Source organism: Tiliqua scincoides, chromosome 1 (assembly GCF_035046505.1).
Source record: "Tiliqua scincoides isolate rTilSci1 chromosome 1, rTilSci1.hap2, whole genome shotgun sequence".
Lineage (NCBI taxonomy): Eukaryota > Metazoa > Chordata > Lepidosauria > Squamata > Scincidae > Tiliqua > Tiliqua scincoides.
Window position 1 is genome coordinate 102,726,302 of NC_089821.1, and position 285,330 is coordinate 103,011,631.

Genomic DNA, 285,330 nt, shown 5'->3' on the forward strand with positions numbered 1-285,330 from the left:
TTCCTCCCCCAGTACTGGGGGTTTGCTTTCCTGGGTACGTTTATCAGGGTGGAACCAGTTAATATCAGAATTTAAGGTTCTTCTGGACTCTCAAGGTTATTTCCAGAATTTTGTTGCCATAAAAAATTAAAAAAGAAGTGAACCAGTTGTATGCAGTTAAAAAATTCTTGCCAATTTTAAAAGCTTAGACTAGTGGACTTGCCAACACGGGTCTGCTTCTTTTTATTATGATTTTCTTTCTTTTCCTCCTCCCACGGGAGTGGAATTGCTCCTATGAAATTTTTCTTTGTGAAGATAATAAAAGCGTTTAAAAACGAAGCTGCTGGGGTGGAAATAGCTGCTTCCATGGCTCATTTTAAACAGGAAAAACAACCCCGTCTAAATCCTACCTCCCCCAGCATGTCTTCAATTTTAAAATGCAGATACCGAGATTTCAATAATTTTGTGTTCTTCCCACTAGATTGTGACTGCAGTGCTGCAGGGAGATTATAAATAAATAACAAATTTGTTCATTTACTTGTCCAAGTATTTATATCTCACCTTTCTACCTCTGAAAAGGCCTGCTCCAGGTGGCTTACAACATTTTAAACCGTACAATACATAATAAAACTCACAGACCAGTGTTGGTCTCAGTCAGAGCTGGTGTTATCAGCTCCCTCTGGTCTGGGAATGTCTTCTTTCCTTCCCTCAGGGCACATATATCTTAAGCAGTCCCTGGGAAGGTGGAGGATCTTTTGGGCATCTATTTGGAATTCAGCTTGAGGTCATGTGTCCAAGAACTGTTCACAACATTCCAAAATCTGTTATTCCTACCAGAAGATAGCAAAGCAAAACACAAGCGTGGAACTATAACAGAGCAGAACAAGGGGAATCTGTTCATTTCTGTAATCCAAGCCCTTTTTGCCACCACACTCTGGGGTGTGTGTGATGTTGTCAAAACAAAGAGCACTGATTGACTGAATATGTGTATGTGTGCTGCCCCCAAATCTTTGGACAAGGGTATAGGAGTTTTATCACACAGAGATAGCGAGACCAGAGTGTGTCATAAACCTGGTCAAAAAGGAGACATAACAATAAAAATAAAAGGTCCAGCAAACTCATCATGCTCACAAACACAGTTTTGAGAGGTGTGCTTTCAGCTGAAAGTGCTTCTTTTACCAACAGAACAGCCACAGAGCCTGTTCAATTGTGGAGCAATTTGCATTTTATGCAAATATTATAATATAGCTCCTCTGAGCAAAAGACAGCTTTGGGCAGCAGTTTTCTACAGGAAAATAGCACATGGGGCAAGAGTTGACCCTTCTGTCCCCAGTGTGCACTGTGGTGAAAAGTCATGATCAGGGCCCTGTTGTGGGGGATTTTATTTGGGAGGGGGGAGAAGAGGCATTTTTGTCTCTTAAAAACATGTTTTTGCACTGGTCTAGGTTGACTCTATGGCAGTGGTTCTCAAACTGTCTAGGAGAGAGCATCTATTTGGGCATCTGTTTGGGATTCAGCTTGAGGTCATGTGTTCAAAATCTGTTCACAACATTCCACAATCTGTTAACTCTAAACTTAAATCCAAACTTTCGGAGTTTGTTAAATCCAAACTCTATGAGAGTTTGAGCTGCAGTAAATTCATGCGGGGCTGGGGGGTGAGGCAGCGACGCAGTCCCCAGTATCACGTCGCTGTGGGAGATGCAGGACTGGCATGTACTCACCAGTCCCTGCAGCAGCCTCCTGGGGGTGCAGGGAGCCCTGCATAACCCGTCTGCAGGGCTCCCCAGCCTTCTAAAAGGGAAAGTGCAGCGATTGCGCTCTGCCTCTGCAAAACAGGAAGTGGAGTGCGATCATTGCACTTTTACTTTTAGAAGGCTGGGGAGCCCTGCAGAGGGTTGGGCAGGGCTCCCCGAACCACCAGGAAGCTGCAGCAGGGACTGGAAAGTGCATGCCAGTCCCTGCAGCCCCCTTAGTGATGCGATCCTGGGGATCGCATTGCTGCCTCCCCCCTGCCCTCGCCCCTTAAGGGGGCAAAGTCCAGGGCCCTCTGGCTGGGCGTAGCAATGCCCCAGTTTGAGAAGCCCTGCTCTATGGAATAGATATGGAATTAGGTGGACAATTCAGCTGGGGAATGCAGTAACTCTTTCTTGCACATTACAGGAAAATATAAACATTTAGCATACTTTCATATCTCCAATAGGCTACAACAAAACCTATGAAATACTGATCAGTTGCCTTTTTCCCCCAAGCCCAGTTTTTTTTCAGTAGAATAGCAAGAGGTACAATATTTATTTACATATTCCTTTAAAGCATCTGTCACCCTCCCTTCAACCAACAAGTCTCCCAGAATAACCTAAATAAAATAGGATACAATCACCATAGAAAATTGTGGTAGGGGGATATGTCTCCTTTTCTTTTCTCCTCCTCTTCCTCCTCCTCCTGGGGCAATTGGTGGTTCTATGGCCACTGTGTGGGGAGAGGGCATATATCATTATCGACATTGTACCAGCTGAAAAACAGAGCAGGACTCAGTTGATATGCCCTCTCCTTGTTTGGTTTACAGATGAAAAAATGGGGCTGGCAGAAAGATTGGTGAGATGTTTGTTGCTCCCATAGGGCACAATCCTAACCTCTTATGTCACTGGCATAGCAGTGCCAATATGATGTGTGCTGCATCCTGCAGTTGGGTGGCATTCACAGAGGCCTCCTCAAAGTAAGGGAATATTTGTTCCCTTACCTTGGAGCTACATTGCTGGAAAGCAGTGACATAAGGGGTTAGGATTGCGCCCTTAGTAACTCACAGCATTTCTTTGGATAGGCCCATCTGACTCTATAACGAAGGTGGTCATGAAGCAAAGGAGTGTACAAAACACAGAAAATAAAAATAGTAAAGAAATATGCAAATATCTTCACCAAATTTGAGTAACAACTGTTTTCTAGGTTGGCATCTTGTAATGTAAACTGATGTGCGCTAGAACCCCAAATCTTTTTGCCATTTCCCTCTTATCAATGAAACATACTCTTCTTGATGTTCCTTATCACTTGCGCCTCATGACAACATATAAACGAATCTCTTAACTGATACCCTTTGCTGCAGCTTTGGTACAATAGAGGAATGTAGCAAAGCTTCTGCACAGTGCTGATGTGCCAAGATGAAATATGGTATGCAGCAGATGGGGGCATTATGCCCTAATTATTTTGTGCGGTAGCAACATGCCTACAACAATGGATCAGTTGTGACTCTGTAAACCGTGTACGGAGTGTATGGAACTACCTCTGCTGATGGGTGACATTTAACACTGCTCAGTATTGAGTGTGTCTGTGACAGAGAGAGAGAGAGAGAGAGAGAGAGAGAGAGAGAGAGAGAGAGTGATTGCACAGTGGTTTCCATGTCCCGCTAAATGTCCCTCTAAATGGGACATGTCCCTCTAGTAAGTGGTAGACCCTGTTTCCTGTTTGAGAAGATCATGTAGGAAGGCCTTTCTATTTTGGGGTGCAATTAATGTGTGTTCATTTCCCATTTATTGTGCTATTTTTATTGCAGTAATATTGAATTTAATAAATGTTTCAGGAATAATATTTTATATCTGGGAAAAAAAGGATACTTTCGCAGCTCATGCATCGCAGTTAAGATTACTCTGTGGAAGAATGTCATCATAGACCAGTGTTTCTCAAACTATGGGTCAGGACCCATGAGGTGGGTTGTGAGCCAATTTCAGGTGGGTCACATAGCACCTAGCTGAGCCCCCATTGAAACTATGGGTTTGGCGCCTAAATTGATTATGTCACGTCTGACCATGACTTCGCTTCCAGATTAATGACATCTTCCAGTGGGTCCTGACAATCATTCCAAAAAGTGTGTCCCCATGCTAACAAGTTTGAGAACTACTGCACTGACACTTGTTATGTATTGCTTGTGATGTAAGTATTAGTGAAAATCTCCACCTCCCACATGCCCATGCAATTTGGACTGGAGAAACTTTTGCTTTAGAATGTAGGATTTTCTAGAGTTTTTGAAACCACAAGACATAATTCTTCATGTGGCGGGAAAGACAAGTGTGCACATCTGCTGCAAGAAAAATACTTTCAGGCAACTGAGGGAAACTTAAAGCAAAATAATCCTCAAGGGAATCTCAATCACACGGTTCCCTGTCTGGTACTTACTCCAAGGACAGCCTGAAGAGTACTTCATACCTCTCTGATTCCCAGCTGAGTACTGGCATGGCCACACACAGATATGACCTCTGAAGGTCAGAATGCAGCACACTCTGAATCCAGCACACACTGACGTATCCTTGTGCTTGACCTTAAGAAACCTAGGGTTGAATATTTCACTTGTCCATCTGATTAGTGTACAACCAGGTGTGCATCCTTACCTGTCCTCTGACCTGGGTCAAATGAACTTGAGTGTTCCAGTCAGCTGGTGCTTGCCAACTCCAGCAGGTGGGCTGGCCAGGCACTGTTGTTCTTATTGGAAGGCAAGAAAAACACAAAATGACCTGTCTGCCAGTCAGTTGCGAACCTACCATTTGGTCTGATGGGGCAAATGCCTCAGGCATGAGCCACTAGGATCCTGAGGACGCCTCTCTGAGGCTTCCAACAGGGTCAGAAACTGTGCTTCCGGTTTTCTGGAGCCAGTTTATAGTGTCAGGCATGCTCTAAGGAAAACAGCAGGAAGCAAGGGGCACATCTACATGACATTCTCAAATTCTAACAGGTTAGTTAGGCAGGATGTAAGTTGTCAAAGCCCATTATAGACGAACAGCCCAAACCAATGGTTAGATCCTCCTCTAACTCTCCATGTTCCACTGTGGAACCAGTGCCATCCATCCATCGATCCATCAGTCCTCTAATCAATTAACTTCCCACAGAATGTAATGGCACTTATACTATTTATTCTCATTCTGTTTTCTTCCTCCTCCATTTAATAAGCATTTCTTTTGCTGCTGACGGGCAGCCCAATCCTGAGCTGCCCGGGGTGTGCAGCTATGGCGGCACTGAAAATGGCTGCTGCCACATCCTGCACGCCCAAGGAAGCTGCCAGCGGCACCTCGCGGGAAGGGGACTTTTGCCTCCCTCCCTCCCTGCTCCCTCCCCTGGCATGCCTCCCCTGCCCTCTCCTCACCTCCCTGACACGCCCCCTCCCTGCCTCTCCCCACGCCCCCACTTACCTCTCCACTGCTTGGCGGTCCACGCGTCCGCTGAGCAGCAGAGGTTGGGCACCTGCCCTGTGGTAGCCTGGCGCAAGCCAGCACTGGGCTACCACCAGTGCTTGACTGGCAGTAGGACCTGCAAACGTGCCTTATAGCATGTTTGTGACAGTGCGCACCGGCAATGAGCGCCGAGCCCAGGATTGGGCTCTCAGTTTGCTACAGCAAAATGGCTACCATTTATTTTTTTACCTTTAGTGTCCTATGACATCATCAACAGGAAAAAAATCACATCACTCTTAACTAACAAAACTCTTCATTAACAACATTTACTTTTCATCATTAAGAGCTGATGCTATCATCTTTATCACTACTGATTTTTGCCATGAACCATCTGCTCGATCAGTGCCTTAAGATGTGCTGTCACCAAAATGATAGAATTTAATATTACCTATGCCATTATGGGCGTAAAAGTAATGCTAATAGGAATTGTAATCCAAAAATAATTCAGTGGCAGATTTAACCTGCTTGTCTTGTCTGAAGGCCTGTGGAACACCTCAGATCATCTTATCTTTTCCCTCATTTGACTGCAATTATATGTTTGGTATTCCATACATAACTACAGTGAATAATCAAATTTTAAACATTTTGATCCTTACCTATAATTATTTAATCATTTAAAAGGAGAATACCCCTTAATCTTGTTACTGTGGGGTTTTGTCTATCCCATGGTGGCTTTGCCTAACTTCACAGTTCAGCTGGGATGTGCAATGGGCTTCAGAAGAAGCAGAACTGGACCTCTAGCAGTCAGTATGAATCCACTGAGGTCAGTAACATTGTTTTTACTGACTCCTCTCTCCGCATTTGATCAAACCCTTAATGAGCAACAAGCTGTCAGTTACTCATGCTAATGAGTCAACCATTGAAAAGGATAACAAGTAGGTCTTTTTTCATTTGTAGAATGTTAATGAGTAAATGACATTCCCATTTGTCTACTTTCAAAATGTAATACATAATTCGAGCTGCAATAACTATTTTATAGTAAACCCGCATAGTTTAGCATGAGAAGAGATAGGATAGTTCATTATTTAGGCTGTGCTGGTTTTCAGAGGAAAAGACAGATACTTAACTAATCTCATTAAAACAGTTTGAGGGAATTTCAAATTTTTTTATGGCCATTTATTACTCTTTCATTTCCTTTTGAGAGGATACAGCTTTTTCTGAGATATTAATCTCCCGTGCTTTTGAGGAAGTTTTGTCAGTCTTTGTGCTTTGAGGAAGTCTTCATTTGGAACACCATTTTACATTTACCAAATGCATTTTCAAGATAATTCAGGATTTACAATCTTGAGGTCTGACTACTTTGAAAAGACGAAGCAGAAATATTTATCTAGTGTGCTTGTCAATCTGTGGGGCAGATTTTACTTAAGCAACATCCCAATCCTATGTGTGACTTTTCAGAAGTCAACCACATTCAGTTCAATGGAAGCCACTCCCAGGTAGGTGTTTGTAGGATTGCAGCCTCAGGCTGCAGTACTAACCACATTTACCTGAAAATAAGCTCCATTCAACACAGTGGGACTTACTTCTGAGTAGACTTGCATAGGCTTGTACTGTAAGTAATCTTTACTCGAATATTGGGATTGCACTCTTTCAAAGTAGTCCCATAATAAAAAGAGAAAAAAAGATTGCATAAAGATTTGGGAGCCAAATAAGGGTTTCTTTACTTCTTTCTTCCTTCTCATGATGTTTTGTCAGAAGTAAGTCCTCCCGTTTCTGCATAAGCATGCTTTCTTAGGACTACCCCCTTAGTACTTGTACAATACTAGCAATTGTAATAAGTGTATTGGCAAGATGCCAGCTAGCAATATTTTTATTTTAATGAACTGCTGTGTGAATGGACATTCTGTCTAGTGTGAAGATCGCGTCCTGTGATACCGTCATTAGCCTTCACAAAACACGTATTAATCAAATTTTCAAAACTCTAATCTATGTTTTGTAATGGAGGTTGCGAAAGGGGTTCATAATGGGCATGGAAAGCTGTTGTGGAGGGATTTCCATAATTTGTGCTGCGCTAATGACTTAAAGCGGCTTTATCATGTGTTGTTCTTTCCTGATAGTAGACCCCAGCTGATAAAAATATCCATAGACGGTGAAATCAGTAGTATGGCCAGTTTTATCAGACAAAACTCCCATGTGATCATATAGGCAGCGTCAGAGAGACTGAAGCTGCTAAGCAAGCAGTAGGTAATGAGTCTTTGTGCAGAGTGTAGCTCCTGTCGCTGAACAATATAGCATATGGTACTGGCAATAAAACACAGGGCTGGGAAATGTAAGAAGATTCCACTGGAACTGGGAAGGCAGATAACACGTCACACCTTACAAAATGACAACCTCTTTTGGTCCATAATTATGAGAAAGAGCGCATGGATGGGAAAAACAACCATTTGAACAGGTCAGTTTTTTTGGTCTGTTTCAGATTATTCAGAGATTTCAGTGCTTTGAATGCAATTTGGCTGCAGCACTGTGAGCTGTTCTTTATTATTAGTATTTTTTTAATTTGGTAAGGTGTGGCTTGTTTGGTGTGCGTGAGTTGAATGCCTGGCTAAATAAACTGTGCAAAGTATAGCAATCAGTTGATGCACAGAATATTTTGGTCATTAAAACTCTGCAGCTAGGAACATGACAGATCCACGAGGAATGGGAAAGGCACTCATTATAATCAACCTCTAGCACTAATCATCAGTAGCCAATTCTGAAATGCTTCAATATAGCAACAATCTATTATGCTGATGTCTTGTCAACCTCATTATTTGGATAGGAGCTATGTGGTTGGCAATGTTCTGCTTTTAAATGATAAATGATATACACTGGAATGTTAATTAGGATGCATGTGATTTTTTTTTTAAACACTACCTTTTAAAAAATGTTTTAGGGATGATGATGCAAAGACAGATACACTCACATAATGAAACGGCATTCCACATATCCCATCAGTCTTTCAGAGCAACATTCAGGAGTATTCCCCTCTTTGTATTTTTCTGCTGTTCAATGATTTCATTCCCAGGGTTGCAATTCATTCTCCCTCTGTCTCTCTTTGGATTCACTTTTAAAAAGAAATATCTCCAATGCTTCAGAGTTGCCATGGCAGGATGTGAAATAGTGCTGCTACTAAATATTTAATGGTTGAGAAATTAGCTTTGTATAAAGCAGGAAAGTTTAACAGTATTACTGTGGTGCATGCTTCCAAGCCTTTGGGAAAGACACCCGGTGAAGGAGACCAGATCTTGAAAGAAACTGAACTGTTAATCTTTAAATACATATTTTAGCTATAGAGCAGCAGCAGTCTCTTTCAACAGGGTTGATGTATCCTATCAGAAGCAAAATGGAAGAAAGCAGGAAATAAAGCAACCCTCGAACCACTTCTGTAAACAAATGGAACAAGAAGCTCACTCCCTGACCAACATTTCTGTTACTAATGTGAATAACTCTTTTGCCTCCTTTTAATTTTTTTGGTGCCATATTGAATATATGTTTAGGTTTGCAGAGCAGGGCAGTGTAACTTGAATACAGCCTCTTGGCACACACTGATCTGAAAGCAAGAGTAACACTTTTTTCTTTCCTTTTTTATTTATGCAGGGTTTTATTTTTTTTACTCTTGTGTGCATCAGATGCTGTTCCAGGTTCGGGTAGCCGTAGCTAAGTGAGCATGAATGAAGCAAATGACTTTCCACTGCAAATATCAAAACATATATTGACAGATTCCCATTATTAAAAATTAAAACATCTGGCTGGCTGCATGTAAGAGTGCAGAGCCTAGTGGTGGAGATTTCCACAATCACTTTCCTCCCTGGATTTAAATGGAGTATTTGCCTATTTTGGTCACCTTGGAAACCAGCTGCTGGAGTCTGATTTTAGTGGGTTTATCTTGCAGGATGGTGGTGTGTTGTTCAGTATTCTTCAGAATTAAAATCACTACCCTCGATTTGTCAGCAGGGAGAGGGGAGTTCTTGAACACACCAGTCACACCAGTGCTTGGTGCACACATAATGCCGCCCCCGCCTTGGCTCTCCAGTGATTCTGGTATTCCAGCAGAACTGCAGCTCTACAATTTCTTACCCAGCCAGCATTCTCCTTTTAGCTGCTGGCAGGCCTTCACCAGCCTTATGCAAATCAGACAAGCACAGTAGCTTTGACTGCAGAGGGAGGGTTGGGGGGGAGAGAGAAGAAGTGGGTTCAGAGGTCAGGGAGCTGGTGGAAGGCTGTAACAGTTGACTAGGAGAAAAATATACAGAGTACTGCAGTGAGCCTGTGGCCGGTACAGAATGTGGCAGCAGCAGAGTTTTTGTTTCCTATGTTGAGAAGGCCCTGCAGTCTGAGACTGAATCACAATCCAGGTACGATTGAAAGGTTGTATTTATTTGTCTGCTGTTCCTACTGGACAAAAATGCTTCTGGGTTCACTTGTGATTTAGTTTTTTTTTAACCTCTTAGTGATTGTGTATGGATTGCTCCGTTCTGGGCATTGCACTGCTATCAGTTCTCTGTTGGAAAGAGATTTGTTACATGAGGATCGTTTTCCTTTTAAACCGTTAGGCCTGTCAAAATAATTTTGAGCTTAGGCTTTTGTGAAATGTTAAACGCTGATTTGAATGAAACGTAACTGCAATTGCAACATGCCATTGTATCATTATTAATATTCACACACTCAAACATGTGCACGCACCCAGGTTTTTATTACTTACAGGTTGTGGTCCTCAGTGCATGGGTAGCCCCGGGCTTCATGTGAAGTCTGTGTGCTGACGCCCTAATAGATTGCAGGCACAGCAACTTGGACAATGCCAATCACGTGTTCTGGGATGGAAGTTAGGAATATGCACATGGTCCTGTTGCATGAAGAACTGTCCTACAAGTCTAGGTGCTTAGATGTTGCATTTTCATGTTGTTCTTTAGAATGTCCACCCCAACATCCAGTTTGGATTAAAGCATTGTGGAAGCTTTCTTCTAATTAGATGCACGCAGGATCTTAAAAGTATAAGAAAAATCCATAAATTAAGTAGCTTATGTAAAGCTTCTATTTGTGTCACATTCCAAAAATGTAAAATTATTGTACAGCATCTTCACTACAGCTGATAAGATATGCAGTCCATGAGTGAAATTCTATCTGATTCTATATGATACAGGTTCTTATTAAATCAGATTTTTTTTCTGCTGAAGATTATTTAGTCTAGCACCTTGTTTTTCTTAGCAGTCACTCTGCTATCTGTATTTAGCAAAATTTCTGTGTCCCCATCCCCCCCCCCCAAATTAATGTTTATTCTGGTGTCTTCTTTTGGCACTGCTGCCCTGCCTATCTTTTCAACATATTAAACTTACCCAAGCTTGGGTTTATTTTGAATAATTGCAAATCAATATGCAGCATTATGTTATATTACATAACATGCAAAGGAATGTTAGCGATTTTTCATGGTACACAAGATATAAAAATAAACAATTAAAATGTACTGAAAATCGAAACCAATCTACCCAAAGCTTTAAAATACTGTTGAGAGAGATTTAAGAATGTGCTTAAATCTTCAGCTGAAATTAGTGAGACTGAAAAGTGCTTAACTTTGCCTGGATTTTGCTCTGAGCTGAAACACAGACTGTATAATGAACACATTCAAATAATGTTGTTGTGCATTTTGTCCCTCAAAAATTGATTTTTTTTTACCCCTCAAAAATTGCCCCCAAATTCTAGATTTGTAACAAGTCATATTAATTTGCTGTATTCTACAAAGAAGTCATGATGGGCCTTCTAGCTCAGTTTTACTCAGAAACCAGGTCCACCTGATTCACAATCATTTCCTTGTATTTTGAACTGATACAGTTACATCTTACAAGGCAGATTATTCACTAGAGTTAGCTATCAAGAGGAATGAATAAAGTTTCAAGTTATTGGATCAAAAATCAATAGTAAGGATTGGACCATTCTGAAGGATCACATTGTCTTTTTGGTATAGTTCTGTAGAATTACAGTATTTTGAAATGAGGGACATCCGTTATGTTTCTTAAGTCCAGGATAGTTTGGTGACATCTAAGTGAGGAGCATCTGACAAGTTGTATCTACAGTCCATAGATTGCTTCCACTTGAATGGTCATGGAGCATCTATGAAAATAGTGTGTGGTGACTGTAAGGGTTCGAGCCCTCGCCCAACCCCCGGCTTACCTGGCAGGTGGCCTGGGACAGAGCAGCAGAGCCACCACAGTGTCTCCCCCTCACCAGCTGGATGGGTGAGCTGCGAGCATACACTTCCCCGTCGTGGCCAGGGGATTCCCCTCAGTGCCATAAGCCAATGGTTCTCAAACTCTCTGGGAGAGTTTGAGAGCCACTAAGTTCTTGCGTGGGTGGGAGGGGGGAGGCAACAGGGGCGGGGGAAGGCACCGGCACGATCCCCAGGATCGCGCTGCTCAGGGGGGCTGCAGGGGCTTGGGTACACGCCTCCGCTAGGAAGTCGAGCGCGATTGCTCCACATCCACTTTCACTGTTGCGGGGAGCCCTGCTGCAGGCCATGCCGGGCTCCCCGCACCCCCGGGAGGCTGCAGGGGCTTAGGTACGTGTACCCAAGCCCCTGCAGCCCCCCTGAGCAGCACAATCCTGGGGATCACGCCGCTGCCTCCGCCCCGCCTCCAGGCTGCCCCCGCCCCTTAAGGGGGCAGGGGCCAGGGCCCGCAGACTGAGGTGTCGCAACACCCCAGTTTGAAAAGCTCTTGGCAGGGTCGAGTGAATGGCAAGTGCTAGGACCTGCCTCCCTCGGGCTAAGATCTGCTGGCCAGGAGGCTGCTGTAGCCACCACCACACCGCCCAGCTCGAGGGAGGTGACAGTGTGGCTCATGGTGCTTGTGCACAAGCGCCAAGAGGACACAGGGGAAACCCAGCAACTCCAGAGCTCCCCACCGCCCGAGCTGGGGGCAGTGAATGGGGGAGCTTCCATGGCGCCACTGCAGGAGGCATGTGGAGTGGACCAGCAGTCCCTCCAGGGTCCACTTGACCGGAGCGGCGAGCAGGGCGGGATCACTCTAGACACCAGAGAAGGGAGAGACCGACCAGGGACGGGGTCCCTTTAAGCATGGAGAAAGAAGAAGGAGAGGAGCTTGTGGGGCAGTGAGGGAGGATAAAGGCAGGGAAGTCCATGATGACAGGCAGTTCTGGAGAGGCAGGGCAGTTGGCTGGAGCTGGAGCCCCTGCCTGAGAGCCAAGGACTCTAGGACCTGCTGCAACGGAGGAGGACAAGGGTGTTGTGAACCCCTCCACCTTGCATGGTCTGAGGCTTTCCCTGCCTGGGAGTCCCGCAGTGGCCAACCAGCCGCCCCTCGGCACCCCACCAGGCGACGCCCTCAGAGACTTCCTCATGGGGCCCCCACAGTGACAATCAGTTATTTAGACTTTACTGAAACTTCTCTAATTCTAGTGTGAAGTGCCTGTATAGTAGCTATGGTTTTGCAAATATAGCAATAGATACTGACCACAGCTACATCCTGAGCCGTCTACTGTGCCATTTCTGTTTAATATAGGGTGGGGCGTTCAAAGGAACATTGCATTGAAACCTTCATAGTCATTAGCCTGCATTTCTTGAATCACTAACTTGGGGGATATATAGGAAGCTGCCTTATACTGAATCAGACCCTTGGCCCATCTGGTGGTGGTTGGTGGTGGTTGGTGGTGGTTGGCAACCTTCAGTCTCGAAAGACTGTGGTATAAGCCTACAGCACCTGGTATTCCCAGGCAGTCTCCCATCCAAGTACTAACCATCATCCATGTTGTCTCTACTGACTGGAAGCAACTCTCCCAAGTGTCAGACAGGGAAACTTGGGCCCTATTTGAAAACTTAGGGCTATCTGCACAGTGGCGCTCCTGGGGAGGTCGGGGGGCAAAAGCCCCAGGTGCCAAGCCTGTGGGCCTTGTGGGGGTGGCACCACCATGCTTGCCACGGTGCTGCCTCCGCCTGCCGCTGCTACCTCTGCCCGCCCTCCGGAACTGTTCCAGGGGCAGGCAAAGCCCCGTGCTGTGTCTGTGGGCGCTCTGAAAGCCTTCTGAATCCTCCAGAGTGCCCTTAAACAGTACTTCTGGTTTTTATCACAAATCTGGAGATACAGTTTAATGGCGCTCTGGAGGCCTCAGAAGGCTTTTGGAGAACTTAGGAACGTCATGCAAGGCTCCGTTAGAGCAGGGTAAGTATCCTCGGGGGGGCGGCATGTTGCGGTCCTGTGCCCTGGGTTGCCACAAGGGTCAGGTCCACAACTGCATCTGTATGCAAAGCATGTGCTCTTGTATGGAGTTGTGGCGCTATCTCAAAGTAGTTCTTTTTTATGGCAGTGGGCAGAGCACATGGGTAAAAGGGACTCAGTGCAGTACCTCAAAAGTCCAGAGTCAAAGAAAATGGGGAGGAGGGGTGAGATGGCTGAAACCAGGAGAGCGGAGATCAGGGTGATTGAAACACTTCTCAAAAATAATTGATGCTCCTTCTCCGTATGTGGGGGAGTAGACCTTATGCTGATCTCTGGATATCCACTGAGTGCTTGAACAGGGCCCCCAAAGTGTAGAAGCAGGGGCCCTAGCTAGGTATTCAGTTCCTATGCAGAAATCAGAGTGGATCCGGCCCATATAGTGCCACATATATATCTAAAAAGAGCTAGAACTTGACTCCTTGGGGCAGAGTTTGCAGCACATGATCCTGGTCAGTTATAATCCATTTTTTTCAATCATCAGGTTCTTTTAAGTTGTTCATTTATAGCAGCCACTGCCCACAAACTTTCAAGCTATTGTGTGTTACTGTTCAAACACAATCTTTTCAAAATAAAACCTAAAGCTGAGATTACAAAGGGGACAGATTTGTTCCCCAACCATCTGCATATCATGCAGTATGCAAATAAACAAGTTAGTCAATATTCTGAGATTCCATACATCTTGGATTTTTGTGAGCTACAGCAATAGATCAGAACCTATTGACACCAGGGATGAGTGAGTCAAGTCACAAGCTTCTACTCCCGTGACTTGACTTGAAAATGAGTCCTAACAGGTGAACTTCCTGAGTCACCTAGAGTGTTTTTGGTGACTCAAAAAGACTTGAGTCACGAGTCTTTCCCTTTAAAAAGTCAGCTGTGGCTCCATGGAAAAAAAACGGAACTGCTATTATTATTATTATTATTATTATTATTATTATTATTATTATTATTATTATTATTATTATCATTATCATTATCATTATCATTATTATTAACAGTATTTATATACCGCTTTTCAACTAAAAGTTCACAAAGTGATTTACAGAGAAAAATCAAATAACTAAATGGCTCCCTGTCCCAAAAGGACTCACAATCTAAAAAGATGCCAAGGAATACCAGCAGACAGCCACTAGAACAGACAGTGCTGGCGTGAGGTGGGCCAATTACTCTCCCCCTGCTATAAAAAGGAGCACCCACTTGAAAAAGTGCCTCTTACCCAATTAGCAGGGGTTACTGCTAACCCAACTGCTAATGGGCTCTGTGCTGCTACTGGGCTGTGTGTGTGTGTGTGTGTCAGAGTTGTCTTTAAAGACTCTCCTGATGCCCCCATTCCATCAGTAAACAAGGCTGAAGGGGGTGCAATGGACTGTGTGAGAGCAGCGAGAGAAGCGGCAAGAGGAGGAGAGTCACATGCCGTAGCTGGGGAAGCTTACCAGTATGATTCAATCCTTTGCAGTTCTACTCAGAAGTAGTCCCATTTGCGCCTGTTGTTCAGTGAAATAAGTCCTCTTCCCAAGTAAGAATGGAGCCCAAATAAGCCATGTGATTGAAAAGTGTGATTGCTATGAACTGCCTCTTCCTGGCTTCCCCACCTCCTTTCCCCCCCTCCCTGGTTGCCTAAGGCAAGGACCCCCTTGGGCTCCTCCTTCTGCCCTACCTCATTCAAAGAAAATAATCAGACTCGTCCATCCATTGTCCAATGACCATCAATTCCTTCAGAGACAGAAAAGAGATCCAGCTCCCACCCAGGGCCTCAGAGAGAAATTTTATCAGGGAGCACAAAGTTTCTTTTGGACCCCTTTGCAAAGGGGGAGGGGTGAAACAGAGCAGGGGGAGGGTGGTAATAGGGTAAATGAGTCTGAGTGAGATGGAAAAATCTGAGAGCCCGGGAAATTTCTGGGCCCCCACCTTGGACTTCTGGGCCCCCTTTTATACCCTGGATCTGTGTACAAATAACCCCCGTTATCTCCCTCTCATGGGCCCTGCTCCCGCCTCCCCCCACCCCCGCCTCCCCCCCAAGCTGTGGCTTGATGCCAAAGCAAAACATTAACCCTTCCCTGCCTTCTGCCTGGAACTTCCCTGCTGCTTGCCTGGTCTGAATGATGACCCCATGAGGTTACCTATACACATGCCCTGAAAAAAGTAAGTAAGCACACCTACTAGACACAGACTGACTTGAGTCTGCATGCATGGGGACTGAGTGCTGAGTCAGTGGCAGACTCGAGTCAATGCCCGAGTCATCGACACAGTTGATTCAAGTCTGCATGAGTCAGCGAAAAACATGTTTTTGTGACTTGAAACCGAGTCACCTGACTCGAGTTCTCATCCCTGATCAGCACTTACCAAAGGGAACTGTGTTGATGAACCCTTGAACAACTTGACATTACTGGGCTCCATTTTAAAAGTACCAAACTCCATTTTGGAAGTCAAGCAAAGCTTGGTATGAGGATTTTTCTGTCTGCTTCCCAGGCAACAAGAGTTGTCTTTTCCCTCACCCCTTCATCCAGTCTGTTTAATAATTGTCCAGTAATTATTGAGTACTATATCTGAAATGGTTTAGGAAAATTCTATAATTTCTCAGAAATGACTCAAGACTTAATTGGAATCAACCTTCATTAGCACAAGGAAACCTCAATTTAGGTTTCCCTCATTGGCTTTTCACTAATTCTGCCTCTTCCAACCTTTGAAGATATGATTATGTCAGAGAAGGAGGGTGGACAAACATTTTGCTCAATTCTTAAAGTATTAGATTTTAAAAGGAAACAGGACTGGCTGTTTTTCTCAGATCTCCATTTTCCTTTCTGCCTGATGCTGATTTGGTTGAAATGGCACCAGGGAGTGGCCTTGAACTCATGTGACCTGAGTCATCTTGAAAATTTTGAAATGACATGAACTGAAAGCACTTTTAGAAACTCCACAATTAAGATTGCAGTCCTATGCGCAATTTCCTGTAAGTCCCATTAAAATCTGTGGGACAGTTCCAAGTAAAAATGCATAGACTCTGAGCTACGCAGCATGTCTATATTCCATATCCTCTTAGACCAGGGGTGTCACACTCGTTTCATATAGTGGACAATAGCATTTGTGGTGCCTGCTGAGGACCGGAAGTGATGTCATTAAGCAGGAAGTGATGTCATTAAGCAGATGATGGTCAGAAAGAAGTAGCATTGTTGAAAAGGCAGCTGATGTATGATAATTAGGCTCTCCCAGCACCTCGGCAGCATCTCCCTCTCACCTCTCTTGGTCTGCCCTTCCCCCATGGCGTTCCTTGCCTTCCTAAGCTTCCTTCCGTTTCTCCCTTCCAGAACCTCTGCAGAAATGGTGCTACTGAAAGGGCAGCTCTGGGAGAGCCCCGTTATCACAGATACAGATAACAGAGCCTAGTTATCACGGATAAAGAGCTTTCTAGAGCTGCACTTGGCCCGCGGGCCTTATGTTTAACACCCCTGCTTTAGACCATCATAATAAAGTTAGTTAGCAGTTTTAGAAAGAGATTATTTCCTTTCACCTTTTGGAATCTGAGTGATTTGATTTCTCAATAATTATTTTTATCTATTGCACTAACTTGTTTCTTATATTGAACTTCTGCAGTTATCTCTTAACTTTTGAACACTGTTGTGCTGGTTCCACTCTGTGTAAATACATATTTTATGTAAATTACATATTTTATGTATTTGATAAATTATCTGATAAATTAAATGCATAGAGTTCTAAAAGAAAAATAGGAAAGTGAAAGTCATTTGGGTGTGGCAGCAGCTGACCATTATAGGTTTTCTGATTCTTGACATTTTAGAGGTGGAACTGGTACACGTCAAAGTGGTTGATGATAACTTCTGTTTGGTCCTCAGAGGCATCTTAGGTGTACCCTTTATATATGGTACACATTTATGATCTGGATACTTTTGCTCCAGCATTTGTGCCACAGAATCTAGGTGATGGCAAAGGATGCAAAATGCTATAGATCAGTGACTCTCAAACTTTTAGTGCCAGGACCCACTTTTTAAAATGTGAATCTGTCAGGACCCACCGGAAGTGATGTCATGACCGGAAGTGACATCATAAAGTGGGGAAAATTTTTAACAATCCTAGCCTGCAGTCCTACCCACACTTATCCAGGAGTAAGTTTCATTTACTATCATTGTTAAAAACATATACTGTTAAAAGTACAGCCTGCTAAAAGTACAGATCTATAACATTTCCCCAGATGCACTCACATACCAGGGTATCATCAAGTCTAATATATTAAAAATAAAATATTGAAATGAATGGGGACCCATCTGAAATTGGTTCGCAACCCACCTAGTGGGTCCCTGACTCCAGTTTGAGAAACACTGCTATAGATAGCATTAAATTCCCACAAAAGTACAGTTTAATGTAGTTTCAGAGGGAAGCACTTTCCAATATCAATTTTTTATCAAAGTGAAAAGAACTGCCTATAATAAAAAATGCTATAAAATACCTTATGGCACAGGTTCCCAAACTGAGGTGCTGCAACTCCCCAGCCAGGGAAGCCCTTAAGAGGCACAGTGATGGCTATGATCACACTGCTGTCAGAGGAAAAAGGGATTTTTGAAAAAATTTACCTGAGGTAGCATCAGCCTCCTGGAGTTTCCGGGGAGCTTGTAGACCCCTTTGCAGGGTTCCCCAAGCCTCAAAATTGCTGAAAACAGTAAAAAAAAAAAACCACCAAAACATCCACTTCCAGTTTCACAAAGTAACAATCTCATTTTATCTTTGACTGGGGTCCAGTTGTCGTCTCCATCCGCAATATCAAGCTGAAATCCTCTAATGGCCGCTGCTGCCAACAACTCCCCTGATCCATTGGGATATCCAGTGGGATTATTTGGAAATAGTTGCTGTGTGTTTGCAACACAGGAAGCCATAAATTAATATAAGAAAGAAGGACAAAAGCACATTCAAGAATATGGGAGCCATTAAAGGAGGTATTTTAGAGTAACATATTTTAAAAAACTTTATCTGTTTATTTTTTGTATCACTGTTGAATTTAATGGTACAACATTTGGAGAATCTGTTTTCACAAAGCTGAAGTAATATGAAACCTCATTGTGACCACTACTCAATTAATTAGCATTTTTGTGTAAAACGAGTATTATAGATTTCGCTATGAAATATATATGAGGTTGTTAAACACTTAAAAACATACTTAAATTTAATGGCTCTTCTATAATAACAGGGGGAGCATTACTATATAAGAGCATCCCCAATGCTATTACAAAACCATAACAGTTACACTTTTTAAGAATGTGTGACAAAATCAAAAGATTTTCTTTGGGGAATGATGAGACATGACTGAAGCATGCCTCTTGAGTTTTTAAAGGGTTTAATCACAATCTAAAATGAGATACATTTAATTCAAAATGTAGGCGCATGTATAATATACAAAGTGCAGTAATATTAATTTTCTTTCTCCTTTTATGTGTGTTTGGTTTAAAATTTAACTCTTTGTGTAAGGTTGCTACTTGACCACAAGAGAAACTTCTGAAGGGTTAATTCTGAGACAGATAAATACATATGCTTTGAGTAGCGACTCCTCTAAAAGGTGCTTGCCATAACCAGACCTTGAAGTTTAAAGTGGATCCAGAGGAAAGCCAGATGGCTGATTGTGCGAAAATGATACAGGTGTAATCTGTTGTGTGATCAAGAAAGCTTTCTTGAAAGACGAATTGGCTCGCTGTTTGTCAGCTGTCTGTCTTTGTCTCACTCTGAACTAATTACAGAATTGAGACAAATTGCATTATGAGAGTGTCACTAAAACTTGGTGAAGGAATATTTTTTTTTAAACTCTTATGTCCATACAAGTAATACAGTCTCACTAGATTTTTATAAAACTCAATCCTGCAGCCATGCTTGCTTCAAAGTATGGATGAATGTAAGCAAAACATAGAATAACTTTTGTATCTCAAGTAATTTGTCAGATTAAATTATGTAGTAGATTATATAGTTTACTATATTAAATTATATAGTAAATCTAGTATAGTAAATCTAGTAAAAAAAAAGGTATTTGTTTATGCTGACACTTCCTGAAAATGGTAGAATAACCATTTGGGTGGTTCTTTGTGGTGAGTTGGTATTTTTTTTAATAAAACATCTTAAAATAATCATAATAATTGTAATTTCATAATCATAAAACCATAATTTCTTTGGTTTTTTTCTTTCAGATTTATCGTGTTCTTTATTTCTTCCGTTTCTTAAAAATGCTTTCTTCTGTTTAGCTCTTGATTTTTTGTTTGTTTTAAAAGAAAAAACTCAGGACTGTACAGAATACAAATAGTAGCTGGAAGTCTTCTTCTCTTTTCCATTCCACAAAGAAACCTCCAAAGTTTGCAGAGGCATATAATGTATGACCTTTTAATGATGTCTTGAATCTGGATTCAGGTTCAGATTCAGGTTCTGATTCAGATGTTTATCTCAAGGGAGAACTTGTATTCAAATAAACATGGCATTTCCTGTTAGTCAGGCATTCACTAGCCTATGGCAGTGGTTCCCAAAATTTTTGACTGGTGGCCTCCTTGACCTGTTGGACCATTGGTATAGGCCAGGGGTGCCCAAACCCTGGCCCTGGGGCCACTTGTGGCCCTCGAGGCCTTTCAGTGTGGCCTCAGGGAGCCCCCAGTCTCCAATGAGCCTCTGACCCTCCAGAGATTTGTTAGAGCCCGCACTGGCCCAATGCAGCTGCTCTCAGCATGAAGGCGACTGTTTGAGCTCTCGTGTGAGCTGTGGGATGAGGGCTCCCTCCACTGCTTGCCTTTTCACGTCTGTGATGCAGTAGCGGCAGCAAAGGAAAGGCCAACCTTGCTTTGCGCAAGGCCTTTTATAGGCCTTGAGCTAATGCAACGCCTTCATTCATTCATATAAGTTCATATTTAATAAATTCATTTATGTAAACTTATGTACATTTATTCAAATTTGGAATGTAAATTAATTCTTTTTTCCCGGGCCCCTGACACAGTGTCAGAGACATGATGTGGCTCTCCTGCCAAAAACTTTGGACACCCCTGGTATAGGCTACAGTCCTATACATTGTATAGTGCAGTGAGTTTTTAATGAGAATTCTGTGGCTCCCCTGGCTGGTTTCTGTTGCTCTCTGCAGCTCACAGTTTAGGAACCACTGGCCTATGGTATAGGGAAGTCAAAAGGAAGAACCCATTCCTGATTTCACTATGTGTATAGGTGAGAGATAAAGTAACTTCTGAACAGGCCCAAGTTCAGTTTAAAAATCCAGGTGTCGAGCCATGATGATTTGTATGTTGAGCTATGCAACTGTTTTTGATCCTTCAAGGAGCAATTTGCCCTTTGCCTGCTAAAAAAGAATGGGAAAAAAGACTAGTACTCGCCACTGAGAGAGTATATGGGTGACAGCGCATCTTTCCAGCTGCTTAGTTGGTGTCTTGTAGGCTGAGTACTTTTGTGGTCTTGGGAGAATTGCTGTAGTGCAGTTGTGGATGTACCCGTCTGCCTCTCTTGGTGGTGATGTATAATTTCAGGAGCACTGCAACATTCAGTCTCTCGAACAAAAGGTTGATGAACGTAAGAAGAGCCTTGCTGGATCAGGCTCATCTAGTCGATTCCTGTTTCCCACTGTAACTTACCAGTTGTCTCTGGGAACAAGCAAGAGTTAAGGGCGTACCTCTTTCCTGTCTTCGCCCTGTTTCAGTTCAGGTGCTACTACAGACTTCTCATGTTGGAACAGGCATCTAAATAGCAGATACTTTGACTCGAGGTGCTGTTGGGATTTGAACCTGGGACATCATACAGACAAAGCTTGTGTTCTACTCCAGAACACAAAACACAAAACATTTAATTTTGTACACTTGCTTTGTAGATACTATTTATTTACAAGAGAGGAAACCCCTTGCAACACACACAAAAGTTTAAAATCTGAACTTTCTATCTGGGTTTAAGGATGCGTTGGGAGAATTATTCACTGAATGAACACAACCTGGAACCAGGAAGAAAAGCAGGCAATGAAAGAATATTGTAAAGGCTAACTTGTCCTGCCCTAATTGATTCTTGCCAGAGGCAGTGCTAATTTATACCTTTCCCCTTGGCTTGACTTTTAGTTTTCTTTTGTCCTCCTTGCCCCCTTCCTCTCCTCTCTTTGGCCTCCTCCCTCATTCCCACCAATGTTTTTCCTCCCCCGTCTCCCAGCTGTGAAGTAACAAGTTTTGGGAGTTATTTACATCAAAGTTTATGAAGGGTTGCATTTGTCACGTAGTAGTCCTTTAGCTCATGTTGTCAAGCCTGGACCTGTCCCAATGATTTTTTGTACCGTATTTTTTTATATTTGAATGTCATTGTTGGACAATACCAACTAAATATTTCTAAATATAAAATGACTATTCCATACAAGTCTTTACTCCCTTTTTAGGGAGCTCAGGAAATTAAGCTTTTTCTCTGAAGATAGTAAAGATACATCACCTAAAACTTTTTTTTTTGTTAATCTGCAAAGATCAAATATAGCAATTGAAAAGTTCCATCCTACCCCCCCCACCCACCCCCCGCAGCCATGCCAAAAAGTGCGTGCTGAATCCAGTGGGGGGACAGATTGGAGGGGTTTGGAGGGGGAAGTATTTCCCTTTACCACCCCAAAAGGCTCCCAGTGGCACGAGACTGAGGGGAAGAAAGGGGCAGGGAAATTTGAAAAAGAGGGGATAGGATCTGGTGTGTGCCATTGCCACTAGATCCACACCCTCCTGCTGCTTCCCCATCCCCGTTTCTCCCCCTTTAGCCACTCCCCACCCACTCCTGCCCCCACCACTGCCTTACCTGTTCTGGCAAGTGCAGCGGGGTCCCACAATGGAGTTGTGGAACTACTGCCTCTTGCAGCAGTGCACGCAAAATGACTGCCACTCTGCACTCTCTCAGCAGCCATTTTATGACAATGGGACTTGCTTCCATTGTTGTAATGGGCTCCATAATTCAGTCCAATCCTATCTAGGCTTGGGCTGAAAGTCAAGTATAAATCAATATCCCTTCAAGTATGTACATGATAGTTCAATCCTTTGCATGTCCTTCAGAAGTAAGTGTTATTGAGTTCAGTGGGACTTATTTTCAGGGAAAATATTTCCCCTGGGGGCTGGGGGATAAGAATAGGCCCTCGGTTTGGCTGTACTTGTCGTAAAAGGCGACTAAACAGCCACCGGGTAGATGGGACTCGTTAGCCTGGGAAGGCAGCTCATCTGAGAGAAGGAAAACTCTGATCCCAAACCTCCACTGCCTTGTGGCTACATCCAGTTATGGAAGAGGCTTCAGGAGTCAACCTCGAGGCAAAATCTGGAGCTGGAGTCCCTGAGGCAGTTCATGGCTGAACACAGTCACATTCTGGCAACTCCTGTGACACCGCTGGAACCAACCGTATTGGCCTCTGCCTTTCCATTGGACCATTTCAGCGACGTGGAGAGGGGGGATTTGCTGCATGGGTAACAGCCTATCCTCCATACCTACTTTACCCAGGCTTCGTGCACTGGAGAGGACACTCTGTTCCAGAACCACCATTCAGAGCGTGACACCATAGTCTTCCGAGATTAAGGATGCCAACAAGATTTTCAGGGAAGAGCTTGTAGGATTGTAACCTGAGTTACATTTCTCCCCTCCCTTGAAGAAGTTCAGGTGGCATATGGGGTTTCCCCTGACCTTTTTATCCCTATCCTTGCAACAATGCTGCAAAGTTTACTGGCCCAAAATCACTCAGAAGATGCATGACAGAGTAAGATTAAACCCAGCAACTTCCTGATTCCTTTGTACAGTCTCTTAGTTGCTGTGCTTCACCAGCTCTTATGAGAAAGAAAACTTCTGGTACTTACTGTATTGGGGCATTGCAGGAGTGTTAGCCACCCCTATTAAACATCCTTACTACTCAGCAGGCAGAGGTGGGCACATGAGTGTAATGGCAAGGAACTCAAAGTTGCACAGCTTTTCTCCCTGCATCTGAGTGTAAAATGAGAATTGCAGCCCAATGCTGTGCATGTCTACTCTGAAGTAAGTTTCATTATAGGTAATGGGGCTGACTCCCAGGTAAGTGTGGATAGGTTTGCAATCTCAGCTTTGCATCTTATTCCAGAGTAACTGCACTTTTCGTATTCCTTTTGTTCTTTGTGCCTGTCTTTCATAGCTTACTTTATAGAAATTTGGTGTAAGCGTCAACCTATCTATCTGCTCCATTCCTTCACAACCCAATAGGTGTAACTTGGAGTCTGTATTCCTTACCAACCAATGTTGATTGGTGCTCTTGTGAACCACATAGCCTCTCTTATATTGTACTGCCTGGTTAATTGCCCTTCCCCTCCTGCTATATCTGTGGGGGGAAAAATATCTTTTTATACTATGAGTGACTGAAACAGAAAAATGTGACTTGCAATTGCCAAGGAAAGTTCGGCTTGGTGGCTTAAGTATGATGATTCCTGTTTGTGCTTAGAATGGGCTCAAACTCACAAACCGTTCTGCAAGATGAGAGCCTGGAGGTTTTTCCGCCACAGAGGTGTCATCAGCTTTCATGTCCTGTGTGTGGGCTTCTTGAAGACATCTGGATAGCTTCTGTTGGAAACATGTTTCTGGTCTCTGATCCAGGCGGGTTCTTTTTAAGTTAGTTAAGTACAAATGATTAAGCCATAATCTCTCTCTGGGCAGTTCTGGGTCTCCTGTGAAAAAGGTGGGAATTCTATAGATGGTGCAAATAGACACCATTCACATTTTGTTACCGTTATCTCCCATTGTTTATATCAGAAAAGAAAAGTTCTTAGATTTTTGACTGCGAACAAACTTCTTTTTGTATACATATAAAGAGTCCTGTATCTCACTTTGGATTTAAATCCTCCAGGTTTTGACTTTCATGATTGGTAGGTACTGAGAATTACAGGGATGAGTAGATGTTTTAAAATAGAAAATGGATTTTAAAGTGTCAAAGCTAGTCTGCATGTTTTACATGGAGCATCTTTTGCAACTGATAATGCACTATAATTGTTGTGCAGGAGATTGGCAGAAAAGATGCAATATTTAACAAAATGACATTTTTTTTCTTTGTCTGTGAAATTGTGGCAGCTAATAATAATGAACAGGATACAGTACTATGATTTTAAAGAAATTGACAGCATCTGTATTCTCAGATAGAATATAAAATAAAACAGCTAATGTGACCATGTCCTGGGTTATGAAGCACTCTCCCCCTCCCATTTTAAAATAATCTATATACGGACTGCACTGCCTTGGGAGTCAATGCTTGACTGAATATTTAAGGGATTAGACATATTCCAATCTCATGTTGGAGGGCATTAATTTAAACTGATTGTAAAGAGCAGGAATGACTGCTTATGGTCAAAATGCATTGTGTTGTTGGGATTGGTTATTGTAGGCCTATTGTGAAGGACTCCTGTATTAGTAGAATGCTGGTGCCTGTAGTATTGTGTCTTGGCAATCATAAAGGCAAAGGATTGTACACTCACAGTGGAAATCAGTCCACACTTTACACATGCTGTGCCTAAGTTCTCAAACGCAGTGTTGTAAGCGCTGATATTAATTCCTATTTCTTTGTGTGGCATTGGCTGCTTGAATGCAGGCTTACTTCCATTTCAGAGGGAATGGTAAACTGACCTAGGTTGCTTTTGATGCTATACTTTTTTGATCGCAGAGGAATACTGTCAAGTCAGTGACAAAACCCATGGCACTGGAACGATTTGAAACCTCTGTCTTTACTCGTAAGTCAGTTGTGTCCAGAGCTGCGCGCTATATAGGGCAAACTTACCATAATGAGCATATAATGGTCAGATGCTGGTGTCTCCTTCCTGGCTCTTTCACCAGTTGTCTTACCTGTATAAGGAAAGTAAAAGTATGAGCTGGTTACATCCCCACATTTATTGGCATCACACTGTGACATGAGAGGGGAGAGCAGGGTTCTGTGGGGAAAACGGGAACAGAGACTGTATCTCAGATAATACAGATAATAGAGAGCCAGGGTGGTGTAGTGGTTTGGGAGGTGGACTTAGACCTGGAAGATCCAGGTTTGAATCCCCTCTCAGCCACGAAGCTTCCTGGGTAACCTTGGGCCAGTCACTTTCTCTCAGCCTCACCTACCTCACAGGGTTGTTGTGAGGACAAAAGGAGGGGAGCAGCTGTGTACACCGCCCTGAGCTCTTTGGAGGAAGGGCGGTATAAAAATGTGAAAAATAAAAAAAATAATAATCTTGTTACTGTAACACTGGAAGTGACATCATTAGCTAAGTGTCTGTCATTGCATAGAGCAGTCATGAGGGGGAAACTGCCTCTTGAGCGACCACTGATCTCACCTTCACTCAGCCTTCTTCATGTGATACCCTTCTCCTTTGTATGCCAGCTTTGAACATGCAGCAACTGTTACCCTGCACATGCCTGATCTCGTCTGATCTTGGAAGCTAAGCAGGGTCAGGCCTGGTTAGTACTTGGATGGGAAACTACCTGGGAATACCAGGTGCTGTAGGCTTATACCATAGTTTTTCGAGACTGAAGGTTGCCAACCATTTGAACATGCTGTAAATCTGGGCTATCTTTTAAAACCCTGATGGTCATTTAAGCTGTCAGCTACAGGTGCCTTGTGTGTGTGTGTGTGTGTGTGTGTGTGTGTGTGTGTGTGTGTGTGTGTTGTTTTCACATTTTTATACCTCCCTTCCTCCAAGGAGTTCAGGGTAGTATACCTTCTCCTCCTTTTGTCCTCACAACAACCCTGTGAGGTGAGGTGAGGCTCAGCTATAGTGACTGACCCAAAGTCACCTAGGAAGCTTCATGGCTGATAAGGATTTCAACCTGGATCTTCCAGGTCTAAGTCCAGCTCCCAAAACACAACATCATCCTGGCTGTCACTGAGTCACCCATAATAAAGCTTGGCTTTATTTTAAGAACGGTCTACTAGGAACTGGATTATGAGGGTTAATTTTTGTTTGGCTGGTGGGCAGAGGCTCTGCCTGATTGCTTAATGGTCAGAGCATGTACTTGGATACAGAAGGGCACGTTCCATCAGTCCCATCTAGAGGTGGAGTTGGGAGAGATGCTGTCCTGGAATCCTGGAGAGTCACTGCCAGTCAATGTCAACAGTCCTGGGCTATACAGAAGAATAGTCTGACTCAGTATAAGGCAGCTTCATATGCTGATACAGGAGTAACTTGTGATGACCTATAGCTGCCTGTCATCCTTCATCATGATTTTCAAGTATATACATATGTGCTAAAGGACTTGGAAATTGCTGGTTACACTGACAACGTTCTGTATGAGTAGATTAAGGTGACTTTGTTTTATTAGATTCATATTGTTTATTCAAAATTGCAAGCTTCAGTGCCATGCACTGGTTCCCTTTTCTCAGGCTGAGGTGTTGAAAGAGCTGTAAAATAAAATCTGTTATGTATGGCAATGGCATCTCATGGTATCTGGCATCTCATTGCATATTTGTTGAAGGTTGAGGCAAAGGCCATTCTTAAGCAAGACAAAGTCAAACTGCAATTTCATTATGGGTGGCTCAGTGAAGAGATGGCTCAGACTTCAAATTCCTGAGAAACAATGTTTTGTTCTCAGAAAAGGTCCATTTAGCTCTTGAAAACACACCTAAATACTGCATTTAAAAGCGGTATAGTTGAACGTGGCTAGCTGGGAGAGCAGCAAGTGTTCTACTTCAGAATGCACAAGGCTTTTCCAGTTGTAACCTATTCCCATCACGCAGTGAGGTCATAATGTTGCCCAGCGTGGGTGGAGCTAACTTTTCAGACATAACTCTCTTCCACAAGGTCTTTCCAGCCTGTGCTGTGTGAGTGCACAGAACAGCATGAGGCATGGTAACAAGTAAGCTAGCAAGACATGGCCTCCAGTAAGAGATTCCCAGGCTACCTGCTGGGAGAAATTGGGTAGCACTATATCACAATTGCTTTATATGATAGGAACTTCTCTTTGGGACTATGTATCAGAAGTGTCAAGTGTTGAACCAACAGTAAGTGTTGGTAAACAATATTTCCCCCCCTTTTATTTCTGAGAATAACTTTATTGATATTTCTTTCAAACAGGATTTGACCTTTCCCACAGAATTCTGGTGGCACGTGGGTTAACATGCCACTTGCGTTTGCCCTGCCCCTGCACAAGGCACAGGAGGGGCCAGCCCCTGCAACTATTGGCTGGGGGCTAATGAGGATCTGGGCCACGTGGAGCAGATACTGAGCAGCCTTCAGGTAGTCTGTCCAGAGATTCCCAGCTCTAAAGCCGTGGGCCCTTCCCTTCCTGTGCTGCCTTTTTCCCATCCCCAACCCAGGCTTTATCTGGCCTGGCCCTGTGGTTAAAAGGGCCAGCATCAGCCCAAAGTGGATGGCCCCTTATCCTGCAAGGAGTAGTCCACCCTGTGCCCCCAGGGAACAGTGAGAGGGCTGAACTTGCATCTGCTCTTTGGTAGCACAGTGCAAGTTCCTCCTCCCCAACCAGAGTTGTGGCAGGGCAGCTAAAGGTTCTGAGATGGTGGGGCAAGTGCAGGACAAGCACACACACAAATGCTGCCAGTAGTGCAGTTCACTGCACATGGCATCTCACCTGGGGAATTGTAACTGCTTTTTGTATGTATCTGAAAATGTACCTGAGCTCTTCCTGCATACAGGAATTGTGTGCTGTGGTACCTAGCTGTGACCATGGATAGTTTCCACATGGATATGCTAGTTATTTTGCTTCCTCCTTCCCTTATCCTCTTACAGGATTTATTTTAAAAAATATGTGGTTTGGTTAGCCAAAAATGGAAACTGTTTTTTCCCTATTTGAGAATCCTCTGGAATCCTCTGGAATCTGTGAAGCCAAAGTTGTGAACATTCAACAACAATGTTAGTATGGAATACTAACGTCTATAAAACTGTGGGTTGGAGTTTGTTGTTATTGTTGTTGGTTTACAGAGATTGTTTTGGATTTTTCCTGACTGCATGAGTGTGCTAAGCAACTTGATGTTCTGTCTGCCCCTTTGTTTTCTGTGGACGTGCAAATGGGACTCATCTGTAAGAGAAGCCCATCTTAGAATGACTTTAGAGATTCTAAAGACCTTGATTGCCTGGTCTGCGGTCAAATGCTTCCTTGCTTCATTGCACCTGTCCCTATTGCAGGTACATGTGACAGTGCTGCAGCGATGAGTGGAATTTTAAAGAGGAAGTTTGAAGAAGTTGACGGCTCCTCGCCCTGCTCTTCTGTGCGGGAATCAGATGACGACGTTTCTAGCAGCGAAAGCGCTGACAGCGGTGATAGTGTCAACCCATCCACTTCAAATCCTTTTACACGTAAGTACTACTACCAGGTAGTGAGGCTCAACAGTTGGTTGCAAGCAATGAAACTCTACAGCATGTCCCCTCCCCTTTTTTCTTTTTCCCATTGTTTACTGAATTTACCAATCTGTTGCATATGACCTTCATTTTTCATTGGGCCCTAGCCCGGCTCAGACATTTGGTCCCTGTGGTAACTTATTTTAGGTCAAAAGCATGAGAACAGATGTTGAAAAAGCTCACAGCTGGAGTCACACAACTGTTACTTGAATGCTCTGGCTGTGCTTCTAAAGCTGGTCCCAGCCCCTGAGGTACAGAGAATGTTACTGTGAACTGAATGTCAGTTGTAAATCTATAAACCAGTGTTTCTCAAACTGTGGGTCAGGACCCACTAGGTGGGTCGTGAGCCAAGGTGGGTCCCCATTCATTTCAATGTTTTGTTTTTAATATATTAGATCTGATGCTACCATGGCATGTGACTGCATTGGGGAAATGTTACAAACCTGTACTTTTAACAAGCTACTATGTATATTCTTTTAATGATAGTCAATGGGACTTACTCCTGGGTAAGTGTGGCTAGGATTGCAGCCTAGGATTGTTAAAAATTTTCCTGCTTGATGATGTCACTTCTGGTCATGACAACCCTTCCAGTGGGTCCTGACAGATTCTCATTCCAAAAAGTGGGTCCCAGTACTAAATGTCTTAGAACCAGTGCTATAAGCTATTGTGTCACAAATGTCACACAACCTGGTAGTCATGATATTTATATTAGAATGGGGTTCTATGCAGTGGGAGGAGCCATTTTTGTGTTTTCTTTCCTTTAGAAAAGCTATGTGGTGGTTCTGCTGTTATGCTATACCACAGAGTAGCTTGTGGCAACACAGCTACAATAATATGATATGCAAAACATGTGGGGGGAATTTATCATACTGTCTTGTTTGTCCACTGCCACCAAATAAAATGTTGGTACCAAATATTAAGCTTGAAGATTGTGCCCCCACGTGGTTGTCTCTGAAAAAACCCAAGAATGCCAATGTCAATCAGTCCTTCTTACTCACACCTCCTTACTGCCAGTAATGAAATCTGAAACGACTTCTTTCTGCTTGTTAAAACTGTGGTTACACAGTAGACTCTACTGAGTCTCTACTGAATACAGCAAACGTTTCGGAATTCATGGGCTGAGAGATATACGTTTCCATGTGAAACTATGAAAGATTAAGTGTGGCTTTTCTTGTCTCTCTGACTGCCAATAGAAGAAAGGGAAGCAATATCCACTTTTGTTTGTGGGTGTGTATTTGTGTGTGTGTGTGTGAGAGAGAGAGAGATCACAGGTGTGCATGTGAGGAGGTTAGTGGCCTCTGGGAGACTGCTGATGGAAGAAAGCCACAAAGTTACATGTTTTAGGGAGACATCTGAAGAGAGATGAGGACTATTATTCCTGATATCATTGAGGATTGGCTTTGATTATAGGTCATTAGGGTGAGCCTCCTGTGAGAGAAACTGTTGATGTTACCTTGAGGGTGAAAGTTAGAGAAAAGGGCCAGTGAAACTGAAATATGGAAGAACCTTCTGCTGGGCATCTTGATTTTGAGGTTTAGTTTTACCAGGTGGACCAAATAGTTGTTGTAGTTATAGTTTTTTTACTGTGAGATATTAATATGATTTTAAAATTAATTTTGTATTGCATTTCTAATGGAAACCCAGGTTATAAATTGCTAAATAAAATACATTCTATACTGCAAAGCATCTTGGCATGATGCCAGTGTGCTGCTCATGGTGATGGTGGCCTGCAAGTGCAGCTATGCGATGCCATTTTGCAATACTGTCCTGACATCCTAGGTCAGTTTGAAGATTCATGGACCATGACATTGCACTTGTCAGCACTTTTTATCCCCGCCCCCAGCACTCATTTACTGATGCAGCAGCATGTGGGACAGAGCTTAAAAAATCATTAGGCAGTTTCTGAAGTTGCAGTGTATGCTTGTAGAATTCAGAAGAAGGCAAATCTTATCTATGCCTTTTTATGCCAGCTGTGTTTTCAGGTTGCATCATAAAACAGTGCATTATAGTCTCATGTTTCAAAAGCCTGCACAGTGTGACACAAATTACACTTTCTTTATAGATGAAAATGGAGAACGTAATGTTGTTATAAATGGTTTAGTTTGTGATATTGACAGCCATTCGGTACAGAAATAGCTTGCATGCTCTAGTCAAGACTGTGCTTGCGATGATATTTTGTAAGTGAGGGGGGTTGGTTCGGAGCAACACAAAAAGCCAGCTTTGGAATGGTTAGTTAGCTCAGCGATTTTCAACTGGTGTGCCAAGAAGCATGCTGCTGGAGTTTAGGGGAGGGTAATTTATTAGTAGGGCCATTGGGGATGTGAGCCCCCTGCTGGCAGCACAATGGCAGCCTTATCAGTTGTCAAAAAACTGATGGTCTGCCCTGAATATTTTAGTGCCTTGTCAGTATGCTGTGAGATGAAAAGGGTAGAAAGTTGCTGGTCTAGCTGGTTGAGAAGGAATACTTGCATTTCATATTCAGTATGTAAATAAATATGGAGAGTGCATGCACATATAATGCAATGGCCACAATCAAATAAGTATCTCATTTCAGTGGGATTAAGGGCACAATCCTATCCAGTTTTCCAGCACTGATGCAGCCATGCCAATGGGGCGTGTGCGGCATACCGGGGGGGGGGAGTCACAGAGACCTCCTCAAAGTAAGGGAATGTTTGTTCCCTTACCTCAGGGCCGCATTGTGACTGCATAAGTGCTAGGTGCCCCTCTATACCCCCAAACACCTCTGTAAATCCCGTTTAATTAAATTTACCCCATTATATTTTCTCTCTCTCCTTCATTCACACGCACGCACGCACACACAGAGTACTCTTCCCCACCTCCCTGTCACTTTATGTCATAGCATCTTAGCAGCAAAAACAGATGTTCAGCTACAATGTTATTTCCTAAATTTAATCAAAAGTTGATTCAAATAGACTTGAAAGAGAGAAATGGAGCATTTTTCTTTTTGCGGCAGGAGGGTATTTCTAATTTTAAGAATGATTTTGTAGGCACAGATACATCAATATACTCCCCCCTTCATTCACCCCACCTCCACCACTCATGCACTGTACAGAGAGTTCAGAACACTATGAAATGTGCATTACGTTGATGGATCTTTATTCCAGAAACAATTGAGGCTCTTAAAAATAAAGTCAATTTGCATTTGAGTTAGTATTCATCCGAAAGGCAGAATTAACAAAACACTACAATGATATCTAAGAACACAGCTCATCAACTCAGGGCAAGAAATGAAACAACTCTAAAGCCAGCTGAAGCATCCTGTGCTTGGTTTGCATTAAGGAAACATGATCCAGGTTTCAGATTTGCAGCACTGTAAAAAAAAAAAAAAAAAAAGAGCCCGTCCCTCTTCTGTTTCATGGATTCTGGCTCTGTCAGGAAATAACCTTGGTGATGAGGCTGAGAAAAGGAGCTGGCGTCAAGCCAGAAGCCTGCCTTGCACTAAAGGGAAGCTGCTGCTGCTGCTTCAGAAAGAGCCTTGAATGGGAGTCTCATCTGGTTATTAATCTGGACAGTGGAGCGAGATTCTCCCTCCTGGGAAGCGGTTGCAAACCTCAGGCGCTAAAGCAGTGTGAGCGCATGGGGTGATTGCATTTCAAAGCAGGCTGCGGAGAGTGAAATGCAGCCTGCCAAATGCGGGCTGGAGTGCCTGGACTCCCTGACCCAAGTCCCTTCTATTTAATGCGACTCCCAACCAGTGCCGGTGTATTACAAGCGCAGCCGAGGCATCAGTGTCCTCGAATTAACAATTGGTCGTTTTATAATGACTATAAACAGAAGCAAATCCTGGCGCCTTTCAGGAGCAGAGTAAATTCTAATGTAACAAGGCGTGTTGAAATGTATTTTTGACTCTTAACCTTGTCCATCTGCCTGATGGAATAATAAGTTATTCTCTAGAGAGGACTCTGTCTAATGTATTTCTCATTCAGAAAAAGAAAAAAAAAACAGAGAGGCCTCAGCACACCTCAGTCAGGCAGTTGTGCTGCCTGTCATACTTTGTTGGATACGGTTGTTTTTCTGGGATCTGGTGCAGGTGTCAGCAGGGGCACAGCCAGACTAATTTGATTAGGTTCGCGGGGAGCCAAAAATTACAACCAGTGCACATCCTTAAAGGGATAGGGAACATGCCATTAAAAATAGAGACTATAAACAGCCAGATGTCTGCTAAGACCTAATGCACACTTGCATGCTCACCCTAAGAGGACTGCAGCACTGTGATGGCTTACACGTGTCAATGGGTCATTGGGGGCACAACACCCCAGGCAGAACTACAGTAGCTGTTCCCATCCCAAAGCTTTTGCAATGGAGGCAGTGTACACATTCAGATCTCAGTCATCAGTTGAATATTGATTGGAGAGACGCAGGAAGTGATGTATGTGCTTGTGGATTTTGAAAGTTTACAAGCCGTTGCCCCAGCCAGTCTTCCCCAGTGAATCAGCATTCATGCTAGAAATATAATGCTTTTGTAGGTACTTTCAGTAATTGGCCAAGAGCCAGAGCAACATCTGTGTGTGTGCAAAGTGCAATTCTGTGCATCCATGCTGCTGATTTTCCTTTACTGCAATAGCCCCATCACAGCCAACGAGGTACCACTCCAGGTTGTCCCCCAGATTTCAGGGGTGCTGGTGTTACCAAAAAGGCTGCTTTGTTTAGGGGAATTAGTACATTAGCCGTTTGGAAACTTTTGGGACCATAGGCTGGATACCAAGACAGCGTTAAGCAAAGAGATTCCTTGTCTAGCTTAATGAGGAGACGGGAGAAAGGTAACTTTCAATCAAAGGATTATATTTTTATTGCAAAAACACACAAAGGTAACATAATACACCTGGAGAATTGATAAGTATAGATTTCTAGTACTTGTCTAGTGTACCTAGCTAGTGGTGGCTGCATGTGCCATGTATTTGGGTGCATCTGAAAAGGAATCAGAAATGGATAGGGTGTAGGGAAGTATTTAGGGCAGGGGTGCTCAAACTTTCAACTTTAGGGATGCTGGACCTTTAACAAGTGTATAGAAGAGAGAATTTCAGCAGGTGCAGCTTGTCATCTGTGGGATGACAAGTTGCACCTGCTGCAATTCTCTCTTCTATACACCTGTTAAAGGTCCAGCATCCCTAAAGTTGAAAGTTTGAGCACCCCTGATTTAGGGGTTCCTTAATCTGCTAAACCCAGTTGCTGACTAAAGATGGGGGAGAAGGGAGGAATAGATAGGGAAGAAGGGAGAGAGTTTAGACGCAAGATATATTTACCCATCCCGAGGGGGCAGTTGGGGGAAGAGTCCCGTGTAGGACCGCTCCCGCAGGAGGGCAATCAGAGAGAGAGAGACATGTGCTCTGAGTTCTCTCTTATAAGGATTGTCTGACCTGGAAGTTGATCTAGAAATGACCGGAAGTATCCCAGAGCTGTGCACATGCTCAGTAACACCCAGGTGAAAAAAAGGTGGAAGGGTCCAGAAACCAGCTATCAGCAAAACCTGACTCTGGGGGAGGGAGACAATCTGCATAAGGTGCTTAAGAATACAACAAAAGAACAATAGACCTTTTCCTCTGGATGTGCAGGCTTGTTTTGCATAATCAGGAGACACAGTGATTAGGTTCTGCAAGGGAGTGGGGGTTGTGTAATTCATGTGTTTGTAGCTTGGCCATGGCCCTTGGAAACATGTGCTGGGGGAGGAGTGGCCTGCTTGCTTGGTCTGTATGATCCAAAATAATATAACCAGATATAAAAATCACAACTTGGAAGGGAAAAGGGGATTTTCACGTAACACTGGCAGAAAGGGGGATTACATCTTTCTCCTCACTAAGCATTCAATTGCATGTGGCTTTTCCTGTGCAAGTTGTGCATAAAGATTACCAAAATCATCATGAGGTACTGTGGTTTGAATACTAGGTGCAGGATCTGCCACCTCTTTCTAACCACCCCTGGGAACCTATCCAAAGGTAGCAACTGGACTGGCTTCATTATTCACTGCAACAGTTGCCCAAGACAGAAAGAGTTGGCCAGGGAGTCTTTTAGTTTTATGTACCATGAGAGCCTAACATCAATGCGCATTCATTATGAGTCACTTTTCTGTTTCACCAAGCTGCTTCTGTGTCAGGAATGGGCCCATCCGGTCATTAATTCCAGTAGTAAAGGGAGATTTTTTTCCTCCTGGGAAGTTGGAGCAAACCTCAGGTGCTGAAGTGACATGAGTGTATGTGGCACTTGGATTTCAAAGCAGCTTGTGTACCTCTGAACTGAGAGACTGACATGCAGCCTGCACCTAGTGACCTGGAGTGCTTGGGTGCCTTGATCCAAGCCCCTTCTATTTAGTGCAAATCCCAACCAATGTCAATATTTTACATGTCTTGCTGAGGCCTCAAAGTCCTCCAAGCTCTCCAAGTGGTTTGCAGAGTTCTTTCTCCTCCTTCACGTTATCTTTACCCATCCTGTGAGGCTGAGAGAAAATGACCAGCCCAGGGTGATCCAGTGAAATCTGTGGCTGGTGGGGGTGGTCTCACTCCAGGTCTCTTCACTCCTAGTCTGGTACTTGGAAATGGGCAGCGCAATCCTAACTTGCACTGGAGCAGGCAGGCTGGTGAACCTGCTCTGTATCCCAGTGCAAGTTTCGCGCTGTCTCAAGCTCGGTCCAAGGCAAGGGAAAACCTTTCACCTTACCCCAGGGAGAGCTGCAGCAGTTCCAATGGGGCTACTCAGATCTGCACCACCTAAATCAGTGGCACAAATCCCAGCAGCCTGAAGCTGTCCTGGGCTGCCCAGGAACGGGGTTAGGATCCAGCATAAGTGCTGAATCCTGGCCCCACCTCCTGCTCCCTGCTCACCTGACCCCAGGAACACTCGCTACCTGCCCTCTCCCGCCCCGAAATGCCTCCTCCCTGCCCTTCCCACGCTTCCCCCTGACTCCCACACCAGCCCGGGAGTATTGCGTCCAATTCTGGTCGCCGCATCTCAAAAAGGATATAGTGGAAATGGAAAATGTGCAAAAGAGAGCAACTAAGATGATTACTGGGCTGGGGCACCTTCCTTATGAGGAAAGGCTACGGTGTTTGGGCCTCTTCAACATAGAAAAGAGACACCTGAGGGGGGACATGATTGAGACATACAAAATTTTGCATGGGAAGGATAAAGTAGATAGAGAGATGCTCTTTACACTCTCACATAACACCAGAACCAGGGGACATCCACTAAAATTGAGTGTTGGGAGAGTTAGGACAGACAAAAGAAAATATTTCTTTACTCAGCATGTGGTTGGTCATTGGAACTCCTTGCCACAGGATGTGGTGATGGCATCTGGCCTAGACGCCGTTAAAAGGGAATTGGACAAGTTTCTGGAGGAAAAATCCATTACGGGTTACAAGCCATGATGTGTATGTGCAACCTCCTGATTTCAGAAATGGGCTATGTCAGAATGCCATTTGCAAGGGAGGCACTAGGATGCAGGTCTCTTGTTATCTGGTGTGCTCCCTGGGGCATTTGGCGGGCTGCTTTGAGATACAGGAAGCTGGACTAGATGGGCCTATGGCCTGATCCAGTGGGGCTGTTCTTAAGTTCTCAATTTCGACCTCGCAACCTTACCAGGCTCTGGGGCTCACATCGGTGTTGGGAGTCCAGTGCACCTCTGTGCGCCGGCCTGTCTCCCCGAAGAATGGCATGAAAGTGCTTTACAACTCTTTCATGACACTCTTAAGCCTGCACAAGGGACTTGTGCCAGCTGAAGAGGTACTCTGGATTGCACCCTTAATTTCTATAAAAACGTTTTTAGACATACATAACTTTAGGGGGAGAAATGAGTAGACTGAAGGCAATATGGGTATGACAATCAAAGAGAGAAAAAGCAAAGAGTACAATTGAAGGTGAACGCACTACATTCTGATGGATTAACAGTGAACAGCATGGGACTGTATTCACACCTTAATTATTAAACCGCCCTTCTTCCAAAGAGGTCAGGGTGGTATAAAGTACATAATTTCTTACCTTCTTTTGTCTTCACAACAACCCTGTGATATAAGTTAGTGACTGAGAGATAGTGACTGGCCGAAGGTCAACCAGGAAGGTTCTGGTTGACTGGCCCCAGGAAGCTTCGTTGCTGAGTGGAGATTTGAACCTGGATCATCCAATACATGGGAGCTGGTTGGGTGGGGGCAAGATGATCATCCTGACAAACCCCACCCTTCAGCAACAACAGGCATGTGAAGGTCTGTCGTTCCTGTGATGGCCGTCTTGGAACAATCTATGGTGGCAATCACAGTGAGGGTCTCTCCCCATGATTAGTGTTGGTTGCTGCAGACAAAGCAAGTCTTTGTGCGAGCATCCTGAGTGGGGAGTGAGGGAGTTCCTTGCCCTGACCCACCAGCCCACTCCCTACACATACAGAAAAGCATGGGGGATAATGTGTGAATTGACACAGGGCCACTGTGATTGAATGATGTTATGTCTCATAAGATGTTCTCTTATGAGAAAACGCTATTGGTTTACAGACAAAATGTGAAGCAGAAGCTGTTGTTAAAATAGAGAGCTTTGGAGGATCGATTCAGAGTCTGAGGCCAAGGTGAACTGGGTGAGAACTATATTGAAATAGCTTACTTACAATAGCTCTTAATGCAGCCCATGTACAAACTGAAAAACTACTTCATGAAGTGCTGAATTTGTTTATCCATCTGGATATTACTATAGTTTTGTGTCAGCTGCTTGGAACATTGTTGAGAGAATCTTCATTTTTCTCCACATAAAGCTGGACATTAATGAACATTTTTTTCTCCAGAAAAGAAAGTAATTACCGTAAACAGTTTTGTAAATCATTCATTGTGAAGGAAGATGAATAAAAATATATGTAATCTCTGTAAGAGTCATCTGATAATGTGTATGTCTTTCTTGTTAAATGAAACCCAGAGCTCAGAAAGCCTCTGTCCTTACCTGTAAAATGAAAGTTTATAATTCTATGACAGGGTTTTATGAGGTTGATTGAGACAGTAATGCTCTTTAAACTTGAAATGCCTTCTGTGGGATTGAACATAGCTCCTAGAGCAGTGTTTCTCAAACTGTGGATTCACTAGGTGGGTCACAAGCCAATTTCAGGTGGGTCCCCATTCATTTCATTATTTTCTGGAAGAGGCCTCCTTCACCTGAGATCCTGGAGATCTGCTGTCACTCTGAGTAGACAAAACCTGACTAGATGAAGTAGGGATCTGTCTCGGTAGAAGGCATCTCCTTGTACTGAAGGGAGAACAAAGCTATTTTTAGCATAAGCATGGAAACAGCATTTGTCGCACTACCTTGGGTTTGATTTTATTTAGTGTATGACGTTCAAAGTCCATTAGCCTGAACCTTTTCCCAGGTTTTGCTTTCTAGGATTGGTTGCTAAGGAGGCCATTGCGAAAAGTGATGTTTTGACCCAGATTATTATGATGTATTCCACTTGACAGCTCTGTCTTGTCAGACTTGATGAATACTGTGTGGGAAAGCTATGGAGTTGGTGGCGAATGGTGTTAATATTTTTTTACTATAATGTTTTGTGTAGCACTGAGAATATGGAAAACGCAGGAAAATAGGGTATGCAAAGAGTGGCGTTGTCTGCCACACTGCTTGTATTTTCAATAAAGGGGTTTGCTCTGTGTTTGCTCTCTAGGCTTGAGACTCCCCCCCCCCCCCCAAAAAAAAAGAAATATTTCTGTGATGGTAGTAAATGAATTGCATTGCCCTCTTGGTTGTAAACCTGCGGGTACTCTGTTGAAGAGCCATATGGCTCACATTTATTTTAATATGCCTTTGACATCAGGAGAATAGCTGAGACTGCTGAGGAAAGTGCTTACACTTTGGATCTCAGCCAGCCAAAGCTCAGTTTATTTATGTTTAGTAACTGAATAACTTCTTTTTACAGTAAAAATGGTGCTTGAGGAAGATTAAAAGGCCTGACATGTCATTCATGCAAAAATGTTTGCAAATGAGGAAAACATGCTTGCCATTTCCACTGTCAGTTTATTTTTAATGGAGCTGGGACTTTTCCCCTGACGAGGGAGTTCCCTGATCTATTTTTGGAGGGTTTGATGGCATTTACCTAAGCAAAATTATGTATAAGGAGCTTCCTTACACAAACCAAAGGTTGCTGTGGTTTGCAGAGTCTCCAGTTCGCTCCCACACCCTGGCATGAAGACGTGAGGCAGTACATGGAATTAACTATGGACACGTGTAGTATGATTTAAGAGATCTGCAACAAAATGAGTACAAAGTTAGTAAAATAACAATAAAGGATGGGCTGTAGGTCAATGGTAGAGCCTTTGCCTTACACCCTTGGGTAGAGCTCCCAAGTTTTCTGGCATCTCCAGGTAAGGCTGGGAAAGATGGCTGTGTGGAACCCAGCAGAGACATTGCTAGTCAGTGTTGACTGTTATGACTTAGATCAGTGGTTCCCAACCTGTGGTCCATGAGACCCTGAGAAGTGGTCCTTGAAGTCTCAGAGAAGAAAAGAGATTGTCTTTGATAATTTCCAGAGTCTTGCTGAGCAAGCACTCCCTCACAGACTATGAGACAGGGTGGAAAATGGACTGCCCGCAGCTGGCACTCCCAGTGACTCGTTGAGCATTTCCCTCACAGACCACCAAATTTAATTGTATTTTTTTGTGTGTGTGCAGGGAGGTGGGATGCAGGTTTGCATGTGATCCATGATGATTCCAATTTTTGCCTCGGGTTCGTGGGCTCCAAAAGGTTGGGAACCACTGACCTAGATAGGTCAATGGTATAAGGCAGCTTCATATATTCATATAAACACGTTGCCTAGAGCCAGGATGACATAGTGGTTCTGGTGTTGGATTTAGAAGATGCAGGTTCAGATCTCTGCTCAGCCATGACGCTTCTTGGGGCAGTCACTATATCTCAGCCTAATCTTCATCACAGGCTTGTGGGGAGGACAAAAGGAGGGAAAGAACTGTATATACCACCCTGAACTCCTTGAAGAAAAAGTGGTTTAAAAATGTGAAAAAATAAACTCCAAGTGTGGGCTGACCCACCCTTAATTGCTGAGAAAATCTTAAATGGTTGACTTCACCCTGGCTCCAGGCATTGGTTCAGTCTATGAACTGTTCCCTAGTTCTCACTGCTCATCAATATTAAAGATGTGCTAACAAGGCTCTAGATAGCTTCAACTCTCCTTTAGGTTTTATGAGGTTTTCAGGGCCCAAAAACAGTTTCATATCTGCTTGAGTTGTCTGAGTTGATAAACCTTCCTTCACCATTCTGATGTCTCATGGCATTCACCTGCATAGCCGAAACCTTAATTCCCTCCCTGCCAATATTGAACCTGCCTGTTGTGACCTGATATACCCATCTGAATTAGACTACATTGAATAGTGCATTCATCCCCCTATTTCTGTCAGTGCAGATTAGGAAAGCAAGTCAGAGACATACACCCCAAATTCCTTTTCAGACCCCTAAAAAGTGACTTACTATTGCCAGACTGTAGGTGGGCAGTTTTGTAGAAGCATAGGAGAGAGGCAGTAGTTCTGCAGTCTTGGTGCTGGAAGCCCCATACATGATTAGCATGTACATATAACATACATGTTATGTATAACGAATAAACACACTGATAAGTGACACTGAATATCCTTCATTGTTTCATTTGTTATTGATCTAAATCATGTGTGTGCCTTCCTTCAGCTGACAAGACTCCAAGACCATCTTACATAAAATCGAGCAGTGGAGAATCGTTATACCAGGGAAAGGTTGGAGGTAGAGAAGGGTATGTCTTGCTTACTTCTTTCCTTCTCTGCCTTCTCACAGGGAAGTTATTGGTTCTCTGGCCATTGTGAAATAGAAGAGGCATAGTCCATGCTTAAAAAGACAAAGGTTTGCTGGCTTTTCTTTTCATTTATGTTTGAAGATAGAATCTGGCACCTCACATTTGCAAGGATGGTATCTGTTGCTGAGCTACACCCCTACAATCCAATCCTGTTTGGGCCTTATGCCACTTGTTCCAATGTCTTAAGGCCCTTTACAGCTGTTGCAAACTGTGACACACCATTCAGCGCAGCATGGCCATTTGGATCAGGGACCCCAGTCAGCACCAGTAAGGTGGTGCAGGAGGTGGAGGTGTGGAATGAGGCAGGGAGTGGGAGGAACTGAGAGGCAATGTGGGGAGGGAGGAGGATGGATTGAGGCTTTGAAGGGGGCATATTGGTGGTAGTGGTGCACACTGATATCCTGTACCCCTTCCTGGTCTCATTTCCCCAACCAGGGTCCACACAGACTTGCGCCAGCAATTTACCTGCAGTATAGTAGACCCAACAGGCCAAGGAGGTACATGTGCAGCAGCATTGTCGTGCGTGCAGTTTTGTTTGATTGTGTTGGCCTACAGATAAGTGGTCGGATTCTGTTTCTAGTGTAAGGCAAGTTTTTAAATTATTTGCCTGCTTGATTTTGGTGAACATTAATGATCTCTGAGCGACAGAGGCAGAAAGTTTATGAAACTGGGAAGAGACTTGATCATCTTTTTTCTCCTATTCTGTGGATGTGCTACAAATGCCTTTGGTTAGGCAAACAGTAAAGTATTTGTGGGCAAAGACATTATTGTGGATTTACTTGGAAGGCAGGCAAGCTCCAACATCAAGTGAGGTGCAAACAGATAACTTTGTGTGCTTAATACCACAGTGACAGGCCTTCATTACAAGGGATTTGAATCATGATCCAATACATGTGTTCCCTGTTCAAATGTATTAACCTCCTGCTCCCCCAGCATGTCAGATCATTAACTAGAATGACTTCCAGCCCATTCCTGAGCTGCTTGGTGCGCTGGGCTGCCACGGCGCCAAAATGGCTGCCACCGTATCCAGCGTGCAACCAGGCAGCCTGCGGCAGCTCCTCTGGGGAAAGGGACTTTTGTCCCCTTCCCCCAGGTAAGGGAAGCAACTCCACAATGGGGCTACTCAATTCTGTGGCAGCTCTGGAGCTGCCGCAGAATCAGAGAGTTCTGTGTTGGACCGCATGGTCCCCCACAGTTCTCAGGATCTGGTGCAGCAGAGCTCCTCTGGTCCCACCCCTCCTTTCCTGCTCTCTCCCCTGCCACACCTCCTTCTCATCCTCCCCCACCTTGGAGCTCCTCTTCCCTGCCTCTTCCCTGCCTCCTCTCACACACCTACTCACCTCTCTACTGCCAGGTGGTCCAGGCAACTGCTGGGTAGCAGAACGTGGGCCCAGCGCTGGTAAGGGCTCACAAATGTGCCTTTCGGCAAGTTTGTGACCATATGTACTGGCGGTGAGCCAGTGTGCAGGGCTCTGGTTCGGGCCCTTCATCTGCACCAGATTATATAGGAACGTCTGCATGTCACAAGAAGGTAATATTGAGGGCTATCCTAAAAGTGGATTTCCCGGATGCTTAAGTGTTGTTAGGAACAGTGATACAGTTGCATTCCACCTGTTTTTGACAGATTCTAGTTCTAACTGCAGGCACCAACTAGTAGCAATGGTTAAGGATAAACATCTCCATCCTCATTGGATAATGGGTCAGTGGGGTACAGATGAACATAGCAATGTAAAAGATTATTATTACTACTCATTTGTCCCGTTCTGCAAACAGCTTCTATACATTCAGAACATTCAGAACATTCTATACATTCTATACATCCATGTACAGCTTCTATACATTCTCTGCATTCAGAAGCTGTTTGCTAAATGTGACAAATGAGTGGTAATAATAATAATCCAGGTTGCAATTAAAAATAAATGCAGTGAAGTAGTAACTGTGAAGTCATATAAACGCTTTGTAGTGTTGAAGTCAGTAGTTAAGAACATAAGAACAGCCCCACTGGATCAGGCCGTAGGCCCATCTAGTTCAGTTATTTATCGGACTAATTAAATAGGCCACCTGGAGTTATAAATGAAACCTATTTATAAAAAGATCTGCTTCGTGTAAATTGGAAAAGATTGTATTGTGGTCATAGTATGTCTCAGAAATTTGAGTTCTCTTTTGAAAAGACCAGAATTCTAGCTACGTTACAAATCCAAAAGGTGATATATGTGAAAGCCAGCATTTTTGTACACTAATTGGATGTTGAGATACTGTACTGGCTCACAATGTCATTCTGATGGATGGTATCAAGTGCATGAGCATAGGTTCCATTGGCGATCTTCCAGTTGGTGATCTTGTTTTCATTACTAGGTTATCTGTCCGTGTTATGCAACTCTCACGATGGGTGGATGAAGTTATGGCAACGTGGTACAACAGGAAGCCGTCAGTAAAGGACCCTGTTAGATTCTTATTTGATGTTGAATTGAGGGGGTGTCAAGGATAAATGGGGACGCCTGCTGAGTGAGAGCCCAATCCTATGCCCTCCCAGCACTAGCACTGAGCTCCATCTAGGTACTGTAACCACTTTTATGGTACCAGGAGAACATGGAGGACCAGCACTGGGCCCTTACCTGTCAGTGCTGGGCCCAGTGCCAGGAGGCCAATGCCAGAGGAGCTCCATGGTAAGGTGCACTGCTGGGCAGCACTGCCGGGTTTCTGGGCAGGAGGTAAGGTGTTCCAGGGTGAGGTAGGGGGAGGAACCGGGGTGGGAGGGGGTGAGACTGGTAGAGCCTTGCTCCACCGAATGCTATGGTCCATGTCAGGCTGAAAATATAAATATACTGGAGGAGACCCATTTGCCCCCCGCACCCTTACTTAGGGAAGGGAACAAAAGTCCCCTTTCCCCAAGGAGACCTCGGCAGTGCCACTGGATGCAGCGGCAGCCATTTTGGCACTGCTGCAGCTGGCAGAGCTGCCGGTGTCAGGACTGGGCTGTGAGTGCCTTATGTCACTTGCAAGTGGAATTATAGTGGAACATTTTAAGTTCGTTCCACACTTGGTGATTTTCAAACTTTCTGTCTTGGGGAAATCTCTTTGCTTGTTGCCAATGAATCCCTAAATCCATGCCATGTATCTTGCAATAATGCTGGGGCATATTCTGGGGCACAGACTTTGGGCCCAGTCCTGTCCAGTTTTTCAGGGCTGGTACAGCCATGCCAATGGGGCATGCACTGCATCCTGTGGTGGGGAGGCAGTCACAGAGGCCTCCTCAAGGTAAAGGAACATTTGTTCCCTTGTCTCGGGGCTGCATTGCAGTTGCCCCAGTGCTGGAAAGTTGGATAGGACTGGGCCCTTACTCAGTTTACACAGGAAAACTGTCTCATTGAGGAACTCCTGACAAGCTTCTGAGGAACTCAGAGTTCCCCAGAACGAGGTTTGAAAACCACGCATCTATGACATGTAGTATTCTCTGAATATTTTTTACTGAGTGGCTCTGTTTCACTTCAAACTGTCACCCTTTAGCACTGTGGGCTGAAAAAAAAAAAATCTGTAGTTTAAGACTAAAACCCTAAATATGACTTCCTATACAGCAGGGGCTGAAGGTCAAATGGCTCTAATTGCACAAGACAGAAGACTTTAAAGCTACACATGCTGCTGTGCCTTATTGCTGTTTAAATATATGGCTTCATGTTACAAAAACTGTCAGCATCTTTTACAATCATGTCAGTTTCTCCCTTCTGACTGTTAACATTTCCCCCATCATACCTGTGCAACTGTCACAGGTAAATTGCACAGCCATAGTTTGTCATTGAGTTTTTCAGTCTCTTACTGCCATCTTCTAGTAAATCAGACAGACTGCTGTCATGTCTTTGGAAGTCAAGCAGTGACTGTGTGGCTCATATTTGACACTACAAGCTAACTGCACCTTGCTTCTGTGTGGGAAAACAAAAGCATATTCCATATTCCAATGTGAGGCGCCTCTGGATAGCTGTAAAGCAGGGATTCAGGACTGAAGAAGAGAATTTAAAACTGTGGCACTCTTTCTGAATCAATACATACAGCCAAGCAGTGCATGTTTTAGTGAATTTTTAAAGTGATAAATTTTCCTTTGTGATGACTGTAGGGAGAAACTTGCTCCCAATTGGCTAATTTAATTCTTATGTAACAATTGCACACAATTGTCTAGGTTAAAGGACAACACTTTAGGAGATGAAGGGAAAAAGAAGAAAGACAGACACAAATTCATTGCCGTTACCTATAGCAACTCTGTATGCTACTGGACATAGTAAGCATTGATTTCTCAGCACTGACCCTTCCTATTTGGTTATTGTGCCATGCAATTAGATGCAGTCAGGTTAAGTGTGTGCTGCAAGAGACATTTTATGGTACCTGAGCAGAAAAAGCATGGGACAAGATGCCCATTAGGTGAGTGAGTAGTTAACAGCACAAGCCTAGACAGGTTTACTCAGAAGTAAATCTCACTGCATTTGATGGCATTGACTCCTAAGAAAGTGTTATTGGATTGCAGCCCAATGGCCCCATCCTATCCGCTAGTCCTGCTAGTGGAACGCGCGTTTGGCTAGTGGAAGTGCAAGAATGCCTGTGGAAGTGGATGCCACCAAAGTGGATTGTGTATGTCTGAGAAAACCCTTAGGTGGCTCCAGGGTTTATATGGAGGTAAATAAAAATTAGTTTTACTGTACATACCTCCCATTTGCCTTCAGGATGCCCCCTAACCGTAGGATGCAGTGTGTGCCTTTTTGGTGTGGCTGCATCTGTGCTGGTGACAGGGGTAGGATTTGGTTTTCTGTTTATTTTACTTAAAACTGGTGCAACCTTAGGCAAACTAATCCAGGGCTTTGTGAGAGTAACCTCTGTACTTTGTAGTAAGTATCATAAAGTTTTTTTGGAATGTAGGCTGATCAGAACTTAAATTCTAAATTGACTAGGAATTGCACTCTCTGACCTTAAAGTCTTTCTCCAAATCTTAAATGTATAAGGGATGCACCTGATTCTTTAGTGCTGTAAGAAAGGTGTTCCCTTCATGTTTCTTTACTACTCCCTCCCCACCCCAGTTCTAGGAACACTGATATTGGAAAGAGTTTCTAGGGCTTAGGCTGGGTGATCCCTGGCTCAAATTAATCCCTCTGGCTGATTCCATAAGGTCATTTTCCTCTCTTCCATTCACATATTTAAACAGTACAAATTGTGATCACAACTTGGTTGCTAAGGTTTCAGCCAGTGTGCTTCTCTTAGATTATGATTCTATTGCCAGAAAGATAAGTAGAAATGTGCATGACTTGAGGGGGACCTTGCAACCTACATATTTATCACACCACTCCCAGCAGCTTTAAGTGAAACAGTCATCACAACTCCAGCATTATGTACGGATCATTCCTATCACTTCGTTCTTCCTCAGACCTGAAATTCCATGAAGTCAGATCAAACTTTTGGCTACAAGTGATAAGTCATGGAGTACCAAGTGATATTTTATTTATGTGTGAATGATCTCTGGTTGATGTTTGGCATGAGGTATCTTAAGATGAAGGTTGGTTCTTTTCACTCAAGAACACTTGCATCATTTAGGGCACAAATAGAGGCATGTCTACTCAGAAGTAAATCCAATGGGGCTTCGTCTCAGAAAAGTGTGGATAAGATTGCAGCTTAAGAGCCCAAGCCTATGCATGTCTACTCAGGTGTAAGTCCCATTATAGTCAATGGGGCTTACTCCCAGGTAAGTGTGGATAGGATTGCAACCAGAGCCAAATCCTATCCAACTTTCTGGTACTGGTGCAACCCTGTCGTAGGGGGGCAGCCACGGAGACCTCCACCAGGTAAGGGAATGTTTGCTCCCTTTCCTCAGGGCTGTATTGTGGCTGCACCGGCACTGGAAAGTTAGACAGGATAGGGCTCTTAGTTATCATATAGGCAGAACAGCCAGCAGTGACTGTAAACTACTTCATTAGAAAACCAGGCCTTTTTTTCCTTCATCATATCCTCTGCATTCTCCTTTTGCTGTTGTTGTCCCTCCCTCAGGTGCAAGCTGTAGTGAGTGTCGAGTGTCTTTGGTTAATTTTTTTTTTTAATTAACGTAAAAAAAATTTCTTTTGCTTTTGAGGGTAAGACACAATTTGTGAGAACAGGTGTTCAAAGAGGAAACAGTTTTTCTGCTTGATGTTTTCACATGCACTGTGAATCTCAAGGTTTGTAATGCATGCGTTGGCCTGTGGTAAAAAAGAAAGTGGGGAGCATGTTTCTGCTGCTGCTGCAAATACTCAAAACCTAGTGAACTCTACTCAAATCCCTCCACCCCTCATGCTCATGACCCACCTCTCTTCATTTGGAAACGCTTTGCAAAAGGCAGCTTTTCTTCCTTTGGAAGAAAGGAAGCAGACAGGAGAACCTAGACCCATAACCGCTAGAGGAGGTGAAAATGACAAAGCTAAGAGGAAGTGGACAGCAGAGAAATCGGATAGACGGCAAGAGCGCTAGACTCAGGTTCCTGTTGATGTTCTCACTGACACCTCCTCTAGCATTCCCCTATCAGCTACGAATCTGCATAAATTTGCATATGAGACCATGGTTATATAAAGTGTACTTTTTATTTAGATGGTCTATGCTTATGATGCAGTGGGCACCATTTTAGCTTTCCTTACAGGCATTATAGCTCAGTGGCTGCAGTCTTTCCTGGGAGGTGAGTTCCAGAAGGTGTTGCTGCTGGTTTTCTGTGCCATGGCCCTTGGCCTATAGCACCTGTCAGGATTCCATCTTGCCCCACATGCTTTTCAACAACTACATGACACCACTTCAGCGCCTGTTCTGCAATCTGTGCGAAAGAGCAGGTTGGCTTTTTGAGAGTACTCTTGGACTCAGTCTTGCTCCTGGATATCCAGGTAGTAGCTGTAGCCTGGAATGCTTTTGCCCAGCTTCAGCTGGTGCATCTGTGGTGTCCATTTCTGTCTCAGATGGGCTTGGCCATAGTGAACCATTTCTTAGTCACTTCACAATTTGATTACTGAAATGTACTCATGAAGCTGCCCTTAAAGATCCTTCAGGAACGTCAGCTGGCACGACATGCAGTTATCTGGGTTCTGACCAGTGTGATGTTGTATTACAATTCCTTGCCTTCATTGTTTCAATTGGCATTGGTAACTAGTTTATTTTTGTGTACAGTATAAGGTGTGGAATACCTTTTAAATTCTTGCTTTTGGACTAAGATATCTGAAGGAACATCTCTCTTCATGTGAATCTATCTGTCCATTAAGATCTGAGAGGGAGGCTCTCTTGTATGCCTTGCTGCCCTTTGAGGCTAGGCTGACAGTGACAACAAGAGGGCTTTCTTGGTGGTGGCCCCACTCTGTGGATCTTCCTGCCATTAAATGCAAATCTGTCTCCTTGGCAGTATTTCACTGAAGTCCTGACTTTTTCAACAGGTGTTCCTGAGTTGTAATGTCTGATCTCTTACACTCTCTAATTGTTTTCACTTATGTTTTGTTGTATTAGAGTTTTGTTTTGTTTTGTTTTGCTGCTGTTGGATTTTATTTTTTTGGGATTGTGTTTATTTTTAATGAATTTTGTAAATGGTCTTAAGTGCTCCAGTGGGGAAAAGGCAGGTTACATTTTTAACAATAATGATGATAACAGTAGGTGAGTTATTCTCTATTCTCTCACACACGCGAGGGAATGTCCTCTTTAGCATGGCTCTTGCCATTATGAAAAATGATTTAGATTTTTTCAGAATTGACGAAATTGCATGCCTTAGGGCGTAATCCAAACTGTGCCCTGGGCAGATGCAAGTCCCTTGCGCCAGCCCAGGACTGTTGCAAAAGTGCCATCAAACACTTTGTGCCACTCCTGGGGGAGAAAGGCCAGTGCATGGACACTTCCGGGGCGGGAAACGGGAGGCAGATATGCCGGATCCTAACCCCATTCCCAGGCAACCTAGGGCAGTCCCGGGCTGCTTGAATTTGTGCCACCTCCTGAGGTGGTACAGATCTGAGAAGCCCCACTGGGACTGCAGTGGCTATCCCCAGGGTAAGGGGAAAAGTTTCCCCTTGCACCTGGCTGAGCCTCTGGTTGCCTGAAACTTGTGCTGGATACAGCGTAGGCCCACCAGCCTGCCTGTTCCAGCACAAGTTAGGATTGGGCTGAGCTGTTGATTGAATGTTTGAATCTAACCACAATGGAATAATGCAATGGAACACTGCAGCTCTAACAGCAACAGTAGTAATAATGAATTGAGCATATTGAACTTAAAATTCAGCATGGATGCTTGTATAGGTGATAAAGAACTGCCAGTGTTTCCACTATTCTGCTCACTGTAGATTGTTAGGTGTAAGTGGATGAGGAAGGCAGAAAGTTGCAGTCATTTCCTGATTTCCTTCCCTCCTGCCTGGCTCCTTTCCCCTCCTGCCCCGTTACTGCCTTCTTTCCCCTGCACAGAAACCGTGTGCCAGCGAGTCTGGACCAAGCTGTGATGTACTTGGACCGATTTGGTTCAAACTGCAGTTTTGTTTTCTCTTCAGCATCCTCAATCCTAAAAAGAGAGAAACGGAAGAGGACGAAAAATGTTCATTTTAACTGTGTCACCGTGTACTACTTCACCAGAAGGCAAGGCTTCACAAGTGTCCCCAGCCAAGGAGGGAGCACCCTGGGCATGTCGACCCGTCACAACAGCATGCGCCAATACACGCTTGGGGAGTTTGCGATGGAACAGGAAAGGCTTCATCGAGAGATGCTGAGAGATCATCTAAGGGAGGAGAAACTAAACTCTTTAAAACTCAAGGTAAAAAAAAAAAAGGGCAAGGTGGTATCCCCTTTTCTGTCACTGCACAAGCATGAAGGATTACCAGTGGAATTGGCACTTCCTTGGCAGAAGAACACTTCTGCCTTTGATATGGCTACAATTGACGACTTCCCTGTTTCTCACATCAACCCATCAGATTTTTTTTTCCAAATTAGGCTTCCACCTGAGCTCTTAAAGTTGATAGCTTCCTCCCTACTATGCAGATATGATGATAATTTTTTCTACCCCATTGAATTCTCACTTAGATCAGAATTTAAACACGGTGCAAGCTGCTCTGTACGGAGTGCTCAGTGCAAGAGATTTTGGTCTGATATCACAGAAGTATTTGGTCTTCAAATCCATGTCACAGGGAACCAAGTTGCTGAGGGGAAAGAGTCAATTTTGTATCCATCCTGTCCTGTATCTAGCGTCCTGCTAACTCTAATTAGCCTTTGCACTCTTCCTTTTATACCAAAGTTTTTGCTAATACAGTACTCCAACAAGGAGTTACCTGTGTGGAAGCCACCTGGGGTTTTTTTTTGGGGGGGGGGGGGAGGATGTTAGCTGTGGGTTTGTGGGGCTGCTTGAATTCTGCCTCTTATATGGCAGAAAAGGCTCCTTCTTTCATGATATTTGTATCACCTTTCCTTACAGGCCACTCAGTGAACAGCACGGTTATGAACTTTTGTCTTTTTGACCCAAGTCCATCAGTGCTGTACTCACTGGTGTTGTATAGGGTGGGGTTGTTTACTGTGTTTCTCATTTCCTTGATGCACTTGACCCCATTCTTATTTCTAGGCTTTCACAATTTTTCATATACCAAGACAAGCTCAGCCTTGTCAACCATGTATTGTGGACTGTTTTTGCAGTCCATGACAGGCAGTGGAAACCAGAGGTTTATCAAGCACCCAGAGAATCGTCATACACAGTTGATCGATGATGTTGGTGGGTCATAGGTTCTGCATCGTGCCTTACTCTCGTTCAGTAATACTGGGAGCAGATTGGGTGATGGTTCAGTCAACTGGCGACAGTATAATTGTCCAAAGCTTTTGTGCACCTTTTCCATGTCTCTGTGTTGACGGGGGGGGGGGGGCGGGCGGGGGCATAACTCAATGGTAGAGACCATTCTTTGCTTGCAGAGGGATGGGATCAGGTAAGGTGTGATGGAAAAGATCCCCCTACTTGAGATCTTAGAGGTCTGCTGCCAGTTAGCGCAGTCCATCTGGTAGTGAGGTAGATGGACCAATGGTCTATCTAGGTAGCTTTATGTGTTAAGATCCCATTGACATACACATGTTGCAACCTTGCTGTTATATTTCTGTCTTAAGTTCCTTATACAGGCAGGGGCTAAATGGCAAAGGAAAGCCAGGAAACTATCAGTGTAATCCAAGGGAGAGATCACAGTTCCACTAAATCTCTACAGCAGCACCTGCAGTGCTGCAGTTTGACCAGACAGTAGCAGCAGTATTAGTACTTGCAGTTCTGTTTTCAGAAGCTACTCTGAAACAGTTCACATCTGAAGGACAATCAAAATTGACTGAAGATTAGTTCCACCCGAAACCTCTTCATGAAAACAGCAGGATCACAATGGCACTGTGAAGAAGGAACAAAGCGAACTAAACACCACGCCTTTTCAGATAACTTTCAGCTTCCTGGAGAATATATACACGCAATAAATACATTTTCTGGCAGCTTTAGGAGCAAAGATGATGAGAAGTGGGGCTGTTCTGAATTAGATGGCCTTTCCCTGCTGAAAACTGTTCAGGAGCTCCGCCTAGCGCATGGCATCTTACAAAAAGAGCACCCATTGGATCATCTTTCAGTCAAAAATGTTGCATGTTGTCTTTCAGACAAGATGTTCAGAGCCAGATGTAAAACTTTTGGCAAACTTTTTAGTTCCTTGGTTGAAACTATGTGGCTCGTTACAATCAAAGAAGCCATGGCAGAGATTTCAGATTACAGAAGGATGCAGAAGTTCTCCTCGCATTGGGCCTCCTGGGGCAGATGCACATTTACAGACACAGTCAAATTCCCAAATGCTTGAGCCTTTCCTCATAGGACAGGTAGGAGCCCCTTCCCTTTACAGTAAGGCTAAGGCATCTTTAGTTTGGAAGAAAAAGCAAAGGAAGAGTATGAGAGAGATAACATCGTGAAAGCTGTGGAATTGATAGAAAAAATGTTTTCTCTCTCATAATATTACAACTCTGATTTACCCAATGCCATTGATTTGCAGTGGGTTCTAGACAAACAAAAGAAAATCTGTTCAAACACTGTGCAGGCTGCAATCCTAAATACACTTATCTGGGGATAAGTCCCAGTGAAATCAGTAGAACGTTCTCAGTAGACATGTTAATTAGTCACTTTCCTGCACTGTTAATTAGTCACATTCACAACCCAATCTTAACGAACTGCCCATGATGCAGCTGCACCTATGTTGCGTCTGCTGTATCCTGCTGGAAAGTTCGGGCCTCCAGAGGCTTCCTCAGGGTAAGGGAACATTTGCCCCAGGGTAAGTCCATGGCAGTCTTCTGGGTCTATTCAGACCAGCACCAGTAATATTGCTGGCACAATAGACCCATGAAGGCAGATCAAGCCTGGGAAGGGGGTTTGAATTTGGTGGCTGCTGATGCTACTGAATCTGTCCCCTTCCTGGTCCCATTCTGCCTTCCACCCACCTCCTTGGCTTACTTACCAGTTCTGGAGGTGTCCAGAGGCTGCTGGCAGGCTGAGCTGGCCTCATGTCACTTTTGGCGGCAGCCATCCCACGTTCTTGAGTTTGTTGCATTTTGCTACTGCCAGAAAGCATTGTATGTCACTGGAACACTTATTCTGGCCAGCTAGGTTTGAGCCATCAGAGTTACTGATGGCCACTAACATAGAGACTTTAAAAAAGGATTATACATATTCAGGGAGAAGCATGAACCTATCAGTGGCTCTTTGTCATGATGATTAAGTTACACTTGATGTCATGTGTAATTTAATGGGTATGTGTAACCATGATGAGTATCAGAGCAATATACCACTAAATGCCGGACACTGGGGACAAACAGCTGGAGATTACCATCATCTTCATATACTGCTTGTGAAGTTCTGGAGGCATCTGGCTGGCCACTGTTGAACCAGAATGGTGGTCTAGATGGACCTTGATCTGATCCAGCAAAACTGTGAAACCGGAAGTGTACAATACTCATGCTTTCTGTTCTCACAATTGCACCACATTCAAAGCCCAGAAGTTGCTCAGAGATAAACTGAGCATTGATAATAGAGGCCGCTCTTGATTAATTTGCATGTTTTTGAAATAGCACAATTTACAAATTAATACCAGAAGCCTAACTTACGGCAATTTGCTGGCGATTTTTGAGATAATGTGGTCAATTAGCTGCTAACTAGTTGCTAACAAGCAACCCTGTTAGATGCTGGCAGCTTCCTGGGGGAGGGGGACGTTGAGTGTCTCCTCTAACCATCGGCAACCTTGTTGTCCCACTCCTAGTAGCCTCCCTTCATAACTGCTAGCCATCAACGTGAGCTGTCAATGACTTTTCCCTTAACCCATATCAATTACACTGGTTCCTATGGGAAAAGTAATTTCAATTTGTGCATTTGCAATATAAGCCCCAGTTTCTGAGAATATAACCGTACATACATGACCTGTGCATTAAGAAAAAAACACCATCCTTCTGCTATAAGCAGGTTCCTATCCAGGCAGGAAGTGACAGTCATGATTACTTCAGCGTTCTCTTTGATTCTGAGTGCATAACTTCTAGTGACCAACTTATTGTGTCCTTTCATATGGTAGTTGCATGGTTATAGTTTTCTCCAATATGTCAATGACTTAGTGTGTATATATATATATATATATATATATATATATACACACTAAGTCATTGCATTATGCTTTTTTCCTACTCTACTCTAGATGTATATGAGTTTCTGTTAACTGTTTTCAACTAAAGAATCAAATGAACAGCCTCTGCTTTTCCATAAAGCTCTGACACCTCTTTTAATGGCTGTATACCACAGATGACTAAAAATGGCACAGTGGAATCCGAGGAAGCAAACACTTTAACACTGGATGACATTTCGGATGACGACATAGATCTAGACAACACCGAAGTCGATGAGTACTTCTTTCTCCAACCTCTGCCCACAAAAAAGCGAAGGGCCCTCCTGCGAGCTTCAGGGGTCAAGAAGATTGATGTGGAAGAGAAGCATGAGCTGCGAGCCATCCGTCTTTCCAGAGAGGACTGCGGCTGTGACTGTCGAGTCTTCTGTGATCCAGAAACTTGTACTTGCAGTCTTGCAGGCATAAAATGCCAGGTGAGAGTCTTGCTGTGATTCTGTATTCATGGGGGACAGGGAAGAGGGGAAGCCCAAATGTAATTTCTGTGCTTTTAATTAAAAAAAAAAAAAAAAAGACCCACGTACACACGCACCTGAGTTTATATCACTCACCTCACTTCTCCAAGCAGTTGGAAGTTCCAGAGGTGGCTCCTTAGTTAGTTTCCTTGTAATGAGGAAGAACACTGGAGAATGAAGCCCTTGGCCTTACTTTAGGTTTCTGTCTTCTCAAGCCTCTGTCATTTGATTGTGTTTCCCCCCTCAAACATGCAGTTAATCCCTGGTCTTTTTTCCAAAGGTGGATCGTATGTCTTTCCCATGTGGTTGCACTAAAGAAGGGTGTAGCAATACTGCAGGTAGAATTGAATTTAACCCCATCCGTGTTCGGACTCACTTTTTGCACACTATAATGAAACTTGAACTGGAGAAAAACAGAGAGCAGCAAGTCCCTGCCTTGAACGGTTGCCATGGTGAGATAAGTGCCCACAGTAGTTCAATGGGCCCCAACCCCCACCATCTAGAATATCCAGTTCCAGACAACTTTGAGATTGAAGCAGAACCTCGAGCCACTGTGATGCACTTGCAATCAGCAGATGACTTGGACTGCCATGGGGAGGAGGAGGAGGAAGAGGAGGAGGAGGAGGATGCAAGTAGTTTTTGTAGTGGAGTTACAGATTCCAGCACGCAGAGCTTAGCACCCAGCGAAACAGATGAAGACGAGGAGGAGGAAGAGGAGGAGGATGAGGATGATGAAGAAGAAAAGCCTGATGAATTTGTGGAAGGATTGGGTGCTCACCCTGACATGGTACAGTCTCTTCCTTCTGTTCTTTGCTATTCTGATAGCACCGCCATGCATGAAAACCACTCAAAAGCCTCCTCCTATTACACCAGCTCTTCAGCGCTTTATTACCAAATAGAGAACCATGGCCCTGGCGCTCCAAACCAGATTCGTGAGACTTATTCTGAAAGGGACACTGTTAAGAATGGTAATCTTTCTCTGGTGCCTTATAATCCAGCTTCAGGACAGTTCGTTGACTATACACGGCAGTCAGAGGAAAGTTATGGAAGTTCACTCTACCCTTCTTCAAACCCCTCCGTCATCGTTTGCTGCTCCTCTTCTGAAAGTGACAACGCTGTTCCCTGTAGCAGTTTATACACTGAACATAGGCCAAGACACTCCCCAGTGGACTTTCCCTCGTACTTCAAAAGTCCTTCTCAAGATGGATTCGTGTCCGCTCTGAATGGTGGCAGCCTTCTCCCAGAACACCCTGCTGAGAATTCCCTGAGCCTTTCAGAAAAGAGCAGACTGCATGAAGAGTGTATCAAGTCACCTGTCATGGAAACGGTACCTGTTTAGATTATTTTAGGATTCAGTTCTTATATTTAAATGCACTCTATTTTAACTGGATTCCCTGGAATGATTATTTTTGTTCGTAGCGATGGAGTTAAGAAAACAGACTGTGATTAATGTTTTAATTTTTCCTTTCTTTCAAGCTATTCTGGCTTTGGCCATTGCACAAAAACAGTTCATGTAAAAAGTAAAAAAAAAAAAAAATCAGACCATCTTTTGATAGAAAATACCTAGATTAAAAGAAAAGCCCTAAAAAGAGCAGCCTACCTGTCAAGCAATGTGAAGTTAGGCTCTCTTTACTTAAAGCTTCTCATTTTATTGTCAGGCCGCTGCAAGACAGTGAACCATTACACTTTGAGATCTTCACATTTAGAGTATTAAATTTTCACACATATTGGAAGAAGATGGTGACTTTGTAAATGTAGATGTGATTACTGTACAAAAAAAAAATTTGAATTGTTCTGTACTGTATATTTTATTTATTGTAGCTTAGAACTCATGTGTTGATAGAAATGAACAGCATATTCATTGAGCTGAATATTTGAGCTGAACCGCATAGTAACATTTCATTCAGCAAGCTCCATACATCTTTTGTGACACCCGAAGTTGACATTGACGCAAGTTCTTTGAAGTGCCCTGAGCCTATGAGTAGATCTAGGGTGCAATCGAGGAAATGCCAGCATGGAGCTCCTGCCTTTCTGGAGCTCCTGCTCTGTGGAAGGTAATGAAGAATGTGCCGCGTTCAGAATTCACTTTCCGGATTGCACTCATAGGCATGAATATGTTTGACAAAGGTGTAGGACAATCTTCCAGTTAAAAAAAAAAAATCATGGCACCAACATTCATAGAGAAGAAAGGAAAATTGACCCAATCCAGCAAAAGGTGATTGCAACTAAGACTGGCTCAGATGTTCATATTATTTATGGCATTTATTACTCCACTTTCTGTTCAAAAGTTACCTATGACCATGTACAATATTAATTATTCCAGCGCAATTCAGGTGCCCTTTGTATCCTCCCCCACATATGCTTACTGTAGTGTACTGGTCCATGCAGGGGAATCGTCTTCTACAGTTCCCAACTTCCTATTGGCAGTCCTCCCACAAGTGGACAGTTTTGCTCACAGGACACTTACGTGTGGTGCTAAGGAGCCAACTGGACTGGGCCCTGTATGTTACCTATCATAGTATTACATGTTACCATACCACAGTTCCCTATAGCTGCTTTCCCATCTCCTGGTAATGTATACAGAAAGGAGACCATGAGATCTTTGTTACCCTCCCCTACCAGGATCTCCTCATTACATTCAGTACCGGAGTGGTGAGAGAAGCAGCATGTGAAAGTTGCAGCCATATTGCTAAGAGAACGTAAAAACCAGTCCTCATAATTCGCTGGAATCAATGGGAACTTTGTTTTATTGCAAGAGTCTGTCTGTTGCTCTCAGTGGGGTTTAGTTGCAATGTTCTTTTGGTGGACTGTGACTCATTTCCACTTTTAAAAGCAAAGCTGTAGCTTTCATGCACACAGCCTCATGTTGACCTGGAAACATACAGCTTGCTAATGCACTTTAGGGCCTCTCAGTAGTAGTTTTGTGGAGGCTATCAGAAGTCATGGAAAACATGTCAGATTTTTAAAAAAAAAATTTTTTTAGAAGATGGCATAGAGGGCATTAAAAAATTGCCAGAAAAATGATGCAGATTTTTCCTTATCAATGTCTGAATACTTAAACAGATCATTAGTAAGGGGAGAGCATTTTTCCATCACTTGAGAAAGCAACACATCCCAAGAGCACTGCAGATGAAAGATAGACAAAGTTCTGTGGGTCATGCACTTCCGTGTGAATCAAGACCCCCCCCCCATAATATACAACTATTATTATTGTTGATAATAAAATAATATACAGATATTGAAGTCTTGATCTGAAAGTTAACCAAGTCAACAGAAATATGACCATATTCTCTAAATTTCAATTAAGGGCTTAAAAGATACTAAACTAAACTACTGTACTTTCTGTTGTGATTAGCTGACTGATACACTCATCTGGAGTCTGGGTGCACAGGAAGTACTAGTTGCCCATGCACGTCTCCTCGTTTACTGCTTCCTCCATTGAAGAGGAGAGCCTTGCAGTCAAGGGAACTCTGTGTGGATCTCAGAGTTCATCCACCGATATGAAACCTCTGAATTGGTCAGATCCATTTGTTTGTGATTTCTTGGGAAATCCCAAGAAGCATGCTTTTGGCTGTCACCCAAAGTACAAACATCCAGCCTTGGGGTTGCCCACTCAACAGCTGAGTCTAGAATTTTACCCTGTTTGGGCAACATATTCCATTATAGAATATTGTTTTGGAAAATCTGCTTTTATGTGAAAGTGCAAACGGATAGGGTATTCATGCGTAATCCATTCTTTAAATTCCTTTATAAAGGGGCAATTAGAACTTAGCACATTGTGCATCACCATTTTAAAGTATCACTTTGCACTCTGTTTGGGTCTTTCTATCTTCAAATAAATGACTAACTAGCATTGGCTGGCCCTAAGCACTTTTGTGCTCATCAATCAGTTGTTTGGCTTATCCCTTTGCAAGCCCTTATTGAATGGTGCTTGTGTCCAGGCACCTAAGGTGCCGGTGCAGAGTTCAACCTCCTGGGCATGTACAGTAGCGCTTGGATGCCTACTGACATGCAAATGTGTGAGTGCACATCTGGATGCTGAGGTACAAGGGCATACATGTGCAGTGGACCTTCTATATTCACAGATTCAGAATCTGTGGATTTCATATTTTCTGGGTTCTGAACCCCCCACTGGATCCCTCTGAAGACCTCCCAGGCATGACTGAAACCTTGTTTCAGTAACATCTGGGAGGCTTTCTGAGGCCTGCAGAAGCAGCAAGCAACCACCCACAGAAGCAGCAAGCAGGCCCATGGAAGCAGTGAGCTGCCACTTGCTCTGCGGACTTCACAATGCCGCCTGTTTCAGTTTTCACCCAAAACTGGAAGTTCACTTTAAAAGCCTCCAGGCGACATCCTCAGGTCTGCAGAGGTAGCACAAGGCCTCTGCGATCCTCAAAAGGACTCCAGACGCAATCAGTACCTTGTTCCGCCATGTTCTGAGGATCCTAGTGGCCCAAATCCACAGATTCAAACACCTGCTGATTTCAGTATCAAAATGAGGATGATGAGGGCTGCCCTTTAATTTGTGTGTACAATACTTTGGGGGCAGGGGCCCATCTTTGCATATGAAACATTGTAAAGCACCTGGTAGTGTTCGGGCACTGTCCAAACCAATAATATTGATAACATCTGGCTGTACTGTGGAATTCTAGACATTGTCACAGGAAGATCTGGATGTGCCTTTCCACCCACCTCAACATGCAGATATCTGGAGCAACCACAAGCTGCTTTCCTGCCTGCATTACTCACTAGTCAGGCATAAACTCTTGGTTGTATTTGTCTCTGGATTCAGGCCAGTCCTTGTGCAATGTTGGTGTTAAATGAAGACTTGTTTTTGCTTATTAAGCAAATTCATTTTCAAAATGTCCAGCAATGATACTTCCATGGCTGAATATTCAGCTGGCAGCAAGTTCCTAGGAAAAATGCAATACTTTAACATGTCTCCACCAAAGAGTTGAAAACTCTTTATCATCCATATGGTTTCACGCATCACAAATGAAGCAAAGTTTAAAAAAAATATTTGTCTTTTAAATTATAATTAATATTAAATTGACAATCCTATCAGCAACTTTGATCGATATTGTACTTTATCATATAGAAATACATTTTGCTATCAAGCATATCTTTTCCATTGTCTTCAGAAGTTATACATACCTCTTGCTGCACCTGGGGAGGTTGAAATGGCCGTCCTGTTAACCAGGAGGCATACCAGTATGTCATATGATCATATGCAGGCAACCTGCAGTGCAGCCCTGTGTGTGTTTACTCAGAAATCACTCCACATACATACGGTACTTCTAAGTAAGCTTGCACGGGAGTGTGGCCTTTGTTTATATATTTGCTGCTCACATTTTACAAGTGGCTAAGAACTGTATCTCAATGGAAGCTAAAAAGAAGCAATTTACAGGTTGAGCCTCATTATTCGCCTGAGTTCCAAGCACTCACTTTTGTGGATGGCAAAAAACGCACTATAGCAAATCAATTTAAAAAACAAAGTTTCTTTGCTCCAGTGATTTAAAAACAGCCTTCCTGACCTTTGTGATGTAAGATAAGAGTCATTAAGAAGACAAACCATCAATAGGTCCTCCTTCAAGAGCTTACAGAGGTGCTTCACTCAGCCCCTCCCTTCACCAATGCAAAGTGATCACCTTTCTTTCACGTGCTCAGGGGGAAGGGAGGGGTCACCTGGAAAGAGATATAATGATGGCAGGCACCAAGGTATTCCCTCCTGTGTGATGGAAAGGGTCATTTCTAGGACAATGCCTGCTGTGCCGCAATCATCTTAAAAAAGAGAATGATTGTTTTTTTTCCTCATATACATAATTTAATTGATTAATTGGCTAAAACTCATTTAATGACTTAACTAGCAACCCAATCCTAATTAACTTTCCAGCACCAATGCAGCTATGCTAATTGGGCACATGCTGCATCCTGCAGTGGGAGGGTAGTTGAGGGGCCCTCCTTAAGGTAAGGGAATGTTTGTTCCCTTTCCTTGGGGCTACTTTGCAGCTGAATCAGCACTGGAATGTGAACATAGTAGGACTTACTTCCAAGTCCACATGTATAGGATTGCACTGTAAGACCTCTTTAACACATTTAGAGTTCCAGGCTCAATACACAAGAGCCACAATCCAGCAGGGTTTGGTACACCTGAGGTCAGTGGATTTAAGCATGCCTTTCTATTTACTGGTTTGTCTAAGGGTATTATCCAGAGAAAATCTGGTGCATTAAATCCTGATTTGTTGGTTCAAGGTCTCTGCTTGATATACAGCATCTAGTGATGAAAGTTGCATGTCTGTGTGGACCACCAGGGATAGAAACTTTGTATTATCTCACATCACCTCCAATGGAGTTCTTTGCAGTGGAGTTCAGTTATCTGTCAGTGAGTGTGTTAAGAAATTGTCAATTACATGCAGGGATGAAGCAGGGTCAGATCCTATTGAAATCTACTGGACTTAAGCACACAATTGTCTCTTAAGCCCCAGCAAGTCTAATGAGGACTATTACAACAGAACGCACACACAAGTTGTATATTGGGTACCTTTGCAGGTCTTTACACTCTCACATAACACCAGAACCAGGGGACATCCACTAAAATTGAGTGTTGGGAGAGTTAGAACAGACAAAAGAAAATATTTCTTTACTCAGCGTGTGGATGGTCTGTGGAACTCCTTGCCACAGGATGTGGTGATGGCATCTGGCCTGGACGCCTTTAAAAGGGGATTGGACAAGTTTCTGGAGGAAAAATCCATTACGGGTTATAAGCCATGATGTGTATGTGCAACCTCCTGATTTTAGAAATGGGCTATGTCAGAATGCCAGATGCAAGAGAGGGCACCAGGATGCAGGTCTCTTGTTATCTGGTTTGCTCCCTGGGGCATTTGGTGGGCTGCTGTGAGATATAGGAAGCTGGACTAGATGGGCCTATGGCCTGATCCAGTGGGGCTGTTCTTATGTTCTTTTGAGATACTTCCTTCCTTTGCTCATTAACCCAGACACAGGGAAAGAGGAAGTACAGCTCACGTGTGCCTACACATCAGCTGTAAATTCATTCATGCTATCACGTATGTGTACGTATGTGATTGTCCCCCACAATGCACAAGACCCTGACCATGAAAACACAGATTGTAACAACATAAGTTGCCTGATCATCACCTGCTGTTCACATCACTGATGATCGAACAGCGTGTCCCCAAAGAGATATCCTCCCAAAAGAGAATATGATGCCCCAGCCTATCTCCCCACTTCCATTGTAGTGCAAAGAGCAACACTCTCTTTTAGAGCTTCTCTTTGTTTGCTTTAAGCTTCCTGACCTACTTTTGTTAAGGATTTTACCAGCCTGCATATTCCACCAGCCTGGCCAATATCTGCCTCACAGCAAGGCCCAGAGTCACTTGGATGTCAGAAAGGAGTCAGGCTTGTTTTTCATTTGTAATTCCTCTTATATTTGACAGTCCTCTGGATTTGTTTATATCTGATTTTCCTGTCTTCTTTTGGCTGCAGAGCGTAGGAGAGTGGGTGGTAGTGGTGGAACAGACTCCTGTGGCTCAGTTAATTAAGTGCTGTCCTTTCTGCATTGTTAGCCTTTGGTTTTATATCCATGAACCTTTCTTCTGTGTGCCAAAAGGCTTGTTATGACTAATTGGCAAAGAACAGTGAATGTGTTTTGTGCACGTTTTGCATGTTCTATTTTAATGCTCTTGATGGCTCTTTAGACCTCACAGATAATAAAGACGATACTGATGAGTTTACATTCATAAGATGCCTGATGGTCATTATCTTCAGATGCTAGGTAGCATGCATTTGGAACACAGCATTGCCATTGGAAACATGCTCATTGTACAGATTTCTGTCTAATAACAAATGAAATCATCTCATGCATTAAGGTTGACAGGCCAAAAGAAAAGGCTTGGAGAATGCTTCTATAGCTGACTAAATCTTACCAAATATATGATTAACCATCAGAGATAGTTAGAGATTCTGCTTCAGAGAATGTTCTGCCCTGAAGTCTTCCAACATTCCGACCTATGATGGAGTCTGTTTGGAATTCTGGATTACCAAGATCTGTACTTTGAACAGGCTATGTATATACTTTTAACAAGGATAGTAAATGGGACTTGCTCCTGGGTAAGTGTGGGTAGGATTGCAGCCTAGGATTGTTAAAAATGTTCCTGCTTGATTATGTCACTTCTGGTCATGACATTACTTCCCGTGAGCCCTGACTGATTCTCACTGTAAAAAGTGGGTCCCAGTGCTAAAAGTTTGAGAACCACTGTTGTAGGCCATGTGGAACACAAGCTCAGCACATCATGTGTGTGTCAAAAGCTTCTAAACTCCAGAGTGGTTAGAGCAGGAGCTTGGGTGGAGTACCTTTACTGCAAGCAGATGGTCCCAGGTTCAATCACTGGCATCTTCAGGTAGGGCTGGTAGATCATGCAACTCTTGAAGGTTATGTTGTTGTATGTCCTAGAAAATACAATGGCCAGAAGGAGAAGAGTAAGGTGCCATATTATACATTAACATAAAAGGATATGCCAACATGTCTTGGAAGGCTACCAGCTTGTATTTCCACACTTAGGATTATATGGCCCAGGGTATGTATATCTTATGTACTTATGCTATGGCTCTTTGGATCAGGTGTAAGCATCTTAACACCAAGGCAACATGATGCAGTGTTGGGGGGCTAGGATGCAGATATCAGCATCTGGAACACTATGTCTTTGCCCTAGCAATGCTTAGCTGAATTCTACTGTCTCTTGCAGAGACAGTGCAGGCTCCAGTCTGATGCCTTATAGGCTGTATTTATGAGTCATGACTAAAAGCAACATGTGGGTTATGAAAAGGGGGGGGGGAAGACACAGATCCAGTTGGGTTTGCCTACTTCCTTAAGAATTTACTTCAAGAACTGCATTGCAAATCTGTTGAATAAATTTAGATGAAAACGAGACCTTACATTTTATGTATACAGATTGAGCCTCATTATTCGCGTGGGTTCCATTCCAAGCACTCATGTGGATGGTAAAAAACGCACTATAGTAAATCAATTTGAAAAACAAAATCTCTTTCCTCCTGTGATTTAAAAACAACCTTGCTGACCTTTGTGATGTAAGATAAGAGTCCTAAAGAAGACAATTCATCAATCATTCCTTCTCCAAGAGCTTACAAAGGCGCTTCACTCAGTCCCTCCTTTCACCAGTGCAAAGGGATCACCTTTCTTTCACAAGCTCAGGGGGAAGGGTGGGTCGCCTGGAGAGAGAAGGATTGATGCATTGTCAGCCAGCTGCCCTCTCTCTCTCTCTCTCTCTCTCTCTCTCTCTCTCTCTCATTAAGGAGGCTGTTGTTAAAGGACTGTTCAGTTTTTAAAACTGATTTTAAAGGGATGCATTTTTCCCCTTCTCCAGGGATCAGCACATTCCTTCTCATTTGCAGTGGCCATTCGCGTTAAGTCAAATCCGTGTATAAAAAATCTGTGTATAACGAGACTGGACCTGTAATTTAATATGAAAAAAACTGTTTCCACTCCTCTTAAAAATAATATTTATGGCCCAATCCAACAATGGCACTGATGTCATGCTGCCACTGCGTGCAACTGCAGCTGCATAGGGGAAAATGTGGGGGATAAGAGTGGGTTGTGAAATATTTAGAGTTAAAAGGGTGTTCCTGGATCTTTTTCCAAAGGTAAATTCCTAGAAGACCTGACACTCCATTTCTCCAAAGTCAAAAGTCATACTTACGTAGGTACATGACATTTAAGGCTTTTACTATGTCATGCATTACATTAAGTAACCTTAGCTGGATCTTCATTTAATGAACTGACAGCCCAATCCTATTCTTGACTGCCTGCAGGATGCAGTGGCACTAACTTGGTCTCCGCTGCATCCTGTGGGCCAGTTGGGGACCATGGTGCAATGGAAAGGCAAGTAAACAACTTTCTTACCTACTTTGTTCTTCTTTCTTACCTACTCTGCCCTGCCATGATTCCCAACAGGCCTACCTGGAACTGTGCCAGCTCTTTGGCTGGTGCAAGTCTGAGTGGACCCAAGGGGGTGTGGCGAGGTTGGGCAAGGCACATAGGATATTGGTGGTGCTTCTGATAGCCACCCACACCCTCCCCCAAAATGACTCCCAGCAGCCCTGATCCTTCTCATCCCTGCCCACAGCCTACCCACCCCCAACAATCCACCTCCAGCAGTGGCAAAGTGTTCCGTCGCCAGCCTTTTGCACGGGCAGCTGCAGTGTCAATGGAGTGGGCCTTCTGTTGACAGAGTACTCATTCCATCAGCAGAAGGCACCCATAGGATTGGGCTGTAAATTACAGGTGTCCCTTTAGAAATGCTGAAATGTAGTTCATAAACATACGTTTATAGTATTTTATGTACTTTTTGCTAGGCATTTGATAATACGTAGTTAAGAAAACAAAACGCTGACAGCCTGGGACTTGCTCTTATGGAACCAGCTTGCTCCTTGTTTTAATTGCTTTGCTGATGTTCACACAGCTTTTCAAAATTGAAAGCATTCATACGTAAACAGGTGTTAGTAACCTGTGCAGACAACACAGCACTTTGGTTGAACCATGCAGCTTATATCGACTCACGCACTGTATGTTATATATGAAAACTCATGCCACAGTTGTCATAAAAAGGCATTCATGCTAAGAAACACCTTTGGTTTGAACTAATATAAGTGATGCATGATTGAAATTACCAGCCTTGCCCTTGTGTGTTTTCTTCAACTGACATGTATGAAGACATACCTGTGGTCTGGAATGCTCTCAGTGGATGAAATAACTCATGTCCTCCACCATTTCCATTGAATTGTTTTATGGAAAAGAATATTGTTTAAAGCCGAAGACGGATTTTAATTCTTGCCACCAATATTGGAGACGATAATACTGTACAGGTGGAGCCTATTTATCCGCGTTAGTTCCATTCCATGACTCTTAGCGATTAAGAAAAAACTCATTGTGCTAAATTGCATACAGTTACGCAAATACGCTGCAGCCTGACACTTGGGGCTGGGAGGAAACTAAGGCAGCTGTTATCAATCCCCTCCCCTCTGCTCTGCTCTGCTCCTTTACCTCCCCCTCCTCCCCCTTTCACCGGTGGGATGCTGAGCTTTTAAGAATCCAGTCCTATGCGTTTCTACTCAGAAGTAAGCCCCATTCCAGTCAATGGGGCTTACTCCCAGGAAAGTGTGGAGAGGATTGTAGCCTAAATCTCATGCTCTGCTTGCTGGGAAGGCTTGCTTGTGTCTAGTGATTACCTGCACCATGGGTGGGGGGGGTTGTCAGTGATTGCCTGCACCATCTCAGTGGGGGGGGGGAATTTGGCAAACACTTCCTAGGTTTTTTAAAGCAATCCCCTCTCCTCCCCCTCCTGTCTCCCCCTCCTCAGCCTTCCCCATTGCCAGCTGTCCCACTTCTTTCACAAGTGGGATGCTGAGCTTTTAAGAGTCCAGCCCTATGCGTTTCTACTCAGAAGTAAGCCCCATTCCAGTCAATGGGGCTTACTCCCAGGAAGTGTAGAGAGGATTGTAGCCTAAATCTCATGGTTTGCTTGCTGGGAAGGCTTGCTTGTATTGGTGATTGCCTGCAGCATCTGGGGGGGGGGTGGAATTTGACAAACACTCCCTGGGTTTTTTTTTAAAGTAATCCCCTCTGTTGCTACTGCACCTGCCCCTGTGTGTGTGTGTGAGTGAGTGAGAGAGAGAGAGAGAGAGCTCCACCTTGCTGCATGTGCTCTGGCTACAGAGGTTTTCCTCCCCCCTTCCCCCCTTCAGCCTCAGGGGCTCCAAGAGTGTTACTGTTCCTTTGAAAGGGGAACCTCTTCCAGGGCTCCAGGGTTATTTCCCTGCCTGGGTGAGGTGGAGCCTTTTTGTAGTGTTTTGGGCTGCCTGGAAACGGAGTGAGAAGACAGTGCAGGGCAAAGGAGGCAAAGGTGTGTGTGACTTTCAGTACCCCCACCCCATTTGATGTTGACAGAGACAAATCCAAAGATAAAAAATTCGTGGATAAATAGGCTGCACCTGTACTCACTAAACCATAGTGATTTCGGGCGCAGTCCTAACCCACTTTCCAGCCCTGACATAAGGGCAATGCAGCTCCAAGGTAAGGGAACAAACATTTCCTTACTTTGAGGAGGCCTCCGTGACCGATACCCAACTGCAGGATGCAGCATGTGTCCCGTTGGCACCACTATGCCAATGCTGGAAAGTTGGTTAGGATTTGGGCCTTAGTTAACAAGGTAAGATTTAGCTGTGGGGAGGCCAATTTTGGGTCATGATCAAAAGATCTGCCAATTTAGCCATCAGACCAGAAGTGGCATAGCATCGCCACTACCAAGGCCTTTTCATTTCAGATTGAATGACAATGCGGCAGTGTTCCCTAGCAAATGAACTTGCCCGATCTTGAGCAGGTTAGTCATGTGAATCAGATCTTACATGGTGCAAATTCTGGAAGTCATTGCAGATTTCTGTTCCTCAAGCGGTTTTTTTCCCCCCAGATCGTCATGTTAGGTGAAAAGAGTGTTAACTTAGAACACAAAACACACACACAGACTAATTAACATTATACACACCATGTGTTGCTTTAATTTGCTTTATAAGTTGCAACCTCACAGATGCCAAAAAAAAAAAACAACGGTAACCTGCGCAACAAAAACATTCAACCAACCTTAACCTGGACCTTATGCTGTAATCATTTATTTTAACTGTACCCTTTTCAGTATTTATGATGAATGATATGTAATTTGATGTATTTATTGTGGCTTATTTCTGCAATGTATATATTACAAAATAAGCATTTATAAGTCTTAAGATTAGGTTATTTTTTTTTCTTAGTGGCACTCGTATTATGCTGTATTTTTACTATATATTGTACAATATATATTTATTGTCCATTTGTTTGCAACAAAGTAAATCAGGTTTCTACGTTATGTCGACTACCGTCTCTTTTGTATGGAGGCTCTTAAGATTCCTCTCTTGTTAAATTAGTAATGTGTAGCGTTTTCCCAAAGGTGTGCCAACTTCCACCAAAGGTGCTCATGCCCCTTTGGTGCACACACACAGAACAAGGCTTCCAGCAATCAGCAGACACTTGGTGATTCATCAGAATTAGCTAGTGGACCACACTCCTGCCTATCCCTGCTTACATATCTCTGTAACTCATTATTATCATGGCTGATAACTCCATTCTGGAATGCCTAATTTATTTTCTCACCTGTGAGGGTTCCAACTGTAAAACCCTCATAGGATTTCTGTACAACTTCCCACATCTCCACGGGGATTTTATCCATTCCATCTCCAACCCTCTCACACTATTCCCTTCTGTATCCTTTAGTAATCGTCTAATGACAAGAGTCAGAGAAGGACAGAAGAAGTGGTGCCCAAACCTTTTTGACTGGCAGCTCCCTTAACCTGCTGGGCCATTGGTCCCATACAATCTTTACAATTGTATAGGGCAGTGGGTTTTTGTGAGGAGTCCATGGCAACCCTGGCTGGTTTCTATGGCTCCCTGGGGAGTCACGTTTCACAGTTAAGGGAAGGTGGGGAGAGAGAGAGAGAGAGAGCTACATTTGTTGCTGGTCATAACAACAGCTTTTAAAGGCCCTGCAAGGTTTGAGGTGGGAATCCTACTGTCAAGGGAAATAGTAAAAAGCAGTCTGCCCCAGTTTTCTCAGTCATGCTTCTCCCACCTCTCTTTGGAACGGGAAAACTGGAGCATGGATTGATTCCACCACCGCCCTGGAGAGACTTTCGCATTGCTACACAGGAGGAAGAGCAAACGAGCAGCTTTTCAACTGTTTTTACCTTTTGCCTTAGTGCTGCCTTCCCTCTCTATACCTGCTTTTTGCAGCTATTACTGGGATGATAACCCAAGGAGCAGCTGATCGTGACAACACTATATGCCAAAAGTCAGACACTTTCATCCTGAGCATGCAATGGTAGTGACCAAGTATTGTACTGTATCTAGGAACGTGTTGAACTTGCAGCACACCAAGATCAGGCAGGTGAGTCCTTCATGACTTCAGTTGCCATGGGTTGTGTCCCACCTGTGGAAAATTCTGCTCTTGTACCTATGTGCGCCATTCTCAATGTAATCACCCTTCAGCCTGTGTCTCAGCAGATTTTTATGAATTTTAGGTGTATACATTGGAGTAGGAAGCCATTTATGCAGGCTGTTGTAAACTATTCCACAGCAGCGCCCTCTGCTGGTTATTGTATTGAATTAGCATTTTTAAATAGAGTGGCAAAAAGTCTGAAATATTTTAATGAGCATGGCTGCTTCCTATTATCCTTGCCAGTCACAGACAAACATGCTCCCTTCAGCGACTTGGTTCCTATCTCTTGTGCAATTGTGATCCTTTGACTATGCTCCTTGTAGTCTCAGTACCCTGGGTGGAAAGAACGAAACCATTAAGAGCATGATGGTGGTAAATTATAATTATGGAATGCCGCCTTTTGCAAGTCTATGTTCTTTGAATAATATGCACATGATCTATCTTTCACAGAGCGATGCAAGGGGGGGGGGAATAACCATCTGCTGCTTATTCTGCCATGAACAGATGATTAATGGAGCTCTAGGGCTTCCTTTGGTGGACAAGACATACTGACACAGAAAATATATTAACACCCTTTCTCACAAGCACTTGAACGGAAGGAGCCAGCTTTAGAGAATACAGATTAACATTGCTCATTTAATGGAAATGTATGGCTAGCACGTTGTCTTCACTTCCGGGTGCTAAACAAAAGTCTGTGTCAAGATTAACGTACTTGTAAGGATGGAACGGCCCAGGTGGCTTTTGCCTAGTTCTTACCCCTCTGCTCAAGCTTCATTGTGACGTTCATTCGCAGTGTATTGTTTATGTAGTATTAAAAGGGGATTGGGGAGTAAAATGTTAAATGTCCCAGGTTCAGTTCCTGCCAGCTCCAGACCCCAAGCCACTGTAATACAATGACAGGCACAACCCTCCACCTCCTACAAATCCTCACAAGACTGGGTCAAGTCTCAGAGAAAGGGGCCACATCACCAGAAGAGAGTGGGCTGGTAGTAGATGCAGCTGCAGAACACTGTGCAAGAAGAGGGCGATGCCTCCTCTTCTGCTCCTCACTGGAGTACAATGCTAAGTGAAGGCAATCCTTAAACTTTATGAACTTGTTACGCAGGTGGAATGCACACTCCATCAACCTAACAGCCCAACATGCTTTGCAGCTGTTGTAAATGTGACACTGCTAGTGTGTGTTGCCTGGCCACAAGTGGCTGTGTCTGCACGAAGATGGACTGAGGAAGCCTGCTGGTGCAGGTAAGCCCTTGCAGGGGTTGGGGATGGAACAGGATGGGGAATGGGTGAATCAAGGTAAGAGATTGGGAGTTTTGGTGGCAGCAGTGCCTGCCGAATCCTAACCCCCTTCCCAGGCCTGATCCCCTTTCATGGGTCAATGTAGACATGCATTAGGGATATAAATGGTGCAGGTCCAAGCTGACCCATGCCAGCACCTGGAAATTACCCTAGTTGAAGAGAATAAATGTTCCCTTCCCCCAAGCAGACCCCAACATGGCAGAAGTCAGGGGCATCACATTGGTACTGCTGCATCACAGTAGTTATGGTGGATTGGGCTGTAAGCCTTGCATAGATGAAGCTTTATGTATTCTGACAGCTGTGCCCCCTAAACTGGCAAGCAAGGCCCCAGGCTGGCATCAGCCAGAATCAATAGTATTTACAATCCCTGCCCTTAGCTCAGGAGTCTCCAAACCCCCACCTGGGGGCCATATCCAGCCCTTGGGAGGATTTTATCTGGCCCATGAGGTTCCCTAGCATCTCAGGGCTAAAAGTAATATATACCTTATTCAGCCACTACAAGTGCTGAATGTAATGGAAATAAATTATTCCATTACATTTCACACCTCTAGTGACTGAATAAGATATATACATGCTGGGAGACCTGGAATATAAATATAAATTTTGTTAAACTTAAAACGACACAGAAACTGAAACTAAAGTTTGTTATTTGTGTCGTAGGTAGCTTGATGCTTTTTCAAAATCCATTCCCCCTCTTCCTGTGCAAATAAATTCTTCCCTCTGCTTCCCCAATCCTTTTATAAAATCCATTCCCCCTTGTTCCTGTGCAAGTCAATTTTGCCCTCCTTCCACCCCCACCCACTTATTATATTCAATCATTGGTTCTCCATGCATTTATTATTTGTTTTCCAGTCCTCAATGCTGTGTCAGATATACAATGTGGCCCTTGTGCTGACAAGTTGTTGCGTTGACCCATGCCTTATCAACCTGAGCTAGTATAACTTGACTAAAGCAAGAGGCATTTACATAAGCTTCCAAAACAATAGTTGGCATCAAAAGAATTGCTTTGGATCTAGTTGAATCCTACATTTCCAAACCATGGTCAAAAGTGGTTCTAGCATAGATGCTATGTTTTCTACAGAAAGTATGGCACCTTTATCAATGACAACCTCCTTGCTAAATGGACAGAGACAGAGAAGGACTACCTTTCTAGTGCAAAGGTCTGCACATCCAACTTTAAGCATCTTATTTAAGGGTAGGTTGAAAGGACAGATCACATTCTGCTCAGAAGTGTCTGTTATACCTGATATTGGACATATCCTTTCAGTAGACGCTTGCTTGAGCTTCAAAACCTAAGCTAAAAGGACCCAGTTATCATGTGAAGTGCATACTTTCTAACATAACCAAAAAGAAAGTTCTGGGCGAATTCCCAGTCTATGCACTTCTATATGCCCTTCTAGGAAAAACTGAGTCCACTTTCTCCACTGTATATCTCTTCTTAACCGAGTTGCTCTTAATTGGCTGCTTATCCCTTTGGAATAGGGAGATGATAAACTCTTCATTGTGGGTATGAACTCAACACATAATTGTATGATACTGTCACTCTTCTCATGAGGCTGCCCACGCCCCTCCTTGATAGGGCACACAATACAAATACACCAAGGTAATTGTTCTTTGCCTTCAAGATTGCTCAGAGGACTGAAATGCTGTATTTGTCAGGGTTTAGCTCAGTGGTTGGTGTGCCGTGAGGCTGCCTCAGTTGTGCTGCGGGTCCAAGGAGTCAGGCAGCAGCAGCAGCAGCTGCGCACGGGGAAGAAGTGGCAGCTTGGAGCCTCGCGCAACAGCAACAGAGAAAGGGGCAGCCACGCAGGGGCTTGAACGCTCCTGCTGTTGCTGGTGCCTGCCTCCTGCGCTGACTGGGCAGCCAGCCAGGCAGCTAGAGAAGCCTGGAAGAGCTCCCAGCAGGTGGAACGTGGAGGGAGTGAGGGCAAGCAGCAAGAGGGAGTGAGAGTGAAGGTGGAAGCAAGTAGGAGCCAGAAGCAGCTGGCTGGCAAGGATCCTGGAGAGACCCTTTTCCTTGTCTGCAATGCCCCAAAGTGACCCTGGCAAGGCTATGGCAGGAAGGGTGCTGGGCCACAATCCTAGCCACACTTACCTAGGAGTAAGCCCCATTGACTCTGGTGGGGCTTACTTCTGAGTAGAAGTACAGAGGCTTTGTTGCATTCTTTCTTGAATAAATGAGCAGGCAAGTGATGCACCTCCTCCCCTCCTGCACACAAATCCCCCATCATAATTGCAGTTAACCCCTCTCTTTCTGCCCCCCCTTCCTCTTCACCACCTTCCAAAGTACAGGTGCCTCCCATTCCCTTTCTCTCCCCCCCCACCCCAGTGAATCCTGCACTTGTTTCAGCCACATCTCCTCACTGTCTACAGCAGCACATTTCTATTTCTCCAGTGAGCTCAGTCTCATCTCTCTTTGTCACTTCCTGGCATATCAGAGCACATCAATTGATAACAGTTTGAACAGACCTGCTTCCAAACCTTTCCAGAAACCACATACACCTCCCTCTCCAAGCTTCTGGGGAATTTCTTTCATTGTCATGTAATGATCTAAGGCTGCCATCCTAACCACACTTTCCTGAGAGTAAGCCCCATTGAACAAAATAGGACTTACTTCTGAGTAGACCTGGTTAGGCTTGTGCCCTTAGTTATATTAATTAATTAATTGTAACGTAATAATGTAATTAAAAAGTAGTAGTGTGCCTTGACAACTTTAGTGCCTTGTCAGTGTGCCGTGAGCTAAAAAAGGTTGAAAATGGCTGGTTTAGCGTCTATAGCAGGTTCCTTACTCTGGATCAGTGCTTTGATTATCGCACAGAAATGACTTGAACTTGAGAATTCTCCAATAATTATTTTAAAAAGCTCACAACAGATTTCAAAATATTTTTATTACATTATAAAACAGAATTAGAGGCACAATATAAACATGTTACATATCTCAAGTAAATGCTATGAATACAAAAACATAAGAGCATAACCCAAGTGCAGCAATGGCAATAGCTAAGTACGTCATGTTAGACAGATGTAAGACCAGATTTATTTTTTTTTTGGGGGGGGGGGACTCCATCCTGTGTAAAAGATAAAAATATACAACACTGAAGTGCTATGAGGTCATAATTACAGACTCTGTTTAGAGTTTTGGTTCAAAAACTGGGGGCAATTAAAGTGTGGAGGAAGAAAAAGTAGCAGTTTGTGGCTTAGGAGCCAAAAGAGGAGGACAGAGGACAAACAATATAAATAGAACCCAAAGAGTACTTTTAAATTAGAATAGTGTTATTGCTTAGACATCTGCCACATTGCAAACAAACTTTAGTTATGAACGCTATGTATCAACAATAAAATTTTCATATTGTCCATGCAAGGCCTCAAGCAGCTATAATACATCCACTTTTTTGTTTAAACACATATAGTGAAATATGGAAAAATTGCCATTAACAAGGCTTGGCTAGGCACAAAATGTGCTTCTGTGTGTGCGCAGGGATGGCAATGACTGCTTTTCAATTCTGGTGGCAACTCTGTGTCTCATGGGGTGCTTTTCCAGATGGCCCCTGATTTTTCAGGGGAAGATAAGAGCTGCCATCAGCAAAGGGAAGATCAAAAGTTCCATATGGACTTGAAATTTAGCGCACAAAATCTGGGAATAGTGGGAGCGACATGCTTGCAGTGCTAGGACGTTCCTCCAGGGGTTAATTCAACCCCTCTTTGTAATGCTAGAGGAGAAAATAAATTTCCTTCTGCTCTTCTCAACACATGGACGCTATTCTCAGAAACAGTGAGCATCCTCTGGTTATGCAAGCCCTTCATTTATTGATTGCTTTCCTCAGCATTAGCAAAACATGACTTGTTTGATTTGACCCATGACAAAGAGCAACAAAGAAAAACTGAATTATCAACTCTGAATCAAGGTGTTCATAGTAAAAGTGAGCAGTGAGGCTTAAAAAAAACAACATGTTTCTTGTATGTGAAAAACAAAACTGTTATTGTACAGCCAGCGTGCTGTACAAAGTTAACATTTGAATTCCTGAAGACAGACACTATTTCATTTATAACATACTCGTGTTTTGAACTAAAAAGTAAAAACAGACCCTTTGAGAGAAGTGCACAAATATGGACACCTGTTTAAACAACGATTTTTTAAAAATCACCACGATGGGCAAAAAAAACTAACAAAACACATGCCTACTATAACACTAGGAAAAATGATTAACATATTTTGTAGCAATAGGTCATTTTATGCTCAGTGTCAGAAAGCTTAAATATTCAAAGCTCAGCATTGATAAGCAGACAGACAACATTACAGCAGATGGCAGCATATTGAGACCAATTATAAGGCAATGGCATACGGAGATCAATGTCAAGCAGAGGCCATGAAACTAAGGAGGAGAAAGAGCTTAATACCATGTTTTTTCATTCAAAAGTGGTAGTAAAACTTCATACTTTCAGGAGAGTTGCTATACTAAACAGTTATTTCTTAGACATGCTAAACATTGAACAGTCGTTGTCAATGATAACATGTCTGATGAGGGCCACTTAAGGCAAGGCCAATCACAGTTTTAAGTTATGAAAAACACATACAAGGCAATCTAATTTTCAATTGCTATTAAAAAATTAAAAACCAAAACCATGTCTTCTAACCTTCACTGACAAGTTTACGCAAAGTTATTAGCATAATAAATGTATGCTCTATCCCCAAATTACAGGGAATTGCAACATTTTAAAGACAGTGGTTATATAAAAATTTAAATTGGAAATGCCATTTCCAACATTTTGTAAACTTTCTTAAAAAACAGCGAAAAAACTAAAGAACTCTTTGGATGTATTGCTAGTTAAGTTAGGCACTTTTCTTTAGATATTTTTGAAGCACTTTTTACATTTCATGCTTAGCTGGTTTTGCATAATTTAAGTTGAATCAATAGAATCTGGAAGCAGATACCATCCTCATATATATCAAATATATAAACAAATACCTCTTCATTACCAGAAGCAGGATTAATTGTTTTGGCCAAAAATCCATTTTTGGAACAGGTCGGAAGGATTACAGGATACCATGCTTGGGTGTTCTCTATTTGCTGTAAGGCACATCTTTAATGCTGGGTTGTACAACGACTGGTCCTAGAGTGTGGGGGAAAATATGATCAATTACTTTTTTGCCTCTCCCTTGCGCCCATGAGATCAGGTTGACAAACACAACCCTAAGGTGTAGGACAGTCAGAGGTGGCGAATGGCTGAAATAAAGCTTTGTGGGAATTAAAAAACATGTTCAACTTTTTTAAAGCAGCTCTATTGTACTGTACTTTGTTTATATTGTTTTGTAGTTTCTGATGAATTACACTTTCTTGCTGATACAAGATGCAAAGAAGTGCATCCTTCATATATCCTTTAGCTGTACTTTTGTCAATGGGAGGTGAAACTGGGCCTCCCTTGCAGATTTCAGTGGACCGACAGGACCATATGGGAGAAGCCACTACTTTAGGTATTCTGGTCCCAAGCGTAGGATTTTAGAATGGTGATAACTAGCACTAGATAACAGAGCCAACTCAAGCTATTAGGCTGCCTGTGATAGCCCAACAGCACTGATACCTTCCCCCCACCCCCACTACCCCCTCCACAGTCATGTAAATTTGAGCTCTGGGTTACCTGGCTTCTTTCTTCACAGGAGTTATTGAACCAAAGCTGGGATTACTCCCAGCATGTTCCACACTTCCTGTGCTCATCAAAGATCCATGGAGGAATAAACCAGTTAAGAAAGCAAGATCACTGGGTTCCGAAACGTGAAGCACAGCAATCTTGCCATCTCACCTTGCTCCTTCCTCCAACTCTGGGATCAACAACAACATTCCATTAATACTGGCAACAACAGAGGACTGCATCACAAATTCTGCAGTACTGAAGGCATTATTTCAGTGGTGTGCAGCAATAACTGAAAATCTTAACTATTCCTCTCTAGCCCAGGGCAGACAGGAACAAACCTTTCCCAATTTAATTTACAAATGGTTCCTAATTTTAAAGCCATCTATATATTCAATTTTGGCAGGCTGAATTGTTTCTAGAAAATACCTCTCGGAGTTCCCACTTTTCTTCTCCAGGAGTTCTGCTCTTCCTTCCTTTATAGCCACATTCATGAAGTTGCGCTGCTCCTTGAGAGGCATGTAGACACAGCTCCTTTTGAATATTGTGTCTAATTTCATGACGCATAGAGTATTCAAAGTACTATATAAATAAATACCATTTGGTCAGGAAAAAGAAGTCACCCAAAATGCAACAATACAAGTTCACTGTATCCATTTGGTCTCCAGATTAGTGGTTTATGGAATTCTATTAACCATATGTTATACCAACTCAGTATTTATATGTATATCACATAAAAGCCTACACAATCACAATGGTATCTGAAAGATGTTATAAAGTATAACCCAAACCATTAAAGAATGGTATGAATATTGAAAATGTGGGTTTTTGTTTCACTTCTTCCTGATAAGACACAAGGGGAAAGGACTATCATCTGTGTAGCAGATTTTCATTGAAATTAATTTTTAGAAAAAGAGTTAACATGAAAAGTTTGTGCAATATCTCATAATTCTAGAATCTCCAATAATAAAGAGGCATGATCCAGCCAAAATTAATTACACTCTTCCCTCATTAACTGTACCCAATTCATTTCTTAAAACAGCTCTTACAGTTAAAATCTGGATGAGTACAGTTATATTAATTTCAATTGGAAAAATTCTAACTTGTTCCAAAGCCATTTCAAGTTCACCCAAAAATCACCCTAAGTACCTAATATCATAAGGAAAAATTTGAGTGGCATGATAAAATAGAATAACTAACAAGAGCATAACACAGCATTAATAAATGTTAAAAGTCAACAATGAAAATGTTTCAGAAGTTCTAGCGTCACAGAATGAAGTTTAGCCCCTCAAGCTTTAGTTGCAAACCATGAGCAAGTCTCTCACATTTCACCTGTTTTTCTACTTTTTTCATGAGCTTTTTTATCTTCTTCTGTCCTTTAGGACCCATATTCACTGTAATTTGTAGAAGCTCAGCACAAAAACAGATACACTGTAAAAGGGAGCAAGCAATACAGGTGCCTTGAAAGTGTGGGGACGCGCTACCCATCAAGCAATGTCTCTCACAGGGAGAGTGTCTCTTCCCCAGAGAGGATCCTGAAGAGCACATCCTCTAAAGGTGCAGGAGCACTCCTGAGAAAGGGGGTGCTTCTGGACCTCTCCCGTACCAGGGGGAGAAATCCAAAATTCTATCCTACTTCCTGGAACTCCTTCCTGGACATGCAAGGCAAATTTGTCCCCTTTGCAGTCTCTGGAGTTTAAAGTGTAGGGAAGGTTGTCAGGGTTAGAACATAACCCAGGTGAAATTTGCAGGCCTGAATAAGGCCGGGCCAAGTGTATGTGAAGTGCTGAGTCACGATGACTCGGGTGTAAAGTGAGCTAGCTGATGCAATCAAAGAGATGAGTCACGCATCATGAGACAGGGTGTGGCAGGAGGAGGAGACACCACCCATCCTGATTGGTGCACAGGGCTTTATAAGAAAGACTGTGAGAGCCCTGGTGTGGGTTGCTGGTGGTCTTGCATGTTGTGTATTTTGCTGCCTACTCTTTGCTATGCTGCTACCGTTGCTGTAAATTTGTAAATACAGACTGAAGTGGTGATGGATTTCCTCGTGTCTGTGTACTCTCTACGTTGTGGGCTGTGTCCTTGAAGCTGCATTCCGCTTCTCAACCAGATAAGGAGCTACTCCCTCCTGGACAAAGGTCTACCCATTGGTAAATTGGGTTGCAGACCTTGCCTCCACAAGGAAGTTGGTCCTTTTCCCCCTCCGCACCATTCCCAGACCTTATATCAAAAATCTTGGTATGGATAAAAAGAAATCTTAATATCAGCAGTATGGATAAGTGAAAATTTGTAGAAGAGTATACATCATTAACTTGCTGCCCATTGAAATGAATGAAATGAAATCACTTTGGCTGGATCATACTGATGATACAGATTACAAGGAACTGAAGCAACGACCCTGCTATTGAAGCTAAACAAAGTATTGAGTGGAATGCCCTCAATTATAAGACAGACAAGATAGCATCACAGGCAGACCAGGACAGATTGACCAACTCTGCCTGCCTATAAAATACCTGGTCATTTCCTTCTAACTACATGAAACCAAAAATGAATGAAATTCAAAGAGACACACAATCAAACAGGCCAGCATACTAAAGTCAGCAGGTTGTTATGTACCATTAGTGAATACATAAACAGAACTATTATTCACACCTTCTGAAGGACAAACAATAGGAAAGCTACATAGCAATACTGAAAACTTGGTGTTATCTTATTGGTTTAGATACGATAACCATTTTAATTTACAACGACAATTATTTTGATTAAAGACTGGGAAGCCTAATTATAATTTCCGAGGCCACGATGCAGTGCAATGCTTAAGAGGGTGCTGTACATTCTGAACAATCCCAGCCCCATAAATAGTGTGCCAAGGAGTTTTCTTGTTGGAAATTCAGCCATCTGGGGATACATGTAGGCTCATAATGGTAGGCAGTTTTAGTGTAGGGAAGACCACTCTGACCTCCCAGCATGAGGCTGTAAGTATGACAGGACAGATCACTCAGGCCTGGCTGCTCAGTCACTCACTGGCTTCCTCCATGACTGCGAGAGTTCTAGAGGCAAAGGGAAAAGTGATAGGAGAGGGAAAAGAGAAAAAAAGAGTCAAGATTATCAAGTTAACGAGGAAGAAATGAACCAAGTGTTCTTGTCAAAGAGAGAAGGGCCAGAAGAAAGGCTGAAGAACAGGTGGAGAGTGCATGATAGACACAGACAGTGAACTAGTGCAATGTAGCCAACACACAGCCATAGCCTTAACAAAAACTACACACTAAACTGCCCCAAACTACACACTATGTTAAGTAAGTAGTTTGACCCTGGTGCATTTGTTTTTCCAAACAAAATGGCAGCTCCAGAACCCCAATCAAGATCACAATGTGGGGGGGGGGGTTTGACCCTTATCCCTCCAGTGGTCCCGATCTGCAGTTGCATTTTTTTCCCAGGAGGGGAACTCCCATTGGCACTATTAGGAGCTTCCCTTCCGGGAGAAGAAGCAATTATCAGGAGCAGGCAATCCACATTCTGATCACAGCAGGGTAAGAGAGTTAAAGCCCTATACTTCCACAATGTGGTCCTGATCACAGCTCCTGTTCGGCTTCGATAAATAAGCTTGCAAGGGCCAAAACTCTGCATTTAACATAACATATTGCTTTGCCCCATGGTTGTATAGAATACTGACTCAGCAACAACAAGTGGACTTAAACCAATTGTCTGAGTGTAAAGGAAGGGGCTCTTTTTACCTCTGGATACTTTAGATGATATGAGGTGCATAAAATATGCATGCTGAACAGGGAACATAAACAGCTAGTTTGACTGCCCAGGTAAACGATATTTACAATTCATTTCTGTATTAAATCTTAGTAACACACACATTAAACACTCGCAATATATAGTACATATAATAGACTGCTGAAAACCCGATAAATTATTTTCTTATTCAAAGCATTACTGGTATATCTACTTACCAAACACCTGCTTCTCTTAGTGAGTATTTTTGAACATCTGAACAACAGGTATTTCTATATTTTAGTAAAATGCTCTTTAAGGGTAGTTTATTTTAAGCAAAACACACAAATTTATCTGCATAACAGTGAAATATTCTGCCCTAATAATTACTAGAAAAATTATGTTTTATCTCAGTGGAGTTCAGATTTCCTACACTCAGGGAACCCTTTTCAATATCAATGTCTACCATGCTCCAGAAGATTCTAGGACATTTAAGGCACATTCTCAATTTGCCTAAGTCAATTTGCATGTCAACTCGTGCAAAATGAAGGGACACCCTGGGACAGTGTTTTTCAACTCCTGTTGTACCACTTCATATGCTGTTAATTGTCTTAAATACCACTTTAAGATAATATACCTGGAGCCAGGACATCACTTCTGGGTTTGAAAAGCCTGGACTGGTAGCTTCTTTACTCCGAGAAGCAGTCGCTGTGCACTGTTCTTGCAAGCACTCGTGAGAACAGGGTGCAGAGACTTGGCAAAGCGCAGAGCGGCTGCAGTACAGGGAACAGCAACTGCTTCTCAGCTTTGCGTGGAGGGGTCACTTGTTCTTCAATCCAGAAGTAACATCAAGCTCTGAGACCCTTTGCATACCACTAGACAACACCTCACATACATATACCATCAGGTGAAAAATACTGCCCCAGAGCAAGCCTAGTACTAGTCTGAAATATAGAACTGCAGAGGAAACTTGATGACAATGGGGGGAAAACTGTTATTTGCTATTATTGATCTCCTTCTCAACAAGACCCTGATAAGCTTCAAATGGTTTTAAAAAGCACTGCGTTGTATGCTCTTTGCACCAGCTGCATAAAAATAAAATGTGATATTTAACCTGATTTCCTCCAAGCCCATGACAAGTATACATAATTAATGGTTTGCCACCATTGTTATTTTCTCCAGCATCCAGACATGCTCTCCTTCCGACATTTCTTAACTGAATGAAAACAGAAGAGAAAAAACACAAGTTGAAGTGCAGGGTTAGCCTAGTTGAACACTATTATATCCAAACAGTGGATATATGTTTATTTTCTTTAAAAAGGAAAGCATACTTACAAATCCTGATAATGGAGGATTCAAATCTGGTACATACGCCTCAGGAAAAACATTGCTTAAATACCATGTAAAGTTTTTGCACTGTAATCGTTGTCTTAATTCAAGCCTTTTTGAGAGGTCGCCAAACGATTTCTGTCGAAACAACACTAATAATCAGTTTTATAAGACAAACCGAAACGTCTGTCGTTCAAATATTACCTTTTACTGAGAAGAGCAACAGATAGATTTATAACGTTTGGTGAAACAAGCTTAGAACTGAATTACAATTATTTTTCTACCACTGATTATTTTGAATATGGGCATATAATACTAAAAGAAAAAATATTAACAGAGTAATGCTAACTTGCACTGGAGCAGAAAGGCCAGTGGGCCTGTGCTGTATCCAGCACAAGTTTGGGGCCGACTGCAGGCCAGGAAAAAAAATTCCCCTCACCCCAGGTAACACTGAAGAAGCCCCAATAGGCACCTCCTGCTCCCCACCTGAGCCCTGCCTCCCTCCCGCGTTCTCCCAACTTTCCCCATGCCCCTCCCAGACCCCTCACCCTGCACGGGATTCTGCTTTGGTGCTAGGAGCCAGCGCATGGACATGCACCAGCCTAACTCCCTTGAGAGTGGCATGAAAGTGCTTTACGGCACTTTCACCGCACTCATCGGATAGCGCAAGGGACTTGCGCCAGCCAAGCAGGCACTTTGAACTGCATCCCAAGTCTTAATTTACCACAGATGAAACAAAACGAATCCTTCTAAAATGCATATCATTTCTATCTTTTTGTAATCTCATATTTTTAAAGTAATCTTGAACATTATTACAAAACACCACTTTTTGTTAAATCGCTCATCAATTAATGGGACTTTATTTCACTCTAACATTTTTGCAGCTGTGAACAAGTTAGCTCCCAAGTTTGGGAAATTATTCTGGCATTTCATCTTCCATACACCTTAGCAGAGTAACCAACAAAGCACAATTTGTCCCACACACATCCAGAGGTTATTCAAAATCATTCTTTACTTGGCATACACAGGTAATTTCTCACGAAATCACAACTATTCCTGCAAATTTTATTCTTGGTCTTATGAATTTGCTTATTGTCAAATGTACCTTATACGAGTACAATATCGTAATTATTTTCAAATGTTGAATATTTGTTTTTTATTCTCCCAACTAAAAGAGCCATTTCCCCATGCATCTGTTCAGTTATTGTGTCATCCAAGGCCAGCTGTGGATCCAGGACGACTCCCAGGATGCAGACCTGCTCTTTCAGAGGGAGTGCTACCCAATCCAGAGCAATCTGCGGATCTGGTACTTGCACCACGGTCTTCTGAATCAGGACAACCTCCATCTTCTTCAGGTTTAATTTCAGTCTATTAGCCCTCAGCCAGACCCCAACTGCCTCCATTCAGCGCCCCTGGATTTTGATGCCCATCCTTGGAGGCAGGTGGAAAAGAGAGCTACAGCTGGGTATTATCTGCATACCCTACTCCAAATCCCCAGGTAAACTCTCCCAGTAGCTTCATATAGATATTAAACAGCATGGGAGACAGAATAGATCCCAATGGCACCCCCACAAGTCACCAACCAGGGTGCCAAAAAGATATCCCTCAGCTTCACCATCTGGGCGAATCTGTCAAGAAGGAGCGGAACCACTGCAAAACATAACCCCAAAAGGGAATCTCAAAGCCCCAACCCAGAAGGGCACCATCAACGATGGTGTCGAATGCCACTGAGAAGTCGAGTAGGACACACTCCCCTGTCTAGTCTTTGGCACAAGTCATCAATCAAGGCTCTCTCTATTCCACAGCCCAGCCTCAAACCAGACTGAAAGGGGTCCAGAAAGTCTGCTTCTTCCAGAATTCATGGAGTTGAGATGCCACTACCTGCTTGATCACCTTGCCCCAAAATGAGAGATTGGTCTGAAATTATCCAGTAGGTCTAGGGAACCAGGAGAGGGTGAACCACTTCCACTTTTAAGGTTCTTGGCAATACCCCCACCCAGAGAGATGCTTTAACCAACCTCCCCACTCATTCAGGCAATCCAGGCAGATCGTAATAACCACACTGGGCAAGGATCAAGAGGACAAGTGGCAGGACTCACACTCCAGAGAATCTTGTCCATATCCTCTGGGTGTATAACTGAAAAGAATTTCAAATAACTGGACAGACAATATTTAGTTTCAATTAATTAATTTCAGATATAACTTTAGATCTATTCCAAGGTTTAAACAATTTATTAAAGGCATGGTCTAAATTTCTCTCAAAGATCTTTATCTCTGTTGAAAGGAACAAAGCTCCATGTAGCAGCGCAATGCTGCTATGGGAACAACCAAGGCTTCTGGGGCCTTGTTGTTTGGTGGGAGTGCAGAGGCACTGAGAAAGTTTAGACTATAAACAGGAACAGCGAGGCACAGAGCAATGAATGAACCGGGAGACAGATTTCAGAGGGATGCAGAGGGGCTGAGGCTGGAGCAGATCTGAGTGTGAGTTGCTCCGCCTCTACCAAGCTCTATTTATTCTTAAACATGTGTCGCAATCCCTTGCAATACAAAGAGAGTTACTGAAGGTTATACTGTTTGGGAACCGGCCGTCTCTAGCCAGCTTTCTAGCTAACCACAAATTCCATTGACATTGATAATAAGCGCTTCTTCATAACATCCTCTTGCCTACTGGAACTGGGTGAAGACTCAGCATGATTTCCAAGGCTGCGCCGAGTGTGCTCTTTGCGCAGACGCAGAGTGTGCTCTGCCTTATTGCCAACATACTGAGGCTAAGGCCAGCGCCTCTACATAAACACTACAGCTCCATCTTCTTGACTTGAGTAGTTCATACTAATGGGGTCCCATAATACACTGTGGCAGCCAGGAAAATCTGCCTTCCATCTCTGGAGGTGATTCTCTGATTTAATACAAAAGAGGTGACTTCTAGAAACCTTCAGTGATTGCCACTGCCATAACCTCCAGGGGAGGTCATGAGCTGGTGATGGGAGCATCAGCTGCACTCTCTGCCCCTCCAAGGACCAGGGAAGTACATGGATCAAAGAGGTCTCTCCTTTAGACTGGAAGGCAAGTGACAACAAGCCTTTTTCTCCCTAGCTCAAGACATCAGCATTTGTTGAGTAATAGTGATACATTTGGGGAACTGTGCAGCCAAAAACAGACCTCCTAGGAGTGTTACTTAGGGTGGAGGAAAGCAGGTGGAGAACAACTTACCCACTACACCATTTCTATTATAACAGGCCCTCTTCTTCCCAAGCCGATTCATGGCAAGCACACATGTATTGGCTATGGGGCAGTTTAGGGGTGGTGATGGAATAGTTAACAGAGGTGTTCTCTTTTTCAATTACTCCCTCACATTCATATAAACTAGGTATTTCTGAACCACTTTTCTAAGTCTTTTCACAGCTCTTTCTGGAATTTAGGTCAGGTATTGAAAACTCTTAACCTTGGCTACCATGAGGCCAACTCATGTAAGTCATATACCCTGGAAAAGGAAATAAGACTGCAAACTACTGGTGTACTTTTAGAATACTGTTCCTATCTAGGTTATATTAAACGTTTGCTGATCAGGTTTATCAGGGACAAAAAATGCAGGCACTGATCAGTTTGGGGACCAGGGAAAGTGAGCACATAAGGGGTTCCTCCGACTAGCCATGCCTCCATTAGCATATATGCACCCCACCCCCATACTCTCATAAATATTAGCAGCCTGCCCAAGTGATTTTGTGATTTGAATGTGAGGTAAATACCATCTGTGTCCTTGCATCATTTCTGGGTCTTGCTGCACAGAACCTAGCACATAAGTCACATTCAGAAAGGTAGTAATAATCACACTTTGGAAACTTTCTTTCTCATCCGCAACTTCCCTCCTCTCACTCCCACCTTGTTTAGGGATGGGGACAAAAGTATAGGACTCATTCCCTGAAAATCATTATTTTTTTCTTTCCCACCAGTGCACCAATTACAAGCACATGCATGCTTTCACCACAACCTAGAGACATTACACATAAAACATACCTGTTATGGTTTATAGGCTGTTTTACTGAATCTGAATCTTTGCAATTACATGTTCTTTTAATAAGTTTCTTGCAGTTTTAAAGATGTTCGCTTGCCTGTTTCTTGAACTGATTCTTGCAACACTAGTCTTTGCACCTAGCTTGTCCACACCCTCATTTTACTGGCTGCTCCCTTCAGGGAAGGTATAGGGCTGGAGGGGGCTTAGCTACCCCAAACCTTCTGAAGCCATCCCCGAGTTCTTTAACTCCCCAAATTAATAATTTGAACACCCATGGTAACCCCCCCCCCCACACACACACACACTGTATTTGGCAAGGTTCATGACTACCTGACCTACGTGGCTAGTCTTCTTGATTGTCCCAGCATTGTTAGTATACAGATTCATTTCTATGGCAATTAGCCAGGACAAACCTTCTTATATTTATCTGATTTGGCTAGCATTGCTTTAATAAATCAGATTTTCGTTGTAATAATTTTCCTTAGTCTTTAATCTTAATCTACTGAAGATATTTAGATGGAATTCATGAAAAAGATTCTGTCAATTCTACTAGGAGATGACTGATGCAATTCGTTAAACCACCTGAATGTGCACTGAACTTCACATAAATAGCACAATGACGTTATAAAGGAAAAAACAAAAATGGAAATTTAATTGGACATTGCAAAATGTACTCAATATTATCAAGCAAAGCAAATTGGATAGAGTGCCTACTATTTTTACACATTGTCATCAATAAATAATTTTTGCTCACCAAGAACTTCAATGCAGCAACTGATTTCTAATACCACCACCATCGCCACCTACTTGTTTAACAATTTTTGCTGCTTCTGTGTTTCTCCGGTAAAATATATATTTAAATTCATCCATCCAGACTTCTGCAAGACGAACTTGATTACGGGTGATGACTTGAGTTCCTTTTGGAAAGGTATGGGGGCTCTTGCTGCGAAATACATGGCCAACAACTGAGCAAGGTATAATTTCCAGCTGACCCCCACACTGCCAAACCTGAAAAGTAAGGGTTTGGTTAATCTACCTTTACTAGAGTTTTAAAGAGTTTAAAACCTACTATCAATCTAATGCAATCTTTAAAACAAACCATCTTTAAAGGTTATCACAAGCAGTCAGTAATAACTCTGTAAGAACATGTCTCTACCAACACGATTTCCCAATTCGAACCGTATATACCTACACACCATATTGAAAGGAAGCATATATCAATCACATGTAAAATACACCTGAGTTATTGACGCACTGACTAAGCCCCTGTGATTATAGCTCCTTTCCCTATATTATTATTACAGCACTTTCTTGGCACATGGTGTGCTATACAGAGTGAGACGACCATCTGTTCCAAAGAATTCACAATCAACATTACTTTTTCTTCCCAGGCCAACACTTCTGAGAGATTAAGATCTTTTGTTCCTTTATCTCTAAAAAAAACAATAGTGGTTCTTATCTCGGAACATGAAATGCATCATATGGGAAAAGTTTGTCTCTAAACTTACTCGGAAAGACATTTCTATATTTTCTCCTCCCCATATTTCCATTTCTTCATCATAACTTCCAATATAGTTAAAGTAGTCTTTTGATATTGAAAAGAGTCCTCCTGCAAAAGTGGGTGTTCTGCAAAAACAGAGAAAGAAAGAATCCCTCATGAAGACAATCACTTTCTCAACTGACTAGAACATGACCAATTTTCCTGTAAGCCCCCAAAACCTGCTGCTCTTGAGATTAGCTGAATTAAATAGGCCTGCAACACACGCAATGGCAACAAGCCAACAAAATAAGAAAACATAGCAGTGAATGTCTGGCTGCTAGGTGGGCTTCACAGACAAACTATAACCAAATAACTATTTGCACAGAAACATTCATTTCAAAGTCAGAACAATAAAAATAGTTCAGGGAATATTTGTGCTATTTGTGGAGAATTATTTTCCTTGGTTTATCAATCTTTCAGCAAAATTCATGGGTATTAATCTTCAGTTTATTTCATTGATGTCAAACATTTACTTAATGAAAAGAAGAAATTAAAAAGTGCTCTCACAGACCATTATTTTTATTAACTATGAACACCCAAAATAATTTCTAATGTAAATTCCAAAGGCATAAAAGTTCTATCTGAAATGACTGTACAATAAATCCTAAAAGTCAAAGCTCCAACTATATTTATAGTCATTATAAAAACTCCTCACTAGGGATGTCATTTTTTTCTTGACAGAACCTCTGTGCTACACAGAAGACAGATGTGGGGCCCAATCCTAACCAACTTTCCTGCACTAATGCAGCTGCAATGCAGCCTCAGAGTAAGGGAACAAATGTCCCCTTATATTGAGGAGGCCTCTGTGACTGTCCCTCCACTGCAGAATGCACACCCTGTTGGCATAACTGCATCAGTGATGGAAAGTTTGATAGGAATGCAAATGCCTCCACTGCTCTACCTATTGAACAGGGTCCCAGGCTTACCTGACCCGGCAGGGGGAGAAGGACTGGAGGTGGCCCCCATTTCTGGCAGCAGTGGCTTCGCAGGGGTGGGGTAGGCAGCAGCCCCCATAGCCAGCTACAAGGGAGCGCCTGGGCCCGCCGCACAAGCCACTGTGAGGCAGCTGTGGGCTCACCCAGGGAAGCCCTGGAACAAGCTCTGGCGAGCCATAGCAAAACAGCATGCGGCCCACCAGCGGAGACCTCTGGCTGTGCACAGGCCATAACTCTGCCCCTCTGGATGTTGGAGGGCACAGGAGAGTGGCGCTCACCTAGGCTGCTGTCAGTGGCCGCCGCAGCAGCCCACGGGTTGTCTCCCTCTCCTCGGTGACCCACCTGTGAGTGGTGTGGCCACTGCAGGCAGTCCCCGCTGAGGACCCGGCTGCAGGCAGGCAGTCTGGGATGGGAAGAGCTGGGCAAACAATGCACTGGCTGGGGATGTTTCTGGTGGCCACCCTGGAGGTCTGGGATCCACCTCTTCCATCCTGATGGCTGGCCCACTGTGGCAGTATCCGCCACAGGCCCAGCCCCACCAGGATCCCAGCCTCAGGCAGTCAGCCTTGGTTGCAGAGTCTACTGCAGGGACAGCAAGCAGTAAGACCAGGTCTGGGCATCGCGAGGGTAGGCAGGGGGGGACAGAGCCCCTAGACCTGCCTTATAAACCAATGAAGGAGGAAGGGGCAGGGGTCTGAGGGGGCCAGCTTCCCGCATATAAGACTCAGCCTGGTCAAGGATGATAGTCAGTGCTGGCAAGGCTGCTGGCTGGTGTGGAAGCCAGCTATCTGTGAGCCAGGAACCAGACACAGCTACAGGGGAGAAGGACCAGGGTGGCGCAACCCCTCCCCCAACTTTACCGAGGCCTTTGAGTTGGATCTGCAGTGCTGGGGCCAAACCCAGAGGCGCCCTACCACTACCTCTCACGGACCTGTCATAACTCAGCAACCATAGGGTGCCAGGGTCCACCCCTGGGACACTACACCTATATTCCCACAACACCACCTTGTTGAATTTCTACCTCTGTAACAAAATGCAGCCGGAAAAACAATAGCAAAAGTAGAAACCGTATTTAAGAACTCTACTGATGGCTTTTGTATAAATTCCTCCATTGATGAAGCCACTTATTTCACAGAAAAGTTTCACAGAAAAAGGAAATAAGCAAAAGGGGCTAGAATTTGCTTAAGTCTAAAACAGCAAAGTTCTCAGAAAAGCATTCATCAGAGAAAAAGATACTTTGTGAGAAGCCCATACAGCCCTATAAAGTCTCCAGTTTTTTCTGCTACTGCCTTTTATCCACAAAAGAAAAGCTAAATTGTGTATTGTATTCAGGAAATATCTGAAAGAAAACAACTTGCAAAAAGAAGAATCAAAGTTTCACTGCTTACTTAATCGGATAAGTTTCATCTTTCCTTCTTTTATTTTCATGATCAGGAAGAGATTCCCATCCAAATGCCAAACTCCAATCAAAATTCCCTCTGTTGTGATTCTGACCATATGGAGAAGGCTTGCTAAATTCAAAAGTGTTGAGATCTATAGATGAAATATCAGGGCTTACAACACGTGTATAGTTTTCAGCTATTCTGGCCAACAAAGGCTCTAACCAGCCATAAAAACATTCACCTAGGAGATGAGGGGGGAAAAAAATCAGGATTATAGCATCGGGTTTTTTGCCTGTCATAAAGGCAGGTTTACAAGAACATTTTAATTACACTTATATTGTGAATGTCATAAGCATGTTTAAAAGATTGTCAGTTCATATAGAAACAGTCATTAAGTAGACGGCTGGCGCCACGCGTGAAAACTTGTTGGGCACACACCCATGGCCCATATGGGGATGGATCTGTCCCAGAATGTGCTGCATGCTTTGCAACAGCCTAGTACTCGTATATTAAGAATATATGGAGTTGTGTAATTATTCAATTTTCTTATTTCTATAAGCCACTCTGAGACACTGCCTATCTCAATATTTTCTTGCTGCACTGACTTGCCCAGCAGCTGTGGAGCAAGCCCCTCCACAAGCCTCATGCAGACTCTTCCTCCTCCTTTCAACCCACTGATCGATCAGGTTTGCTTCCAAGAACTTCTTGCATTATCACTGGCAGCCCCTTCGGGCAACTGAGGACAGTGGCTCTTCCTCTTCCACCTTTTGAAGGTGGAAGGAGAAGGAATTGCCTGAGTTTGATAAGCTGGTGACTGGGGGGCGGGAATATGTGGATAGAGCCTCAATGAATCCACTGCACCAAGGCCCAGTGCAAACTGGTACCAGCTATGAGTAACTATCATAATACGTGCACAATATCAGCAAAAAGACAGGTCTTTAAAATAGTTTGCCAACCCTGAATGAAAGCTGTTGATTCTAAACTACATAAATCCCACTGATGGACATAATATGCATTTATAATTTATATTATATTAATATGCAAATGTATATCCCACCTTTCCCCCACAATTGTGGGTATTCAAAAAATATCTAGAACCTAGACTGGAAGAAGGACTACCAACTGCTTTTCAAGCAAGAAAACACTCCAACTTGAAAATGGAAGCTGTAGCACTGAAGCATATTCAAGAGATTTGCAGTATTTTTACAATCTTGAAGCTTTCCTATATAATAAATAAGAGCCACGTGGATAATTAAGGCTAAAATCCTACACACACACCAAGGAATGAGTCCCACTAAACTCAAAGGGGCTTACTACTAAGCAGATACGCATATGATTGCATTGTAGGTCCTTAGCAGCCCAATTCGATGCATGTCAGAAACAAGTTCTCCTTCAGTTAAATGAGGTTTAATTCCCAGGAAAGTGTGTATAGGATTGCAGCCTAAGGACCCAATCCTAGTTACCCAGCACTGGTGCTGAGCCCTAGCAATGGCACTGGATGCCATAAATGTGCTGCAAAGCATGTTTACAACACCCAGCGAGTAAGGAGCACTGGTGCTGGGCCTAATGCCGGCAGAAAAGGATGTGCTGTCGCTGGGGGTAAGTGCCCTGGGCAGCAGTGCGGCCTCTGGGGGGCAGAGGAGGGCAGAACAAGGGGGATGGCAGGACAGGGGAGCAACCGGGGTGGGACCAGTGGAGTTCTGCTCTGCCATATCCTGAACTTTGTGTTGGGCCAGAAGGCCTGACATGGAGTCTTACAAGTCTGTGCTGGCAAAATATCTGATGCAGACTTAAGAAGCCCCACTGCAGGACTTGGGGTGTAGTGTAGGGGATGAAAGTTCCCTTCCCTGAGGAGACCTCCAGCTGCTTCCCGGCACATGCTGGATACTGCAGTAACCATTTTGGCACCACTGTTCCAGATCGTGCTGTAAGTTGGGATGTCTGCTGTACCTGTTGAATAAGGGCGCAATCCTAACCCCTTATGTCAGTGCTTTCCAGCACTGGCATAGCTGTGCTAATGGAACATGGGCTGCATCTTGCAGTTGGGTGTCACTCCCAGAGGCCTCCTCAAAGTAAGGGAATGTTTGTTCCCTTACCACAGAGTTGCATTGCCCTTATGTCGGTGCTGGAAAGCACCGACATAAGGGCTTAGGATTGCACCTTAAGTTGCACAAGATCATAGTTTTCCAAAGCTGTCCAGATTATTGCCATTTCAATGTTATTTAATCACATTTTTATACCGCCCTTCCTCCAAGAAGCTCAGGGTGGTGCATATAGTTCCTTCCCTTCTTTTGCCCTCACAACAACCCTATGAAGTAGGTGAGGCTGAGAGCTAGTGACTGGCACATGGTCACCCAGGAAGCTTCATGAGCTGAGTGGGGATTTGAACATGGATCTTCCAGGTCTAAGTTCAACTCCCAAACCACTACACCTGAGATTCTCAAACTGGGGCATCCTGATGCCACAGCATGAGAGGCCCTGCTTCTGGCCCCTTAAGGGGCTGCAAAAGGCAAGCAGTGCCATCCCCAGGATCATGCTGCTGCTGGAGACAAACAGGTTTTTTTCTTTACCTATAATGCAAAGTGCCAGCCGCTGGAAGTTGTGCGGAGCCCTATGGAACCATCCACAGGGTTCCCTAAGCCTCAGAATGGTTTAAAAACAGTTATGAGAAACCACCTCCAATTTGTGGTTGCGAAACTGGAAGTGGTTTCTGGTCGCTTTTTAAAAACAATTCTAAGGCTTGAGGAGCCCTGTGGAAGGCTTTGTGGGGCTCCCCACACCCTCAGGAGGCCGGTGCTTCGCACTGTAAAAAAAAAAAATCTTTGTTCCCGGCAGCGACATGATCATTGTGCTACTGCTTTTGCCCCTCCCCTGCCAAGACTCATCCCAATTCCCAAACTCCCAAGGAGTCCCAAGGAGACTCCTTGGGATAAGTCCTAAGGAGTTTGGGAACCACCATACTATACCATCCCAGCTCTATATACCATTCTGCACTTCTATGCTCTGTCTAATTGTTCTAGAACAGGGGTGCTCACACTTTTTTGGCTCGAGAGCTACTTTGAAACCCAGCAAGGCCCGGAGAGCTACCAGAGTTTTTTTTACAATGTTCGTGCCATCATAACATATAACATTTATGTGTACAGTGTATGTTGGTGTACCTTGAGCCCCACTGAGTATAACAGGACTTACTCCTGAGTAGACATGCCTAGGATTAGGCTGTGAGGCTGCAATCCTAGCCACACTTACCTGGGAGTAAGCCCCATTGAGTACAATGGGCCCTACTCCCGGCGTTTCCTCCCAGAGACACCTGAGGGGCGGGGGGTCGGCACTTCGCGATCTACTCATTTTGCCTCGCGATCTACCAGTAGATCGCGATCCACCTATTGAGCACCCCTGTTCTAGAAAATAGGTATGTAAATAACCAAAATTATTTAGTTAAAAAATAGAGAAAGCACCATAGGTTTTGCAGGCATTCATGATCTTCTAAGAAGAAATTCTTTGCAAAGTCAGCAACCATGTTGGAAATCCTCTACACAAAAAGCCATTCTCATCAAAAATGGTAAAAAACCAGTTAGCCCATATCCTTTTTAACACCACCAACTACAAGTAAGATGTACAGTGGACCCTTGGTATCCATGGGGGATAAATTCTAGGATCCTCCCTGAATACTTATTTCCAGGAGGTCATGTGACCTCTAGCCCAGGTTAGCACTTGCGTTAAGTCAAATCTGCAGGTGGTGAACCTGTGAATAAGGAGGGTCAACTGTATTCAATGGAGACTTTTAGGAGTTATATAGCACCTTCTATATATTTATATAGTTATATATCACCAGCTTTGTAATTGTGTTTCCTTTCTGTGGGAATTAAGATAGAGGAGCAAAAGAAGTGTAGTTAACATGCCAAACATCAACACAGCTCACCCAAGTAATCTTCCCACAGGAAGAGATGTAATCAAGAGGCAGTATTTAAACAAAAATTATAAATTTGTATTAGACCTTCAGCTGAAGTGGCTTTGTAAATAGAAGATTCAAAAGATGTGAGTGGGCATTTAATTTTTTTTTTCTACAGTGGTACCTCGCATAACGAATGCCTCGCGCACCGAAAAACTCGCATAACGAAAGCGTTTTGCGATTTTTGGTGACTCGCACAACGAATTTTTATGAACCGTGCTTCGTAAGACGAATTTTTGTTTTGTTTTGTTTTGGTTTGTCTTAAGGGGGGATCTTCTTGCCAGTTTATGATCCCATCCACCCTAGTAAGGGGAGGATCTTCATGTCAGTTTATGATCCCGTCCACCCTAGTAAGGGGAGGATCTTCATGTCAGTTTATGTAAGTAAGTCCCATTGTGCTTGCTCCCAGGAAAGTTTGCACAGGATTACAGCCTTCAAACTCCCCACTCAGCATCCCCCCCATTTTTGAAATCCTCTGTACAGTATGTATGCCTTTAAAGAGCACTTAATAAACACTTTGTAAACCAAATTTGACTTTGTTCTGACTTTTCTAGCCCATAGAAACGCATTAATTAAATTTCAATGCATTCCTATGGGAAAACGCGCTTTGCAAAACGAAAAACTCACATAACGAAAGGACTCGCGGAACGGATTAATTTCGTTATGTGAGGCACCACTGTATTTGGTTAGCAACTGTATATTCATTTCAAAAAACTGAAATAATGCAGGGGGAAAATTAATACAGAAACAAATTCCCATTGCTATCTGTAGCTTTTTGCAGGAACAATCTAGACATACTTACAGTGTGCATCCAAAAAAGTGAGGGTCTCCCCAGTTGCTACTGAAGCACCTAATAATCGAGCAGTGATAAGTCCTTTTCTTTCTTTTTGTCGGACAATTTTAACAATCTGGAACTGTTTCACATATTCATCCAATTTATCCTGCAAGTATTCTGGAAAAAAAGTCAGTCATTGGCTACTGAATATAAATAATTGCCAGTTAACCTTTCATGACATGGTCTTCAGTTTAAAAAAAAGACAAAATACATAATTAAATACAACTACAGTTATGTATAGCAGCTTATAATGTCAGCTTTTATTGAAAATGAAAAAAACAGATGACCAGAAGTGTACCACAACCTTAAATCATAATGAAAATGTCTTTGAATTGATAAGATGAATTTAAAAATTTCAAAATTTACATTTGAACAGCTATTTTCCAGATATAGACACCAACAAAGGAGCAGTGGCTAAAGAAGCTTCAGAACAGGTTTTTAATGCATACACTGACTGGGGATCAAACAAGACCAACCATGATTTGAGCTTCCAAATGTACAAGCAAACCATGGTTTAGAGTTGCTCATCTGCTTTTGTTTTCCATCCTCTTGGCACTGAGTTTCAGTCTGTCTCCATGATGCAGCATCTTAGAGAGGCTGTAACTATGTTAGTAAATTTAGATAACACATGAAACTAGTTACTACAGAATTACAGTTTAGAAACCCATTTCCAACCATGGTCTCCTATTTTAGTTTGGCAACAGATTACAAATCGTGGTCCATCAACAAGGTCATCAAACCAACCATAAATGAGTTTGACATCACTTATTTTCTACCAACATGATAAATATGTCAATTTAGGGGAATCTTATGCTTTATAAATATGTAGAGATTCCTTCACAAGGAAGGTTTTGTGACTTCTTGGCTTAAATATGAAAAAGCAAGGTCTATTTCCAGCACACAAAAACCAAGAAAGACTAAATTTGAAAAACCAAACATAAAGAAAGATAGAAAGTACGTCTTCTTACCATCAACACTGGCATCATCCACCAATATTATTTCTTTCAGTAATATTTCAGGGGATGTGTACATCACACTATGAACAGTTCTTAGCAGAGTAGACCATGCTTCATTATGAAAAACTATGATAACACTTGTAGTAGGCAGTGGTGGACAACGTTTAAATTTTTGTTCAATACATCTAGAGAATAAAACAAGAATCAAACATAAACTATAGATTTAAGATCTTGCTATTTTGATGCAGCAGCGATAAAGCAGCATCGAATGCTTGGCAATCTCTTTCCCATGTCAGGCAACCCCATCAACCATTCACTTGCTAGAAGGAAAACCATGCATAGAGTCAGCATGGCACAAGTGCTTTCTCAAAATTCTAATGATAGAATTACAGATTTTTGGATCACACCATGAGGGAACATGAGAAGGATGAGATCATGGCCACAAGAACATACCCAACATTGATTTATCAAGAATTATATGATATAATGAAGATTAATCACCTACCACCCAACAGGATTTACAAAAATGGAAAGAAGGTGTTACTTTTGTTTCACCAACACTTCTTAAAGGACTTGTTGTGTAAGAGCAACATATGAATTTGTGCCAGGAATTGTTGACATTTCTCAGACGTATCAATTATTTGGTACTGACAGAGATAGGCAGCTGGATTATAAGTGCAATACACAGTGGTGTTGCTAGGAGGGTGCGGATGGTGCAGGTCGCACCGGGTGACACGCACGGGGGTGATGCGCACTGGGAGGGTGACGTGCTAAAATTGCGGTGGCTAGGAGTAATACCGTCATGTTATATACTGTTGGATGCAGAATGTCCAGCAGAATGCAATGCAAAAAACCAAATATCTCATTTCTATCAAAAGTTAAGGCCAAAAAACTGGAGAACAAAAAATGCATGGAGCCCTATAGAAAGTGAAACAGCAGTATCATGCATTTACTTGTGAGTAGGTGACCTTAGTCCGTTGGAAAGGGCTGGCTGAGAGGAATCCAAGGACACCAGAATGGTCCTGATCCAATGAATGCAGCCCCCAGAAACACCTGAGAAGGAAGTCCCTCACTCAGGTGAGGGACTGAGATGCAGACAAATGTATTGAGCCCTATGGAAAGTGAAACTAAGCCTCACGGTCGCGTTTACTCGAGAGTAAGCAAACGTGCCTTGGCTGGTGGTCAGGTCAGGCAAAGGGGAATGTGAACCCACCAGAATGGTTCTGATCTGATGGAACTGGAACTCAACAAATGCTCCAGAAGGCAACCCCCCCCCCACTAAAAAGGATCAAAACAGAAGCTGCAGTTGATAAGGTGAACTTTTTTGAGACTTGCAAAGTCAGGTGGATCCTGAGAGTGATCTGGTTTAAACAGAAGTTCTTAAATTGAACTTGGCACTGGGTAGGGTTGAAAACTTATTGATTTTTTTTTTGGGGGGGGAGGGTGTTATTGCAGGCAGGCTACAGAGGAAATTCACTTGATGGAACAGGACTGGCTTCTGCTTATTTAATAATTTGTTTTACTTTAATTATTATTTATTTTAATTTGCCTGCTGATGTCACTTCTACCATGATATCACTTCTGGTGGGTCTTGGACAGATTGTCATTCTAAAAAGTGGGTCCCGTGCTAAAAGTTTGAGAACTGCCGCAATATCTGTTGTTGGCATCCTTCAGTCTCGAAAGACTATGGTGTCACGCTCTGAATGGTGGTTCTGGAACAGAGTGTCCTCTCCAGAGCGCGAAGCCTGGGTAAAGTAGGTATGGAGGATAGGCTGTTACCCATGCAGCAAATCCCCCCTCTCCACGTCGCTGAAATGGTCCAATGGAAAGGCAGAAGCCAATACGGTTGGTTCCAGCGGCATCGCAGGAGTTGCCAGAACGTGACTGTGTTCAGCCATGAACTGCCTCAGGGACTCTGGCTCCAGCTTTTGCTTCGAGGTTGACTCCTGAAGCCTTTTCCATAACTGGATGTAGCCACAAGGCAGTGGAGGTTTGGGATCAGAGTTTTCCTTCTCTCAGATGAGCTGCCTTCCCAGGCTAACGAGTCCCATCTACCCGGTGGGATAGGTGCCGCAATAAGGTGTTAGTAAATTGACACTCGGGGGGGGGGGGGAGGTGTGACACCACTAGTGACCAAAATCACTAAAATCAAAGTTTGGAGGAATAACACCATCGTGTTATATATCAATCAATGCGTAATTTCATGCAGAATGTGTTCTATCTTTGTTATATCAAAAGGTACAGCCAAAAAGCCAGTGGGGGTGGAGTGATAGTACATCACCATGACCACCACCTGGGGTGTTGCCCCGCCCACTGCATGTGGGGTGACGCGAACCCTAGTGACGCCACTGGCAATAAAACCAGCTGCCATATGTGAGAGAATCACAAGGCAGGTGGCAGAGACTGTCACATACCTGCTCCCAGTTCAGCACAGAATTTTCCCCCTTTTCCCAGCAGCTATAAAAACTCTACATGTATGGGAGATTTTTTTTAAGTGATTTTTTTTGGTATTGTTTTGGACTTCAGTATTTTAATATTCTGTTTAACTTATTCTCTTCTTCTCTCTCTTCCCTTTCCTCCAAATATTTTTTCTCATACATCTATTTCTATCAGGGTTTTAATTTCTGAAGTTCAAAGTCTTTTTTAATTCAACTGAGGGTTTTATTAAAGTTGTGAGCCACTTAGAAAACTGGTTAAAAAGCAGGATATAAACTTATTAAGTATTTAAATTGAATATATATACACACTACACTTACAGCCATAAAAATTAGCAAGTATTAGTTGTTCTGACAGAGGTTATGCACCACACATGAGGAATAACAAAAATAAAAGATACTCCTCTCATTATTTTGCATTTTTGAAAACAGAACATGTTTGCCTTAAATCCACATGGTAATTCCTACATACTCAGGAGGTCGTGTGTCTGGTCCAAGATCCCGGTGCAAAGAAATTCTGTCACTTGCGAAAGCATTAAAACAATGTTTTGCATCCCCAAGTGCTTTCTCCTTCTCTTCTTCTGGACTTAAATTGACAGTTTTGAATGCTTTACCAGATGCCCCTGGAGCATTAGGATCTTGAGGGGGTCGATCCCAGAAAGGTTTAAGTTCTGCAGCTGTATAGAATCCTGGTAAACAGTATCTCTCCCCAGGGAGCTGAGTTTGCTTAACAGGTGCTTTAATCTGCATTTTTGGCTTTGCACCTTTAATATTGTTCACAGCTTTTAACATTAGATCCAGTACATTACTTTTTGATCCATCTCCTGAGCGGATCCCCAGGTCTTCATTAAAATCCTGGATACCTACTTCTCTTTGTAACAAAAACAGAAATATTAAAAAGATAAAAATAACGACAGTAAACTTCCAGAGTTTCCATGGGAAAAACTGTTTTTGTATTAATCGTTTTAGTGTTCGTTTGTAAGCCATCATGAAGAGTCCACATATATAAGTGCTTTTGATAAAATTACTCTTTTTCATCGAGGTAGTTAAGGTGTTTGTTAAAAAGAAAGTACCTGCAAGATTAAAAAAAGGTTAATTTTTTTTTTTACAACAGCAACATACAAATATTCCTTTTAAGGTTTCATACATAACTGTATATGTAACTTCCTCCATCTCATTTCTTAGATAGTTGTTGTTTTTTTAAATTATCCAGGAAACATTATATTTCTCATTCTTTGATGTGATGCATGCATGGCCAAATGTTTATTGTATTACAACTAAAGATTTGTAGAACACTTGTAAATTGTTGCAGATTACTTTAATTAATCCTTACAATAACCCTGCAAGGTATGGCATTATTATTTCTGTATTACTGGTGGTGGAAATGAGGCTAGGGTAAATTGTCTAAGGCTACACAACAACCACACGGGGTCTTATCCAAGGTTCAACTTCAACTCTGTAGCAATGGGATCACAGGGACATTCCACTGAAAAAGTCACATGACTAGGCTTATAAATGATGCTATTACAAGAAATAATGAAGGGCATAATTATACTCATGATTCTGCAATATAACACCATCCATGCCAATGTGCTAAGCCAGAGCTTCCCAAAGTCCTACTCAGGCATGGGGACTGCTCTAAGTTGTTACAGAGGTGGGGCAGGAGCAGGGGGGTGGCCCTGACAGCGCCACAACGATAGCGGCGCTGTGGGAACCCAGGGACAAACCCATGTACCCAGGGGTGTCCTAGAAGCTGCAGCAGCCTCCACAACCCTCCGTGCAGCTGCAATGAGCTCCAATCTGCTATTGGAGTGTACTTCCAGTTTGTGAGAAGTAAGCTCCAATAGCAGAATGGAGCTCAATGCAGCTGTGTAGAGCAGCCATTTTCAAGTACTGTACCGTGACACACTGGTGTGCCGTGAATGGTCCCCAGGTGTACCGCAGGAATTTGGGAGAGGGTCATTTATCAATAGGACCATTGGGGGATGTGAGACCCCATTGACAGCACAGTGTGCCTTGTCAATTGTCAAAAAGCTGATGGTGTGCCTTGACCATTTTAGTGCCTTGCCAGTGTGCTGCGAGTTGAAAAAGGTTGAAAATCACTGGTGTAGAGGGTCGTGGAAGAGGCTGCAAGCCTCCAGGAACCCCTGGGAGGCTGCAGGATACCCCCAGGTAAGTGGGGATGTCCCCTGGGTCCCCACAGCATCGCGTTTGCTGCAGCATTGTCAGGGACCCATTCCTGGGCCACTCCCTGTAAGGGGAACGGCCAAAGTTTGGTTGCCAATACTGTGTTGCGACCCACGACTTTGGGAACCACTGTGCTAAGTAGTCACCATTGCCAGTAATGGTGAAAACATATACAAAGACAGTTGAAGAATATCTTTAATTTACTAACTGCAATTTTCCTGTCAACTATAATCAATGCAATAAGATAAATTGTTATTAACCAGAACTTGCATTTGAATTTTGGGTGGGGACCTCACATTAGGACCCACATAATATATAGTCATATTAGTCAGTAGGACTTATTCCCACGTAACTGTGGATAGGATTGCAGCCTAAATTACACATGATTTTATTATTTGTTCCTGTACATATTCTATCCATGACAAACCAATGATAATTACTACAGTCAGATGAAAGGAGTTAACTATGCCAACAGTATACTATTGGCCAAACGAAGGTCTCTTTAGTCACAGACATGCAACTTGGCACTGACCACAGTGCAGGCAGTAGCATCAAACTCCCATCCCACAGTACTATGGAAAATAAGTAAATTCTACATCATATGTGTATGTGTGCATGCATGTATAAGCACTACTGCTACTGTACAGTTCATGAACCAACACTCTAAAAATCATCAGCTCTTGTAAAGCTGAATACTGTGACTAAGATGTGGCGACTCCTGTGAATCATGGGAACACCAACACACCTCCCCTCTTTATGTCAACACCTTCTGTTTGAGAACTGTTTCCTTCCACATCATCACCACCAGTACCGGCAGCAGTTCCTGGAAGGAAAGAGACAACCGCCCTCTTTTTATACACATAAGATTGATACAAGATTTCTGTATCAAGGAATGGTATAGATTGGAGAGGCTATTTGACCCAGGAGGAGGGCTTTTCTCACTCCTTAGTGAGCAAAGCAGCACCCACCCAATTCCCACCCATTACCCCCAATTATTAAAAAGGGGACAGAGGAGAAGCCCTTCCATAGGGGGTACTTTATCTGCTGCGACAAACCAAGAAAGGGTATTGCAATGCCTTAAAGCAGTGGTTCCCAAACTGTGAGCTGTGGCTTACCAGGGAGCCACATAATCCTTATGAAAAACCCACCACCCTATGTACTGTATAGGGATTGTAACCCTAATTGGGAGCTGTGGCCAGTGGCCCAGTAGGTCAAAGGAGCCACCAGTCAAAAGTTTGGAACCACTGCCTTTTAAAGCCTAACACATTTACTTTGGCGGCGTCTACTTCATCAGATGCATACAGCACTATCCTTAGCTGGCAGGCACATACACACATGGGTATAAGGAGAGAGAAAAAAAACCCTGTAAACACAGGGACAAAACAGCCATGAAAGGCAAGAGGAACAGTCTTGTGACATAAGAACATAAGAAGAGCCCCACTGGATCAGGCCAAAGGTCCATCTAATTCAGCTTTCTGTATCTCACAATAGCACACCAGACATGACAAGACAACTATATACCTGCATTTGGTGCCACTCCCTTGCACCTGACATTCTGAGGTACCCTACCTCTAAAATCAGGAGGTTGCACATACACTTCATGCCTTGTAACCTGTAATGGATTTTTCCTCCAGAAACTTGTCCAACCCCCTTTTAAAGGCATCTAGGCCAGATGCCATCACCATATCCTGTGGCAAGGAGTTCCACAGACCAATCCCACACTAGGTAAAGAAGTATTTTCTTTTGTCTGTCCTAAACCTCCCAACACTCAGTTTTGTGTCCATTGTATGTTATGCTGAGGTGTACCCCAATCTACAAAAGAGGAGTCCTCCCTCCTCCCACTCTGCCCACCTTACAGCAAAACAACCCTATGGATATCTCCTCAGAAGTAAGCCTCACTGAACTCAATGGAGCTTACCCCCAAGGGGAGTGTGTGTAGGATGGCACCAAGAGTCTCCAAACTTCGACCACAATCCTATGCATGTCTACTCAGAAGCAAGTCCCACCACAATCAAAGCAGGTTACTCCCAAGAACCCGTGTCTAGGATGGCAGCTTTAGGGCACAGTGTTATGCAGGACTACCCAGAAGTGATTGCCACCATAGTCAATGCAGGTTACTCCCAGGAACGTGTGTCTAGAACGCAGCTATAGGGCACAACCCTATGCATGACTACTCGGAAGTAAGTCCCACCATATTCAGTGGGGCTTACTCTCAGGAAAGCGTAGGATGGTAGCTTTAAAGCACAACCCTATGCGTGTCTACTCAGAAGCAAGTCCCATTCTAGTCAATGGGGCTTACTCCCAGGAAAGTATGGCTAGGATTGCAGCCTCAAAGCCCAGTCCTACTCAGAAGTAAGCCCCAGTACAGTCAACGGGGCTTCCCCCAGGAAAGCGTGGAGAGGATCGGAGCCTTCCAAGGGGGAAGCCGCCTTCAGGGTCTCCTTCTCTCTCCCTCCTTCCCTCCGGGCGGGCGGGAAGAGGGTGGCCCGCCGGGCGGAGGGATGGGAGGCCCCCCCCCCGGCAGCAGGCGAGCCCCCCGCCCTTACCTGGAGAGGAGCCGCCGAGCAGCAGGCGCGCCCGCCACGGGCGACGTTGGCGAGAGGCTGGCAGCGGCGCGGGGAAAGCCCTCAAGGCCCCCCCCCCCTCGCGGCAAAGGGCACAGCTCCGTTGTCAGGGCGGCGAGCGAGCCGGCTGCGATTGGCTGCTTCGCGCCGCCGGCAGCGCCCAGGTGAGCGCCCTCCAGACCGCCACTGCGCCTGCGCAGCCCTCGCCGCGGGAGGCTCACCTGGGCGCTCAGGTGGACGCTGCGCCCGCCTTCCGCTCGGCCGACGGCCCCGGGGGTGGGGGAGCGGCGCCTGCATCCCCTCCCCTCCCCTGTGCCTTTGTCGCTGGCGGGCAGAGCTCCCTCCCTTCCCCATGCTGATTTAGGCTGCAGTCCTCTCCCCACACCTACCTGGGAGGAAGCCCCATTGACTATGGTGGGGCTTACTTCTGAGTAGACTGCATAGGATTTTCCCTTAAAGCAATCCTATACTTTCCTGAGAGTAAGCCCCATTGACTATACTGGGACTTGCTTCTGAGTAGACACGCATAGGGTTGTGCCCTGAGGCTGCCACCCTAGACACACTTTCTTGGGAGTAACCCCCATTGCCTATACTGGGACTTACTTCTGAGTAGACTGCATAGGATTGGGCTGTGTCCTGTGGGCCTCATTCCTAGGGAAAACGTATCTGGGGTTGCAGCTAGTCACACTCACTTGGAAGCCCATTGACTATACTGGGACTTACTTCTGAGTAGATATGCAAAGGATTGACCTCATGGGGTCCAGTCCTATCCAACTTTCCAGTGCCAGTGCAGCCCTGAGGAAAGGGAACAAATGTTCCTTGCCTTGAGGAGCCCTCCATGACTGCTTCCCTACAACAGGATGCAGTGCATGCCTTATTGGCATAGCTGCACTAGCACTGGAAAATTGGACAGGATTTGGCCCTTTGTCTTCCAGTACTGAAGTGTGAGGGTGAGAGCAAGTCATTCTCTGGCCTTGGGGCCCAAATGACTTGGGGCCCAATCCTATTCAATGTTATGGTGCCAATGCAGCCATGCCAACAAAGTATGCACTGCATCCTGTGGTGGGGCAGTCACAGAGGGATAGAATTGGGCCCTTTCTCTGCCAGGCTGTTCCCCCTTTTTCTGTTTACTTTCAATGGGATAGCATGCAGTGAACCCAACAGGAGGAAGGGACTTGCAAAATCTAGGGTGTGTTTATATTGTTCTTCTGGTCCGCATTCAGTGCTTTGTATAGAGCCACTATGCAGTTGTTAAGACTGTGCTTATAAACTATTTCGGGGACACTTGATTTACTAAGGGCGCAGTCCTAACTAACTTTCCAACACTGACGTAGCTGTGCCAATGTGGTGTGCACTGCATCCTGCAGTGAGGAGGTAGTCAAGGGGGTCTCATCAAGCTTAGGGCACGGTTGTTGCCTTACCTTGGGGGCTGTATTGCGGCTAAGTCAGTGCTGGAAAGTTGTTTAGGATTGCGCCCTAAGTTATACTTGGTCCATGGTTGTAGCATCCCTTCATTCATAATGATTAGAGAGAAAAGGAACACAAAGCTTTCACTAATTCTTCATAGAAAGCATATTCCTATATTAGTGATAAAGGCTTCATTAAGTACCAGAAATAGAAAATTACAACAGTTCAAACTCCAGAAGGAACACTGATGTAATTTCTGCCCTTGGTGACAAGCATGTAGGCTTAACACGAGGTCACAGAAGGCAAATTCCAAGGAAACGGTGGGCCCAATCCTATCCAACTTTCCAGCCGCAATGCAGCCCTGAAGTAAGGGTACAAATGTCCCCATACCTTGAAGAGGTCTCTGGGACTGCTCCCCAATTGCAAGATGCAGTCCATGCCCCATTGGCATGGCTACACCAGCACTTGAAAATTGGATAGGATTAGGCCCTAAATCACTGAAAGGGACATTTTGAAGGAATAGAATCTTGGTTTTGCCAAAGTGGATGATAATTTAACAGCTGTTATTTTGTTTTGGAATCAACATAACCTGCAACTCTTGTAAAACATTTCTTTCCATAATGAAATGAATTCATTTCAGGGGTGTGTGTGGGGGAGGGGAAGGCTTGAGAAGCTGATAGTGATGATGATCAGGCAGGAGGTCTAGTCTAGAGGGTAGAGCCTCTATTTGCCTGAAGATAACATCCACAGGTCGCCAGCTCAAGGCCACCGGCAGCGTGCGACCTTGAAGCAGCTGACAAGCTGAGCCGAGTTATTCCATCTGCTCTGAGCGTGGGAGGATGGAGGCCAGAATGTGAAACCAGATCAGAGTGAAACATCTGGACTGTTGTGGTTCTTGAAAGATAGAACCTTCTTTCAATTGTAAAAATCCCTACAGGGATTTAATCAGCCTGCCTATGTAAACCACCTTGAATAAAGTCTGAGGAGAAATCTGATGACCAAGAAAGGCGGTATATAAATACCTGTATTATTATTATTATGTGTGTGTGTGTGTATGTGTGCACACATAAACATGAGACTTCTTTTAGCTGCAAAGGTTGTAAATGCAAAGCACTGGAAAATTTTAAAAAACCACTTCACTGCATGTTTGGAAAGTTAGTAATGGAAATGGACAAATTAATTAGATTGATTCAATTCAGTCTGTGAAAATGAACTGTGGTGAATTTCCAGAGAGCCTACAAGTTCTGAATAAGTAACGTGACTACCTTCTTTTAAAGGAAAATTTCCTTGCTTTTTGGTGATGCACATTTTCATTTTAAAAAATGGATTAAGAGAGCCCTTAAAATGTTTTTGCAGCTGCTAAAGTGAAAGCTTATGCTCAAATAAAATAGGGTGCTACAAGATTCTTGTTTTTGCTGCAACAGACTTGGGTTTCAATTCTATACACACTTTCCTGGGTGTAAGTGCCACTGAATTTAGTGGGGCTTGCTTCTGAGTAGACATGCCTAGGATTGTGCTTTGCCACAGCTACCCCTCTGGAACTTAAAATATTTGCTGACTAGTTAACTGCAGTAAAGTTTCACAAGAGATGAAACCTCATCATTATTTTAAAGTACTGAATTATTTTCAGTTGTTTCCTACAAGCTGTAAAATAAGTGCATTCTCGTGGAATAAAAATTCACATTTCTGTGGTTTTCATGGTTGCAAGGAAGAGAACTCACCTTTGTAGAGAAGCATTCAACCATACTAAACAGTCTATTGCGCAGTTCCTAAAACATTTTTCTCTTGCTTATATAGCACAGTTCTGACATATTACATGGGGGGAAATGCTTACCTGGGGAACCTATCTACCTTACCTACTCTACATGGGGGAAAATGAACCTTGCCTGCAGGGGGCAGATGCGAAAACAAAATCTTGGCTCATCTCCTCCACAACATTGAAATGAGATGAAGCATGTGTTCTGAGGCACTCAGTACCTTGATAGCATACAAAGTTAAAACAGTAAGATAGCAGGATAATCACTATTATACAGATAGCCTATTTTGGTTCTCCGGCTCAGTTCAGCAGCATAGTAGGAATCTCTTGAAGCTGATCTAAAATTGTTCTTACTGCAAAAACACTGTTTCTGGCATGTGTTTTATTTACAACATACCTGCTTAGCATACCTTTTGTATCTTTGCAATAGCCCCCTTGCATCTCTGTTTCATGTTTCTGATGTATTTTTAACAACCTTCTCATTTTTATACTGATCATTTGCCCTTCAAATTCTTTATTTCTCTTACTGAAGACTTTAACTTGTACAAATTTTTTGCTCTTTGTTTTTCCTTATTTGAGTCAGCATTTTTGCATATTTTACCCTTCTTGACTGATTCAAACCTGATATGCATCTGGAATGCAGTTCCAGTTTCTGGCAGAACTCCCTGGACTTTCAATCCTTGTCCTCCACTTTCACAGTCCCCAATCCAGCTGAGGCTAGTCATGAGAGTCCTATTGAAATTAATAGAACAAGATACAAATGCCTAAGTTCCATTCTCTACAGAAGGGCTTAGTCATAACTAACTTTAGCTTGATCTGGAGGTCACAATCCAGATGTGTTCTCCACCTCTGTACTTGCCTAATATGCATCACATGTATTGAAAATCCAAGTGCTGAAAGTGAAATGTTTGGCACCCTATATTCTAAGTACAGGACATGAGTTTCCTTGGCCTGACTGCCCCCTGCCCAGCTTGTTAAATGCATTGTTTTATAAACACATTCATTGAGACTTTGATGTTTCTTGATCAGTAGGATCTTTGCCTAAGGCATATGAGATCAACAGCAAACATTGCTTAAGATAGGGACTGTTGCTTTGCACAAGATATGCAGATAGCTTCAAAGGCCCTAATCGTAAATAGAATATATAGCCAAGTTTTTATATAAAGGACAAGCATACTGTAGTTTGTCAGTAACCATACATCCAAGGTCTGAGGGCCAAACATGTGTAACCAAATCCCATTTGTCCATCCTGGGAAATGGGAGGGTTTCCTAATGTTTTTCCTGACACTGTATCCCCAGATGCATCTGAAATAGCATTGGACAAAAGTATCATCTCTGTGTTGCATAACCTTTGATGCCGTCGCCCACTAAATTTGGTGGATAAACTCTCCACTGAGTTTGAAAGCACCCCAAATCTCTTCATATAAGAATAAAAAATAAAAAGGTAGCAGCGATATGCTGTCCAATATCCTTAATTGCAAAGATAGGCTGATCAGATTTCCTTTCAAAAAATAAACATAGCATTTTACAGGCTGTATTTACTTTTCACAGCACAAGTCCCATGTGCAAGAGGACTCTGGCCCATCACAAACGTGCCTTAAAGCATGTTTGCACCAACTCAGGAGGAAACAAGGCTGGTGCATGGATGTGCGCTGGCCTGACTGCGCTGAAGCCATGCTTGGACAGGGTTAGTTTACGCCAGCAGCATACTGCCGGTGCAGGGATTTGGGAAAGGCATTCTGGGGTGGGGGGAGGGTGGGTGATGGGTGAGTCGGTGGGCAGACCAGGCCCAGGTAGGGAGTGGGACCAGGATCTGGCCCAAGTGCCAGATCCTAACTCTGTTCCCGAGCAGCCTGGCATTACATGGGCTGCTTTAATCTGCGCCACCAATTTAGGTGATGCAGATCCAAGTAGCCCTATAGGTCTGTCTGGGGAGTTGCTCAGGGTAAGGCAAAATGATTCCCCTTATTCCAAGCTACGCCCCAGCCTGCACTAAGCCTGGACTGAATACAACGCAGGGCAGCTGGCCTGCCTGTTCCAGCTAAGGTTAGGATTGTACCCTCAGTGTCTTAGTTATTAAATGGGTTGTGTTTATGTAGATCTCAATTTACAGAACTGGTAATCGTGGATCTGGTTCCTCTTGCAACTTGGTTCAGAAATGTACAGATCTCTGAAAATTCATTTCCTGAAAAAAACAGAAGTCAGAGTGTGTCTTTCTAAATAATAATAATAATAACAGTATTTATATATCGCTTTTCAACAAAAAGTTCCCAAAGCGGTTTACAGGGAAAAAAAATCAAATAACCAATGGCTCCCTGTCTCAAAAGGGCTCACAATCTAAAAATATGCAAAAGAACACCAGCAGACAGCCACTAGAAAAGACACTGCTGGAGGGAGGTGGGCCAGTTACTCTCCCCCTGCTGAATAAAAGAGGAGCACCCACTTGAAAAAGTGCCTCTTACCAGTTAGCAGGGGTTAAATATTTCAGACATATTTTAAAAGGGCAAGAAGAGGCATCACTATGTGATTATTATGGTAGGACACTTCAATCTCCAGTGTCTGTGAGCAAGGCAAAACAAAATGCACTCACTCCCCTCCCTCCTTCAAAGGCAGAGTAGTAGGTGAGTTGCTAGGCAACACCATACTGAACACTGAACTCCTTTTTCATTAACATAACTGAACTGACCTCTCTCTGGAGTCCTTTCAACTCAAAGACCATATATTTGAAAGAGGGCTTTAGGTTATAAAATGCTGCTATAATGTTAAAAGCTTAAATAGTCTTTCCATGTAGTTGTGAGGGGGGAAAAAAAACTGGGTCACACTGGAAAGAAATCTGCCATTTCATCCTGAATTCAGGATGACAGAAAAGCTTAAAATGGTTCATAGAAACCCAAACAGCAAGGGGGTGGAGATGTAAGAAACATCTATTTAACTCCTTTGGGATTGGAATGAGTTGACAGACAGAAACTTCCTGGTGAATTAATTTTGGGCAAGTTCACAACCTCAGGAATAGGATCAACCTGTATTTATCAGTCAGTCATAGTAGGTGTAAACATTCTACTGAGCAATTCTAAATGTCCTGAATTTTATGTAAAGAGATGTTCTTTTTATCCAAGAACAGATTAAGAGACAGCAATTACATTTACAGTATTGCTAACCAGGTTTGGAATGTCTTCCCTTCTAGAAAACTGGGAGCCATACATGATTTCCAAGATTCATTGATCATTTATCTCCATGCGGACAGTCTTACGGGAAGCACCAAAACACAGGTGTGCCCCCATACCCATGGGGGTTCAGTTTCGGAACCCTCCCCCCCACTGATCCCTGAAACCGTGGATACAGGCGAATGCCCAACCCCACGGTCCTGAGGCCACCCTCGCCCCTGCAGAGGGAAGTCTGAGCTCAGCCGAGGCTGAGGATGACCATCCCTGACCTCTGCCAGGCTCAGAGTTGTATAGTTCAAAACATGTGGTGTTTTGAGCTATTCAGCTCAGTCTGAGCCCAGCAGAGGTCAGGGATGGTCATCCTGAGCTTCTCTGTTGAGCTCAGACTCCTCTCTGGAGGCAACATGTGCACATGGGGGGGGGGCCCAGACCCAATCCGCAGATAAGGAAGCTCCCCAGTATTCAGTAGGTGGCAATTGTAAATATTAGGGTCAGTACTATCCAACTTTCTGGCACTGATGCAGCCTTGCCAAGGGGGAGTGCACTGCATCCTGCAGAGCGGGGGGGGGGAGTCATGGAGGCCTCCTCGAGGTAAGGAAATGTTTGTTTCCACCAGGCAAAATGGACATATGAGTCCATTTGTCCACTCATGCCATTTGTATAACAGGGATTGTGGCATCCACCATACCCTACGGCAGCCATTTTCAATCACTGTGCCATGCCACACTGGTGTGCCACAAATGGTCCCCAGGTGTGCCACGGGAGTTTGGTGGAGGGTCATTTATTAATAGGATCGTTGGGGGTATGAGCCCCCCACCAACAGAAAGGTGTGCCTTGTCACCTGTCCAAAAACTGATGGTGTGCCTTGACAATTTTAGTACCTTTTTGGTGTGCCATGAGATGAAAAAGGTTGAAAATCACTGCCCTACAGAGTTGGAGGACCTGTGTGGAGCTTCCCCAGCTTCTCTGATTCAACTGGCAATGCTGATGGGGGCTAGAGGGGCTGGCCAGGTCAGCTTATCATGAGAGTGGGAAGCTACAAGAGGCAGAAAGATTCAAAAGCAACAGGGGTGAAAAGATGGGAACCAGAAGAGGATGAGAAGGGAGGAAGGAGGATGGAACAAAAACCGGCCCAGGGCTAAGAAGCTGTGATATGCGATATACGTGGAGGTGTTTAATGGCTTTGTGTGTCTCTGAATTTTCAGAAGCTATCCCTACAGCCACTCCACTTCAAAAAGCAGCTTGAAGTGAAACCTTGGGGAAATGTCTTATGAATGCTGTCAGCAGTTTTCCTTTTAACTCCTCTCACACCAATCCCCAAAGGACTTTGGAGTTTAAAAAATGTTATGGGTGCCAAGCAGTTGTGAAGGGTCTTTTAAAGGAAAACCACACGCAACACTAGAGTGCAAGCATGCGCACTCCCTTCAGCCTATGGCATATTGTGCTAATATTATGGACTTTCTACAGATCTCGAAAGTTGAAGCCTCCCGGAAAAAGCCACCAATGGGAATTTTCTAGGCTTACACAGACCACACTCACTTGGCAAAGACAATGGAACAGACAGACATAGGACCGCTGGAAGCTGGGCTACACTTAATCAGAACACTGGTACACCTAATTCACTGTCACAGACACTGAGGACAGCTTCCTCTTTATTAACCTTCCAGCGAGGCCTGAAGACATTTTTATTCAGGAAAGCCTTTGAGACCTGATAATGGCTGCTTTTAGGAATTTATTTAATGTTTTTTACTGATGTGTTTTATTGCTGGCTGCTTTGTTTTTATATTGCCTGTTTTTATAGTTTTTATATGCATTTTATTACCTTTTTTATTATGTATTTTATGTACTAACTATTGTTAGTTTCCTTGGGTGCTCTTCAGGAAGAAAGGCAAATTACAAATCCAATCAATCAATCAATCAATCGTTGATGGTGTCTCTTTAGGGTTTCAGACAGGATTTTTTTTCCTTCTCTCCTACTTGAAGGTGTCAGGGATTGAATTCTGCATGCTAAAAATAGGTTCTACCACTGAGCCACAGATGCAGTACTCCAAAGAACGCACAATACCAAAATTGATAAAAAGAGGCAGTTAAGCAAAATGGTACTTTTATTATCAGAAGAGAAGTTCTAACATAATGGTTTCTATTATAAAATTGTCTGTGTGGACACCCTTATCTTTGGTTCTTGCTTACTTATCTATGGGCACAATCCTAACCAGGTCTACTCAGAAGTAAGTCCTATTTTGTTCAATGGGGCTTACTCTCAGGAAAGTATGGTTAGGATTTTGCCCAAAGTCACTGAAATATTGGGCTTAGGTGTGGTTTATGGGACCCTTTCTGCTCAGCTAACAATGCCAGCAGAGAGAGAGAGAGAGAGAGAGAGAGAAACTGGCTTTTCCGAAGGCTTTTAGCATAAACCACCTCACAAGGCTAAAATGCTGCTCTATGCTCTTGGAGGATGGGCAGGATACAAATGAACAAATGCAATTTTGACATATATTAGTGTTTTTGCATACTGTACTATCTGAGTACTGTACAAACTCTAATAAGCACAAAGTCATCTGTAAAATAAGGGGAAAAAAGAATTTATCAAGTTTGTTTACTTTAGTCAGCTTTCCAACAGAGAATAAAGCTTTTCACAAAAATAAAGTAGCCCGTTCAAATTCAGTGAAGCAGATAAAGTATTCAAGTCATAGCTTTCTTTTGTTGCTTTTCTGATTATACACTATTTCAAAGCAATGGCTGAACTCCAAATAAATCACCTATACGAGGGGGAAGGAAACATGGGTGCAGCTGGAAATTTCTCTGTTGCAGACAAATCTTCAAAGAAAGTTCTGCCTGCGCTTGTTGCTCCCTAACTGATGTGGAAGTGATTTATCTGGACTGCAGCCAATTCCTACAGGTGGATAGTAACAGACACCAATTATCTTTTGTGTTTACTGAACCTTAAGCACTAAAGCCTTCTCTTTTAGAGGAGAGATAAATCTAAAAAGTAACCTCCCTTTGCTTTTGCTTTTTTCTCCATTGAAAACTGCAGCATCCACAACCACACAGATGTTTTTATGGTCTCATTTTTCCCCTAATTAAATAAACAGGAATGTTCATGTTCTTAAAGATGTACGTGCCTTATCAAGTATTTCTTTTCTGATTTTGGGGTAATTTGGATGTGCCTCCAAAACCTGTGGAAAGAAAAATAGAAGTGTCTTTTTGAAAACTAAGGCTGCAATCCTAAACAGTATACACTTACCTGGGAGTAACTCTAATTGAATTTAATGAGATTTGCTTTTGAGCAGACAAGCGTAGGATGATGCTGCATGGCTGAAATTCTAAACACAATTACTAGGACTTAAGACCTATTGAACACCCAAATAAGCATACAGGTCTATCTGCAATTTTTACAACTATTTGACAGTTCTGAAATATATCTAAAGCACAACAGGAGGTGTTATGTACTTCAGAAAATGCCATCATGGAACATAAGTATTATGTTCCTAAATAAGTAGGATTATGCTATATCTAGTTATATTAACATCTGGTTCCACCATGGAAAAGAATAGTTGATTCCAACAGCCCTTCCCAAATACATAAAACATTAGGTGCTTAAGTTTAAGACGAGTGGCACACGACTAGTTTTTTTTTGGTGCACTACTTAGAACACAGAAATGACATAACCATTCATCAACTGTTTTACACGCATCTATATTATAGTTTACCTTATGACAAACATTGATTGCATCAATGAATCTCTTTGCTTTCAGGTAATTAAATGCCAACTTGAAACCTATAAAAACAGTATGTCAATTATGGTTTTATTTTTTGCACTGAAGAAAGAATTTCAACTTTTAGAACTTTAAATAATGGTACACAGAAAAAGCAAAACATCTGGCCCCATGGACTGGACAGTAGGTTTTTTCAAACACGAAGATGTGAGGAAGAATGACACAGAAGGTATGCCCCCTCTTGTGACATGGGCATGCATACATATAAAAACAGAGAAAAGATGTTTCTTTTTTTCTTAAGAATTGTATTTATTCCTATGAATGAATGAATGAATGAATGAATGAACCTTTATTAGGCATAGATAGAGAAATCATAAAAGCAGACATAATTAGTCCTAATCCCATTTATCAAAAACGGAGTTAAGATACTAAATTACTAATATTCGTACATATGTTTAAGCACAGTTAACTAATATGATTGACGGGCAGCCCAATCTTGAGCTGCCCAATGCACAGGACTGCAGCAGTGCCAAAAATGGCTGCCGCTGCATCCTACACACTCCAGGCAGCTACTGCCTCCTCCACTGGAGAAGGGGACCTTCGTCCCCTTCCTCTGGGTAAACCAAGTAGCCCTGCAAGTAGCCTTCTGTGTAAGATTGGGCCCTAATACTTTTTTTTTTAAAGAGTCAAATGATAGCAATACTAGCTTTCCATGTATTGACCACTGTTCATAAATTGGATTGATCACGTTTACAAAAGAAATGTCAAACAACTGATATTCTATTGTCATTTTTGGTCAAAATACCCAACAGAATGGAAATATTGCCATAAGTGCTAAACCAGCATTTTAAAAACAAAACATCAGACAACAAACTGCCCCCTTGTATCAGGACACTGTCAGAAGTCATCTTCTGTTACTAACTGCAAATATTTTCTTTCATCAGAAAGGCTACCCAACAAACCAATGGCAGAAGTTGCTGAGTGTGAACGTACCGATTGTTGGATTTGTTTGATTTCCAAACTTCCAGGCCATCTCATAGTTTGCAGCCGCATCCTTGTACGCTTGTTCTTTCTCCATTATATATCCCATATATTCATAAGCTTTGCAGCAGGACTAAAAAGAAATGGGAAATCTCCTATATTAGCTGAACTTAGGTTACTAAGGGCACAATCCTAACCTTGAATTAGGGTGGCGCAAGTCCCTCGCACCAACCCAGGGGGGTTGGTGCCTCCTTGGAAGCAAGCCATGCCAGCACATGGAGGTGCACTGGAACACAGAGGCTACATCCACCCTCTGTGGTGGCTTGTGCCAGGAAGGCTGCGTTGGCCAAGCTTGGCCAACGCAGGGGTCTGGGGAGGGCAGGTAGGAGGCAGGAGGGAGGCGTTCTGTGATGGGCGGGGGGTGTTCCAGGGGGTGGGCAGGAAGGGAGCAGGAGGGGGGACTGGAACCCAGCAGTTATGCAGGATCCCAACCCTGTTCCCCAAGAAGCATGCAGCAGCTCCAAGCTGCTCCATTCTCCTTGGACTTGCGTCACCTCCTGAGATGGCACAGGTCCGAGGAGATCCATTGGGGTTGTGGTGACTTACCCTGGGGTAAGGGAAAGAGATTCCCCTTGCCTCCGGCTGAGCCAATTTGGACCCCAGTCTTGCACTGGAAACAGCGCAGGCCTCATGGCCTGCCTGTTCTAGCATAAGATAGGATTGCACTGTAATTCTGTTAGCTGATTAAGTAACAATCTAAAATTGTGTTGGCCTTTTTCTAAATCAGGGGTCTCCAAACCCCAGCATACGGGCCATACCTGGTCCTCCGGAAGATTTTATCCAGCCCTCAGAGCTCAAAATAAGCATTTCTGGGTCTCCCAGCATGGGTATGTATCACATTCAGCCACCAGAGGTGCTGAATTACATTCTAAATGTAATGCAGTGTAATGGAAAGAAATTATCCCATTACATTCAGCACCTCTAGTGGCTGAATGAGATATATACATGCTGGGAGACCTGTAATATTGCTGTTATTAGTAGTAGTAGTAGTAGTAGTAGTAGTAGTATTTATATACCGCTTTTCAACGAAAAGTTCACAAAGCAATTTACACAGAAAATCAAATAACTAATTGCTCCCTGTCCCAAAAGGGCCCTCAATCTAAAAAAAAAAAGTTAAACTTTATATCTACGTTAAACTTATACGGAGCTGAGACCGAAAAAGTCTATGATTTGCTTCATAGGTTGCTTGATGCTTTTTGAAAATCCATTCTCCCTCTCTTCATATGCAACTCAATTTTGTTCTCTGTTCTCCTCCTCCTTCCATTTCACACACTTTATTGTAATCAATCAAACCCCCAGCACATCGATTCTCCATGTATTTATTATTTATTTATTTTCTGACCCTCGGCACCATGTCAGATATATGATGCGGCCCTTGTGTCAAAAAAGTTTGGAGATTCCTGTTCTAAATCACATCACATGGAATCCAAAGACCACGAAACACCAACTCCTATCATTGCCCTCGTATCAGTACAAAGAATGGTAGGGATCTCCGGCGAACTGAGGCCATGTTAATTATGGCCCTTGGTAGTAGTTATTCATGCGAGAGACAGTCCCACACCTCCTGTTTTCCCATAATGTTAGTCACATTAACTAAAAGTCTCAAGGAACAGGAAAAAACATTAACAAAAGGGATACCAGATTGCTTCTGGGCTGTCAATTACCCTGTTATGACGAAGGCATCGCTTTAATAGTTCACTAGCCATATCGTATTTTGCAGACTGAATGTAAATATCAGCAAGCAGAAGCCAGCTTTTTTCAAACTCTTCGGCATCAATGGGGTTCCAATTCATTTTTGAAATGCGCTTCAACTGGTTTCTGGCTCGTGGGGTTTGTTTTAAGATCATGTAAGCTGTAGCCATTCCCAGAAGTGATGGGACATGATCTTTCTGCAAGAGATACCACACAATACAACTCAGAAGATACGTTATTACATTTTTATTCTACCCCTCCCTCCAAGGAAACTCAGGGAAATATGTACCTGCTTCTCCCACATTTTAATTTTATGCTCACAACCATCCTACAAGGTAAGTTAGGTTAATAGCCCAGAGTTGGTTGGCGAGTTTCATGGTTAAATGGAGATTTGAAACCAGGTCATCCTAGATTCCAGATATGGCATCTCTCTCTCTGCAGGTCTGTTAGACTTCTAAGGCCCAAATCCTAACCAACTTTCCAGCACTGACAGAGCTGTGCCAATGGGGCATGCACTGCATCCTGTGGTGATGGGGCAGTCCTGGATGCCTCCTCAAGGTAAGGGAATGTTTGTTCCCATATCTCAGAGCTGCATTGCCCTTACCTCAGTGCTGGAAGGTTGGTTAGGATTGTGCCCTAATATACTCAAGCTTTAATTGAAAGATCAACCACCCACCTCAGCAACAACTACTTCTGTAAAGGCATTCAGTGCTTGCTCGACATTTGATTTCTGTTTGGTTGCCATAAGACAATAATTTTCCATGATGAGAAGCTGTATGTGACCCTGAGCAGTCTGGGGCTTCAGTTCCTTCAAGAGCTTTTCTGCGGTTCTCACGGCCAGCTGCACAGACTCTTGCTTCTCTGTGGAACTGCTGTATAAGAAGGAAAAGCATTAACAGCCAGTTCTGGTAGGTCAGAAATTTTGGTACTGTTTGCTCAACCAGGATGTTGATGAAGATTTTGAATGAATGAGGCCTAGAAGACTGGTTGACAATATATATATATATTCCTCAACCAGAAGTTGAGGAAGAGGAACTAGACTGCTTAAAGGGGCCTCTTTTCTGACCATCACATACCTATACTGCACCAAGTTCACTGCCTCCCAATTCATTTCTAAGCCCAATCCAAAGTGCTGGATTTAACTTTTAAAACCCTTACTGGTTTGAGACTTTGATCCCTGAAGGACTCTTCCAATCCATATGATTAATTTCATGCATATGGATCTTCAGAAGGTGTTTTATTATGTGTACTCCACTAAGAAGCCATAGGTTGGGATACTAATATTTACTAAATAAGTATTGAAGCTTATTACAAAGCAATGTATTTTAAGAGTATTTGTTGTGGCTACCATTATAGCCCTCATAATAATCAGATACATAAATGCTTCTGAAGAATGTTGTCCAATAAGGGGTAGGTGGGAATGTAATAATGAATAGTACAATGCTACATGATGCATGAGTAAGGTATGTTCAACAAACCATTTGCTTAGTCTTGGACCAATCTACAAGTGATGTTAAATGTGTCACTGGTCCTAATGTGCTTTAATTGTCCTTGGTAAATTGCAGTCAGATCAGGATACCCCTCCCATGCCACCAGACTGAATGACTACAGTGCTATGGGTATGGGTCTACCACCTCTGTGTTCCCAACTCCAGATCCCTCCTTCCATGTGATAGTTTGCAAGTCAAAAGACACTTTTATTAGCACCAATGGGAGCTTCTGCACTTGCAAATAGCATGCCAAAGGGCTGGAATCTGGATTGGGACTACGGGGGTAGAAGCCTTCTTACCCTCATCAAGGACAAGGAGTCAAATATTTTATCATCACTCACACAGTGTCGCCATCAAGGTTTTCAAACACTTCACCTCCCACTGTTTCACTGTCTGGGTTCAAGCAGATTTCGATCATATTATAAATGGCATTCTGTCCCCAATCACTATCCTTCCGTGCTTTGTTAAAATGGCGAAGAGCATCATTTGGTTCACCAGTGTACCTAAAACAGACAAGTGAACACACTGAAACAAACGGCACACTTTAAATTTGAGCAAAGGAAGAATGAAACATATAGCTTTCTGTTGTTCAGGGGCACAGTCAGTCACATCCGCATCACATCAGGGTTTTAAAAACCCTCCAGGTAAAAACCCAACCCCTCTTATTAATGTGCGAGTTCTTTATCCAACCAGCTGGTCCACTGTGATGTCACAAGTACTATAAATGGCAGTGAGGGGGAAGGTTTGCATGGAATGTGGCTAATGACTGCACTTGCTCTGAAGAAATGAACATGTTCACTTGGCTATGTAAAGACTCTTTCCCTCTCCAGGCCCTAAGTGAGAACAGTGTGCTGTTGCTGGAGGTGGATGCCAAAAGCATGGTAGCTAAACTGAAACAAAGTCTGGAGAGTAGGGAGCTGAGAACATGTGCTGTTAAGGAAGATCGAAGTCGAGTAATGGTCCAGGGAGAACTGTAGTGACCCAAATTTCAAATCATCCAAGTGACTTCCAAATCATCCCTGTCAGTGGCTTCTCTCTAACTTTTTCACATTATCTAATCACCTTTAGAGAGCCAATTAGCTTATCTATAGTACAGCTTCCAACTTGGCTCTGAAAGGCTGACATACCTGACAACTAGCCATCCTATAAAGATTTTTAGCAATTTCATCTAGCCATGGTTGCTTTATTACAACTGCCAATTGTCTAAGAGACACACATCACAGGCAGATCATGTGTTCAGGAACAGATCCAAGTAGCTACTGATTACAACCACATAGTTACCTTGTGACTGAATGGCAGGCATCACTCAACCTTCTGTACTAGCCAACAGTACAGGCAGCATACAGATAGAGTGAGCAAGCACTGTGAGAATAATGAAATGTGCAAAAACAGGTAGTGACACTGTCTCAACGGTTCTTCACAAATGTAGGCTTGGTGTCACATCAACATATGCTGAATTTACACTTTTCCACTGGGATTTACTCATGATTACAGGAGAAAAGAACAGGAAGCAAGTGAAAAGGGTCAAGGGGAATAAGGTACAGTGAATGCACTATACAGTATATATAGGCATCTGTATAGTGAAAGAGAGCCCAAGGAGAAAAGAGGATTGTGGGAAATGTCTCAGCAGGGGTCAGGAAAGAAATGATGGGAAGAGAGGGCAGAGAGTTGTGGAGGTATGAAGGACTGCGAACCAAGGAGGTCATAACAGACAGAACAAAGTGGAGAGGAGAGCTGCTTATTTTCACATACTGAGCTGAAAGAATCAGCCATTAGCTTCTGGTGGCAACTGCCCAGTTAACACACTATCTAGATTTCTGGGCTGGCATTTCAGAAAAGCAAGGTAAACAACCACTTATTATAGATATTATTTTAGTAGTTTTCCAAGCACACCTACCAAAGATACAGCCCTTTGCAATAGTGAAAACCTGGATCAAATTTTGCTCTGGGAGAATGCTTCTCAGCCATTGCAAGGAATCTTGGAATTTCTTCTAGCTTTCCAGCTCTTCTTAACAGGTCAATTAAGCGGGACAGTGTTGCATAATTATCTGTTAATGTAAGTATTCAAGGCATTACAGAGAGCAACAGTGTTAACAAAAATAATTATGTGCACGAAACAAGAATGAAAACCAAAGATGTTCTAAATCAATACATCTAGGTCACACACAGTATCTATTTATGGTTTATATAAATAGATATATTTGTATTTAAATATATTTAGATATATCCACTTATATTTAATACCTATAATTTGTACTTTCTTGTCACATTTTTACCTGTATGAAACAAAATGTTTCATGTATTCCTTGGAATTTTACTGAAAATGTTTAGCAAGAAAAATCACTTTTGGAAATTGGCTACCACAAAGTTATGCGTGATTTATACTTATTAAACACGCGTAGTATTAGCAGAAAGGATGCTAGAAGTGGCAAAAAAAAAAGATGGCATACTCACCAGGGTTGCGATCCAGAAGCTGCTGGAAATGAAAAACTGCTTGTTCATAGTCCTGTTTCCTGAACATAAGGTCAGCCATCATCTGTAAGTACAAAACCTACAAGTTAAGTAAATACAAAGGAATACAAGACAGGCTTCCCAGTGATTTTATAAGCCTGAATAAGGGCCCGATCCTGAGCCTGGTGTGCTGCTTACTGTTAGCACACACTGTTAGGTATGTTTGTGAGCCTCACCATGGGCCCCTTTGGCCTAGGTTTCTTCTCACACTGACGTTAGTGGACATGGTCTTTGTTTACAGTGGTAAGATCAATTAGGTGAGCACAGAGAAGGGCCCTTGCTATAATGGCTTCCTGCTAAGAAGATCCACCAGCCAGCCTCACAAATAGGCAGGTGAAAAAAAAAATTATATATCAGGAGACTTTCACTTGCTAGTGAGTGTTAAAGGTTAGCATTTAATCTTAATCATGTTGATACTGTTTTGGTTTTCAATGCTATATTTTAAAGTGATTTGCACATGCTTCAGATTCCACACTGACATCCATGTTCACAATCTCTACACCACTTCTATTTAAACTCTGAAAAAGCAATATATTTATAATCGTTTTAAAGAAGGCATCCCTTTAAAAAATGAATCAGAAACAATTGGATTAAGCCTTCACTCAGCAGATTGCATTAGTAAACTAACCATGGTAGCTGCTACGTTATCCTGATCATTCTTCAGCAATAGGGCACACTGGCGCTGGCATGCATCCACATCATCATGCGCAAGGTACAAACGTGCCAGTTCTAGCATCACCTGAAAATTTAGGGGGGGGGTAGAAATCTTCTCTCATTTCTTGTTCTATATAAGGTTTATAACAAAGTCTGACTGAAAACGGGTAATTTGGGTGCTCAGCTGACCTTGTTGTCCGTTTCACAATGAACAAGAGCTTCTTTGTAAAATTTAATGGCTTTCTCGTAGTTCCGCTGGATTGCTGAATGCTTTGCTATCTCTGCACAAATTTCAGCTGCTATTTGCTTCTGCACAGGAACTGCATCCAGCTGCTCTATCTGAATCCGCTTCAGTACTCTGGCCTGCAATTCCCGAGCCTGATGGAAAAGCAAAGTGGATACCTTAATACAAAGACATTGGGAAAGAATTTGGAGCAAGCCTTGTATTTAACCAAACCAGTTCATTCTACTAAGTCAAGACTGGATATCCCCTTTTCTTGACACATGCAATATTGATTGGGGGAAAATGTATGCACATATATGGCGTGCGCACGCATGTACAGCAATGCATCGCTCCACTTCTATTGGCTTTTGTCTATGAGTTGGGCATCTAGATGCTATTTAGTTCCACCAGTGCAAATCTCATGCGAATTGGAAGTTTAGTGTGGTCAATCTGAAAACACGACTTTCCTGTTCAAGTTTGTTTGCACTTTTCCATCATTCTACCAGTTGCCCAGAGACTGCAAAAGGAAAGGGAATCACCCTAAAGCCTCTGCCATCAAGGTAAGGGCTGCTGAGTTATGTGTATATGAATGTGTGAGGTGTTTTTCCTGTTTTTAAAATTATAATGACTGCAATTCAGTGTAAGCTGCCTTGAGGACCACTATATCACAGGCATGGTATAAGTGCTCCAAATGAAGAAAAAACAGTTACTTATTTTTGCAAGGAAAAAAAAAATCTTCCTGCTTTAGAGGACCTGCTCTAGGTTCTGCAAAAAATTACCTAGAACCTTTCAGCAGTAGCCCTGTTGGACTCCATCTCTAAGAAGGTTTACTCTGCCCCTTTTTGGCTGGATGGAGGCAGTTCTTTTTCATTAGGCTATCTCATTATGACCATTTATTAGTATTTAAGGGAATCTGTTTTTACTTTTCTTTCAGCTCTCCAGCTGCTTAGTTAGCTATTTTCTGACACAAAAATCCTAACCTGCAAACTTTTACCATTACCTGTTGCAATGAGACAATTGCATCCTCTGTCCGCTCCATTTTGCTGTAAACCTTTGCAAGGAGAACCTGGTATTGGGCATCTTCCATCAAAGTGGACAAATCATTTACTGCACAAACAGAAGATAACACTGATAAACGAGAAAGCACTTGATCAATATTCAGTACATTGGGTTGATAACAAAGACTTTCTCTGGTGATCCCCTAAGATGTGCACCTCTCTATTATGGGAGGTGAGGAAGTCCCCTCTCTGTATGTTTTTAAGAGGGGAATGAAGACCCATTTACTTTGTCAGGTGTTTGGGTTCTGAGGATTTATAGCCGATATCTACTGCAGCTGAAATATCTTAGGGACAGGTGAGGTGTTATCAACCCAACTCTTAATGGATGGGCATTTTCATCATAGTTGTCTCAGAAGTGGGGTTCCCCCTTCCTTGCTAGGAATTGGGGATTTTACAGGTGGACCACACTGCTAGGGGAGCTGGGGGTGAGAAAGTAGTTGAAAGGATTGTGGATTAAGAGTCTCGGGGGTTTGCAAGTCAAAGGAGAGATTATAAATGCTCATGTATGTATTAGATGTTTTTATTAGTAAAAACGCCCATCTATCAATAGAAGGGCGTTTCTAACGATTCTATTTGCATAACTCCCCCTCCACGCCCCATTTCAGAAATTCTGACAAACACACAGTGCTGCAAAACAGATCCTCCTAAAGCAAAATAAATATACATGCTAACTTATATGTCCTGTAAACTTCTGGAAAAGTGTTTTCCAGTCTATCATACCACACATAAGCGAAAAATAATTCTTACCAGGTTCGTGATTTAAAATTTGCCGGAGGACTTTTTCTGCTTTCTCATAGTGGTTCAGTTTCAGCAGTAGCTCAGCCAGGTCATAACAGAGGAAATTCTGTTGACCCGTTTTCAGAGCAGCTTCATAGTAATTTATTGCCTTACCAACAAAACAAAACAAAACAAAAAACCACCATCTGTAGGGATTACACCTTACATTTCTATAGAATTCAGAAAACAGACAAGCTTGTTTTCTGATTCCCAAATGGAAAGTTTTGTTATAAAACCTAAGCTGCTTTTGGAGCATCTTACCTATTAATTTAATAGTAAGTCTCTTACACAGATGAATAATTAGAATGTCTTGAACAGAGAATGAGAGACTGTTCTCTTTGCTATATCCATATGTAATTCTGGACATTGCTTAAGACATTTTAACATGGAAGGAATTGATATTACACACACATGCGGACACCTGTACAAAATTACCACAGACACTCGCCTATAGTACATGAAATTTTTGCCAAGTAATCAAGCTCCAATTCTCTCTTCGCCTGATCTCCGGGTCAATCAGAGGGCAAAGCCTTTCAACTCTGAAGAGTTTCCTTTCTCAAGGGCAGGCAGGGCAGAGATCGTTTCTACGGCAACTGGGAAATTCCAGTCAAAGTTCACCTTTTAATCTCCTTCCTTCTGCTGCAGCCTGGTTCTAGTTCTGCTTGGCAAATGCTTGCAAAGCAGGTCTGTTTTTGGAAACACCAGGATGGGCCCCTCCTTCCCAGGCTACAATTCAATGCACCCTTACTTAAGAACAACACCCATGGAAAGCAGTGGGTCTACTTCTGAGTAAAAAGGGCTGCAAATATATGCAGCTGTGTCTCTCTGCTGTAAATTGAATTGCACACTCCCAGTTATGTGTTATATGTTGTACGTAGAGCTCCTGGCTTAACACACCAGACACCTTAAAGGTGGATTTGATTCATGTTCTCCTGCAGTGGTTCCCAACCTTTTCCACCCCATATCCCTAGGCAGTCTTGTACCCTTCCTATTAGCAAAATGTTTGTAATTAGTAAGGCAAGCCCTCATCTCCTCCATATGAAAGCCCAGACTTCATGTATTCATCACATATTTTCTCTTTTTATCTGTCTGAAGAAAAGAAGACTCTACCTTTGCACTGATTTGCACCAGAAGTGTCCTGAGAAATTCTGGGTGATTGATCACTTTCCGTATTATCTTTCAGCTTTTTTACTGTGCTGGTTTTCAATCACTGGTTCATACATGAATTGATGACCAAAAACTAGCTATTGGTGGGGCTTTCACAACCAACTAGCTACCTCCCTTCCTGCCTTGCTGGTCCTTGCAAGACATTCCTGTCTTGCAAGGCATTCTGGAGCATGACCTGCCTTTTTCTACCATTATTCCATTCTTTTTCAAGTACCCCTAAAGGTCCTGTTGAGTGTCCCTGGGAGTACATGAATACCAGGTTGGGAACCACTGTTTTACTGGTATGTTGTTTACAGTGTACTTACTCTGATAGTGCTTACAAAAAGGTGATGAAGACCAGAATTTAAAAAGAATAAAAATGTATCTTATGATCTTTTACTATGTTTTTAATAAATTAGAGACTACAGTTCTTAGGTAACAATTAGTGGTGGGTTATTTTTCAGGATCTGGCCTCGAGTAAAATCAGACAAAACTATAGTCAGACACACACACCCTAAGTTTAACCCCTGACTTATCCAAGGGTCATAGAAAATTCCATGATTGTTTGCTCAAAACCTGCCTTCGACTTATCTGAGGGATCGCCTTATAGGCGAGTGCCTGCGGTAGCTCATTGAAATTATGTCACTACCACCTCCACAGTGTATCTGTGGGTTAAGGGCTAGTTTTGCAGCACACGGGGAAGGGATTGTACCTACATTCTGTTCTCATGCTGCCAGAGTTTTAGGCAAAACCTTTGGACTTCCAATGTTAAAAAGCAGTATTTCTCTGCATGCCTGAGAGCTCTTGTACATGCTGAAAAACTGCCTACTTCTCTCTCTAGGTAGCCCTTTCACTGCAATATCGGCCTATATCGGGCCATTCAATTTACCAGGGCTATCTATACAAAAGTAACATTAAAACCTAAAAATCATGCCCTCCAATAGTATTGAACTAGTAAATTTAAGTGAACTACTTAAATTCTTCCCCTCTCTAGATCTTTTGTGATGGAATGTTCACAACCCTAGGCTGAATCATTCATAACCTTGGGCTTATATCAGGGGTGCCCAAACCCCAGCCCTGGGGCCACTTGCGGCCCTCGAGGAGCCCCCAGTCCTCTCAATGCGGCCCTCAGGGAGCCCCCAGTCTCCAATGAGCCTCTGGCCCTCCGGAGATTTGTTGGAGCCCATGCTGACCTGACGCAACTGCTCTGTGTGAGGGTGACTGTTTGACCTCTTGTGTGAGTTGTGCGATGAGGGCTCCCTCCACTGCTTGCTGTTTCACATCTGTGATGCAGTAGCAGCAGCAAAGGCCAGCCTTGCTTTGTGCAAGGCCTTTTATAGGCCTTGAGTTATTGCAAGACCTTCATTCATTCATATAAGTTCATCTTTAATATATTCATTGATGTAAACTTATGTAAATTTATTCAAATTTTAAATGTAAATTAATTCTTTTTCCCCCCCGACCCCCGACACAGTGTCAGAGAAATAATGTGGCCCTCCTGCCAAAAACTTTGGACACCTCTGGCTTATACATACAGTAGATTAACTGTTTCGGGAAGTGTTGCAGACACAATTGCAATGGCATGCTTAATAGGATGCCAAAGGATGAAACACAAGCCATTCAGTCCCATAAACTCTTTATAATATACCTTTGAATAGTTATGAGTCTTGACTAAAGCATTCCCAATTTTACTAGCCAACGCCCCATCTCTTGGGTTCTTCTTCAAAGCCTGTTCATAAACCTCGATGGCTGCTTCAGGCTGTAATAGCAACAAATAAAGTCAAGGAATTCTTAAAGATTATATATCACCAGCCTATGCTCAGATTACTCTGCACAAATCCATCAGCCCTGAAAGTTCTACTAATATGTTCCAGAGTGTTAGTTTGTAGCAGCAAAATCACAACCAAAAGCCCTGTGGCACCTTAAAGACTAACACATTTATAATAGCAGGAACTTCAGTGGACTAATATATGGTTCACAAAACTGTGACCAAGCTCAGCAAATCAATCATTTCCAGTTACATCAAGACCAACATAACTGTGTTTTATGTGAGAACGTCTCATTGACTTCAATGCTACAGACTTCCACTGTGCATGCCAAAGGTTACTATTGAAGGTTCATAGTTTGATGATTCCCCCTCCCCCTCAAAACTCTCTGGGTATGCTACATTTCTTTGAGGTTTCTACATAATATATTTGTCAATAAATGCAGTTGAACAGTTTACCCGGGAGAGAATCCTGAAAACCTAGCATGAATGCTGAATTCTCAAAAGAGTAAAATGAAACTTACCTCAGGGAAAAAATCTATCAGTTTGTAACTCAGCAAAAAAAAAAAAAAAAAAAAAAAGATCTGGATAAAGCCCTAACAAGTAGTAGATAGAGAGCATGCATTCTTTAAGAGTGTTCTTCAAAACAGGGATGTTACCCAACAGACCAGATCTGGTAAACACCTTAACAATGCCACTAGATTTCCTTAAGCTCTCATAACATAACTAAAATTGCCGTGGACATAAGCACAATCCATGCTACTGCATGCATAGCACCTGCACACAGAGTGGTTCCTACAGATCATTAAAAAGGCCCATTTTCCCTCTTCTTGGGGATGCCAGTCCATTGTCAGGAGTGGGAGTAACTTGAATCCGGTTGAGAAGCATGTTCTAAGGGGAAAGGACATAGACTTGCAAGATCCCCAAAAAGGTCCTGCAGCTATGAACATGCCCATGACAAGGGAGGGGGGAGACATAGAGTTCTAGAGAGACCTACAACAATCCCTTTGTGCACATATCTTGTGCATGTGCTATACATAAGAACATAAGAACAGCCCCACTGGATCAGGCCATAGGCCCATCTAGTCCAGCTTCCTGTATCTCACAGCGGCCCACCAAATGCCCCAGGGAGCACACCAGATAACAAGAGACCTCATCCTGGTGCCCTCCCTTGCATCTGGCATTCTGACATAACCCATTTCTAAAATCAGGAGGTTGCGCACACACATCATGGCTTGTACCCCATAATGGATTTTTCCTCCAGAAACTTGTCCAATCCCCTTTTAAAGGCATCCAGGCCAGACGCCATCACCACATCCTGTGGCAAGGAGTTCCACAGAGCAGCCACACACTGAGTAAAGAAATATTTTCTTTTGTCTGTTCTAACTCTCCCAACACTCAATATAGTGTTTCAAGCTCTTAACTTTCAATGAAAGAATTTTGCATTTCATTTTTCCCTTCTAAGGGGTTAGGGTCTTGTGTAGGCCATCACTCTTCACAACAGTCATGCTTGTGCTTTACCTGTAACCACCTATTATCATAGATGCTTACCTCCTGGATATTCATGTATGCATCACCAAGAAGAAGAAATGTGTGAGAACTTGGCAGTTTCTCCACCAGATCTCTGAAAAGAAGAAAGGGGTGGTGGTGGTTGCAGTAAACAGTAGTAGCAACTGAGAATTCTTACTGGTGGTCCGAATGCTAAATTCCAAGAGCCACAGTTTATTTTTAATAGACAGGTAATAAACGTTTGCTTCTTGTCTGCAAGAACTTCTTAACAAGGGCAGATAATGTCTGTTCTCGAGAAAGAAATTTAGATCAAGTGAAAATCTTTACTTAAATTTGCTGTGTAACTTGCTTTGCTCTTGTCATCAGCGTTACAACAGGATCATGAATCATGCACCAGCGAAAGAATGGTTCAGAAGAGAAATGGATCTGACACAAATCAAACTAAAGGAACAGAGAACTGCCAAGAAAGTCTACTATATTATATAGAATCTCAATTTGAAGAAGAAGAAAGAAGCACTTTTGTTGGAAGAGAGCTTACTTTGCCTTGGAAACACAATATTACAAAAGTATGAGACTTTTATTTGCAGCACTTTGTCAAACAAACAAAACACCACCAAAAGCAGTCCAAACTTCTATCTAATAACCAGTTCCCAACATTCCATCCAAAATCTTAACTCTGATTTTCTGCACTTGTACATGAAATTTTGCTCCTAGGTACAGCACCGGTGAAGATTGTCAACCACCATGGGCTTGGTCCTAAGGTGTGTGAAGGGAGCCTAACTTGCACAACAAGGTTTCAGCCCCTTCTTAATTCAACCTATCATTTCTCCTATTAGGGCACTGTTTTAACAGCAAAAGAAGAAGAACTGCAGCCAACCTTAATATATAAATGAATGCTGTAGCCAAGGGGCTTTTATCATCTTGTCGTTTTGCTTAGTTGTCAGTGCACAAGCAGATATTTCAAAATGAGTCACTTCTTGTACGCCAATTTATAAGTTTGCACTGGAGTATGGTTTTGACTGGTGCAATATATTACTGCAGGAAGGAAAAGAGGCAGGAAACTGTTTTGACTTTTGGCAATATAAAAAGCTCCTACCTGTAACAGCTTGCGTACAACTTCCTATCTTTTCTGTGCTCCAGGTATATCTCTGCCATTTTTTCCTTGGCTTGAACAAAGTATGGCTGCTCTGAAGTTATATTTCTGAGCATGGTCAGAGCCTCTTCAACATTCCCTTGAGCAAGAGCGAGGTCTGCATTGGCAATCAGGACTCTCAGTTCTTCAGGGGTGCCAGAGAATTCATTAATGGCATCTTGCAGGACTTTAATGGCTTCATGCTGCAAATCACAATCATTTGGTCAAACAGAGGTCTCTGAGTACGATGTTCCTGTAAAGCAACTTATTTAAAACTTTATACCTTTGGGAAGTCCTTTCCATGATGTCTGGACTGCTAAGGACTCCTTGCACATTGGGGTAGATTCTGGGGCATGTTTTAGTCTACTGACACTTTACAGACAACACTCACCAAGCCTACTGGATCTCACTGTGGACTTCCATGAACTAACTCTTGCTAACTGGACAAAGAGATATATACTCCTTTGAAGCTTTATCTTGCCATACCTGTTCGCCATTCAAACGATGAGCGTTCACCAGTTCTAGATAGATAGACACACGATCACTTCCATCAATTTCAGTCTTCGTTATTTTTGATTTTGAGGATGCAGCTCTGCTCATCCTGGGTAGATTCATTGCCATCTGTAAGGTTTTAATGGCTTCTGCTACTTCACCCATCTTTATCTGGGCCTGAGCTTTTATTAAGTGATATAGAGGGTGCTCCCTAATCTGAGAAATAGTACAGAACATAATTATTTGCTATCAGCCAAAGAGAGAAAGACAAGAACAATCTAAGAAAGCATTTAATGTGTTAAACCATCTTTATTTTATTGAGACAAAGATGTACACTGCTTTGAGCAATTAGCAAAAGCGCTGAATCAATGCCAATATTATTTTGCAGAATGCCACAGGCTTCCATACCCTCTCTCCTGTCCCCATACCCAATTGGCAAATTGTTGCCTTGCAGTTCTGCTGACTGATGTTGGCACACAGTTGACAAGGTTGTTTATTGTACAGCTTTCAGTGATAAGGCAGAGATATGAATCAAAAGGCTTTCAGGGTTGACAATGGGGTGCATCTGCCTGCTGTACTTCAGCTACAACAGCTGAAGTCTGGGCCTTTGCTTAGAGAACAACAGCAGTGAAGCTGTAGGGCATGGTTGGCAACCTTCAGTCTCAAAAGACAATGGTATAAGCCTATAGCACCCAGGCGGTATTCCCAGGTATATTCGCCAGGTATTCCCAGGCGGTCTCCCATCCAAGTACTAACCAGGCCTGACCCTGCTTAGCTTCCAAGATCAGACGAGATTGGGCATCTGCAGGATCCTAACAAAGAATTCATGTCCATAACACAAAGGATTTGTGGGCAGAATGGAGCAAATTTCAGGGTCAATATTTAATTAAGAGCTACTGTTACATACAAATAAATTGCCATTTATCCCCAGACACAAATTGGAAGCTTTCCTTTAGCTCTGTAAAGGGGATCAACTAGCTTAGTTGCTCATTAAGAGCCCAATCCTATGCATGTCTACTCAGAAGAAAGTTCCATTAGAGTCAATGGGGCTTACTCCCAAGAAAGTGTGGATAGGATTGGGCTGCAATTCATTTAAGACAGTGGTTCTCAGATGTTTAACACAGGGACCCACTTTTTTAGAATGAGAATCTGTCAGGACCCACCCGAAGTGATCTCATGACTGGAAATGACATCATTAAGCAGGAAAATTCTAACAATTCTAGGCTGTAATCCTACCCACACTTACACAGGAGTAAGTCCCATTTACTATCATTGTTAAAAACATATACATAGTAGCCTGTTAGAAGTACAGAGCTGTAACAATTCCCCAGATGCAGTCACATACCATCAAGTCTAATATATTTAAAAAATATTGAAATGAATGGGGATGCACCTGAAATTGGCTCGCGACCCACCTAGTGGGTCCTGACCCACAGTTTGAGAAACACTGGTTTAAGGCACTTTATATTCTCTCCTTCTCCATTTCGAAACTTTTTCAGACAACTCTAGTACTGATTTGGGCAGCTATGTTATTCTATGTAGTGGCTTGCAGGATATTAAACATGACCTGTAGTGTCAAAGCTTCCTGAACAACCACAGCAGGGGATCACTGTGGGTTAGAAAGGATGGTGTGCTGTCCCTTCACAGGCCTTAAACAAGCCCCCTACTGGCTTCTTATGTTACCTGTTTCAAGAGATCCATGAGAATGCTTAAAAAACACCCTCACATATTCCAAAGATACTTCTTGAAGTACTGACTATTTATAATTATATTAAAAGCAAAATTAAAAATTCCACCTAAAGTGTCAGACAGAAATAAAGATCATAAAAAATGTGAGCTCTGATCTTCCAACCAATTTTACCTCAAAGTTGTAACTTAAGCAGAGTTCCAGGGACTGAGAACAAAGCTTGAAATTGTTCTGTAACAAATAAACTTGAGCCATAAGGAGGTGGGCATCTGAGTAGGAAGGATTCTGTTCTATACAGCGTTGCAGAATACTTTGGGATGCTTCACAATTACCTGACAAAACAAAAGGAAAGTAACATCTCAGACCTTCAGAAGCACACACTCTCCACCCCCTCTCCCTTCAGTTCAACATTTGAGGATCTTTGGGTTACGAAAAAGGTGAATTGTTTGGTATTCCAAAGACACACACAAGTAAAGACATTCTACATTAGGCAAGAAAGGGCTCGATACATGTCATTTGCTGTAGGTTTTTAATTTTTGTTTATTTATACCCCGCCGTTTCCACCCCGCTTAGTAGCCCTCAAGGCGGCTACATAGTGCTTTATGAAATCAGAAAATACAAATTCAGAACTGCGTATGCTCTCATAAAATACTACTTTTATTGGGTCAAAATGAGACCTTACCAGCCAAGTATTTCACCTTTGCAAGTAAATAAGCAGCTTGTAGGAGACCAGGAACCATTTTTACCACAGTTTCAAGGACTGATGCACAAGGTTTGAGAAGCGGTGAAGGGGGCTGACCTGGACCTGCAGGCTAAAAAGAAACAACCTTATTGACAAATCAATTTAAATGTACCTCAATTTATTATACTGAACAAATGAAGATAGGGAGGCTTTTTATTCAGGATGAAAAGTGCATCTGAACTGAGAAACAAAATTCTGAGTGGATTTTTGTGAGCCTGAGACCTTATTTTCCTAATCCTCTTAGCATGTGGGACTTGAATTTTTGAGTCAATGTCAACTTCCAGTCATTCGTGTTATGTGCCAAGGCAATTCAATGAGTATAGAAACCACATATAACTCGGCACAGATCAACTTCTGGCATGCTGACCACCTCAAAGGGTGGCACTCGCAGCTGGAAGCTAACACTGACTGGTGTAGAAAATATTAATCAAGACAGGCACTGGATGTCAAAGCAGTTCTATCAAAACAAATTCTTGTAAGAACAAATAGCTCTCCCCCCCCCAGCTTGTTCTGTAGCAGTGACCTAGATGTCAAAAAGCAAGCCAGACCGAGTTGCATTGGCCATTGTGGCAGAGAGATGGAGAAAGTGACGGAAAAAATTGCTTAGGCAGGCACTTCCATTTCTATAGTAGCAAGGTTGGTACCGAACAGCAAGCCAGGGATTGGGGGTAAGGATGACCTCTCTCACTGCTGCCACCACCCAGGTAAACTTGGAGAGGGAGCATGTGGGAAAGGTATAACACACTTGGGAATCTTTGCACGCACACACACACACACACACACACACACACACACACACACACACACACAAGGAACCCTAAACCTGCTTTCTGTTTGGGCCTCCAATACCCTGCTGTCTTAAATTCATCTTCCCTTCCCTTTGTGAGCAAAAACAGCTGAAAAATCAAACCATAATAAATAGTTCTTGTTTTAGAAGGACAATAATTCTAGTTCCTTACCTGTGTTGGGCAAAAATTAAGGTATTCTTTAATGATTTCTATCAAAAAATCAGGATTTAATTTTTCAAAATATTCCACCCCAAGAGGTAAGCCTTGCAAAGAAGAAAAATGAGCATCGAGGACATCATTCAACAAGGTTATAACTTCTTCTTGTCCTTTGTATTTCTTCATCGCCAATACTGCACACAAGTAAGACAGTTCCTACAAAACAAATAGGTAACTATGTTTTTAAAATGCACTTTTAAATTTGGATTGTCTTGAACATTAGGTAGTCACTACTGGTGGCCAGAAATTGCCTACAGGCAAGCAGTGGTTACTCTAACCCCAGTATTTGCAGCATGTTCCTCAGAATGAATTCATCCCCTGAAAAATAAGAAAAACACCACTGAATGTTCTCCACCACTGCCAACAAATGACTCATGCATGATCAAGCACATGTATTTGTGCTTTAAAATACCAAGAATTCTGCAACATTGAAATGTTGTAAACTCATCAAGGTGGGTATTTAACCTATGTTTTCTAAAGTATGAGGTTACAATTTCTCTTTCTCCAATTTTTTTTTAAATTGTCCTTATAGGTGGGGTACTGATTTGTTTTCGTAGGCCAGAAACATTTGTTAACTGATTTGCATGGCTGATTTAAATTCAGTTTAACGCCCCAATCATCAGTGGTGTATCTGGAAGGGGCAAGGGGTGCAAATGCCCTGGGCACCAGGTTGGGGGTGTGGTGCCGTGCTGCCATCCACTCCCCCCCAGCAGCACCCCCACTGTGGCACTTAGTCAGCATGCCAATACTGGCGCACTGATCTGAGGGCTGCCCCCTGAGGGCCAACCCCCAGAGGTATTCTGAGTACCGGGGAAGCCATCCACAGCTTCCCCAGACCTCAGAAGGCCTTCTGGAGGCTGAAAATCATCACTTCTGGTTTTTGGCCAGGTGGGGGGCAGCACCCCTGGTTGTGTACCCTGCCTGAGAGGGACAGCGGCCAGGAACACCATTGCCAATCATTTTAGTTTGAAGAGATAACTGCAAACTCCAGTTTAGTCCCACTTCAGAATAGTGTCTTGACATTACTTGATTTTCAAATGTGAAAGCTTATGGTTGATTTCTAAGTTATTTATTAAGCTTGACATTTTTCACATTTTTACACTGCCCTTCCTCCAAGGAGCTCAGGGTGGTGTGCATTGTTGCTTCCCCCTTTCTTTAGTCCTCATAAGAACCGTATGAGGTTGGTTAGGCAGAAAGACAGTGAGCCCAAGCTCACCCAGGAAGCTTTGTGGCTGAGTGGGGATTTGAACTTGATCTTCCATTCTAATCTAGTTATACTAATTCCTTTAAATTGATTGCTCAGGTTGCCTACTTTTTTGTTTGTTTGTTTGTTTGTTTTTAGATTCTTAATTATTTGTAAATTGTTTTAATTATTGTTTTTAATGCTATATTTTTAATTGTTGTAAGCCGCCTTGTGTGCCCTTTGGGCATAGAAATAAAATAAATAAATAAAATAAATACTACGTTGACCTACCTCAGTAGTTCCCAAACTGTGGGTCAGGACCCACTGGCGGGTCACGACCTGATTTTGGTGGGTTGCATAAGAGTGATGGAAAGATCAGATAACTAATTGCCCCAAGCATTGAAGCTATTCAAACATCAGTTAGCTGTTAACTTCCCTGCAAGGAGCGGAGCTCCTGCAGTTTGCAAGCATGTGTAAATATAGGGAGATAAATGTTTGAGGGTCTTTTTTCTGGTTATGATTACTTGTAAATAAATAAAACATTTCTTTCTAGGTCTCCTTTTTAAAAAAAATAAAAAAGGTCTTGTAAACCTAGGAGAGGCACAATAGAGAGTCATTTTAAAAAGTGGGTCCCAGTGCTAAAAAGTTTGGGAACCACTGATCTACATCTTGCACATGCCCGCGCTGCATGGAAAAGGCTTAGCATTGCTTTCTCAAACATCCCTCCCTTCCACACCCACCACCACGGGCATCCTCCACACAAGACTAAATACACACTCACTACCCTACTGGCCCACCTCCAACTCACCAGCCCGCCCTGAAGGGATCCTCCTGCTCTCTGACCTACTCTGGCCCTTCAACCCCTCAGACTGTAATGACAGCTCACCCATTCACTTTGAGGCTGGTGGGCTGAGGGGCAGAGCCAGAGGTGGGGCACTGAAAGCAGGGCCCAGTCCCTTGGAGTCTGCTGCAGCAGAAGGAGAGGGCCAGAGACCACAAAGGCGGAGAGACCAAAAGCCTACAGCACCTGGTTTTCCCAGGTGGTCTCCCATCCAATGTACTAACCAGGCCTAACCCTGCTTAGCTTCCAAGATCAGACACGATCTAGAATGTTCAGGGCAGTATGGCTGTAGGTGCTCAACTGTCTACTTTGCTGCCTTACATTTTGCAGATGCCTATGCTATGTGGAACACAGGCTTTCCACCACCCCTGTAAATATCCCTCCCTTCCAAACCCACCACCACAGGCATTCGCTATAGGCAAAACACACACCCATGCCTCCACCCCCCCAGCCCACCCCTGAAGGACTCCTCCTGGTCTCCCGACCTGCATTTCAATCTGCCCAGGGAAGGACAGACACACACAATGCCTAGCAAAAAGTTTCCTCACCTCTTCTTCCCAACCCATCCTTGAAGTGCCCGCCCTCCAGGGGCGCACTCGAGCTGCCATACACACAAGCTGAACAGATGTCTCTCAGTCCACCTGCAGTAAGGACTGATGCACAGCTGGGGTGGAAAGGAGGGAGTCGCTCAGCAGGGAGGCTCTGCAAATGGAAATGTGCCAGCAAGCTTAAGCTCTGGCCCTTCAACCCCACAGATTGCAAGGACAGCTCATCCATCCACTGTGAGGCTAGCTAGCTGGGTGGGCTGAGGGGCAGAGCCAGAGGTGGGGCATGGAAAGCAGGGCTCAGCCCCTTGAGGCCTGCTGCAGCAGAAGGAGAGGGCCAGAGGCCAAAAAGGCAGGAAAAAGGGAAAAAGGCAAAAAGCCTACAGTACCCAGTCTTCCCAGGCAGTCCCCCATCCAAGTACTAATCAAGCCTCACCCTGCTTAGCTGCTGAGATCAGACTAGACTGGATGCATTCAGGGTAGTATGGCTGTAGATCAGGGTGGCCGACCCACAGCACATGTGCCACTAGTGGCACATGGACACTTTTGAAGTGGCCCTCACTGAGTCACTTGTCATGTCCATGCCAGTTGACACAGGGTTCCATAGCCATGGGCACACAGCACTCCTCCTAGCGCAAAACGCAGAAAGGAAGTGACAAGGGGCAGGGGTAGGGCAAAGATAGCAGAGTGGAGGCTCTGCAGATTATGTGGGCCAGCATTCATGTATGTAAGAAGTGGCACATAGTCTGCTGGGGGTTGGCTGCTCCTGCTATGCATGTATACACACATACGCATGCAAAGACCTGAACAAGCCAGCAAGCATTCCTTCCCTCAAAATTCAATAACTGAGTGGCACCTGACCAGACATAAGAAAAGTAAAACAAAAGTAAATGCACTTCATTAAGATTCCTCTGCTCAAATAAATATTCTAACACAGTAATTTGCATTAGAAGCAGATCCTCAATCACATCAGAATCAAAGCCCATCCAGAAAGATCACTCTCTTACTGCTGGTTTCCCAATCGAGTGCTGGATTTCATTCAGGAATTCCAACTGCTGTTCTACATCATCCAGCTTCCCTTCCATTAGCTGGCATCGAATAATTCCTGTAATGCACAGTCATCTCATGTCAGTTTTGCTACACAAAGGATCTCTAGAGTTTAATACAGTACTGTATCCCCTTTTCATTAATCTGGCTTTGTAGAATATAGAAATATAACAGACTCAAAAACAAGGGGGGGGGAGAAATCATGCTGACAACACAAATCAGTCTCAGGATATAACATTTTTAATAAAACAATCACCTGTACTATGTACATAATTATTGCTGCAAGGTTCAGGATTAAGTTTTACAAACTCTTGGAAGCATAATCATCGTTCTTGTCCTACCAGTTAGCGCTGGAACACTCGTCTCATCAAGAGCCATGGCGGTCTTGTACCATTTTACAGCCTCCTTTATTTTCCCTTGTAAAACCAGCTGGTAGCCAAGTTCTGTAGCAAAATCAGCATTCTGAGAGGCTAAGCTGAATGCTCTTTCCACCAAAGTTTGAGTTTGCTGAAGGATGAGCTGATTGCGTCCACACTGCAGTTAAAAACAGTTTTCAGCAGAAATGCTTTAAAATCCAGCACTTTCAGAATTGTAGTAAATTAGAGCAGAGGCACTGGGCTTTGAAGCTTTAAGCAAGACTTGGCAACACAGGCAGACACAGCTGCGTCTGTGCAGAGCACACTCTGCTAGCCTTGGAATTATGCTGAGTGTCCAAGCCCAGTGCTGTATACAGCATTAGAGATAAGAAAGCAGTTAGATCTAGAAATGTGTTGTGGTCAGCTAGAGCCAGCTAGTTGTAGCTAGTGTTATCAGTAACCCTCAGTATTGTTTTGTATTGCTTGAGAGTCAATAAAAAGCTTGGTGGAAGCTAGGCAAGGCCAGTCTATCCCTTCCAGCTTCTGGCTTCCTCCCTGCATCCACATTTGAATCCTGTCTGCAGACTCATTCTTTGCTCCTTCCCTCAACCCTCAAAGTGCTTCTGCTCTTTGCACTCCATCAAGCAACAAGGCTCTAAGCCTTGGGTGCTTCCCAAAGCAAAGTAGCATCTGCTACAAGAATGCTGTTACGGAAGATTTTTATTTTTTTGCACTGAACACTTTTATTAACACAGATCATATAATAACCTGAGAAACCTGCCTTACATTACTAGATGTGATTGGATGCATTAGATTAGGAGTTAGGATTTTCCACCCATACACAGCTCTATTGGCAAAGGTGAGACCTACTGAATTCAGAGGTCAAGGCACATGACTGTCCTTGCTTGCTTCTTCCCCTTCACTCCAACAGCTCCCACCTTATGAAAAACAGCTTGAATCAAATTTCTACTCAGCACAAATAAGTCATGTGATCAGCTAGGGAGGGGCTCAGTGGTACAGCACTTGATTTGAATGCAGAAGGTCCCCGGTTCAATGATCCCTTGCCATCTCCAGGAGAGTTGGGAAAGACCCTTGCCTGAAACTCTGAATTGCTGCTGTCCATCAGGGCAGACAACAGTGATTTGGTACATGGCAACTTCACATTCATATATTCACAATCAGGTGGCCATCGCAGACAAATGAGGAAAAAAGTGGCTGCAACAAAGCACAGGGGGAGGGGGAAGGAATCAAGAAATGCTTATTTTTATCACAGTGACAACCTCTTCATGCCATGATATAATCAAGAAAGGTTTCCATTACCCACCTAAACTTTCATTAAAAATCTCCAAATACAGGTGCATATCAGCCAGAGCAATCTGGTTCTCCATTAAGCACGTCTGGATTCTACTAAAATGATTTATAAGTACTTACCTGTGCACAGGATTATGCCAAATAAGCACAAAGGCCAACATGCACAGGGGTTCCCAATGTTATGAAGGGAAATGCAATCATAGCATACATGGAGAGTTTACTTGCTCGTACCTGATGAGAATCTACATATGGGTAATGAGCCACTGGGTAAAGGCCAGCATTTTTTAAAAAGTCTACTTACCGTTCGGCTGAAAACCAAAGCTGTCTTACAGAAGAGCTGCGGATTCTGTGGTTCCAGTTTGCCCAATGCACTAATTAGATCTGCCAACTTTGATGAAGCCTAGAGGGGAGAAAAAAACAACCAGAAGACTGAAAAAGTTTTCCAGGTTGTTATGGTGTAAGGTAGTCACTCTGAAACTTACCTGGGTCACAGTGTCCCCATAGCCTCTTCTTCCCAGCTGAGCCGGATGCCGTCAACTTATATCACGTGAAATCTTGTGAATTTGGGTGCCACCATCTTAGATCTCATAAGATTTTGCAAGATCCAAGATAGAACAGATAGGAGGGGTATCGGGACATCCCATGGCACCCCTGTGAGTGTGCCATAATGTCCTAATGCAGTGGTTCCCAAACTATGAGCTGTGGCTCCCCAGGGAGCTGTGGAAACCAGCCAGTGGAACAGCAAAAACCAGCCAGGGGAGCCACTGAATCCTTGTGAAAAACCTGCTGCCCTGTACAATGTATAGGATTGCAGCCCTAATGGGGAGACGCGTCCAATGGCCCAGTGGATTAAGGAAGCTGCGAATCGGAAAAGTTTGAGAACCACTGCCCTAAGGTGTCACAACGTACACATTGGGAACCCCTGGTGTAAGGAGTGAGGGTGAATCCAGGCAATAAGTCAGTGGTTATTATTCTTATTAACATTATCATGGAAAGACATTGTGAAATACCTAGAAATGAAATTTCATTCATTCAGAATACTCTACATAATGTGCATGTAATACTTAGCAGTTTAACAGCCCAGTCCTATCTAACTTTCCCGTGCCATTGCAGCCACAATGCAGCCCTTAGGAAACAAATTGTCGCTTACCTTGAGGAGGCTCTGTGACTCTCCCCCCCTTCCTCTCCACTGCAGGATGCAGTGCACTCCTCGCTGGAAAGTTAGTTAGGACTGGGCTGTAAAGCAAATTGTGATGTAAAATTAATACTAAAAGACTCACCTCGGGTATATTACCTTCCCTACACAGAGAGTGAAGAGCCTCCATTTTTATAGCTTCCAAGTTAAGAGCATCTTTCTGCAACAACCTGAAACAAAACAAGTTTCTTTTATGATATTTTCTTTTCTTTTAGAGCAAAATGCCATTCCCTGTACAGGAGCTTTGTCTTCATAACACCAATGCTGATTAAATGCTTCCATTTCTGAAACACAATGTAACAGGGAATGACTATTCACATTAATTTCAAATTAATCTCATGTCACCTTGGGGTAGTGCTCGTGGCTGTCTTGTCCTCCCATGGTGCGGCGTGGCACTGCTGTGATAGGGGACTATGAAAGAATTCCTGTGACACTAAGGGCGCCATGGTCTGCGTAAGTTTAGGAACCGCTGCTCTAGGCCTATGGATCCAAGTCTTCTTGTCATCATCCTTGTTTCTAAATCATGGTCTGTGTCATGCTCTCCTGGTAGGCACTCAGTGCCACGTACATGGGTATCATGCAACTTATGCATTAAAATTCGGGAAACAACTGAAGGAAACAATTCCACTGAATTGAGCCATAGCCTTTGAATTGGGGTGGGGCAAAATTACCATATAGTATTATCTTCCCTTTCATAAAGTTATATACTGCATGTGTTCTGCAGCTCAGATGTTACAGAATTTTAAATTAATTTCAACAAGAGCAATGAAGATACTCAAACCTTTGGGCAGTCTCAGTTGCCTGTTCCCAATCCTGCAAAGCCAGCTGCAGTTTCATTTTCTTTATAAAGGCAGGGAGGAAGTGTGGGGAGTGGGCTATTATTTGATTCACAGTTTCCAAAGCTCCGGAGTAATTCTGGCGCACTTCAAAATATTGTGCCTAGTGTTGAAGGAAGCCACAATTTAATCACCTGCCGTGTCAGAGGAGCAGTTACATTTACACACAGTAAGTAAGGAAAAATATTCTCCTGAACCAAGCTTTTCCTTCTAATCAACAGTGTTGCTTCCTGGGTCAAGCAGATCAAAACCTACTTCAGAAACAGTATCTGGAGAAATACACTGAAAATTGATGTTTGATGGGCCTATTTAACCCATTTTTGCCCAGCCCACAGGGGTACACATTTGGTCCCTGTTGTGTATATGCAACTTTGGGCAGAAACGGCTTAACAGAGGTGGCTAAAGACTTGTCGGTTCAGGTTGTTGACTGGGAAATAAGGTAAAGTCTTCTAAAAAAGGAAAATGGACATCAGGTACTAACTAAAGACTACCTGGGGGAGGCAGGTAGGCAAACATCTGCCTATCTACCTGCTTTGGATCAGCTGATAGTTTATGCGCTGACAGCATTGTATGCTATGGGCCGGTGGGGTATAGGATTGGGCAATAAAGGATCCATCTACAGCTAAACCACTAACCCTATGGTTTTCAAACTCCCCGGGGGGGGAACAGCGGGGGCAGGGGGAAAGTGAAAGTGGAGTGATCGTACTCTGCTTCCAGTTTAGCGGAAGTGGAGCACAATCACTCCACTTTCACTTGTAAAGCTTCAGGGAGTCCTGCGGACAGCCGCACAGGGCTCCCTGCAACCCCGGGAGACTGTAGGAGGCTCTGGTAAGTGCACCCAAGCCCCTGCAGCCCCCCTGAGCGGCACGAGCCTGGGAATCGCGCCGCTGCCTCCTCCCTGCCTCCTGGCTGCCCCTGCCCCTTAAGGGGAAACAGGCCAGGGCCCACAAGCTGGGGCATCGCGACGCCCCAGTTTGAAAATCCCTGCACTAACTAATGGTGGGGCAAGACTATGTCGATAAATCAAAACAACAGATGCTATAGTGGCAAAATGATTTAATTCTACGGAAGTAGGAACGGAAAGTGATCTGGACCAGATTCCCATATATAACACAGCCTACATCCCACACCTTCAAAAATTTAAATGAATATTGAGATGAAGAACAGAGTCCTGAACTTATGCCAAGAATGTTCAGATCTCACGTTTCTATCCCATATAATCCTAAGCATGGAGTCCACTAGGTATTAATTCCAAACACTTTATCCCAATCAATTTTATCCCATTCAAGCACCTTGGCCTTTGTGCACAGTGATCCGTGATCAGTCTGTATGCACGTGATCTACACTATGTGCTAATTTACTGGACAGGATTAAAAGCTTATTTTAACACAGACTTACCTTACCCATCAGGCCAAAAAGATCATTCCCATTTTGCAGCCCTTCATCTAAATATTTTACAGCTTTTTTAATACTTGCTTCTTTCCCACTGGTAACATCAAGCCATCCTCTCAAAATCAATCCCTGTAAAGAAAAGTAAAATTGAACTTATCAGAAAAGAATGCAGCTTTTAGTTTCTCAAAGTTCTTATTACATTTATTATTACAAAACATAAGTGGAATAGACCACTTCCTCCTTTTTAGAAACTGGGAAAACCATGGCTGGGAAAGACACATTTGCCCAAGGCTACCGAGTGGCTCAGCTAGAACCTTCAGGACCCAGGTTTGCAATGGTTTACATGAAAACTGCAATCTGGACCACCAACGGCATAGGCCAAAAACATTATTCAAGACACCAGATCAGGAACGGCAGAGAGACGTTAAAACTGCCACCAGGAAACATGGGCTAAAATCCTGGAGAGGCAAACATCTACAGGCACAAGATCTCTGTAACCCCATGAAAGACTTGCTCCAAATGAATGAGCAGTTGGGCACGCAGGGCTGCAGCCAAGAGGAGAAGTGAAGGAATGCTCTTGCATTTTCAAACCCAAGCCTTATGGATCATAGCCCCAATTGCAATGCCAACACTTTCATTTTGTAGCATGTGAAATCTGAAACATAAGACTCAAAATTATTTTAACTCTGCTAATGCCAGTTCCAACTTATTTTCCTCAGAACAGGACAGCAGTGAAGAGTCTTGCCTTTGCTTCAATAGCACAGGGAAGTGTTAAAGTTAGAGAAGACAGGGGTTTGGAAAAGGCAACAGGATGAGGAAAAGAAAGGCTAAGGGTGCAATCCTAACCCCTTATGTCAGTGCTTTCCAGCCAATGGGATGTGTGCTGCAGCCTGCAGTTGGATGTCACTCATGGAGGCCTCCTCAAAGTAAGGGAATATTTGCTCCCTTACCTCAGAGCTGCATTGCCCTTAAGTCAGTACCGGAAAGCACTGACATAAGGGCTTAGGATTGCACCCCAAGAGTGTTTGTTTTTCTGAACTGATACATATAACCACACTGTTGGTCATGCAAGTCCTAAAAGACATCATGAGCTTAGGTACAGGCATTTCCTTCGTGTCCACAGTTCACAAATCCCCCCATTGCGCAAATGACTTATCCGTGTCTGACTGCAGGCCTCCTGCCAGTCTCCTGTGTCTGGCTGTCTCTATGCTGTCTGCAAATGCTAACAGGAAGCAGCATGTGCTAAAGTAGCAGGTTGGAGGGCTGAAAATAATGTGATGCTAATATTTCCTGCTTCCTGTTAACATCTGTAGACAACACAGAGACAGCCAGACACTGGAGACAGTGGCAGGAGGCCTGCAATCAGACACAGATGAGTCATTTGCGCAATGGGGGGGGGGGTGATTTGTGAATCACACTGCTATCTGTGGTTCCTGGCATCCACGGTGGCAGCTGGAACCTATCTCCCACAGATACACGGGGGGGGGGGGGTTTGCCTGTATTTGAATAATCTTTTCTATTCCAGTCACTTTCATTCTACAGGTTGAGCTGTTCCAAGCACTGTTCTTTTGGATAGCAAAAAAACACACTATAGCAAATCAATTTAAAAAACAAAGTTTCTTTGCTCCAGTGATTTAAAAACAGGGGCCATTCCTGTTGAGTCAAATCCATGAATAAGAAAATCAGTGTGTAAATAGGCTGGACCTGTACTTCATGTCCTTAATTATACACAACTGGCTAATAAGGAAGCATTCCGGTGAAATTTAGAATTTTTAAGTATGGAATGTTTAAGCAGGGAATACTGCATTTCGTACCATTTGTAAATAGTACAAAAAACAAGCACTGGAAGCATCTGTGAAGCAGAGCCATTAAAGTCTGCTTAGTTGCCTTAAGAAATGCTGTTGGCTAGTGAATCATTTCAGTTAATGAGCTAGACACGCTTAACTAAAACGAAACCATAAGGCTAGTCTGTTACAGTACTGGCTCCGCCAGAATACTTCTTGAGTGGTAAATGAAGCAGTAATAACTGGCTATATGAGCTGAAGAATGAGTCAACACAGCTGCAGGCCACCCAGTCTTCTTCTATAGCAAGCAGGCGTACAAATATGAAGTTGACTGCGAGCAACGGGTTACCTCTTTACTGCCATTGGAGATCTTGATCATTCTGTCAACATATTCACGGGCTTTCTCATGGCGGCCAATATGCCACAAGAACAAGCCTGCAAAATACAAAGCCTGCTGCCCGGCTACCTTACGGTGCTCTTTCAGTTTCGAATCTAGCTCCACGATAACTTCCCGATCTGAAACAAATCAGCAGGCTGTGATCATTTCAATGCCATTGCTTGCTTGCTGAAAAGGCTTGTTGTTGAAATGTGCTTTCAATTTATTAGTTTTAGTACGAGATGTTATTCAACAGCATCACACTATCATGGCAACAAGAGAATGTTACTGAAGTAACCTCAGATTCCCTTGTGTCATTAAGTGGGGTCTTGCAGTCAAGATATCTCTGGCTGGGTCAAATCAATATGCAAAATTCAGTCTCCCCCTGTACTATCCCTGTCTAAGCCACTGTCTCCAGCCAAATCCCTTACATGCCTGTCCCTTCCATTCCCCCGCCAATTCATGTCCCTGGACCACAAGTAAAGTTTTTCCAACGAAGTGATCATTTTCCTCACAGAAGCTCTGGGGCTCCCTTTCCACTGACTTCTTCAGTTCCCCCAAATCTACCACCCTGAACCTGTTCAGGCACTATATTCCACAGTGAGGTCCTTCTTCCAGTCTCTCTGCCACTGGATGTATGGTAGAGAAGTGTCTTTTCAGTGGAAGCAACAATAATTTTTAGAACAAGCTCCCAAGAGAAGTTTGCCTGGCCTCATCATTGCTCACCTTTAGGCAAACAAAGACTGTTTTATTTCAATGGGTATTTTCTGGATACTTCTTTTAACATGGATCTGTCTGCCAGTTTCCGATTATTCTTTCACATGATTTTAGCAATGTTGCTTTATGATATAATTATTGGCCTAGGTCAGTGGTTCCCAAACTGTGAGCAGTGGCTCCCCAGGGAGCCGCAGAAACCAGCCAGGGGAGCCATGGAATCCTTGTGAAAAACCCACCACCCTATACAATGTATAGGATTGTAGTCCTAATGGGGTGCCACAGCCCAGGTCAAGGGAGCTGCCAGTCAAAAAAATTCGAGAACCACTGCCCTAGTTCTTTGTTAGCCACCTCAATAATATTTTATGTAGAGAGGTAGGATATAAATATTGGAAATAAATGAATAAGCAACAATCTCTACAAATTTCATTAGAGGGAAATTCACAAGCTGTATGATGGACGAATAGTAAGGTCTTCTCTGATTAGAAATATTATGGGAACAGTATTAGGGAGCAAGAAAACTGCATAAAATACTATTATAGTATTACATATGTCAGGATGTGTGACATGAATAGGCTCAAACAATGTTCTGTTTGATCAAGGTTCTGAAGAGGCAAGGGGCTAATAGATTGCCCAGTCAGCCCCACACAATATAGAACGGCATGCTCACAATGGATGCGCACTGCAGCCCTTCCCTCCTTTTTTGGAACTTTCCATAATTGCAAGAGGAGGAGGACCGGTTCATCCAATCCCCCATCTACAGATACTGATAAACCTACTTTGAAACTAGTGAGCATGTGTCATTAGCATGCATTCAGGGCTGGCTAGGTAATCAGAGTATCATCTGAACAAGCCCGGATTATTGTGCTTTTTTTCCTCTGCTCCAGTGTAAGGTAGGGTAGCAACCAATAGTAGAATCCACCTGCAGACTCATCAAATTGAGTTTAAGTTTTACCTACAAAATTGAATCTGGTAGCTAAAAATTAGGGAGACGATTAGGTTCCCTCCCCAATCCTACTGAAAGCTGGTGTGTAAAATTTGGATACTGTTATTGAAATATTTTTCCAATCCTCAAACACAGTGCTATATACTGTTAAAATAAAACAAGACTTTACCTTCTTTAAACACAGTCTACAAAATTGGTGGTTTCTTAAATAAAACTGACCACTTAACTAGTAGTTTGGAACATACAGCAACATGTGAACTCAGTTTCTTTGACAGACTTTGGAGCATCCACTCTTTATTTTGTGCAAATATAGTTTCTAGTTCTCATGAAAACAAGTATTTCAAGAAGCTGCTTTAAACTAGAGTCAAAGCAAACTACAAAAATTGCAATTTATTCTTCAATTCCAGTTCTCATCTCTACAGCTAGCTGTGATAACTACATATCTGGATATACAAACTGTACCAATGTAACAATACTTTCAAATTAAACTTGGAAAAAAATAATTATTACACACAATTATATAGTTGTTCAGAGTCTGCATTTGTTGTTAAAATAACTGATACCTGGATGCGGGCTCTTTTTTTGAGCATAGATCTGTGCCATCATTGTGCAAAGAGAAACATCCTGCTTGTTTTTAATAGATTCAAGTTCAAGAAGAGCCTCTTGAATGTGCCCTAAGGAAAAATTCAAGATAAATTACATTTTATTGTGCAACACAATAATTACTACTCCAATCTACTCATCTCAGAATTACATATTGCAGAATTACATTTAACAGCAAGATCCAGCAAGATCCATTTAACAGCAAGATCAAGACTTAGCTGTAGAAAAATTTGCAGTCCCTCCCCCTACCCCATATGCAAGAAAGAATTATCCAGACACAAGAAGTGGATACTGACTCTTAGCCAAATAGCATATGCTGAAGGTAGAGGGAATAACTGCACGGGATGGTGACGTTTTATTTTCTTCCTTTGAATTGGATAGAATGTTGCATTTGGAAAAATTCAGGTTCCGCCTTCCACAGGTGTGAAACTCACTGGGTGACCTTCAACTGACTGGGTGCAAGACACTGACTCACAGGCTGACCTCTGAGCTCCTCAGATGCACAAGTGAAGCATCCTCCTGCAACGTGGCCATGGTTGGCAACCTTCAGTCTCAAAAGACTATGGTATAAGCCTACAGCACCCGCTATTCCCAGGCAGTCTCCCATCCAAGTACTAACCAGGCCTGACCCTGCTTAGCTTCCGAGATCAGACAAGATCGGGCACATACTCACCGTTACAGCCCAATCCTAAACTGCCTGGTGCTCAGCAGAGCAGCAACACCAAAATGGCTACCGCTGCATCCTAAGCACACCAGGCAGCCACTCTCTTCTGGGTATCCTCATTGCTGGTATCTCCTCAGGTAAGGGCGCAGGGCCCACAATAGGGCTACTCAAGTCTGTGCCGACTAGTTTGCCGGGGCAGAGTTGAGAGTCCCCATGTCAGACCTGAAGGCCCAATACGGGGTTCAGGATACAATGGGGCAGAGCTCTGCCAATCCCAGCCCCCTCCTGCTCCTATTAGGGCCGGCATAGGGCCGGCACTGTGAGCTCTGGATCAAGCTCTTAGTTATCACAGTGACAGGGGGACAGAACGGTGGAATGAGTTCCAATCCTCTTCCTAGCATCTGCTGTTTAGGTCAAAATGTACAAAAAGCACATTGCCATTCACAAATATAATTCCCTTTTTCGAGGACTGTAAACTTTACAGGTTATTTAATGTTCTTACTTTCTTCCATTTTCATAATGTGATGTGGAGAATGTGGTTCAGACAATAAATGTCATGAAACCTGAACACAGGTTTCATTGTGGATCTGTTCCATTCAAGGTGAGTTCCCAGTAGCATCTACTGTGTCCAGCTGGCTATTTATTTATTTACTGCATGATCATATGTTTAACTACAGACTTTAGCAGCTGCTGTAATAGACCTTATCAGCAGAGAAGCTGATATAGTTTAAAAGTCATTTAAAAGTCACAGGTTGGGTTAATTCCACTTGCTCAGCCCCACGCCATTGCCTGAGAGGTCTGCCTAGTTCTGCTAGCTGGTGGTCTGGAGACTATACTTTGGCTCTGCAAGGAGAGGGGTGCACTCCTGGGTTAGCCCTGGTGGGAGAGGAGCAATTACTATACAAGTGATCTGATCATCTAAATTGTTTTATACCCACTGTGAGCTGCCCTAGTTGTCCCAGTGTGGGCAGACAGACAGAATAAAACTATCTTAAATATATAAATAACAGGATAGCTTTGTACCTTTGAAACAAACAAAAAGTTAAAAAAATTCAACAGTTCCATTACCTTCCATCAGTAAGCCATAAGCGCAGTAGAAAATTAAAACTGGGTCATTCCCAAACATCTTAAGGCCCTCATTAGCAACTGTTTGAACATGATGAAAGTAGCCTTCCTGGCAATAGTAATTAATTAAAACCTGAAAAGGAAATGGTTATTTTGATGAACACAAACAAGCAGGCACGGATACAAATAAAACAGGACAAAGGGGCTGAGAGACTTATTCCTAGTATTGTTTGTTGTCTGAAACACACAAAAGTTTTGCCCTCTTCAGCACTGAAACAAACCATAAGACTACAGAATGGATGAAAACTCTGGAGAATTTTGTAGTTTCCTTCAGTACTCGAGAAATAAAGTTGCTGTTGTTTCTGCATCAAGCCAGAGAATACATCTTTACTACACCTCAGGAGTTCCTTCAGTACTCAAGCTCAAATAAAACCACCCAGACCCTTAAAGCCTAATGGATTCTTCTTTTGTTCAGAACATAGAAAACTGTCAAAATCTTCTTTTAATTTCCTAATACACTCACATTCAAACACTCTCTCCCTTTGCTTCTTCCCAGAACGTAACTCTACTAACCTGACACACAGTCACATGCAATCACCTTTATTCTAACTCCCTTACGGACATGCAAAGGATACACACAGCTTAACATCAGGTATGACGGAATAAAGCAATGGTTTTCAAACTTTCTGCCTTCAGGGAACCATCTTCACTGACCTTGACTGCTGAAAAAAAGCCCTGAACTCCAGCACGTGCAAGAGGCTTTTGGGGGCATCTTTTAGTACCCATGCTCAGTTCGCATGGAGGCAGCAGCCAGGCTTGTAAGACCTTGCCTGTTGCTCAGTATGAACTCCAAGTGCAACCTAGAAACACAACACCTTCCTGCAGCTGCACATTGTAAGGCTGTGTTTTTCATTGAACAATCCCTTCCATTCAGCCTCCCTTTCTCTCAACTCCCTCAAACCTATATCACTGTTCCTGATGGGGAGGGCGGTAGTTTCCTGCAGAAAAATTAGTTCAGTGGCAGAGTAGCCCCTCTGCATGTAGAAGGTCCAAAGTTCAATTACTGGCATCTGCAGGTAGGGCTGGGAAAGACTCCATCAGCATGGTGTATGCATGCTTGGTGTGGCAAGTGGTACAAAGATGAAGCTATTGGAAAAGAAACCAGGCAATGAAAGAGGCAAGAATGAGAGAAGGGTGGAAGGCTGCCTCTGCCTCTGCATGTGCAGAGAGAGAGAGAGAAGGGACCGGTTGGTCAGTGTTGGGTGACAGGTGCTTTTATTTAAGGATTATCTAGACCTCTTCCTCTATTTTGCAGCACTTGCTTTGTGCATGGTGTTAAGCCCACTCCATCCAGGGAGGGAGACTTTGGAAAAGGCAGGCAAATCTGTTGACTGCTACCTCCTTCTTGGGACACCTCAGGGCCCAATTCTATTCAACTTTCCAATGCAATGCATCCCCAAAATAAGGAGACAAATATTCCCATACCTTGAGTAGGCCTCTGTGACTGCCTCCCCACCACAGGACGCAGTGCATGCCCCATTGGCACAGCTGCACCAGCACTGGAAAATTGGATAGGATTGGGCACCCAGTGGCTAAGAACTGCATATAAGAAATTGGTTTGCTAGATCAGTTCGAGGTCCAAATGTAGGCCAGAATTCTGTATCCAACCAGCCAAAATGTCTAAAGCAAGGGTCCCCAAATGGACAAGTCACATCCCTCAGTCTTGCTTTTATGGTGGGCTGGAGTGGGTCAATTATAGAATATAAAGAATGTATTTTGTGTTTAACTGAGAATTTTTGCAATTGGAGAAAAATACTTGCAGCTTTTGGGGCTGCTTGGTGTCTGACTTTCAGAGATGGTGACCCAGCCCTGTGGTTGCTTCATCCAGTAGGAGGAAAGTGCATGGTGGTGGGGGAGGATGGGTAGAGAAGAGAAAGGAACAGAAGGGGTGCATGTAATTATCAAGCCATAAGGACTCCAATTTGGTCCACAGTATGAAATGAGTTTGAAACCTCTGCTCAAGACTGAGTATGAGTAAACTGCATGGCAGATGGAGGGAGAAAAGGAGGTACAGCTAGATGTCCTGCTCCCTGTAAATGCCCCTTGGTATTGCCTATGTGCACATTCACTCACATGGGACAGGGAGAACGTAAGCATGGTGAGTCTTATGCACAGAACAAGCCCTATGTTTTAAAATGTACATCTATGTGTTTCATTCTTCATCAAGTAATAAGCTTAATTTTTGCAAAAGTGCATCATTACAGGCATGCTCTTCAGGCAGATGCAACTGATTGACACCCAATTTGCTCCCATGTACTGCCAGGGAGAGGGCATAGAGCTCAGTGGTAAAGTACATGTTTTGCATGCAGGAGGGCCTACATTCAATCCCCAGCATCTATCTCCACATAGGTCCCAGACAAAATCTCTGCCTGAAGGAGAGCCCTTACTGGCCAGTCAGTGTGGACAGAGAGAGGGACCAATGAGAAGACTCAATATAAGGCTGTGCCTCTAAAGTCTCCCTAATCCCTTCACTATTGTATTAGCAGGATACTGTGGCAATAGGCAACAGAGGTCAAGTGGCAAGGCAGTTGTACCCATGAGGACTGCTGCAGAGAGTCTTTCTGCAGCCAGGGTGACCAGATGTCATAACCACAAAAGAGGACAAGGCACCCCAAAATGTAGGACGTCCAAGAAAAATGTAGGATATGGCAAAATAAAAGCACGTGTATACTGATTTCATGTGGTTAATTTAAACACTATATTACTTATTAAATTCAAAACTATATTACATATAATTTATTTGTTACAAAAAGGCTATGCGCTGCCTGCTCACAGGCAAAAGGAGGACATTTAAGTTCTTTTCTGGGACACAAGACTAGAAAAGAAGGCAAGTCCTGGAAAAAGAGGACATGTGGTCACCCTGTCTGCAGCAAACTGGGAGCCTCTCCAGCATGCAAAGGAGTAGGACATTACTCCAAAACGCCTGCACATGGCTACTTAAGTCCATTTCTGCCCAGCCCACAGGTTTGATCCCTGTTGGGTATATGCAGCGTTGGGCAGAAATGGCGTAGAGGCAGCCGGGCAAGACTGCTCTCTTCCACTTTGTGGGCTTGCTGCAGAAACCCCCGGGTTTCCCTGCAACCATCGTCAGGCATGCAGACTGTAGAGTTCAATGACACCCAGGAATCCAGAGGTTGCGCATTCACTGGTGTTTCTCTCCTGTAGTTGCAACGTGAAGGATCGACCAGAAAGAAAGCAGGCACATGCACACAATCCCGACTGGAGATCAAAGAAGGGAAGGGTCCCCGGGACAGAACGCCCCGCTCCGATGAGCCCCTCGCAAGCATCCTGCAAACCACCCAGGCGCAAGCAATGCACAAGCCAGCAGCGTCCAAGAAAGGGGTCTCGGTGCATCCCCGGGGCAGGGAGGGAAGGGGCAGTGGGTGGGAGAGCCTGATGCGCCTCGCACCAACCTGCAGGGTGGAAGGATCCATGGCCACCACCGGAAGCAGCTTCAGCTGCTGCTGCAGCCCCAACCTTTAGCAACACTCGTTGCCAACACAGCAACAGCCTCTTCCTCCTATCGCGTCACAAGGTGGGGCTTAAGGAAGGAAGGGAGGGGAACTCGCTGGCAAGGAGTAATCCCTTCCCGTGGCTGTCTCCCTCCCCCCCATCTAGTAGGGGTGTGAGACTGCACTGGGATCAGCTGGCTGCGCAGGAACCAGTGGGACCCCCTCCCCATCAGTACCGGCTGTTCTGCACACGAGAGACAATGTTCCAATGTGCAAGGCTGTTTTCCTTGGGGGAAGAATACCAGGCAAATCTCTAACAAAAACCCTTGACTTCCGACGGGCGGACTTCCCTCAAATGAGGAGGCTGGTTAGGAGGAGGTTGAAAGGGAGGGTAAAGAGTCCAGTCTCTCCAGAGTGCATGGAGGCTGCTTAAAACAACAGTAATAGAGGCCCAGCAGAGGTGTATACCGCAAAGAAAGAAGGGTTCCACTAAATCTAGGAGGGTGCCCGCATGGCTAACCAGCCAAGTTAGAGAGGCTGTGAAGGGCAAGGAAGCTTCCTTCCGTAAATGGAAGTCTTGCCCTAATGAAGAGAATAAAAAGGAACATAAACTGTGGCAAAAGAAATGTAAGAAGGTGATAGGGGAGGCCAAGCGAGACTATGAGGAATGCATGGCCAGCAACATTAAGGGGAATAATAAAAGCTTCTTCAAATATGTTAGAAGCAGGAAACCCGCCAGAGAAGCGGTTGGCCCTCTGGATGGTGAGGGAGGGAAAGGGGAGATAAAAGGAGACTTAGAGATGGCAGAGAAATTAAATGAGTTCTTTGCATCTGTCTTCACGGCAGAAGACCTCGGGCAGATACCGCTGCCCGAACGGCCCCTCCTGACCGAGGAGTTAAGTCAGATAGAGGTTAAAAGAGAAGATGTTTCAGACCTCATTGATAAATTAAAGATCAATAAGTCACCGGGCCCTGATGGCATACACCCAAGGGTTATTAAGGAATTGAAGAATGAAGTTGCAGATCTCTTGACTAAGGTATGCAACTTGTCCCTCAAAACAGCCACGGTACCAGAAGATTGGAGGATAGCAAATGTCACGCCTATTTTTAAAAAGGGAAAGAGGGGGGACCCGGGAAACTATAGGCCGGTCAGCCTAACATCCATACCGGGTAAGATGGTGGAATGCCTCATCAAAGATAGGATCTCAAAACACATAGACGAACAGGCCTTGCTGAGGGAGAGTCAGCATGGCTTCTGTAAGGGTAAGTCTTGCCTCACGAACCTTATAGAATTCTTTGAAAAGGTCAACAGGCATGTGGATGCGGGAGAACCCGTGGACATTATATATCTGGACTTTCAGAAGGCATTTGACACGGTCCCTCACCAAAGGCTACTGAAAAAACTCCACAGTCAGGGAATTAGAGGACAGGTCCTCTCGTGGATTGAGAACTGGTTGGAGGCCAGGAAGCAGAGAGTGGGTGTCAATGGGCAATTTTCACAATGGAGAGAGGTGAAAAGCGGTGTGCCCCAAGGATCTGTCCTGGGACCGGTGCTTTTCAACCTCTTCATAAATGACCTGGAGACAGGGTTGAGCAGTGAAGTGGCTAAGTTTGCAGACGACACCAAACTTTTCCGAGTGGTAAAGACCAGAAGTGATTGTGAGGAGCTCCAGAAGGATCTCTCCAGACTGGCAGAATGGGCAGCAAAATGGCAGATGCGCTTCAATGTCAGTAAGTGTAAAGTCATGCACATTGGGGCAAAAAATCAAAACTTTAGATATAGGCTGATGGGTTCTGAGCTGTCTGTGACAGATCAGGAGAGAGATCTTGGGGTGGTGGTGGACAGGTCGATGAAAGTGTCGACCCAATGTGCGGCGGCAGTGAAGAAGGCCAATTCTATGCTTGGGATAATTAGGAAGGGTATTGAGAACAAAACGGCTAATATTATAATGCCGTTGTACAAATCGATGGTAAGGCCACACCTGGAGTATTGTGTCCAGTTCTGGTCGCCGCATCTCAAAAAAGACATAGTGGAAATGGAGAAGGTGCAAAAGAGAGCGACTAAGCTGATTACGGGGCTGGGGCACCTTCCTTATGAGGAAAGGCTACGGCGTTTGGGCCTCTTCAGCCTAGAAAAGAGATGCTTGAGGGGGGACATGATTGAGACATACAAAATTATGCAGGGGATGGACAGAGTGGATAGGGAGATGCTCTTTACACTCTCACATAATACCAGAACCAGGGGACATCCACTAAAATTGAGTGTTGGGCGGGTTAGGACAGACAAAAGAAAATATTTCTTTACTCAGCGCGTGGTCAGTCTGTGGAACTCCTTGCCACAGGATGTGGTGCTGGCGTCTAGCCTAGACGCCTTTAAAAGGGGATTGGACGAGTTTCTGGAGGAAAAATCCATTATGGGGTACAAGCCATGATGTGTATGCGCAACCTCCTGATTTTAGGAATGGGTTAAGTCAGAATGCCAGATGTAGGGGAGAGCACCAGGACGAGGTCTCTTGTTATCTGGTGTGCTCCCTGGGGCATTTGGTGGGCCGCTGTGAGATACAGGAAGCTGGACTAGATGGCCTATGGCCTGATCCAGTGGGGCTGTTCTTATGTTCTTATGTTCCACTGCCGGGCTGGCAGCACAAGCCTATCCGGGTCTACTCAGAAGTAAGCGCCACTGTGTTAAATTGGGCTTCCTCCCAGGAAAGTGTGCATAGGATTGCAGCCTTGGACTGCATCATGCCTCCCCCCCCCCATCAGAAATACAGAGGGAAAAGGCGAGCTAAGGCTGCAGTCCTAGCCACACTTTCCTGGGAGTGAGTCCCACTGACTATAATGGGATGTTCTTCTGAGCAGGCATGCATAGGATTGGGCTGTAACTCACAGCCCAATCCTATCCAACTTTCCAGCACCGCTGCAACCGCAATGCAGCCACAGGGTAAGGGAACAAATGTTCCCAAACCTTAAGGAAGCCTCTGTGACTGCACCCCCAACACAGGAAGCAGTGCATACCCCATAGGCACAGCAGCACCTGCACTGGGAAATTGGATCGGATTGGGCCCTCAGCTGGGTTCTCAGCAACGGGTTACAGCGCGTGGATCCTATGTGGTTGTACCTAATGGTCCCTCCTAACTGATCATAGCCTCAAGCCCGCAGGCTATTCAAAAAGCAGATACTCATTACCCTGCACATAACTCAGCTAGTGCAGTTTGCAAGCATGTGTCAATATAGGGGGATAAGTGTTTAAGGGTCTTTTTCTAGTTATTATTACTTACAAATAAATAAATAAATATTATTTCTTCCTAGATCTCCTTTTTAAAAAGTCTGGTAAACCTCAGTGGGTCCCAACACAGTGTTGTTCTAAGAAGTGGGTCCCGGTGCTAAAAAGTTTGGGAACCACGGCTTTAGAGTAGTTCTTTTCCTCGAGGCTGGCAAGAATTTGGCATCCCTAGAGGACCCAGGTGCTGTTTCCAAGGTTGCTTTCAAACTTTGTTCTAAGAACCCTAGAGTGCATCAGAAAGATATCCGGGCTTCCTAAATGACAGCCTGATCCTATCCACACTTTCCTGGGAGTAAGCCCCATTGATTCTAATGGGACTTACTTCCGAGTAGACATGCATACGATTGGACTGTGAGACAGGGACTCTACCCTGTATTTAAATACAGTACATGCTTTTTCTGCAGGTGCTACAAGAGGACTGCTCCCTCTGTCAAATGGGAACCGGGAATGAGTGGTTGCGCATTTCTCTCTTTTCTCTTCGTCCCTGCTTTCTCCAGCTGAGCCATTCAGACAACAGCCGCTATTCATTAGACGGCAGGGGCTGAGACGGGGCTTGTCATCTCCGCCCTGGCTTCCTATTGGCTGGTCAGAAGCGGACTGAGAACGCAGTCTGCGAGTAGAGGGAAAAGGAGGATGATCGCTGGCTGTGCATCTCAGGCTCACCTGGTGCTGCTTTGCCTTTAGGGCAGGGGTGTCCAAACTTTTTGGCAGGAGGGCCACATCGCCTCTCTGACACTGTGGGGGGCTGTGTCAGAGGAAAAAAGAATCAATTTACATTTAAAATTTGAATAAGTTTGCATAAGTTTACATACATGAATATATTAAAGATGAACTTATATGAATGAATGAAGGTCTTTCCATAGCTCAAGGCCTATAAAAGGCCTTGCACAAAGCAAGGCCAGACTTTCCCTTGCTGCTGCTACTGCATCACAGAAGTGAAACAACAAGCAGTGGAGGGAGCCCTCATCCCACAGCTCACGTGAGAGGTCAAACAGTCACCCTCATGCTGAGAGCAGTTGCGTCAGGCCAGTGTGGGCTCCAAAAAATCTCTGGAGGGGCAGAGGCTCATTGGAGACTGGGGGCTCCCTGAGGGCCGCATTGAGAGGCCTCAAGGGCCGCAAGTGGCCCCAGGGCCAGGGTTTGGGCACCCCTGCTTTAGGGCGAGGAGTGGGTGATGCGCAACAGCCCAATCCTAAGCAGGTCTACTCAAAAGTAAGTTCCATTAGGTTCCATGGGGCTTACTCCCAGGAAAGTGTGCCTAGAATTGTAGCTCAAGTCAAAATGAGGCTGCAACAAAATGTGACAGTAGTTTCACAGCCCAATCCTATCCACACTTTCCTGGGAGTAAGCCCCATTGACACTAATGGGACTTGCTTCTGAGTAAACATGCATAGGATTGGGCTGCCAGTCATGAGCCACTGATTCTGTTAAGTATACCAGGTAGCAACTCCCAACAATAAACAGTGCTTACTCTTCCAGGACAGATAGTATCCTACTAAGAGCCCAGTCCTATGCATGCAGGGTTATCAGGCTTCCTGCTTTTCCAGGACATGTCCTCTTTTTGGCCTCATATCTGGACAAGAACTTAAATCCCTCCTTTTCCTTGTGAGCAGACAGCACAGAGCCTTCTTATAATTAATAAATTCTATGTAATATGGTTTTAATTTTAATAATCGGTCTAGTGTTTAAAGCAACCACATGAAATCAATATGCATTTTTAGGTTTTATTTGGTCATGTTCTACATTTTTCTTGAATGTCCTACATTTTAGGGTGCCTTGTCCTCTTTTGCAGTTATGACATCGGGTCACCCTGTATGCATGTCTACTCAGAAGTAAGTTCCATTATAGCCAATGGGGCTGGCTCCCAGGTAAGTTTGGAGAGAATTGCAGCCTAAATCAGCATAGCAAAGTGACAACAAGACTGAGAGCCCAATCCTCTCCAAATTTCTGGCACCAGTACTTCTGCAATGCAGCCCCAAGGTAAAAGAACAGATGTTCCCATATTTGAGGAGGCCTCTGTGACTACCTCCCCACCACAGGATGCAGTGCATGCCCCATTGGCACAGCAGCACCGGTACTGGAAAATTGGATAGAATTTGGCCCTGAGATTGTTTATGATGGCTGTGACTGGCCACTTTGTCTGTTAGTTACATTTTGCACAGGAGTTTCCAGGAGAGTAGCCTTGTTTGTACAGTGGTATATATAAATACAGGTGCTTGGCCTATGCCTGCCCCCATCCCCTATAACCATGTCCGTTCCCCCCCCCCACCACTGTAGAAGACCTCAGTTACACCCCTGTGGCTTACTATGCTGTAAAACCAAGTCTTGAAGCCCTCTTAAAGACTAAGGAATTTACTACAGTTATTTGTCCAGCAGAGTTGCTTATGGGAAGTTGCCTCAGGATGTTCCTGGTCCTGGATCACATTCATCCTGATCTTGTGTGGGATCTGCAAAACAAGAAAGAGCAGGAGCAGAACTGTGCATTGGTATCTAAGAATTTACATACCTTCTCTCCATGAGACTCAGTGCTGGCTTGGAACTATGGACTTGATTCTCTATGGCTTCCGCCCACAATTGTGGAGGTTAACAAGACCTGTATAATACAGAACGCAGATAGCAGATTGCCAGGTCTGGAGATGGCACATTGATCAGCTGCATGGACATGCTTATGATGGTGGTCCTCCTGAATACCTCTGGTGGATAATCCACAGACATTGGACTTGGATGTCTCCGGAAGATGCCCTTCTGTGTCTACAGGGTTAGGATTGTCTCCTGCATATCTTGAGGGGGACAACACTGTTGATTTACTTTCTAATGGACCAGAGACATCTTCTTCCATGCCCACTAGTGAATGCAAAGTGGGCCCACCTGTGGGAAAACCTCAGCTACTGTGAAGGCATCCAGAACAGATGGCTGATTTTTCTTTATGGGGTTGTACAGGAGGTTTGCCCTTGAAAGAGCTGCTGTACCTCAGGCTTCCAACAATATGCTTATTGTACAACTAACCAAAATAATCAACTTATATATCCTTATGATGACTGATGGTGAGTGATGGTCCCATTCTAATTGCAGTGGCTACTTTGCCAGTGTAGGGTGTCACAAACATGCCATAAAGCACGTTTGCAACACTCCGTAAGTAAGCAGTGCCAGTGGAAAGTCCTGCATCATCCTGCCAGCATTGAATCCTGGAGCACCACCCAATGGGGCAGATAAGCTCTGGCCAAGAGGTGCACGCTGCACCTGCACTGGATAGGATTGGGCTGTGAGGTATCTAAATTTTAGTTCATTTTTTGACCTTAGCCTCTCAGGGCTGGAGGAGAGGGTACCCAATCACTTACCCAGACCTCTGCAACAGGATGGAATGATTAGGCCTTGTGCTCAATTTTTGGCCTATCTCTTAAAGGCACAGTACACAACAATAATCAAAAGAGCAACTGGGTAATAAAAAGTTTCTGAGCAATTGTGGAAAATCCCTTTCTGGAGATTTTTCAAACAGATGCTGTACAAGCATTATGTACATAGAATTTACCATATCTAAACTCTCTCAACAAAGAGACATCTGTTTTTTCCATTACAACTATATAATTCTTTTTACGGTATAGCTCAGCTTAAGCAAAGATTGAAAAAGCTGCTTTGACATTGGATAATATTAATTTAAAAGAAAAGGCTGTTAGAAATTTTCTTTTTCTTGAATGCCCTGATCCAACTCTAGACAAACACAACAATGTAAGTGTGAGGCTGGGGGAGTGTTGTGATTCAGTAGTGTGGGAATGTCAGGCAGGCCTAGAAATGGTTACAGTCAGTTCTCATTATCCGCTAGGGTTAGATTCCTGGAGATCAATGGGCTAAGTCCAAGGAATACCCTAGCAGAGAAGGGGTACCTTACCTGCCATCTGAAGAATCCAGCTGAGACCCTCAGGAGGCAAGATGAGTGCAGCAGAAAGTACCAGAAGATCTCTGAATGCTGCAGAGACCTTCAGAATGGCTCCCATGACTTCAGCAGAAGATTCTCCCAGCCATTTTAAAGGAATCTGCGCTGGTTGCTGGCATAATTCAGAAGGTCCCTGCAGCCTCCAGAAAGTCTCTTCACAGCGGATAACGAGAACAGAGATGCGGATAATGAGATGTAGGTAGCAATTCTGCCCTTCACGGATATGCTAATTCACACACATATATATTTCACATATAAAGAGAACTGACTGTATATTGTTAGCTGCACTGAAACAATTTGTGGAAAAGTAAGATAAGAGATAAAATAAAAGTGATTACTCCCCATTTTTAAACACATTGGCTGCAATTTGAGCCCTAAGCCCTATTCATCATTCTAATATAATCCCCATGCTTTTAAGCATACAGGTATACCCCGGTATCCACAGATCTGGCACTCACTGTTTCAGTTATCTGCGGTTCCACAGATTCTGGGGGATGCACTTAAAAAACTTAGGCAAAGGAGACAGCCAAAAATAACTTTGCTATCCTCACCCATGGATACCGCTGTGTTTAGAAGGCTGCAGGCAGTCTTCTGAGCTGCGTATAGCCTCCTCCTTGTTGTGTGAGGCTCCTCCCTTTGCTCATTGTTGCCTTGCGACAGTAAATGCATTGCAACCAGGAAGAGAATGCATTGCGATGCATTCTAGGATGACATTAGGCGAAGAGAGGAGCCTCACGCAGTTCTGCCTGTAGCCCTCTAGACACAGTGGTTTCAGTGCTCAAGGGTAAGCAAAGCTGTTTTTGGCTGTTTACTTTGGCCACTTTTAAAAAGTGCGCCCCTGGTATAAACAGATTTGTAGTATCCAGAATGGAATCCCCGCAGTTACCAGGGTATGCCTGTTCTGCAGATTTTGATAGTGCTGACCCAGTTCCCTGCAAGAGGATCTTGATCCAGCACCATGGAAGCTAATATACAAGCAATACATTGCTGCTAGATGCAGCAATCTATCAAAGCAATACATGGCATCCGTGTGTGAGTGTGTGTGTGAGAGAGAGAGACTGAGGGCCCAATCCTATCCAATTTTCCAGCACCAGTATAGCCTCAATGCAGCCCCAAGGTAAGGGAACAAGTGTTCCCATACTTTAAGGTGGCCTCTGTGACTGTCTCCCCACCACAGGATGCAGTACATGCCCCAACAGCACGGCTGCACCCGCACTGGAAAATTGGATAGGATTGGGCCCTGACTCCCTTGCTTAATTGGAGTTATTTCTTGGAAGAAAGTCTATTTAATATAAATGGAACAAAGTTTCACATAGGTGCTTGGGCACAACCACTTCCTGCTGTGTTCCTATATACATCAGACATCAAGTTTTGTATTATCCTAGATATGAAAAATAACCAAGGAAGTTACAATAAAAAATTTAATCTTTATTATTTTTGCACATTAGTAATGATGTATAGCATTATTTAGGATATTAGTAGCATTTCCTGCATGCAGTTCACTAATACAGTATAAGTCGATAGTTTATTAAAAGAAATCTATAACATATCCTGTGTAAGAAACATAAAATGTCCTGGTGGGTTGGGTTATATCATTTTGCAATTTTTCTGTGAAAAAATACAGTGGACCCAAGATATGTTTATCATAGTTCTATTATAGCATGGACCAAAATAATAAATACAGTCTGCATGGATAAAAACAGGAAACCAACATGATTCTGTGAAACAATATGATTCTGTGAATAAATACAGTTTGCATGAACAAAAACCAGAAAACATGATTTTTTTTTCTGATGCAGGTAGTGCTACATATTTGAACCAAACACTACATCCTCTTCCAACTGAAAAGAACAGCTGTTTGGAAACAAGCAAACTGTGAATATTTCATTCACAAATGATGGAATTATTGCACCTTGAAAATGTTTGCAAATGCAACTTAAAAAGCAGAAAGCTACAGTTACCCGTCTCTTCTTCATTTCTTATTTTTCTGAAAGTCTTCCATGAAAAATGCTATGGACAGAATGTAACCAAAAAGGCTGCAACATCAAACTTAAGATAAAATTCATTTCTTATTTTATGTACATAATGCTCAAAAATAAAACATGATTTTTACAATATTTATATTTTGCTTATAAAATTCTAACCACATTATTTTCAACAGGTTTAGCAGTTTGCAACATGTCTGTACAGTCTGGCTATACATCAGAATTGTTTTCACTTAAATTTAAAAATGTCAAACAAAAAATATCTCAAGTAGCTGCAAATATTGCTTAATGATATGAGGAAATGAGGTCTTGTTGAACATTTTTTTTCACTTTACCTCTGACGTATGGCTTCCCATATTTAAGATTCTGGACAATTGAAGGAAGAGCAGCATTGGCAATATAAACATGCACTGATAGGATCCAATCTATCTATAATGGTAGAGAATACATCATTTTACCTGTTGAAAGCTTGCACACTAAACCTATTGTGGTACATATTTGATGCAATAAATGTGCTCCAGTTCTTCATTTGCTCAAACATGCACCACAGGTAAAATTACTATTTACACAACAGAGGGCTCTTTGTTAAACACGTACATTGACAATCTTGCTGAGAGCTGAAGATGGCTAAACAATACTGCAGGACAAAGCAGAAGAAATTGATAAAGGGGGATTTGGTCAGTTCAGGTTTTTAAGGGCACATTGATTTAAATACACCACACAGAAATTTTATTTTGATAATGACGTAAAACCAGTGACTCCTGACTCCTGCTCAGTCTGAGATTTAATTACACAAGATACAATCCACCCGCTTGGCTCTTTTGAATTCTAGGGGACTTTTGAGGCATCTAAAGACTTGTCTGGATGTAACACAACATGAATACACCGGTTAAGTACCTCAGAACTGAGTTTTCCCTCATAGCAGCAGAGTTGTGAAAACTTGTTGCTCTTGGTGACATGTTTTCCCCCATGCATGATCTATAAGTGCAGCATGCCTCCATGCAAATCATTTTGGTGTGCATACAAGAGAGTTGTATAATAGAACACCTGGTCCTCATACCGGTAAAGTAGTACCTACCCCCTTCCCCAACATAAACCCCATTTACAAAAATAGTCACAATGTGTGAATAAAAAGAAAAAAGATGAATCCACCAACACAGATTTTGTAAAAAGATGACAAACATGGCAGTTGAGATGCAAACAGTGGATACACTGACTGTACTAAGTGTTTTATGTTTCACACACACAAAAATATTAGTTTCAACCCCTTTTCCTGGTCCCTACAGTCTGATTAGCCATTATTTCCTCCTCTTCAGCAGCGTCAGCTGGTAATGAAAACAGTAACCTCCTGTCAAAATCTTTCCACGTTTTACAGTCACATGTAGATGACAAGGGGTTGCTGTTGTTATAGGCACTGACCTTAAGAATACAATATATTTGTAAAAACTGTCCATTTGGCATATACCGCCTTGAGGAGTCCTGTTGACACAGCTACATTACTCACACAGGCTGTAAACAAATTTGTCCTGCAATCGAAATTCTAAACTTGTGTTTTACTTTTTCTTCTGTACATCTTTGCCTTCTTTTTCATGTTTTTCTTCAATGGGCTTCGTTACATGATCGTAGGATGGCGGACAAATAGCTGTTGACATGGTCAGGTCTGTTTTTTCTGTGTAAGAGTTTTCATTTATCTTGTCAATGAGTAGTTCGTCTTTGATCCGTTGGCCAGCCCCTCCCTCCATTTTATTTTTGTTATATACAAACGAAGCTTGATGTATTGTCTGCCTCAGACGATAACTCCTGTAGGCCCGCTGGATAATGACAGCAGACAGCTCCTCTTGCTTTCGTTTCAATGTAGTTGTAATAGGTTCATAGGAGGCTTTGGAAGGATTGGACTGCATAAAGCGGTCTTCCATCTGTATGCGAAGAGCGTCCATCTCTCCACTCTCCCCCAGAACACGTTTTGTGAAAGCAAACAAGATGTCAAGGCAATGAATTCTGTCACCACTGACCATGGGCAGATCCATCGCAATAAGCTGAACCTTGTTTGGTTTTGGTAAGTGAAGAGGAGGTTCTAGAGCAGCTGCAAACTCTGAGAGCTTTTCAAATTCCATGAACTGGGTTGCATCTGGATCAAACTTTTCCCAGACTTCATAGAACATTTCAAAGTCATCCTCACTCAAAGGTTCAGCACTTTCTTCAGTGGCCACACCAAAATTCTCCAAAATAACAGCAATATACATGTTTACCACGACTAAAAATGATATGATGATGTAGCTGACAAAGAAGAAAATCCCAACAGAAGGGTTGCCGCAGTCTCCTTTGACTGAGCTACCTGGGTGAAGCAAGTTAGGATCACAATCTGGCGCACCGCTGTTTAGAATGGGTGCTAGCAAGCCATCCCAGCCTGCAGAGGTGGTAATCATAAAGAGGCAGATCATGCTGTTGCCAAATGTTTCAAAATTGAACATGTCATCAATCCCAACTTCCTTTTTGACATAGGCAAAGTTGGACATTCCAAATATAGCGTAGATGAACATGACCAGGAAAAGCAGGAGACCAATGTTAAACAAAGCAGGGAGAGACATCATCAAGGCAAAGAGCAGAGTGCGGATCCCTTTAGCACCCTTGATTAGACGCAGGATTCGACCTATCCTGGCAAGTCGGATAACTCGGAACAAGGTAGGGGACACAAAGTATTTTTCAATTATCTCTGCCAAGAACATACCTGTTGAAAAATAAATAAATAAATAAATAAATAAATAAATAAATAAATAATAGTATAAGGGATAATTGTTCGTACTGATCTTTGTCAAAGTCACACTAGACATAGACAGCATCTCTATTTTGACTATCAGTGTCTTACCTTTAACACATCCTCCCAGTGTCAGTGCTGTTCAGTTTGAAGAGCTTAAAGGATGGGCAGCCCAATCCTAATCTGCCCCGCATTCAAGGCAGGGTTAGGGCCAACAGTGCACAGCCTGGGGCAAGGGGAATCACTTCCCCTTAACCTGTGTTGTGGCCCTAAAGGGGCTACTTGGATCTACCCTACCTAAAGTGGTGGGACAGCGCCAAGCTGCCCTGGGCTGCCTGGGAACGGGGTTAGGATCTGGCTTAAGTAACAGATCTTGGCCCCATCCCCTCACCCATTGCCTGCACACAGGCCCACACTCCCTCTGTCCTGTTGCCCTGAACGCCTCCCTCCTGCCCTCTGCCGCCCGCCCCCCCAGACCTGCACGCTGGCCTGAAAAGGCCAGCGTGAACTTCCCAGTCCTGGGGTTGCTCCAGCACAGAGAGGCCTGCATGTGTCCTCACACTGGCCTCCCCAGCTCACAAGTCAGCGTAGACGTGCCTTACAGCATGTTTACGATAATGCTCAGCTGGTGCAAGGGACTAGTGTCCGTCCAAGGAGTGCTCTGGATTGTGCCCTGAGGCTCCAATCCTATGCACAATGACTTGAAAGTATGTTTCCTTGAACAGTGTAAACTTTACTTCTGACTAAACGTGCATATGACTGGGCTGTAAGCTTCCTGCCTTTCTATACCATGGCAATTTGTAAGAACTCAGGGATGAAAGAATTTGATTCTTTCATTTTCACATTTTATCTAACATAAAGTGATGCCTATCACTTAAGTTTTTCTATACTAGAAGAGCCACGTTTACAAGTTACCTGTTTGAAAATTAAGTCAGACAGCACATTTGAGACTTTTCAGTATAAATACAGCACTACACTTTCTTAGGTTACAACCTACTTAGTTTGATACCTGAAGTGTGATAAGGCCACATCTGGAAGAAGTAGGCTATACCTAGAGTGACCATATAATTTATTATTCAAACCGGGACACTTTTGAGAATGAAAGAAGGTGTTAAAAATTAATCGATCAAAATTATATGATTGTTTGAAATATTTATTTACCAACAGAATCCAGGACTGCCCCAGCCAAATCTCAATGTATGGTCCACCCAACAAAAAGACTATAGAGGTAATTAGCAAATGTGAAATTTCTACCCAGCAAAGCAGGCAAGCCTGCAGAGTTGACTTAAGAAAGGAAGGGTAGCTGCCTTATGGTGCTTAACAATGGCTTGCTTTTCTCTCTGATGTTTGAAAAGGCAGACATTAGTCACAAGCTGAGAAATAGCTGTGTACTTTGGTCTCACTGCACAACTGAGCAGTGGATGAAGAGAAGTTCTAAAAGGTCAGAATCTGCAGGATTCCTGGCATGGCAGGCTGCCAAACAGTGGAATGCCACTTCTGACATGGATAGCTTTGAGCTTCACCCTGCAATAGCTAGTGAAGCACATAATAAACAGTTTCATAGAAATTATGCCAAATTCGCTCAGAAACTATGGTGATAAACATCACAGAAGAATTTAAACATGAAGTTTCGGTGAAACTAGAAAACAAATATGGCTGGAAACAGTAATGAAAAAATGTTCAGTGTGAGACACCTTGAAATAATGTTTCTATTTGACTGATTTTATTTAAAATGGGTCTTACCTACGATGGAAAGGATGACAACCACAAAATCAAAAATGTTCCATCCAATGGTGAAATAATAATAACGCAGGGAAATCAGTTTGAGGACACATTCTCCAGTGAAGAGGACAATGAATATAAAATTAATTCGGTATAGAATGTCCTCCGTTTCATCACTTTGATCATCGGTTTCTACCATCATGGTGACCATATTTAGGCAGATAAGAATCATAATGCTTATGTCAAATACTTGTCTTGTCACAAAATCAAAGACCACACCTTGGTATTTGTTCTGAATATAGGGAAAAAGAAAAGAAAAGAAAAAAAGAAAACTTGTTCAGTACAAACTATGGTGTTTAATTACAACATTGGTCAGATAATGAATGCACATATGTGCGTTATGTGAAAAATTAAATGAATAAGAGCTGCAGAAATACAAACCCCTTTAAAAATAATCCAATAGTGATTGCTGCCTTCAGCCTATAGATCAGGGGATGGCAACCTTCTTCCACATAGAGGCCAGGCATTGGGTCCATCATGAGTAAGAACACATGTGCATTCGATATGCATGCACAAACCTCCCAATTAAGGCCATAGAGCTAAGCAAAAAGAGATGGGCATGGTGCAGAGACAACCATGCCCAGACAGAGAATGACACTTAAAGAAAGCTTCTGCCCTTCGTCTGCTAACACTTTAAGCCTTACAGTGATAAAATTACAAACCTGAATTCTTTTTTAGGACCACCATAGGCCAAGTGGATATATCTTTTTGGGACTACAGGCTGGATGTAGTGGTGGTCTTGAGTGGTGGGCTGTATCCAGCCAGCAGGCCAAAGGTTGCCTACCCCTGCTCTAGACAGATCAAGCCCCTTCTTCTTTGCTTTCCCATCTTGCTCTTTTAAAATTAATCTTTCAGTCTTGAATAGACTAGGATGGTATCACTTACCCCTGGTCTAGGTATAGGTTTTTGTGGCTTTTTAGACCCCAGTTTTTTCATTGCATTATAGTACTTTTTCTGTTCTTCTGTCATAAAGATGTCTTGACCTCCAAAGTAAGGGCATAACATGAAACTTGGTTATAATCACCATATGCATATCATATCACCATATCACCATATGCAGCCTTTACATTTGCATATTAATCCAAAGAAAAATAATTATTAAGCATTGTAATTTATCTTTATAATGTAGCCATTAACAAATTCCTCTCAATGACAGTCAAAAGATATGCAGTTCAAACTATTGTGATTATTTACTAGTTGCAGAATTACATTCTATAATGTACTGGAAGAGTTTTAATTAAGCAATATGCTCCACAATATTGCATTCAAGATCCAGCAAACTAGGAATATTGAGTAGAAGGGAGAGTTACGCTGCAGTCCTGTATACCCTTTCGTGGGAGTAAGCCCCACTGAACACAGTGGGACTTACTGCTGAGTAGCCATAGATGGGATTGAACTGATACAGCACAAGCCTGTGCATGTCTACTAGAAATAAGACCTACTGAGTTCAATGGAAGAATACTGCCAAATAAATGTGTGTAGGATTATAGCTTTAGAGTCAGTGTTTTGAAATATGAATAAAGTCAAGTGAGAGAAAAATTTCAGCATTGATGGTAGTGCAGTTTCTATTTTCCTTTTAATTGAAAAAGGTATGGCTTCCACTGCCTCAGTATACACCTGGGCATAAGTCGATCATAAAAAGTAAATATTGGGTGAGTGGATTCTAAATAACTGACTGTAATATTATGTAATGCATTAGGATTGTTTGGCAACTATCTGCTGTTTTTTTCTGGAATATAAGGGTACATACATAAGAAACAGAAATCATTGTCAACTGTGCTCAAAAGGAAATACAGTAACCTAAAATAATACAGTATCTAGATTAGAGTGTGTCAAGAGGCAAAAAGATATTTGGAATGGACCAACACTGACAAGAACAGTGTATGTAACAGTGTACAGTTGATTAGGTTGCCTAGTCATTACTTTTGTCCCACCACAGTTATATGGCTGAAGAACTATCATTCCCTGTGCATGTTTTTTAAGAGGATACATCCCGATAGACGTCATAAGCATATCTTTGCATGAAATGAAGCCATTGGAGGAGATTGTTCTGATCATGGAATCCCTAGTCAATTATCTTTTTCCTCCTTTCCTGTGATAAAAAGGAAAGTGGAAAAACTACCAGATTACCATTTGCTTGTACCTCTTCAGTAGATTGCACACCAGGTGTGTCTTTTATGTGAGGAAGGCTAAAGCCACTTTTGTTGGTGCTGTTCCCCCTTTTTCATTCATAGATATAAGCCATAATTATATTTCTCAGGCAGTCTGAGAAAAGGGGGGGGGGGTTTGTGATCAAACAAGACCCCACCAGAAGCTGCTCTCTAGTGCAGGGGTGTCAAACTCGTTTCATACAGAGGGCCGAAGTTAGCATTCAGGGTGCCTGCTGATGGCCGGAAGTTACGTCATTAACCAGAAAGTGACATCATTAAGCAACTGATGATCAGAAATCAGCACTTTGTTCTCATTAACTGCATTAACCGCAAATGACAGAAGAGAAAATACGCAAATCTTAATCATATTTCAAGATATGGGAGAGCCCAATTTTCATGTGGGCTGCTGTTTCAGCAGTAGCACCTCAGCGCTGCTCAGCAGCAGAGAGCCTGAGGGCCGAATAAAAAGCTTCCGGGGGCCACATCCGGCCCCCGGGCCTTATGTTTGACACCTCTGCTCTAGTGCCTCAGAAATGTTACTCTTCAGTGTTTTGTAAACCAAATGCTTCCTCCAATGAACATAAACCTTTATAGGCACCCACCTGTTTTTTATGTGTTTTAAACATCAGAACAAGAATGAGTTCTCATTCATTTGAACTCACATATCTTAGTCAAATTTTATATTATGTACGTTATGGATGATGTCTATGAATACTTATCTTCTTTTTTTGCTGATTGAAGTTATCAATGATGACACCAATAAACAGATTCAGAGTGAAGAAAGACCCAAAGATTATGAAGATGACAAAATAAAGATACATATAAATGTTGTCTTCATATTTGGGTTGATCAAGTATCTATAAAATAAGTAAAAAGATGTTAAAATCTGCAACAAAATACCTTGCTTATTTAAAAAAAAAGATACTGTACTGGTTTGCACTGATTTAAAATATTCTCCTCTTAAGACTATCACTAACTTAACTGAAATTCCTGTTATTAGAACAGTGAAGGTACTATTTAATTTGAACAGAATTTATGTCCATATTTCTATTAACCTTACTGTGTAATCTTATATATGTCTACTTCGAAGCAAGATTCATTGAGTGCAGTGGGATTTATTTCCAAATACAGATGTATAGGATTGCAGTCTTGGGTATGTGTCATAAACAATACAGAGTACTTACATTTCTTGAGTCAACTGCTGCATACATAATATCCATCCATCCTTTAAATGTGGCCTATATCAGGAAAATATTGAATGTATAAAATGCTGAACTTATGATAGAGCTCAATATTTTACATCAGTGTATTTATTAGCAACAGAACATAGCAGTAGGAACACTTTATAAATACTCTATCTAAAAGAAGACTTGCCTAAGTGAAATCTTGGTTTTCTATATCTTTGGGATTATTCAGAGGCAAACAAATTTTCAAGTCTACTGTTTTGGTATATTAATAATACAAGGCACACAAGATATCTGTGGAAATATGTGTGAAATGTTCCAAAATAAGAAAACATATGTGCCCTTTTGCATAATTTATACACCCAGGATGCTCTTCATAAGGCCACACAATGATCAAATTATGGGAGAAAAGTATGGGGCCCTTAATGAAATCCACAAGCTCCAGACAGTAATTCCTCCCATTTTAGCCAAATTAGTCTCAAATGTAGCTCTCTAGAAATATTAATCAAAAGGGCCAGCACAAAAATGCAGGGGGGGCTGGGACCACTATGATCCCTGTAATTTAAGACCTGACGTAGCTTTTCTAAATGTCCTGCATTTCTGCAGTGATGTTACACATTGTGCATATTCAGATTCATGCACCACAACTTTTTCAGGAATAGTAGCAGAGAGTAACATTAATGTTGACCTCACTTTTCATTACATGCTAAAAAAAAATACAGGAAGTAACATATGTAAAGGGTATTCACTTACAACTTGCAGTAAAGAAAGATACCCAAATCCTACATTATCAAAGTTAACCTTCACATTTTTCCATCTGGCTGTTTGATTTGCTTGTATGAGTTCATCACACTGGCTCTTATTGTTAACTTGATCACTGTCGAACATTTCACCATCTGTGGTGTTAATACAGTGGTAGAACTTGCCAGCAAACAGGTTTACTCCCATGATGCTGAAAATTAGCCAGAATATAAGACAAACGAGAAGCACGTTCATGATGGATGGAATTGCTCCTAAAAGGGCATTCACAACCACCTAGTACACAAATACAGGAGGAAAAGAAAACAGTTTAAGGATATTTGCAGGAGAGATGCAAATACTCTGTTGCACCAATTTGGGGGGGGAGGGGTCAAAGCAATTAAATAAAACATTAACAGCAGATTTTGATTGCAACAGAGACACTTTTAAAAAGTTTAAAACATTAATATATCCAATAAGACAACAAAAATGAGAAAACTAAAATAACTAAATAAAAACACAAATTAAAAAAAAAACAACCTGATAACATGAAGGTTGTTGATCTCTGAAAAAAAGAGAAACACATTTAATAGTAGTATAGAAAATCAAAATATAAAAGGAAAATAAATTGTTGCTCATAAACTTAAATGGCTATATAATTTACTTAAAACTAAAAACACGAATGGCAAGATTTTTATTAAGAGAATTAATCAAGAATTAGTACATATCTCAAGGAGTATATGGAACCATGCACTATTATCACAAAGATTAATTTCTTTGCATAAGAAAGCCAGAACGTTTTGCAGTATGTGCTTATCTAAATAATCACATAGTTTATTTCAAGCTCCAGTCTTTATTAAGCAAATGAATCAACTTTCCATTAAACAGTTTGTTAAAAAAAAATGAATTAAAAATTCATGAGTCAATATAGGGTAGTGGTTAGTTAAAGGACCAGAAACAGTTAATCACATAAGATTATTAGGTTGTTCAAATAAAGGAAGATTTTGCCCTAATTGCTAGTAAGTGACACTCATCTGTAGATTAGATAAGGTCATGTCCTCCCCAGCCCTACAATTTTGTCCTTCTGTGGGAGGTGAATAAATGACCTGGAGTGACAGAGCTGCAAGAAACTGCAGTGGAGTGACCATGTTCTGATAGCTTGCTCTGATAGCCCTCTGCTCTGCCTACTCCTCTTTCTCACCTGCCCACCAAGAAGGACAGATAAGCAAGAAGGTGGAGGTGGAGTCTTCCTTGCTTGCTTCCTCTAACCAGTGCTGCCCCCTTCCACTTGCTATGCACAGCCCTGTTCAAACAAACAGGATGGGTAGAGCATGCCGGCACCACTCCCACCATGCATCACTTATCCTGTTTATTTCAGACAGGATGGCAGGAGTAAGAGGGAGGAGGTGGTGCAAGAAATGAAGATAAAAGGAGGGGGGTCTGCCTAGCCTGGGCCCCCTCTCCTCACTCACTTGGCTGTTTCCCTCCGTTGGATGGGCAAGGAGGAGGAAGCAGCAAGGACAGCAGTGGCGAGGCATGTGTGCACTAATGTGCAAGCATTTTTTTTTTTTAAATGGGGGGGGGTGCATACTAGCAGGGGTAGTGGGGATCCACCCAAACCCAGTTGCGGATCTGCTCAGGCCACATCTGCAGCTAGTGATCTTTATAAAAGCAAGCCATGTGTTTTTCATCATGACAAATATTCTTCTAGTATCTACAGGGATTTTATTCGTATACTTGTTAGAGTGCTCATAGTTAAAATCTCTGGGTATCCCAGCCATAAAAATTGAAAACTGCTGTTGGTTTGATGGATTAAAAACAACATTTCGTCCTACAATCATTGTAGACATCAGCAGGCATCCAAAGGCAAAACTCCACCCTTTAGATGCCCGATGTCTACAGCAATTGTAGAACAAAACTTTGTTTTTAATTCATCAAACAGCAGCAGTTGTTTTTGAATTTTGTGGCTGGTATACCTAGAGATTTTAACTATGAGCACTGTTGCCCCTGGCTATGATAGTCTGAGATAATCTGAGAAGCTAAATAAATTGAATTAAGGTCCAATCCTATCAAGGGCCTATGGCAGCTGATCTCATGATCCACTTCCGTAGGCCCCATTGCAACAGTGTGAACGCTGCTCTTCCAGTGCGTCCTTTGTAGCTGCCAGCACAAATGACCATAGGCTCTGCACACATGACGGCGGTTCATCCAGCCCACGCCAAAGCAGGTAAGGTAAGGACGGGCATTATGAAGTGAGGAATGGGCTGGGCATGGGGCGTTTTGGGGAACAGATGGGTGGATCTTGGCAGCAGTGCATGCCAAGATCCAAACTCCCTTTCCCTGCACCGAAAAGCACCAGCAAAATAGCTGGTGTAGGTCTAAGGAGCTCTATTGACAGTCAGGCGGTCTATGGAGCGGGAAGCAGAAAATAGTTCTCCTCCCAGGCCATCTGGTCGCCCTCTCCCCACCAGTTCATAGCATGCAGCCAGGTCTCATAGTAGGAGCTACAGAGCCCAACTGGAAACATTTTTTTGTGGAGCCCCAGGTTCACAACCTCGGATTCTAAAATCTTAGACTTATAAATAAAATGTATTATAGACTTTATATGTAGAATGGAAAGCAATCAAAATGTGCACTTAAAAAGTGCATATGAGTTAATGGACCAAATGGACCTAAGCACATTTTAATATAAAATTGCATATAAGACTAGATTACCCTAGCACAGGGCCTCCTTAGGCATGGGATCCAATTGGTCCAATGGGCTTAAAGCTGGTCTTGCATGCAGTACCATAGTTCTATCAGTGTGCTGCATGCTATGGACTGGTAGAGGGTAAGATTGGGCCCTTGACCTTTAAAGAGAGTTAAAATGCAATCCTAACCAGCAATTAGGCCAGCTCAATGGGCTTGTGCTATCTCCTAGGTGTCACGAATGTGCCCTAAAGCACATTTGCACCACCTCAGAAGTTGGATAAGATAGGCATGAGGTTGTATGCCGGCCTCCTGGTGCTAGGTCCTGAACAGCAAAGGGTGGTTTGAGAGGGTGGGGTATGGGGTGGGGGAGGGCAGGGCATTACACTAGGCTGCTCAAATTTGCACCAGCGGTTTTGCTGGCGCAGATCCGAGTAGCCCCATAGGGATGGCTGGCATGCAACACAGGGTAAGGGGATAAATATCCCCCTTACTCTGAGTTGCACCACAGCCATCTCCTAACTTGCACTGGATACAGTGCAGGCCAGCTGGCCTGCCTGTTCCAGCTCAGGTTAGGATTGGACTGCCCATAAAGTAATGCTCAACTGAGTGTACATGACAACCTCAGTATAGAAAAGAGATTACTAAAATGGAATGTTGATGGATCTCTTAGTAAAGCTCTACCAGGATGCACACAGAAATAGTGGAATTTCCTTCACTATCAAGCAGCAGAACCTTCCTTATTTCAAATCTTTCCCAGGTTCACCATCTTTTTTTCTCCACCCTGAGAAGTTGGAAAACTAGGGTAGCCTTCCAGGAATCATATCTCTCAAAATAACAGGCAATTCAGTGCTACGGTGTTTGCAGGCTTCACATATTGGGAAGGAAGTAGTCATTATTGGTGTTGCAATTATAAAGGAGGAATCATAAGGGGCACTAGAAATGTACAAGCCCAGAACCTCTGCTTCCAGCCTCCAAGAACACTCCTGTTTTCCATTTCATTGAAGCTCTGTATGTCCCATGTGGTTGATCTACCAGAAGGGTAAATTTGTCTGAGAGTCAAAAAGGAAGATCACTGCCCACTTTCATTTTAAAACTAGCTATTGAGGCTGAGCCCAATCAGATGGCCTCTACCATACAAATGTGTACTGTTGATGGCCAATTGGTAATGTTACATGTTAGCTAGCACTTGTATTTGATCATTATATAAAGAAACTTCCTACAGTATATAAGGATTTAATATACCCTCCCTTCCCCCAGCATGTGAAAGAAAGGTGATCATTTTGCATTGGTGAAGGGAGGGGCTGAGTGAAGTGCTGATGGAGTGTCTTCTTAATGACTCTTATCTTAGAGTCAAAAGGTCAGCAAGGCTGTTTTTCAATCACTGGAGCAAAGAAACTTGTTTTTTAAATTGATTTGCCATAATGCGTTTTTTTTTATTCAGTGCTTGGAATGGAACCCACATGAATAATTAGTCTCAACCTATATTGGGTTTAGGAGCTAGATTGTGCAGAAATCCATCCTGCAAATCTAGTTCCACCAGTTTCAAGAGAATATACTTTTCTTTACATGAGCAGAAGATGTATGGTGAGTATATATTGAGGACAATATAATGCTGATCGCTACATTTTTCTCTGTACACATAGTATTGAAAAATTAACTGATGGACGCTATTGTCTGAATTTTATGCTTCACCAGTCACTGCCCTTCAGGGTCCTTTTGTTCTTGTACTTGTGAATCCACATGGTTAACTAAATGTTGCATATTTAGACAGAGAGTGTATCTTGGTGGAACCCTTACAGCTTGTATAGCTACCTAAGAAACACCTCCTTCTTCTGGTCTAAAAAGTTAGGTTGTAGTATTTCAAAGCTTAGCTTCAAGTCTAGTTGTTACACAGATATATTTTCTTATTTGCACAACTGGTCACAGATGTGACCACCTTCTCTTCCCATTTTTCCTGTAGCAATATTCTGCAGTTCTTTTGGAAGCTGTCAGCTCCCAGCTACTCTATTTTAAGTGTTTAAGGGCACAATCCTATCCTGCGCTGGAACAGGCAAGCCAAGAGGCTTGCATTGTAGCCAGTGAAGAATAGGGGCCCAAGGCAGCTCAGCCAGAGACAAGGGGAAACTTTTCCCTTTACCCCTGGGCAAGGCGCCTTTGGCCCAATGGGTCTTCTCAGACTTGCGCCACCACCTCAGCTGGCACAAGTCCGAGGAGAGCGGAGTGACTTGAAGCTGCTCCGTTCTCCCTGGGAACAGGAGTTGGGATCTGGCATAACTGCCAGATCCCAGCCCCACCTCCTGCTCCCCACCTGCCCACCCCTGAGGCCACCCACTGCCTGACCTTCCCCCGCCCAGGAACACCTCCCACCCTTCCGTCTCCCTCCCATCCACACAGGGCCTTACGTTGGTCCAGCCGGGCCAACGCAAGACTCATGGAGGAAGTCAGTGTGGAGACTTGTGTCAGCCTCCACAGGCTGGCACTCCTCTGAGCGCTGGCCCGGCTTCTTCCCAAGGAGGCAAAAACGTGCCTTACAGAATGTTTGCGACTCTTCTGGACTGGCACAAGGGACTTGCACCAGCCCAAGTGAAGGGCTGAATTGTGCCCTATGTAGTATATCTGGCAGCAATCCTAGACTGTGAGAGGCTGTATGTCAGGGTGATCTCACATACAGCAATCTCTGTCTTCTCAGGGCTTGCCTTCAGGTCATCTAAACTTTGAGTGACATTGTGACAAACTCACGAGTGTACCACCAAACCTGTGTATTTGTCCACTGTGTAAATTAACAGTATAGAGCTTTCCCCTTAAGAATGGAAGCATGCAGCAACTGTTACCCTGCACATGCCTGATCTCTTCGGATCTCAGAAGCTAAGCAGGGTCAGGCCTGGTTAGTACTTGGATGGGAGACCATCTGGGAATATCGGGGTGCTGTAGGCTTGTACCATAGTCTTTCGAGACTGAAGGTTGCCAACCATGTCTTATAGCATTGGTTCCCAACCTGGGCATTGAAACTTCCAAGGGGGTCGCAAGATGATTTTCAGGGGATTGCAGAGAGCTTGGCACAGCTATTTAGGAAGATTCTTTTGAACAACAATCTGCCACCAACTTGACAGGCAGAACTTAAGAACATGGTTACTGAGAATGTGAGGTGGGAAGAGAGAAAGCACAGCAAGGACCTGAGTGTTAACAGTTGTTCTTGGAGTATTTGTTATTGTAATCATTTGGTGGTAAGTATGCTTTCTTTACTACCTTTCTGAAAGATATTGTCCTCCTTGTGCCTGCTGGGGCCTCTTTGCAAATTAGTGTTGCAAAACTTAGCAGGTGGGAACAGTGGGAATTTCTGGCTAGGGAAGAGGCTTCCCTATTAAACTGCCACTTCCTCAATGCTTCTGGCTGCTGCCTTGTCTCGGGCTTGTCTCAGTGTGTGTGTGTGTTTTCTTCTGCTGAAGTCTCTCCCAGGTCTCTCTCTGAGTCGGCATGTTGTACCTTCCCTTTGTACGCCTAGGTGAGTCTCAGTGTGTGGGGAACGTAAATACACTGAAGACTATCTAAAATTTGGCTTTGCCACCTTGATAAGCAATGGCATAGAGAAGCCACAATGCATTCTGTGCAATGTTGTTCTCGGTGCCGAATCAATCACTGAGTCAAGACTGAACTCAAAACTCAAATGTCACTTAGAGACAAAGCAGAACATTCTAAAAAGGATTTGGAGCTTTTTTGACTTTCAAAAAGTGTGCATTATTAAAAACAATCACTTCCTGTTTAATGCCATCATTTCAGGCCCTGCCAGCAAGTGATGTCACTTTCTCTTTCTTGCCTAATGACATAACTTCTTCCCAGAGATGGGGACTTGTGACTTGTCAACTCGACTTGAGTCACCAAAACACATTTTCGTGACTCGTAGGAACTCGAGTCATGCATGTCAAAAACTTGGTCACTGACTTGGGAGTTTTACCCTAAAAAATCTGATAGACTTACGTCACGGAGACTTGTCTTTTTGGGTCAAAGACTCGGTGATTTGGCTTCATGTGTGTGCATACTGGCTTACTTTTCCCCCCTGCTTTCACATCTCTCCGAAAGACCTCATGGGTGATCCAGAAGCTTACATTTAGTCTAGCACAAGCAGTAGACTTGGTGGGAGAAGGATAAGTTGGCTTCAGGAGTGGGCTGCAGGACTGAGGGGGGGAGGGAGGAACGCTTCATGAGGCTGGGGGGGGAGAAACCAGAAGATGATGGGGGCAGCCCATGGGAGGGGGAAGTGGGCGCTCTTGTTTATCTTGGAAGGAACAGATTGGCCAAATGCCTGGCCTGATTTTTTTCTCTAGACAAGGAAGGGAAGGACAAGAGAGGGGGTTCCAGTGATAGGAAAATCATGCCTGGATAGCCCAGGGAGGGGATAAAGAGGCGGGCAAAGTGAGAGAAGGAGGCATTTCATTGTGAGAGAAAAAGAGGAAGGAAGCTCCATTGACCGCAATGGGACTTCTGAGTAGACCTGCAAAGGATTGGGTTGCAAGCCTCCTGGCTGGTATGGGCAAGCCTCCCTCGCACCTGCCGCTTCTGTCCCCTCATACTGCCCATCCCCTCCTGTCTTGCTGAGCTCATATGTCTCCCTGTAGGTCCATCTGTGGCACGCTGCTCGGTGCTTCTTCTGAGGGTGGAATTGGGAATTGAGATATGAATGGAGGGGCATCACTGGGAGTTCATAAGGAACTGATAGCATTCTGCACTGCTGAACTTACTAGAACAACAGCAGAACTTTCGTTTACATCAGTGAAATGAAAAGGTTGGTTGAAGTGAACGATGTCACCACATTGTTGACCTCAGATGGGACGGGAACATCCAGGGAGTGTTAAATGAGAACTCACTCTCTCTCTCTCTCTCTCTCTCTCTCTCTCACACACACACACACACACACACACACACACACACACCACCACCACCACCAGCACCTCCATTTTTTCTATGGAGCTGTGCCTGACTTGCTCGTCAATAAAATAAAGATGAAAACTGAGGTAAAATTAGGGAAGAAAGACAAAAGGATGCATTCCTTATTCTACTTCAGGGACAGTCAAAAAGGAACTGAGGACTGGGCCTTCTTCATACCCTTGAGGCATACAGTGTGCATGGGGTTTCCCCATTCAAGACAGGGCAGAATGCTTGACAAAGCTTTGAAAGCTTCCAAGGTTGTTTGCGCAGAGATGCAGAATTTCACGTGACTATACAGAGATCACAAAGGAGACAAAGAATGCAAAATTACTGAATATATGCCATGTCAGATATAACTTTTAAAATAAAACCTGCCAGATAGTAATACAGACTCTAAAATAATTTTATTGACTGAAAAAGTTCCTGTCTATTAGGTACAGGTCATTCATATTTTTTAAATCATCTCTGAATAGCATTGAGGTCTGAGAACGTGTCTTTAGAAGATCAGGTATAAGAAAACTATTTTGAAAACTTACTGAGAAAGAGTTCAAATTTGTTTTCATAAAACCAGGGACAAAAAGCAGAAGTGGTTCGTAAAGGAACACTGGATGGAGTCCAAAGAACCATGAACAGAAGGAAAACTGTCGCTAGAGCTGACTGCACAAGAGTTCACATAATAGGTGAATGCTGCGGCACTTCCCATGCCTCAACTTGTTCAAACTCCAGCATGAGCAGAAGAGATGGCTGAATTTAGTTTCGCTTTTCTCAGACGTATCAACAGCCCTAATTTGATTGGAAGACACCTTCTGCATGCAGAAGGACATATCTGGATTCAACCTTACAGCCCAATCCTATGGGTGCCCCTGCCTTAGTATGCAGCCATGCCAAAATGGGATGGGCTGCACTCTGTGATATGGGGGGGGGGCAATTGGGAGGCTTGGGAAAGCCTCCTGATATTCAATAGGTCTCCTTGGACCTATGTCAGCTCTTTAGCTGGCAAAAGTTTTAGAAGAGAAAGGGGGCATACTAGGAGTCGAGGAAGGGGATAGCATCTAGCGCAAGTCACTGATGCTGGGTGCCATGCACTCCTGCCTCCGACACATGCCCAGACCTCCCCCATTCTGCCCATCCCTGCTCTGCTACACCCACCCCACCAACTCACCTCTGTTGATGGCACATTCTTACTTGCCTGTTCAACCTCTCTGGTGGCAATTCAGAAGCGTTCAGAATGCACACTTCCAGATCACCTTTTGCAACTGCTGGAAAGTACATTCTGCCGTCGGAATGCTAGTTCCAGCGGCAGCCCATAGGATTGGGCCATTAAATATTCAAATAACATTCCTCTTCTTTCCTGTCATGATTTCTATGTCATAACAGTAAAGAGGAGCAAAGCAGTGAAAAACATTTACTGTGAAAAGATTGATGGGAGAAATTACTCATAAAAAATAATTCACTCATAAAAATAAATTACTGACATAATTTAATAGTTGGAACCTGTACAAATTTAAAACATTTTTGATGCATAGTTGTAAAATGAGTCGGCATTACTGCATCAACAAAAGAGGCATTTTTCAAATACTTCCACTGAATTATATAGAATATTCTAGGATCCCAATTTCTTTTTAATGTTGCTGCCTCAGAAACTGGACTGGAAATTTGAAATACAAGAGCACTTTAAAGCAATCAGCCAGAAATGTGCGGAAGACATGCAAAACTGAAAGTGCAAGGTGGGTTAATTTTTGAAAACTCCTTTTTTGCTTAACTGCTCTCAGAGAAATATACCAAGCACGGCATGACATGCTGTCTTCTGGTGAGATTACACATAAACACATGCATAATTGCTACAGAAATCAATCCTCTACATTTAGCAAAGCAATGAATATTGATTTTTCTATTGTTCCGATAACATACATATTTTGAACTACTGCAAAAGCATTACATTACAGGGAGTATTAAAATGAAATATATAAAGCAATGGGTATATTAAAATCTCATTTTGCAAGTAGGTATTGGCGTATATCTACATGCAGTGAGATTAGAATATAGCTCTCTGTCTGTGACAGAGATTTAATTCAAATGAAAGCAGTTACATACTTTGCCTTCCAGCACCTATGTGGAGTTGGGATAGTTTAAATTTACTTTTACATTAAAACAGTTCTTTGAAGAAAACAACAGACTTGCATTTTCAAAATACTCTGTTTTGGTGCACATTTCCTGTTTACCATATGAGGTCATTACGTAAGTGTTAAAAATGGTCGAGTCATATTTCATAGACTTACATGGTCCTTAGGTCTTGTGGTTATCTTCTGCATAGGAATAATGTTTCCCATTTTTGAACAGAGAAATCATATGAAGTTAATTTAAAGCACCACATATAAATGTAAGTATTCAAATATGTGAAAATTGAAATTGGTACTTGGGAACAACAGGTCAAAATATAAATTCAAATGGCATGGCAAAAGATTGAAAATGTTGTTTAAAATTTTGTATGCCATATTCCATCAATTAACTCAACGAAACTAAGCATTTTGTATAACACAAAATTTAAATCAGCTTTGTTGATACTAGATCTCAGTTTCATTTAAGGTTAAATGGTTCTTATTACTGCCATCTCACAATCCTATGTTTTTAATATAAGTAGTGTCCTGTCCATGAGGATATTTTAATCCCTTCTACTGTTTCAAATTGTTTTCATCACTCTGGAATATCTTCAAATTAATGAGCCCTCTCCTGAATTAAAAAAAACAAACAGCAAATTCTGCTGCAACATCTGTATTAACTTGAGCAGGCAACAAATGACTTGTGCAATGACCAGCTGCCTACCTTACAACTAAAGTGGCTTCCATACACATTTGGTTCTAGGCTACCGTGAAATTACTCCACTAGTTTCTTGGCACTGCATGACAACATTGTATCATGATGCATGCTGGAATCTGAAAATTCAAGACCTGTTTAGATGTCCTTTTGGATTTCCTGAGAGTAAATACTTCATGGAAGGTCACCAGTGCCTAATATGTAACATCTGTTGCTGCACTGTCATTAGTTGAACCCCTATGGTGCACATGCCATTGAACTACTATTCCCCTTGACAAATGCAAAAAAGCATTCATTATTGGCACTATTTTCCCATCACCAACTTAACCTTGCCTTTGCCTTCTCCCACAAAATGGAATTGCTAAAATGAAAACTATCTACAAAGAGTGTAGGTCAGCACACTAGTGACTCTGTTGAGAGCTGGTCAGCTATGTGTTACAATGTTTTATGTGAGTTCTTTTCCTGTTCACGAATCATTCATTAACAGATATTGATTTCTGAAAATGTTTACTCTTTCTAAATTTCGGCTAAGTGCTTTGGGCAAAAAAAAAAAAAAAAATGCCTACTTAAGTTGTTTACACACTTTATCCATTTTTGTTTGTTTGTTATATTAGTTCTGTATTATCAGATCACCAAAGTCAGATGTTATTTCTTTTGCTCCTTGGTTCAATGAGACAAACCTTTTAAGTGGGGGAAAATGGATAGCAAATGGTGAACAACAGATACCAATGTGTACACATGACTCCTTGGTTCCTTCTAAGAAGCAGTAAAGAGAAAAGTTGCACTGGAAATTGTTTGTAAATGGAAAAATGAAACCAAGTATAATCATATTTCTTATAATATAAACCAGATGTGTACTGAAATTTTTCAGATTGCCATATTCTTGGTACTCATATTACATGAACATTAAGCATCATTTCCATTCTTGAAGTTATTTAGGAAGGACCACAAAGGACAACAGTTCCCCAAACATTTGTGCCAACAAAAACACATTTGCAAGAATGTTCATGAATAGTAAATAAAAAGAAGTATGAACATGGATAAACCAAACAGTCAGTTGAAAACTGAATGAATGTTCGTGAACACTACAGCAATTGACCAGCTCTTACCCTATTCCACTGCTGACTTCTCAATTCATGAATTTCTTGTTTAAAGGGATTTGTTGAAATTAAGGGGTAGTTAGATGCACCTGAAATTCATGTATCGAGTCAGTTTCAATTTACAATATTTCTTCTTAGAAATTTTGAAGAAAATATATGCAACCTGATGGATACAATTTGAGGAACTGAGCTCCAGTCATCTGAATTTCATTTTAAGATATTGGTGTGGATTTACATCTAAATGCTACTGAGACAGTATTTTATCAGCTGTCTATCTCACTAGAGAGGTTTCTTTTTATTATTATATGAAAGCTGTTTCCTCTTATGTTTCCATGAAGTGGCAAAAAAGCATTCTCTACAAATAACAGATTTGAACAACATGCAGTTCGGATCAGCTTGTAAACAGAGGGTAAATTAATTCCAAGTCTTTGGAAGTTTTAGTGGTGACTTTGACACAGTCATAGATTCACCCAACAACTTCAAGGAAGAGAAGAAAACAGGGATATAGTGTAAGGAACTTTTCTGAAATTGAGATTAAGCAGTGATCTTGACTTACCTCAAAAGCAAACATATAATATTGCATGATTTGTGTAGGCAATGTTGGGGATTTGCTGGTGTTACCTCAACTGTTTAGGAAATTATTAGCTAATTATGAAAAAAGAACCAATTGAATGGTCTGATAAATGTCTTCAACAAAAATTAGAATCAATGAGACCATTAGCAGTGTTGAAAGTTACTGAATTGTGTACATCCACGCTTCTCAAACTATCTGATGTGCCATGGACCAGTACCATATCTCTACCATGTTATTATTGTTGCTTCTTTTCCTGAAAATTAACCACGGATGGCAGTCAATGACTAACGGACACTTTGAGTAGCACTGACTTACATAGTATATGACTTTGCCAGTATAAGGAAATCAGTAACAAAAAAAAAGATATAACACTACTTGGAAACTTGCATTATGATATAATCAAATTTGACCTAAAAACAAATTATGTGTTACTATTAACTTCAATGAGAATATGGTTTTCCCATTGAGTTAAACAGGAAGTAGAACGTACAGATCTGAACTTAGGAGAGCAGCACACCCTTCTGAACAGTTGTGTAGTGTAAACTTCATCACGAAGTAGAATATTCAATGTGTTTATTAAGAGCAAATTACACAAAATCTACTCACCTTTAAAATTACTATTAGCAAATCTGCTTCAATACATTTATGAAAACTCCTCAAATTGGCTAGAAAGTAAAGTAATATAAATGGAGCTAATGTGTGGTATTGAATAAAGGGTCAACATTAGCTAATGAAGCCTTTTGCTTATCTATTACGGATAAATATGCAATAGAATGAAAGGGCAGCATTTCTGCATGGATTTATCATTCCTTATTGGACATGCATGGAACATTCCGTCCATTTAGGCATGCATATTATTTATGATTCGCTTTTCTCTCATTTCATCTTACCCTCATCCCTTCAAATCTTGACAAGGCTCGTAAAGGTCTCAAAGCTCTCAATGTCCTGAGGGACTTAATGGCACCAAGTTCAGAATAACCCAATGCATTTGCTGTTAGGCTAACCAAAGAAACCTGTTAAAAACAAAAGCAAAAATCACCATTACATGATGTCTAAAGACTTTTTAGGATACCTTTATTTTTGTAATTTCAGAACTTCCTGTGACAGTACTTTGGAGCAGGGCTTGCCAGATCCTGGTTCATGGGCCAGATCCAGAAAAAAAAAAAGGCCAGATTCAGCATTTGCCAAAATACCTCCCACCTGTGAGCAGCATTTACTGTTCCGCTGCTCTGATGCTTCGTTCTTCACCCATGTGAGCATAGGTTTATTCTGGCAATTGCATCTAAGGACGTCCCAACAGGCTTTGCACCAGGATGTCTGGGCTATAGTTGCAACTGCCTAAAGCAGTAGTTTCCAATATTTTTTCACTTGTGTACCTCTTGGCATCCCATTTCCATAAATGGTACCCCTCATATTAGCCCTGAAATGCATTCTAAACCCCAAGGCATTATAATAGAGACCTGCCAGTATTTAATTTTTTTCAAGTACCCCTAAAGGTCCTGGCAAGAACCCCTGGGGTTACACATACCCCAGGTTGGGGACCACTGACCTAGAGCATCCTTGTGCCCACATGGGTGAAGAACAAAGCGGCAGAACAACAGAACAGTAAGTGCTGCTCGGGACAAGAAGGGAGTTTTTGTTGTGCAGTGGTCTCTGGTTTGGTTTGGAGGAATCATAGGGCTAGAAAGAAAGGTAATCAAAGTCTACCCCGGTCTCAAGATAGGATCCTTCATATATCTGTTCCCTATATGGAAATTGGATGAGTTGCCTGCAGGAGCAAAAATGGCTTCCACCATCCACTCTGATTATGTGTAAAGAAGCCTAGCACAACTGTGATCCTGGCAAATGCCTTTACTCTTCCCATGCAAATACTTAGGTCTGTGGTTTTCAAACTTTCTTGGATTTTGAAACCCACAGTAAGTCTTTGCGGAGGCGGGAGGGGGAGGCAGCAGGGGCAGGGGGAGGACAGCGACACGATTCCCAGGATCACATTGCTCAGCGGGCTGCAGGGACTGGGATGCACTCACCAGTCCCTGCAGCAGCCATCCCTGTGTGCAGGGAGCCCTACGCGAGCGCCTGCAGGGTGCCGCATATCAGGGAAAGGGAGAATGAGCGATCTGCTCTTTCTCCGCAAAAGCGGAAGCAGAGCGCGATCGCCCCACTCTCCCTTTCCCTGACCTGGGGAGCCCTGCAGGTGCTCGTGCAGGGCTCTCCGCACACAGGGATGGCTGCTGCAGGGACTGGAGGGTGCACCCCAGTCCCTGCAGCCTCGTCAAAAGGGAAAACGGAGCGATCGTGCTCCGCTTCCGGTTTTGCGGAGCAGGGCGCGATCGCTCTGCTTTCACTTTTTCTGACCTGGGGAGCCCTGCCGAGGGTTGCGAAGGGCTTCCTGCACCCCCGGGAGGCTGCAGGAGGCTTGGGCAAGTGCACCCAAGCCCCTGCAGCCCCCCTGAGCGGCACGATCCTGCAGATTGCATCGCTGCCTTCCCCCTGCTGCCTACCCCTGCCCCCGCAAAGACTTACTGTGAGTTTCAAACTCCCGGAGTTTTGGTCTTGAAAACGGCAGACCTAAGTATTTGCATGGGAGGAGTAAAGGCAGTGATGCATTTGCCAGGATCACACTGTTGCTAAGGATGAATAGCAGTTTTTTAAAATTTGTTTTCTGCAGCACCAACCACCTGGGGGGAGGATGTGCAGGAAGCCCACGGATGTCTTAGCAAGGCTCTCCAAGTCTCAGAATATTTCAAAATAGCGATTGTGACCCACTTCCAGTTTGCAATCACAAAACCGGAAGTGGGACACAGTCGTTATTTTGAGACATTCTGAGGTTTGCGGAGTCCTGTGGAGGCATTCCCCAGGAGTCTGGTGCCGTGGAATGTAAGTTTAAAAAAACTTTCATCCCTGGCAGTAGTGTGAACCTGGCGATCGCGTCGCTGCCTTTACTCCTCCTCGCTCCTTAAAGACAGGGCTTTCCCTGGCTCATGGTTCGTGACTCACCAGTTTGGGAACCACTGCTCTGAAGCTGCGCTAGATCCCTGCTTCACATCCTGATAACCCTCCAATACAATCATGGAGGATTTGTTTTTACTGACCTTTCACTATACTGAAGAGCTTTGAGCATGTACAGTTTTTCGGTTTTGCGGAGCAGGGCGCGATCGCGCCACTTTCACCTTTCCTGACCTGGGGAGCCCTGCTGAAGGTTACTCAGGGCTCCCCGCACCCCCGGGAGGCTGCAGGAGGCCTGGGCAAGTGCACGAGCCTTCTCCCTGTCTCCTGGCTGCCCCCGCCCCTTAACGGGGCAGAGGAGAGGACCCACAGGCTGGGGCGTCGCGACGTCCCAGTTTGAATCCAACTGACTTAGGTGGTTCCCAAGTTCTGAGGAGAAGTTTGGGAACCACTGCTCTTGAATTGATTTTATTTTTAAATGAATAAATTCTGTAACTGATCATACTTATAAGAATGTCTGACTTATAAGGCCAGGTTCAGACATTATGTGGAACCAGGATTAAACCATAGTTCTGCCTTGGGCTCATGCACTCCCAACAACTCTAAGAAATATATTTTCTTAACTGATCATTTCATTTAGGTGTATTGCTGAAGTTCCCATGATTTGATTAGCATTCTGTCACCACAGGAAAGTAATGATTTTTCATAAATGCAAGAGTATTCCAATTTGTATTCGTAGTAGCAGATGGGGCTTGTTGGCACTAAGTGTTGCTACAGAATCAACAACAGTAGAACTTTAATTGAAAACTCATTAATACAGTGCTAATACCCTATACATAATAAAGTTTTATCATACTATGGGCACAATCCAAACCAGGTCTACTCAGAAGTAAGTCCTATTTTGTTCAATGGGACTTACTCTCAGGAAAGTGTGGTTAGGATTGCAGCCTATTTTGCTTACTAAGGGCCTTTTCCAAGGCAAAATTTCACAGCCATGGCATCATTTTGGGGGGTTTTCATGTGGAATTGTTATGTTGGAAGAACTGGTTATCCATATAACTTTTTGGTGAACTAGATTCCATTTTCCTGATCATTGACTAACAAGTTGCTCTTTTTGTGAGTGCCAGATAGTATACTGAAATCAGCCCATAAGAAAGAATTGAGACATGCATTATATGTTTTGTTGATCAAAATGAAAAAAAAAATAAAATAAAATAAGGTTAAAAGAAAGGAAAATCTTTAATGACAATTTATGAAGGGGGCCTAAATAAAATACATATATAAACGCTTAATAGGATACATACATCAACAATCAAAAAATCCAGCCAGCACCAGGCATTAGTGAAGTAGGTTTGATAGCCATATGCCACCCACTTCAGAAGCATTTCAAGAATGAAGATGTATGTGAAGACCTTGTCCGCGTACTCTAGTATGGTCTTGATAGTTTTCCTCTGTTCAATGTAGATGTCTTCAAATGCCTGTAAATTGTTCCAAATAGCTTAACGTTATTTTTTTTAATGTTTTTTTTTAACTGATTGAAAGTTTGGCATCTCCATTTCCTTCTGATTTCAAAGGAGTTTTTGTAGACTTTTTAGATCTGCTTTTCCTAATATACAGTTTACAAGACACAGATTCACATTCCTGATCCACACTCCCCTTTCCTTATTTCACTTACACTAATCGTTTCCTTACAGAAAGGAAAAACATGGAATAGTTTTGTAGTCCATGCTGGAAGGCTAATAAGCCACCTGTGCCAGCTTCCTCAATGTCTTTGGATGGGCTGAGCATGGCTGCAGATCTCCTTCTGTAACTGCAGAACAGAATCTTTTACTGTATCCCAAAGAGATGATGTCAATGCAAAATCCTGCCCCACCACTCCATAGAAGGCTTTATAAAAACAGAAATACAGGTCTAGTCAGTAGAGGCTAATACCATGTGCAGGCTATCTGTGGGGTTTCTGTTCCTCAAAGTGTGGATACGAGGGAATGCCCCCCACCCTACGGAGGCCCCCCTCACAACTGGCGGGTCTTGTGAGCCCAGCAGAGGCTGTGGGTGTCCACCTGCCAGGCTCTGAATGACTGTTACAACTAAAAAACCGCTATTTCTGATTTTGTGTCAAAACTGCAAGTGATGTTTATAATGTGTTAGCATAGTGAGGCACGGGAAGTCCCAGAGGGCTTTCTGCTGGGCTCGGAAAACCCTGGGGGGGGGGGGCCGTGGACCCGATCCGCAATTAACTGAACCAGCGGATATGGGATACATATCCCTGAAACAGGGATACAGGGCGCTGCTATTTGAATGAATCAGTCAATTGAAGCAAGTCTTAATTAGTACAAATGTTTTCCTTTCTCTCTGCTTCCTGTTAGGCAACTGTAATGGAAGATCAGAAGATGATCAGGTGGATGATGTGGTGTTGAGAGCAATTCCCATGTTTTGACAGCTGTTTGACAGCTCTGGGAAGGGAAGGGCTAGCTCCACAGCTGTAATCAATCAAGGCCAATGGAGCGCTGGATGGACACCTGAGCTTCCTTTGACCTTAATGGGACTTTGAATGAGCTAATGAGGTAGCTCACAGCTGAGCTGCATTTGGACTTAGCAAGGGGACTGCAGGATAAAAGGCAGCTTCAGAAGGAGCCAAAAGCTACCCAGACCCAGAAGGAGACACTACCTGGCCAGACAGAGCTACCTGGCCCAGACCTATGGGAGAAGGGGGCTGCCAGGACTCTGCTGGAAGACACAGAAGAGAAGACTGCCAGGACCCTGCTGGAGGAGGGACTCTGCTGCAGAAGGCTGAATTGGGAAGACTGGACTGTGCTTTGGAGATTAGACCATGGACTTGGACTGGAGGCTTCAGACCTTCACCCACTGAGTTAAGTGGAGTTTTGGGGAGGGAAAGCCTCTGGACAAGAGGACTTGGAGGGAGTGTCTGTGTTTGTAGCAATAAATTTTGTTAATTGCTCAACTGATAAGGAGTTCTGTATTACTTTGCACACCACAGCTATTGTTCTTGGAAAAGGAGGGTGTTAATTAGCCAAATAGTGGGCATTAGAAGGGAGTTGGAATATTTGGACGGGACAAACTGGTGTAGTCGGCAGGATAGGGAAAATTGGGTTATGACAGCAACTACTCTGTCTAGCTCTGTCTATAATTGTAGCATTACCAAACAATTTTACTTCTTAGTAAAAACTGAAATTATCATTTTGTGTAAGGTATTTGATGGCTAGAAGTGACTGGCAACAGGTTAAAAAGGTTTCCCAGTTTCTAAGTCCCTTTCAAACATATAATTAGGCCATGTTTTATGGAAATTTGGGCCTAGATCCAGAGAAAAGCAAGTGGAACTTCATGCATACAACAAGGCTTTCACTCCTTCCCATTGCAGTGCCCAGAAAAACCATACCTAAGGTGGAGGAGATCTCTAGCATAGCATGTAAGACAGTAAATAAGGCTTAATTGGAAGTGAGGAATTAACAGAAATCAAGTTACACTACTCTGGATCCAAAATTCAATGCTGTGCATTTATTATGTTAAAAAGCACTTTTAAAAAAGGTGCAGTTTCAAAAATATCTTTCCTTTTTTTGCTTACCAAAGCACCACTGCTAAGAAGAATCATAAAGACAATGAAGGTTTCAAACCAGTTGTGTTCAACTATTCGGAAGCAGGTTTTCCTAAGATTCCACCATTGTTTTCCTTTTCCATCTTCTACACTGACTTGACAGCATTTGAACTTTCGTACACAACCTGAAAATATATATTACATTTTAAGAAGACAGAAGTGAAGAAAAACCATCATTTTCATTTCATGTTTCTCATGGAAACATCCAAATTATTTATCTACATGTAGGCCATACGGTCTTTGTTTGCATCCCTTCAAAGCTCATATCTTTCAGTAATAAAATCAAACAGAAGCCTGACAAACTGAATTGACACCAGCTGTTTAATGTCACTTTTCCTCACCTTCAGTAAAACATGCTTCTGGTTCAGCGGCTTCTTCAGCTTCTACTTCTGGTTGCTCTTCAGCAGGAAGTCCAATATCAACTGTGCTTCCTTCAGATGAGCTAGAAGAAGTTAGCTTCTGTTAAAGAAAGTACACGTTGTAGTTAATCAACTTAAGACTGAGGAAAAAATATTCATACAAAACTAGACACAATTGATTTTGTGTATTTGTCAGCCTAATCCTCCATAACTGCTTTATTGGTGATGCTGCAGCACCAACAAGGCATCCGCCATATTCCGTGGGGGAGTTTCGGCCTCCAGAGATCTCCTTGGGTTAAGAAAACATCCCAAGGTAGGGGTGCTCTAAGGCGGGTTGCCCAAACCCCAGCCCGGGGGCCACTTGTGGCCCTCGGGGACTCCCAACCCAGCCCGCAGGGAGCCCCCAGTCTCCAATGAGCCTCTGGCCCTCCAGAGAATTGCTAGAGCCCATGCTGGCCCAATAAAACTGCTCTCAGCATGAGGGCAACTGTTTGACCTCTCACATGAGCTGTGGGGTGAGGGTTCCCTCCACTTCTTGCTGTTTCACGCCTGTGATGCAGCAGCGGCAGCAAACGAAAGGCCAGCCTTGCTTTGTGCAAGGCCTTTTATAGACCTTGAGCTATTGCAAGACCTTCATTCATTCATATAAGTTCCATCTCTAATATATTCATTTATGTAAATTTTTTCAAATTTGAAATGTAAATTAATTCGTTTTTTCTCCTGCCAGAAAGTTTGGACACCCCTGCTCTAAGGTAAGACCATGGCAGCCCACCAGGTCTACTTGGACCTGCTCAAGTGATATCACTGGCCCAAAACTATGTGGACCCATGAAGGCAGATGAAGCCCAGGAAGGGGGTGAGGATTCAGTGGGTACTGCTGCCACTGTATCTGCCCCCTCCCTGGGTCAGATCCACCCTCCTCTCCCCATTACCACCCCATTCTGCTCTTCTCTGCCCCATTCCATCCCTCCCCACTTCCCTCCTGCCCTCTGCATGGTCTCACCTGTGATGGTGGGTGTCCCCAGTCTGTCACTGCACACAGCCAGCCACTTGCCGCTTCCAGCAGCGGCCAGGCAACACTCCTGCAGGCAACACTTGTGTTTGGGACAGGTGGAAAGACATATTCTAGCAGTGTAATGAATACCTGGGATTGGGCTGTGTGTTAAAAATCAGTTTTAGATCTTGTAATGCTCCTCTTAAGAAAGTAATTGCCATTGTTCTGAATTGCACATTGCAAATTTAGAACTGGTGGACAAGGGCCTTGAGGCAAAGTCTTGCACCCCATGTCATCTCTTGCTCATACTCCTAATGGCACATTGTGTGCTACAACTGCCACTGGTACTGAGGGATTGGGTGGTTGGCCTGGCCAGGTGGGCCCTCTGATGGACTTCAGCACTCTGCCAGTGCTGTGCCTCTGATACTGTGCCAGTAATTCTGGAAGCAAAATAGGGTTCCCAAAATACAAAGTGATGATTTCTGTATCGTTGGAAGACTCCCTCAGTATGCAGAAATGTATTCACTTGGAAATTAAAATAAAGGAATTGTTCAGAACACACACACACACACACACACACACACCCTTGAACAATGGCTTCATGAGAATCTGTGCTCACTAAGCTTCCAGTACCTACAGAATACTGAGGACAAGCTGAAGACCATGGAATGCTGAGGGTTGAAAAAAAAAAAGGAATGAATATGGGAGGCCTGCTTGAGCGAGAGGGAGAATTAGTGTTGGGGGAAGATATGTGATTAAAACCTTTTCTCCCCATGATATCTGGGCAAGTTTTAGAAGGAAGAGATGGATATTGATACTTTTTCTTTACCACTCCATGGAATTATCTCACCCACACTTCTTTGGAGGAATAAAGTGCTCTGGTTCAGGACTGGGAATTGTTATCAGATGTGATAATGACACCCTTCTTGTCAAAATCCATTAAAGTGCAACATAAAAAAAGAATGGAGACAAGCAGGGATTTACAGTAGCAATATCAGTGAAACAGATTATAAAATCTTCATTAAGGATGTTCTTTATTATACGAGAAAGACTTCTTATATTCTAATCCAGTGGTTCTCAAACCTTTTAGCCCTGAGACCCACCGGAAATGATGACATTAACTTGGAAGTCATGTCATGGCCAGAAGTAACATTATCAAGCAGGAAATTTTTTAACACCACCCATACATCAAAATAAAATCAAGTAAGTAATTTAAAAGTTAATAAGTTAATTAAAAAATAATAATAATGAAAAACCCGCCTAACCCTCTCAAGCAGTTGCTGATCTGTTTTTTAAAAATTCCTCAAAGGCTGCAATCCTATCCACACTTACCTGGGAGTAAGCCCCATTGACTGTCATTGTTATAAGCATATACATAGTAGCCTGTTAAAAGTACTGTAATATTTCCCCAAATGCAGTCACTTACCATGGTAACATCAAGTCTAACATATTAAAAATAAAATACACATTAAAATGATTGGGGACCACTTGAAATTAGCTTGTGACCCATTTAGTGGGTTCCAACCCACAGTTAGAGAAACACTATTCTAATCTATCCCTGGGAGACAGACCAGGGACAGACTGCACTTGCTCCCGGTGTGGAAGGGATTGTCACTCCCGGATTGGCCTTTTCAGCCACACTAGACGCTGTGCCAGAACCACCTTTCAGAGCGCGATACCAGAGTCTTTCGAGACTGAAGGTTGCCAATACAATATAATACAATTCTAATCTAATTTTTTTTAAAACATATAGTATTTACCTCACCTTCAACAAAAGTTCTGCAGGGTGTTAAAATCCTTTTGCAGGATAGTATCTGGACAGTCACAATTATTATTATTATTTTTCTAAAGAAAGTATTAGAAAAGGCTTATTTAAAAATAAGCAGTATTTAAAGGCTTACCTCCTTGCTTTCTTCCAAATCTGATTCACTGCTAAACTCTTCTGTATTTAAATTTTCAAAATCTGATTCTCCAACAGCAATCGGCACCGTCACAGTCAGAGTGGGGTTGTTTATAAATGACATGTAGTCACTTTCGTCAATGATATATTTTTCCACCGTGCTCCCTGTGCCAATTCCGCTTGTTCCATTGCCATCCTTAAGACAGTCTAGATCTTTACCAATTTCTGTGGTATGATTAGAAATGCAGCTGTTTTTATTGTTTAGGTCATCAAGGGGTTTGATTTCATCTAAAGCTTTCTGCTTTCTAACAAAGGATTTCTGGATGAATTCACGGATTTTTCTCTTCATATAGTCTACCCCTTTATCTATTCTTGCCATGGCAATCTGGAGATTGTTCATCTCATTGTCATCATCCGTGGCAGCAAGGTTGTCTGCACTAAATGAGCTCAGTAGCAAAGCCAAAAATAGATTCAACACCTAAATAAGGGATAGAGAAAAAAAAAATCTAATTTTTGCTGGAAAGACATTTTGCACTGCAGTAATGTTTGTGAAACAGAAATAATGACAACTATAAACTTTAGTTACGTACCACTAAGTTTCCTATTACCATAACCATCATGAAGACCGTAAGGCACATAGCTTGACCTGCAACTTCCATACAGTCCCACATAGTCTCTATCCATTCTCCACATAGAACCCGGAAGACAATCAAGAAAGAGTGGAAAAAGTCATGCATATGCCAGCGTGGAAGTTCACAGTCTTTTGCAATCTTGCACACACATTCCTTGTAGCTTTTCCCAAACAGCTGCATGCCAACCACGGCAAAAATGAAGACAATGATGGCCAGGACTAAGGTCAGATTTCCCAGAGCACCCACTGAGTTGCCAATAATCTTGATCAGCATATTCAGTGTTGGCCAGGATTTTGCTAATTTGAAAACTCGCAACTGAAAAACAAAAAGTAATGGACCACTGTAAGAATGAAGGCAGGTTAGTGCAGAAGTTGATAGGCGCACTGTAGCAAAAGTTAAATGCAATTAAGTTCCATTGAAATCAGTGGGTTTCTTCATATTCTGGATTTGCACAAACTGAAGGTATTTCTGTCTGTGCAAAAAGGGGGACTGAATATCATTGATTCTCCCACTCTCAACAGGCTGTGCTGCAACCCATCTAAGGTCAGAGGGTTCCCTGAACATCAGAGATGGATTTTTGAGGGTCAGAGGAGCTACAGTGTGGAGGAGAGGGAAGGGTTTCCTTGTGGGAACTTCCTTCCCTGTGGTTTAAACATAAGAACATAAGAATAGCCCCACTGGATCAGGCCATAGGCGCATCTAGTCCAGCTTCCTGTATCTCACAGTGGCCCACCAAATGCCCCAGGGAGCACACAAGACAACAAGAGACCTGCATCCTGGTGCCATCTCTTGCATCTGGCATTCTGAGGTAACCCACCTCTAAAATCAGGAGGTTGCACATACACATCATGGCTTGTAACCTGGTTCACTAGGTTCAGAAGTGAATAAAATTGCATGAAATTGTGTTGAAAGATTTCAGTCATGTGCAGACTTATAATGAACATAAGAACAGCCCCACTGGATCAGGCCATAGGCCCATCTAGTCCAGCTTCCTGTATCTCACAGCGGCCCACCAAATGCCCCAAGGAGCACACCAGATAACAAGAGACCTCATTCTGGTGCCCTCCCTTGCATCTGGCATTCTGACATAACCCATTTCTAAAATCAGGAGGTTGCGCATACACACCATGGCTTGTACCCCGTAATGGATTTTTCCTCCAGAAACTTGTCCAATCCCCTTTTAAAGGCATCCAGGCCAGACGCCATCACTACATCCTGTGGCAAGGAGTTCCACAGAGCAACCACACGCTGAGTAAAGAAATATTTTATTTTGTCTGTTTGAACTCTCCCAACACTCAATTTTAGTGGATGTCCCCTGGTTCTGGTGTTATGTGAGAGTGTAAAGAGCATCTCCCTATCCACTCTGTCCATCCCCTGCATAATGGATGTACTCTTACTTGAAATGTACACATAGATAGCCTTGCATATACTGGATCATATCCAAAGGCTTCCACAAAGTGTTGCTTTCTTGTTGGAAGTGCTTTCCATTCATGGAAGGCACATGGCATTCATGCAAGGCCCCTTTGCATGAGTGGAAGGGTGTGAACAGAAGTGGCTCCTTCCAGGAACAGGAAGTACTGCACAACATCTTAGAATACAAGCCATCCTTGTATTGCTCTCCACTTGCTTTTTCAGTCACAACTAGCTTTTGCAGGATTGTGCCTTAAATATTTGAAGTTGTCAGGCAAAGATAGCCACACATAAATAATTTGTTTAAAGTTAGATTGTTAGAATTCTTAGCATAAAAGATAAAAAGGTTTATTAAACACTGAAATTGATAGAATACAGGTTCATCATAATGAGCTTATTTTATTATCCTGAAAATACAAAGCACTGAATTTATTTTTATATTTGTAAAATGCAATCTTCAGTTGACTGAGTCATATTTACCAATCTGAAAGACCGGAGAACTGACAGTCCTTCCACATCTGAAAGGCCAAGCTCAATCAAACTAAGGGTTACAATAATGCCATCAAAAATATTCCAGCCTTCTTGGAAGTAATAATATGGATCCATGGCTACTAGTTTGAGGACCATCTCTCCTGTGAAGATTCCAGTGAAAACCTGAATGTGAAATGTAAATGTTTCCATTTCAATTCCAAAAGCTGAAAATTGCAGTTTGCAGGTGCAGATTTTCATTCTCAAGATACACATAGCTGATGTAAACGCAGTGTAAAAACTTTTATTTCCAACGTTTTGTTGAAGTATTCATTGGTTCATTATTGGATTTGATTCAGGTTTTCTTTATAAAGTGACATTGGCACTGGAAGTAGCACTTAAGCAGCTTATATGTGGCACTTACATATGACACCCAGGGCGCAATCCTAACCAACTTTCCAGAAGCAAGGTAAGGGCAATGCAGCTCCGATGCAAGGGAACAAACAATCCCTTACCTTGAGGAGGCCTCCATGACTGCCACCCAACTGCAGGATGCAGCACATGGCCCACTGGCACAGCTATGTCAGTGCTAGAAAGTTGGCTAGGAGTTGATTAGGGCCTCAGTTACATGAATGTTTTCCCCAACATTTTTAATCCAAAGTGACTGCAAAAATCAGCCAAGATCAAATCTTATTTTTCTTTCCAAAGGGCAAGACCAGCTTGGAGGAAGTGATTTTTATAATAGGCCACAAGGAGAAGAGATAAGTGCCCCCTTCCCTCAAACAAACTTCTAATCCAAATTGCAGTTCCTCAAATAAAACAGTCATGTGACTAGCTTGGATACTTCGTTGCTTCTAGCTTTGTCTGTCCCAGCTGCCCCTCCCATCAGATTCATCCTCAGTGCTTCTTCTTCCACTTCTACCCCTTCTGTCTCTCAAGTTTTGCCCTTTCAAGAAACTCCTCTTAGAGCGCAATCCAAACCTGCACTGGAGCAGGCAAGCCAGGAGGCTTGCGCTGCATCCAATGCAGGTTCGTTGGCAGCAGTGGCTCAGCCAGAGGTAAGGGGAAACTCTTCCCCTTGGGCCCCAAGGGACTTGGGCCAGCATAAGGCGCACTTTGGATTGTGCCCTTAGTTAGTTTTATCATTATAGTCTGGCCCACACAGGCTCTAAGCATAGGGTCCATGTAAAGTTTTAATCCCAGCCACGCTGCTAATTACTCCTCTCAGAATCTGTCCACAAACCTTTTCAAATCCAGATAGTTCATTATGCTGTTACATGGAGTAGGAACAACAAAGTAAGCATCTTAATTTTTGGCAGATAAACACAAAGTTATGCAAGGAAAAAAAATGGCAGCTCCATCCAATATGAGTTAGCAGACATGCCTATCTGAGAGATCAACAATACCACAGTTACTTAAAAAAACAACAAAAACCCTGAAACTTTTCACCTTTAAAATTCAAGCGTGCCTTCAAAACAAGCAATGTTTAAAGGTGCAAATATCATTGACAGACTCACCAGATTTCCAACAACAAGCACGTTGTTGAAATCTTCAGACATGGGGTAATGCTCCATTGCCATAAAGAGTGTATTTAAAACAATGCAAATAGTAATAGCAAGATCAACAAATGGATCCATCACAATTATGTTAACAATATGCTTTACTTTCAACCAGCATGGACAGCAGTCCCAGATCAAGAAAATGTTTGCAAATTTGTACCAACAAGGTGGGCATTTTTGTCGGGATTCTTCAAGTTCTGTTAAAGAAAAAAAAAAAGACCAGTGACTATTCCCAATTCGGAAAACATCAGCTCAAGCATAGCTAAGACAAAACAACAAAACTGAATCTACTGATTCTGCTTCCTCTGGTCCTGAGTCCATGGACAAAGAAATAAAAGGAAAGACAGAAAGGCAAGTCACACAGGATCTCAGAAAAGTGGCCTATCAATATGAAAAGCATAAAACGGAGGTCAAGGGCTGACAATATACATAAAGCACTACTGATGAGCCCATCATGCATCTCTTCATGCCTTCAAGGAATGAAGTCCTGTAAGAGGTAAAGCACATTGCAACACTATTTGGACAATCTCATGCACACTGGGGGCTCATTTGGAAGGAGGAACTCCCTAAACTCCATTGGAAGCTCACTCTTTTGCACTTTAAAAGACGATACCAGCACCTTGAATTATGCTCATGTTGTCACATCTTGCTGTTGTTACAGCAGGATTGAGAATGGTTGGAGAGACAGGCAGCTCAATAGCAGAGCCCCTAACTTGCATGTAAAAGGTCCCAGGTTCAATCCTTTGCATTTCCAGGTAAGATTAAGGAAGACCTGTCAGTAACCTTGGAGAACTACTGCAAGCCCACATAGACAATACGGAGCCAGATGAACCAATAGTATAGCCGTAAAATAAGGCAGCCTCCCATGTTCAATGTTTTCTTCCAACAGACTCACCTTTTTATTAAAAAAAGAAAAGAAAAAGAAGGTGTGTGGAAAGACACATCGCTTGCTATCAACTTCGTTGTATGTGCACTATCCAGTCTTGCACTTGGCATGCTTGACTATCATGATATTTGACAATGGTTACTAATCAAAATGGAGATGAGACCTTACATGCAATTGTCAGGCACTTAAATAACCAGCAATCTGTTTTCTCCCATTTGGCTTAATAATACCTTACTTCTTCACAATGCTTTTAATGACTTTAATTATTAATGCATGGAATTTGCTGTCACAAGATCCAGTGATGGCCATTAGCCCAGTTCTACCAATGGCTACTTGTCTGAATGGCTATGTGATACCTCCATGTTCAAGGCAGTATGCCACTGAACAGTAGTTGCTAGGGAGAAACAATAAGGCAGGGCTATTAAGTCATTTTTGCCCAACATCGCATATATGCAGCAGGGATCAAATGTGTACACCTGTGGGCTGGGCAAAAATGGGTTAAATCTTTGCTTGTGCTCCTTCTGGAGGCATCTGGTTAGCCACTGTAGGAAGCTGTAAGATGCTGAGCAGGATGAGCCTTTGTCTGATATAGCAAAGGATGTTTTTATCTTCTGTCATGAGCTATTGCAGTGCAAGTCACTATTCTGTAGTCTACTGCGGATCAAACTAGATGTGATGTCTAGTTTAAAAATATTGTAGCATGGGCAGGAGACCAATCCAGATTGGGACCATAATGGGAGAAGGAGAAGGAGAAGGGGGGGGGAACCCACACCTATTGGTCATCTTCATTCAGAACATCCTCCTTGACAGGTGCTATTTACATTTTACATAGCAGACATATCAGTTAAGTGAATAAAGTCATGTCTAGACTGGGTCTAAAACTCGCAAGAGTTGTATGGCAACTTGGTAAGTTTTCCCACCAGAAGTTCTTGACTCAACTCACAAATTAATAATAGATTCCCTTACTGTCAAGGGATTTCTACAATTTTGTTTTTCCTTCTGAAGCCAGAAGATCATCTTGAGTGGATCTGACCAGGTTTTTGGCTTCAGAATCTTCTTCATGATACATAATTGTTATCAGAACTGGTTGGCAACCTTCAGTCTTGAAAGACTGTGGTATAAGCCTACAGCACCCAGTATTCCCAGGCGGTCTCCCATCCAAGTACTAATCAGGCCTGACCCTGCTTAGCTTCTGAGATCAGACGAGACTGGGCATGTACAGGGTATGGGCCAAAGTGAAGTGGCACCCAATGCTGCATCCAGATTTTCTGCCCCCTCCCTTTTGGGAGTTGCACACAACAGCATGTGCACACCTCATGCCCCTCCACAACATCACAATATCCTCCTCCCCTGCTCAACTTTTTCAAAACAGGCTAAGTAGGAGGAGTCTGGAAGCAAAAGTGGTAACTTTTCCGCTTCCAGGTTCCTTCCACTTATCCTATTGTGAAGAAGGCAGGAAGAAGACAATACAGAGGAATTGGCAGTAAGGGAGAAGAGTTACACGTGATCCCCTTCCTGGCCACTCTTCTGATTCCCTGTGATAGAAAGAAGACCACAGCAGCCCCCCATGTCTTCTCCTCCAGTGCCAGTACGGATGGAAGCCTGTTACCATCTCAATCAGAACAGTGGGTCAGGTGATATAGCTGGGTGGGCAGTGGTCCAAGAGAGGCAGCAGGCAGACAGAGAGTGTCTGCTATTTTAAAATCTGCAGCATGGTTTTCAAATGTCAAGGTGCTATACTAATTGATCTAAAAATGCTAGTTTCATCATTTAAGAATGTCCAGTGTATCCTACCACAGCCTCTTGCCTTGCCCTAATACATCGATTTTCAACCTTTTTCATCTCACGGCACACTGACAAGGTACTAAAATTGTCAAGGCACACCATCAGGTTTTTGATAACTGCCAAGGCACACTATGCTGCCAGTGGGGGCCTTATATCCCTATTGGCCCTACTAATAAATGACCTTTCCTCAAATTCCTGTGGCACACCTGTGGACCACTTGAGGCACACCAGTGTGCCACGGCACAGTGGTTGAAAATGGCTGCCCTAATATTCCACAGAGCTATCTTCATTACATAATATTTTGGAAGACCTGAATTTTTTTTTTAAGTAACCTCTCACTATATACCTTCCATGGTGTTTGTGATTATGCTAGCTATACTCATTGCTCTCTCCCTTAGAGTAGGATCTTCCAAAAAATCCATAGATACATGAAAAGAACTTGATCTTCTTTTTTTCATTTCAGTCTCTGTAGTGGTGGCCTGCAAAAAGATACAGCAAAAGATCAGATAGTTATGAATAGAAGTACTTGAATATAGTAGCTTATATGAAGAATGTCTAAATCTGAAGACACGCATGCGTCATGCTTTTGATTATGCTTCATTATTCATGCCAAACTCCTGTTATTAACCATAATATTAACCTGTTTTTTTAAAATCTCCTGGAGTATTTGTAGGCAACATGCTGTCCTCATCTCAATAACTTCTCATTTTTAATCTTCCCTGATGGCCCGCAGGAAAAACTGCTTCAGTTTTGTTTCAATTGCCTTGCTTATCCTCATTAGCATTGCAAAATCCCACTTACCCACACTGTTCACCCTGCACACTTGATTTCAGTGGGATTTATTTCCAAGTGAAGGTGTGCAGGACTGCAGCCTTGGAGAACATGCTAGACTTTGCCAAATGTGGATTTTCCCCCTACACTTGTGATGTATGCTCAGTTCTGTAAACATCCTCTTACTCTTCTCTTTAAAGAGTACCATGTGTGGGAGAAGAAATGAATTGGAATTAATCGGTCATCATCTGTAACCCTAAAGTCATTTTTACCGCTGAGCATTTGGCTATACTCCTAAATCCCAAATACAATTTTGAACGATGTGGACAAAAAAAATGATGTGTCACTGGCTCATCACCTGCATGTAAGATGGACAAACTTTCCATTCAAACTTAATGAAAAGTTTAATAAATAATTGGCACAGCTAGAGGTGTAACTTACTGCTACAGTGCCCGGACCAGTGACATCACAACTTGATATGACATTGTGATATTACTTCTGTGTTCTCCCTGGAGGATGGGGCACTGGTGGCTTTGCTGCCCCATTCCTTCTCCTGTGGAGGCTCCTTTGAAGGGGGAAGCAGCCAGTCCCTACTCCAGGGAGAACCTGGAAGTGACGGTCTTGTGCTACTTGCAGTACAAAGCAGCCACTTCTGGGTTCTCCCCGGAGCAGGGAGCACTCACTGTGGTGGCTTCGCATTCCCATTTTTTCTCCTGTTGAGGCTTCCCTTTGAAGGGGTCATGAAGCCACCAGTGCCTCCTCCAGAACTAGGATGGAGCCTGAGGGGGAGTCATTTGCCCCTCCCTTGGCACAGCGCCTGGGGCAGATACCCTTCAGGCTCTATCCTAGTTATGCTGCACAGATAGGTTTCATTATTTTTAAATAAACAGCTGTCTTTGTGAATGCATCTGTGTGTACTTACGTTTGGGTGTACCTAAGTATGATATCTCGGTTGAATATGGTATTTATTTTGTTAGTCAAAGATATAAGTTGAAAGGTGAATGAAAGTGCTAAGTACATAAAGTGAAATTTCAGAGTGATTCTGCCAAAGATTAGGGAGCTGGAACTTCCAGCCACGTTGTTTTTAATGTTGCAGTGACGTTCACAAGACAGGATGTGATCAAATTTATGTACAACCAAGGCAGTGTCAGAATCCAAATTGTATCACAGCTTGTAACCTTCCCCAGCCCCAGTTTGATTATTGAGTAAGATATAATTTTATTGCACTTGGACAGGTGACATTCTTTAGCAGCCAGTTAAAATAAGATCTAGCAAGGTTTTCTGAGTACAAAACACACAAAGCAATATATTATGCACATTCTCCAGGTATTCACTCTTTTCGCTGTTTTGTTTTGCTTAACATTGCAAATGCTTAACATTGGTTTTGTTAGTATAAAAAAAGGTATTACAAGATGCAGGAGCATTCACAGCTTGACCAACCAAGGATCATTCCCAAGGGATTCCATTCTGTAGACACACTGGCTGGTGCATTAAGAAAAGGCCACCATGCCTGAACTGTTTAAAACTTCCTTACATTGTCATCAGTAGCTGGTTTATCTATTATCACCTCTGGCAGAAGCTGTCCAACAGGCGATGTAGGGTCAGATGGTCCACCAACCAAGGAAACCACCCCATTGCAATCCACAGTGCTGTGCATCTTCCCATTCACTGGAAACACTGCCAGCATCCTGGATGACCTACTGGCCTGACTAATGTTACTGTTGCGCCGTTCACCATGTCTGCGCGGCACAAAAAGGGAATCTCTTCTGCTATCATTATCTTCAAAAGTGCTGTGTTCATCATCAGCAAAGTCATTCTCTGATCCTATATCCTTTGCTCTACCTCTGAAGCTGAAAAGGCTTGTTCTGCTGTTGCGCCTTGGGGAAAACAGGGAGCCGCGCATGCTTAGCAAAGACTGTGGGAAGATACAAGAGAATAAAACCATTAGCTAAAATCTTTCTGGAGAGCAGAGACAGGTAAACAAGTCCTACAAAATTTTCCTTACTCATCCTTTTTACACTTTGTGTTTCTTTTTTAATTGAAAATCTGCTGTATGCAAAGAGGCGGTTCATGGATTAACAATACCATAGCCCATCATACTGGGAGATTACAGCAGCTACTGAGAGCCAGAAAGAATATTCCAAAACTCACATTAAGAACAGATAAAGCAACTACAAACCCCAAGTTCATGAAACTAAAACCTTTGGTTGCCAAGATGCCTTTGAATCTCTGTGCCCTAAACTAGGTGGCCTAAACAAGTGACTCTCTCTCCACCACAACTCCCCAGCTACAATAGGGGATAGCAATACAGTTGGCCCTCCTTATCTGTGGGTTTGGCACCCATGGATTTGTCTTGACGTGGGTGCCACTCTATGGAGGGCCTCAAGGACCCTCCAGAAGGGTCTTCTGGTTGCATTCAGGAGGTGTTCTGAGGCACAGGGTGGCCACACACAGCTTTCTGCACCTCGGAACACCTTCCAAATACCAAAGGAAGACTCTTCTGGTAAGGTCTGGGAGGTTCTTGAAGCCCTCCTCACAGATTTGATTATTCATGGAAATCAGTATCCACAGGGACTCCAGGAACTGATCCCCTGTGGATACCAAGGACCTACTGTGCTTATCTTATGGGGTTGTTGTAAGGACAGCATCAAGGAGATACACGAAGCGCTTTGCACTCTCAAAAAGCACGATACACATGTTAAGTATCATTTAGCAGTAGGTCAACCAACTCTCCCTTTTTCTGCCTTTTCACCAAGGTATGGAGAGGGGAAGGTGATGGAAACATCCTGAACAGTCCAACTTCGATTAAACAAAGTTTATTAAAGCTGGATGAGAGAGGCTCCTGAAGTTCTCTGTGACAAGCTGGCTTGAGCACAGTACGCCAGTGCTTTTCAAACTGCCCTGGCATTCACTCTGCATCTGGACCCAATACATCATCCTGGTGGTTACCCATTAAGCCCTACATGACTTTGGAAGTGGACATCTGAAGGACTGTCTCCACTTGCATGACCATGTGAGTGCACTGCAATCAGAGGTCCCACTCTGTGTCTCTTGCCTGTCAAGGCATGGTTGGCAAGTATGTGGGATAAGGCTTTCTTGCATTACTCAGGTTGTGAGGCCTGTAAGGCATGGCTGGCCCCTTTGCTGCTGGTTTTTAACAAACAAGACATTCCTCTTTGGTTTGGCCTTCTCTGAGCTGGATCACTGTCTCTTTCTTTCTTATTTGTTGTAGTTAAGTGTTCACTTCATTGCCTTTAATGCTTCATTGTTTTTTAATAGTATGCTTTTGTTGTTATTTGTAAGCCACCCAGATGGCTCCTTTAATGGGGCTAAAAGGCAGCAAATAAATGTTTAAATTAATAAATAAGAAGAGTTTCAAACTTACTGCATCCAAATACTTTCATTCAATCACTGCCCTGCCCCCACTCAATTCCTTTTCCTCATCTTGAGTCTAAGTTTATCTGCCTGCAACACAAGGTATCCCCAAGATGCTGGCCTAATCTTCTGGTTCATTATGTCCTGCAACAGTAGCTGTTATTCCTTAAGTAGACACACTAAGAAGCCCTAGAATCAGACCATAATATGCACATGGCACTCTACTAAGAACGACTATAAAACCAGTGTTTTCAGAAAGTATTTTTGACATTTCAGTAGAGTTTTGATATACAGTTTAAGGCTTTTTGGCCAGTATTGCTACTGTTGCAATTAAAATTCTCCGGGATTAAAGACCACGGTCTAGTAAAAATGTGAACATCTAACATTTTGCCCACCAAAGATGTGAGCAAAATGTTAGGCTTTCGCTTTTATACTAGACTGCGGCCTTTAATCCCAGACAATTTTCATTGCAACTATGGAGTTCTGTGATGCATTTATTTCTAGTAATAAAATAAATTTTATAGAATTTCTTTCCAGCTTTGTAGACAGAAAATGTTCTCCTGAACCTTTAGGTGCTCAAAGTTTTCAGTCTCTGGAACCCTTTACGCTCCTAAAACAGAGTCTTGTGGAGCCCCATTTCTGCACGCACAGAGCCTCCGAGAGCCCCAGAATACTGTTGCACAGCATTGAGCCCAATGCTGAATATTGGAAAAAAGCCAAAGCAGGAGGTGAATGAAGAAGGTAAGCCATGAACAGGTGAGGCGGGAGAGATGGATGACTACACTGGGCAGGGGGCAGATGGTGGCCATTTATGTGTGCCCCTGGAGCCCCTGTAGGGGTTCTCAGGGTGCCCCAGGGCTCCTAGGAACACATTTTGAGAAACATATTCTAGATAGTATTAATGAGCAAGAGTCTTTAAAAGATAGTTATCCCAGATAAAGTCATAGCACAGCAAACTTTGTAACAGACAATAATCCAGTTTCACAACTCTGTAACAGGATACCTGATGGGGAGAAGAGTGTTTCCGTTCGAGTGTTAGCCTATTCCCTTCAATGGAGAATCGGCAACCTTTTCTCCTGATGCTATCTTCTGATTCCGATCTGTGAAATTCATCTTCATCTTTCTCTTCTCCTCCAGACTGCTCTTTCTGTTTTCTTTTCTTCCTTCTGTTTCTCCTTTCTTTAGCACTCTTTGAACTCAACTTGGATGCCTCAGAGGAACTTTCAGAAACGCCCCCTATTCCACTTCCTGCACTGGGATCTTTCGATTCAGCCGACGCTGTTGCTGCTGCTGTCGCCGCTGCCTGCCGTACAGTGTTAGTTGTTCATTTTACTGAGCTCAGGGAAATTACAGTATTCTTAACTTAAACACTAGGCAGTCTATTCAACGCTAAAACTGAGTGTTAGGAGAGTTAGGACAGAGAAAAGAAAATAATTCTTTACCCAGTGTGTAATTAGTCTGTGGAACTCCTTGCCACAGGAAGTAGTGATGGCATCTTGCCCAGATGCCTTTAAGAGGGGATTGGACAAATTTCTGGAGGAAAAGTCCATCATGGGTTACAAGTCATGGGTTAAAAGCTCCTGGTTTTAGAGCTAGGCTACCTCAAAGTGCCAGACGCAGGGGAGGGCACCAGGACGCAGGCTGTGTCTTGTTGTCTTGTGTGGTCCCTGAGGCATTTGGTGGGCCACTGTGAGATACAGGAAGCTGGACTAGATGGGCCTTTGGCCTGATCCAGCAGGGCTCCTCTTACGTTCTTATGACACATCTGTAAGAAATGTTCTTGGGTGATGCCATCTTGTTTTCCGTTTGCTTACCAGACCCTGGAACTTGCCCCATGCCTAGATGTAATCATATCAATACATACCCTGAAAGCCAGTTTCAAAGGGACAGCTTGTACAAAGGGAATTGTACAATTTGTCTCGTGATATGCCAAGCACCAAAAGGCTCCTAAAACAATAATTCCTGTATGGACTTTCTTTAAGATTAGAATTATAAAGATTAATTAAGGGTGCAATCCTATTTTGCGCTGGAGCAGGCAAACCAAGAGACTTGAACTGTATCCAGCACAGGATAGGTGCCCAAAGTGGCTCAGCCAGAAGTAAAGGGAAACTCTTCTCCTTACATCCGGGTAAGCCACTGCAACCCCTATGGCTTTCCTTGGACTTGCGCCACCTCCTGAGGTGGCACAAGTCCAAGGAGAGCGAAGCGGCTTGAAGCTGCTCCACGCTGTTAGGGGAATGGGGTTGGGATCTGGCATAACTGCCAGAACCCCGAACCAGAAGCCCCGAACCAGTAGTGTGAAAGCTGCACCACTGTTGTGCACTTTGGGGGCACTGGCACAAATGGCCAGAGACCCTGTGTGCATGATAACGGCTCCCAGACACCCCACTGGAGCAGGTAGATCAGTGGTGGGGGGCAATTTGACTAAGGATGGGCAGTTCAGGGTGGGGAGTGGGTCAGACAGGGGGATGATCTTGGTGGCAGCAGCTCATGCCAAGATCCTAAACCCTTTCCCAGCCCTGAACAGCCCCCTGAATATCTTCAGACTTATGTCAGCAAAATAGCTGGTATAGGTCCAAGGAGACCCACATAAGGGCCTACATAAAGGGCCTTGTCTATCAAGGTCTACATAAAAGTAAGTTTTACTTACCTCTCCTGGGCCATCTAGTCACACACACACACCCTCCAGCATGCACTTCACCAGTGGCATCATGTACTATAGGCTAGCAAGGGATAGGATTCAGCCCTTAATTTCCCATCAAAAATATACCTGAGCTGCTTCTTGTTGTTTTTTCAGCTGTTCCAGCATCTGCTGAAACTCTGCTTCCTTCTGCTCGGCTTCTTCCATGGTGGCTTGATTCTGTTCATCGTAGGCCATGGCAACCACAGCCAAGATCAAGTTGATCAGGTAGAAAGAGCCCAAGAAAATCACCAGAACAAAAAAGATCATGTACGTTTTACCAGCAGCACGTAGAGTCTAGAAGAAACAACAGTATATATTTTAAAGGTAATATATGCGCAGCACATCTGTGACTATGATAAGCACTTATATAAACGCTCTAGTTACTTACAGCCCAATCTTGAGCTGCCCGGAGCAGGGTTGCAGCAGTGGCAAAAATGGCTGCTGCAGCACCCAACACTTCCTAGGCAGCCGCTTCCACTGCCTCCTTGGGGAAGGGGACTTTTGTCCCCTTCCCCCAATAAGGAAAGTAGTCCCATAATGGGGCTACTAAATTCTGTTGCAGCTCTGGAGAATCACAGAATCTGGCACAGATTCAGAGTCCCGTGTCAGGCTGCGAGGCCCGACATGGGGCTCAGGATCTGATGGAGCTGAGCTCTGCCAGTCCCGCCCCTCCCTCCCCACCATGCCTCCTCCCTGCCCTATCCCCACCTCCCCCCACCCCAGAATGCCTCCTCTCTGCCTCCCCCCACGCCTCCACTCACCAGTCTGCCGCCTGGCAGTCTGGGCGAACCACCAGGCTGCAGATCGCCGGCCTCCCACTGGTGCTGACCCAGCGCGGGCTCACGTTGTGCTTGGCTGGGACTAACCCTTGGCTTGGCTAGTGCTAGACTAACCCTTGACTAACTAGTGCTTGGCTGGGACTAACCCTTGGAAACAAGCTTTGTGGCAAGTATGTGATGGTGCACACCGGTGGTAAGTTGGCGCACTAAGCTCAGGATTGGGCTGTTATACAGTTTTTCTGTTGTTACTAGAATATTTTTGCTACACAAATTATTTTCCCTCACCAGTTGATAAAGATTTTCCCAGAAGTCCTGAGTCATCAGACGAAAGAGAGACAAGAAGGCCCAGCTAAATGTATCAAAACTTGTATAGCCGTAGTTTGGATTTCTACCAGCTTTAATACATATATATCCTTCTGGACATTGACTAAAAAAAAGAGAAACACAATTGTCAGACTGAAAAAATGCCATTAAGTAATCCTACTGAAAATGCTTTCTAAAGGGTGAGTGTCTTTATGAACTGTAGCTGAGTGGGCAGTGGAATTTCAGATCCAATTTCCTTTCATAGGTGACTTTGTCCAACTTCCTTTTCTTTGGTTCCTATGCATGCATGCCCCCCTCTCTGCTTTCTTTAATCCCTTAGGATCCCCACCACTGACTGTCTTCATCTTCATCCTTACTTTAAGCCAGGGGTGTCCAAAGTTTTTGGCAGGAGGGCCACATCAGCTTTCTGACACTAAAACAAATTAATTTACATAAGTTTACATAAGTGAATATATTAAAGATGAACTTATATGAATCAATGAAGGTCTAGCAATAGCTCAGGCTGGCCTTTTCTTTGCCTCCACTACTGCATCACAGACATGAAAAAGCAAGCAGTGGAGGGAGCCCTCATCCCACAGCTCACGTGAGAGGTCAAACAGTCGCCCTCACACTGAGAGCAGTTGCATCGGGCCAGTGCAGGCTCCAACAAATCTCTGGAGGGCCAGAGGCTCATTGGAGACTGGGAGTTCCCTGAGGGCCGCATTGAGAGGCCCCAGGGCTGGGGTTTGGGCACCCCTGCTTTAAGCCATTCCCTTCTCCTCATCTCTAGTATTCAGGTGTCATCATCTCTGCAGCCACATCAACAAAAGTAACAGTTCTACTTATCAGATCCTTTTGTACCTTTCCTCAGATGTGTTGGTTGTTAAGCAAAGTTGCACCCTGGTGTAACACCTGTCACACTGCTGGAGGCTGCTTTATGGCAGTTGCAAAACAACCTCCACAAGCACGTGCTGATGGGCTGCCAGTGGGGAGACTGGAGTGCTTTCCTGCATGTTGGCGGATGGCCGAAGATCTGCCAGAGCAGGTAAAGCCACGCAGAGAGTGGAATGAGGGAGAAGGAGGATGGAGGGAGAGTGGAACAGGTGGGGTGGGGGTGGTAGGTAGAATAGGATGGTAACAGGAGCAGGGAGGCCCAGGCCCAGGGAGGGGTGGATGAAGTGGCACATTCACAGACTCCTATGACTGTGAAGTGGCACATTCCTGACTCCTTTCCCAGGCCTGATCCACCTTCCCGAGTCAACATGGACTTCCACCAGCTATAAAGCTGGCGCAGGTGCATGTTGACCCACCAGCATGCAGAGGCTTACCCTTGGGCAAAGGAAGAAATGTTCCCTTACCCCAAGGAGGCTTCCCAAGGCCAAAACTTGCCCTCAAGATGTAGCAGAGTTGCATCAGCATTGCTGCATTGACACAAGGGGCATTTTATGGTGGATTGGACTAGAACAGATCCAACTTGTTGCTGAGGCTGTGTAATAACTGCTGATGAAACAAAGCAGTGCTGATGCTCCATGGCATCCCGACCTATCCCTGATGGTGCAGTTGGGAGCTATCGCTGCCACCGGCACTGAAGATGTAGGGGTTGGCTTGGCCAGATGGACTCTTTGATGAGAGTGGGCCCTTCCTCAACCTGGCCAGTCTCTGATTCCACCCATTACAAAGGAACTGCGTTTTTCCTAAAGTTGAGGAAACCAGTCCTGTTCCTCTATATACTTTCAAGTGGTAAAGGGAATTTGGGATGGACTCTTTTCCAGGTGAAAAGTTGCAGCTCCACAAACAAACCGCTCCAAAAACCTCTCAGCTTTCTGATGCTACCCATCATGATCAACATGTTTTGACAGGAGGAAAGAGGCAGACAGAGGCAAACAGACCCACAGAGATGAAAACCATTACTGTAGGGCATGAGTGCCCAAACCCCGACCCGGGGGCCATTTGTGGCCCTCAGGGACCCCCAATCTAGCCTGTGGGAAGCCCCCCCCCAGTCTCCAATGAACCTCTGGCCCTCCGAAGACTTGCTGGAGCCCATGCTGGCCTGACACAACTGCTCTCAACATGAGAGCAACTGTTTGACCTCTCACATGAGCTGCAGGTTGAGGACTCCCTCCATTGCTTACTGTTTAATGTCTGTGATGCACCAGCAGAAGTGAAGGAAAGGCCGGCCTTGCTTTGTGCAAGGCCTTTTATAAACCTTGAGCTATTGTGAGACTTTCATTCATTCATTCAAGTTCCACCCCTAATATATTCATTTATGTAAATTTGAGTAAATTTATTCACATTTGAAATGTAAATTAATTTTTTTTCCTGACACAGTATCTGAGAGATGATGTGGTCCTCCTGCCAAAAAGTAGGGACACCCCTGTGGTAGGGGATTAGTTTTTTTACATTGGCCATTTCTGACAGAGGCTAAGAATGAAGGAATACTGTATTTTCACATTTCATAGTAATTGTGCTCTTATTGCTTTAAATTTTATTATAGATACATACATTTATAGAAGTATACAAATAATGCTTCTTTTTTTCCAGTGCCAGGAAAGGCAGTTTGTATTAAAATCTAGTATGGTTTTCTAGAGGCAATATTAAACTCAAATTGCTCAGAACTAACAATCTGATATGATTCAGCTGTGGGACAACTAGAGATCTCTGATTTTGCAACTTAAGTATCATTCTCAATTTGACAAATAGGACAGAGACATCCTGCCCTGTTCCACGTGTTCTCAGAATTACCCACAATTCACATAGTAATGTGTATGCTTCCTAAGCACACAATTGTCTCTTATAAGAATTATAAGTATTCCATTCTTGATCAAACCAAAGGTCCTTCCCATCCTGCATCCTGAGTCCAAGAATGCAAGTAGATGCCTCTGGGAAGCTCACAAGCAAAACACAAAGCCTTCTATGCCTGGAATATTGTGATGCGTATCAGGGTAGCACGTAAAGAGGCATTTCTGCTTTTGGATTCTGAGGAAGGTTTCAACACTGTCATAGGAGGCAAGGTGACCCTGTTGGTAGTTGCTAAAGCACATCTCGATGCAAGACCAGTCAATCCATGAGGCCAACTGAAGCAGAGAGAAATGGAGTAGAAGAGGAAGTGTGGAGAACATCTGTGACACTCTTCCTCTCCCACTCCATTCCCACCACTGTCCTAGCCTTCACACTTCATTTTCCACTCTCACTGCCCCCCCTTCCCAGTCCACGGAATGGGAGGAATAGAGACTGGCACATCACCAGGTAAAGGGCAACATTTGGAACACTGCCTCCGGTGCCAGGAGGTTTTGGGCTTTCCCTGGCATTAGCTCAAAAGCTTGGGCTATAAATCTTTAGTTTGTTTTTCAGCTACTAGTAATTGGTAATTTAACCTGTACATTATTATGTGCCTCTGAGTTACTGTGAGGCAGATGTACACAAAAATATCGCTATATCTGTTCCTGTTCTGTACTAATTTTTTTAAAAAGCTTTACGTTGGAAAATGTTCTTACCCCGCATCTGAACTATTGCCACAAAGCAAAGCATCATTTTGTCCTTCCAAAAAGTAAAAATTACCTGTGTGAAAAATTATTTTTAGAAGTTAGAAGAAAATAAGTCATTACTCTTAACTAAAACAGCATTTTAGCTGAGTGAGTCAGTTTCTACAAACTTTTCAGTAACAGTTCTATTGCACTTCGTATTTGTTATACATGCTCTAATTTTTAAGTGTGCAATTCATACATGTAACAATCTACCATGGGGCTTACTCCTAGGTAAGTGAGCCTATGGTTGCATTCTAAGGGCCCAATCCTATTCCAGCACAAGTGTAGCTGCAATGCAATCCTGAGGTAAGGGAACAAATGTTCCCATACCTTGAGGAGCCCTCTGTGACTGCCTCCCCAACACAGGATGCAGTGCACGTCACATTGGCACAGCTGCTCTGGCACTAGAAAATTGGATAGGATTGGGCCCTAAGAGATTTATTTGATGGATGTTTTATAATTGATTTATATGTGTTCTACTTAAGTAGAGAATCAGATCTGATCTGATCTACTCAGATCATGGATAGATTGTTTTATAATTTCATTGTTGCAATTAATTAAGGCAGCAATCCTATGCATATTTACCTGGAAGTAAGACCCATTAAACTCAGTCGGGCTTACTTCTGAGTATTCATGCATAGGAGTGTGCTGCACATCAGTTATCTGGTGAATTGGAAATGTGTAGCAAGAAGAAAAAAATAAACCTGGAAAACCAATAATAATTATAATGCTTTTCAACAAATTCACAAAGTGAATAATAAAATAATTTTTTAAAAAAGTTTCTCTTGTCAAAGGATCTCACAATCTCTAAAAAACAAGGAGCAAGGGAGACACCAGTAAAAAAGGCACTGCACAGGATGCTGGGATGAAAAGGGCTTCCTCTGCTAAACATATGAGAAGAACCACTTAAAGGTGCCTGTTTACCCAATTAGCAGGGGCAATTCCTTATCTTATTAGAATTACCTGCTCTGCCAGACTGCATGGGAAATACTGTGGCTCCCAAGCTATGAGCCGCGGTTCTCCAGGGAGTCATGGACACTAGCCAGAGGAACCGTGCAATCCTTGAAAATAAACCTGGTGCCCTATATAATGTATAGGATTGTAACCCTAATGGTAAGTCACAGCCAATGGCCCAGTGGGTCAACTGAGCCGCCCGGCAAAAAACTTTAGGAATCACTGACCTATGTTGCTTCACCATTCTTTATCAAACACGTCAGAGATACTGTTTCTAATCATTTATGAGGTAGGGACAATATTAATAGATTATCCAAACGGGGTGTATATACTGAAAAGATATGGTCTACTGTTCACACAGCAGCAGTTTATACCTTCATTTAATTTAACCTCCTTTGGATACCCCATTCATTTTTATTATAGATACCTGCTGCTGAGAACCTACTGGTTTTTTTAAATATGGTATCATAAAAGTTTTCTTTCGGCAGAAGGTGAGGGGCAAAGAATCAGTGAAGAAGTTCAATATTTCATTTGAAAGAAGCAAAGGAATAGGGCTCAAAGAATAACAGGCAGAGTGAGGATAAAAAAATACAATGGATAAGAAAGAAGAAAGTTTACTTCAATAGGGCAGAATAGAAAAGGGAAGGGAAAGAGAAAACTTGATAAAATTAATATTGGACATATGGCCAGATCCTAAGCCATGCAGCAATCCTGTTTAACTGAGCGATCCTATTGTCACACAGTTACTATGTCAGCACAAGCCAGCACAAGCCATAGTAAAAGCGCCATAAAGCACTAAATGGTGACTTGTGTGCAAGCAGCACTGGTGGAATGGCTTGCACCAGCCTGTCATTGCTGGATCTGAGCCCCTGGTCGCTGGTGGTATATTTAGCAACAAGCTGAATTCTTAAACCAAGATAACTTGTGGTCCATGGACCACTAAGTGGTCTATTGGTGAGCTTCCGGGAGTCTATGAAGCAGGTACAAACAAAAAATTTGTATGTGCTTTTGTGTATTTTTCTGGGGAGGGTGTTCATAGCTTTCATCAGATTTTCAAAAAGGCTATCACTCCCCAAAAGTTAAGAACCACTTCCCTGAATCATCCTGGTTGTTAAAGAGGCTCATTATTTTCAATAAAGCAATATCCCACCCCTGCCCCCCAGATTTCAGTTTGGGAAATGTGAAATAAACAGACAAAAAAGTAGATGAATGTGAAAAGCCTATGACCTCAAACACAAAACATTGCTCATGAAGAAGGAAATATGTAGAAGTGCTCTTCGTTTTGCTTTGTCTTTTAATATAAAAATCAATGATGTAATCCTCACTGCTTTCTACAGAGACAAAACTTACAGCACAGTTCTATGCATATCTAAAGTAAAGTAAATAATAAAATATCTTCTCAAAAGTTGTCCCATGGAGTTCAGTGGGTCTTACCCCCACTTAAGCATGCTTAGGATTGCATCCTGAATCACTATAGAACATGACGTATCATCTTTCCAAGAGACCTGATCAAAAGACTGTAAATTAGCTAACTTCTGTTCCAAAAAAGCATTAATCTGATTTTCAACAGCTTCTACCTCATTCGGTCACAAACATTTCAATAAATCTGTCATTCAGCATTGCACAAAGCCATATCCACTTTTTAAAAAATAAAAACAATATAAAACTGCATTCTTACTTTCTTCCTGTATGTATGCATTCCAGTCAAAGAGTGTGCTGTTCAAAGTACTGTTTTCTCCTAGCGCACTGTAAAATAAGTCAGTATCATTTAAATCTGAAGTCGTATTTTCTGGATTCCAATACAAGCACTTGTGCCTCAAGTTGCCCATGAACAGCTGGAGCCCTATTAGAGCAAATACACTCAGACAAAACACCGTCAGGATCATGACATCTGAGAGCTTCTTCACAGACTGAATCAGGGCTCCCACAATTGTCTTCAAGCCTGCAAGTAGAAGGGAGTTGTTATGATGATGGCAAATACATAATGTAAAAACATGCCACCCCCCCCCCCAAATCCTTAAAAAAAGAGACCCCTCATGCAAAAGCCCAAAGAAATGGCATTGATATTTGTAAACTAACATTTTCAAATGGTTCTGTCATTTGTGAAGATGTCTCTTGTGGAGATGAGGTCGCTGGAAGTTTATGCTCATTGAACTTGTGAATGAAAATGTACTGCGCTTAATTAAAAAAAAACACAACTTGTTTTAAAGCTAAAACAAGTGATTTTGTTACTCATGCTTTTCATGAATTTCACCACACAGAGAAAATCTTCCCACCATACCAAGCCAAAACATGTTACATAGAAGAAAGTGACACAAAAATTAATGTAACTCGCTCCCACATAAACACGTTTAGATTTATGCATTGAAAATTTTTTTTATTTTTTTTTTAAGAAATGCCAACACAACCCAAACCTCTGCTGGCATCTGTTTTATAACACGTTGATAGTAAAACAGTGAAGATGTTAAAGCTTTATTCTAGAAAACTGTGGGTGGTCTGGAAAGAGAAGAAATTTCCCATGCAATCTCCATGCTAGTTTTTAAAAAATTATTATCTTATTGCTAAGTTCAGTATCGATTCAGATATTCAGTAGTGGTTGTGATATTGGTCTCCATCCCAAATACCAGGAACAAATAGAGATTCATATTTTAATATAGGAAAAAAAAATACATGGGTAAGAAACTTCAGTTATGGAGCTTTTGTCATAGCTTGGCCTCAAAGCTTGACATTTTATGATGCAAATCACACAGGCCGTGTATTGCAGTATCTCATGCAACAATGCGTTAAACGCAAAGGCTGATTTCAAAGTAAACAAGCAAATGGCAAAAAGCTATCAAACATGGTTCCTGCTTCATTTTCTTTAAATGGGTGAGCAAGCAACAAGGCTTATGGTGAAAAAAATATGGTTTGAATTTCCATGGAGTCTGAGTCAGCCTCTGTGTTTAACCTAGCTCTCACCTGGGATGACTGATATAGTTTTCAATGCTCGGAGAACTCTGAATGTTCTCAACGCTGAGACATTGCCCAGGTCCACAAATTCTGTCACATATCTGTAATAGGGGAGTTCACACACAAACACAATGACAGGATAAAAAGGAACAGTTGGGAGGTATAAGGGACCTAACACCTTACACCACTTACTTCTTACCTGGGATTACAGAAATAGTTTTCAAAGCTCTCAATACTCTGAAAGTTCGAAGAGCTGAAACATTGCCTAGGTTTACAAATTCTGTTATATACCTGTAGAATTAAATCAGAGTTATTCAGAATTGAGGCAGACTTTATACTACTCTTGGGTATACTACACTTGGGTCTTGCAACAAGACCCCTTGAGTAACTTTAGTGGAAAAACTAAATGGCAACAGTCAGCTGTTTACCTTTCACTGCAATTTACTTTGCATTAAGATGATATTCAGTTATATTTAAATGTCATAGGACAAATGAACTGCAGTGATTCGATTGGGAAAGTCTAATTCTCTAACTTATACTTACTCTCTTCATACTTAGTAGTATAAAGAGAAAGGAAAGGTTGCTCCTCTTCTGGCAGGAGGGGAAAAGTGCAGGACCTGAAATTAGCTGCTTGTCAGCAACTGCATTATGAGTGTATCATGAATTATACGCTACTACTTACTTTACCGGATACATTGCTACTAGTGTATCATACATGAATTCACAAGGAAACAAACAATGCCACCATTGTAATAAACACAGGCAAGAATGAGCAGCTGGTGCATTCAGATGAACAATACAAGAGTATTTCTCCACATGAACTTCCTAAGAGAAAATTGTGATTCTTGTATAAAGTTACAAGTACCAGCAGGATGATGGAAGAAATTCTTATTCTGTGTGTCCTTTTTCTCCATTCCAGTTGACTGTAAGCCTGAGCACAGGTAATGTAGGTTGGTAGCAAAATAAGCTAATTCAGAGAACTGAACTTATTATATTTATTTGACACATACTTGCTGTTGGCTGAGGGCCCAATCTTAAAGAGTGCACGCCAGCGTACCGACATAGCCCGACACGGAGGCTCAACCAGTCCCACCTCCCTCCTGCCCGCTCCCTCCCCCTGGCATGCCTCCTCCCCACCCTCCCTCCACTTCCCCCTGCCCCGGAATGCCACCTCCCCCACCCACCTTCCCACTGCCCGGTGGTCCATGCGAACATTGAGCAGCTGAGCTCCAGTGCTCCATAAGGCACATTTGCGGGCCCTATTGCTGGTGAAGTACTGGAGCTCAGCCACTTGATGGCCATATGGACCACCAGGCAGTGGAGAGATGGGTGAGGGGAGGCGTTCTAGGGCAGGGGGAAGTGGAGGGAGGGTGGGGAGAGGGTGGGGAGGAGGCATGCCGGGGGAGGGAGCAGGGCAGGAAGGAGGCGGGACAGGTTGAGCCTCCTTGTCGGGCCGTCTGCCTGACATGGAGGCTCTAAAGCACTGGTTCTCAAAGTTCGTGTAACACTTCTCCGTTGCTTTAAGGGGCAGTGGAAGGGGAGGGAGGCAGCAACACAATCCCCAGGATTACATCGCTAAGGGGGCGGCGGGGTGCTTTGCACTTACTTTCAGAATGCAGGGCCCCAGCAGGCTGCAAGAGGTGTGGGGAACCCTGCGCAGCCCTGCACAGTGCTCCCCAAGGCTTGGAACTTTCACTAAAAGTGGGCACAAAGTACTTCCGTTTTGCAGGAGGTGCTTTGCACCCGCTTTTAGTGAACGTTCCAAGCCTCGGGCAGCGCTGTGCAGGGCTGCGCAGGGCTCCCCGCACCTCCTGTAGCCTAATGCAGCCCTGCCTTCTGAAAGTAAGTGCAAAGTGCCCCCCTTAGGCCAAGCCCCTCCCTTGCAAGAACTTACTGAAGGAGTAAAGCTCCCTCAAAGTTTGAGAACCACTGCTTTAAATACTATGCCTGATTCTCGGGTCATCGTAGAATTGAGTAGCCCCGTTGTGGGGCTACTCGCTTTATCAAGGGGAAGGGGACGAAAGTTCTCTTCTCCTGAGGTGGCAGCAGTGGCTTCCTGGGGCATGCTGAATGCAGCGGTAGCCATTTTCAGCACCATTGCAGCTCTGCATGCTGGGCAGCTCAGGATTGGGCTGTTAGAGTATGTACAGTATTATACTGTCTAATACAGGGGTGTCAAACATAAGGCCTGTGAGCCAGATGTGACCCCTGGAAGCAATTTCTCTGGCCTCTGTGATAAATGGGCTCTCTCATGTCTTGAAATTATAACAAGTTTGCACATTTTCTCTTTTGTCATTTGCAGCTACTGAGTTTCTATCTGAGAACAAAGTGCTTATTTCTGGCCATCATCTGCTTAATGATGTAACTTTCTGCTTAATGATGTCACTTCCGGCCCTGAGCGGGCACCATGAATACTATTTGGCCCACTATATGAAATGAGTTTAACACTCCAGATCTAATATGTACTAATCAGTGAAGAATCATATTAAATCATTCTTTGTCATTAAATTATCTATAGAGTCCATTCTAACAGTACATTTTAACTGCAAAAAGCTTGATGCTCTCATATGCAATCTGTGAAAAATTTAAAGAGGTGGAGTGGGGGGGAAGAGAAAGCTGTAATGTAAAACTTACGCAAATGTAATGACAGTGAAATCAAGCCAATTCCATGGATCCCGGAGGAAGGTAAAATTATCTATACAAAAACCCCTTGCAAATATTTTTATAAGTGATTCAAATGTATAGATTCCTGTGAATGTATACCTGGAAAAAAACAGCAAAAATATTCATTGTTAATGAAAATTGTGTCTTTAACTTCCCAGGTTTAAAACACAAATCTCAATGCCTTGAGGAATCTAACAGTGCAAAATCTTTGCATGGCTACTTGGAAGTAAGTTCTAGTCAACTCTATTCAACTTCCATGTAAGTGTATGGGATCGCAGCCCAAGTCTACCTTCTTGCTTTATGGGATTGGGGGTGAGAGTGTTTTCAGCATGGCTACTTCCTGTGTTACCAGAGAAACTTGAAATATCCAGGGCCCCGTGGAACAGCCTGCTTCGCCTCTCAGAATCTGAAGCATTGGCCCTTGAACCTGGACTTCTCATAGTATTTCATTGGTACAGGTACACTGCAAAGGTTGCCTTTTACCAGCCAGAAGGGCCTAAGCTCACAGACGTAATTCTCTTCAACAGGAGCCACCCAGATGGCTCTCTGTGGATTATCACAAGCAGAGTATTAATGCAATGGCCATCCCTTCTTGCTTGTCCCCAGCATTTGGTACTGGAGATATGCTGCCTCAATATGAGGAGCATGGAAGCTCCATTCAGCTATCACAGCTAATGACTGTTGATAGGCATGAGTCTGTCTAACCTTATTTTTAACATGCTAGGCATCAGCCTGCATCTCTTGATGTTAATTATACATTGTGTGAAGATATTTCCTTTAGGCTGCAATCCTAACCATGCTTTCCTGAGAGTAAGCCCCATTGAACAAAATAGGACTTACTTCTGAATAGCCCTGGTTAGGATTGTGCCCTTAGTCTGCCCTGAATCTAACTGCTAGTCATCTTCATTCTGTGATCCTTAGTAATATGAGATAAGGTGATTTCCCCCACCCTCTCTTCACTGGCTCCAAAGGCAGATTGTGAGCTGCTTGATATTTGGAACAAAATGGGAAAACATTACTGGGTGCATGCAATCCTGTGCTCATGAATAAAGGGGCTTGTTGGCTTACAGTCATGCTCATAGTTAATGAAATATAATTGCAACAGTGCTACTATAATTTATTCTACAAAAATACATTCAAACATGCAATTTATAAATAATCAACTTACTCTACATTCTTTGTCCAGTCTGGAGGGTTACTTAGGGTCATAAATACACAGTTGGTCAAAATAGTGCACATAATGAGCATGCTGAATAATGTAGGTTATATCATTAAGGAACATACTTCACAAAATTACCAATAAAATACTAAATTAACAGAATATCTCATTTAGTTAAATAAATACAGTTGTTGGAAGTAAACGCATATTAATTAACTCATTTGGCTTAATTAATCATTTGCAATGGCCATGGTACGAGAGGTTCCGTCCCCCTTTTGCTGCCAAGACAAATTCAGAAGGAGAGTGGAGTCTTCCCACACCATCCTCCAAAGAATCTGAAGAAGGCAGCTAGCATGCCTGTATTGGCACGCTAGCAGTGATTGCCATGGCTAGCCCCCCTATCAGCCGGCAGCAGGGCTTTGCTGCCAGCTGATTGGCTGGCTGGCATTAGGGGGCGGGACGACTGAGCCTGATCTAGCACGCAGGCACTAGACCCGGCTCAGTTCCGTTCCTGGAAGTATTCAATCAAGCATTAAAGTATCTATATTCTCCCATCTTTGACTTGCCAAGAGCATATCTGGATTGTAAAAAAAAAAAAATACTCTTGAATAGATCCCCACATGTACATGTGCATTTTGTACTGAGGAATTGGTTCCAGAGTAGAAAATGTATCACCAGAAGTGGCCCTAACTAGTTAAGAGAAGTTCATTGCGGCATCTTAAAAATAGAAAGTGACAAAGAGCATTTGCTTACAGCTAGATTTCTTGTTGTTTAAGCTAAAACATGTCTGGTTTTAATCAGAATTAAAAATTTTATCCATTCATAGCACGTAAGAAGGCCACATGATGGCACCACAAACTTTGTGCTCCAAACCAAAGATACCTTACTCTGTAAAATTATTCAGGACTATATATCTACTCATCCCTACTAAAATATGTTTTTCCTAAGCACAATTCCACCATATTAGCAACCAGCATAGAAAGGTTTGTGTGGGTAAAATACTGGTACATTACTGGCACTTCATATGATAAAGTTGTCCTAGAATGTGCAATTTCACTTAGATTTCTGGGGCATACTTCTGTTAACAACATAACGATTAAAAAATACACTCAATTTTTGGGTCAGCAAAACGTAAATATCTTTAAAGTCACATTGCATTCATCAAAAGAGAACAAAGAAGAGGAAGGCAAAGCACATGCTTATCTTAATTCCACTGAAACAGTGAGACTTAGAGTCCAATCACATGGTCACCCTGCACTGCTGACACCCACGTTTTGGCAGTGTGGGGCACTTTCTGGAGGTGCTAAAACCTAAACCAATGTTCCATGTTGCTGAGGGGCTGTCGTGAAGGTATCATCTGGTTAAGGGAACAAATGTTGTCTAACCTGGGGATAAGCGCCTGAAGCCTACATGGGTCTAATAAGACCTGCACCAGCAAAGTTGATAGTGCAAATCAGCATAGACCTGGGTCTGGGAATCAGCCCTGGGAAGGGGGTTTAGATTTGATGGATACCACTGCTGCCGAACCCACCCCCTTCTCAGACCTGATCTCAGACCTCCCTGCCCTGTTGTTGCCGTTCCACCCACCCCACCCCATTCCACCTATCCAGGTCAGTGGGCCTTCCCTGATCCCACACAATGCACAGGGTTAATCCAGCCTCTCCACCAGTGTCCTGGCAACATGTGGCTTTGTGCACTGCCGGAGAATCATTGCTATACAGCAGTATCTGCCAGCAGATAAACCTAATAAGAATGGGCTGTAAATAAATGCTGTTATTTCTTTCCTGCTAACACCAATTTTGTATTTTATAGACATAATATCTGCTTTTATAAATGTTAAGTATCTAAGCATCACCTCCTATTTACATAGTTCTAATTGTTGATTTAGGTAGTGCTAATCATATGCTTGGTCAATCATATCGCTGAATGGAGAGCTATGTGGCTAGCACATTGGACTCTGACTAGGCAAATCTAGGTTCAAATCACTCCTCATAAAACACATAGGGTGACTGAGCCAGTCACACCCCCCTCCCCTCAGGCTAATCTACCTCCCAGGATAAAAGGTGGTAAGGTGGACTGGGAAGAACCACATATGGTTCCCTGAACTCCTCAGAGACAGGGCAGGATATACAGGTCCGTCCTCTTTATCTGCGGATTCGGAACCCATGGTTTTAACTTACTGCGGGTTCCAAACCCACGGTGAAGTGCAGACCTCAACTCGCAGACGCAAAGGAGATGTTCTCTGGTTACGTCAGGCAGAGTTTCTGAGACTCAGGCTAAGCGCACAGCCTCTGCAGGCCTCAGAGGCCACCAAAGGTGTCGGAAAGACATTTTGTGGTTTCAACTCACCAAGGGTTCTGAACCCATGGTAGGGGGTGGACCTGAGCTCCCAGAATCAAGGAGGTGTCTCCGGTCATGTCCGAAGCCTTTCTGAGGCCAAGGCCCACACATGGCCTCTGCAGGCCTCAAAGACATCTCTGGGGGTGTTGGAAAAGCATTTCCAATTTTTAGGAAAACCGCAAGTGCCTTTCTGGCACTTCTGGAGGCCTTTCTGAGGCCTGCAGCCCTCAGGACACCTCCAGATATGACTGGAGAACATCTCCAGTCATGACCAGAGGAAATATTGAACGGACTCACACATTCACTTATCTGCAGGTTTCAGTGGGGGGGGGGGGTCCCTCACAGATACCGAGGTCCAATTGAAATTGATCAAAACAGTAAGAACAGCATCTTGTATCAAACTCCAGTAGTGCAACTTTATACAAGTTACTGTATTATGGTAGTAGATCAGTTATTCATAAGATGAATTCCTACAAGTACTGTTCAGTACAAGCTTATTTTACCTGTGCAGGAGCTCCAATGAACATACACAAGGTTGCAATCAACATTGCGGTCAGTGCATTCTGCTTATGGGGGAGCTCTATACACACAAAAAAATTTGATTCCCAGTCAGTGAAATCAAAGCAGTAATTGGTGTACTCTGTTTGTTTAGAAAAAAAAATCCATTCAATATGTTTCTGTAGCAGGATTCCTACAACCATTCGTGAAATTTGGTAAGAAACCATTTTCTAAAAGTTTTAAATAATATAGGCATGCCTCCTTACCTGAGGGGTTTCATCTGGGAACTCCCTGTGGATAACCGAAACTGCAGATATGGGCAAATCCCTGTCCCCATGGTCTCGGTTCTCCAGAGGTGAGGGGAGCCTGGCTGGGAGAGGTGAGGGGAGCCTGGATGGCTCCAGAGCCTGGTGAGGAAGAGGTGTGGCTCCCCTCCCTCCAGAGGGGCATCTGAGCTCAGCAGAGGCTGTAGACAACATGAAGAAATTGGAAGTGACATTTTTAATGCCTTATAAGGCATGAAAAGTCACTTCCTGTTTCTCAGTGAAATGGAAGTTGTGTTTTTTGTTTTTTGTTTCACTTTCAGAGCTCAGTCTGAACCTGGCAGAGGCCACAGACAGATATCCACAGCCTCTGCTGTGCTCAGGAACCCCTCTGGAGGGAAGGAAGCAGAGCTCCCCTCACCTCCGGAGGGGGCGCAAAAGGGGGGTGCGTGTGGGGGGGCCGCAGACCTGATCCACAGATAACTGAATCCGCGGATACAGGATCCATGGATATTGGGATACATATATTTACTAAATTGCTTGGAACGACTTCCTCTTGGATCTGACAGTATAAAATCAAAAACAGTAAGGAACCTCAGATAAATAAACAAAAAGTGTTTCTAAATTGCTATCTTAAAAAACCCACACTATTTCATGACCACTTGAAAAGGATATGAATGTACCAAAATCTTAATAGCTATTTTTCTAAGAGGGTTGAAAGGAGTTAAAATGTATAGGGCAGAGGTGGCACTGAATCGGAAAATTGCCTTCCCTCTATTCAATACTATAAAAGTCTGGAAGAAAAAAGAAAGCATGAAAGCAATTGAAATGTACACAATTCTAGATTCACTTTTGCATTCATAGAAAAAGAGTCATAATAAAACACAGTGATCAAATTCATTGCTATGTGCACGCTTTATAAAAAAAAAATCTAGAAATAAAGCTTGATGGTCATTTTTACTTACCTGATAAACAGTATAGGGTTTGCCATATGAAGACACATCAGCAGTGTTCTCACATATCAATATGAGAATACAGTACACAAGTACTTTCATATCTATGATGATATGAACCTGTCTAGTCTCATTTACGAATTTTCCTTTTCCATTTCAGGCAGACAGAAGAACATAAAGTAGTGCTTTTTCCTCACTTTTAATATACTGGTCTTTCAAAACCAGAAGTTTTTACTCTGTGACCATTTCCTTGGAGGAATTAAAACAGTATAGGTGAGTAACCAACCCAATAGATACCTCATTGCAGTTTTGGTTCCTGGATACAACTAGTGATGATGCTGAAATTCATAATTACCTGGTTTGGTATTTTTCAGGTATTGCTCATCTATGCATGCATCAGAGAAAGGTATGAAAAGACTAGCCCAGACAGTGGAATATTTGAAAGCTGTGATACACGACTCTGCAATCTGGTTCTATTCTCCGGTTCTAGGATATGTAATCCTGATGCCATGCACTTTTGCAACAGGCTATACTCCCTTCCATTCCAGGACTTCAAACAGCACCTACTTTTGAAAACTGGTCAAAGACACCTTGTGTGAGTGATGCTCCTCTCATAAAATTTGCCAATTTCTCCTTCTTCAAGAGCCCTTGCGCCCCATCTCACCACTTTCCAAAGGGACTCATGACCCTCAGCATAGGGTTTTTGGATCTGTTGTGGGGAAGATGTGGGGAGGATGAAGCCACTGAACAAGCAGACCTCTGTTCATTAAAATTGGGATCCAACCCATTCGGTTTCATATTCTAACATTATGTACAAGAGTGAGTGTTCAATCAACTTCAATGAGAAGCTTGAGCAGGGTAGTGGTAAATCATGTGTGGATGGTCAGAAATATTTGGATACATACAATGTCATGGGGAAAGTTCTGAAATAGGGAGAGCAAAGGCTACATGGGGGGGTGAGAATGATAAAAGTTAATAGTCAACTATGGCCTGTGCTGGGACGTCAACAAAAACACCCCCATATGATGAGAGAAAGGTGATGAAGAGGGGTGACTGATGGAGCCAGACAAAAACTAGACATAAAGATCAAAGCTGGTCAGAGTGGTAAGCAACTCTGGGTGCAATCCTAACCAGGTCTACTCAGAAGTAAGTCCTATTTTGTTCAGTGGGGCTTACTCTCAGGAAAACAAGCCTTCAGGAAAGTATGGTTAGGATTGCAGTCTCTGTCAGTAACAGTTTAGAAGTCTTGTTTACTGGCTACTAAGCCAAGACCAAACAGTTGTGCAGCTTGGACATCTGTTTCGTTGTGTATTCAAACAGAACATGAACTTCTCTGGTCAACAACCAAGCCGTTGAAACGTCTGCTCTTTACATAGAAGAATGGTTGTCAATAAGCAGTGCAGCAGTTCAGGTGATCAGCAATATCAGGTCACTTTGAAAAGGTATACTAGACACAACAGAAGATAGGTTAAAGCATAATCTGGCCTATGGAAATATTGCTTATCAGTTTCATAGGTTCATCTAGTTTAGATAGGTTACAGGCAGGTGCACAGCATTTCAAAACAGTCATTACTACAATCATATACTGGAATAAACATCAAGGATAGTCATTCATGTTTATCAAACCACCATTCTAATTGAGCCTTAGAGAAGGGGCAACATGGAATACATCCCATTTCCTCTGCCCCAAATCAACATCAAGTCAGAGAGGCATCACTTCAAGTCCTATCAAGCCATTGTGCTTGAAAGAGCTGTACATACACTCTGCTTAGTGTTCTGCCATTAAGTTGCAGCGTTAGTTACTTTAACCAGCACCGCACTTCACAGTGTGTCAGTGTGCTGCAGTTATTGATATGACACATGAGAGAAAAACCTGACACTCTGAAATCATGAGCAGTTTGTGTTGGGCAGGAAGATTTTCAAAATATCGCTAATATAAAAGTCAATATCTGTTATGTCCAAAGGGATAGGTTGAAAGCAACAAAATCAGAAGCTGGGTTACTGTACTGTGCAGTAGAAATCTTTTAAAAGAAAACTGCTCACTGCAAAAAATAAAAAATTGCTGTTTCAGTATCTTTCCATCCAAGACTACTGAAAGCACAGGAGGTGAAAGAGGGAAAGTCTGCAAAGGTGCCAGAACGTTGTAAAGCTGTTAAGATGCAGGAACAGCATTAGAGATGTCCTAATTGTTGTACTTAGGCCCAAGCCTGAGATGTTACTATTATTATTTAAGATATTTTTATTCCATTCTTCCATCCCTGCAGAGGCCACCGGGTGGCTCACAACAGTTAAAATGGTAAACAAAAACAGTTTAAAATAAGGCAAGTAAAACCAATAACAATTTAAAAGAATGCAGGAATAAAATCAGTTTAAAAGGAAGAGCTAAGATAAGCAGGCCAAGAAACCTAATAACAATAAGAGCTGGTTATAAATCAAATGCCTGTAGGGATAAAAAGGCCTTTTCTGGGTGTTTAAAAGACCCAAGGCCTGTGCCATTCAAGCCTCCCAGGAGAAAGAATTCCCCAGTTTGGGTGCTGCTATTAAAAAAGAGCAAGTTCTCATCCCTGCTAATCACACCTCACTAAGAAATGAGTCACAGAGCAAGGCCTTAGAAGCTGATCAAAATCTATGGATACATGTGGGAAGAGACAGTTCTTCATGTATCCAAGCTGCATAGTGCTTTAGAGGTAATGGCCAGCACCTTGGATTAGGCATGGAAACATACCAGCAAACAGTTCAAGTGGAATAGCACAGGAGACTGACCAACATGCCCTCCAAAGGATACAGACTGCTACAATTAAGAACAGGTGAATTTTCCAAACCATTTTTTTAGGGCAGCCCCATGCAGAGTGCATTAGAATAATCCAGAAGTGAGGTGACAAGGGCATGGAGCACTATGGCCAGATCTGCTTTCCTCGGAAAGGGATGTAACCGGCACACAAGCCAAAGTTGGGCAAATGCACTTCTGACCGTCCCTGATTCTCCATGGTAAAAACTCCAGCACCACAAACCTGATCCTTCAAATGGAGTACAGTCTCATCTAGAACAGGTTGTAATCCCAGTTTTGAGTCACATTTCTTACTGACAAGGAACACCTTTGACTTGCCTGGATTGATAATAAACCCATATCCAGTCCTTCACTGCAGCCAGGCACCAATTCAGAACCTCCACAATCTCACTAGGTCATTGTAGAAAGGAGAGATAAAGTTGGGCATTGTCTGTATATTGGTGGCACCACACTCCCAAATTCCAGCCAACCTCTCACAGTGGTTTCATGTAGATGTTAACAGTATGGAGAATAAGAAGGAGGCCTTGTGGGCCACATACACCAAGGGTTTGAGCATCAATTCCCCACAACTACATTCTGTAGCATACCTGACGGGTAAAAACGGAACGACTATGACAGCGTGCATCCAAGGCCCATCCCTGCCACACAGTCAAGAAGGTTCCATGGTCCTTCTTGAAGGTCCCATGGTATTGAAAACAACTGAGAGGTTGAGCAGAACCAAAATGGATACACTCCCCCTATTTAGTTTCCCAGCAGAGACTGGCATAGATAGCCAAACTGAAAAGCTTCTAAATCAAGGGTGTCAAACATAAGGCCTGAGGGCTGGATGCGACCTCTGGAAGCTTTTTATCTGGTCCCCACTTTAACTGGGTTCTCCCAGAGCCACCCTTTCTGCAGCACTGCTTCTGCCAAGGCATCACTTTACAGAGTACCTCTCAGCTGCTGAGCTGCAAAGTAATGCCTCAGCAGAAGCAGCACTGTTGAAAAGGCAGCCAAACTCTCCCTTTCCATGATTTGCATATTTTCTCTTCTGTAATTTGTATCTAATGAGTTCCTATTTGAGAACAAAGTCCTTATTTCTGGCCACCATCTGCTTAATGACATCACTTTCTGCTTAATTATGTCACTTCCAGCCTTCAGCAGGTGCCATAAATGCTATTGTTCACAATATGAAACAAGTTTGACACCCCTTTTCTAGATAATCAGTATCATAGGAAAGCCTGGAGTTGCAAGCCTACCTGCTTGATCATCTTGCTTAAGTTGGTAAATTGGCCAGTAAATCTCAAGGATGGTCGGAATCAAAGGAAAGTAATTTTCAAAAAGGGCTTGACAACAGCCTCCTTTATGATAGATTGTCCTCAGGGAGGTATTTACAACATCCACCTCCATCCCCCCCCCAGCTGTTTTAACCAGCCAGGATGGGCAACAGCCAAATGGGTATGTGGCTGGCCGCAGAACTCCAAGCCTGTCCACATCATCAGATTGTCAGCTTGTGTCTGTGTGCCCACCTCTGTTGAGCAACAAATTGATGCAGAAATAGTTCACAAAAGGAATGAACTATTAGGTTTCTGCTATGAAAGCAACTTCCTAGAGAAATACTGCTCCGCATGTTCATTTTGTAACATGGAAATCAGAAATAGTCTGCTTTGACAGTTTCTCATTCATTTCTTGCAACCATGGTAAAGATCTCTCTATCTGAGTGCATATTTTAATGCTGGCCACAAGACTGGAAAATTAGGGTTCCTCCCAAGCAGAGATGAAACCACAACCTGGAGACTGTGTCTATCCCTTTAAAGTGTCAGAAGGCATTCTGTTCAATCCATCCCTCACCCACCTTCCTCCCCTATTACGGAGTAAAATTAGAATATAGTTTGCTAAAATAGGCAAGGAGGAGGGTGAACAAAAGCACCGCTGAAGGAGCAAGATGAAGGGTGCAGTTTTTCTTCCAGTTCTTTGGGATTCTAAAAGATTTCAATTCTGAAAGTCGGAAGTCTGGAATTTTGAATACAAAACTGTATGGATTTGCTTGCTCAGTTTCAGGCTGCAGTCTGGCAGCCTTACTTACAAATAAGTTTCAATATAGTGGAGTTTCTGTGTTCTACTTTTATCTCTGTATGGCCAGGATCCAAATAATTGTTTAGGCACACCAAAGTACATTACTCACCTTTTTCCCCATGAGGAGGAGATCCCCTTGCATGTCGCAAACTACTTTTGAATGTTCCCCCACTTTGAAAGAAGTTAGCCATTTAAAATGGGGTATGGATGTTTAAGAAATGCTAAGTCAAAGTCCCCTCCTCCTCCACCATGTCTTGTGGAATTACTTGTGTGGTACTTTGGATCACAGGCAACATTGCAGTTGGCGTCCTTCAGTCTCGAAAGACTATGGTATCGCACTCTGAATGGTGGTTCTGGAACAGCGTCTAGTGTGGCTGAAAAAGCCAATTTGGGAGTGACAATCTCTTCCACACTGGGAGCAAGTGCACTCTGTCCCTGGTCTGTCTCCCTGACTGTGGGCCTTCCTTCTTTGCCTCTTTGCCTCAGTCTGTTGTGCAAGTGTCTCTTCAAACAGGCAACATATAGAGATGAATATTATGCCTCGTCCCCTGGGGGCTGGGGAAAAGAATAGGCCCTCAGTTTGGCTGTACTTGTTGTAAGAGGCGACTAAACAGCCACCGGGTAGATGGGACTCGTCAGCCTGGGAAGGCAGCTCATCTGAGAGAAGGAAAACTCTGATCCCAAACCTCCACTGCCTTGTGGCTACATCCAGTTATGGAAAAGGCTTCAGGAGTCAACCTCGAGGCAAAATCCGGAGCCGGAGTCCCTGAGGCAGTTCATGGCTGAACACAGTCACGTTCTGGCAACTCCTGCGACGCCGCTGGAACCAACCGTATTGGCCTCTGCCTTTCCATTGGACCATTTCAGCGACGTGAAGAGGGGGGATTTGCTGCATGGGTAACAGCCTATCCTCCATACCTACTTTACCCAGGCTTCGCGCACTGGAGAGGACACTCTGTTGCAGAACCACCATTCAGAGCATGACACCATAGTCTTCCTAGACTGAAGGATGCCAACAACATTATGCCTCGTATCTTTCCAAATAAAATGAACATAAAACATTAAAAAATTAAAAATTGCTTAGCATCTATGCTTATAAACTAATGATTTTTAGAGGAAAATATTTTTAGCACATATTTTTAGAGGAAATATTACCATACTTATTTTTTATGTTAGGGTTATTGTGTCTTTCGATGGTGACATGAGAAGCAAAAACCGAGTAGGTGAAGTTTTTCCTATCTACCTGAATTCCAAGAAAAGGTCTACCTGCTCAGTTTATACCAGCCATGCAATCTTAAAGATGAGAATGCAGTTCAGCATTTTGCTCGTAACTATAATCACTGAAATAAACACTGGAAATGTTTGAATGGGGAAATGAATGAATGAATGAGGATCAGTCATGCACAGTTGAAGACACCCAAGAATTATCTGTCAATGATTGCCATTGGATTTAACCCATTGTTGAATTATTTCATTTACATACTATCTTGTGTAAAACAAGTTATAAAATTAAATTCAGATAAATTATTCCAGTGTTGCTAAGTCACAATCTTTCTTTTCCCTTGATAACCTTCTGAGAGGAAAGCATACATGATGGTTGAAGTACAGACATTTCAGTGGTTTGTTAGCAATTGCATTTTCCAAAACAAGACATGGAAACATCTCTTCAGTGTAACTCAGAAATATCGCTTTCATACCTGGTATACTATGGGCGACAGAGATCTGAAAAGGAAGCATGGGCAAACTGTAGCTTGTACACCTGACTGCAGAAAAATAAGGGGAGGGAAAAGAAAGAAAACCAGAGCAAGCACTGCAGAAGGAAAAGTGCTTGCTTTGAAACACTCACTTTTTGACTAAGATAAAATGGGTCCAGGTCTTCCAAGGGCTCAGCCACCATTCCTGGAGGGATGTCTCCATAAATAAATGGCAGTGATTTGCCAGCCTCCAAGTCACTACTTGGCTTCGGGCCGTTTTCATTGTCGGTGTCTTTCCGGTCTTGTTTGGACTGCTTAGCCTTTTCAGCAGCAATGCGTTGTTCAATAGCTGCAAGAGACTCTCTAGTGAAGTAGTGAAAGCTGTCTGGTCCTGGTGGTACAAGCACTGGCTGCTCCATCTTATCATCCTGCACATTTTAATTACCATTTATTCTTCTGCATAAGGAAGTACTGCAGGAAAGAAAGAAAGGAAAGAGAATGTTTCAGAGCAAACCCAATGCAGGCACGTTTTAATTGCCTCTTTTAAATATATTAAGATAAAATCTTACAAATTAACTATGGCAGCCTATCCACACTTACCTGGGAATAAACCCCATTGACTATAATGAGATTTACTTCGGAGTAGATATGCTTAGGTTTGGGCTCTATGACACTTAAAAATTATAAAAGGAAGGCTTCAAAGAGTGCAACTTTCTACTAAAAGACACACAGCCCAATCCTATCCACACTTACCTGGGAGTAAGCGCCATTGACTCTAATAGGACTTACTTCTGAGTAGACATGCATAGGATTGGGCTGACAATCTGCTATCAGCATCAAAGCTGCACAGCCTCCATTTATTTCAGTGGGATCCTTCTGTGTTAGGGTTGTTACATATATTTTTTTCTTGGATGGGCTTTTGAACCTTTAATGGCAGAATGGCCAGTAGAAATCTAGTTTGTGAAATTTCTCACATAGACCCGTGATGGGAAAAGTGTCACATTCTGAATTTCACCTTTTTCTGTAGCTGTTAACAAGCACAGGAAACCTATCATAGGATTCTCTTGGAAATCCACCTGAATGAATGAAGACTGCCCAATACTAGTACCCAGTAAATTGTGCCCTCCTTGCACACACTTGTTTCTTGAAACCTGAACTTAATTGGATCTTGATATGACAACTACTTAAGCAAATCACCAATCCCTTTATAGAAACCGTCTAATAGTTTTTAAAACTAGCAGAACAAGCAGAAATGTTATCAGAGGGCATCTAGAGGGCAATATTTTATTAATTATGAAAAAAGAATATTGTCCCACTATAGAATTTCAAGGAAGTACATTTGGTAATCACAAAAGGGTCTAATTCAGCATATTTTCCTTGCACTTGACTTCAAATTAATCCAAAGATGATATTTTCAGAATCACATGTTAGTAAAAAAGAAACTGCATTCTCTTTTGCAGAGACGAACACAAACCAGCAGAAAGGGAAAGGAGAAAGCAACACAACAAAACATATTTTCATTAACTCCAATAAGCAGCCCTACTTGTTCATTACAGTTATGAAGATCAGAATATCCTCTTCAGTTTAGTGAAGATACAAAATGCTGGTTTGAAGATATGTTCAAATCTGAAGAATACAAAATATTGTAACAAATACAGTGTGCCAGTGGTTCTCACACATTTAGCACCAGGACCCACTTTTTATCTGTCAGAATCTGTCGGGACCCACCGGAAGTGATGTCATGACTGGAAGTAACATCATCAAGCAGGAAAATTTTTAACAATCCTAGGCTGTAATCCTACCCACACTTACCCAGGAGTAAGTCCCATTGACTTATCATTGTTAAAAGAATATACATAGTAGCTTATTAAAAGTACGGGTTTGTAACATTCCCCAAATGCAGTCACATACCATGGTAGTGTCAAGTCTAATATGTTAAAAAAAATAATGAAATGAATAGAGATCCACCTGAAATTGGCTTGTGACCCACCTAGTGGGTCACAACCCACAGTTTGAGAAACACTGCAGTATGCAACCAACATCAGCAAGGCAACAAGGAGAAGGAAAAAGAAAAAAACCAACAAACTAAGTGCTTAGGAAACCTGCTTATGCTGCATCTTTTATGCTGCTGGATGGTCTTGATTTTTTTTGCAGGCATAAATTTTTTCAAATGTGTATTTGAGCAGGGAGTTGAACACATGCTCCCTTCCTTAGAGATGAAAGTGATGCGTCTGCAGTCTCCGCCCATTGGCAGGCTGCCTTGAAGGAAGGCTTCGATTCTCAGTGCCAGAGCTAATTTGCTGGACAAAAGCAGGAGAGGTACAATGGCAGAGAAGTGCAAAAGCAAGAGCTGAACAGGAAGAAGACAGATAACCAGAGTGGAGAAGCGATACTGAAAGAAAAGCATTGGCCACAGGAAGAGAGCAGAAGAATTTGCTGGGGGGAGGACCAGGGGATGTCTCAAAGAGGGAAGGCTGGAAAAACTAGCAGCTATGTTCATAATTACATAAGAAATCAATTGATGGAACATTCAGTTCCATAGAAAACTGAAAGTAGAAAGACCAGGAAGACCCATTGATTGTAAAACACAAAGGGAGTCAACCAACTGCCTTCCTTGGCCCTAAAAATGTGGTTTGATGTCCAACAGAAGAAAAAAACCCTCCTTTGAAAATCACTGTCTGTTGCCAGCATTTATGGGAGAAGGTAAAGAAGATTTTGCTTAACAGCAGCAGGAAAAGCCCAACACTGCAAAAACAGCTAATGGATGCTTAATGCACATGCAGAGTAAACAAAGCCTGAATTTCAAAGGTCTCCTTTGACCACATCTGTTAAGTGGATGAATCCCAATATACTTCCGGCTTAACATCTGAACTGACACTTAAAAGAATTTGTCAGAGTGTTTTCTTTAAAATGACAGTTTCAGCTTTTTCAGGTGATGTGTCTGCAAGTCAGATGGAATCAAAAAGCATCATATGTTGAAACACATATCTCAAGGTTCCAAAAATGTTCACATTATTAAGGATATTTATATACTGTTCTTCAACAACAATGAAATTTACAAAGTGGCTTACATAGCAAAAGAAATGGAAAATAAGGAAAGATGTTTCCATGTCCCAAAAGGACTTGCAATCTACAAAGAAACATAAGGCAGACACCATCCAGTCTCTGAGAAAGATGCTTAGCTGCGAGGACTAAACACAGTGGCTCCCCCTTCCACTAAATAAATCTCCTCCTACTAACAACTTAAAAGACAGTGGCTTTTTGGTCCAGCTAGGAGGAGTCTGAAGACACGAAGGCTATAGTAGTTTATGGTAGTCTGTAACTGAATTAGGAGTTTTGCCCTTTCCCAATTATAATTCCTACAGCCCAATCAATCCTATTGGGACTGGCCAACAACGGAATACATGTTCCGCTGCCAGGGACTGCCATAAAGCAGCCACAAAAGGCACTCTGGCGGTGAAATGAATAGCACACTGCAAGAGTGCCAGCAGGAAGACCAGAGTCTTTCCATGCACATCTATGGATCCGAGAAGATCTGTTGAGGTAGGTATCAGGGGAGGCAGGACAGGTGGGGGAGGGCAGAATGGGGCAGGGGAAGGGTAGATTGGATCTAGGAAGGGGGTGGGTTTGGTGGCAGTGGCAGCTGCTGAATCCTAGCCCCCTACCTGAACCTGATTCTGCAGTGTGTTCCATGCAGATCTGTGCCAATGAATTTGCTAGCGCAGGTCCAAGCAGAGCCCTCTACACTGCAGAGGCTAAAGGAACAAATGGCTAAAGGAACGGGTAAAGGAATAAATGTTTCCTTACCACCTCTGCAGGCTGCAACAGTAGCCATTTTGGTTTCAGGGGAGACACATAGCATTTGGCTGCTTAATTCATACATAATGCATGCATAATTTTTTTTAATGAAGGCATATAATAAAACAGATATACCACTATTGTTGGCCAAGTGTCACTGCTTAATTCATACATAATGCATGCATAATTTTTTTTAATGTAGGCATATAATAAAACAGATATACCACTATTGTTGGCCAAGTGTCAAGCCGTAGATTATGATTTACATACAATATTGTTTTAAAAATCAAACTAAGAATAAGCTTTCTTTTAATATTTTCTCTTACATGCAGTCACTGACAATAGGACTGCATTGGTTACCCTAAAATTCTGAGTGCAACAATAAATGTTCCTCATTTGAAAACAATACCAGGATTTTAAAGCCGAGGCCTGACTCATGATTTTGGAACATCTGAGAGTGGCAATACTTGAGGTTCTTATTTTGGCAGCTGCTGCTGCATGAAAGACAGGGCCAGCATTTTTATGAGACAAATGTGACATTTCTTCCAAGTGCTGGCCTTGTGGGAAGCATGCAGAAGCCAAGCTGCTGCATAGTTTCATTGCGCTTGCTCCTGTTCATACTACTGCAACAGACAGCAGCCCAAAGGAAGTCATAGGGAGAAGAGGAGAAGGAAAAAGATGATGGAGCAGAAATGGAGATGGTGACAGCTCCAGAACAGAGCTTGTTCAGATGCTGGGAAAAAGAAAGCAGTGTAAAAACAATCAGCAAAGGAAACAACAGCACAATGCCAGAGGCCAAGGAGAATAAACATGTTTATTGGCAGGAGAATTCCTAAGTGCCATTGCATTGATTGAGATCTCCTCATTCCATTCTTCTATTCATAGGTTTCCCTTAAGGAAAGCCTTGATGTAAGATTCAACAGGAAAGAAGTTTTCTTTGAGATACTTTGAGACTAGCACCATCTCAGAAAAACTTTATGGCCAAGAAGACAGGTAGTTTGTGGATTACTTGTCCAGCATCGGAGTCCACCAAGAACATCAGCCCTTAGCGAGCCCACCCGCTGGGATTGGTTTTTGGGATTCTAAGTGGCATATGATAGCCAATTGGGCACTCAAGCCCATGATGAGGTCAGAGGGAAGGTAGAGTTGCTTCAGAGGTCATAAATCAAATGGACCTATCACCTCACTGAACCTAGTTTACTTAAGATCAAGTCCAAGGATGTTCCAGCAAGTTCCAGTCTGGCTCTCTCAGAGTGAATCTGTGCAAGAAGTCCAACTGCCTCACTGGAGTTCAAAGAGGTGTAATAGCACCCAGGAAGCTAAGCCCCGGAGTAAGCACTGATAGGGACCAACAAACTAAGACTTGTTGGAGAATTATTTTGCTCTTAAGTGTGCCTGTAATTGTATTTTTGCTAAGATCTACAACTGAGCATTTCCAAAGCCCAAGCTACTTTCCAAGCCTATTTTTCCTCCTTTGTATTATTACTAGAGGTATTTGTTTCCAGTGAGTAAGATAGGATTACAGCCTAAGTCCTACTGAACACACTGGTCTCGCTGCTGAGTAAAATAAAATAACACAATTTTCAAACATCTCTATCTTTCCTCTCATTGTTTTGTGTCTTTCAGTATACTTTTTAAAAATAAATTTTTCACCGTCAAGGCCTGTTGCTGATTAAACTCTGCCAGAGCCATGTCCCAGTCCTTCAGAACCCTTCACTACCCACTGCAGTCTAGACTCTGGAAGAATTCTCCATGTAACTGGGAGTGAATTTTCCAAGGATAATCTCTCTCTGCCTGGTTTTGTCCTTGGAGTGACAGTGGAGCTTGCCAATTTTAATCCTGACATAGGAACAGATCCGGGAAGAGGAGGGACGCACTGGCACCTGGACTCTCCTTGCCCTGATTACCACAGACTCCATTAGAATCCATAAGCTCTCAAGAGTAGACTTCCAGATAGGTTTGCCTCCCCTACAGAGGTAAGAAGCCCTGAGAAGCCTGAACCCTATCACAAAGTGATGTTCATGACAAAGGATCTCCTCCACAACGAAGTCACCGTCAATCTGCCAGTAATAAACACCAGATGCAAAGTGTGTCCTGCAGAGTACGTAGATACTGAGACAGGCCCATAGTTCCTATGGTGGCCATGAAATCTTCAGCAACCTCAACAGGATGTTAAAATTTCCCAGCACTAACGTCTAGATAACCCCACAGCCATGCCCATAATTACCTCAGGCAGAAAGACTGTTGAACGTCAGGGTAGTCAGTACACCAACAGAATCCCAATTCTATCGCACCCATTCAGTGCCAGGGACAAATGGAAACTCTTGGCCCAATCCTATACCTACATTATGCCGGTGCAGTAGCCACTACACCAGCCTAGGTGTTACAAATATGCCTTAAAGCATGATTTCAGCACCCTGGAAGAAAGGAGTGCCAGCAGGATGGACTGTGCCGTCCTGCTGGTGTCGAATCTGGACTGAGCCCGACAGAGCAGGGAGGAGCTACTCTGAGCAGCGCAGGGGCAGGGGGAGGAAGGACCATTGGAGGAAGGTTAATTGCCTCCTTTCTTACAATTCCATCCTCTCCAATGCAAATTTCTCTTCTTAGGCAGGCATAACTATCCATCAGTGCTTTTGAGACATGAGATGATTGCCCCCTAGCATCTGTCTTTGCTCTTTGCCCCCTGCCTGATAGTATTTTCTCTAATGAGTAGGAGCTACTGAAGGGTTAGCAGTTTGATCACCATCTTGGAAAATTGTCACCTTTTTTCTTAGATTGCAGTGGAAGGTGGTGATATCCGGGGAAAGCCAAATTTCCCCCTTGGATAGCACCATGTTTCATACCAATCTAGGAAAAACAGTGGGTATTTTCCAAGATATTGGTCAAACTGTGGCATATAAAATTGGCAACACAGATTTTTGAATTCAGTGCAGTTTCTTTGTTAAGGAACTTCTGGTTGTCACAAATTCCCCCCAAATGTCTTTACCAAGTTTTCCAGAGATTTTTTTCCAGATTTCTGACTAGTCTAAATTGTAAATATAATTGCAGGTATAGCAGCACTGGCATGGGCTCTGCTGCATCCTGCGGGCAGCTGGAAACCATGCAGAGGCAGAGAGGGAAGTAAAATAAATTTTTACTTACCCTCCTCCACCCCTGCATGGTCTCCAATGGGTCTACTCAACTTGTGCTATTTAGCTGGCACACGTTAAATTAGAGCAAAGGGGCATATCAGGAACAAGGTGGGGAGCTCTCTCCACTGATACCCACCCACGACATGCCCCCTGATCTCCCCCCTCCCCAATGTCTTACTTACAGCAGCAGGCGTGGCAGGGTCCAGCAATCTTCTTCCAGCACAGCTGCCTTTTGCAGCAGCACTCAGAAAATGGCCTTTCCGCTGCCATAAATTGCTCAGCTTGCCAGCCGGATCCTAACTAGAATCAGGCCTGCACGTTTCCTCACTGTGCTGAATAATGAGGGAAAATACAGTAATGGTACATTCCTCCAGGAATACTGAACTGATAACATTTTCTGAATTATAAACCATCCTTTATGCTAAAATTAACACTACCTCCACTAATGTGCAATGAAAGAAACACTTTGCACCACAATTTTCTCATCTTATATCCAAAGATTAACTCACTTCATTCCTGGTAAAGAGTAAGAATCATCAGAACAAACGGCCTAATTTCTCTGAAACCTCAGGTACTCCTGGTATCTAAACAGTCGTTTCCTGCCAAGCACACGCTTCTTCCTTACATCTAGGACATATGGTGGTGCAACAGTGACCCTTCAGTCTGAGAACTGCTGGCACAGATCATGCTTTTGTGAAAAAGCAACCAGTATAATTGTTACGGCCAACTGGCCCAATATGTTACGCAGTATTTATAATGGTGATAATGAGCTCATGCAAGTAATTATTTGACCTTCAGGCTTCCCTGCAGAGCGGAAGTTGCAATTCTGCAGATTTGAAACAGGCAATCTGCTCACAGTCACTTTTGAAAATAAGCAAAAGGTTTCTCGTGATCACTGTGAAGAGAATAAGAAACAATGTTTTGAAAATGTCACATGCCTTGAATAGTTTATGCCACTACAGGGCTATTTTGGAATACGGTGTTTGGTGTCATTATCCTTTAGAAGCTAGTGCATATTTAAAGGTGGGGTATGCATCACATTTATCTGCAGTGAACTATATTTGCATTGTGTTTACCTGTTCTCCCTGTTTGGAAAGATCCTTTTGGAGCTCATCACAATCCTCATTGGTTTTTACCACCCTGAATAGTCTGGGGTCATCTGCAAACTTGGTTACCCTGCTGCATACCTTTAGCCACAGACCATTTATGAAGCAGTTAAAAAGCACTGGTCTCAATATAGGTGTGCTCAGGTATCTGCAGAGGTTCTGTTCTGGAACCCCCTGCAGTTAACTGAAACCACGGATACCAGAGAATGGCCCCACCCTCCAGATGTGAGCGCAGCTCTGCAGATATGGGATCTGCAGATATGGGCACTCCCCTGTACAGATCCTTGGAATCTCACCTTATTTTCCTCCATTGTGTAAACCATTTATTCCTACAGCCTGCTTCCTGTTCTTTTAGCCCAGGGAATTTCAAACCATGTGCCGCAAAAGGTCCTGCAGAAGTGCTGTGTGAGTTTGGAGCACAGAGGCTGAAAATCGCTAACAGACAACTTGTTGAAACCTTTGGCGTGTGATAGGGAGAGCAGATCTACAAACAGAAGGGTTAATCCCGATGTGCAGCCAGATGGTAACATCTTACAGACAGCTTCTGGAAAAGACTCTGTCACTCTTATTTATGATACAAAGAGACTAGCCATCAATATCTCCCCCTTTAGGGGGAAACACATTGATTGGTCCACCAAATGGAGGGCTAACAACATCTTGCATTTCTCCTCAGGAAGGCTCCTTCAGTGATAGATCTCCAGAAGCTGGAAAGACTGCACAGCATGGGAAGCCAGAAGCGTTTTCTCCTTTACTTTCACACGAATAGTGTTCCAAGATTGCTGTTTGTGCAGGCTCCTGAGTTCCAATCCAATTCCAAAACCTTTATTGGCATAAGCAAAAAGAAAGATTAGGCTCCTGAGTTAATTGGCTTTGGGTTCAGGCTACAATGACGCTTTTATGATTCCTCATTGCAGAAGCTTGCTCTTCCAAATTTCAAGAGAAAAGAAGAGGGCCATAAAAAGTCAACTGAAGATCCAAGGTGGACTTCAAATGAGAAATCTGGAACCCTATGGAGTCTATTAGATCAACCTGCACCATTAGATCCATCCTCGCCAATGGAGCTGACTAATGTAAAACTCTCAAACCCTCCTGCCACTCTGGTTAAGTCATCCCACCTAATTTCTAACGACGAACTTGATAAGATTGACTTCCAACCTGGCATGACAGAAGATGAGATGGATGCTAAACTTCTGTCTTCATTTGGTTTCCTACCTCCTGAAGAGCAAGTTACTATGATCACACGACTGGTATCTTTGGTTTTTTCCCTCAAAGATATCAGTCATCTACTGCTAGTGTTCACCTGCCTACTTCTAGTTCTTCTTACAATCTGTCAAAGGAGACCTTAAAGAATAAGGGACTGTCCTCTGTGGAGGGGCCTCAACCCCTGTTGGAACCAACTGTTACAACAAACAGAAGAGCATTAAAGTCCAATGTGATTGTTTCTTCAGATGACCCTGAACTTTCCATGATAAATGTCAAAAATAACATGAATTAACAGCTGGGAGAAGCAGAGATTTGAAAGGTGCGATAGTCACACTGAGTGATGATGGTCACCTAAAATGCTCTCACCTTGGTACAGATCCTTCTTTATTTCAAGCTCCCAAAGTTGAAGCTAGGGATATAAATTATGAAGACTATGATGCTGAATTGAATAAACTTCAGAAAATAATCAAAGAAGCCACAAAAACCAAAGACATTTTACCTAAACCTGAAAAAATGAATGAATGAATGAATGAATGAATGAAGATTTGGCTCTTGTGGAAGTTTTGTCTCGATTCAGTATCTTAAGTTGCTGACACTGAAGTAAGAGCAGTGGTGGTTCTTTCAGTGATAGTAAAGATCACACAGGAGAGTAAACTGACAGCACTAAAGACCAAATTATCAGTGCACGTACAATCTTCATTAGCATTGACTCATGACAAGTTTATCCTCGAATTAGATTCATCTATATCTAAGACAGTGCCTTTCTAAAGAGGAACTGCTCACCAGCGGATCTGGATGGTAATGCTATAGTTTCATATAGCACACCAACAGGTATACCAAAATTTGCCCAGTGCAGATTTCGATTACCCTTGTGGTTAGTATGCTTTTTAGCTCAGCCATCAAAAACTGCAAACCAGAGATTAACTATTGACACCAACAAGCCTCCAGTCAGCCTTGTTACACTTTTTCCAGACTTTGCTGATCAGACTGATGGAGATCAACAAAATGCTTTAGGATTCCAGTTATTAGCTGGGTCAAGGGTAACGTTACTTGCTTCAAAAACAGCACAGTGTTACAGAATTCAAAGTGACCTGTTAGAAGATATTTGGCTAATTGTGAAAGAGCTCACTCTTTGGCTTAAAGAACACTTCAAAAAGCAAAACGGCAAAGACTTCACATGTTATTTTTCTGACCCAGTCCCTCTACAGCAGGGGTCTCCAAACCCCAGCCTGGGGGCCAGATGCGGCCCATCGCCAAACTCTATCTGGCCCACAGCCAGCCTCCGATCCCCTGAGAGCCTCTGGACCAGCTGACCAAACACAACCAGAGTTGTGCTTGTGGGGTGGGGGAATGGAGGTCCATTTAAGTGTGTGCTTTATTTCTTGGGCTGTGTTGGTGCTTGGAGAAATCCTGAGCATTTGAGCCCATTCATTTATTCATTCATCTAAGTTCCATCTCTAATGTATTTATTTAAATTTTATTATTTAATTTCTTTTTCTGGCCCTCGACACTGTACCAGATATTTGATGCGGCCCTTCGGCTGAAAAGTTTAGAGACCCCTGCTCTACAGGAATATTTTGAGATAATTGATCATCATTTGGAGTTGTGCTCAAATGCTGCAAAATATGAGTAACTATTATCTGAAAGAGCCATACAGTTTAGAGCTATTGAACGACGTCTGCTGGCACAATTTAAAGATAAAACTCTAGTTCCTCTTCAACATCCGGACACCTTGTTAGAAGGAACTTACAGACAGATAATAGCTCTAGCAGATGCAGTGGAGGAAAACCAAGCCAAGATGTTCCAGGCGTTCACAAAGTTAAAAAGTGCCACCCAGCTGGTAATTCTCCTGATTAGCCTGTAGCAGAAGCTGAATGCTGATCAAGTTGCTATTCTGGAAGCCACGTTTTTGCCATTAATACAGGATACTCAAGAGCTGGGTTGGGAAGAAAATGTGGATGCTTCTGTCTCTCACTTGCTGAAAACATGTTTGTCTAAGAGTTCAAAAGAACATGCTCTGACTCTTACCAATCAGTTGAGTATCCCCAAGGATACTAATATGCTGAAGAAACATATAATTTTGCTCTATGATCGATTGGCCAAAGGTGGTCATATGTCTCTAAGTATTGATGTTGATGCTCAACAAAGTGCAGCTCTACTAGGTGGTTGTGCGACTATTCCAAAGTCTGAACTAGAGGAAAGATCTGCTTTGCAAGAGCCCACAACATTTACCAACCATAGGCACCTTCCTAAACAAAAGACAAAACCTGATGGTCACTGAACTATTTCTGTAAACTACTTCTGTTGGCATTCTCTGAACTTCAGTACTGATTCAATTTTAGCCAACTGTGCCAACTATAACCAGACTGCGCTTGTGCCAGAGTATGTATCTATGACATATGCATTTCTCAGAAATCCCACACAATGGCAAATTTCTCCAGCCTGCACCAACACTTTGTACCTAATTAGAGTAGACATGGCATTAAAGAGAAACCACAAATGCAGCAGTGAGCCCCAATGGATATTCATACAGCATAGGATCTTAACAAAGTGAACAACTGCCCAAATAATGATTTTCTACTGTGGATTTCTTATGCTTAGTTTGTTAAATTCTATTTTCCTTTCTACTTTCCTGTTGACTGCAGCAGGCTTGAATTTTGTTGAATTCATCTCATACCCGGTCAACAAAACCCTTCACCCTGTTAGAAAAGATATTAACTCATTGCCTGCTGCCTTTCCAGAATTGTAGGCTTGCCCATTTAAAAGAGCTTTTACTCACTTGAAAAGTAAAACATATATGAATTGATGAGGTGCATAATAGTTAATGTAGCTAACAAAGCTACAGGAGTTACACTGTGCTAGAGTTTAGTTTCTCATTCCCAATAATTTGTTAAAATGGGATAACCCATAATTCCCCCCTACATGCTTTATCTTGTGCCCTGAGTACAATAGTATAATGTTTGATGTTTTTTAATCACATTCATGTTTTTACTGTGTGTATTTTATATTGTCCATTGTCTCCATCTCCTGGAAATTGTTTTATGCCAATAAAGGTCTCAATCAATCAACATGTATCTATATCCCCCAAATAAAAATGCTTATTGTTTGGCCTCAGTTGCATAATGGTGCAATTGAGACTGTTGAACAGGATTTCATTTCTGTTACTCCACAGGGGTGTCCAAACATTTTGGCAGGAAGGCCATATCATCTCTCTGACACTGTGTCAGGGGCCGGGGAAAGAAAGAATTAATTTACCATTTAAAATTTGAATAAATTTACATAAATGTATATATTAGAGGTGGAACTTATATGAATGAATGAAGGTCTTGGAATAGCTCAAGGCCTATAAAAGGCCTTGCACAAAGCAAGGTCAGCCTTTCCTTCGCTACCACTGCTGCATCAGACATGAAACAGCAAGTTGTGGAAGGAGCCCTCATCCCACAGCTCAGAAGAGAGGTTGAACAGTTGTCCTGAGAGCAGTTGCGTCAGGCCAGCATGGGCTCCAGCAAGTCTTAGGAGGGCCAGAGGCTCATTGGAGACTGGGGGCTCCCAGAGGGCCTGATTGGGAGCCTCCAAGGGCCGCAAGTGGCCCCCGGGCCAGGGTTTGGGCACCCCTGCTCCACAGGATCAGCAACTCTGGATGGTTGGTACAAAAAGATTAAAATATTATGAGAATGTAGATGTTTATACAAATCCAGAATACTCATAGATACAAGTCCTGAGAACTACATGGGCAACTTGGTTTCTTCAGAAAAGCAAAACAAATCAGAGTGTCTCTGGACTTTGATACTGACAGGGTATCAGAGACCTCCTGATGCATGAGGCAGCATGCCAAATGCTGCTCCCTTACCCAGTGATGTGCCAGCCTCTGCTCCTTCTACTCTCCAAAGTTCTAACTCTAATCCCCTCCACTTCCACTCCACCCTCCTTTTCCAGTCCAGGGAGTGGAAAGAGAGCGGTGGAGGCAAGAAGGCAGACAAACAAGAGTATCACAAACCAGCCTGCAGCCTGAGATGACAGTTGGCCTCATGAATTGGCCAGCCCCAGATCTTAATGAAATGGGGGAAACCGGGTAGATCTCTGAGAAGACCTGACTTGCTGGACTCTCATGAGGAGGAGGAACTCCTGATATTTGCCTGAGGAAGTAACCCTAGCTAGCTCCTTCTCCTGAGCACTCCTTGGAACCCTCTGCAGTATAGGAAGCTACTTTATTGCTAACTCCCCTGCAGCCAGGAGCAGCAGGACACTGCTGTAGCCAATGCCTGAGAAATAGGGTACACTCATTCTAAGTGGCTTGTCTCAGGGTTGCACAGCTAGAGACAAAACTTAGGTTGCAGAACTATTCAGACTCATTGTTGGCTCCAGGCACTTGCAGGAACAACTTTATTGGCTTGCTACTCTCATTTGCCTTGAATCCTGCTTCTGATACAGTATTTGCTCCACACAGGGGCAAACAAAGTCGTACTGATCTCTTGCAACTAGGCTGCTCTCTTGCCAAGTCACATTAGTACATCTGCATGATCCCAGCCTACGAACAGCATAGGAGAAAGCCTCAACACGCGCTAGGAAACAATTTGTGGGGAAAAAACCAATGTGTTCCAAAACTCTTCTTCATCACTACTGAAGCATGGTGGACTTTAAGGAAATTTAGCCAGCATTCTGAGTTGTTTCTTGAATTTTTCAAGGAGCAGGATTTACCCAAAGCCTTTGACAATAGTTGGATGAAAGATGTAACACCGATTAAAGACATCCATTCTATTCAAAGCATTAACAGTACCTTTGTATTATTTAGGGTTCGAACACCTAGTGTGCAGTCTGACAATATCTGCTGCTTCTTACAACACAGTCCTGTGCATGTCTACTCAGAAATAAACCAAACTGATTTCATGGGATGTACTCTTAGGTAAGTGTGTGTAGCAGTGTTTCCCACACTGTGGGTTGGGACCCACCAGTGAGTTGTGAGCTGATTTTTGGTGGGCCGCAAAAAGTTTTTGAAACATTAGAACAGCAACAACAACTTTGCAAGCACCCTTGCCTGGTTGGCAGAAGAAAATCTTTAGCTAGAATGCTAACATGTAGTATGAGGTAATCTATGTGTTCAGATGTTGAAGAAGACGTATACTGAATAGTGAGATGCATGGAAGACTGCTGTAAAAATGACAATAATCTATGGAAGTACTCATGCACTTACGATTAGAAACGTCCAGCCAGATTCTAAGTTCTTTAACATTAGCTATGAAAACTCACGTGCGACCAGCTAACTGTGTGGAAAACAGAAACAGCGCACTTATTATCAAATAACTATGTTCTTGTCCAGTTACCAGGGCAGCTCTGCTGGGCTGCTACTGCTGCCACTGTCAAACTGATGTGCGTTTTTCTGCAGTACTATTCCTCCTGCAGCAAATGACTGCAGTGGAAAAGAGCAGTGCTGGCTCTCTTATGATTTATAAAAGAAGGCAAAGGCTTCCTTGCCACGGAGGAACAGCAGCACCCTTCAGTATGAATCCTCTCCTAGAACAGCTGCCAGACTATATGCAGCCTCGACCCCTAGCAGACCTCACAACACGGGCAACAGCTGTCTAGTTTTTGCATTATGAGTGGGTAGAAGGACACACAGCTTGCCTGCTCAGAGAAAAGCACATCACGCTATTGATTTTGTAGAATCAGGTTACAAACTTGTAATTTAATCTCAGTTCTACCCAGGACCAGAGGATATGCTTTTAAAAGGAAGGGAAAAAATTACCAAGGCTAAGGAAGAATGGACTAAGAAACTGGGATAGAGCCAAACTTCTAAAGCCAAAAATGACAGTGCATTTTTTCCCCCCAGAATGATTCATGATTTATTTATTTTTTAAAGCAATTTGGGCAAAGGACACTTTTTTTTTTTTTTTACAGTCCCTGCTTGAATTCACACTGTTCTGTTATGTTCTGCCAAAGCCCAGAATCTGATTCAGGATCTAAAATTAATTGTAGCAGGCTTAAAAGGGACACAGCTAATTTGGTTTTTATTGGTTATGGGAAAGAAACTGCCAGAAAATGAGGTTCTTTCCTGGGCTTAATTAGAGATAGGATTCACTAGCTCCAGCATCAGTTCTCAAAGCTTGCCCTTACTACTGCCCCTTATAATGCTGAGACATTACTAAAACAAAAAGGGGGCAGTTACCATGAGCTTATGCTGATCTCAGTTCTTTGCCACTGAAAAACGATAGACGGTTTACATGGAACAAGAATTAGAACTGAGAGACAAACTGACAATTTTTGGAGCAGTAACTTCCTAAGATAATGCATACAGCTACAAGGGCAATCAGTAATATTCACCCACATGGTAAGAAGAGTTTTACTACATGTCTGCTACAGCCATTATGGTACAGAGGTAGAGTGTCAGGAGTGGGAAGGATTGCATTCAAATTCTTACATACCTATGACATTCCCTGGTGACCTCGGGCCAGTCACTATCTCTCAGTGTGACCTACCCCATGGGGCTATTGTGAGGGTAAATGGAGAGGGGGAGAGAAATCTGAACACCACTCTGAACTGCCTGGAGAAAAGTGGGATTAAAAGAGTGGATAAACGAGTGTGGTAAAATACTCATCACAGCAAAGAGGGGTGTTGCAGAGCTCTGCTCCCCACATTGTTTCATGTGCACTGCAGTGTGTTACTGCATTTGAGATTCCATTTATTTATTTATTTATTTATTTAATTTCTAGCCTGCCTTTCTCCCTGAAGGGACTCAAGACTCCATGCGTGGCAATGAGTGGCAGAGCTTTCTCAGCTACAGCACCTAGGTTGTGTAATGTGTTTAATGGATTTGCATCTAACTTTGGGCACAATCCTAACCAACTCTCCAGCACTGACTTAGTCGCAATGCAGCCCCCAAGGTAAGGTAACAAGCATGTCCTTACCTTAAGGAGGCCCCCTTGACTGCCTCCCCACTGCAGGATGCAGTGCACACATTGGCACAGCTATGTCAGTGCTGGAAAGTTGGTTAGGATTGCGCCCTTTCCCTCATATTGTGAACACCACCAAGGTGGTTACCAAATATAGAAACATAAATACACAAATAATACAATGTCCTCCCTGTTGCCATGGCCTTGTTTAGCAGAGAAATATCCTGAGGCAGCTGGAACTACAAATTATACGAGAAAGGGATTCTAGAAAGTGAAGTCATACTGTTGATCCCTCTTAGAGGTTAGGCTCAGGTCACTGTGTCATGCTGGTGAAAGATAAATGTCTCCTATGACTCTGTGACTCACTAGATGTGTATTAATTTAAAATATTCATATCCCGCCTCGCCCCCTAAAATATAGGGTGTTCAAGACATCATTCTGGTACAGTTTACATTGCTGGTTTAAAGCCTTTTAAAAGCCTGTTTCCATCAGTGCTCAGATTATGAGAGGACAGATCTAGAAGTATGCATGATGAAATGGATTCATTTCATGATGATGAAATGAAACAGGACACAAATACATAATAGGATCATCATGGGAACTGTAATCATGTGTATCAGAGCACATGAGTCCCTCCAGTTCACACAATATATCCCCTGCGCCAGTGATACTCAAAGTAGTAATTCACAGACTGGTGCTAGTCCATGAGCCATGAGCTGCTAGTCCATGGTGAATTTCCAGGAAAGAAACAGTAGTAATAAAATGGCACAAATATGGCACCAGTCCCTATATATTGGGGAAAAATTTGCCCAGTCCATGATATCACATCATTTGAGAAGTACTGCCCTACACAATTGCAGATGTTCATAACCACTGGTGAGCAGAAGATATTTACCTGCCCTGAACCAGCCCTGAATCCTGCAGATACAGGTGATAAATTCAGCAGAAATTCTTGAGATGATCCACACTGACATCAAATGCTACAATACTGTTGTTTATGGGCTACCTTCTGAAGTCAGTTTCCATATATTGTTCATGGTTCACAGAAGGACAACTGTATGCATTAATGAACAAGTAGGAGCCATGATTCTTGCAACACCTCACCCAATCCCAAGGCTGCACTATAATAAGATGAGGCAACTCCTCCAAAGTGCCGAAAAGTGCTCTGACTCGTAGAGCATACAATACGGGTGACATTGTCTACATCAGCAGTTCTCAAACTGTGGGTCTGTGGGGTCACTACCCCATTTCTGGTGGATCACAAAACTGACAAAGCGGACTAGACTATGTGCATCCAGGGTTAAACAACCTGCTACTGGGGGGGGGCACACTGCTGTCCAATCACCATTATAGCGACAGAGGCTTGAGCGGCTAGTAAAGTGAAACTTTTTTTAGGTGGGTTCCAAAGCTTAACAGAACCACTGGGCTACATCCGAAATGGCCTCCCTGTGGCGAATCATCCTTGGCTATCTATAGATTGGACTATCCCCATGTTAATTTCCACATCTGCTCCTGCAGCTGCTGGAAACATGGAAATGTGACAGCGTTGATTCAAGCGACAAGTACTTGTAGGCTTTATGGTCAGAATAAGGGAAAATCAGCATGGTAGGCTGTGTAATATATGTTTTGCAACTATAGTGTGTGCTCTGACTTTCAGCCAAAAGTTGTTGCATCCACCTTGATAAGGATTCAGCTGTCCCCATAAGGCTATTTCTCTGGTATCGTGTAAAGGAGCGCCTTCTTTTCTACAGCTGATTTCACAAAAGGCAGTTGCCCTTCCCCCAACTATTACTACATCCACCCCTCAGGCCACGTTCCTAATCAATGCTCATATAATATGACATCAAGAGACTTATGAGCAAGGAAATCCATGAACCGCTTCCCACTCTCTGCATTAAAGCTTAACTCTGCTATGGAACAGCTGGAGAAAACTCCCATCCCTGTCTCAAGAAAAATCATTCCCGGATGTCTGAAAGAAAGCATCTTGATTGCTTTGCAGTGTCCACTGGCGTGCCGGTGATTGACTCAGGCAATGGACTGGCGGAGGGTGCCCATTTTGGTCTTTCTTGCCTTCACTGTTTCTCTTCCTCCTCTCACTCCCTGGACTGGAAAAGGAAGAAGTGGAAGAAGTGTGGAGGAAAGGAGAGTGGTGAGCTAGAGCACTGGAGAGTCTCTCCTCTTCTACTTCCACTACTCTCCTCCCCCCTCTTCTTTTTCCAATTCAGGGAGTGAGAGGACCAGATGCTGACACATCACATGGTAAAGGGCAGGCAGCATTTAACATCCCACAACAGGTGATCTTGGGCTAGTCTTGCAACCACACTCTGACCAGACCCCACATCTACTAGTCTGAGCGAGGGGGGGGGGGTCGTATCATGAGTTATCAAATTATGCTCTAGAACCCATTCCTCATCCACCATTGCTGCTGTCTTCTCTGATTCATTTTCCATTCCTATCTTGTCATCCCATCTTTGGAAAGACCTTTTCTATACGATCATTTCATGATAAAGGAAATGCACTGACATTCTGAATTCTGAGCCACAGTTTGTGTTTTATAAATACCCCCTTTATAAGTACCCCTGCTAATTGGGTAAGAGGCACTTTTTCAAGTGGGTGCTCCTCTTTTATTTAGCAGGGGGAGAGTATCTGGCCCACCTCACCCCAGCAGTGTCTGTTTTAGTGGCTGTCTGCTGCTGTTCTTTTTGCATCTTTTTAGACTGTGAGCCCTTTTGGGACAGGGAGCCATTTAGTTATTTGATTTTTCTCTGTAAACCGCTTTGTGAACTTTTAGTTGAAAAGCGGTATATAAATACTGTTAATAATAATAATAAATAACGAGAATACATACTTTGCAGGAACAAAACCTTTTCATATGCATGTGCACCTGTGTGTATGTTGAAATATGATAAATCAGCCTGATCGTCAAAAACACAACTGACTTCTTATCTTACAACTCATCTTGTCCCTTTCTAATCAGTCACTTTCATCAGTCCCCTCATCCATCATCCAACAATCAGATGCAGCTGAAAATTCCACTTAAAATGAACTACTCTGTTACAGCCAGGACCAAACAATCAGGCTGTGCGCAATGCCAGAAAAGTTTGAAAAGTCTTCTTCCCTATGAACAAACTGGAGGATAAAGAGGTCTGGAAGGACAGGCACAGGAATAAATGGTATTATTCCATTTCCACTGGCAAATGAAGTGAAAGAAACCTAAAGACGATAGTATCCCACCTACTGGATCCCACAGCAGAGGACATAGTGCAGAGTCTTGGTCAAGAGGGCTGATGTTAGGGATCATCATGTTGAGCATCTGCTGAGACATATGCCTCTTCCCGCCATCTTCCCTTGGGACATTCCTGTCTTGTTGCTCTTGTTTGTTACTATCACTCTTTTTCCATCTCCCTTATCTGGGTGAGTGAGCAGTGAATGAACCTAGGAGGAAAAGGGACAGCCTCCACTCACCTCTTGCTCAGGGTGATGGTGTAAATTGGAGGAAAACGTGAGTGAATGCGAACCAGAGGTGAAAAGTTCATTGTGCCCTAACACAAGGTCCAGTGGCACAGCTAATGATTGTGTAGCCCAGTGCCAAGCTCAAAATGTTGCCCCGGAAGTGATGTCACAACCAGAAGTGACATCACACCTGGGTTTTTTAAAAAGTGAAAATTGGGAGGAACCCATCTCCTCCCCCCAGCAGCTCACCACCCACTTGCTCTGCTGCCTCCCCCCAGTCAGTGGCATAGCTAAGGCATCTATCTGCTCCCTGGAGTCAAAGAAGGTTTTGTAGCCACCCCCCCAGCATGACAAAATCAAATTTAATTAAGTAAATAAATAAAAGGTTATTGGTTCCATGCTGTATCATAATAATATCTCACTGGCACTCAGAACAATCGGTCTCATAAGTCAGTTTGGAGTTAAGCAAATCCACTTTTTGTTCCACAAGTCAGTTGTGTTTTCATTTTCTGGTTAATTGGCCATAACTTTTGATAGAATAAAGATATTCCAATGCAGTTTCTTTCACTGCATTCTGCATTAAATTACCTTTCCAATGATATATAACTTGATGGTATTGTTCATACATACCAAGATTTTCACAATTTTGGTCACTAGTGTCAAGCTCAGTTTGTTGCCCCTCCCCAAGCTTGACGCCCGGTCCAATTGCTACCTCCTGCACCCCCTTAGCTATGCCACTGACAAGGACTTCCCCACAATGGCATACCTGGGGCCATGCCTTCAGATGCCACCCCCTCTGCCTAATCAGGAAGTAATCATGGTGACGTGATGATGTCACTGCAATTGTTTCTGGCCTGGAAGAAAAAGCAAAAGAAGTGATCAGCTGCTCAGAGTAATGCACAACTGCTCTAAGTGGCTGTGGGGGGTGGGGGTAGGAGAAGGTACTGGGGCAGTAAGGCCTCCTTGTCACTGCAGTACCATCTCCTGCATTTCCAAACTGCTCTGAGTGGCCACTCACATCTTTCACTTTTTTCTGCTTGGAAAAAATGAGAAAGAAGTGGGCGGTGACTCAAAGCAGCTCACAGCCACTCTAAGTGCATGCACTAAGTGCAAGGGTGTGTGTTTGCGGGTGCGTGCAGTGTTACCTTTGTGCAGGGGAGAGCAAGAGATGCCACCCGCACCAAGTGTGCTGCTTGGGGCCCTGTACCCCAGTCCCCCGTCAGGTATGCTAGTGCTTTCCAAAATCTGGAGCTAGAATAGTTACAGATATACTCTGTGAGGAAGCAGAATCCCCATTCAGACTCATGGACTACTGGACTGCCAAGTCTACTGGCATAGCCACAAGAGAGGCAGGAAAATTGGGAGGGGGAAACACACAGGAAACCATTCACTGATGGTTATCCCAGTTCCTGGGTTTCATATCATTGTAACACTCTGATATGTGGCCAAGGAATTGAACCCAGGGTAGGGCTATGCCTAAAAGGGTTGGCTTGTTTCTTTCTTGCCTCAGACACCAGGATTTTCACAGATCAGGCCACCACTTTTATTTTCTACCAGTCTAGCATCCCAATCCAAACTGGGGTTTCCACAAACAGAATGTGTATTATCCTGGTGAGAGTGCCACTGTGTCAGCAGAAGGGAAGCTGTGGCAGCGCACGAGGAGACCACCAGCGCACATCGCTGGCAGCCGCGTGTACTGTACAGCCACTCACTTCCAGTGCCAGTAGGTTGGTGGTAGAGATGGGTGGTGGGTGGAACAGGACAGGGAGGGAGAGGAACCAGTGAGTGTCTGGGTGAGAAGGAGACGGGCAGGAGCCAGAAAGGGGGCAAAAGGGGGCAGTTACCAGCAGCACTCACATGTACTGGTATCCTAACCCCGTTTCTTCTCCTGTTCCCTCTCTCTTACTATCCTTGGTTCTGTGACAGTGAAATAGCTGGTACAGATCCATGGAGACCAATTTGGGTAACAGAGGCTTATCCCAAGGTACAAAAGTTCACTTACATCCAGCCATTAGAACATAAGAACAGCCCCGTTGGATCAGACCAAAGGCCTCAGAGAACACACAAGACAACAAGTGACCTGCATCCTGGTGCCCACCCTTGCAAGTGGCAGCCCCCCCTGCTGGATGCATTATGCATTCCCTTGGTGCAGCTACATTGGCGGGGGAGGGGGGATTAGCTAGGATCGGGCTGTTACCTGCCTTAGAAACAGCAGTGTGACCCACAGAAATTGGTGTGTCCTGACATTTCCTGGTATGAAGATAAGTGGTTGGGAAAGCTTCACTTAGTACATTTCTGTGCTGCATTTGGACTCTTCTATGAATTCATAAACATGAGTTTTTAGAATGCAGCCTAATGCATAACCCCTCACACATGTAGCTTTGTGGCTACAGTTGTGCATGATGCTCCCATCTCTCTCCCACTCCCCTGTACACAGAGAAGCCCTGCAGGATCATACTTCATTATGCACATGATCAGAATAAGAACACACTTCTTTAAAATCTTACTTTAAAAAAACTGAGTATTATCAGCACTGAATTGGATTCTGACATGAAATGGTTAACCTCAGCCATAGCTGCCAAAGCTGCTGTTTCTGCCACACCCAATGAAGGGAATGCTTTGTCTTAAAAAAAAGCGTCAGGTTTACAGAGAAAGGAGAAAAGAGCCAGCTTGGGACTGGTTTGAACAAAAGCATCAGGTTGACATCTGTTGAATAAGGGTGGTGGATCCTGGCAATAGGGTTCATAAACTAGGTGAGTTTTCTGTCAGTGAAATGCATTGTGTTGTACACCTGTGTGATATTTATCCTATGAAGGTGACTTCTCAAAGTTCTGACTTTAAAATATAATGAGTGTAGGTGTTGTGCAGTGCAGTTTATGGCATGAGAAAATTGCAAACCATGAAATATGGGTGGATTTCTTTTTCCCCTAACAGATTGTTAATTGTATTTCAGGAACAAGACAATTTGCCAAAAAATAAACAACATTAGAAATAGTTACTAACTTTAGAAGGTTCAACAGTCTGTAAAGCTAAATATTTAACTTTTGATGAAGGGAGGAAAAAGAGAGGCATTGTAAGAAGGTATGAATGAAAAATAAAATATATCTTATTTCTTCTAATATACAGTATGCTTGTGTATAACAAATAATGCTAATTTCTATGTGATGCTATAAAGTCAAGTATTTGAAAAGTTAGACCTAAATAATTTTCTTTTTCTTTTTACTGGAAAGAAAAATATATTGGCGAAGGGAGGGACAGGGCTTTGTGGTATGACGTAATATAATTTTCAGCAACTGTTACCCTGCACATGCCTGATATTGTCTGATCTGGGAAGCTAAGCAGGGTCAGGCCTGGTTAGTACTTGGATGGGAGACCGCCTGGGAATACCAGGTGCTGTAGGCTTATACCATAGTCTTTTGAGACTGAAGGTTGCCAACCAATTTTCAGTCAAGGATTTTTACTAAAAACAACTTAGAATAAAAGGGTTTCCTGTGTGTTGTTTCTCTTTTGTTAATTAGAACTAAAATAACTGTGCAATAGTTGGTTGGCAACCTTCAGTCTTGAAAGACTATGGTATAAGCCTACAACACCCGGTATTCCCAGGCGTTCTCCCATCCAAGGACTAACCAGGCCTGACCCTGCGTAGCTTCCAAGATCAGATTAGATTGTGCATGTGCATACTATAAGAGCCCCATAACTGTGTAATGATTTTGCTATGTATAAACATAGATAACTCTGAAAGAGCAATAAAAGGCCAAGTTCCTCACTAGTAGAAACTAGTGAGCACAAAGTGGACTTAGAGTTGGGCATAGAGTTGAAGGAACATCACTGCCCTGAAAAGGCCTGGAAAGTTTGGCATTCTTCAACATTCCTAATGGTAGAATGAGAGCCATTCCGCTGAGGCAATTTTCCATGCAGATTTGTGTAGGTTCCATATGTCAACCTTGATATGCTTAAGCCTGGAAAAAAGGGGAGGGATACCACAGTCAACCCTCCACCCCAATTGGCCATTTGGTGCTGTCAGGGGTAATAATCTACCTAGCAGCGGCCATAACACTGTGTATAGAATTGCAGGTGCTGAACATAGGAGATTTTGACCCTAATCCCATTGGGGCCTTTTGCTGCCCAAACTAGCGTTCCAGAAGCACAAGGCACTTTATGGTGGTGCAAAAGCTGGTCTGCCATCATGCACTTCCAGGCCACTGCTACAGACAGACAGCGGCACAGTGAGCACAGCAGCAGCTCCAGAGGGTTCTGTCAGCACTAGTAAGTTGATGGTAGAGGTGTAGAGGAGGAGGAGAGCAGGGGGAGTTTCAGGGTGTGGAGGAAGAGTGGAGTGGATCACAGCGGCACCGGTATGCACTAGATCCTATTCCCACTTTCCCAGTCTGCCCTACCCTGTTTCTCTCCTTGGCTGTATGCCAGCAAAGTTCACACAAAGGAGAAGTATAGAAAACAGTTATATGTTTTTATTTTGTCATCACCAAAAATCACACCTCTAGCAATTAGACAGCATACAAGGAGTAAGTAAAAAATACTTATAAATATTTTTACTTACTTCTTCTGGCTGTCTGATCCCTCTCCCCACCATTGGATGCAACACCTGCTCTGCCACCACAGCTGCACTGCTGCCAATGGTGGTTGATAAGATTGGGCGGTCTGTATTGTATGTACTAACTTTATTGATAATCCACCTTCTGCACGGAAGTGAGTTCAAGTCAGCTTACATTGAAATAAAATGAAAATATATAATAATAAACTGACAATGCACGCACGCACACCCAGAACAATAGCGGTTAACAGCAAGGCAATTTTTAAAGACCTAGAAAGTTTGTCCAAACAATATTGTTTTTATAGACCTTCTGAAGGTGGACAGTGAAGGATTCAGTTTTGCTATTTGCTATTGTGATTTTGTTGGGTGAATCCAACATCAAGCTGAAAGATTAAGGCAAATATGGATGCATGGAGCCTAATTGGTAAAGCCAGCATAATATTCACTGTCTTACTATATGATATCATCATACAAAGTCATTAATGCTTACATGGTGTGGAATTTATGATGACAATTTTCAATTCCAATTTCTATGCTTTTTGGAAAAAATATCCTCTTAAACCAATGACTTAAAAAAAAAATTGAATCGTTATTGGTGTAGCCATATATAGATAACGACAGTGCTTATTGTACATTGAATTATTCCTATCATCTATTATTAGCAAGATGGTAAAATTAGACCCTGAAATATATAACCGTCTATTCATAAGTTACTGTTTGGAAATTACTGACCCAATAGCAAATAAATACTAAAAAGAAAATCAGGCAATGCAGACTGCAGGATATGAAATATTCTCTACTATTGGCTGTTTTAGCTGTTATGCCTCTCACTTCATGTTTATTGAAATGAGCCATGTCTAATTATTGGCTTTGCTGCCGTGGCATATGGAATGCTAATGAACATTGTAACTGATCAAAATGGTTTTTAAAAGTCAACATTGAGTCCAAAGACAGAAGGGGCTGTTGGTGAGAAGGTGTTCAGAGGCAGCATTATCACACTCACAGAAAATTGAGACTGACAGTCCAATCCTATTCAGTTCTGATTCAGTGCATCTGCATGGCTCACGCTGTACCCAGTGCTGAAATTGGGCAGGCCAGAGTTCTGCATGGGGTGGGAATGTTTGTTCTCTTACCCTGTATCAGCTTGCCCAATAGGGCTACTCGGATCTGTGCCAGCAAAATCAGAGGTGCAAGTTGGAGAAGCCCATATAGGAGCAGGAAGGGGGTTAGGACATGACAGAGGCCTCCCCTCCCCACTGACCCTGCCCGTCTCGGGCCTGAACTACCCCCTCCCATGCCCTGAAAAATCCCTCCATACCTCCATTCTGCCCTCCCCCACACTTGTGCTGCCTAGTGCAGCACTTACCTGCCTTAGAGGCCGTCAGGCTGATCCAGTGCCAGCAGGACAGCGTAGGCCTTCTTGCCAGCACTGCCTACTCACAAATCATCACGAATGTGCTTTATGGCACATTTACACCAACTAGCACTGGCGCAGCACCATAGTTAGGATTGGGCCATGACAGTGTATAAAAGATGTGGATGAATGTGTGTGTGTAATAAGAGTGTGTGTGAAACAGAGAACATGAATGGATGATGATCACAATTCCAAACAAAAACATATCTGAATTTTTTTTGGAAGATCTGTATTTGTGTTGATATGAACCAAAATAATTTTTCATTCCTATAGCCAGTCAAATGAAAATTAAGCAGGAAACAGTCTAATGCTAGGTTAAACAATCTTTACTACTAGACCAGAAAATCTAGATCTTATGCACTGTTGACCTAAAGTCTACATATATACAGTAGCAGACCTATGCCCTCAAGATGCCCTGGGGAAATGGTGCCCTCCCAGCGCAAAGCTGCCCCCTTGCTCATCTGCAGCGCAACGGAGCCTTGAGTGGCTCCAGGACTGATCAGAAAGCTGTTTAAGGCTTCCCCTGGTCTTAAACTGTACTTCTGGTACAGTTTCTGATCGCATTGGGAGCCTCAGAAGACTTCCTGTGTGGTCCTAGAGATGCATGCCTGTGGCATTTGTCCCGTTCACTTAATGGTAGGTTCACTGCTGCATATATATGCAATAGTTTGGCTGCTATTATCTATGAAGGGCAGAGTGCATACCCATGTGAGTCACTTTAAAGTATAGATTTTGAGGTTGAAACTGAGGTACATAAAGAATAGTATTCTCACTATTCCTTTGGGAGTATGTCTGATTACAATGGAACCACAGTAAACCTGTTTGGAGATTGTAGTGTTTAATAAATTAATTTAGGCAGAAATTGAGACACAGCATATGCAAATGTCCTTTGTTTATGGAGACACATTGTGTTGATATTTCTTACCTTATCTATAATAGGGATGGGTGAGTCAACGTCTGGTTTTGTGGAGGCAGGGCGCAACCACTCTGCTTTCACTTTCTGAAGGCTGGGGAGTTCTGCGGACGGTTGTGCAGGGCTCCCACACCCCCGGGAGGCTGCAGCAGGGACTGGTAAGTACATGTCAGCCCCTGCAGCTCCCTTAGTGACATGATCCTGGGGTTTGCATCCAGCGGCGTCACTAGGATTCATGTCACCCAGCGCAAGAGGCCTGCGTGTCACCCCATGCAGTGGGCGGGACAATGCCCCAGGTGGTGTGCGTGGTGATGTACCATCACCCCGCCCCATTGGTTTTTTGGCTGTACCTTTTGTTAGAACACAAATATTTCAATGTGGTTTGTTTCATTGCATTCTGCATGCAAATACACATTGATTGATATATAACATGATGGTATTATTCCTCCAGATTCTGATTTTAGTGGTTTTGAACACTTGTAGAGTCGCACACACACACCCCCGTGTTAACTTACTAACACCTTATTGTAGCAGTTCTCAAACTTTTAGCACCGGGATCCACTTTTTAGAATGACAGTCTGTCCAGGACCCATTGGAAGTGATGACATGGCCAGAAGTGACATCATCAAGCAAATTAAATTAAAATAAAATAAATAATTAAATAAGGGGAAGCCAGTCCTGTTCCGCCAAGTGAATCTACTCTGAAGTAAGTCCCATAGTGGTCAATGTGGCTTACTCTTAGGAAAGTGTGGGTAGAATTGCAGTCTGTGAGCTCAAGCCTATGCATGTCTACTCAGAAGTAAGTCCCATAGTGGTCAATGGAGCTTACTCTGTAGTCTGCCTGCAATAACCCCCCCCCAAAAGAATCAGTGTGATTTCCAGCCCTCCCCAGTGCCCAGTTAAAGTTCTTCTGTTTCAAGCAGATCAAGATAAAGACCCACCTGGCTTTACAAGTGCAGAATAGAAACATTCCCCTTACCAGTTGAAGCCTCTTTTTTTGTCCTTTTTAGTTGGGAGGAGGCTGCCTTCTGGAGCATTTGTTGCACTCCAGCTCCATCGGATTGGGACCATTCTGGTGTCCTCACATTCCTCTTTGCCTGGCCTGACCACCAGCCAAGGCATGTCTGCCTACTCATGAGTAAACGCGATGTGAGGCTGCTTCGCTTTCCACAGGGCTCAATAAACTGCAGCTGGGAGGGAGGCAGGGACCTCCTTCTCCCTTTTGTGTTTTGGGGGGCTGCATTCTTTGGATCAGGACCATTCTGGTGTCATTGGATTCCTCTCAGCCTGCCCTTTCCGACCGACTATGGCAAGTATGCCTCACTTTAACTTTCCATAGGGATCCATTCATTTTTTCTTTCTGGTTTTTTGGCCATAACTTTTGAAGGAAAGGAATGATTTCAGTTCCGTTTTTTGCACTGCATTCTGCTGAACGGTCCACATCCAATGGTGTATGGCATGACATGGTAGCTCCTAAAGCCGCGATTTTAGCACATCATCCCCCAGGGTGCATCACCCCCCCAGGGCACGTCACCTGGTGCGGCCCACACCCCCTGCACTCCCCTAGCGACGCCACTGATTGCATCGCTACCTTCCCTGCTCCCACAGAGGCACTTAGTGCGGTCCTCAAACTCCCTGAGAGTTTGAGAACCGCAGACTTAGTAGCATGTACAGCAAACAACTTAATATACTGGTTTATGATTTAAAAGTCAGTACTTAATAAATGCAACACATTTAAAATATCTATTTCGGTGTATAGTTCAAAGTTTTCTGCCTTAATATTATATCTAATATTATCTTTAGATAAAATCTAAACTCTGCTGGTGATACTGTTGATACTACTTTGGATTTATCTGCTAAAGGGTGGAGTTTGCTAAACTGTCTAGTTTGTAATGATTTTGACTATAATACATATGTTTCTTAACAATTCTGGGGTAAATTCACAGAATGTATATACAACATTTAAACAAGTGTATGTAGTTTTTAAAATCTGTACAAAGCCTGATAATCACTGCCATACCATACTGGTGGAAAATAATATAGAATTCTTCCTACTAATGTTATAGTTAAGAATATAAGCTACTAATGAATTTGTCCTGCTTCCTTAAACATATTTACATTCATTTTGAGCCTCTGAAAAACTCTGAGGAGAAAATACATGAAACAAAAAGAACATCTTACAATTATTCAGTTACAAAAAATAAACATAAAATTAATCAAACCTGTTGGGATGCATCTCCCATTGAAAACAATGGGACTTCAGCCTGGTCTACCCAAGCTGCAGAATGAGATTGTAAAATGCTGATATGGTAGAGTGGACTTGGCCACTTCATTCTGCAGGTGGATGATCACATTTTTCAGTGCTCCCCCATGGTAAAAAACATGCTGCAAACAGAAAACAAGCACAGTGGCAACTACCTTGAAGAACCTTTCTCACTGATGTACACAAAGAACCTTTCTCACTGATGTACTAGTTTGCTATTTTTTACATGAGGGGAGCATTTAAATGATTCCTCACCTGCAGTTTGGGCGGGTACACTCCATTTTACCACAACATTCTTTCTGATGCATGAGTAAACCCAGTCTCAATCACAATTAATTTTATTGGGCTTGGGGTTGATATTTTTCAAATCAGTTTTGCAAAGATGTTCACAAAAGTTAGCCCACCTAACCCCCCTAAAAATGTTTAGTAGCCTGCTTGCCTGCCTACAGGATTTTGTTTCATGAATTGGGTTCATTTTCAGATGTTACAATGAACTGGAACATGATTTGCCTTGGAGCAGAAGCAGGGTATAAGTGTATATTTGTGTCTGGTTTGCCTCATAAAGGAAGTACTGTACTTGAAATAAAAGTCTCTATGTTTATAACAATACACAGGCAGGAACAGGATCAGCCCATCCATGTTTAGATTCTTTTGAAAACTTTACTTATGGGAATATGAAATGAAAACGAGTCAAGCAAATAATATGGCTCAGTTCAGATAGTATGGCAAACCATGGTTAAGAAAGGTCACCTATAGGTTAGTATGATGCTGCCTTGCGAATTGACAAGCTATCATTTTTGATTATTTGGCAAGCCAATACAAGAAACTATGTTCAGAAGTGAGTTTGCTAATTCTGGATTGGTATGTTCTTTGAAATGCAAACCTTTGTAGCTCTGGTTTGCATGTTTGGAAAGCTCAAACTATGGTTTTGTATTCTCAACAATGATAAGTAAAAACCATAATTTGACACATTGTCTAAAAGAGCCTGAAATTTGCATCAAAAGAAATGAACCATCCTGAACCAAACAAAATAAAAATGGTCAGAGAGCTACAAAATGGGGCACAGTTGTCCATTTAGGAAGAAATCCAAAAGAATGTTTGGTCTCAGTCTAAAAGCTGTCCATCAGTGCTGTGAAGTTTATGCTGAGTTTTCATGCCTGTCAAGTACTGTTCAGCATAGTTTTTATTTTGTTTAGCTGTGGCATCCAATTCAAAGTGACAGCTAAGAAGAGTCACAAAACACAAAGCAACCTTACCTATGACTGCTAAGGTTCCTAGCTTGAAAAGATATTCTAGAAATGGGGCAGCTTAAAGTCTGTAAAGTACATCAGATATTGTGCTTGTTGGACAGTAATGGGCAGTCACATGGCACATTTGAAGGGTGTTAAAAAAGGAACTGGTTTTTCACACAGTATAAAGTGTATATTATTCTAGCAAGTGACAGGCAAGCTTGTCTATAAAGGGATTGTAGGTCAGTGATAGAACTCTTGCTTTGCACGGAGAAGATCCAAAGTTCAACCCCAGCACACTAGGTAGTTCAGAGAAAATTCATATCTGAAACCCTGGGGAAATAGCTTCCGGTCACAATACTGAGCTAAATGGACCTGTGGTTTGATACTGTAGAACAGTGGTTCTCTCTGGGAATCTGAGAACCCAGGGTATTTGCGGGGGAGGGGACTGGGATGGGGGAGATGTTCCGACAGCGCCACAGCTATCATGGTGCCGCGGGCACCCAGGCTAATTTAAACATACTTGGGGGGACTGTGCAATCTCACGAAGGGTCCTGAAGACTCACAGCCCCCTCCGCCAGCCTCCCCTCCACTGCAGTGGGCTCTGACCTGCAGTTGGAGCCCACTTCCGGTATGTGGTCGGAGCTGTGGGGCACAGAACTTCAGAACTGGGCTCCAACTGCAGCGGAGCGGAGACTCCTGGAGGGGGCTGCGAGCCTCCAGGACCCTCCGCGAGACTGCACAGTCCCCCCAGGTACGTTTAAATGCGCCTAGGTATGTTCAAATGCGCCATCAGGGCACCCATTTATGGGTCACTCCCCTTAAGGGGAAAGTGACCCTTTTAGGTTCCAGTGGTGGGTCATGACCCACCACTTTGAGAACCACTGTTCTAGTGATCACTACCTCCTACTTTGTCTAGCTCTGACCTACTCTATGTAGTTCTCTTAGCCACAACCCACCAATAACATGTGCGTTAACCCTGCCCTGTCAAGCTCCATATGCTTAGAGTTTGTCTCTGGGACCGGTGCTTTTCAACCTCTTCATAAATGACCTGGAGACAGGGTTGAGCAGTGAGGTGGCTAAGTTTGCAGACGACACCAAACTTTTCCGAGGGGTGAAGACCAGAAGTGATTGTGAGGAGCTCCAGAAGGATCTCTCCAGACTGGCAGTATGGGCAGCAAAATGGCAGGTGCGCTTCAATGTCAGTAAGTGTAAAGTCATGCACATTGGGGCAAAAAATCAAAACTTTAGATATAGGCTGATGGGTTCTGAGCTGTCTGTGACAGATCAGGAGAGAGATCTTGGGGTGGTGGTGGACAGGTCGATGAAAGTGTCGACCCAATGTGCGGCGGCAGTGAAGAAGGCCAATTCTATGCTTGGGATCATTAGGAAAGGTATTGAGAACAAAACGGCTAATATTATATTGCCATTGTACAAATCTATGGTAAGGCCACACCTGGAGTATTGTGTCCAGTTCTGGTCGCCGCATCTCAAAAAAGACATAGTGGAAATGGAAAAGGTGCAAAAGAGAGCGACTAAGATGATTACGGGGCTGGGGCACCTTCCTTATGAGCCTTCAGCCTAGAAAAGAGACGCCTGAGGGGGGACATGATTGAGACATACAAAATTATGCAGGGGATGGACACAGTGGATAGGGAGATGCTCTTTACACTCTCACATAATACCAGAACCAGGGGACATCCACTAAAATTGAGTGTTGGGCGGGTTAGGACAGACAAAAGAAAATATTTCTTTACTCAGCGTGTGGTCGGTCTGTGGAACTCCTTGCCACAGGATGTGGTGCTGGCGTCTAGCCTAGACGTCTTTAAAAGGGGATTGGACAAGTTTCTGGAGGAAAAATCCATTACGGGGTACAAGCCATGATGTGTATGCGCAACCTCCTGATTTTAGATATGGGTTATGTCAGAATGCCAGATGCAAGGGAGGGCACCAGGATGCAGTTCTCTTGTTATCTGGTGTGCTCCCTGGGGCATTTGGTGGGCCGCTGTGAGATACAGGAAGCTGGACTAGATGGGCCTATGGCCTGATCCAGTGGGGCTGTTCGTATGTTCTTATGTCTCCATGGAGGTACAGGCAATATTAAGATATTATTCCTGAGATGAGGGTTAATAGTTGTATTGCAGATATTTTCTCGTTATTTTCAGAGACCAAAAGTCTGCTTTTACATGATTACAGACCCCACTCTATCCTTTCTGAGATCCTTTTGCAGTCTACAGATACTGTTACTACACAGGTAAGAGCTGTATTTTATTACGGGGTTGGCCAAATCACATCTCCTGAGCCACATGTGGCTCTTTGACATATAATGTGCGGCTCTCAGAAATATATTGGCTGATCTCCTTTTTGCATTACAATATAAAAGGTAAATAAAAAAACATTCAAGTCTGTAATTATTTACTGGGTATAAACTGAGAGTCCACTGGATTAACAAATAAATGTAATGTTCATGGTGAGCAAATATATGTAAGAATTTAAATTCTTCTTAAATATGGAAGCTCTCAAACATCTGAAGTTCATTGTATGTAGATCATGTTAAGCACATTTGGCCACACCTGTTTTTATTACTTTTTAAAGTTTTTAATCCAAAGTTTTGGGTTGGATGACAATATTTAAACCAAATTCCATAAGGCTAATACAAAATGAAAAATCATTCAATAGTAAAACAAAGCTGCTGTGGTCCATTCCAAGGATAGCTGGGCAAGTACCCAAAGTGGTACATTTGGGGTTGCAGCTTAGTGGTACAGCACGTGTTACAAAGGCTTGGCTTCAATCCTGGGCTTTTCCAGGTCAGGCTGGAAAATACCCCTGTCTGAAATCCTGGAGAGTCTCTGCTAATCAGTGCAGAGAATACTGAGTTAGCCAAACCAAGGGTCTGACATGATATGTAGGGTGTGAAAAAGAACTAGAACTCTGGGAACTGCAGCCCACTGATGTGTTTTAAATTCAATTTCTAATCTATTGACCAGAGTTGGGAACTCAAGTCAGTGACTTGGACTTGAGTCGCAAAAATGCATGATTCTGGGTGACTTGGTGGCTCAAGAGTCACACGTGTGGAAGACTTTGAAAAACACTCGAGTCAGGGCCCCCCTGACTCAGCACTCATCCCCATGTGTGCAGACTTGAGTCTGCCTGAGTCTGGGTGTGCTTGCTTACTGTTTTTGTGGCGTGAAAAATCTCCTGGGGCCAGCATTCTGACCGGGAGAGCAGCAGGAAAGTTCCAGCTGGGAGGCAAGAAAGGGTGAATGTTTTCCTCTTGCAATGAATGGGGAAGGCGGGACTGGGCTCTCTTTTCCCCCCATCTCTGAGAGGAAGAAAGGAATGGATGATCATTGGACAAAGGGTGGGCATTCTGATATTTTCCTTGGCTAATGGAAGGCAGGAGGAGGAGCCAAGTGGGTTCTTGCCTTACAGTTGGTTTGAGAAGCCCAGGGAGGGGGAGGAGGCAGGGAAGTGGGGAAGGAAGTTCATAGCAATCACACTTTGCACCACATAGCTGGTGGGGAGGAAGAACCCTCACTGAATGACCAGCTACAGTGGGACTACTTTTTGAGTAGGGCTGCAAAGGATCGTGTCATCCTGGTAAGCCTCGCAGCTGCTGTGCTTGACCCTCCTTCCTCTTGCCACTTCTGTCTCTGCTCTCTCACAGACCCTCCCACCCCCTCCTGCCTTTTTTAACAGATGAAACAGGACAGCAGGGGAGTAGTTAAAGAGAACTCCGACACACACACCCTGGCAGCAGCCCCGTTTTCTCCACGACTGACTTTTTAAAGGGAGCTGCTCGACTCAAGTCCTTTAAAGTCACTAAAGGGTGATTCGGCGACTTGGAAAGTGACCCCGTTATGACACTTTTTCGAGTCAAGCCACAAGGGACAGAAACTCTAGACTCAACTCGAGTCAAGCCCCGCTGGGCTTTCCCATCCCTGCTAATGCCTGCAGGAGAATGTGTGTTTGTGAGTAAAATGTCGATTTTACTGTGGATCCGTGACCCCTTAACCTAGCTACTACTGTATTAATCTGAACCCAGAATACACATATCCCCGATTACTCCTTCCATTCCTGAGTGTTTGTTAAAAAAAAAAATTAATATAATTTGAAATCCTGAAAGAGAATAAATGATACAGAATTGGCAAATAAAGTTTATGTGCTGAGTATACACAATTTGTTCTCATTACAAAATATTTTGTTGTAGGCACAGAGCACATATCCCTCAATAGTTTTGATAAATGCCCCTATCACTAGCAACGTTTGCACACTAAACAAACTCTCCTTTGCAGTAACACCTCTACCTTGTTCTGTATGTACATTACTTCCTGCAACATAATATCTTTAGCTGGCCTTGGAAAAAAATCATCTAAACCAGGGGTGCTCACACTTTTTTGGCTCGAGAGCTACTTTGAAACCCAGCAAGGCCCGGAGATCTACCAGAGTTTTTTTTACAATGTTCGCGCCATCATAACATATAACATTTATGTGTATAATGTATGTTGGTGTACCTTGAGCCCCACTGAGTATAACAGAACTTACTCCTGAGTAGACATGCCTAGGATTAGGCTGTGAGGCTGCAATCCTAGCCACACTTACCTGGGAGTAAGCCCCATTGAGTACAATGGGGCTTACTCCCGGCATTTCCTCCCAGAGGCACCTGAAGGGGGGGGTCGGCACTCCGCGATCTACTCATTTTGCCTCACGATCTACCGGTAGATCACGATCCACCTATTGAGCACCCCTGATCTAAACATTCAACCCTTCTTGATTTGGTGTCGCTGGCTCTAAAGCAGGCTAATTACTTGACTGTTAGCATTTGTAGGCTGTTAGCAGGCTTGATTGTTAGCATTGGTAAAAAGAACCCACAAAACTTTAAGATAGAAATGATTGTTTAGCAAATATATTACAATTCAACTAATGCCTTGCTTCTTTCCAATAAGTCTGCGGTTCTCAAACTCACAGGGAGTCTGAGGACCGCAGTAAGTTCTTGTAGGGGAGGGGGAGGCAGCGGGGACGGGGGGAGAGGCAGCGACATGATCCCCAGGATTGCGTCACTAAGGGGGCTGCAGGGACTGGCATGTACTCACCAGTCCCTGCAGGATTCTCCCTGGGGTGCAGGGAGCCCTGCGTGAGTGTCTGCAGGGCTCCCTGAAGCTTAAAAAGTGAAAGCACAGCAATTACGCTCAACTTCCGGTTTTGTGGCGGTGGGGTGCGATTGCTGTGCTTTTCTTTTTAAGCTTTAGGGAGCCCTGCAGATGCTTGCGCATCTGTAGGTGGCACAAGTCCAAAGAGAACAGAGCAGCTTCAAGCCATTCTGCGCAGCTTAGGGAATGGGGTTGGGATCCGGCATAACAGCCAGGTCTCAGCCCCACCTCCCGCTCTCCACCTGCCCTCCCCACACTCCAGAATACCTTCTCCCCACCCTTCCCAGACCCCTGCGTTGGCTGAGCTCAGCTGATGCAACCCTCCCTCCCCAAGTCGGTACGGAGGCTGGATGCAGTCTCTGTGGGCCGGTGTGTGTCCCTGCGCCGGCCCAGCTAACTCCCGAGGAGGCACAAACATGCTTTACGGCACATTTGCGACCCTCCTGGGCTGGCACAAGGGACTTCTGCTGGCCTAGGGCGCAATTAGTATTACGCCCTTAGTTAATTTAAAACAAGCCACCATTCCAACCATCAGAAATTACCTTTCATATGAAAGGAGTTGTCTGCAGAATAAAGCAGTGATCTAAATAGCAGAGGTGGGGGAGGTAAGGGGAAAATTCCAGACAGTTTGACTGCCTTCAAATTCAACAGTGTATTAAGGTGCATTTTAATCGAAAAGAACAACTGGATCTAAGTTTATTGGCCATATTTATACTTTACCCTTTCCACCAAGGACCTGAGGGTTGCATGCATAGATACAATGATGATGTGGTTAAAAATTCACCATGTTTCCTACAGTGGGTTCTCTGTTAACTGCAGACTACTGTTTGTTTCACTGTGGAGTACAAGTTAAGGCACTGACAGTCAGCTAGGTATACCACATGGAAACCTTCCATTCATTAAAAGGGATTTTCCCATTCTATTCTCATAACAACGTCTCATTAACCATGTTAGCAAAAAAATCAAAATCAAAATCAAAATCTTCATTAAGAGAACAGTATTCCTCTGAATTCCAGTTGCTGGCAACAGCACAGACCACAGTGTTGAGGTCATAAAAATACGTCCTAATTTACAAAGGGCCATTTTAGAAGATCCAACAACTGCTGAGGGGTAAACGGCAAGAAGAAACTACATGGGCTTGGCAGATTTTGGGTTGCACTCACCACACAAGGTACTGCGGTTTGTTGGGTTGTCTGAACTGGCCCATTGTGATGTTGCTTCATTTCAATTTCACACCAAATTCCCTTTCCTGCAGTTTTTAAAACTTAAATAGTTTTGGAGGGAAACTCATAGTTTGAATTCTAACCAACTTCACACATACGAGACAGTTTTTAATCTCTTCTAATGGTAGCAACATTTGTACATGTCAGGAGAATGTGGCCAGCAGTAACCACACAGAACAACATGAGCAGAGCCCTAAAATTACTGAAGCCAAGCAAATATTGCCCTAGTAGGACCAGGAAAGAATGCTAGGAGCACTGTTCAACTTGGGGACATAGATAATAGATCAGTCATGTCAGGGCCATGCAGTAAATCCAACAAAAGTCTCCATCTTGACCACAAAGATTAAAGCTATTGATCACACTGATCACTGCCATTTTGTCACAACTTTTTACAGTATATCCTTACCATGGGATGCCAGGAGCATTTGGCAGGTTCTCAATGTAGAAATACTTAAAGCTGAAGACTTATTCACACTTACCTTGGAGTAAGTCCTATTAATGGGGCTTATTTCTATTACTTATTTCTGAGTAAGCATGCATAGAATGGTTGGTTGGCAACCTTCAGTCTCGAAAGATGGTATAAGCCTACAGCACCCGGTATTCCCAGGTGTCTCCCATCCAAGTACTAACCAGGCCTGACCCTGTTTAGCTTCTGAGATCAGACGAGATCAGGCATGTGCAGGGTAACAGTTGCTGCAGAAGCATGCATAGGCTGGGGTACTAAATGTTATCAGTAGGGCAGGGATCACTTAACATAGGGGAGGCAGTTTTCAAGGGCACCACTAGATAATGCATAGGATAGGATAATGCATAGTAGGATAAACTAATTCGGTTATTTGAGAAGGAGATGAGAAAGTAAACGAGATGGAAGTATGAAAAAGATGGGTGCAGGAATATGTGACGGAAGGATGACGGAAGGATGTGAGGCACAGGCTTCAATTCTGTAGTGTACTGTACTGATAAATTTTGAAGTGCAGGAGCTCATCATGACTCCCCATTGCCATGACACACTAAGGGTGCAATCTAGCCCTTGACTTGGGCTGGCGCAAACGTGCTGTAGGCACATTTTCATCTCCTCCAGAGGAAGCAGGGCCAGCACTTAAAGGAGCGCAGGCCTGAGGAGACCAATACAAGCCTCCGCACCGGCATCCTCCGTGTGGCTTGCATCAGCCCGGCTGGGCCAACACAAGCCTCTGAGGTAGGTGGGGGCGGGGAGGAGGCGGGAGGGAGGCATTCCTGGGCAGGCGGGAGGGTGGTTGGTGGGTGGTCCCGGGGGCAGGTGGACAGAGAGTGGGAGGCGGGGCTGGGGTCCAGCTGCTATGCCAGATCCCAACCCCCGTTCCTGGGGAGAATGGAGCGGCTCCAAGCTGCTCTGCACTCCTTGGACTTGTACGGACTTGTACAAGTATGAGGAGACCCATAGGGGCAGCAGTTCTTACCCAGAGGTAAAGGGAAATGTCTCCCCTTACCTGTGGCTGAGCTGCTTATGGCCCATATCCTGTGGTAGATACAGCACAAGCCTCTTGGCTTGCCTGTTCCAGCGCAGGATAGGATTGTGCCCTAAGACTATAGAACAACAAAAAAATTAGCTTTAAATACCTTCACTAGAGTGCCATTTATTCCTATTTTGAATCTTGTTCTACATTTAAAGATCTTGTTCATTTTATCCCAAACTTTTAGAGTGGGTTGCAATAGTAAAAACAAATGCATACAAATTGAACAATTGAATTTAAAAAAATGTCCCAGATAAATATAAAAGGCACGTTAGAATGCTAGCCTCTGCATGTTTCCTAAAAAGTAAGTCCCACTGTGTTCAGCAGGACTTGTAGGTTTACATAGGATTTTAGCCTTACGGCCCAAACCTATCCAACTTTCCAGCTCCAACTGCAGCTCTGAGGTAAGGGAACAAGCATTCATTTACATTGAGAAGGCCTCTTTGACTGCCCCAGCCACCACAGGACGCAGCACATGCTGAGTTGGCTCAGCTGCATCAGTGCTGGAATGTTGGATGGGATTGGGCCTTGGATGTAACATGAACACCTTATTGTCTCTTAGGCAGCCCTTGGGAAAGACCTAGACGTGACCAAGACATTAACACATGCCTCTAGGCAAATTTTTCAGTTTGCTTCCTGCTGAGCCTGATGCTGCATCTTGGCTAAGGACATTGAGAAGAGTTTTAATGGCAACAATTGAGTGCTTTTGCTGTAGAAGAAGGAACAGAGCTCCTCATCCCCCTGTTCCATACCCCCTCGACTGTTCCCCCTGGTTAGGTCTAAGATTGTAATGTACATGCAAAAGTCAAGCAGGTAAGGACAAAGGTAGGCAAGGCAAGAAAACAGTTATTCGGTCAAGTTTGAGGGCTGCCTGGAAACTTTCCACAGCAGACTCATGTACTGCTTTGAGCTTCTACAATAATTTTCCGAGACCTGTGTGGAAGTCTGTTACCCTACTCATTCTGAATTGCTTTGTCTGCACAAGCAGGAATGGCGCTGTTGGAAAGCTGAGAGGAATGGAAAAGTAAGGAACTGAGGGACCTGTGACCTTTCATTCTCTGAGAGATGCATCAAAATGTTCTACTTCCCCCAAGAATAGCAATTTATAAAGAAGTTCTACATTCTTAAGATAGAACGAAGGGCTGTTGTGACATCAGCAGACAAAATACCAATAAGCTTTCATTTGTTACACCACAGTTTGGAAACCACTGCTGTCCAGATTTCCTCCTGCACAGCAGTAGTTTCCAAACTGCGGGTCGGGACCTACTAGGAGGGTCGCGGGCCAATTTCAGATGGGTCTCCATTCATGTCAATATTTTTTCTAAATGTATTTGACTTGAAACTACCATGGCATGTGGCTGCATTTGGGGAAACGTCACACACCTGTACTTTTAACAAGCTACTATGTATATATTTTTTTTAACAATGATAGTAAATGGGACTTACTCCTGGGTTTGTGTGGGAAGGATTCCAGTCCAGGATTGTAAAAAATGTACCTGCGTGATGATGTCACTTTGGGTCATGACATCACTTCCAGTGGGTCCTGACAGATTCTCATTCTAAAAAGCGGGTCCTGGTGCTAAATGTGTGAGAACCACTACGCCAGTTGGTTGTAACCCAATTTTTGGTGGTTCGCAAAACTGATAAGCTGATCGCTGATAAGAGAGGTGTATTGATCCTTATGCAAACCAAAGGGAGCAGCATGTGCCATGTTTACTTGTGAGTAGGTAAATATCCACTTTTAGGCTGCAATCCTAACCACACTTTCCTGAGAGTAAGCCCCATTGAACAAAATAGGACTAATTTCTGAGTAGACCTGGTTAGGATTGTGCCCTTAGTCTCAGGACCCTAGGTGGGTCATTTTTAAAAGAGGGTCACAGTGCTAAAAAGTTTGGGAACCGCTATGGTACAGAAAAAAAATATAGCAGCTGCTGCTGACGTCCTCAGAGGCAGAGGAGATTAGGAAAAAGATGACAATCCTAGAAAGAAAAGTGGGAGGAAGCCAGGTGAAAATATGTAATGTAAACTGTACCTGTCACTACTAAGTCACCAGTCAGCAACAGTCCCTCCTAATGGCTGGATACCCGTATACATTGCCACTATTTGGTGGACCCTGGGCTAGTTCTAATCTTAATATTATGGAATGTGATCTCCACTGTATTTCAAATACAGTAATATAGTATTTATGTTTCTGAAGGTTTCCTTAAGACCCACAAGCCTTTCCTGCTCAAGTGCCCTTGCAGTTTTTTTTTGCTGGTTTCTTTCTAATAAAAATGGTTCTCTATGAAAGTGTAGAATCACATCTTAAGAAAGGCTTCTAATGTAGGTGGATTATGTCACTGAGTTAAACTGATTTCCCTTTATCCTCTTTATTCAGGCATTTTGCATTATTTAAGGATTGCATTAGAAAAATATAGACATTATTAAGAAATTACAAAGTAGTTTAGTTTGCAATGGACTGTTGCAGTGTGTCTGTACTGCTGAGACATGTGAACTTTTCCCGTTATGTTAAATCAAAGAGAAATATAATAAGTGATCTCATCTTTTGCTTAAATCTTAATAAAGTTGGACTGTGATCCTGAACACACTTAGGGCACAATCCTAACCTGCGCTGGAACAGGCAGGCTGAGTGGCCTGCCGTGTATCCAGTGTGGGTCTGGTGCAGACTGGGCTGTAACTAGTAGTAAGGGGATCTCTGTCCCCTTACCCCAAGCAACACCCCAGGCAGCCCTATGGGGCTACTTAGATTTCACAGGTGCAAATCCAAGCGACCCAAGTAACACCGCTTGGGCTGGGGACAGGGGTTGGAATCCAGTCTGTGCTGGATCCTCCCCCCTGGGCCACCCTCCCTTTACCCAGAAATGCCCCCTCCCTGCCTCCGTTCTTAGCTCCTGGTGCCCTCTCCCACTCCCTGTGCCACCCTGCCCTGTCTAGCACAAACCTACCTCCTCTGGGCATGCAGCCGACTCTGTGAGGCTAGTGCAAGTACATGTGCTGGCCTATCCTGAATCATCACTTATGGCATATTTGTGAGCCTTGGCACAAGAGACTTGTGCCAGCTCCCGCGGGTGCTAGGATTGCGCTGTTACTAAGGGTAAGACCCATTTAACTCAGTGGGACTGACTTTGGAGTAAACTTATTTAGGATTGTGCTGTTAATTTGGCAGACTCTCCCTATGTATTGATTTAGAGCCCAATCCTGAGCTCCTGGGGTACACAAGTGCAGCTGCGCCGAAAATGTCTGCCGCTGCATCCTGTGTACCCACAGCAGCTGCGGGCGGTACCTCGGGAGATGGGGACTTTCTTCCCCTTCCACCAGATAAATGGAGTAGCCCTGCAATGGGGCTACTCGATTCACTGCTGACCAAAAAGTCAGTGGTGAGATAACAGCCTTTGTGTCAGGCACTGAGGTCCTGCCTCCCTCCCTGCTCCCTCCTCGGCACGCCTCCCCCACCTCCCTGTCTTCTGCCTCCTGCCTCCCTGTCACGCCACCTCCCTGCCTCCCCCCTGCCCCTGCTTTCCTCTTCACTGCTCAGCAGTCTGTGTAACCACCGAGCAGCAAAGGCCAGGTGCTCACCCAGTGTTAAAGCTCGCAAATGTGCCTTACGACACGTTTGCGACAGCGTGTGCTGGTGGTAAGCCAGCGTGTCAAGCTCAGGATTGGGCTCTTACTGATAAGAATTTAAGTACAGCCCCACTGGATCAGGCCATAGGCCCATCTAGTCCAGCTTCCTGTATCTCACAGCGGCCCACCAAATGCCCAGGGAGCACACCAAGAGACCTGCATCCTGGTGCCCTCCCTTGCATCTGGCATAGCCCATTTCTAAAATCAGGAGGTTGCACATACACATCATGGCTTGTAACCCGTAATGGATTTTTCCTCCAGAAACTTGTCCAGTCCCCTTTTAAAGGCATCTAGGTCAGATGCTATCACCACATGCTGTGGTAAGGAGTTCCACAGACCTACCACATGCTGAGTAAAGAAATATTTTCTTTTGCTGCTGATGTGAATTTGGGGGGGGAGGGGAGGGGATTATACTGAAAAGTGTTTGGTTATAAGGTATTTTATTTTCTATTTTGTCTACTCTGTCTTCTTCTCATATAATTAGGTGCTTTTAAAGTTTTATACCATGTGCTTCACCATCTATGCATCTTAATAGCTATTAAATAAGTTAGCTTTACAAAATATTTGGCCACTTTGAGATGGAATGAGTTTTTATGTAAATTACTGTGTTGTGGGGGAAAAGTAATGATGTGAGTGTTGTCAAGTCTGCTTGACAGTATGGTTCATTTCACTCAGACCAAGTACCTGCAGGCATCTCTTTTCTTGATAACTTGATGAAAGAACTTCTAATCAAAGAGGGGGGAAAGAACAGAAGAGTTTCTTGGAAGTGACATTTATTCAGATTAGATTGTAGATTGACAGCTTGATAGGAGAAAAGAAAAAGAGAGAAAAGAGAACAGCTTGGATCCTATGATGTATAAGGGGATCTCCTGCTCACACAGGAGAGCTTTTTCACTGGTTCCTCCTCACTACAGCCCCCTGCACCACCAAACAGTGATTCTTGAGGATGAAATATTATGGGATAGGCCATAAGGTGGAGTCCTATACAGTTGCATGCCTGCCATAGACCGGGACAGGGCAAAAGCCCCAGGCGCCGGCTGCTGGGACCCTGTGGAAGCCTCTCTGAGGCTCCTGATGGGGGCGGAAACCGTGCTTCCAGTTTGCCGGAAGCATAGTTTATAGCACCGGGGAACCTCACAGATTTCTCCAGCGCAGGAGGAGGTTGCGCGAAGCTCTGGTGAGTGGGGGGGGGCAGCGATAGCCCGTGCGGGGGCTCCATTGCGGAGTTTTGTCCCGGGAACGGGGCTGTGGAGGTCCACGGCTGGTCCTATATTATAAAGCTAAATATTTTAGGAATACAACCTTACTCAGTATTGTATTTTATTCCTCATTCACCTCTGTTTTTCGTTCTAGATAAATCAGAGGGTGAGCATAAGAAGAGCCCTACTGGATCAGACCAAGGGCCTACCTAGTTCAGCTTCATGTATCTCACAGTGGCCCACCAGATGCCTCATGAAGTCTATCACATTTGCAGCATATTGCTCTTCCACTATCTTCAGAACTCAAGATCTGTATAATATAGGCTTCTGATACCATGTACCAAACTGGATTGTGTAAAAAGCAATTTTAAAAACTCCAGGAAGCAGATGCCTTTAAACAATAACCAAATGTGTTATCAAGAAGTGATAACAAATATTCAAGCATACATATGGGAGGCTTGGAATACACTCTGCTACCATGCATTTTAAATACCCTCAAATAGACTTTAGACTGAGTTCACCTGTTACATTATTCATGTGGTAATATGAGTTATCACTCATAACCTAAATGTGCAAATCTCTTTCCACTTACTTTGCAGTTGCAATAGCGCATTGCTTTGCTTCAAGATAATGTGGAATGGAATCTCTCTCTCTCTCTCTCTCTCTCTCTCTCTCTCTCTCCCCGCTCAAAATGTGTGTCAACTTGATTTAGGTTCTCCCTTTAATTAAACACCAACCTAGTCAAGTTCTGTCATATTGAACCAACTCAGTTTTAAAAGATGGCCCCACAAAGATTCAAAAATGTGTTCTTAAAGTTATAGTTTACTAGTCCAACTGCCCAAGAGTCAGGTTCTTCTTGGCCAAGAATTCACACAACACTTGTGGTATTCTGCTTAATAAACTGTTTTTCAGTTTCTTCTTCTAAGAAAAAAATCCAGTGAGGACATGGGACCTCCAGGGTATCCCCCATGATTTGCAAGAAGGCTTAGACTCCATGTGTGAGTAGAAGGAAGTCCTGCCTTGGGTCCCTCCCCGCCAACCTGTAACATTGCTGTCATTGCCAGTTCGAAGGGTTGTGGGTCAATCAGGCCATGTGGGCCCTTTGATGAGTATAGGACCTCAGCCAGTGGTTCACCAGGCCAACTCATGATGTCACCTTTGGGAGGAGGGTAGATCTTGTCCACCATATTTGTTGTTATCTTTTGATACGAGATTGAGGAGACAAATTTTTCTTTTGTCACCACAATTACAATGTAGAGAAAACAAAAGTAAATTTTGGTTGTATATGAAAAAAGTGGTGCAAGGATAATAGAAGACAGACCAAGAAGGATTTACTACGTGGGTCAATACGTAAAGAGATCTGGACTAAAATCTAGAAATGAAAAAGACTGTGTCCTGTTGAAGAGGAAGGTATTTATTTAAATGGGAATTTGGAAATAAAGTACAGAACTAACAGTGGAATTAATTAATTCCAAATTAAATGGGTATTTGGAAATAAAGTACCGAACTAACAGTGGACTTGTAAGAGTTGTGAGGTAGTTGGAAGAGCATGTGAGGAGGTATTTGGAAAATGAATGAATGAGCAGAAAAAAAGACGCAAAGATTATGGACAATGAGAATGAACTGCAAGTGTACGTTATCCAGATGCTGAATGAAGTGACTGGGGAAAAACCCTAGGGGGCGGGCTCTCTTGAGACTGAAGAGTGGGATGAAAGCCAGCTGGCATAACTATTAGACAATCATAGGAGACTCGCATACAGTCACAGGCTGAAATAATTTCTTTTGCAAAATTTGTGCTAAAGTCAAAGTTAGATATCTCATCTCTCAAGTGCAATCATGGAGCAAATCTAGCTTTCCTGTTTCTCAAAATACATTTTGAAACCAAACATTTTCAATAATTTTTATCACAACAGAAGGGGGATCACCCAGAAAGTCTAGAAAGATGAAAATTGGTGACACCATCTGAGGAAACTGGACAATGTCCTTACAACAGATGAATATTGAATTTTCACTCATGCTTGATTTCACATAGCCCTTGTCAGTCAATACCAGACATAAAAACAGAAGCAAGGGTTTAAAAATACTCTCAATACTGTTAATAGCCTCTCTCCTGTTGCCCAAAAATATAACACAAATAGAAAAAATGTCTCGTAGCACTCCACACCCTGGGGAAAATACCATATTAAGATGGATGCATATGTTCAATTACATAGTGTGCCCATATAGCAATGGATGTTCTTATGTATTTTTCCTTCATGTCTACAGGGTTTGAACAAGGGGCAGCGCACAGTGGACTATGCCCCATTGATCCAAGACATCTCTTTCTACCGCTGAGTTGCATGCTTTAGGGCTGGTCTACATGTTGACTTAAGGCAGGATTCTTCCATTTGATGACTCTCTTCTTGCTGCAATATCTAATGTTGCTTTCCAAATGGAACCTCTGGATCATATGGAGAGATTTTAGGCAATGAACGCCTCCAGGAACATCTGGCACCAGTGAGGAAACTTTCCACACAATTAGCAATGTCCAGAAGCCAAGCCATGCTAAGTGGATTAAGGAGACTCACCACATGGAAGTGGATTGCCATGGGGATAAGTATTGTGTTGTCAGATGCAAGTGAGTGGCAACAGGATGCAGGTAACTTGTCCTCTTATGTGTTCCCTCAGGCATCTGGAGGAGCAACGTGAGATAAAGGAAGCTGGACTAGATGGACCTTTCGCCTGATCCAGCAGGGCTCTTCCTATGTTATGTGTAGATCAGCCCTTATGGGGACTCATGGAAAATTCTGTGTGCAACACAGTGGTAGCATAGGTACAATATCAGTTAAGGCAGTCATAGTACTAGACTGAGTGAAATGAAACTGATGCAGCCTGTCCAAGATCTGTGTTATCAGTGCAGCAAACAAAGACCTACTTTGGAAAGGTATTCCATGGTCAAAAAGTGGCATTAATCTTACAACTGTTCTGCTTTGTTCCATTTTGTTTTGCATTATGTTCAGCCATTCTGTCCAGCCACATCCAGATCTTATATACCCAAGGATCAGAGCCCCTACCTTTCAGAGGTAAGGGAGCAGTGTGTGTGTGTGTGTGTGTGTGTGTGTGTGTGTGTGTGTGTGTGTTTAGGAGAGATCAAGCCAAATGTCTATGATGGAGTTTTAAGCACATACCTCAGAAAAGAAGTAGTGGACAAATCCATTTCAGCAAAGATATGAAAAAGGTTTTGATGTTCACCTGGCAGATTTCCTGCACTGTTTAGAAAAGCATTCCAGAGATGAACAGGGTGATATCTGCAATATGAGCACCAGGAACATTCTTTATGTCAACTAGAGGTTTGTCATCTGTAGACCTCATTAGAATAGGGCTTTGTTTTTCCCTCTAGAACAAAAAGCAACAAATAATCCTTGAAAAGACATTGGGCCTATAAAGCTTCTGTTTGATTAGGGTGAGGACAGCTATACATCTCTGCAGTGCTAGGTTCTGGCAACACCACTGCCTTGCTACTCAACCAGCATAAGTCTCCAGAACATCCTTCACACAGAGGGACAAGATGACCTCCAAAAGAAAGGGAGATCATTCCCAAATGACAAGTAGGAGCACCTAGCCTCTGACACAGACAATAGGTAATTGAAGGGACTGACATGCAACCAGAAAATGTAAGGTAACAGAAACCCCAGAGTGCAACAACAATGCTGTACTGCAAAACAGACCAGATTTCAGCCTCATCAAGATTTTAGCAGATCCCCAGCTGAATTCTCTTTTCTACAGTATGCACAGAGTAAGCATTTTCATTACGTTTCAAAGAATACTGAATATACAAAGTCTCTACAAGAAAATATTCTGCTGCCTTACCTGGTTATTAACAAGCATTATAAACGTACTGTGCAAAAGAAAAGGATCCAGAATTGACAGTGGTTACAAAATGCCATCTAACCCAGTTCTTCGGACTGCCAGTTCCGAAAGATTTTCAAGTATTCAAAACTGCTGCATTTTCATTGGGGGGGAGAGGGGGGGGAGAGAGAGGGAGAGACCTCTGCAGTATCCTTTCTGCTTCAGCCTCGGCTTCCTGTTCTAAGGCTTACTCTATGGTACCTAATACAAATCAGCATATAGCTGGGGGGAAAAAAAAGTGGGGGAAAAAGAAAAAAAGAGCCCAACATCTCAACAGGACAGCACCATCTAGTGGCAAAATGAATGAACCATACTCAATACGCTGAGCATTTACTTAAAAGCCTCTTCAGCACAACAGCATTTTAATCAAGTCACAATCCAGATGCACTAAAAAAAACACCCCAAACAAAGAAACAAAGAACAAACAAAGACAAGTAACAAAGAAACAAAAACCAACAACCAAACTAAAAGAGGTGAGTTAAAAATGTGAGCATTTCCAGAAACTTTTCATTTTAATTTTTCTCCATCAGTGTTTTTTAAAGGGGTACTTTTCATCATTCAGTAGCACAAAAATCTGGGAGGCAAATCAGCTCTTCAGTATGATTTCAGAAGGTCACTTTAAAATTAAGAACCATTTTCTTCCATCTTTTTTTCTGTGGCACCTCTCTGTATTCAATCCAATTTACACAGACAATGAAATCAGAGCTTTTTTCTGAACTGATCCACATGATTGGATTGCAAGTGGGAAAACTGCATATTTGAAAACAACTCCCTGCACACTAAAAAGTTGCACATCAGGAAACAGAATGGAGGAGGAGCCCTACTAGATCAGACCAATAATCCTTCTGCATTATTATAATCCAGCAGCATTATAATATTAGCCGTTTTGTTCTCAATAACTTTTCTAATGATCCCAAGCATAGAATTGGCCTTCTTCACTGCCACCACACATTGGGTCGACACTTTCATCGACTTGTCCACCACCACCCCAAGATCTCTCTCCTGATCTGTCACAGACAGCTCAGAACCCATTAGCCTTAAACTGGATACCTGTGGGGAAAACACAAGGAGGTTATAAAGACAGCACATGCATGCAAGTGCACACATACACAGTGTGTGTAGACTATCTACTCCCCAGTAGATAGTCTTCAGTGCCACAATGTTTGTGAATCTGAATGTTTCAGACATTTATATGGAATGTTGCATATACCCATCATGATTAATTGCCATTAATAGAGCCATCCTCCGTTAATTTATCTAATCTCCTTTCAAAGGCATTGAAGCTAGTAGCCATCATTACGTCTTGTGGCAATGAATTCCATACAGGCATTATGTATTGATGAAGAAGTAAAAGACTATCCTCGAACCCTTTTCTTGATATGACTGTCATCTGTATCTAGGTTGCTAACCACATGACATTCTGCCCCTGCCTTACAATCTGAATGGTACCATTCAGGAAACATTTCTTTTGTCTGTCCTAACTCTTCCAACACTCAATTTTAGTGGATGTCTCCTGGTTCGGGTGTTATGTGAGAGTATAAAGAGCATCTCTCTATCCACTTTATCCTTCCCATGCATAATTTTGTATGTCTCAATCATGTCCCCCCTCAGGCATCTCTTTTCTAGGCTGAAGATGCCCAAATGCCACAGCCTTTCCTCATAAGGAAAGTGCCCCAGCCCAGTAATCATCTTAGTTGCTCTCTTTTGCACCTTTTCCATTTCCACTATGTCCTTTTTGAGATGTGGCGACCAGAACTGGACACAATACTCCAGGTGTGGCCTTACCATAGATTTGTACAGCAGCATTATAATATTAGCCGTTTTGTTCTCAATAACTTTTCTAATGATCCCAAGCATAGAATTGGCCTTCTTCACTGCCACCACACATTGGGTCGACACTTTCATCGACTTGTCCACCACCACCCCAAGATCTCTCTCCTGATCTGTCACAGACAGCTCAGAACCCATTAGCCTATATGTGAAGTTTTGATTTTTTGCCCCAATGTGCATGACTTTACACTTGCTTACAATGAAACGCATCTGCCATTTTGCTGCCCATTCTGCCAGTTTGGAGAGATCCTTCTGGAGCTCCTCACAAACACTTCTGGTCTTCACCACTCGGAAAAGTTTGGTGTCATCTGCAAACTTAGCCACCTCACTGCTCACCCCTGTCTCCAGGTCATTTATGAAGAAGTTGAAAAGCACCGGTCCCAGGACAGATCCTTGGGGCACACCGCTTTTCACCTCTCTCCATTGTGAAAATTGCCCAATGACATTGACTCTCTGTTTCCTGGTCTTCAACCAGTTCTCAATCCATGAGAGGACCTGCCTTCTAATTCCCTGACTATGGAGTTTTTTCAGTAGCCTTTGGTGAGGGACCGTGTCGAACACCGTCTGAAAGTCCAGATATATAATATCCACAGGTTCTCTCGCATCCACATGCCTGTTGACCTTTTCAAAGAATTCTATAAGGTTTGTGAGGCAAGACTTACCCTTACAGAAGCCATGCTGATTCTCCCTTAGCAAGGCCTGTTCGTCTATGTGTTTTGAGATTCTATCTTTGATGAGGCATTCCACCATCTTACCTGGTATAGATGTTAGGCTGCCTGGCCTATAGTTTCCTGGGTCCCCCTTCCTTCCCTTTTAAAAAATCGGTGTGGCATTTGCTATCCTCCAATCCTCTGGCACCGTGGCTGTTTTGAGGTACAAGTTGCATATTTTAGTCAAGGGATCAGCAACTTCATTCTTCAGTTCCTTAATAACTCTTGGGTGGATGCCATCAGGGCCCGGTGACTTTTTGATCTTTAATTTATCAATTAGGTCTGAAACATCTTCTCTTTTAACCTCTATCTGACTTAATTCCTTGGTCAGGAGGGGCCGTTTGGGCAGCGGTATCTGCCCAAGGTAAAAAAAAACATCATGTCAACACCCGATGACATAAAAACATCACTTCCGGTTTCCCTCGGGAAAGTGGAAGTCGTGTCTTTCGGTCAGAAATGGCCACTCTGAAGCTCACAGGCAGCAGGCAGATATGCACTACCTCTGCAAGCTTCAGAAAGCTCTCTGCAGGCGACTGGAGCAGAGCTCCAGTCACCACTGAAGGACTCAGGTGGGGCCAAATCTGGCTCCATGCGGGTCCTGGAGACCTGCGTTGAGCCAGATCCGCAGATATGCAGACCCATTTCTATGATGTTTATGGGTTTTATATTAATGTAATACAATACTTGTTAGTTGCCTTGAGCTTTTCTGTCAGGTTATAAAAGTCTGGATGATGTAAAGTTAAATAAACAAATTTGTCACAACAATGTCCTGATTGTTACAAAGTGGTCTCTTAAATATCTGTGATAGCGAAAGAACTTTCAGTTCTTCCAGACATGCAACTTTACAGACATACAACATCATTATCAAAGCTGAGAATGCTACATAGGATTTGCTTTCTTGAAAAAAACAACACGCCACTGAAATATGAATGATTATAAGTATGTAGTTGTGAAAACTCAGGGTTTATCCATAGGATGATATGAATGTAAAAAAAAAGTTTAAAGCAAAACTTAGTAAAAATCAATTAAGGCCCAAATCCTAACCCACTTTCCAGCACTGGTATAGTTTTGCCAGTGGAACTTGTGCTGCATCCTGCAATTGGGGGGCACTCATGGAGGCCTCCTCAAAGTAAGGGAATGTTTATTTCCTTACCTAGGAGCTGCTTTGCCCTTATGCTGGTACTGGAAAGTGGGTTAGTATTGCACCCTAAATCTCCCTTCCCCCCCATCTGTTCCTTTGTGGGAAGAGAAAATCTCATGAAACTCCACTTTGTTCTTTCCCCTATCATCTTGTATACGGGGGGGGGGGGGGGAAATGAACAGAAAGAAAAGAGGGAAGTGTCCAAATCCATACTATTCTGATGCTCACTTATTCATTTGGAGTCCTGCCTTTGCATGGACATGTTTAGCAAATACAGCCAGTAGATTGTCAGTAGGAACGAGGATGTTCATTTATGCAACTTCTATTCAACATCCCTACCAAAGAGGTGTCACAGGTGAGTTAATTATGGCAATATGACTTATCAATATAGAGACTATGATAAACTGGGATAATACAGTATATTAATCTTCCAGCATAGGCACATCAGATCTGATCACCATATCCTGCCTGTTTCCTATATAAAATATATCAAACACCTGCACTTGCCAGAACTGGACTGTTAAAAGGATATAGAACAGCTTCATGGGAGTCATAGAAGAGGCTTCCTCTTTTAGACCCCAATGATTTAAATGTGGAGCTTCTTAGTACTGCACAGTAAGTGCTTAGCACATTATAGGAGGAGGTTCTGAGACTGTCTCTTTAACTATTTATGTATGACAACAATGCAGTATTCCTCGGTTAGGCTGAGAGCCACAACAACTATAAAATTATTTATACTCGGCACCCTAATCCAAAGGACACAATGGCCCTGAGCCAACTCTTCATAGCAGCCAGGGTGGAGCAAGAGCAAACCCCTGTTAGAAAAGCAGTAATCATTAACTGTTTAGCAGCTGAAAGAGGGGAGAGTCAACCCAATCTCTCTGCTCCCACTCAAGATCGGAATGATTGCTGTTCTTCTAAGACTGCTCCATCTGCATTCCCCAGAAGCTGGATTGGGGAGAGTAGATGTGAGCCACAAGTGCACAAAATTCCAACTCTATGGGGAAAACCCCATGATACAACCACCGAAGAAGTACATGTCATTTTTGGATTAATGCCTGAATGGAAGCTGCCAGAGTTTCTCCATGAGTGCAGCATTCATGTAGCTCCTTGCTATGCTCATGATCCCTGGATCAGGATGAGGGATGACCAACATTTAAAGACAAAATATAATGACAAAAATAAAATGAATTCTCTCAGGCTTCATAACTTTGGTGTTGAGATCCAAAAGTATGGCCTTTGGAAAAACTGGTGACAAGAAATTGTTTTAAATGTACTTGTTATTATTACTTATAAAGCACATAACTAGAGAGCTAGTGTTGAAAACAGTGGTCTAAGTTCAAAAATCTGCTCCTGCAGATAAGTTCATTACCAAAACATGCCATTGAGGAGATTAACTCTGGCCTCCATTTTTGAGGAAGGAAATGAGAAAAGCATGGATTTCGCTCCCCCAGACTACTGGATCAACACTATATGATCTGTTTGATAGCACTCAGGTCTGAGGAGAGGTGGGGGGGGGGCGCAAAATCCCCAGGATGAATAAGATGAATTATTTCAGATCAATAAAATAGGTTTACAGCCTATCTTTAAGTCTTTAGGTTTAAGTCTTGTGGAACACAATGGGATTACTTCTGAGTAAGGTAAATAACACCATTTTCAAACACATCTAGCCATGACAAAACAAACTATACAGTACTAAAAATAAATTTTCGCCTTGCCCAGGGTCCAATGCCAGCACCCTGGAAATACATACTCTCCCCATCACTAGTACTGTGACACCCACAGAGTAGGGCAGCCCAGCAATGTGCTTCTGATTATCCTTAACATATGAAGTTGCCTTGTATGGAGTCAGACCACCTGGCTGTATGACTCAGTCTTGTTTACACTAACAGGCAGTGGCTCTCTGAAGGGTCTTTCTTAGCCCTACCAGGAGAGGCCTGGGACTGAACCTGGTCCTTTCCTGGAGGCAAACTTTGGACACCCCTGGTATAAGCCTACAGCACCTGGCATTCCCAGGCGGTCTCCCATCCAAGTACTAACCAGGCCTGATACTGCTTAGCTTCCAAGATCAGACGAGATCAGGAATGTGCAGGGTAGAGCAGGCACTCTACCCACTCCACCATAGTCCTTGGTATTACTAGCTGGTATTTGTGACAAAGAGATTGAATACTGTTTTCTACTGTGTGAGCTGCTGTGTTGAGAGATTTAATGTCATCATTCACTGCTTCCTTAAATTCCCTGCTTTCCTTTCACATTATTTCTTGCCATAGGGCAGAATGCTTAGCATTTCTGAAAGGCCTCAGCTTGGCAGCACTGGAGACTCAAGCCTTTTGTGTGTAGAATAAGAAGTGCAATATGGCAAGGAGCTTGATACGCTTCAACCCTGATGGGGAATGACTGAATGGAGAAAGGGAGCATATGGCCCATCTTCTGTGCAATTTGACTCTGTGACCTTGTGCTGAGGCAACAAATTATGGGGTCTGTAGCTGAGTTTAGTTACCTTGCATTAATTTGGTAAGGATTATTAATCTCCTGCTCTGCAGGAGATAGCAGTAAACTGTTGGGCATGATGTTTGTCCAGGGCTTCTGAGAGGAATTTTATCTGGGGGTACAAAGTTTCTTTTGGGCCCCTTCCCCAAGGGGGAGGGGTGCAATGGAGGCAGGCCGAACGGAGGGAAAATAGGGCAGGGGGAGGGTGCTGACAGCCAGAATAGTCTTTGGAGTCCAGCTGTACCAAGCTTCTTGATGCAGAGCCCAGGTCCACCAGACCATGTGGCACTGGCATTTAAATAAAGTGATATGGAAAACCAAGCACACTCCCAAGTCTCTAAAATCTTTGAAATATAGAAAATCCATTGCAGAAATTAGCATCATTGTATTTAGGCTCAAACTAAGATGGAAAGTGTCCTGTATGCACCAAAATGAATTTCTGCAGCACATGTAGCCCAGCAGCTGGGTCCTTGAGCTCCTATCCACTTCTTCATGGTTACTGGATCCACAAGCTGAAGAGCTACTGCATCAGGCCAGTTTCCTCCCAGATTTGACACTGTGTTAACGAGGGTCATGGATGCATTCCTGGTGTGTATGGCTTGCAGCAGCAGTTGCCACTGCATATCCTTGGTTGTGCTCTCAGCATCATGTGCAGGCAGTGAACTCAGGTGAAATAGGAAAATGACTGATCCCAGGAACTTTCTGGGCCCCCTCCTTTGACTCCTGGGTCCCCTTTCTGACCCTGGGCCCGGGTACAAATTACCCCCTTTACCCCCCTCTCCTAGGCCCTGTGTTTGTCCATTATTAAAGTATGTTCCTAGGAGAAGGTACCCTGATATATACCCTGCTAACTGGGCAAAGAAGCACTTTTCAAGAGGTGCTACTCTTATATGTAGCAGGGGGAGAGTAACTTTTCACCCCAGCACAGTAACTTTTCTAGTGGCTGGTGTTTCTTCTGCATCTTCTTCTGTTGTGAGCCCTTTTGGGACAGGGAGCCATTTAGTTATAGGTGGGGCCTCTGCAAGGGATCAGTTCTCAGACCCCCCCCTGCGGATACCAAAATCCATTGTTTCAGCCTCTTTAAAGCCACTGAAGGCAACCGGAGCTGTGCTCCATTCATATCCAGAGGGCTTTCTGAAGCCCACAGAGGCTGTGTGCATCCACTCATGGCCTCTGCAGGCCCTGGAATGGCTGAAAAGCCCAAAAATCCGCTACTTCCAGTTTTTGGAAGGAAACCAGAAGTGACGTGCCTTATAAGGCATTGGGAGGCCTGGAGAAGCTCCATAGAAGCAGCTTCAGTCACCTTCAGAGGGTTCAGGTGGGGCCAAGTAAGGTTCAATGTGGGTCTGGATGGGTCTCCACCTGTGTTTGATTTTCTCTGTAAACCACTATGCAAACTTTTCGTTGAAAAGTGGTATATAAAACCATAACAATAACAATAACAATAATAAAAGGCTATGCATCATCATCATCATCATCATCATTATTAATAATAATAATATATAATAAATTAATAATAATAAATTAATAAATAATAAATTAATAAATTATTATTATTATTATTATTATTATTATTATTATTATTAATAATAATAATAATAATAATAATAATAATAATAATAATAATAATAATAATAATAATAATAGGCTGGGTGCAACCTAGGCCCAGTCTACATTATTGAGAGAAACTCTGAATATTACAAAATTTTTATCCTGCTTTTCCACTGTGAACAGAATTATAAGAATGCCTTTTTGGATCAGGCCAAGGTCCACCTAGTTTAGCAGTTCAATTCCAACAGTTGCCTGTTGACAGTGAATTCCATAATAAATTAAGGAAACAATCCTAAACATGCATGTTTGGAAGCAAGCCCCACTGAACTCAACATGACTGATATTTTCCATAGATATGCAAAATATTGCGTTGTAAGCTGGGGGCAGGGCCGCTGAGAACTGGCATTGAGTCTTGGGCAAGAAGTCGAATTGTCCCCTTCCCCTAGTGCAGGAGTGTCTAAACCTTGGCCTGGGGTCCAAATAAGGCCCTCAGCAGCTTTTTATCTGACCCCCTAGGTTCGCCAGTCTCTCGGGGCTAAAAATAACTCAAAAGATGCACTTGTGGGTATATACCACATTCAGCCACTAGAGGTGCAGAAATTATTCTATTACATTGCATTACATTCAGCACCTCTAGTGGTTGAATGAGATATATAACAATATAATGAGAGACCTAATATAAATATAAATATAAGAACATAAGAACATAAGAACAGCCCCACTGGATCAGGCCATAGGCCCATCTAGTCCAGCTTCCTGTATCTCACAGCGGCCCACCAAATGCCCCAGAGAGCACACCAGATAACAAGAGACCTCATCCTGGTGCTCTCCCCTACATCTGGCATTCTGACTTAACCCATTCCTAAAATCAGGAGGTTGCGCATACACATCATGGCTTGTACCCCATAATGTTAGTTAAATATAATGTTAGTTAAAACTTAAAACGGAGCAGAAACTGAGACAAAAGTTTGAGATTTGTGTCATAGGTTGCTTGAAGCTTTTTCTAAATACATTCCCCTCTTTTCCAGTGCAAATTAATTTTGCCCTTGGCTTCCCTCCTCCTTCTACCCCCACCCACTCTCAGCACATTGATCCTCCATGTATTTATTACTTATTTACTTTCCGGTCCTCTACACTGAATCAGATACATGATGTGGCCCTCATGCCGAAAACTTTGGACACCCCTGCCCTAGCACACTCATCCCCACCACCTTCTGACATCCTTACTTTGAGTAGTGCTTCTGTGTTTCTTTTCCTCTACCTCAGTAAAGTCCTCCTAATTTGCTTTTTCTTCTAATAATAATGTAGGGGCATCTAACGACTGGCTTTCACTATCTCCCTCATTACTATGTGATGACTTTGAAACAAGGCCCAGGTGAAATAAACTTGCCTGGCCTTTTCTGATTTTTCAATTTTTCCTCTTTTTTCTTTTCTTTTCTGTTCTCCAGACTTATATTTGTACTCCATTCTGCTATTTTCACCTGCAAACAATGCCAAAACACATGCAGACTTGCTTCAAGGCCATGTATTCTAGATATACATTAAACTAGAAGAAGGGACCTGGAAATTCTGTAAACTGAACTGGATGACCTACTACTGGGTTCTGGTAGTTCTGGTCTGAAGGTACAAGTTTCACTTTCCCATGTTTGAATTGTACTACATATTGGTGTTTATGAAGAACACCTGGGTTGCATTTCTGTTACAAGCTTTAATCCACTTTTAATGCACTTCTATTCCCCCAATGTATTGGGGAGGTCTGTGTTAAGGAAGCTGAGAGCTGTTAGAACTACTCTTAATAAACTACAGGCTTGCGTTGCTTAACAACCTTCCACTTAATGACAGACCGCATATATTATGGTGGTCAATGTACAACAAAGAGGCTCTTAATGAGTCCGAGGAGAAATCCAATGACAAGAAAGGCAATATATAAATATTGGTGGTGGTTGTTGTTGTTAATGAGGCAGTCAGGATTCCCACAGCCTGCAGCAGAGTGTCTATGTACACAACTCTTAATGCAAAGAAGAGGCAAGTTATCTCCAGTAGCCTGTGCAGCCAGCTAGATTCTGACAGGGAGAGTCTGTTTACTCAAAGGCACTAGATTGGTCTGAATGTTCACTTAATGACCTAACTGCATAACAACAGGGATCAGCGAATATATCCCCATCATTAAGTGACATACACCTGCACTGTCTCCAGAATGGGGTAATGGATGTGCAGTGAATGTGGATTAAAGTTGGATTTGAAATGCAGCCGTTAGATAGGCTGAGATTGAGGCCCCCAAATTTATTTTGTAATAAATTTGTTTTGTACTGTACAGTTTGTTTTGTCATGGCCTGGGCCCCTTGAAAACTCAGGCCCTGTGGATTTTGCCCCCCTGCCCCTGCAGGCTCGCTTGGGAGAATGGCTGTAGCTCAGCTGTAAAACACCTGCTTGGCATGTAGATGGTCCCAGCTTCAATACCTGCTATCTCCAGCTAGGGCAGGGAAAATTTCCATCTGAAAATAAGTGTACCATCCTAGCGTACCAAATCCATCATATTCTTAGAGTACCACTGTTGGAAAAGTCTGAACTGTTACCTCTAACTGTTAAATAGACTATGAAATGGTGTTCAACTTCATGAAACTGTATGGGAGACACTGGTCTCTCAGAAAGCCCAGGTTTATCCCAAAAGGATACAAAAGGCGGCACTCTTTAGCTCAGACTACAAAAGAGCAAGTAGAAATGTCAAAAGAAATAAATTATTGGTTGTTAATTATGTTAACAAAATTATGTTGTTAACAAAGTCTGTGACAAGAGGGGTAAGCAGGACTGAAGAGGCTAAACTCTGAGGTAAAAAAATTTCCTGCCCTTTCCTAGTGGCAGTTAATGACATTTGGAACACCTGGCCCAGCTGCCAGTCATCATTACCATGTGGGCATTAACTCTGGAAGCCACATGCGCACACGCTCACATCAGCAGTATATAAAAGGGCAACTGGGCTAAGGGCTCTCACTTCCTGCAAGCCAGGTGGAGGTGTCAGCAAGCTCTCACTCTCACCAGAGTGTTAGGGCCCAATCCTATCCAACTTTCCAGCACCAGTACAGCCACAATGCAACCCCAGGAGGCCTCTTGAGGAGGCCTTGAAGAGGCCTCTGTGACTGCCTTCTCACCACAAAAGGCAGTTCATGCCCCATTGGCACATCTGCAATGGCCCTGGAAAATTGGATAGGATTGGGTCCTCAGGGCCCAATCCTATTCAACTTTCCAGCACCGGTGCAGCCTCAATGCAGCCCCTAGATAAAGGAACAAATGTTCCCATACCTTGAGGAGGCCTATGTGACTTTCTTCTTAGCCTCTGTTATCAGCTGTTATCAGAACCCTCTGGGACTCTCTGGCTCTCAGCCCTGGATGTCACCAAGCTATTAACCCCTTTGTTTTAGTACTGCCTTATTGTTCTCTTTCTCTGTTCTTACAATGAAAATCCTCCTTGTATTTGAGAAACACTTGTTTGTGTATGTCCTTTTGGATCATTCTGCCAAGCTGGCATATCAATACAAAGGGTCCAGTACAGGAACCATCTTGTTTGGGCTTCTTGATCCAGATTTGGCTTACACCACTGTTAACACTGCTGAGCTAAATGAACCTGACTCATTAACAGGCAGCTTCATGTGTTCCTAATTATTTTTTGAGCAAATAAATACTTTCTTTTGACCATCCCTAACCTGTTGCCATTCCACCTATGCACTGAAAATAACAGTCATAGATACCTATTTCTAAGACTATATACACATACTTTAGATCAGGGGTCTCCAACCCAGGCCCAGGGGCCAGATGTGGCCCACGAAGCACCTCTAGCTGGCACGCGGCCAGCCTCGGATCCCATGTGAGCCTCTGGTCTAGCTGACCAAACATAACCAGAGTTGTGCTTGTGGGGTGGGGAATGGGGGTCCATTTAAGTGTGTGCTTTATATCTTGGGCTGTGTTGGTGCTTGGAGAAATCCTGGACGTTTGAGCCCATTCATTCATTCACTCATTCATTGTTCCATCTCTAATGTATTCATTTAAATTTTATACTTAACTTTTTTTTCCAGCCCTCAACACTGTGTCAGATATTTGATGCAGCCCTTCGGCCAAAAAGTTTAGAGACCCCTGCTTTAGATGGAAGACAGAAGGTTCCTGAAAAGGAGAAGAGGAAGACAAGTAGTGCTATGCATTAATTTGGCTACTGACACAAAGTCTAGAAGTTAACAAATGCACAGACTACCTTTTGCTGGGAGGTGAGTCAGATTCCCTGGAAAATCAAACTCATCTGCATTTTTCTGTCTAGGACTTGCAAGAGCTCAGTCAGAGAATTCTACATAAGGAGATGGCGTCTTATATTTAAAATCACCCTCTGTGTTATGGTAAAACACTTTAGGAGGCAGTTTCTCTGAACATTAACATATATTTATAAGGGTTGCCTCAGACTGTTGGTCCATCTTTGAGCCAGGTGACTGCCAGTAGTTCCACTAGTGCTCAGGCAGAAGTCAATTCTAGCTTTGCTACCCAAGACATTTCAGCAGGAATTGGACCTGGAACCTTTTATGTACAAAACATAGACTCAGTTATTGACTGTCGCAGAGATGTCTTTAAAATGTATTATAAAGGGTGACAGTTGAAATTGAAACAGCTGAGAAAGCTGCACAGAGTCATTTATTATTATTATTAACAGTATTTATATACCGCTTTTCAACTAAAAGTTCACAAAGTGGTTTACAGAGAAAAATCAAATAACTAAATGGCTCCCTGTTCCAAAAGGGCTCACAATCTAAAAAGATGCAAATGAATACCAGCAGACAGCCACTAGAACAGACAGTGCTGGGGTGAGGTGTGCCAGTTACTCTCTCCCTGCTAAAAAAAGGAGCACCCACTTGAAAAAGTGCCTCTTACCCAATTAGCAGGAGTTAATATAGCATTTACTATAGAATTTACTATGGCTTGGAATAGCAGATGTTGCATAGGTGGCATTGCCTAGCATTCTCGTGAATAAAATATCTGCCTTTATCAAAATAAAAATAAACTCAAGCTCTGTCAAAGCTTATGCTAGAATAAATGTGTTCCTCTTTCAGATACCACAAGACTCTGTTGATTTTGCTGGTGAGCATGTAAATCAAGCAAACAAACCTTTGAGGCTTGCTGAAACCGTTGGGCAGGTCAACCAACTTTACCATCAAATTCCTTGCCAAACAGACGGCTAGTACATGCATACCAGCTTCTATCCCTGGGCACTTGAGATTAATATGCACGCACCCCTGTTGGATAAAGGTCTTTGTGTAGAGGGGAGGGTAACAAAATGCATTCCTTCTAAGGGAATCAACACTTTGCTACATATTTCACCTATTAAGCTAACAAATTTTGTCTGTGCTCCAGGGTACCGCTAAGAAGTCTCTAATGACCCAGCACAGTGCAACAGTAATCAGGAGGTTGGAATACATTGGTCCCTTGAGAAGAGAAACAGTCTTAGCAGGCCACTTAACAATAGTGGCAACACATCTGTCTGCATTCTCACTGCCACCCAACACTGCCTGCTTCTGCTACATTCTCAGGCTTCTATATAGGGCATCAATCTTCCTGAACATATTGTGCATTACAAGAAGTAGTTCTTTAATTGTACCCTTCCTGCAAGGAGTTCACAACAGTGCATATGATCCTCTGCATTTTACCCTTGAAATTGTCACCTGCTTAGTTAGGTTATGTTGGGACACCTGATTCACCTGCCGTGCACGGCTCTGGATCCAAACATCCCTTGTTCAAGGACAGCATTCTACCCACCTACTCTTATTTGTGTGGTTCTTTCATACAGCATAAGCATCATTCTGCTGTTACAGATATGGTCCTCCTCTGATACACTGAAGGATATTAGGGATTGGGGTGGAAGAATAGAACAGAATTTATTTACTTGGGCATTTAGTTACTATTTGCCACAATTCCTCTTTGAGACATTTACTGAAATTATTCTAGCATGAAGGAAGTGCACCTCCAGGGCCTAAAGATAGAAATGTAGAAAATTAAAAATAACTAGAAGTTATTTTGTCCATGAATCTGATCTTAGCAGAGACTAGAGAACTCAATCCAGAAAGGGACTGAAAACAACTCCTGGCTAGCAGTAACTTCAGTGTACATTTCTGTTTAGCAGTAAATTGAATATTGACTGCTAAACATAGGGCTAGTTTCCCCCTCCCCATTTCTTTTTTTACTCATCAATGAAGAAACTGAAGCACTGGGGATGGAGCCATAGCTTATATATAGGAGGTCTAAGGTTCAATTTCTAGGTCCTAGAGGTAGGACTGAGAAAGATCCCTCTCCGAGATATTGGAGAGCTCCTGCAATTCAGGGTATTTACTGAAAAATGAACAGGTGAACAAGGAGATAGGAAGTCACTGTTCAGCATGGCTTAAGCCATTTCTGTCCAACGTAGCATACATGCAACAGAGACCAAATGTGTACACCTGTGGGCTGGGCAAAAATGGGTTAAACTAAGATTAGAATTCCTTACCTTATCTGCCTATTTTTTCATTTTGTTATGATTCACTTCATGATAATGTTTTACAATGCAACATCATATAATTATAACTATACTACATTTATTTGATTACTGTCCAACCTTTCATGTGTGTGGGATAGGATGTGGAGGTCTGTCACAGAAGTTAGTCCCAATGGGACTTATTCCTAGGTAAGTGTGGATAGGATTGAAGGCCAAAGTGCACAGAACAGCTAGCAACAAAGAGTATCAAGCAGTAGCTTTTATTCCCAGCTTAAATTCTACAATTACTAACTATTGAAAATATTGCTATACATAAATTCCTTGCTTCAGAATATTGGAATTTAATTTCCAGCAAAGTGTAAGAGTACCCCATCCTATCCAACTTTCTAGCACCAACACAGCCACAATGCAGCCCCAATGTAAGAGAACAAACATCCCCTTCCTTTAAGGGGCCTCTGTGACTTCTCCCCCATTGTAGGATACAGCATATGCCCCAGTGCTAAAAGGCTGGATAGGATTGGGCCCTCAGTCTATTACATGATTACATTGGATTCAGGAT

General features: G+C 43.1%; 4 protein-coding genes, 1 long non-coding RNA gene and 6 pseudogenes across 7 annotated transcripts; 4 read left to right on the plus strand and 7 right to left on the minus strand.

Annotated features, from left to right (window-relative positions):
• Positions 1 to 2,361: 2,361 nt before the first annotated feature.
• LOC136636834 (uncharacterized) lies at positions 2,362 to 9,934 on the minus strand. The gene is made up of 3 exons (XR_010793555.1): positions 9,874 to 9,934; positions 4,356 to 4,446; positions 2,362 to 2,445 (listed from the first exon to the last, which is right to left on the minus strand). It is a non-coding gene; the product is annotated as an uncharacterized lncRNA (long non-coding RNA).
• On the plus strand, positions 7,412 to 66,492 carry CSRNP3 (cysteine and serine rich nuclear protein 3). Its single transcript, XM_066612132.1, has 5 exons — positions 7,412 to 7,584; positions 28,498 to 28,668; positions 49,027 to 49,286; positions 53,307 to 53,603; positions 53,923 to 66,492. Exons 2-5 carry the CDS (start codon positions 28,521 to 28,523, stop codon positions 54,979 to 54,981), a joined length of 1,764 nt encoding a protein of 587 aa, XP_066468229.1. The 5' UTR covers positions 7,412 to 7,584; positions 28,498 to 28,520; the 3' UTR covers positions 54,982 to 66,492.
• On the plus strand, positions 25,746 to 25,865 carry LOC136637266 (5S ribosomal RNA; annotated as a pseudogene).
• Positions 66,493 to 73,837: 7,345 nt separating the features above from the next.
• On the minus strand, positions 73,838 to 96,712 carry GALNT3 (polypeptide N-acetylgalactosaminyltransferase 3). The gene is made up of 10 exons (XM_066612131.1): positions 96,195 to 96,712; positions 93,300 to 93,472; positions 92,299 to 92,448; positions 87,554 to 87,788; positions 85,199 to 85,316; positions 84,498 to 84,698; positions 79,685 to 79,816; positions 79,464 to 79,565; positions 75,056 to 75,208; positions 73,838 to 74,110 (listed from the first exon to the last, which is right to left on the minus strand). Exons 1-10 carry the CDS (start codon positions 96,710 to 96,712, stop codon positions 73,988 to 73,990), a joined length of 1,905 nt encoding a protein of 634 aa, XP_066468228.1. The 3' UTR covers positions 73,838 to 73,987.
• An 11,646-nt stretch (positions 96,713 to 108,358) lies between these two features.
• On the minus strand, positions 108,359 to 147,851 carry TTC21B (tetratricopeptide repeat domain 21B). Of its 3 annotated transcripts, none has more exons than XM_066612134.1 (29): positions 147,770 to 147,851; positions 144,300 to 144,429; positions 142,528 to 142,638; positions 140,278 to 140,444; positions 138,151 to 138,273; positions 136,698 to 136,855; positions 136,002 to 136,086; positions 135,023 to 135,121; positions 133,396 to 133,588; positions 133,015 to 133,112; positions 129,394 to 129,594; positions 128,375 to 128,504; positions 127,867 to 128,024; positions 126,000 to 126,221; positions 125,478 to 125,716; positions 124,424 to 124,496; positions 122,756 to 122,866; positions 119,932 to 120,070; positions 119,127 to 119,233; positions 118,093 to 118,281; positions 117,878 to 117,988; positions 117,193 to 117,274; positions 116,636 to 116,786; positions 115,080 to 115,241; positions 113,926 to 114,118; positions 113,222 to 113,446; positions 111,510 to 111,630; positions 110,511 to 110,578; positions 108,359 to 109,976 (listed from the first exon to the last, which is right to left on the minus strand). In XM_066612134.1, the coding sequence occupies exons 1-29, from the start codon at positions 147,788 to 147,790 to the stop codon at positions 109,899 to 109,901; spliced, it is 3,945 nt and encodes a 1,314-aa protein (XP_066468231.1). In that variant the 5' UTR covers positions 147,791 to 147,851; the 3' UTR covers positions 108,359 to 109,898. The 3 variants fall into 3 exon arrangements, with proteins under 3 accessions (XP_066468231.1, XP_066468230.1, XP_066468233.1); XM_066612133.1 differs by having other exon boundaries at positions 113,926 to 114,121; XM_066612136.1 differs by lacking the exons at positions 140,278 to 140,444; positions 144,300 to 144,429; positions 147,770 to 147,851 and having other exon boundaries at positions 113,926 to 114,121; positions 142,528 to 142,632.
• LOC136637002 (5S ribosomal RNA) lies at positions 131,637 to 131,756 on the minus strand (annotated as a pseudogene).
• On the minus strand, positions 132,385 to 132,503 carry LOC136637329 (5S ribosomal RNA; annotated as a pseudogene).
• A 10,709-nt stretch (positions 147,852 to 158,560) lies between the features above and the next one.
• LOC136657724 (sodium channel protein type 1 subunit alpha) lies at positions 158,561 to 224,440 on the minus strand. The gene is made up of 26 exons (XM_066634679.1): positions 224,174 to 224,440; positions 217,207 to 217,325; positions 213,440 to 213,529; positions 212,242 to 212,370; positions 209,617 to 209,708; positions 208,337 to 208,600; positions 205,675 to 205,738; positions 202,163 to 202,304; positions 201,186 to 201,392; positions 199,419 to 199,718; positions 196,575 to 196,955; positions 194,616 to 194,748; positions 191,557 to 191,795; positions 190,052 to 190,225; positions 188,120 to 188,476; positions 187,531 to 188,007; positions 184,619 to 184,736; positions 184,248 to 184,402; positions 181,969 to 182,142; positions 178,609 to 178,731; positions 165,632 to 165,913; positions 164,879 to 164,932; positions 164,414 to 164,551; positions 162,430 to 162,534; positions 161,506 to 161,776; positions 158,561 to 159,735 (listed from the first exon to the last, which is right to left on the minus strand). Exons 1-26 carry the CDS (start codon positions 224,438 to 224,440, stop codon positions 158,561 to 158,563), a joined length of 6,030 nt encoding a protein of 2,009 aa, XP_066490776.1.
• LOC136638287 (5S ribosomal RNA) lies at positions 171,121 to 171,241 on the plus strand (annotated as a pseudogene).
• Positions 224,441 to 233,111: 8,671 nt separating the features above from the next.
• LOC136645347 (protein PTHB1 pseudogene) lies at positions 233,112 to 235,540 on the plus strand (annotated as a pseudogene).
• A 25,385-nt stretch (positions 235,541 to 260,925) lies between these two features.
• Positions 260,926 to 261,044, minus strand: LOC136637126 (5S ribosomal RNA; annotated as a pseudogene).
• Between the last annotated feature and the right edge of the window lie 24,286 nt (positions 261,045 to 285,330).

Coding starts and splice junctions, on each gene's coding strand:
- CSRNP3 (XM_066612132.1), top strand. CDS start 28,521: ATGAGTGGAATTTTAAAGAGGAAGTTTGAAGAAGTTGACGGCTCCTCG. Junction 28,669..49,026: donor CACTTCAAATCCTTTTACAC/GTAAGTACTACT, acceptor TTTTCTCTTCAG/CATCCTCAATCCTAAAAAGA. Junction 53,604..53,922: donor TTGCAGGCATAAAATGCCAG/GTGAGAGTCTTG, acceptor TTTTTTCCAAAG/GTGGATCGTATGTCTTTCCC.
- GALNT3 (XM_066612131.1), bottom strand. CDS start 96,712: ATGATGGCTTACAAACGAACACTAAAACGATTAATACAAAAACAGTTT. Junction 92,449..93,299: donor GGATGATGCCAGTGTTGATG/GTAAGAAGACGT, acceptor CTTTTTTTCCAG/AATACTTGCAGGATAAATTG. Junction 79,817..84,497: donor CAGCAAAAATTGTTAAACAA/GTAGGTGGCGAT, acceptor TTGTTTCGACAG/AAATCGTTTGGCGACCTCTC.
- LOC136657724 (XM_066634679.1), bottom strand. CDS start 224,440: ATGGAGCAGCCAGTGCTTGTACCACCAGGACCAGACAGCTTTCACTAC. Junction 217,326..224,173: donor CATTTTATCTTAGTCAAAAA/GTGAGTGTTTCA, acceptor TTTTTCTTCCAG/ACTTTTATAGTATTGAATAG. Junction 165,914..178,608: donor CAAGATTTGAAGGGATGAGG/GTAAGATGAAAT, acceptor TTTGTGTACTAG/GTGGTTGTGAATGCCCTTTT.
- TTC21B (XM_066612133.1), bottom strand. CDS start 147,790: ATGGATCCTTCCACCCTGCAG. Junction 142,639..144,299: donor TTATGGCTTACTGATGGAAG/GTAATGGAACTG, acceptor ATTTTTCCTTAG/GGCACATTCAAGAGGCTCTT. Junction 109,977..110,510: donor CAATCAATGTTTGTCATAAG/GTAAACTATAAT, acceptor TTCTTTCCACAG/GTTTTGGAGGCACATCCAAA.